We start from the raw sequence: 271,114 nt of genomic DNA on the forward strand, positions 1-271,114 counted from the left end.
ATATTTTCAAATCCATCTGATAAGGATCATTACCTCGTCGCGCTTACAAAAGGTGCTGCAATGGCCTGACACTTCGATGTGACAGGTTAAATGGTCCATTGAACTAAGCGAATACGACATCAATAATGTTTCCAAAACTGCTATTAAAAGACAAATCATGGCCAACTTTGTGGCAAAATTTACAAATTTTCAAGAACTACCCAAGACTCCCGAGTGAGCGTCATGAAAAGTTTATGTTGGTGGGTTATCTTGCCAAGCAAGAGACGACGTTGGCGTCCACATGGTGACAAGCGATGGGATTGAGTTGTACCATGCAATACAGTTGAATTGTAAAGTGACAAACAACGAAACCGAGTATGAGGCAGTACTCGTGGTGTTGGCCATAGTAGAGACCTCAAGCGGAGAAGAGGTTGAGATGAGGGCAAACTCGCAGGTTGTGGTTGGCCAAATCATGTGGGAATATTCGACGATGGGATAGAAGTTGATAAAGTACTTCTACCAAGTTCAAGAAGGGTGCAACTGCCTTCGGTATTTTCAAATCGAGCGAATCTTTCAAGGAGATAATTGAAAAGTCAATCAATTAGCACAAGCAGCATCAGTGAAATAAGAGGAGATCAACCTCCTGGCTATAGATACACCGGCCATAGGGAATGTGGCCTTAGAAATCAGAGAGAGCATGACACGATGGCCAGATGAGATAATCAAGTATCTAGAAACTAGAGATCTTCCCACCTCTTAGAAAGAAGCAAGGAGGTCAAAAGCAGGGCGGCTCAATTCACCATGGTAGATGGGACATTATATAGATGGGGTTTTTCAATCCCATTATTAAAGTGCATCTCTAAGGAGGAAACCAAGTATGTGATGAGAGAGGTGCATGAGGAGAAATGCAGAAATCATTCAAGAGGTCACTCACTACGAAGATCATCAAAGCATGGTACTATTGCCAAACACCCTGAAAGACACAAAAATGTTCATAAAAAGATATGTTCAATGCCAGCTATACGCAATGGTCCCAAATGAACAAATCTAACAAATTGTAATATATATTTATATATACAATTTGTAAACTATGAGTATATATAAATATAAGTATATATGTATAAGTTTAAAATGCATGTAATTTTAAACCCGGACAAAAACTTGGGACATGTTTTTGGAAAAACATTACGTGTATTAATGGGATAAGCCTCGGAATTTGGAGTTAGGACTGAATCCGCAAAGCACTTTCTTAGTTTTTTTGGTTCATTTTGAATTCACCAGTGAGGGCATTAATAAGGATAAAGTTCAATCTATAATAACTGATATTCAAACTACGTAACTTACCGAAGCTATCGTAGTTTGGTGGTTGACATGGTTCTCTATTTTTCCAATAACTGATATTCAAACTACATAACTTTCCGAAGCTTTCTTAGTTTGGTGGTTGACATGGTTCTCTGTTTTTCCTCTTCACGTTGTTCTGCAGCAGTTACGTTTTACACTTAAGTTTAAATTCTTGTAAATCTTATCCTTTGTAACAACTTTAATTATATATATGAATACAAATGCATACGTCTCTGGTAAGCAATTCCAGAGTTATTTCAATTCTTTCATGGTATCACAGCCTCTTATAGCTAACGCTTCCTTTGATCCTATGGCTGCTACTACGGACTCCTTGTCGTCTTCCACTGCATTTCACCTTCCAGCTCAAGTTATTTCCATCAAACTTGACGGAACTAACTTCCTTGCCTGGAGTGCTATATTGCTTCCTCTGTTTCGGAGCTATGGACTCATGGGAATCATTGATGGTTTTGATTTATGTCCACCTCGTTTTTCCAGCGATGAACAAAAGGCCCAAGGTATTCTTAACCCTGCTTATATGTCTTGGCAGTGTAAGGACCAAATGGTACTTGGCTGGATTATTTCTTGTTTGTCTCCTGCGGTGGTCTCCATCATTTATGGACTTGAAACTTCTCGGCTTGCTTGGCAAGTTCTTGGCGCACGGTTTGCTGCGCCCTCGATGTCTCGTATTTCTCTTATCAAGAGAAAGCTGCAAACTTTACAGCAAGGCTCCTTGTCTTGCCAAAATTTTTTGGATGAAGTTAAGTCTCTTGCTGATGAATTATATGTTGTTGGAAAACCAATTGATGATTCTGATTTAATTCTCTCTGTTCTCAATGGTCTCAATTCCTCTTTTCACTCCTTTGTGACAACATATATGCTTCTCGCCAAAGAGAAATCTATGTCGTTTTCTAATTTTCATGCAGAGTTACTCAACCATGATTTAATGCAAAAATTTCATAATCAATCTCTCCACTCTGAGGCCGTTCCCTATGCTCTCTACTTGCATAAACATGGTTCTAAACCAGGTTCTCGGCATAACAGTAACAAATCTCGATTCTCAGGAATATCTAGAGGCTCGAGTAATTCTACCCAGTTTCGACAGCCATTACCTCACCTATCGTCCTCGTCTTCAGCTGCCCATGCTCCGTCTGAGTCACGTTCACGATCCCCATGTCAAATCTGCAAACGCGAGGGACATCAGGCCTTGGATTGCTTTAATCGCATGAACTACTCCTTCCAGGGACGTCATCCTCCTACTGAATTAGCTGCTATGGTTGTGGAGGCTAATACGACTTATTTAAATCAGCATCAATGGTATGCCGACAGTGGTGCTAATATTCATGTTACCTCCGATATTGCTAATCTTGCGACTTCTCAACCTTATGAAGGTGATGACTCCGTGGGCGTAGGTAACGGGACAGGTTTGCTCATATCTCGTACTGGCAATGCTTCCATTAAAACATCTTCTTCTACGCTTGCCTTGAAAAATATTGCTTATTGTCCTAAAGCTTCCACTCATCTTCTCTCTATCAATAAATTTTGTAACGATAATAATGTTCTTTTTGAACTCACTGGTTCTGATTTTTCTATGAAGGATATACTGACGGGGGACACGCTACTGAAGGGACCAAGTGATAATGGATTGTACCCGATCAACCTTTGTCAACTATCATCACCAAAATTGCATGCTCTCACAATGACGGTTGGCGTCAAGGCTTCTACCTCCACTTGGCATTGTCGCTTGGGACATCCTTCCCCAACAATTCTTCGTCGTGTCATTTCTAATTTTTCTCTTCCAGTTAGTGATTCAATAAATAAATCATCCATTTGTGTGTCTTGTCAACTCGGAAAGTCAAAACAGTTGCCATTCTTTGATTCTTCAAGAGAATCAACTACTCCTTTGGAACTAATTCATTCTGATGTTTGGTCCACTTCCACTCCTTCTTTGAGTGGTTGTCGCTATTATATCATTTTCATTGATGACTTCACTCGTTTTTGTTAGATGTTTCCTATTTCAAATAAATCTGATGTTTACTCTACATTTGTTAAATTCAAGCTTTTAGTGGAAAAACAATTTAACTCCACCATTAAACAATTTCAAAGCGATAATGGTGGTGAATATTGTTCTACCATCTTTAAGCAATTTCTGAGTGATAATGGAATTTTTCATCGATTATCATGTCCTCATACGTCTCAACAAAATGGCCTCGCTGAAAGGAAACATCGTCATATTATGGAAATGGGACTTACTCTTCTCGCTCAATCAGGCTTATCTAAGAAATTTTGGGTTGATGCTTTTTTAACTGCTACTTATATAATTAATCGCTTACCTACCAAGGTTCTTGATTATTTATCACTTTATGAACGGCTTTTTCATCTCCCTCCCGACTTCACATATTTTCGAGCATTTGACTGTCAATGTTTTCCATGCCTTCGTCCTTATACAAATGATAAATTATCATATCGTAGCACACCTTGCATTTTCATTGGATATTGTTCTAATCATAAAGGCTTTCGGTGTTTTGACCCTTCCTCTAGACGTGTTTATATATCTCGCAACGTGATTTTTGACGAAGGAAAGTTTACAGCTCATGTACAATCCAACGTCACTAATCCTGCCAGCTGCGTACACCCTTCAGGTAATTCTCCAAGTTTATTTTTTGCCCCTCCCTCCTTTTCTTTTTCTTCTTCCCCTGTATTGCCTAATATTCCAGCGTCTTCTTCCCCAAATATCTCGCCCGATACTGCCTCACTCGATACCCATCTCCACTCTTCTCTCCCATCTCTCAATTCTGACCAAACTGAGACTCAGATTACCTTGCCCCCTTCCACTGCACCTTTTTCTTCTCATCTCCCTAAACCACAAAACAATGCATCTCCTCAAACCCAAATTGATGGCTCACCTATTCCTGTGGCTCCCTCACATCGAGTTACTAGATCCTAAACCGGTCATCTTAAGCCTCGTAGTTTTCCTGATTTTAAGTTATATTCTACTTGTCATCCTTTTCAAGCATTACATGCAGGTGTAGTTATCTCTGAACCTCGTTCCTATGCTCACGCGGCGTCTCAACCCGAATGGCTTGCAGCAATGGAAAGTGAGTTTCAGGCCTTATTAAAGAATGAAACATGGTCACTGTGTTCTTGACCATCTGGTAAAAGCGTGGTCCCTTGCAAATGGGTCTTTAAGCTCAAGCGGCGCCCTGATGGCAGTATTGAATGTCAGAAGGCCAGACTAGTTGTTGTTGGTTGTCTTCAAAAAAGTGGTATTGATTTTCATGATACATTCAGCCCAGTCATCAAACCTTCCACTGTTCGTATGGTTCTTGCACTTGCCATTTTTTTCAATTGGGAAATTCGGCAACTTGATGTCTTTAATGCTTTTCTCCATGGCATTTTAGAAGAAGAGGTCTATATGACTCAATCGAAAGGCTTTGAAGATCCGGTCCATCCTCAGTTTGTTTGTAAGCTTCATAAATCTCTTTATGGGTTGAAACAAGCCTCTCGGGCTTGGTTTAATCGACTTTCCACGGCTCTTTTGGCCCTTGGCTTTCAAAATTCACAAGTTGATCCTTCATTATTTACTTATCATCTTGGAGCAGTCCATGTGTTTTTATTAGTATATGTGGATGATATTCTTGTTACCTCAAATGATCGGGACTTCATTACCTCTCTTATTTCTGAACTACAACTTGAGTTTGCTATGAAGGATTTTGGTCAGTTGACGTATTTCTTGGGTATTGAAGCCACACACAATCCTTCAGGATTACATCTACAGCAAACACGGTACATTATTGATCTTTTGGACCGTGTGAAACTACTTGGTATTCGACCATATCGTGCACCCTGTGTCTCGGGGTCCAAACTGTCCAAATATGATGGAGAAGCTCTTCAGGATCCTTCTGAATATCAGCAAACGGTGGGGGCTTTATAGTATGCTACTCTCACACGTCCCAACATCTCGTACTCAGTGAATCAACTCTGTCAACACATGCAAGCTCCAACCATGGCTCATTGGACAGCAGCCAAACGTGTGCTGCGATACTTGAAGAATACGCTTGATTATGGTCTTTTCTACAAACCTGGTTCATTTGATATTAATGCCTATTGTGACTCTGATTGGGCTGGTGATCCTGATGATAGAAGATCAACATGTGGTTATGGTGTTTACGTTGGACCCAATCTCATTTCTTGGTCGGCAAAGAAACAACCTGTGGTGTCTAAATCGAGTACTGAAGCTAAATACCGGTGTTTAGCTCTCGTTACGGCTGAAGTTTATTGGTTGCGCATGCTTTTGTGTGAGCTAAAGATTTCCCTTGATTTTGCTCCCATTGCTTGGTGTGATAATATCAATACTTTAGCTCTTGCCTCCAATCCAATTTTTCATGCACGATCTAAACATATTGAAGTGGACTACCATTTTTTCCGTGAAAAGGTAGCCAATCGAGATATTATTCTTCAACACGTTCTCAGTTCTCTCCAACCTGCATATATCTTTACCAAGGGACACACAGCTGATCGGTTCTGTTATCTCCGGGAAAAGCTCTCTGTTTCGGATCTCCCTGCTAGTTTACGGGAGAATAATAAGGATAAAGTTAAATCTATAATAACTAATATTCAAACTACGTAACTTACCGAAGCTGTTGTAGTTTGGTGGTTGACATTATTCTCTGTTTTTCCAATAACTGATATTCAAACTACATAACTTTCCAAAGCTTTCGTAGTTTGGTGGTTGACACGGTTCTCTGTTTTTCCTCTTCACGTTGTTCTGCAGCAGTTACGTTTTACACTTAAGTTTAAATTCTTATAAATCTTATCCTTTGTAACAACTTTAATTATATATATGAATACAAATGCATACGTCTCTGGTAAGCAATTCCAGAGTTATTTCAATTCTTTCAGGCATGTCCTCAACATTTACTGCAAAAGGATAAAACGCTAAAAACATGCCACTATGCGTGCAGTCATCCACAAAAATGGTGAATTTCAGCGCATGTGTCTGAGGGCTTCAACACTTTCTTTTTTATATATACATTGGGGGAAGGGGAGGTCGAACCCATTGATCTCCACTTTTGGAAATGTGGGTGTTATACCATCGGGCCACAGGCCGTTGGCTGCCGAGGGCTTCAACTTGGATTATCAGTTGGACTGCAAACAAATCGACTTCATTGATAACCCACCCTGCCTTAATTTTCTCCGCACAAAAGAGACCATGCCCATTAGTCTTTTGAAGTATTTTTTATTTAATTTTTAAGTACGGGAGGGGTAGCACCCTCGTAAAGATTGACAAATCAATATACACAGGAGTGCAGAATCAGACAAGTGATAATGAAATGGTTGATATCGTTGCACACAAAATAAAAAAATAAAAAAAAAAATGTGAAGCCCAGCGCCCCGCAAACTGTACACGTGTGAGGCCGAAAGCAAAGCTCACTTTTAATAGCAATGAAAATTGGAGGCCACTGAGTCATGAAAGGAGATAAAAAAGAAGCCATATATGGAGCAAAGCAATAACTAAGAAGTACAGTTGCAAAAGCTCCAAATTCTCCTCCCCTAACAACAATATTTTACTTCTCACATTAATGCACCCCCAACGCAAATATTGCAAGGTTATATAACAATCTTCTTGACGGGGTTTATTTGACTCTTTACACCAAGGTGGGTTGTTACCTACATTTTGATCCTCCTCCATTTCTATGATGAATCGATTGTTGGAAATGAAGCACCTCAATATATACAGGAGAGCAATCGAGTGCACCTGAAACCCCCACCACATCTGCTGGGGTTAATACGAGATTCCTGGACTTAGATGTGGCAGGCCCTTTATACCTCCCTTGCCTCAAAGATTAAAATGCTGGTGTAAAAATTTCTACTCATTGGATAGTTCTTGTAAGCTTGCACTTGGAGATAAAGATTGTATCCGAATAATTTAAACTGCACAGCTTCAAAAGCTCTGCAGACCGCTGCTTTAAGACAGGATTGCAACCACTCTGAATCACAAGGAGGAGTTTTGCCGCCAACCCCGCATCCACAGCAATTGAGGAGCATTCATCAGGGGCTAGACTGCAGACAAACCATAAGATTGACAGTACATATTGAGTACAGGTCTCTGAAATCCTCATTATTAGCCTCACCATATTTGGAATGGTGTTTGAACACTCCTTCAAGGCTACTCTTCCCTCCTGTAGAGTAGACAATGAGTCCAAGACGAAAAGGGCTAATTCCAAGGAATCAAAATCCAAAGTGGGCAACAATTCAACCAGTTGAGGAACAACCCCTATGCTGACAATCAACCCCCTTACTTCCTTATGCAAGCATATTGTTCTAAGGAGGCTAAGTCCGGGCAAGACTCCATTTGGATGTCTCTTGTCCTTCACCAGCCTCATCAAACCAACCAGGAGGCTATGACTTGAAACAATCTCTGACCTGAAATCCTTTTCTTCCATCAACGTTTCAATCAATCGGGCACAATTGATTTTCGTATTAATGCAACCCTCGTTCAAGATATCCACTATTAATGAAATCTTTGCAGGTTGCATCAAGTTTGTTTTCGACTCTGAATCCAGGCTCAAATTCACAAGAATCCCAATGGCTTCAGAACCAACAACATGGGATGTAAATGGACCCAGCAATGATGAAAGAATAGCAACACCGCCTTCATCAATCACTCTCTTCCTGGCAGTGGCATGAGTTGCCACAACTTGTTGCAGCTCCTTGAGGGCTTGAACTCTAGCTTGACCCTTCACCTTCTTTAGTGTCTCCAAAAGCTCTGACGCCCTTCCTTGTACATCTTCTGATCTCTTCCTCATGAGCAAATACTTCTGGGTAAACCAAGTGTGAATTAGATGGTAAAGGGTCCTATTCGGCGTGACCGAATCATCCCAGAGCTCTTGCATCGTAGTGGGGCAAGTGAAGTGCCCCAGACCGAGCCATTTGAGAATGTTGGACCTCTCATAGGTTTGACCGGTGCAAAGGGTCACAGGGTCTTGCATTGGTTCGAGCGATATTGGGCAAATAAACACCGAGGGAACCTCGGATAAGTTGAGCTCTTCAATCATCTTCTGCAGATCCAATTTCTCTCCTACAGCAGCTCCCACAAACCCAGCGTCAACACCACCCAAAATCCCATCTTTGACAGCAGTGTCCAAATCTAGAACATGCCCATCTCCACCGCCTTCATACCCAACAACTGCATCCCTCTTTGGGGGCTGAAACATAGGCATCTCCGAAGTCCCTTTTTGAAAGAAAACGAAACTAAAAATACAAAACCGCCTCCAAACCCATAAGTCACCGAACCGCAAAGCACCCTTCAAGCAGCATTACATCTTAGTTTGCACATAAGATGTGTGAATAAGGGATAAAAAAGAGAGAATAAGAACCCCCTCAAAAGTTTCCTCTCATTGACCGTCACAGGTAAAAACACTCTTTATGGTAGACACACGGTTCCATTGTGCTTTATCCCATCTCTTTTTCGAAGGTCAAAAGAATCATTAACATCATAACACAGACTCACACAACTCACTCAAGCAAATTTGTTTCACTTCACGTTCAAGCTTCGAAAGGGTTAAATCGAAAATCCAACAGCAAATCTAGCAAATAGTGAAAACTAGAACAAACAACTCAAACAAAGAATCGTAAACCTAACAAATCAGTACAAAAAAATGGGAATAGCAAGTGAGAGGCAGAGCATAAAGAGGAAGCAAAATGAGGAAATCGAAGAGCCTTACAGCTACAGTAAAAGAAAGAGAAAGGGAAATGAGAGGAGAAGTCATCCATCCATCCCCCTGGCAAAAAGCCTTCGCAGCTATACAGCTCTTCTTTTTGGGGAGAGAGTGGAGGGTGTGTTTACTGAGAGGATTTTGCAGGACCTCTTCACGGCAACAACAATAATAATTATAAATTACATATAAAAAATTTTAAAAATGGGAAACTGAAATACAATAAATAAAATAAAATAAAAAATAGTGCAAGTTTTGAATATAATTGAGAGAGTGGACGACGGGGAGCTAAGCTTTGGAGAAGGTCGATAAAGCCATTCGGCCAGCGCGCAGCACACGTGCAGTCATTAGTCTCGTATATCATCTGTCCCCGGAAATGTAATCTACCGCTTCCCTTCAATCAATGTATTAGTCTTTCATTTTGCTTGGATAGTTTTTTTTTTTTTATCATTATTTTCGCGATATCCAATCAAACCTCTGACATTATATGTTTCATTGGTCTGTCACAAAGATAAATAAAAACATGTTTTTGTAAAAAAAATTATATAATGAAAAGAGGTAAACTAAAAAAAGGGCGAAAGTTCAATGAATGGGGGGAACATAGAAGGGAGTGGTCGTCCCGTCCACACGAAGGCAAAAGCAGGTGCAGATTATTTAATTTATTGTTTTGACTAAAATACAGGCAGCGAAACCCCACGGGAGGACGAGAAAGCAGACGGGCTACCCTACCCTAAACCCTACCATCTCGTTTTTACCAAATCGAATATTTCAGACACTTTTTTCTTTATTTTTTATTTTTCCTTTTAATACAATATATTTATTTATTTATCTATTTAGGAAAGGAAAAGCGAACCCATGCCTTTGACCGTCAAAATTTATTTTGCTTTGACTGTATGTCATCTCCCTCTCCCTCTTTCGGATGTGTTGTAACACCCTGTCCTAACTAAAAAAATATTAATCTATTTGTTTTATAAATTGTCCAATTGAAATTTATAGAATAGTTTTAAATAGATCACAGATTCAAAATTTTTATTCTGATAAAGTATAGTACTGGGCCTAACGACTAAGTTAAAACCATTTATTATTTACGGGATGAGTTGAATTAATTTAAAACTTGAGCCAAGACTCATTAATATTTATTAAATACTCAACCCATGAGAATACAGACAAACCAAAGAAATTTTTGGACCGCTCTAACAGGCCCAACTCATTTGTTAAGACCATTCACCACCCAAAATCATTTAAGTGAATCTACCCAATTACCCCAAAGCACATACCGGTTGGTTTTAAACCATGAGACCCAAGGTTTTATTTAGTTACAAACTCCCCACCATATAGTCTCCTTCCACTAGGGTTCAGAACAATTATATATCTACACCTTATACATGTTCATGAACTCTCTCCCTTCCTCCCAAACACAGATCATATGGCTAGGTTTCATATTCCTTCCTCAAATCCCTAGCGTTATCACATTACACACACCACCACCCTCAGTCCGCACGTCTCACGTCTCCATGTCTAAGAAGCAACACCACTTTTTGTTGGAATAAAAAAACCATAGAAACCACCCCCAAGGCTCACGGAAAATAGCAACCCCATAGCCCTTAGTACCTTGTCGTTGTCGCACAATTAAACTCCCTTAGTTGAGCCACGACATCTCTTCACACCACCTCATCCCACAAGAAACCACCTAGCTGGAAGCCACCAAAAAATAGATCCTCTCCTCCCACGGTTTCCATGAACCAATTGACCTCCACGCACACCCAGCAGGCCACCATATCTCCTCCCCAGACAAGCAACGAATGGCAAGCCGTGGTATCACAAAATCGCCCCAAGCCTTGTATTACGCCACTACCTTCTACTAAAGTGCACCACGTTGAAGCAACACCACCTTGACTCCCTTCCATAACCCGTAGCCACCCAAACACATGGCAACAAGGCACAATTGCACTGCTACACTCCACATCTAGGAAGCAACCAGGCAAGCCATCTCAACTTGCACTTAAGCCGAAAGCCATCTTCCACACCAACAGCCTCTCCTCTACCGCAAACCACCCAATCGACAGCTAATCTAGTCAAAACCCAACCCCATGCCTCTACACACAACCATCGCAATCTTTGTTCTACTCGAGGAAAACAGCAACTCCCTTCAACCATCTAGCATAAAAGAAGATAGCACCATCTTACATTGGAACCACTATGTCCACTGCCAGAGCCACCGCTGTGATCACCTCAACAAGCCCTCACTCACGCAAGCTCAATCAGCACCACTGTGAAGGGCTCACCATCCCAAAACATTCAACCCAACCACCAAGAACCATCATGCACCACCCAACACCTGCCCTTAAGCCTCCTTCAGCTTCTACCTCTCAGTATGATCTCTCCCCCACATGTTATCTCTCTCTGTCTCTGACTTGAATCACCGTAAGTGATACATTCTCTCTCTCTCTCTCTCTCTCTCTCTCTCTCTCTCTCTCTCTCTCTCTCTCTCTCTCTCTCTCTCTCTCTCTCTCTCTCTCTCTCTCTCTCTCTCTCTCTCTCTCTCTCTCTCTCTCTCTCTCTCATCTTTAGGTTCTACTACCTAGGACAACCACTGTCACTCACCCACACCAGAAGCTCGTGGACAAACCCACGACCCACGTCGCATGGTAACTCTATTGTAAGCCTCTCTCCTTCACTTCACTTTTAAAACACATTAATTGTTAAGCCCCTTACACAACAAATTACATATATGCCCCTAGTAGGTGACTTAGTGTTTATTAATTATGATGATATTATTGTAATAAAACTAAGAGAAATTAGATGTTTGGCTGTTGGAGATAGTTTACAGTTTAATCACGTGATCATTTAGAGAACTTATATGGAAATCGAAGTATTTTAGGGAATGATGATATTTTGGGGTTTTGAGGATTTTAGACATTAGGGAAACACATATTATTATTTTTATATATCTTGAATTTTAGTTACGAAGTGCATGTTCAATTGGAAATTTAAGCAAATACGTGACTATTTTATAGGAGGTGATTGATATTCCCTTGGCACTGTTGTGAGGAAATTCAAAAAATTTAAAAATCTAGGTAAGCAGGTTCCAATACTAGACTTTGCATAAAAAATAATAATAAATAATAAAAAAAAAAGAAATGGACCAAGGTTGATCTGTGAAAATATGCATATTTGATATGAAAAAAATATGAAAGCAACCTCAGTTATGTGTTTTGCGTTACTCATGAAATATGTATAAAAAAAGAAAATATTTTCTGACATAACTGGTGTGGACATGAGCAAAATTTTGATATTTTATTTTCTGAATTATGCAAAAAGAGGGAATAAGAAATCTGAAAATTTGTGTTTGTTATGTAAAGATGCTCTTAATCTGTTTTGATTATGTGAATATACTCTGAATCTATTTTGGATTATGTGAAGAAGATTTGAATATATTCATTACTCTGTTTTGATATGATGTGGCATCTGAAAGATATTTGGCATGACATTCTGATTCTATATCTGATTCTGTTTTCAATTCTGTTTCAATGATTTTGATTTCAATTTATATTCTGTTCTGACTTTATAACAAGTGTAAAACTGTGGCATCTATTATATGGTTGATATCAATATTTTTGTTTCGCTCTGATTATGGCCTTACCACGTGATATAATAGTGGCTTCTGACGTTATTACGAAAATAATAGTGACCTATGGCCGGGTCATCTGGCCTTGTCACAGGACATAATAATGGCCTTTGACCCGGCCATGTGAGATAATAATGGTCTCAGACCCTACCAAGAGATACAATAGTGGCTCGGTCCCTCCATGAGATGTAATAGTAGTATATGTTCTAAGTGCATTACGTTGGTGACGAACAGTGATAGGTTTTGCTTAGTTAACCATAAACATGCACACAATCCTATGATGGGGATTAAACATTGTCTTTGTTCTGATAGATATGATATGGTGTAATGATAATGTTCAGTTATACTATACCAAAAAACTTTTGAATGCGAACATTTTGAACTGTTGATATTTTGATAACATGCTTTGGATCTGCATTCTGAAACTATAATGTTTTGTTCTGCATTTAGAATTCTATGAAAAGGCTCATGTTTACATATTAATATATATTCTCTGTTTACTAAGTTGTTGATAATTCACACCTTATCTCTATAATATTTTCAGATGTTTTTGGTGCTTCAATTAAGGATTCAGAATAGCAAGTATGGGTAAGACTATTTGAGCATAGTAGATTAAGTACAAAGAGAGTACTTCGATTTTTGAAAAATTTTATTCAGTAGATTTGTTTTTTTCCTGTTGACTTAGCATTTTAGAAAATTGACGTTTATTTTGAAACTTGGTGGCGTCTTAGTTTAATTATATTGAGTTACATGATTTGAAACAATGCGTTTTATGTTCTATAGAGACTATGGAGTATATATATTATGCACTGTTGGAAGATGATTTTAGGTAATAGCAGCTAATTCTCTCGACTCTACCTGTCCAATCTATTTATTTATTTATTGCTTCCTTTCTAATTTAAGCAATTAATAGCAGAATTATCGGACAGTATTAAAAAAAAAAAGCTCAATATAGAGAATAATAATTAATACTACTGTAGTATAAATATTTAACACTTGATATAGAATATTATATCAATTCAAATCGATGTTTGTATAAACAATTTTATTTATTTATTAGAATATATATCAAGGCATATGTAACATCAAATAACATTTTGAAAAATATCTCCCATGTTTTGTTATGAGTCTAAATTTATTTACTTATATGATTTTCTTTCGTTATAGGTTATTTATGGTAAGGTGCATGGGTCTGTTAGCTTGTTTGTTGACATCACATGAGAAAAACATGTTAAACTCCAACAAATTCTATTTCAAATTCATTCAAGTCTTCGGGTGCATTCAAATTGCATGCAGTCCGGACAGAATAAATTCTTGTCTAACTTTTGTACAGCTATTCTTTTATATAATTAGGGTTGGCCCCACCTTTATATATAGTTGCTGCTCTGTTCAATATATATATATATATATGTTCATAAACTAGGTACATAAAAGTTAAAAAGCCTGAAACCAATCTAGTATTAGGGTTGGAACCTAGTGGAAAATATTCTAAAATATACAGGCTTGGGAAGAAATAGAGTTAATATATATATATATATATATATATATATATATATATATACACGCATATACACACATATATATACACTAGGTGGGAGTAACGTGCAAAGCACGTTTATCTAATTTTATGAAATGATTATTTGTAAAAAATAATATATATTTTATAAAAATTATTGATGTCACTTAATAATTTAAGGCATATTGGAGAAAATAAAAAAATTAATTCAAAGTATCATATAATCCAATACATGTTTATAACATCTATAATTTTAGCAAAGATATATACGAAAAATTTAATAAAAGTCTAACACAAACGGTAGTTCAAAATATGTGTCGTTTGATATTTGTATTATAATTTATCAATTTATGTCATCCTATAGACAATCAATAGAGACAACATTGAAATTCTTATTTTACTATTGGTTGAGTCGATCAGGGACAACATAAAGTTAAAACATAATCTTTTTATAAAATTTGTGGTATAATATTTTCTATATATAACATATATATAAATCATAAAATATATTTTGAAATTGTTGGCCGAATTTACTCTTTCTTGATGAGTTCAAGGATCACGGCCTTTGTCACGTGTCTATCATAGCAAGCCCACGTATGGAATATGACTTAGCGGAAGTTACGTCCTACTACCATGGAAAAAAAAAACACTTTGATTAAACACACTTATATTATATATTATATGAGATTTTTAAATTTGGAATACCCAATAATCTGAATTAATGAAACATATAATACACGTATATTATACTTAGGGATTCACATCTTATGCACCTAATACACGTGTATATGTTAAGGAGAAAGAGAAAATATAATAACTAATCTTTAATTACTTATTATTATATAAACTATTAAGTATTATAATTATTGAGATTAATAAATCATATAACAACATTGAATGCTATCTCTCTTAACATTTATGTCTTCATTTTATGTGCCAAACCGTTAAAACAAACGGTGTTAACTTTAACGGAAAAACAAGAAAAACCGTTAAAACAAGATTTTCCGTTTCATACACACTTTTTATATATAGAAGATACATATATGATGAAATGACCAACAAAGTATTTCTCGTGATGATATATGTATAGGGCTGTAAATAAACCAGTCTGTTCAATAGTCCGCTCGATACTCGCTCAGTTAAACTCAAATCGAACTCGACTCGTGAAAAAAAAAAAAAAAAAAAAAAAAAAAAAGCTTGTTCGTGAAAGCATATACCCGCTTGATTTATAAATGACATATACCCTAAAAAACTCGATTCGACTCGAGTCGATTCGTTAGCTCAACTCAATTAAAACTCATTCATATATTGATAAATATATGCATACACACACACACACACACACATATATATATGTATTAGCTAGTAATATAAGCATACCACTTTTATAATTAAATATATAATATGTAATTTAATTACTTATGTATATATAGTAAACATACTTCATAAGTATATTTTATAATTTGTATAATAATTAGTCGATAAAATTTAATAATTTCATATACTAGTATGTGGAAACCATATATGAAATAAATATATGCAATCATATTTAGTGTATGTATTAATAATATATGTAAGTATATAATATATTGTTATTTTGGATAAATATCAACTAGTTAGATATTAATTATTTATAAATTTTTAAAATTTTATAATTCAATATAGGTTCTACTTATTAGTTGTATAAATTCAATATTAGATTTTTTTAGTTTTTTATTTTTTTAATTTATTAATTATTAAATCTCATTCAAAAAATAATAAATAAAGAAATAATTCTAGCTCAAGCGCTCGACTCGAACTCATTTGTGAAACGAGCTTGAGTTGAGAGTTTAACTTATCGAGTTGAGATCGAACAAAGAATAAAAATCTTGAATTCAGATTCAAACTCGAGTTCAAGTATTTTGAGTCGAGTCAAGTCGAGCTCAGCAAGCCAAAGACTGGCTCAGCTCGACTCGACTTGACTCGATTACAGCCCTAAATTATGCATGTAGGGGAGTTGTAATTTATTCTTATTATTATTATTAGGATAATGAAACCCTCGCTCTCAACTTAAGTTAAGTTGATGACCTAATGACATATGACCCAATTTTTTAAATAAAAAATTAAGATTTGAAACCTCTCATCTGCTTTACCAAAATAAATAAATAAAAAATAAAAAAAGGGGAAAAAAAGTTAAGTTGATGGCAATTAATTTGATTATATGGCAACTATTCGGGGTTGAGACAGAATCTTCAAATATAATAGTAATCCATTTTACTATTCTAATAATTAAGATGATCGCAAACCCACTTCATTTTTTTTTGTAGATATATCTGAGTCTCCTCTCTATTTTCTCTCTAGGAAATAGAGGTGGTGTTTGAGTGGTGGTGTCTGAGAGGGCTAGCCACCGTAGGTTGAGTCTATGCGATGGAGAAACTTCAGGAGATGTGGGAAAACTTTCAGTTGAATGAAGAAGAAGGGGAGGCAATAGAGCTTGAGGAGAAAGGTAGTTCGGAAGTGCAGAGAAAGGGTGAACGTAGTTTGATTGGTAAGATATGGTCGGAGAGGGTGATCGGGAAGAATATAGTGGAAAATACTATGGGAAGGGTGTGGAGGCTTAGTAAACCAGACATTTTCACAGAAGTGGGACGTAATGTTTTTGTGATTACCTTCGCTACTCATGCTGATAAGAACCGAGTGGAGAGTGGGCGTCCATGGCTGTTTGATGGCAACATTTTTGTTATGAATGTGTTTGATGGGTATACTCCCTTGGGCTGAATGTCGTTTGATAAGGCAGCAATGTGGGTGCAGTTTCATAATTTACCATTGGCAGGAATGTCTAAGGAGTGTGGGGTTAGGCTCAGAAGCTCGCTTGGGGAGGTGGAGGAGGTGGAGGTGGATGTGGATGATGTGGGATGGGGGTCATTCCTTAGAGTTAGGATCTGTTTGGATTTAACAAAGCCTCTGGCACAAGGTCGTACCATTAAATTGCAAGGATTTCAAACATGGGTCCCGATTACTTATGAAAAATTGCCACGGTTCTGCCTTGATTGTGGAAGGATCATCCATGACGAGATGGAGTGTAAAACTGCTGCTGGAATAACAAGTGATACTAAACAGTTTGGTAGTCGGCTGCGCGCGGATGGAGGAGTACGTAGATTTCCATATAGTCCTCGCCGAGGAAGTACCATGGCTAGTAAGAGTAGATCATCGGAGGACGCCCATCCGGCGGGGACGAAGGAGGGAGAAAAAATTGTTGTTAATATGAATAGTAACGGTGCTGATTTTCAGGAACCGTTTGATCAAGGTGGCGAATATTCAGGACCTCTTGATTGCGGAATAAAGAATTCTAATGAGGTGGCAGGAGGCTTGATGGCTGAAGCTGATTTTGTGGGAAGGGATCAGGATCAGATGACTCGACGTGATTATGGCATTTCAGTTACGCAGTTCTCGGAGGGTGAAAGTAACGGTAATTTGAATGTAATACATGTGGAGTCTTCTGTGGTGGGCCAAGTGACAGTCGAGGCCTCTCAAGCCCATGTTTCTATAGGAAACCAAGCCTAGTTGCATGCTGGAACAAAACAACCTCCGAGAAGATCTCCTCGATCCACCTGGAAAAAACATGCTAGAGACACAGGTATGAGTACTTTGTCACAAAATACTAGTACCTGTAGGAAAAGGCAGGTTGATAATGGTGATAATGCAGTTTATACAAACTTAGTGCATGAAAATAAAAAGAAATTAAAACTGGCAGAGATGGATGTAAGAGGGAAAGGGAAGATAGGAGAAAGCATGGTTAAGCAGGTTGGTGAGGATAAGTTGACATTGGCAGAGGCTGTTATACAGCCCTGCCGACCTCAATGATTCTCCTCAGTTGGAACTCCCGTGGGCTTGGGAACCAACGAGGAGTTCGAGCTCTCTCTAATCTAGTCAGGGAGGAAGGTCCCAAGGTCTTGTTTTTACAAGAGATCAGGTTACAAGTTAAGGTTATGGAGAAATTGAAGTACAAGCTGGGGTATGATAATTGTTTGGCAGTCAGTAGTGAGGGGAGGAGTGGTGGTCTTGCCTTATTGTGGAAGAATGATGTAAGTTTGGACATTAAGCATTACTCTAAAAATCATATTCATGCTAGCATTCAAGATTCTTCAACTGACTATGCTCCTTGGTATTTTACTGGGGTGTATGGCCAGCCTGAAACTAGCAGGAGACATGAGACGTGGCAGTTACTTAGATCCATTCAAATTCCTCGTGATCAAGGCTGGCTTTTGATGGGAGATTTCAATGAAGTGCTAAGTGTTAATGAAAAGGTTGGTGGTAGAGCAAGAACTGATAGACAGATACAGGAGTTTCGAGATTTGCTTGATGATTGTGGTTTATTGGATCTGGGATATATTGGTAATCCATTTACATGGTGCAACAGAAGGGAACCTCAATACAACATTAGTGAAAGACTTGATCGAGGTCTTGCCAATCTTGCATGGAAGAATTTATATCCTGTGGCAAATGTAAGTCATGGAAGTGTGGCATACTCTGATCATGTGCCAATCAAATTACAATTACAAAATGATAGAGTTCAGAGGAGAGGACAAAAGTTATTTCGCTTTGAGGCCATGTGGGTGGAAGATAAAGGCTGCAAACCACTCATTGAGAAGGCTTGGGTTAATATTAATAGGGATAGAACTATGGAGGGAGTCCTCAAACAGATTCAGCAATGTGGTGAACATCTTGCAAAGTGGAATAAGGATTGCTTTGGTAATGTGCAAAAAAAGCTCAGACAGGCAAAGGAAGTTTTAAAAAGACTTGAGGCCTCTGATCCAAAGGGTCATAGAACAAATGATTTAAAGAAAGCTCGAATAGATGTTCAAAATTGGTTGGAAAGGCAGGAGATTATGTGGAGACAAAGGTCAAGGGCTCTATGGCTGACTGAGGGTGATAAAAATACCAGTTTCTTCCATCATAAAGCCTCACAGAGAAAAGCAAAGAATATGATAAAAGGGATTAAGGATGATATGGGTAATTGGAGAGTGAATGAAGATAGGGATGAAGTTATACTAAACTATTTCAAGAAGCTTTTTACATCCTCAACACAAAGAGGTAATATGCAGTTTCTAGAGGCTCTAACAGGTCGAGTTACAGCAGACATGAAACAACAACTGGAAATGGAGTTCGTGGCAGATGAGGTTGAAGTAGCTTTGAAGGAAATGAATCCAACAAAAGCTCCTGGTCCTGATGGTATGGCTCCATTATTTTACCAAAAATATTGGGCTATAGTGGGTGGAGATGTTACTGGAGCTGTTTTAGAGGTGTTGAATACTGGATATTTTCCTTCATTGCTAAACCACACTTATGTGACATTGATTCCAAAAAAGAAAAAGGCTGAGTTGGTCTCTAATTTCAGGCCAATCAGCCTTTGCAATGTTATCTATAAGTTGGTGTCAAAGGTTCTTGCAAACAGAATGAAGACTATTCTGCCTCAGTTAATTTCTGGTTCTAAATGTGCTTTTGTTCCTGGAAGATTAATCTCAAATAATGTGTTAATTGCCTATGAGTTAGTGCACTTTCTTCGAAGGAAAAGGAAAGGAAGGAAAGGTTACATGTCTCTAAAGCTTGATATGAGTAAGGCCTATGATCGAATAGAATGGGATTTCTTGGAATCAGTTATGAAAACTATGGGTTTTGGTGCTAAATGGACTAGTTTACTGATGCTGTGTGTTAAATCAGTTTCATTGTCTATTTTGGTGAATGGAGAACCTAAAGGCCCAATATATCCTTCAAGAGGGTTAAGGCAAGGGGATCCCATCTCCCTTTACCTTTTTATTCTCTGCACTGAAGGTCTTATTTCCCTTCTTCAGCAAGCTGATGTCAAAGATGTAGTGGAAGGGATATGTGTATGCAAAGGTGCTCCAAAGATTAATCAACTTATGTTTGCAGATGACAGTGTGTTATTTTGCAGGGCCACAGCACAAACTAATAGAAATATTCTTCATTTATTGGAGGTTTATGAAAAAGCTTCAGGACAAGTGGTGAACAAAGACAAAACTTCTATGGTTTTTAGCAAGAATGTCTCCTCTACTACTAAAGCTGAGATTATGCAGTTCTGGGGTGTTCAACAGCAGCAAAATTATGATAAGTATTTGGGATTGCCGAGGAAAGCATCAAGCTTTTTCTGGGCTGCAAAATAGGGTGTGGACTAAATTACAATGGTGGAAGGAAAAATTGTTATCTCAAGGGGGTAAAGAAGTACTTATAAAGGCAGTAGCCCTCTCAATTCCAACTTATACCATGAGTTGCTTTAAATTACCTGCCTCTTTGTGTTTAAAGTTGGAAAGTTTGATAGCTAGATTTTGGTGGGGGCAGAGAAAAGAGGAAAATAAAATCAGTTGGGTTAGTTGGAGGAAAATGTGTAAGTCCAAGTTGCATGGAGGGATGGGTTTTAAGGATTTAAGGACCTTTAACTTGGCCCTTCTTGCAAAGCAGAGTTGGCGTATCCTTAAAGAAGAAAGTCTGCTGCTACATCAATTATATAAAGCTAGATATTTTCATTCAACAAGTTTTAAAGAGGCCAAACTAGGAGCAAATCCTTCTTTTGTGTGGAGGGGTATATGAGAAGCTAAGCATCATCTCCTGAAAAGTTGTAAGTGGAGGGTTGGAGATGGTAAGGCCATTAATATATGGTCTGACTTTTGGTTACCAAACCATAAACTGGTGCCTATCTCGGGTTCCACTACTCAGTCCCAATTAAAATGGAAGGTTTCTGAATTAATTGATGACAGAACTCGAAGTTGGGATGTGGAAAAGGTTAGAAGATGTTTACCTCCAAGGGAAGCTGAAGAAGTGTTGCATATGGTGTTAACCTCTATTAGTAGGCCTGATGAGTTGGTATGGGAACATGAGAAGAGTGGTCAGTTTAGTGTCAGAAGTGCTTATAGACTATTCTTGGCTGATGCTGCCAGTAATCAAGAAGGAGAGGTATCATTTCGAGAAGATCAGACAACCATGTGGAGGAAAATATGGAAAATGCAAGTTCCTACTCGAGTGAAAATTTTTGTATGGAGGATTTGTAAAGAAGGTTTACCTTCTTTAAAGAATCTGCTAGTTAAAAAGGTGGTGCCAGATGCTATGTGTCCATGGTGCAGACTGGAAGAAGAAGATACAAATCATGCTTTGCTTAATTGTGTGATCTTTAAAGATGCATTGTTGGATCAGCTCAGGTTCCTGCAGAATGCTTCAGGATTATTGGATTTTGTCCAGATTATGCTTCAATTGGCATTAAGCAAAAAGGAAAAGGAGATGGAACAAATGGCATTATGCACATGGGGGTTATGGCACAGAAGGAATAAACTTAGCAGCAAAGATGTCTCCTCAGCAAGTTATGGATCAAGCTTTTTCACTTCAGCAAGAACAGAAATCAGCCATAGCAGAGCAGAGAAAGGGATTAAAGCCTATGTGCAATTGGACAGCTCCACAGGTAGGGGCCTTGAAGCTTAATACTGATGGTGCTATCTTTCAAGACCAGTGCAGCTCGGGAGTAGGAATGGTTCTAAGAGATGAGAAGGGACAGGTGATCTTCACAGCTAGTAAACCAGAACATGAAGTAACAGATCCAATGGAGATTGAATTTCTGGCTGTGTTAAGAGGCCTTCAAATTTGCTTACCTCTGGGAATTGCTGAGCTCGAGGTGGAACTAGATTCCCTTTTAGTGGTACAAAGTCTTGCTACAAATCAGGAGTCTATATGGGGGAACTTGGTCTTTGAGATCAGAAGGCTTTTGCAAAGATTTCCTAAAGTTTCTATTAAGCATAAGGGTCGGATGGCCAATGCTGTGGCTCATTGTTTAGCTAGACATTCATGGCATATAGATGATCTTGTAATTTGGTGGCATTCTTTTCCTGAGTTTGTTTCTCAAGTTATTAGTCATGATGTTTTGATGTAATTGATGTTTTGATGAATAAAACTATGTTTCTTTGGTGATAAAAAAAAAAACCACTTCATTTTAACTACTTTATCATGTCACTACATTAAAGTTATGCTGTGCATTGGTGGCTTTGGCACCAGCCATGAGCTAGTCCGTCCCCAACACCATATTTTTGAGTTTTGGGATTTAAATGGACTTTCTAACTTAGAACTAAGTGTCCATCGTCACGAGTGCCAAACGAATCTTTATAAAGGAATCAAACTGTGTTTGATTGTTGGACCTAATTCATCTCCTTTCAAACTAATTATTAATAGATTCTGTTATTTTTTTAATTTTTCATAAAAAAGTTAAACAAATCTCAATCTAAAAAAGTTAAACACATTAATAGAACCCACAAACTATTTATATTTATAACTCAACTCAACTCATCTCAATATTCAAGCATAGTTTGAAAGTTTTGCAGCCCAATATTATGTGATGAAATTTGATTTTTTACGTAGTAGCTATAGTTTTCTCACCTAAGGTTGTATAAGACCCCGTTTGGATATTGAATTGAGTTAAGATGAGATAGGTTCTTTATAACTAGTAATGAGTTGATATAATGAAATGAATTTTATGGGGCACACCTAAGATGAGTTTATATGTGTTTGAATGTTAATATGAGTTTAAATGTATTTATGAGAAGTTGAAAAACATTGTGGGTTCCACGTGTAAATAAATATTGAGTTGAAAAAGGTTATGGGACTTACTTGTAAAGAGTTTTTGAGTTAAGATGAGTTTAATAATTTAAAAATGAGGTGTTTATGTTAGATTTAACTTAAAATTAAATTGAACTGAGTTATTAAGAAAAAATCTTCTTCAACCGCAACAACTCATTCAAAACTGATGCAATCATATCTACTGTATAGCCTTTCTCAAGATTACCAACCCACATTACCCCTGTGAACCATGTAACACTCATCGATCTAAAAGACATGAATTTGAACTACTATTGCTTAGGGTTGTACGCCTACCCGACCCGAAATGGGTTTGTTCTGAACGGAAACATTTCGTGAATCTTCCATTACTCGGTTACTTAACCCAAAATGTTTAGGGTTGGGTTCTTTTTTTTTTTTTTTTAATAAATAGAGATCATCCTCCGCACAGACCTTCCAAATCCCGCAACCCCTTCTCCAATCTCTTTCCTTTTTTTTTTTTTTGTGACATCATCGTCAAACCCTTCCAATAGAACTAATTCCTGGCCATCTTTTTAAGTATAATTCTCACATGATTACCCTTTAGTATGACGATGATCAAAGGATGACGATGACTTGGAAGAGAATAACAAATGACATAAATTAATAATAGCATTAGTACTCTGATCTTCATCTCAAAGGTAACATATATATATGCTGATGAGATCAAAAAATTAGGAATTAATGAAGAGAAATAAAAAATCTTTCTGAGCAATGTTAAACAATCATCTCTCGCTGATCAAGTACTGCCCAATGATAAAGAAAACATACAACCAAAAGTAAACTGATGGCATGCACGCAAGTGTATATATATATATATATGGCCTTGATGTTATCTTTCTTTCACCTCTTCTACACTAATAATCTGGGTCAGCCCAACCTTCTTCAGACTTGTAGCCAACTTTACAGGATGAACTCCATTCCCAATCTCTATAGGGCCTTCTTCAATCCAAACCCTTTCTATTGGAAAATTAAAAGCTAGTTTAGCTAGTAAATGAGCAACATTATTAGCCCCCTATGAACAAACATTACTTTCTAGTTTTCCTTAGTATTCAACCAGCCCTTTATCTCATCCACCACATTTCCATACTCTATAGAAGAGTCCTTCTTGCTATTTATTGCTTTGATAATAACTTGTGAATCTCCTTCTAAAATGACCTTCGAGAAGCTAAGTTCTTCACAAAGCAACATAGCTCTTCTAAGAGCCAAAGCTTCCTCTACTATAGGGTCTTGTAGGCAATCCACCACAGTGGACAAAGAGGCCATTACCTCCCCTTCCTCGTCCCTTATAACCACCCCTATGCCCACCTTCTTTATAGCAATACTAACCAAGGCATCCCAATTAGCCTTCACCTATTGAGTTTCAAGTTTTGTCCACTTTCCTTCCCTACTACAATTAGTACCCATCCTCTGCAACCCTCCTCTTTGCTCTTGTGCAGCAACACACTCTCTATACCTTTCCCTAGTAGCTCTCATCACCCCTTTAGGCTTGAGGAACTTGCCTTAAAAAATACACTCATTCCTTCTAAGTCATAGCCTCCTCATTATGCAAGCAACCAATTCCAACTCTTCTTGCTTTAGACTTGTTGCAATTTCCTTCCATAGCTCCAAGAAACGGGTTCCACTACTATTCCATTTCTGCACTGGGCTACCCTTCTCATACCACACATCAGATGCAGCTGGACATGCCCATAGAACATGCACAAGTGATTCAATCTCCAAGTTACAAATGGGACATAGATTGGATCTCACTAGCTATTTTTTCCACAAATTCTCTTGAGTAGGTAGCATATCAAGACAAGGTTTTCATATAAACTGCTTCACACATGGCTGCACATTAAGGTTCCAGATATTCTTCCAGAATTGGCCCTCCTCTTCTACTTTAGATGTCTCTCCCCTCCTCCTTTTACCTCTCAAGTACTCCAGGTGGTAGGTATTTTTAACAGAAAATCTACCATCAGCAGAAAAGCTCCACACCCTCTTATCACTTGGCACGTTTTTGCATTACTGGATCCTTCTTATCAATTCCACCTCTTCAGTTGAAAACATTTCCTTTAGTAGGTCCAGACTCCAACCCCTCCATTCCTCATTGATCAAATTACACACTTTAGAATCTATACTCATTAGCTGAGCAGGAGATAAAACTCTAGGGTAAGTCATACTAGGCAACCACTTATCTCCCCATATGTTAACCCTTCAACTATTCCCCACTCGCCATACCACCCCTTCTCTTACTAAGTTTAGGGCTACTCAGAGACTTCTCCATATATTGGACGGCCCCCTTCCCATTTTGCATGTAATAGCTCACCATCCGTAAAGTATTTCTGTCTCATCACAGTAGCCACTAAGGATGAAGGATTAATCAAGAACCCCCAACACTGCTTAGCTAACATTGCAATATTGAAACATTCTAAATATCGAAAACCTAGCCTTCCACCTCTCTTGCTTTCACTAATTTTCAGCCAGCTCCTCTAGTGAATCTTGTGTTAATTTTGTTTTTGGCCCCACCAAAACTTAGCTATCAGGGAGTTAATATCAACACAAAGCCTTTTGGACAGTCTAAATACACTCAGAGCAAAGGTTGGGATTTCTTGAGCCACTGCCTTAAGGAGGACTTATTTCCCAACTTGGGATAGGAAAGTACTCTTCCAGTTGCTAATCTTGGCCCACACCCTTTCCTTTAGGTCCCTAAAAGTGTTAAATTTTGACCCTCCAACAAGATTTGGTAATCCAAGGTATCTTTCATAGTTACCACAGATTAATACCGTTGCCACATTCTTAATGTTCAACCTAGTAGCCAGACTAGTGTTTGAGCTAAAAAACATAGTTGTTTTCTGAAGATTAAGACACTGTCCAGAAGCTTCCTCATATATTTTTAGCAACCCATGTATACACTGCCATTCTGCTAGCTTGGCTCTCCCAAAAATCAAACAATCATCTACAAAAAGCAGATGATTAACCCTTACTCCCCCTCTTGCCACAGTCACACCCCTCATAGTTCCACAGGCCTTAGCACCATTAAGTAGAGAAGAAAGTCTCTCTGTGCAAAGGATAAATAGGTAAGGGGAGATGGGATCCCCTTGCCTAATACCCCTACTTCGCTTGAACCACTTACCAGCTTCCCTATTAACAAGTACAGAATAAGATACAGAACTCACACACTTCATGATCCATCTAATCCATTTCAATCAAAACCCCATCCTCCTCATAACATCCTCCAAATAAGCCCATTCAATCATGTCGTAGGCTTTGGACATATCCAATTTCAAGGCCATGCTGCCCACCCTACCTTTCAATCTTGTTTTCATTGTATGAAATGTCTCATAAGCCACCATTACATTATCTGTGATGATGCTTCCAGAGATAAAGGCACTCTGGTTAGATGATATAATGTGGGGTAGCACTTTCTTAAGTCTGTTAGCAAGAACTTTAGAAACTAGCTTATATAAGACATTAAATAGACTTATGGGCCTGAACTCATTTGTCATAGCTGGGTTAGCAACCTTAGGAATAAGGGCAATGGAGGTCCTGTTAACATCCATTTCCAGATCAATATCACTGTTAAGGAATTGCAAGATAGCATCAGTTACATCCTGCCCAACAACACTCCAATAGGCCTTATAGAAACAAGCCTTATACCCATCAGAGCCAGGGGATTTAAGAGGGGCCATCTATCTCAAAGCAAGTTCCACCTCCTCCCTTGAAAATAGTTTCTCGAGCTCATTGTTTATCTCAGTACTCACACATGATTTAAGGTCTTTAAGACAAACCTCGATGGCCTGAGTGGATGGACTAGTAGTGCTGAAAGGTTTGCTAAAATATTCATTGAACACCTCTTCAATTCCTTCATGATTCATCACCTTGTTGTCCCTTGAATCAGATAGCTCCCTAATCTGGTTTTTCTTCCTTTTCTGGTTAGCACATGAGTGAAAGTATTTGGTATTTTTGTCACCCAAATAATACCAGTTCTTCTTTGCTCTCTATCTCCATCTCAGTTCTTCTTGTTCAAGGATGAGCCCTAGTTTTGACTGCAACTGATTAATCACCTCCACATTATAGCTTCCTTCCACCTCCTGTTCAACTTGAAGGTGACTAAGATGTTGCCTTAGGACCTGTTGAGCTTCTATTCTTTACTTCCTACTCCAACCTACTAACCCCACCTCACACCTTTCTAGCTTCTCTTGAATCCCTCTCAAATGCCCTTCTTCACAACCACTACTTCTCCATGCCCTCTTAATTATTGTCATCCCTTCCTCATCCAAGGCCCAACTTGCCTCAAATCTGAATAGCCTTTTCTTTTGTCTTCTTCTTGAGGGCCTATTAGCCAGGTTCATCAACAAGGCTTTGTGATCAGATTGAGTTGCATTTAGCACTTCAATTGTTCTATCTTGAAAGAAATCTATCCATCCCCCATTGGCTACCACTCTATCTAATCTTTCATTTGTGAAGGTACCATCCAAGTGCTTGTTGCTCCAAGTGAACTTACAACCAGTCCACCCCATATCAACAAGGTATTTAGACTCCAAAACCTATCTAAAGTCATCCACTTGAAATTCACCCCTCAGATTACCTCCCTATTTCTCTACTTGAGATACCACTTTGTTAAAATCCCCCATCACATACCAAGGCTTCTTTTTAGGATTTAACATTGACAGTAATCTCCAAAATTCTTTTCTCCTACTCACCTCGGGAATAAAAGCCAAAAAAGAGCCAATTGATCTTCCACTCCACACAGTATAGGCTAGCACTAATGTGGTGAAAGGAAAAGTTGACAATTTCCAACTCCACCTCACTACTCCATAGAAGAGCCAAACCTCCACTCCTTCCTCTACAGTCAACCACAAAACAGTTTCTCATCCCTAATTTCCTCTTTATTTTATCAAACTTCTATGACAGCAACTTTGTTTCCATTAGAAAAATCACCATGGGCTTCTTTTTCTTCACTAAGAAACGAAGGCTTTGAACTATCCGAGGGTTCCCAAGCCCTCAGCAGTTCCAACTTAGAATTTTTATAATGTGTGACGAGGTTGGCTAGCAACCTCTGCCAAATCTGAGGTAGTCTCATGCACATCAAGTGCCACACTCTTTATTCCTTTCTTTAATTCACACACTCCTGACACTTCTACTACAAGCTTTTTCCTCTTCCTTTCAACCACTTTACCCTCCATGACTGCCAACCTCCCCTCTCTGGCCCTTCTTTTCCTCTCCTTGTGCTCATAAAGTCATTAATCTCCCTATCATCTATTTCAATTGGCTCAGTTTGAGGTACTATCACATCATCCCCCTTCTCTATCGCCTGAGCAACATCAACCTCCACCAACAGTTTCTCATGAATAATGGGCCTCATAACCCTCACAGTTTTCCCCCCTTTGGGATTTTCAATAAGCACATGACATTCATCTTGTCACTTCCTTTCTCCACCTATTCCTTTGCCCTCCCCAGATTCCTCTACAGGTTGGTTAACCCTACTCTCCACCAATGTTCCCTCTAGGCTAACAACTGGACAGTTTCTCGATATGGCCTCCCACCTCTCCTTCTCACTTCTCCCCTTTTCACTACCCTCCTCCTGATGAGAACCATAGAACCCCTTATTGGAAGTTCCCCATCTCCCTCTGGGGTTGATCTGAGCCCATAACCAGCTTCCATACTGCATCTTGCCACCCCCATCCTCTACCCCATGGCATCCTTCAGCAGTATGTTTAATCCTACCACACCTAAAGCAAAGTTTAGGTAGTTTTTCATAAGTCACAGGTACCCATATTCGGCTACCTAGAAGATTTGCAGTTCTTCCCCTCGCCATTGCTTTCCTTAGATCCAAGACAATACGGACCCTTAGAAAATTACCCCAAGCAATGCCATCACTTTTAATCTCCACCTCCACAACAATACCTAATGACTCCCCAATTTGTTTCCCAATCTCCCTCATCATGCAAGCCAGCAACAAGTTATGCAATCTCACCCAGAACATTTCGTTGTCAAACTCCAGATTCTAAGGTGGGATTAAGCCCTCAAAAGGCTTTAGTACTAGAAGGTGATTGTCAAACAACCATGGTCTGCCCTCAAGTATCTTCTACTTATCACTTAGAATCTCAAAGGAGATTTCAAACAAGTTTGAACTAATTTCATGGAAAACAAAGGATCCCTGCAATCTCTAGATCTTTGCTAACGTGGATCTGATGACTTCTTTACTTACCTTCCTCTCTGAGATCAACCTACCTACCAAGCATGTCTCTCTTAGCAGAAGCCCCTGGCAACTGCTCAGCCTTTATCACAATATTTTCATTCTCCTCCTTAGTGAGCTTAAGGAAATCCCAATGTTCCTCTAGATCCTCAATTTCACCCACTCTCCTCCACACAAGGAATGGAACCCCACCTACTACGCCCTCAGACCATGCCGGAGTACCCCAACCTCCCTTCTCACCCATCGCAGGCCACCACAGACACCTTCAAAAATTAGTTATAACTAACTCGGGCCATGCCTCGCGCACACTCTTTCTCCACCTTTTCTAGATAAAAGAGGAGAATTAGTGGAAACGTATAAATTTTGCGCCCCCTACAGTATACTTCATTACTCTCAATGTCTTCTTCTCAAATTCCTATATTTCTGTTTTATATACTTTTTAACTATTCAACCTAGATTTGAAAATTTTAAAACGTTACACAGTCCCCACCCCAACCTATGCTCTGCATAACTCGATCGATCATCGATGGCTGAGAAAGATACCTTAATCCAACTCTTGAGATCAAGTGCTGAATTAAGGGAACATCATTTTTTTTTGGACTGAATTAATGTCATGATGATAAATTAGGAAATACCTCCTTTTTTTGTTGGGCTGCAAATGGGCCTGAATCTGAGGTTGACCTCAAAATATGATTACCTATCTATCTTATTCTACCATCCTTAAAATCTTTAGCCGCAAACTTTTCTATGTTTATATATTAGTAGGTAAAGAATGTATTGGGTCTTCGGCAGTTAGGGCCCGAAGTGCTTGGGCTCTCAAACTTCAATGTACAAGTTAAGGTGTCCGAGACTTCGATGACAGTTTTTCTTTCATATTTTTACTAGAGAGGAAAGAAAGGTTGGAATACATGTTCATAACATAATTTCTCTTCCATTCCCTACATTCACGGAACCACGTTAAAGTTCATCTTGTTTCTGTACTTCTTTATTTTATCAAGCTACGGATGCATATCACTACCATCAACACTACTACACTATTAAAGAGGGTAAAAAAATAGTAGGCTCAAATATACCAAACCTAACTCATCAAAGAGCCATCATCGGGAGGCAAGTTAGAAGAGACAATAAGGAGACAACAAAAAATAAATGTCAAATGGGAAGAGGAAAATAAGGAAGGAGAAAAAAGCAAATTAGACACGCAAGGGAGAAGTAGCATAAAACTAATTTCTTCACCTACCATTGATAGGGCTGCAATAAAAGTGATGAAATCTGAGCAAAGAAGGACGATGACGAGAACACAAAGGTCATATTCACTCTCTAAACAAGAGCTCTAAGATATTGTCTTCTCATAAAGGAGATCCCTAACCTCAATTGTACAGAGATAAATGATAGATTGTAAAATACTCATATTATAATGGATTTTCCTTCCAAGTGACCTGTGGACATAAACCCTATGCCAAATCACGTAAATTTGTATATCTCCATCTCTATTTATATCTTTTGTATTTATTTTCTATTCACTGCTATGGATGTACGTATAAACACTGTACCGCTACTCTAGACGGCCATCATAGGCTTCAGACGACAACGATCAAAGCTTGGGTCACCTCCATAGTCAGGAATGACACTTTCTTCTGTTTTGACTCCTGTGATTTTTTTGGCATTAGCAACTACCATCCACTGATTGTCATCTAAATAATTTTGTGGCATTAGGTTCGAAAATAGCATCAACAAAATACATTCCAAGTGTTGTTAGAAGTAAATATATATAGATTCATTTCATTAACACGTAATCCATACTTGTTCTAATATGCAAATCGAAATGTGTTTTAAAGCTTGAAAGGCTTTCGACCACGCGGTTGGTTTATGTTCGAAAGCATATACGCATGCATCTTAGAGATTTTAGTCTAAAATAAGCCGAAGATTCAGCATGCCCAAATACATCTCTCATTCTCGTGACTATTAATGACACGAGGCAGGGCTACACAACACGACAAATCGAGCTTTAGGGAAAACAAACAAAAAAGAAAAACACAAAAACAAATAACTCTTTTTTAATATTTTTCTAGTACGAGATTGAGATCATTTCCCCCCACAAATGTTGTGTTGCTGGTACTAGTTGAAGGATCCAAATAATATTTTAATACGTACTAGTTGTAATATCTTAATGAATTGACGGACGTACTTCGTTATTATTATTTTTTTCTAGAGTGAAAATTCCTAACAAACAAATGTAATATTAATAAATAAATAAAAATGACCTGAAATAAAAAAAAAAAAAAAAAAAAAAAAAAAAGTGACTCTACTTATTTTTTATTAAAAAGAAGTCGTTTGAAATTATTTTAAAATAGTCTGATAAAAAGACTATTAAATTTTGATTAAAAGTCACAATAAGATGACATGTGTTGCAACTTGTTTGTTAGTGTTATTATTGCATTATAGTTATCCCTACCAATATATTCACCTTTCTCTCTCTCAAAACAAGATATTTTATTCCTGTTCCCGGGTAAAAAAAAAAACTGAAACATTTTTGTGAAGCCTTTAATATTGTTGTTTTTTTAATTAAAAAAAGTTAATATAATTATAATAACTACTAATTAAATCAGAAGTCAACTATTTCATAAAAATGATTCATTAATATCTAAGGAGCATGCGTTCCGAACATGATTAGATAAACATATTATACAATGGGTAGTTAACTAGTTGCGTACGTGAGCACTTCATCATCTATATATAATATACAGAAATGATAGCGTGCGTTTCATTTGTGCCGTTCCAAACAATCGCTTTTGTATTTTTATTTTTTAAATCTTTTTATTTAATAATTGAAGAAATTATTTTTAATGTATGGATATATCTTTTTTTAATTTTTTAAAAATATTTAAATATATTAAAATAATAAAAACCTCATGCCAGGTCAATTCGCCCATCACTCCATTGCTGGGGCGTGCCGCCTAGCACTACTCTATAATATATATATATATATATTCCTCGATTTCATCTATTTCTTATTCCAATTAATTAATTCTTCCATTTTGTTGTTTCAATAGACTTATATATAGGGTTAGAGTTTTGTTAGGTATTTTTTTTTACCAATTCGCTTATCGAAGACCTTTGTTATTTTAAAAAATATAAAAATAATTTGAAAGAAAAATAAAATCTTTTATCTCATAAAATTTGTTTCCGTCTTTAATTCATATAATTTCATTAAATATATATTTTATATATCAATATTAGTGTACGAATTGATGCACAAAATATACTTACAATAAAATTTTTCCATAAGTTATGTATTAAGTATTGGATTCCACCGTGTATTGTTCTTATCCCCGCTCTTCTATATTATCCTAATCAATGATGATCTCTTCTATATTATATATCATCCATTCATTCAAAATATATGCAAAATATATTATATAATATATCATATCTTCCTCTCTGTCTGATCTGATCTCTCCATCACTTTCGTACAGCCATATTTCACACGCACTACAAATACCCAACCATATGTGTGTATATATATAAGCCATTATAAAAATAAAAAAAAATAAAAAAAAATAAAATAAAATAAAATAAAATAAAAACTATATATCATAACGAAGCCACCCCGCCATCTTATTAATTTTCTTCACAGATCATAACTTCTAATTACCTCCATCGATCCTATTATATAAACACGGCCATTTTCCCCTTGTTAACTCCTACTCATTTTCAGTTTTCTTTCCTCCTCCATCGATCCTAGAAAGAGACAAAAAGTGTTCAAATTACAACCCTGCAACATGGGTAACAACACGGCTGGCAAAGAGTCAAAACTCAGCAAGTACATCAAGACGCCCATTAGAATCCTCGCCAAGATCAGAGACTTCTATATCAAAGGCATGACAGAATGCTCCGGTCGCTTTGACTACGGCACGGGCACAGCCTTGGGCTGCCCCACGACCCATATATCCACTCTGCCTAAGAGCTTCAGCACCAGCTCCGCCAGATCGAGCAACAACAATGAAGATTTCCAGGACCTTGTGAGGGTTGCTTCTACTAGAAGCCTTGGCAATAAGGTTCAGCAGCAGGCCGTCGTTGCCAAGTCTCCAACTACCACTGCACCTGATAATATGCCTCGGAGCCGCAGCGTTGGTTTTGGGAGGATCGATGAAGACAAGCCCTGTGAATTTGAAGAAGTTATAAAGCTCGACGCAAAGGTTTATCCAAGAAGCAGAAGCTATGCTGTCTCTAGTTGAAGTAGGAAACATAATTTTTAAGCCGATATATGGTATGAGGAAAGATGATTGAAGATCAAAGGGTGTGTTAGGCATGTATTACCATAGGCATGTTTTAAGGTCAAGAAGCAGAAGCTACGCTGTCTCTTTGGATCATTTAAATTTTAGTATACCGTTCCTTTTGTTCTTGTTAATCATTCAGTATTTACAGTAACTATATATATATATATATATATATATGGTGTTTGGGGATTTGCTATTTGAAACTGTCGAAGTTGTTTGTTCCAAAATACAGTTTAGGAGATGTGCATATATGTTTGAGATGTTTTCGTGCCTTCAAATGGAGAAAAGGTTTGACCTTGAAGGGATGTTGAATTACAAGCTGGAGGGACAAGTAGCAGATTGAAGCGTCTGATCATGAAGAGATCATATAATATAGGTAGCCACGTTTAAGTAACAAAATTTCCTGGTAAATAACTACCAAATCATTGGGAAGAGAATAATAGCCGGCGGCTGCACATAAATTAGTTAGACTTGGACCCCACTAATTACCATGATCGAGGAAGTACTGTGTACATGATGTTTTGCAAATTATAAACAAGGCCGATCATCAATTTCCAAATCCGGCAGCTTGCAGCTGGAATTGTGTTGTGGCTAAACAATTCGACTAAATTTTGAAAGCTAAAGCACTAGCATTAATTTTTCTATATTTTTGAATATTAATTTTACATAATAAAAAAAAATAAAAAAATAAAAAAAAAAACCTCCTACGTTAGATTATACACATTTGAACTAAATAATAATAAAATATTCTTATTTTTTTATTTTTTTCTTTAAATTATTATTTTTATACATTTTACAATTAACACAATATACTCAAAAATACTAATTTCATATATCTAAATATTACTAATTTTATATATCAAAATGACCACTTTATCAAAAAATATTAATATATACTAAAAAAACATTTTGTATCATTAACTTAATATAAATTTAATATATCAAAATCATCTTAATATAAATTTTACAAAATTAATTTTAATGACTAGAAGAGAGAAAAAATAGTAAAATAATGTTTAAATAGTGAATTGTGGTTCTTTGAATTTAAAAAAAATACTATTCATAATTATGTAAAATTTTAAAAATACATAATTTAATATAAATTAATTTTAAAAAATATTATAATAATATGAAGTAATTTTTTTTAATCATTGAGAAAATAAAAATAAAAATAAAAACAAAAAAAGCCAACGGGAGCCACCAGAAGTGGCCTAAGCATTTTCGTTTCCTCGTTTATTTTTGACTCTTCGTGATCGCATCCGTTGTGATTGAAAGTCACCTTTCTGTATAGTAAGAATAATATAAAGTCTAATTAATGGCTACTGCAGATATTTTTGCTACTCTGGTCACAAATATAAAGCCTTTACCAGCTTGTCTGGGATGCCTCTTTTGAAATGTACGTACCAACTTTTAGCTACCAAGCATGGCTCGATCTAAAATTATTTCATTATAAGTGGCTACTATATATTGGCCAAGGAATTGCATAGAAAAATTGGAAGCTTTAAATGGGGAGATTGTCATGGTTGGTGTACGTTTTATATATATAGTTACTTTATATTCGTCCCTGACCAATTGCTTTGTTTTATATGATAAGATTAATTTGAGATTATCCACACACACACATATATCATATATGATCAGGTTTATCGTTAAGAACCATATCATGATCATGGCATCCCGGAAGTGAGAGTGATACGTCTATATCTCATTGACTGTTGATGTATATATAGTATATGATATGGTTAATGAAATCCCGGAAGTCAGAATGAGACGTCTATATCTCATTGACTATTGATGAACAGATATCTCATTGACTATTGATGTATATATAGTGGCGCCCTCACCACCCCCACTTGCGCCCATCTAGCATGGGGGACAGTTAATTCCTTGGGCATTTGTTCCATGATAGAATGGCCTTGACCAACAAAAATGAGCTCAGTTACTAATTGATTCCTTACTACTTTGACTCAGTCATAGCTCAGAAACAATTGAAACTGAAACTAGGATTAATATAGAGGGCTGAGCCACGTTAACACTACTTTATTCCGTTGGATTAGGCTTAAGAATAAAGTTTTTTTAGGGTGTGACTGATTAACTGCTTTTTATCCTTGATCATTAAGTTAATTGCTTACACCTATAGGAATAAACGAATAAAAAGAAAAGCAGAGGCTTTGAGTCTGCGAATTGACCACCACTACTTGTAGACTTTAAAAGATGCTCGCTCTTGCTTATCTTTGGAATCTCCTACCTATTTCCATTATACCCCACACGCCACTGCTTATACACAGGGCTACCTCCACCACAGCGCAGAAGAAGACATCAGATCTGTTGTGAAATTCAACCCACGTCACAGGACTTGACTGGAGGTAAAGTGTTGGCTTTTTCATTTTGTAATTTGACAATGCAGAGTATCAATTGTGATAATTTAGGGTATAAAATTTAAAATCGTAAAAATATGTATGGCAACAAAATATATCTATCTATTTATTTATAAAGTAGCCCATGTGGTCGTTTATACACGTGCCACGACTCTAACATGCAACAAAAATCAGCAAAAAAATGGACACGGTGAGCACTTGAACACGCACAGCCACATGCAACTCTTGTTGCAAGGGACTTAGTATGCACTTTCATATTCCACACAACAAAAGAAAGTTTCAGAGAAATGGCAGCATCAGATGGTGAGCACAATGTACCAAAGTTCTATGGCAAATATGGTTTCAAGTGTGTGTGTTTCCCCTTTATCCTTCTACTTCTTTTCTCAAAGCCTGCGGTTTCTTTCTCAATTATCAAGTCTCTGCCTGGATTTTCTGGTTCTCTGCCCTTCAAACTTGAAACCGGGTAAGCCTGCCACCCACATCTACTACTACTACTACTAGTGCTTTCATTTTGTCATTTTATGATACTTTTAAAAGATTCATTAAAAGAAAAGAAAAGGAATACAATATTTAGAGGAACATGTACTCGTCCATCTATAATCCACCGTACTAAATGTATGCAAGCAGATACATTGGCGTGGATAAGAAGGACGAAGTGCAATTCTTCTACTACTTTATCGAATCTGAAGGAAATCCTAGACACGATCCCCTTGTGCTCTGGCTCACTGGTGGCCCAGGATGCTCTGCTCTCTCTGGACTTGCGTTTCAGATAGGTTGCTCTTCCTTTGTTTATGCTTTGTTTTCATTTAGAATTTCCTGGGTTTAATGAATTGAAAGTTGAACTTGTCCCCCACTACCTGAAAGAATCGATGTAGTAATTATATCGCATCACCAGTTATTCCTCGACACTGTCATTTCTCATAAAATGCAGCTCCAGTACCAGTTCCTTGACACTGCCATCTCTCTATTCTAAATGAATATAGGTAACAATGGTTTTCCTTTTTACTTCGTTTTGGATTTTTTTTCTAAAGGTCCTTTACAGTTTAGCATGGTCGAGTACAATGGAAGCCTACCTTCTCTAACAGTGAATCCATATTCGTGGACTAAGGTAAATGCAATTTATTGGCTTTGATTGTGCTTTCAGGTTGCTCTTCATCTGTTTTTCTAAAATGTATTGGATAATTGTGAAATGTATCTAGGTTTCTAGCATAATATTTTTAGACTCGCCGGCTGGCACTGGATTCTCATATTCAAGGACCTCGCGAGGGTCGAGGACAGCAGATACGAAATTTGCTTGTCAGGGTTATGATTTTGTAAGAAAGGTACAAGATCATCTTCATACATATTCAAGTTTATGCATTAGTGAAAATTCATCAATTTTCTTTTCTTTTTTTTTTTCTATACGATTATGGCAGGCCCTCCAATGCAGGTGCAGTTAGAATTTAAAGAAATTGACAACTTCTGAAATACATCTGTTTTGAAACAACTTTGTTGTTCATAAATTCTGATTTATGCCTATAATTTTGGCCTTGTTATATAGTGGTTGCTCAGTCATCCCAATTTCATTGCTAATCCCCTATATATCGCCGGTGACTCATATTCCGGCAAGATCGTTCCAATCATTGTTCAAAAAATGTCAGATGGTAATGACAAACATGTCCTTTCCTTTTTGAAAGTTCCCACAGCTTCTCTTTTTCTACCAAAAACCAGTTTAATCATGCTGCTGCAGGTATTGAGGCTGGGGACTCGCCACTTCTCAATCTCAAAGTAAGTGAGAAAATACGATTCCTGGATTACTTTGCTAGATTCTTGCTATAATCCACGACCACATAACGATATAAAAACAATTACAGGGTTATTCGATTGGTAATCCGGGAACAGATCCAAAATTTGATGACAATTCAAGAGTTCCATTTGCTCATCGCATGGCAATCATTCCAGATGAGCTTTACAAGGTTATTTCTTGTAGATTTCCTAACTAGTCCAATCAACACAAAAATTCATTGCCGGCAACATTTTTCGTAATCCTTATCCATCAGTAGCCTTTCAGTTTAAAAAAGTAGAGGCCACTTTTCATTATTCTCAGAAGGCTAAAAGGAGCTGCAAAGGTGAGTACAGAGTAATAGACTCAAGAAACATACAGTGCGCAAATGATCTTCGAGCTATCGCAAAGGTTGGTAGGACACCCCTTGTCATTTCCATTTTGACAAATTAAATTCTCTATATTTCCACTATTTTGTCTGCATAATTGATTTGGTTTACATACCATCTTGCTTATGTAGTGCACTAAAAGGATAAACAGACCTCATATCTTGGAGCCCAAGTGTTATACTGACTTTCGCCCGTTAAATAAGATGGATGAAAATCGAAGATACCTTATGGAAATATATGGAGAATCCTATATGTCACTTCCTAAATATCCCAGATTTGGGTGTAGAGTAAACTCCTCACCTCTCTCTCTCTCTCTCTCTCTCTCTCTCTCTCTCTCTCTCTCTCTCTCTCTCTCTCTCTCACACACACACACACACACAGGAGATAAGTTTTGTTCAGTGGTTGTGAAAATATTGATCGCCGATTGCCGAATATTACAGAACTACAATAAATTTCTCTGCCACATATGGGCAAATGACATCAGGGTGCAGAAAGCACTTCATATCAGAAAGGTAAGGATATATTGATGCAAGGTGTTGCCATAAATTACATATTGATTAGGATATAAGCTTAATGCTGCTTTTGATGGTGAAAATCAGGGAACAGTAAAGGTTTGGATAAGATGTAAAATAGACTTACCTTACAAGAAAGATGTTGAGAGTGCTGTAAGCTTTCATTATTATCTCAACATTAAGGGGTATCGAGCTCTAATATATAGGTTTGATCACATATTTTCTCTGCCCTCTACTCATTCCATTTGCAAGCAACCTAAAACATTGAAAAGAAACAAGTAATTTAGATGTTAATAGAGAATAAGTTGGGTTGCCATACAAATGTATCCTGCAGTGGGGATCATGACTTTGAAATTCCATACTTGGGGACGCAACTGTGGATCAAATCTCTAAATTTGTCCGTTGTTGACGAGTGGCGGCCATGGCTGGTAGATCTTCAAGTTGCCGGGTAGGCGTAGATTTTTTATATTGATGTGCTTTAACAATGCGGAGTTCTATAACCAGTTGTGATTGATGTTTGATTATTTGCAGATTCACAAGGGGATATTCAAACGACCTCACATTTGCAACTGTAAAGGCAAGAACTATGTTATTCTTGAAGAGTACAGAATGCTTAATTTTCTATTTTAGAGCTAGTGGAAGTAAGTAAATGGAATTATAATAAGTAAGGATTATGCAGGGAGGGGGTCACACAGCTCCGGAGTACATGCCTAAGGAATGCTATGCCATGTTCAGAAGGTGGATTTTTCAAGAACCACTGTAATCACTCTGTTTTGATAATATTTTCAGAGAGCAGAATATGCTGTGTAAGTTTCTAATAAATGACGCAATTTTTTTTTTTTTCTTTCTCCGCAAACAAATATTTCATAAATAAATTACGAAATTATAATAATACAAGATTTTATGGGTGAGAGTCCCAACAATCTTCTCAAAACAAACAAACAACAGCAGCACTAAAAAAAAAAAATTAAAATTGGATTATCTTATCAAAAATTGACTCCAACCCAATCCCACACGGGATGCCGCTTTAAAGTGAATATTACATAGTCTAATAATCAGGCTATAAATCTATAATTAAAAGTCGTAGTTGAGAGAAGTGCGTTGCATTTTGCTGATATGGTACGGCTAGAGGAGACTATCACAATCAATTGTCTTGATCACAAGTTAGGAAAAACAGTAACATAGGGTAGCAACCTGAGTCGAGGCCGAGTCGTCGGCGGGACAACACTATCTATGGCGGTGCGTGGGGAAAACACGCCACCTTGGGAAGAAAGCGGACGAGCTGATCCGAAGGATCAAAGGCCGGTGAAGTCAGAAGGACTGCGTATGGCCTCGGAAGCCGCTCCAAGACGCGGCTGCGCGTATTAAACGTGCACGGCAAGAGCCGTGCATGTATCAAATGCGCCGTACAAAATTGCAGTTTTCTATTGCCAGCATGAAGATCGGCGGCTTTAGAGGCTATAAAGGCGGCGCGTGCGTGAAGGAGGATACCGAGAAGTAGCAGATCAGCTAGAAACAGTGCTACGGAGTGGAAACAAAACCATAAACTACAGAAAAACAAAAGGGACAAACGGAAAATCGTATGGACAGAGCCACTGGGGCTGGCTAGGGGAGGACGTGGTCGGAGCCAAAGCTCCGACCATCTCTGCCCAATAGTGGGTGAAAAATTCTACCGACTGTGGAAGGACAACGATACAGAGAGAAACGAAAGGAAACAACGAAGGGCAACCCTATTAAATGACGCACTTGACCTTGTTGTGCCTGTTTAACTTTTTAACTGTGTGTTTTATTTTATTTTTTCTCTTATAATAAAGGATAAAGCTTGTATGCCGCCTGGGGTTGACCGCCCGGGTTGACCGCTGAAAAATAAAAAAATTTTTTTTTTTTTTTATTTAATAATTAAGAAAGTAATTTTAAATGTATTGATATATTTTTCTTTTACTTAATGATTAAGAAAATGATTAAAAAAATATAAAATAAAAAAAAAAAGTACTGTCCAACGGTACATTTGGGACGACATAGTAGCCGCATCCTTATATAGAGAGAATTTAATATATATATAATTTTTTAATATTTAAAAAAATATAAAAAAAATAATAATTCCAATCGTACGGAAGAATTATATAATTATTTAAAAAAATAAAAAATATAATATTTATATAAAAAATATTAATTTTTTAAAAATAAATCTTATTATCTTTTAAATTTATTTTTTAAAATTATTTTTTAAAACGACTGGATAATATTTATGTACTATATTATTTCTCAAATTTAAAAGATAGATGAATTGACGAATGAATCGTTCATTACTCAACTAAACGCATAGGAATAATAATAAAAATAAATGAGAAAATAAATCAAAAGATTTTTACACATTTGCAGCAATTCAACGCATTCGAATAATAATAATAAAAGACCGATGGAATGATATGGTATAACATTAACATATAAAGAGCATACAAATAAAATTCATCAGTCTTCCCCCAATCCTGAAGGAATGAGCCGGGAAGTAAAACGACGCCGCTTCAATGAAGCCGTCGTCAACATGCTCTTCCCGCAACCACTGCCGCCTCCACTACAGGTATCACTACTCTCTCTCTCTCTCTCTCTCTCTCTCTCTCTCTCTCTCTCATTGTTATTTTGCCTTGCTTCGTCCACAATAAGCATTCTAATTAGACGAAACTTGAACAGCCAGACGAGGAGGAAAGAGAACCGGTGAACGTACTCCGGGAAGACTTTGAAGGGGATCTTATTCCAGGTTTCGCCTTTCACGAGGATCTGATTCCAGGTTTCCGTATATGATTTATTTTTATTCAATATTATTCATAATTGGTGATTTCACTGTTGAATAAAACTCAGACGATTTGGAAGAAACCGGATACTCTACAAGTGATGATAATGGTGATGGTGAACCAGTGCGGCCTCAGCAGCTGACGAGGGCTCAGAGGAAGAGGCTTCGCAAGAAGAAGCTTAAGGAGGATGCCTGCCGCCGCGGAAAAATTATTGGGCCGTTGTTACCTTCGACGAGGAATGATGTCGGCGACCGTGGCGGTGGAGACGGCGATGTCGTAGAAAAAGAACCTCCAGCCGTTCGACGTAGTGCCACTGAGAACAAACTCGACGCTACAACTAGTAAGTCAGGTGAGGAAGATCCCGACACGCATGCACACACAACTCACCCACACATGGGACACCCGCCTGAACGGTTAGCACGCAAAAGAGTGGTGAACCGGGTTCCATGTTGGTATTATTTCCTAACAACGACAGTCGATTCCATTCCTCTTTCGCTTCATTAGTAACAAACAGACCCATTAGTCTATTCCAAATTTCCAATGTATGTTTTAAATAAGCATGGTATGGCCAGATCATAATGGATCGTTTGATAGCACTGAGTACAGAAACCTTGTTTTGTTATATGTATTTGTGCAGGAGAGAAGGCTGCTGGTGTTAACCAGAAGAAACTGAAGCAAAGAAGGATGGCCAAAAGACTGGCAAAGGAAGGACTGAAGTCATCATCTAGTGTGGACAATTGCTGATAAAAAATCAAAATCCAAAAGGATTGGATTTCCGAGTTCCACCTGAAATCGCTTTGCTGTGATGAAATTTGCATTGAGTCAAGTCATAGAGCAGGAGGAAAGGAGTTGCGTGAGACACCGCCAAATTAAGAATATTTCTTTAAAACGTAATTCGTGTAACATTCCTCTGAAAAAAAGAAGCTAATGCATGGCTATAATTCGCGGTAACATTTCTATAAAATGCAGAATTTCATTCCATCAATATTGATCAATACAATGTTTTTCCTTCAATACAGTATTGACAATAGAATAAGGACCTTCTTCAATCCAAATTTTCTCATCCTCCAATGTTAGGTCCCCCGGCTTCCCTAACTGATGAGCTATTGTGTTTCCATCCCTATGAATAAATTGAATTTTCCATGAAGATCAGCTATGGATGAACCTCTTGATATCCCACTATCATTTGGCCATAGTTAGTCTAGTTTTCTTCCCTTGTTTTTGTCCCTTATTAAGGCTTGTGCATCACCTTCAAAATAGCATTGGAGAATCCCATATGCCTACAAACTTCTAAAGCTCTCCACAAAGCAATATATTCAGTAATATCTAGATGGTTAACATCTTTCCTCGAAGAACAAAGGGACAGTCGAATATCACCTTGCGAATCTCTAATTGTAACTCCAATTCCCATCTTTCTTTTTTCCTTATCCAAAGCTGCATCCCAGTTCACTGTTACAAAATTTTCCTCAGGCTTCTTCCATCTTCCATACTTATGTTTATATACCTTGTCTGTTGTTCAAATTTATTTAGGTTTTGTGCTTCTTAAGACTCTTCCAATCCATTCTTTGCTGCACCACCTCTTGAGGTCTATCTAATTTATTTTAAAAAATAAATGAATTTCTTCTAATCCATAGTCTCTTCAATCTCTGTTTGACGCAATCTATCAGTCATCCTCTCCCACAGCTTTAGAAAATCGACTTGCCATTTAGACCATTTTTTAATAGGACTATTATTTACCACCCAAACATCATTTGCAGCAGTGCAATCCCATAAAGCATGCATAAAAGTTTCATCTTCTCTTTGACAGCTTCACATGTAGGATTATCTATCACCCTCCTGCTTTTGTGGGTGATAAATTGTTTCCTGCTTTCTATAGAAAGTTCTTAACCATTGCAGGGCCTCTCCATCTCAATCTTGCTTTGAGTAAATCCTTTGAAGCATGCAAGCTTCTCCAAATCAGAGATGGCCGAAGACCCAATTTTGAATGCTTGAATTTCCATTAGTATCTCTCTTTAAAAATCCTTGTTGCTGAAGACTTTGGATATTGTAACAGTCTCCAACATTGTTTAGCCAATATGGACCCATTAAAACGATCCATATCGCTAAATCTCAATCCCCCTTTACTTTTTATCTCCCTGATCCTACCCTATCTTCTCCATTGTATTTCATTTTTCTTTTTCATTTGTCCCCACCAAAATATTTGAACCATAGTTGAGATCTCTCTGCATAATCTTCTTGGAAGTTTAAACAACCTCATCGTATAATGCCCCGTACATCTCATAATACATGTATAAACTCCAAAGTCTCAACGAGACGTAAAACTTATTAGTTCGAATCAAATATAAACATTCCTCTACAATGACATCAATGAACTACTCCAATATATATACTATGAGGAAAATGCTAGTAGAGTCTTTCAAGCTTACTGCATAATTATTTTAATTTTTTTATTTATTGTTTACATAATGGTTAAGAAATTGACTATTTCTGAAATTGTGTTTTTTTTTTCCTTGATGATTAAGGATATTAAAAAAATATTAAAAAATAGAAGAAAAAAGAAAAATTGTAAATGCACTGCAAGGTGGCCCGCTAGAAATATCCATGCTAGGAACACCACAAAGTCTCAATAACATCGTCAATATCCCAAAATAACACTAAAATAATATGATTAGTTTCATGAATAAAATCCTTTTGTAGACTCTTGTAACCTTGAGCACCTATTCCACTATGCTCATATTTCTTATTTTTGATCTTCAACTAAAACATCAAAATCATTTAAAAATATAATGGAGATAATTATGTGAGTTATCAACAATTCAATAAGTAGTTAATATATATTAATATGTAAACATGAGCTAATTATAGAATGCAGAACAAAACAAATTAAAAATACCATAACAACAATTCAGAAATATTAAACTTCAAAGGTCCTTTGAAATAGCATAATTGAGCAGCAGCATAATAGAATGGATTCCATGTTTAATCCCTATGATAGGGTTGTGCAAACACTGGCGATCAACCGAGCAAAAACAGAATTGAGGTCTTCCCTTTATAATTCTTTTGGCCTTGAGTGTGTATACAAAAAAGATCATGCATAAAACCACTTTAACTTCAAAATGGGTGCACCAGAAACAAAGATGTTGGCACCAATACAAACAGAAGTCGCAGTTTTACACTCGTGATAAGGTTATGACAGAAGCAGAAACAAAATGTCATACTAGAAGTTCCTAGATTCAACATTTCATATCACAATAGAGTACTAAACAAATACAATTTATATTCATATAATCAAGTACAAAACTTTTCAAATTTAAAAATTTCCTGTATTTATACAAATGAGAAACAGAGTACCAGAAATTGCTCATGTCTACATCAGTTATGACAAACATATTGTTTTCTTTTCTTATTTGAATACAGTGAGTTATGTAGGAAAAAAAAAAAGTGACAAAGGTTGTTTCCAAAGTTCAATAACAAAATATTCAAGTTTTCATAACATCAACCTTAGTCCATTTTTTAGGCAATGTCTAGTATAGGAGCGTCGCTTACCTAACAATGTCAGCTACTTTCAATCATCAACTAAACATAATTAATACAAACTATGTAATGCCCCCATTTTTTTCTAACTATTGGAGTTGTTTCCATTGACTTCAAAATGATAACACAAACAATAATAAGAAAATAACCAAATGAGAAACAGAGTGTCAAAAATTGCTCATATCTACATCAATCATGACAAATATACTGTTTTCTTTTCTTATTCGAATACAGTGAGTTATGCAAAAAAAAAAAAATGACAAAGGTTGTTTCCAAAGTCCATAACAAAATATTCAAGTTTTCATAAAATCAACCTTAGTTCATTTTTTAGGCAATGTTTAGTATAGGAGCATTGCTTACCTGACAATGCCAACTACTTTCAATCATTAACTAACCATAATTAATACAAACTATGTAATACCCCCATTTTTTTCTAACTATTGGAGGTGTTTCCATTGATTTCAAAATGATAACGCAAACAATAATAAGAAAAGAACTAAATAAAAAGTTTCTCATATATTGGGTTCAAAATATTAAAATAACTCGAACTGTTCATACATAAAAATAACACCAACTAAAATTCCAACTATCTCATTTACGTTACTTTTTCCATCACTCTTAATTTAACCCTTCCATGTGTCATCTAAGCTTATTTTTTGTCTTGCTCCCCTTTAACATTTGTAAAATAAAATTTTACAAGTGGAAGGTAAGTCCACAGCTCAATAAGTATGATTGCTTAAGCCGGGTGTAACATATAAGTCTAAAAAAATAAACTAATAAGCAAAAATAATTAATAACTAACATCATGATGACATCGTAAAATAAAATTCTTATACCATATAAATATTCTTCAAAAAATGTCTCCATTGGGAAACTACCCCTTCAAGGGTAGATACCCTTCCCATAAACCCCTCTTCATTTGAGATCTATATCTTCTTAAATATCTTTCGTTGTAGTTGTCATTCCCATTTTCTTTTTGCATTTAGGGTCTACACCTTCTCATTATCTTTTAATATAGTTATCATCCCATACATTTCTCATTGAGTGGATCTACACCTTCTCAAAGTCCTTCAATGTAGTTATCCTCCCAAACAAAAATTAGTAACAGTACTGTACTATCATATAACTCATATAACATTTCACGTAACTATAATGCAAATAAAGTTTTAATAAATATATCATAACTTCTTACATAAAAGTTTTGGCTCAAGTCACAAATTTCATGATATAATAATATATCTTGAGATGCTCTAATATTTTTATGCAATGCAAAAATTATTTCCTGAACAATACATGCTTTAACAGAAATAAAGAGTTTAGAATCTTCTAATAAATTAAAATTTCAGATTAATTAAACCTACTTATCTTATTACCTGAATTACCACTTGCCAAAAACAGTCATATTATTCAAGACCTAAATGATATATAACAAATACAAACACAAACCTGCTTTAAAATCCAACTCAACGTAACATTGACTCGACACAAAACATGCAATTGCTCATAATAATACTAATTGAACGTCAATCAATTTAAAACAGCATTTGGAACATGAATTATTATTGAATTTTCTTTTCATTTAATCAGAATACTAGCGTTTTAATAGTGTTGTAACATATGAAAAAAGCACTTGTATCAGTGTGCAAATTTTACACTATAAAACCCACCTCATCGATTTATACAAGAAAAATCTATCCCCAGACTTTATGTCAAACAAATTAACACTCAAAGTCCTAAAATTTCCACATGAACAATGGTTGTTTTTCATCAACACTTAAGACAACAGCATAAAACAAATAAAGATAAAAGCAAGTGGAAAGATATAAAAAATATATATATATATATATAATATGCACAAACAATATAAAATAAGTCAAAACCCAGATACAAATGTGATAAACCAATGGAGACTCACTGAAACCGCAAAGAAAAGTTTAAGAAAATATAATACTATGATATTATAAAAACAAATCCTCTCACACCACTGAGAACCAAATATACTGAAAATAAAAAAATGAACTTATAGAAATCAACCAAGTTGTAGGAAAGACTCAAAAGGTAGATTATTCTCAGAGAGAGAGAGAGAGAGATGGTAAGGATTTCAAAATCGTCTTGAAAGAAGATTTTGGATTTTTATAAGGGAAAAACCATTCAGTAGAGAAAGAAACTAATAACCAAAAATTAAGGAAACTATATTACAGATTTGAAGGTCTAATGATTTCATCTTATTGGATATTTATGAAAGGAGATGAAAGAAAATGCTAGCTGTGTAACATGCAAAAGCAAAATGAAAAGTGCGGCTGAACTTGAAATGAAAGTAGGGGAAGAAGAAGATGAATGGCTACTGTGTGTGTGCATAAGAAAAATTTTAAAGCCAAAGCCCTAAGGTGACACTTAGAGTGATTTTTTTCATACAAATATACAAATGGGCTAAAGGGCTGGGTACTACAAACTATATATTAATATAATTAAACTAGTATATCTAAAATAAGACAACATAACTAAACAATTCCATGATGATGATCCCATGGCTCCAATTCTTCTAACTCGATAACTTCTCAACTCCAAACCCAAAAATAACTTCCCGAACCTCGCCCATCTGTGGCATTCAGCTCAACAAGCCCATGACAAGTATCCAACCAGAACTCATCCTCCCTACTTGAAATTCACTGAACACCACCTCCGAAAAGATAAATCATTACCACTCATAGAACCAATATACCATTTTGAACCTAAATAAACAACTACTAAAATCCTCAATGCTTGCTCAACCAAAACATCAACTTAACAATGGACCAACTGTACATCCACAATTGTCACTACACATTCAATCACCTAAAATCCCTTCCAACAGTGCCAATTCAACATGCTCAGATATTTTTAGCCAAACATTAACAATCCAAACAAGGTATTAGGAAGGCAGAGACGGATGATGTAGGGAGGGGTGTTGGAATTGCAAAGAAGGTATTGGGGAGGAGAGAAAATGGGGAGGAGATGGAATTGGGAGGTGTTGCCCAGATGACTAACACAAAAGGTGGGGTGAATTGAGTTGTATTGAAAAAAATAACAATTATAAATCAAATATATAATATAAAATATAAACAAAATATGAAATAATAATAAATATAAAGAGTAAGGGTAAGAGAGAAGCAAACTCAGTATGTTAACGAGGTTCGGCCCCACTACCTACGTCATCGCCTCAAGCTACCCCTTGAGGATTCCCAAATTCACTATTCAATCTCCTTCCGGTGGAGATAGAAATCTATTACACATTTGAACAACACCGCTAAAAAGGATCCGTGTAAAACACCCTCTACATTTGCAATCACCTTACACGTGGTGATTCAACTATTCCCCGTGTAGAATACTTTCTATATGCACAAGGGTTATACACACATTTTTTCTGATACAAAAGCTAATAGTGGGTAGGTTATCAGAAAACACTCCTCAATGAATGAAATAAAAACAATACAGCGCAAACTATATCTCTCAAAATGAACAAGGATTAAAGCTCAATGCTTAAAGAAGAGAGAATAAAAGTTTTGAATGAATGTTGTATGCTCTTGGTGTTGTAAATGTGAAGCTCTCAAATGATCTATTTATAGGCATATGAGACTTCATATTCAAATTTAAAAAGATTCACATGTCAAAGACAACATCATTCACTTTTTCAAAAAAAATCAAACCTAATTTTTTACTTTTGGCATATGATAAAAGGAGCACACTTTCCTTTTCAAAAAATTCAAACCTAATTTTTTACTTTTTGCATATGACAAAAGGAGCACACTTTCCTTTTCAAAAAATTCAAACCTAATCTTTTACTTTTTGCATATGACAAAAGGAGCACACTTTCCTTTTCAAAAAATTCAAACCTAATTTTTTACTTTTTGTATATGACAAAAGGAGCATACTTTAGTTTTCAAATTTTTCAAATAAAATCATCTACCTTTTGTATAAGTCTAAAAAACCATCAATCACTTTTGAAAATATTCAAATAAAACATGCACATGTGAAAGATGACAATCAATCATCTTTAATATCTTCAAAGTTCAATCATTTAATCAAGGCATGCACATGTAAAATATGACAATCAATCATCTTTCAAAATTTTCAAATTTAATTTTCAAAAATATTCATGCACATGTGAAAAATGTATTTTAATACTTTATGATAAAATATTAATTTTGAGCATTAATCCTAATTTCGAATTTTGAAGAGATTTACAACATTACTCTATAACTTTAATGTGAACTTGTTCTCTTCTTGCTCATACTTGTTTCCTTGATATGCTTGACTCTATTGTATAGATAACTTGAGGTTGAGACTTCTTTATTCTTTGAATTCATTTGTTATCATCAAAATTCATGTGTAGATATATAATTATACAAAACTTGAAACATTGGGTTCAACAGGAGGAAAAGTGACAAGGAGAAAAAGAAAACTACTAACCCTAAAAGCAATGTTATTTTCTTCAAGCATTTGGGCTTCATTGTATGCCTAGGCCGGGTTTGGGCCTAGGTGTTATACATTGAGTATGTAGATATGGCTTGCATTGCTGCTTTAATGAGTATATCTTTTCCAGCTTGATACAGGAATTGATTATGCCAACAGTTCAATGTTTTCCAAACCCTCTCCTTTATGCATATGAAAGTGTGGTATTTTGACTTCCTTATTATAGCTGGCAATCCTAAATATCTCTCATAATTGTCTTCCACAACTCGAGTAATCTATTCTTTATCAAATGTCCCAAAGTTTGTATTGAATAAGATGTTTTTTGTTTATTAATCAATTGACTTGAGGCCTTTCCACAAACTTCCAGCATTTGTTGAACTTTGTTTCATTTTGATAATTTTGATCTATAGAAAATGAGACAATCATATGCAAATAGCAGAAAACTAATTTTTGTCCCTCCTCTTGTTACTGCTATCCCTCTAACATCCCCTCTTCTTTCTGCGAGTTTATAAGACAGGTTAGGCCCTCTACATCCATGATGAAAAGATAAGAGGACAATAGATTCTCTTATCTCAACTATCTTGTTGGAATGATCATTTCTCTAGGTTTCATTTTTACCACAAAAGAATAAGATACTGAACTTACACTGTCCATAATCCAATTTATCCATCTCCCACCAAAATTCAGTTTCCTCATCATTGCTTGGAATCAAGAGTCATTATTGAAAAGATTCCAACATTTAGTTTTTTAAAAAGCTTGTTTTACGAGAAGCATTTATATGCACGAGTAGAAATAAGTTCTGAGTGATTTTTCAGTAAGAGAAGATTAGAGAAATTGTGTAGATGATTTTGAGTGTATTTTTCAAATAAAGAGATGTATTTTTTGAGTAGAGTTTTGGACTCAACTATTTGTGTAGAGTTGGTTTGACCTATTCGACGATCAGTTGGGTTGTTATATGTATACTGGAGGAGTCAAGTCAAAAAGAATTCTATTGTACCGGTTAATTTAAGATTTTATACGTCACAAAGGGTTTAAATCTGTTTAAAGAGAGCGAGATTTCCGTACCTCAATTAAAACTGATTTAATTTGAATGTTAATTTTATTGTAATTTTTATTATATTATTGTATATTTTTACCAACAAACTGCACCGGACATTAATATCAGACATGTGGAAATCGATTCAAATAATGAACAACATTAATGTTAGGTACGTAGCTGCATGAATCTCGCAGGACCACTGCATGCCATAATCATCTCCGATGGAGATTCATAGTTTAACTTCCTTCCTTCCACGTGACGGGGTTCCGGTGAAAGACTCTGGTAGCCTTTTTGCGGTAATTAAGAGACCATAAGGGCCCCCCTCAATTGCCGCCCGCTCAATTCTTTCTACGTACAAACAAAAACTTCACGCCTAAATTAGACCAATGACCAATATGATCATTATAGCACGCTATATATGTTTAATTTTCCTCCTTCATGCGTGTTCGCACAATAATCAGATAAGAAATATTAGTAGTCAAAGAGCTGCCTTCAACATTGGCTGCTTTCATACCAATTGCACCACTACGACTCCGACTCTTCCGTGCTTGCTAGAAAGAGCTCATAATTATCCTTCAATCGTGCACTGATTTCCGAGAGTAAATGTTATGTCTATTCCCTTTTAAAAATAAATATATATCTTCATGATTGATAGTACATGATCACACGATTTCTAATAAATATAAAGTTTATTTAATTTCTTATTGGTAATTAACATATATATGATCAGTCCGTCAAAATTAAAGTGACAACATTTGAAGTACTACTTGTAAATCATTTACTCTCTTAGAATATGCGGAAAAATGCATAAATTAAGAAAATACTTTAATGATAGATAATATGAAAGAGCTATATATATAATATTACTATTTTGTAGCAGAAAGCTGTAAATATCTCCATTGGATAATTAATCTACGTTCAACATGTCGGTTTGATTTCAATCAGCCGCCGGAAAATCAAAGGGCAACGGCGAGAGGGAGGAATCCAGTCTATCCCGGTGCACGAAACCAAATTTACGAAGCACCTGATTGTCGGCGAAATTCAAAGCCCTCCGCATCCCATCCCAGCATGACCCGCCAGCATACATCTGATTGTGGTCCCCGCTGCATGGCTGACATCCCGTGAAGTGCGTTACGAACGGCCTTCTCCAGCTCCCTCTCCCGTTCCCCGCTTCTTTCAGATAACACCGCGTCCTATACGCACCGTATTGTTCGCTCTCTATCTCCGCGTGTCTCCTCCTCAATGTACCCTCCTCTCTCTCCATCTCCCTGTACCTCTCCGTTATGTTATCCATCGTCCCGATTATCTCGTGCCAGTATCCCTCGAAATAGTATTCTCCCTCCAAATATATCTTCTCCCCCCATTTCTCTTTCTCTTTGTACAGCAGGTAAATCAGGCCCGTCTGATCGTCCGACTCTGGGAACAGCTTGTCCTTGAACGTCGATCTCAGTATTTGGCCCCACCTCTTGTATTCCGGTGTCTGCGGACCCATGCTCGCCCACACCTCCATGAGGTCCATCGACCACTGACAGTTCCTGATCAGGAACACACCGGCGTTCAGCCCCGTCCAGCTCTTGTCGTCGTAAATCAAGTGTGCCCAGCCGTGCACGACGAGGTTGTGATCCTTGTACCGCTCTAATGGCAGCTTGAACTCCATATCCGTGAACAATGCGTCCGAGTCCACCCACCAGATCCACTCCGCCTCCGGATGGGCCACCATCGCGGCCCGAACCACCGGTAGCTTGGCCCAATACGAGCCCATCTTCGGGTGCAGCAATGCATTGTTGTAGAAGACATCGCACCCGTGGATCCGGCAGTAGTCCACCTTGTTCTTGAAGAACCTCAGCAGCAGATGATCCCCGATAGGGTTCTTGCACGGCGACGGCTGCGATCCACTCAACAAGAGAACGCGATCCCGTGCTCCGGCGGCAAACGACGGGTGCTGCTTCAGCCACTCTTTTCGCTTCTCGTCCCAGTTCTCCAACGGTTTCCCAATCGAATAACTCAGCTCCGGTTCGTCGTAGAAGGTCGTCTCGGCCGAGTCCTCCCCGCAATTCAGCCAGTCTGCGCCACTCGCGGACTTGGATTGAGAGTCGCCTAAGGGCCCAAGGTTTGGAGAAGGATCGGTGGTAGGAGTGAGAAAGGACCAGAGGCTCCAAACCAGCACAAGAGCGAAGAATGCTCCGCCGATAAAGAGTAGACTGTCGCTGAGACAGAAAGAGGATTTGTTGCGTGGGACGGATGGTTTAGCCATGGGAGAGGTTGTGTGAAGGCGTGGGTGGTCAGGCGACACCATCAAAAAGATCGAGTTTTCAAAGGAGGTTTTGAATTTAGGTTTGTGCTGTCACTCTCCGCATCTGACACTCGTCGTGACTGTGGTTTTTTTTTTCTTCTTTTTTGTTTGCGTCTATCTGTTGTCGATTGGCTTGAATTTAGGGGAGAGAGAGGGTTTTTCTTTTATTTTTACTACCGGCAAGCTGAGTGAAGGAACGAGTAATAAGCTTCCAAAAATGGCGTCCCGAGATTGAGGCGATAGAGAGTGACAGCAGAATGTGTGGTGCAAGGTTAAGGTTTAAGGAGTGTGTCGGTTTGGTAGAGCCGGATTTGCTAAAATGCGCGACCGTTTGGACGGGATAAGGCGTGAAGTACGGTAACGGAGATCCCCCAACCCTTTTAACAATTAAAAAAACACGTAAATATGTTTATAAACGTTGACAGGTGGAAACTTACCGACACATTACTTTCTATTCCTCGGGTCACCCTATCTTGTCAGTACTGCAAGTAACGGGCTTCACGTGAACGCTGTGAATTCTGAAGAACAGAGCATTAAAAAAAGAAACAGAAAAGAAGATTATTGTTGAATTATTAATGGAGTGTAGTCTCCGAATAAATTATTTAAAAAAAAAGGGTACAATATCTAACCGGCTACAATTTTTTTGTCTTTAATTATTGGTGTTCACTGGCAGCAGTGGACTTGAAAATGGATCTTGTATCAAATGTATGGATACGGTGGGTCAACTGGGATGTTTGTCACAGTTTCTTTTTTAAAAAAATAAATAAATGCAATCAAAATGACAGACTTACTGTACATTTAGTTCACCTTGATTTTATAATGGAACAAAGAATGATGAAATAGATTTATAATTTACTTTATAATTAGTCAATTAATTTTTTAAGGAAATCGAGTTTTGAATTTTATATAATTATTATTTGTTTAAAAGAAAATTTTAGAAGGGATTATAAAAAAAATTATTTTTGTAATATTACTCGTTCAAAACAAAAAAAAAAAAACCTTTGTACGTCCCCATGGATGGCACAATCCTCGTCACATTTGTATGCAAATAAACATGCGAGTGGGCAAGCAATTTTATAAATAGATGCCCCTATTTTTATGGCATATCGAAAAAGTAAAAGGGAGAGCTTTACCAAAAGAAAGAGGCATTGTCACTGCAACTCACTGACAATTATCGAGTTGAGTGCCTTCTTTATGTGAAAGTCCTTGATGCCATCACCGAACCAGTCTCATTCGAAGCCAGCAACCCATGAGTGATGAGAGACAGCACCACTATTTCCAACAGGACAATGCTAAGGATTCCGCTGGGATCATCCTGCTCAATTTTTTTTTTTTTTGAAATTTTTTTTACAGAAAAATTAAGAAAATTATATTTAATTATATTGTAAATTTTATTTTTAAAAAATATTTAAAAAAATGATATGAGAAAAAAACACACTTTTTAATATTTTTTTCAAATTACTTTTTAACACTTTTAAATATTTTAAAAAAATGAAAGAAATTCACAATATAATTAAATAACTTTTTTTAATTTTTTAAAAAATAATTTAAAAAAAAAAAAGTTGAGCGGGAATAATGAACGAGATCCGAGATCCCTATTATTTCCCTTTCCAACAAGATGCCCAATGTTCTAAACTTGTTTATTTTGTTTTTGCCTAAAGATATGTAAGAAAAGGCGCACATGGTGGGCAGCCAGCTCTTCATATGCATGCAGTTATGTTTGATATATAAAGTGATTTTTAAGCCACTTTATTTGTGCATTATGGTAGTGCATTTAAGTCAGTCGGGGGTTGCTGTTCGAGATAATCACTTGGCTAATACTCTGATCTAGATTTTCTATTATATGATGATTTTTGAAGTTGAAAGAGATAAATAGTATTAGGATAATAATAAATGTTATATAATATATTTTAGGGTTGAAGGGCCCAGCAGAAAGAAGGGAAAGATTACCCAGTGATTTTAGGCTGAAAACAGACAGCGTATCCATTTGAAGGATTACTGGCAAGAGAGGTGGAATTATCAATGGAATTTTTTTCTTTTTATTTTATTTGGGTGGGGCCGTGAGATTTTAAGTTGCTTGGAAAAAGCAAGAAAGCTGAGTTGGGTCAAAAAGTAGGCAAATTAGTGTAAGAGTTTAGAGTTAAGACGAGGCAGCAATGGCACCACCCAGCAACAAAATGATGCCTCACACAAAAGTTCTTTAAAAGTGGAAAAAAATCATCCTCAAATCATGCATTATTTTAAGCATCCGATTTCAAAGATATTAAAATACTTACTCATACAGTCATACTCAGTAACCCAAAAACAACAAAAAAGAAAGGAAAGTGGACAACCCCTCGATACCCATCTAAATTTATGAGCGAATTGTGTCTTTATCTTCTTCTTTTTTTTTACTTAATGATTAGGAAAATATTTTATAAATTGTATTATTCTTTTAAAAATATTTAAAATGATTAAAAATTATGTAAATAAAATAAATAAATAATTTACACTGTTCGGTACCGAATTTTCTGTAAATGTAGCAGCGCTCCTAAATGTATTGAATGCGCATTAAACCAGTTTGCCTAAAAAAGTATACAAACACCTAACTCACATGAAATTCTTTCACCGCCATATTTAATATTTTATAAATACTAGGACGGATGATCAAGCGGTTAAATGGTTCCAACACGTGTCCGCAGCGGGTATAGCCATAGATAGGATAGCGTATAAACTCAAGTTAAAGGCCTCCGCTCTAATTAAGGTAATCTCTATCTCATGGGCTGACAGAATAAACTCAAGTTTATGAATGGACTGAAATTGACAATCTAATTGGGCGAGTCTCAACCAAGGGGCCCCCGATAGAGGTGATTCCAGGATTTGGTAGACTTTAATTAATTATAGGATTTCCATTTAACTCTCTTTCTCTTTCACTCCCTTCCCTCCTTTTGCTCCACCATTTATGGTTTGAGATAACAGACAATATAGGGTGGCTCCTCCTTTTAGTTTGTTATATCATTGATACCGAACCCATTCCATCAGAAAGCTTTCATAGCTCAGTTGGTTAGAGCACCCGTTTAGTAAGCGGGAGGTCTTGAGTTCGACTCTCAATGAAAGCAACTCCTATTAATAGTTTTCTTAACAAGAAGAATACCGAATCTTTGTTGTGCCCATAACGATTACATGAGCCATTGACAAAAACCATATTTTCATATGCCAAATTTATAATAGGTTTACTGATGAACATCCCTCAATGCCATTTTTATTCTGCTAAAAGTCACCAAACAAATCCCACATTTGGGTCGATGCAGACATTTACACGGTAATAATCTGCTTCACCTATCCATGATGCAAACAACAGACACGACCTCACCAACACGCCAATCTTCAAAGTGCTTTCCTATTAACAACCTTGAAGATCGCGCCACCTGAGATAAACCAACCCTGCACGGTAATGAGTGTATGCTCCGGCAACCACTAGTACATGAAATAGTTGGTGGCTGTGCCCTGCAATGTCAAATTTCCCCGGCATCCATCGTTCAGGAATCCTTGTGGCATAAACAAGCGCTCCAAGCCCATAGAAAGCCCCCATCAGCAACTCGTATCCAAATGTGTGGAGAGCTTCGGGTTGGCCCCAGAACCAGATGAGCTTGTGCATGATTGGTGCTATCCCACTGAAGCCCATACCACAGAATAGACATGCACGGACTGTACGGAACTTTGGGGTTTGAAAAACTGGAAGGAGAGAAAACAAAACAGTAGTAATTCCCAAGAGAGTTATAAACCCCAAGTAGAGGTTACAGAAGAAAGGGTTGCACATGAAGGAGTAGTAGACGGGAGGGTAGAAGGAGGTAGATATAAGGGCAGCAATTCCAGCATAATCAAGCCTGAGCATGATGTACGATAGGCGTTCAGAGGTGCAAGAGATGAGGTGGCAGGTGCTGCTCGCTAGCAAGCAAAACATTGCCCCGCCCAAAAATGCAAAAAATGGCCACCGCGTAATTGGTCTCACCATCAAGGGTGCTAGAATGTTTGCCAATTCTTCCTTCACGCTATGCTGCATTAATAAAAAAGAAGGATAGATTTTTTATGAGTAAAAACAAAGGATACATTAGTTAGTTACGTGTAGCTTTCGAAAGCAAGTCCATCAATGATATAAAATAAGATAATGAAAGAAAAAAGCCAATCAATGATAATGAAAACAATTAACAGTATATGATTCAGAATGACTCATATTTAGTGTGATATTAACTCACAAAAAATCCATGGTTTCAGGTATAATCTTCGTCTATGTAATATACCCTAACCAAGAACCTGTTGTCCAACACATTTGTGTGAGAACTAGTGACAGTGATAATTAGTGTATCAGGCCATTTATAAAGAAGGGGAAAAAAGTCTCAATGGTCGAATAAAACAAACACAAAAAAGCTGATTTAATGAAGACTTATAAACAGTTAGTGACAGCATTGTGAAAGAATCAACCACTTAAAGATATGAACTACCAGCATCAAATAGGTTCACAAACCTGCCTTCAAGTTCAAGCTACGGTTTGGTGAATATAGCCCCAGATAAAGAAATCAGGCCAAATGTTTTACAAGACATTTTTTTAGTAGTGTCTTTGGTGGAGAAGCTTCAAACTATAAAGTTCATACATTAATCCTCTTCCACCTTTTTTTTTTTCCCTATCAAAATCATGAGCATCAAGAAACCTTTGAAAGGAAAGTCTCTGAAATACTGCCAAACCACATCCATCCACACAACAATAACTACAAGTTCAAGGAATTCTGCAGTGGCAAAACTGCTGTAAAGCCATGAAGGCCGATTCTACTAAAAAAAACTCTGAGAAAGACATTGTGAGAAAGAAGCTGCCATAAAGCCAGATTTTAGTAAAAGAACTTGATGAAAAACATATGTAATTATCTACATCAATTAAAAAAATCATGCAGGTGACTGCATTTGAGTGCTTAGGGAAAAAGCATTACCAAAACGCATACATCAGTATAGTTGCCACTGGAAAATCGCTCAGGCAAACAATTATATAGGAGCTCCCTAATATGCCAACCCGAGAGTGATGGAAGATAATCCATTGAAGGTAATGTAGTCTTTAACTCCTCCCTAAGCCCGTGCAGATCAGGCATGTTGGGCAAGGAGGGGAGGCATGTCCTGAGTTCTGCATGCACTTTGTGAAGGTCAGCCTTTTTCAGCACATCAGGAAAACGCTGTAGAGTGTGAAGATCCACAACCTTTGGAACCTTCATTGCAGTGTAAATGGTCAGGGAAAGGAAGAGGAAGAACCCGATCAAATGCCTGTACAAAATGCATGAGTTTAATGAAAAGAAACTTGGAGGGGGAGGGGATCCTTGTATCTTTCTGAACCGCAAATCAAGCAACAATCATATATCAACGCACATTAGTGAACATAGGTAAATTAGTAAATGTGTTATAGAAAAAATTCGAAAGCAAAGCATTATACAGCATAAACAAATTTAATACCACAGTCAACCCACTGCATCTGTCCAAATGTTATGCATTTTTGAATTTAACATCATCTTTTTTCTTGGTAAATGTGGTATGTACTCATGCACCAAAGGGGATACTCTAACAAAATAATACAGTCAATCACAATTAGCACTTCTGTTATTTTTTAGATAAATACAACTCACCAACCCACAAGATTGATCCTAAGACCTCCTCTAAGCTCGTTTATGGGGTCAGAAAATGCAACTTAGTCCCATTGATAGCCTTTCAGCTTTTCATATTCTCTCTTCTATCGTCTTATATGTCATTTTGATCAATTCTATAACCATCAACTTCCCTACTAACCAAAAATATCAATAAACCCATATTAGGCAAGAATGTTTTGGGTGCTACAAATAACCTTGTATCTGGTTGACTGTCTTCACTAAATCACATTCAATTATAACTGAAGTAAAACATCTTATCTGTTCTAAGATTGTCATTGATACCTTAAGTCTTACTAACTTTGGGAACAATGTCTGTGCGTAAGCGTATTTATTCCATTTGTTTTCCTTTCAAGGAACAATATTTAATAAAGAAATTGATGGTCCTCTTCCCAACAACTCTCATTTCCAAACAAAAGATTATGCACACAACTAAAATACTTCTTTCCCCACATGTCTGATAGAGCACTGGCATTGGCTTAGCTAAATGCCAATACGTCTTAAAAATTTGAAGGAATATGGGTTAAATGAGCTGCATTGGAGTAGTCAAATAGTGGGAACTTCACATATAAGCTATAGTATTTCCAAAGCTTTCTTTATATTTGGATCTGCACTGTTCATCTTCAAAAGAAATATTTTATTCCAAAATATCATACCCAACTACTCCATAACAATTCCCACATTTTTCATCTTCAAAAGTGATATATTCAAAAGTGATATTTATTCCAAAATATCATACCCACGTTTTCCACAATAATTTAAGTAAAAATTAAATTATTAATTAATAAATAGTTAGTGTAGCTGCAAAATATGAAAAAAATAAAAATATTATTATTAAAAAAATATTTTTTTATTATTATTTTGACTAATCCAATGTAGGCTATGGCTTGAATAATTTTGAATTTATGAAAAATATGTACTTTTAGGTAAATTTTGGAGATTACTTAGATGAAATCAATGCTAAGGCTCTAAATTGCTTCTATTAAAATTAAAATATGATGAATCCATGAAACTCTTTTTAAGATGAGGAAACGGTGAACTTACGTCCAAACATTCAGTGTCTCATTGTGAATGGAAAAGATGCTAAGCAGGGCCTGCTTCAACGGCCACTCGGACCGGTAATGGCCAACAACGAAGTCATTGTCCCTCAAATAACCAGGCAAAGAGTGGTACTCAACCAGCTGGTACTTCACCTTCTTCCACCATCTCTTCCCTTTCCCTTCCTCTGAAGAACGTGTCTGATGATTATCCAATTCTTCAGAAGATAACTTTATATCCGCACCGCTTTGATGAGCATCATCCATCGTTTGATCAACCTAGCAAACAAAACTAACTAAAACAACCAAAGAATGGAACAATGCTCTGTTTGGTCGCCGAGAAAATGGTGGGAAATTAAAGGAGAGAAAGAAAACCCAATATTCTAAAGCTTTTAATTTTCATCAAGTAAAGCTCCAGCTCAGCATGTTACAGCAGACCCGGTTGGCATTAATTACAAGTTTTAGTTCTTTTCAAATAAAAGCAACGGAAAATTAAACCGGTAAAAGGATTTCGTTTTGGTCTATTTTTTAACTAGAGAAACAATAGATTTGCAAAGAAAGAAAATGGGAGAAAAACAAAAGAGGGCACCTTAAATTGGAGAACCAGCAGCTGAAAAAGAAAGAAGCCCCAGAAGACAATTCTTCGAGTGATCCTTTATATAACAAATACAATTAAGAATTCCAGGCGGAGATTCAACTACAGGTGATCACTGAGATCAGAATTGGAAATCAAATGGTGACAAAGTGCGCGGCTTGGTCGATAATTCTTGGCGGTTGGAAATACCGACGATATTTATGAAGAGAAGAGATTCTTCAAACAGATGCGGAGATGCCAAGGCGGGGGATTCTTCGACTGTCGACATATATCTATACACACATGCAGGTGACGTGTTCCTAAAAGAATTCGGAGTTTTTGGACCATTACATTTGTGGACCCCATATACTGTGCTAATTTGGTACTGCCTTGTCCATCAGTTTTGGAGGCTAATTGTGGAGTCAGTTACCGATTACGACCGTTGGATCGTTGGAGTTTATACATGTGCGTTAAGATCGGTAGTTTAAGAAATTAAGAAGATTTGATCGGATCAGTACTCAAAAGCTAGTTTTAAATTTCGAAAGTCTCTTAATGGAAATGTTTCGTTCTTATTTTTGGAGCTTTTGTTTTTTGTTTTGTCGGTGGTGTCCCATAGGCAATGGCATAAATAGGGTGGTTGGATGGGAAGAACATGGACAAGGATTGAGTAGGTTGAGGTTATTTGTTCAAAACTAAATCATCTTGTTGTCAATAAAAACTACATCTTCTAATCTCATTTTATGTGTTTTAAGTGGATAATATGGAGTTTTTTTTAATAGAGAAACTCTTATTTCAACTAGCTTAGAGAATCCCCTGTAACCGGACATGTATTTTAATAAAAAAAAAAATTCATTTTTCGTACTTCTCTTCGTTTCGTTCTCTCCCTCCCCATCCTCTCTCTCTCTCTCTCCATTTAATTTTTAATCGACTGACGTGGTCAGTTGATTTCTCGGCAGTTCTCCACCATCGGTTGTAGATAGTAAAACTGTTTTTAAAAATATCTAGATAGATTTTTTTTTTTTTTTTTTCCTTTGGTTAAAATTAATAAATACTGTAGAACTCAGGTCCTACCGAGAATTGGAAGTAATCTTTATCCTTGTTAATTCTTATTGATGGTTTAAAACTATAGCAGGTGGCAAGTGAAGTACAAAACTCTCACGGGCTCTTCAAAACTAACAAAACTCTCACGGGCTTTTCTACTACTTGCTTTCGGACCATATGTGGCATGGACTGACCGCACAACTAAATTACTCACTCTGGACAAAAGGTATCGAATCCAACTCACTCATTGCTGCAAATTGAACATATATTTTGAAGAATTTCAACTTTTCTCTTTAGCCATCCAACTCTACCATTAAAAAAAAAAATGATGTCCTTTTGGAAAATTTGTATTTTCTGTGATAACAATATGGTTCAAATATTGACTTCAAAACAAAAACGCAAACCATACCCATTTACATGCCATTGCTACTTTTGGGCCGAAATAAAAAAGGTCCACATAAACTTAACAAATTCGCGAATAATTCGATATCCACTCATTATGCAATGGATATGGTTAATATTTGAAATTTCGAACAATCATAGCACCGACAGTTCTGTACTACATATTCCATTCCAAAATATATATATATATATATCTATGTACTACATATGCTGTCTCATGCCATGGGCTATTTGAACCCTACCATTTGATCGCATAGTGTTACTCCTATCATATTTTATATATTTTAAAATTATATTTAATTATTTATTATTTTATTTTATTCTTATTAAACTAATTAAGTTGTTTTACTTATTATCTATATACCACATATTTTTTATAAAAAAAATAAAAAAAAATTAAAATAGATATAATGTATAAGAATAATAAGTAAAAAATTATTCTTATTTATATATTTATAAAAGAAAAATTATTCGCATTCTTTGCCATAATGATTCTATCATTCATGGATTCAAGATCCATACTAAGTGACTCCTTAAAAAATTAGAAAAGATAAACACATGACGTCCATTCTACAACGATTATTAAATAATTAATGCCGTGTGAAAGATTTATGCCACGCCGAGGTGATATTAAATTATCTATAAATAATTAATTTATAAATAATAATAAATAACAGTCGCACGTGATGATATAATTAGTCACACAAAGCCTTATAAAGATAAAATGATAGGGATCCATTTGGGAGCTCCCACTTTTAATTTTTTTATTAACTTCTTTTAACTTAGTAATTACGAAATTAATTTTTAATAATATTTTGATTTTTTTTCTTTTTTAAAAAATATTTAACAATATTTAAAAAATAATGTAAAAAAAATTTAAAAAAATAAAACTCAAAAGTCAAAAATGATGAGCCCCAGCGGGACACCACCCTATGCGAACATTATACGTTAATCTAGACATCCTTGAATTCGGTGGAATCTTTTCCTCTTTTGCACGTATTCTCTCTGAACCAATTCATGTTTTAATGCAATCTGCCTCTCAGTTCAACGTTGGCATAGTTTGGTTTTGATTTAATAATTATAATTTTTGTAAATTTTTATATAAAATATAATTAATTAATTAATTTTTAAATTTTTAAAAAATAATTAATATTAAAAAATAATATTTTAATAATATTTTATTTAATTTTTAATAAAAATATTAAATCTATTTAAACTGTAGAGGCCAAAATCTATTCTTTGGGTATCGTGTATTTCGCTGATTCTTCTGATCAATTGTGACGAAATCCAAAAAGACGTGACACCACACGTGTTTCACGTCCACGGCTAGCAAACCCAATATGCTTTTATGGAGGCAACTGGTGAAGTGAAACTTCCTTTCTCAACATCATTCACGCTTTCTTGCACTCACGTGAATCAACGCAAGGAACTCGAGCCATAGAAAAAAAGACACTGATATATTATCCTTTCTAGTTTAATGCCAATGTCTGTCCTGCCCTACAGCAAGCTCCTAGGATCCTTCCGTGTCTCTTGTCTTTTATTGCACTCCTGTTTTAATGTATTCAACTTCAGCTCCATTGCATGCCTATAAAATTTATTCTGTGAATATAATGTTTAGATTCAGCGCAAATCTCGCCAAACCGAACTGAAGGGAGGGAGGGTGAGGAGGAAGAAGTGCTAGAAATTTGATTTGCAAATCAGGCCCATCTTGGAGATAACTTCCTCTCTTTGCAATTGCATGAGTGAGAATTCTACTTAGAATCCTCAGCTAATTGGGATATGTGTGAAAATAATCATGTGATGTACTGATCTTGTAAGCAATAGGGTCCTGTTGCCTGATGGGTCTTGTCTGTTTGAATGACTACGATCCTCTCCCTTTCATGGGGGTTACATGCCAAAATGTTGTTGCATGACGTTATAGGCATGTCAGGTTTGAGGACTATAATTTCCTTTATTTGTAGCATGAAATATCCATATTTTGTAACACTAAAAATAAATACTAGAACAGAGAAAGAACAGCATAAAAAAACCCTATTATATGGCATCTGATCTGGTGGGCAATTTTTGTCTGTTCCAAAGAAGCATTTTAAGCGCATGTTTCAAGTGCATGATCTGTGTGAAACAGCTAAATTATTCTATAATTTCCATCGATGTGAGTGGATCATATAATAATTAGCCAACCGAGACAAACAAATAATGTCCCTTTTTTTGGGGGGTTGGATGAGTGGGGGCTCTTTCTAAAACAATAGTAATATTTCTTCATGGGAAAAGGTTAAATGATAAGTTATGTTATATATAGTCATTTTTACGTATTTTTTGTGTACTCTACTAATGCAATCAGTCAAAATAGTTATTTTATATTAAAAAAATAATGCAATCAATCACATCATTAGAATGTACAAGAAATATGCAAAAGTAATTACACATAAAATTTTTGATATTTTTATAGACAGGTAAAAAGTAAATGAGGTGTTGGATTGACATTTTTAAGGAAGAAAAATAGAATCTGTCCAACACAAGATAAATAATGTCAATCATCATTATTGTTCGCATATGTTAAAAAACTTGCTTCATAATCATCTTACAACGCAGTAGTAACAAGAGAAAAAACCTTCAAAGAATCGAAGAAATAGTAGGAAGAAGGAAAAGACCCAAAAAAAAAAAAAAAAGAGAACCGTTTTAGTACTTTCAGCAAAAGTTCAAATCGTTGATTATTAGCTTGACTTCAAGTCCTTGTTACCCCAGTTTTTTTAGCATTATAGCTTCTGCCAAGACCTGCTTCAAACTCTGCAACAGGAATAATTGGTGGCACTGGCTGCAACTTCTGCTGTTTAATGTGTCCCAATATACATTTGTTCTGCTTCATAAGTTCGCAACATGTTTTCACGGATTCCTGTACCCAGCAATGCCAATCAATTATTGTTACAATTGTATGCTTCTGTTACCAACTCACACTTCATGATTCGAAAAAAAAAAAAAAATACATTTGTTGGAAACAAAATACAATGTCATCCACTTATCCATCGTTTTCATATATGAGTATCCTAAACTGCCGGCTCTTTCTTTCTTTTATCTTTATCATCAGGACCACTTTTAAGAGGCCAACAACTGCTTTGTGTCTGGTGTTCATACAAAAGAAAAACAGGATAAAACGACAGTAGTGCTTCTCAGGTAGCATAAATTAACATTCTTTGGGGATTCTAATGCCAATAAAGGCCTATTTTCATTTGTTGTACGTCTTTGTCAATTCGTAGAAGTTAGCTGGAAAATAAGTAGCTTGTAAATGCAGTTTGGAAAGACTATACACTTGAGCCATATCGGCAACCAGTATATTGATAAGTGCAAATTGCAGGGCGAGGCTTACTTTGCTTACTCTCTTGTGAAAGTAGCCCAACTCCCGGTGATCCACATTCTGATCTGTTGCGCATAACACAGCAGCCGCTGCTATTGCAGATGGGGGACAATCCAAGAAATCCATCACTGTTGAGATAATCTCTGTGAGCTATGATTGGAGAGAGAGAGAGAGAGAGAGAGAGAGAGAGAGAGAGAGAGAGAGAGAGAGAGAGAGAGAGAGAGAGAGAGAGAGAGAGAGAGAGAGAGAGAGAGAGTTTTCATTTGAGAATTACCCCGACACGTGCTAATAATAAGATCTGAGGCACGCGAGAATGCTTGACTGTAATCATTTAGTGGAGAGCCAAGACATGAAAGCTTAGAAATGAAATAGGGGACGAAATCAAAAGGCGTAGTCATGCGCAATCGCCACTTAAGATTGGCCATGACAAGGAGCTCCATCCGTTGAACTGTTTTCGGCTTGAACAAGAATTTGGGTTCCTTCACCTGCAGATCTAATAAAAGTGGCACGCTTGTTTCCTCCATTTTTGCTGCCAGAGCCAGGCAAGCAACGGACAATAGCTGCAGAGGCCATCCTCTACCACCTTGCTGCTGATAAAGTGTAAAAGGTCGATATATGGCTCAAACAAGGTTCTAGCTATAAATGAGTTTAAAAGATAAATGATATAATTTTATCAAGAGCCAGTACTCTAATTTTGAAGTTTCCTTGGAGTAAGAGAAATTACCGGCAAAGATTGAGAGGAGAGAAAACGATCCAGATAGTTTACAGAAAGATATGCCGTTTCAGGCCTGAACCGGTAGCAAGCATGCACCTGTAAAGATGCAAAAATAATTATAAAGGCCAGAAATCATGCAAAACCGAATATTAGATGCTTTTTGATTCTTGAAGAATAGATTACCTTCAACACCCAATTGACAGCGTCTTTTCTAGCACTGATAAGGCCAGAATCCCCACGAACATGAGGTAGCGATTCAAGTTCCCGCATTTGATCAATCTCAGAATCAAAGAGACTAATGATAAAGCTGTCGTCGTAAGACAGGAAATCCAAAGTTGCATGCTCAACGTCACGGTCACAGATCAAGTCCGCATTTGGGGACATCACTTCATCTGCTACCTCATTGCAGTATAAGTTGGGAGTTGAGTAGGCTGAGGACATGAACATTGTATCTGTGGGCGACAGTGAATTAGTAGAGACTGAGTATATCATCGTTTTCCGATCACTCTCTGTTTCACGGCTCGGTCAGGAATTTATGGAGTTGATTCTAATAGGGTGGCTAAGCCAAGCCCTGTCCGAAGATTTATTAATTATGAAGTGGGAGAGTGAGATGACACGGCAGCTTGGCTGATGAAAGTGAGCCCTACAGGATTTTGCATGAAGCTTCGTTGAAAGATGGCCAAAATTTGAGTAGGGCCAATTCTTGTATTGTATTTTCCCGGAATAAAGACTTTATTAAGCCCTGTTTTATATCATTAATTAATTAAATCCATATCTTAGCAACCCTCTGAGATACCTGACGTCCTTATTTCTTAATGATTCATTGTACCAATCTACGGGAAAACTTGGAAGCACAAAATCACTGTACTTTGAATGAGAGGAGTAATGTCCTTTGAGTTGGTAAGTACTCACGTAGCAAGCAAGCATTAATCGTCATTTAGCGGTCAACAACTCATGTGCATTCCCCTGACATATCTCTCTTGCTGTAAGTGGGGTACATACATAATTAGCATAACAACAAATTAGAAGAGGTTTGCTCACTTGACTGAATCATATGAGGATGCATATCCACCTAATTATGGATACCAAACTAAGCGTACCCTCCAAACAACTATTTGATACCATATCAAATTTTGGAACTTCTAACAGTACTTGAGCTCCTCCTTATTGGCATCAACATGATATTGAATTAGCGTCTGCCTTTTCAGACATGATTAACAGTGATCTTTTAATTTCATGTTTAGATTGTAAGTTGAGATGATATGAGTTAAAATATTGTTAGAATATTATTTTTTTAATATTATTTTTATTTTGAGATTTGAAAAAGTTAAATTTTTTATTATATTTTGTATAAAAATTTAGAAAAGTTATAATGATTAAATGAGATGAGAGATTTTTTTGTATCCAAACCTTCATTTAGAGTCATGACATTGTGAATAAAACTATCTTGGCATACACCCACTTAAACAAATTTGTGAGGTTTTCATCAACAACATTTAATCAAAATTTAACTAATTTTCCTCGTTATATTGCAGCTTGTTACCTTTTTTTTTTTTTTTTTTTTTTTTTTTAGGGGTCAAGAATAGTGGAATCTGATCAACCATATGTTGGGCTGTAAATGAACTTATTTGTTCAATACTCCGCTTGATACTTATCTGATTAAACTCGAATCGAATTCGACTCATAAAAAAAAAAAAAAAAAAACTTACTTGTAAAAGCAGATATCCGCTCATTAGTAAATGATATATATCTGACTAAACTCAATTGTACTCCAGTAAGACTCGTTAAGGCCCTCTCATATATGCTTGACTCAACTCATTAGCTTGACTCGATTAAAATTCATTAATATATTGATAAATATATACATATATATATATAAACACAATATTTTTTATAATTAAATATATAGTATATAACCTAATAACTTATACCTAGTCACTTGTGCCTATATAATATATATTGAATATACTTCATCACTATATTTTATAATTTGTACAATAGTAGTCAATAATATTTAATAATTTTATATACTAATACGTGGAAACTATATATGAAATATTGATATATTCTATAATATTAGATTAGTAATTTACTTAGGCATATAATATATTGGTATTATGGATAAAACATCAGCTAATTGAATATTAATAATTTATAAATTTTTTTACAATTTTTTAATTCAATAAAGGTTCTACTTATTAGTTATAAAATTCTATTAAATTTATATTTATATATTTTATTTATCTAATTTTTTAATTATTAAATTTTATTTAAAAAAATAAAAAATAAACAACTAACTCGAGCTTGGGTCGATGGAGTACAGCCCTAAGGTCCATATGAAGCCCAACTAGCGTGATTGATGGGCACTGTAGTACAAACTGCAGCCTCATTAAATCGGGTCAATGGTCGTCGCATATTGGAGATGGACATGAAGAAGCCCATATAAATTACGTTTTGAGTCAAAAAGAGATTGGTATTACTGTGAGGGAGCCGACATAACCAAAACAGGTATTTGAAATTTTAAATAATTACGATTGGACCCATAAAAAAGAGAGGTGAATTTGGACACGCCTTCTTGCCCACAATAATATCGATACTGACTGGCTAATCATTCTCAGTGGAGAGTGGATGATTGATGGAAATAATGGGTTTTTAAGGTCATGGAAGCACAACTCGTAATCTGGTATAAATTCATTGTGAGGGCCGTGGTGGCTGCCTTGGTGCTCTTTTACCCTCCAATAATATATTCATGGTTTCAAATACAACAGCCCAACTATTTTGTTTGGTAAAAGGACTTGATATTGGTGTATATGAAACAACCTAAATTCGTTACAATCCCACTTTCACCCTCACCCAAAGCCTTTGCTTAGGATTTGGTTGAATTTATACTCAATTTTGCAACAATTTTCTTTCAATGTATGGCATTGGAGAGTCATCAAGAAACTTATATATTTAAATAATATATTCAATTACTTAAATGGGTTGTGGGCTATAAAGATTAAAAAGATACTGAAAATCAAGGAGAGGCGTTGCCGGTGCTATACTTACATATAAAGAATAATGTTAAAGACTCTAATATCCGGTTGTCCTTTTTGCTTAGAGATAAAGATATATTCAATTCAATTCAATAATGAACAATCCCTTGCATAATGATGAGGTAAGCATCCATTACAGACCATAATATAATAGACCCTACTCCCACCGCTAAGTGCACAATACAGAAGAAACCAAAAGTAACCCCAACTCCAAACTTGGAAGGAACTGACAAAAACCAAAAGAAGATTTGATGAGAGAGAGAAGAAAGCCAGCAAGCTTGGGGGGGAAGAATCGATCAGGAATCTTACGTCTTTCAATCGCTCAATCACATCCCCAATTTTTGAGTGAGCATGCATCAAAACCTGCTCCAATTTAAAACTCAACTACTAACTACATGAGCATGAGCATTCAAATCTACAAAAACAAAAAAACATATTCATAAATAACTACAACGTGCCGTTTCTTGTCAGATCAATGGCCGATTACGACACTCGAATTGAATTTAGATCCCACACCCAGGCCAGGCCAGGCCCGGCCCGGCCCCACGCTGACTCCCCCTCCTCACATACGCACACGCACTCTCTGTCTCTCTCTGGTACAACTACAAGTCACCAGTCATACCTATGGACGCAACCCCGGCCAGGTGTTTTTGCAGATCTAACACGTCTCAACCAAAAATTAAAAATTTATGTTCCTCTTCTTCGATTACCTTTTATTTCGATCTCATTCATTTATATAATTATTAAATATGATTTAAAGCACTCCCAAGGCCCGACACTACCTCCATATATAGTTATATACCCCATTTAATTCCCTTTCCTTTTCATATATATATATATATAGATATATTCCAGCCACCTCATCACCTTAATTACCCTTTGTTTTTCTTCTCTCTGATCAACTCAATCATTAGAGACAATTTTAAGGTCCTCTTAATTAGTAATAATACTAGTATCAATACTCCTACTATATATATAATTATCTCTCAACCTATTTATTACACAATACACACCCATAAGAATCACGTCCCTTATCTTCACCCCGAGTACTTGTTTAGCCGTTCTTTGATTTCACCGCTCTCAACGCACCCAAACTTACACCAAACGCTCTCTTACCGACGCACTAACTAATACCCCGGCCAGAGCTTCCTACATATTTCATTCCGCGGAACATTAAAGGCACCGTCTTCGATCTGTTTCAACTTATATCATTGTAGTACGTACGTTCACGGAGCTTTGGCGCTATGGGGAATTGTCAGGCTGCAGAGGCGGCGACTGTGGTTATTCAACACCCCGGCAACAAGATCGAGAGAGTTTACTGGTCGCTTAGCGCTCATGAGGTCATGACTTCCAACCCCGGACACTACGTCGCGCTCCTGGTCACCTCCCCCACCGCCAAGTCCGACAACGGTACGCCTTTGAAGCAGCTCAAGCTTCTCCGACCGGACGACACCTTGCTCATCGGACACGTTTACCGTTTGATTAGCTTTGAAGGTAACTACGTACAAATTATAATATATGCAAAAAACAGTACTGAATCTAACTACCATTTTCAATATATAATATTTGTTCCACGAACACACATATCTCAGATGTGTTGAAGGAGTTTGCTGCGAAGAAGTGCGTGAAACTGGGCAAGTTGCTCGAGAGAGGAGGTTTTGGGGTTGAAACAATGAGGAAGGAGTCGGGTGGTTCGGATCCGAAATCGAAATTCGATAACTCCAGTTCTGCTAAGGTACACATTTCCAGTTACAACCCCTTAGTCCATTTCTTTTTTCCATTAAATTTTTGTTTTTTTCGGCCGTGGTGCTTGGATTATGAAGGACAGGAGAATCTTTACTTTTTAGCCTTTTACGTAGAAAAGGCATTGTTTATAATTATTTAGTCCACAAAAGTTAAATGATATTACAAGGAAAAATAATAGCAAAAAAGGCTTGATATTATTTGTGTGTTGGGAAGGAAATATGGATGATGATTTTCTCGATCATGGCTTCGTTCGGAAGAATCTCGTGGGTTCGTCTGAGATTTCCTTAAATAAAATCCTTATAATAAATACGCAAAACTGGGAAATTAAATTCTGCAGCTAGCGGATCTAGAAATTTATCATTAGTGTCCACCTACATACATAAAAGTTATGATGATGAAATAATTCTGATCACTTGAAGATATGTTAGTCATATATAAAAGATGTAAAAAGAGAAGAATCGAATAATAAAAGATATGTTAGTCATGTTAATTCATAAGTAATTCATGAGTCAATCACATCAATTTCGATGCATGCATGCATGGTTTGTTTAAAACGACGGTGGGAATTAGTACCTGCATGCGTTTATAAATCTGTTAATTAATTTCTCGCTACCTGTTCACTTCAAACCGCCCTTTTATCACTTTTGCCGAAAAGAAATTATCACGCGCAAGCTAGCTGCCATAGCTCTTCCCCACTTGGTCATGATCTTTTTGTTCTTTAGCATCTCTTTCATTGAATTGAATACTTTATTCTGTGGACTGTGCGTGCGTGGGCCATTGAACCGAAAAGTAGCTTGATCATATACAACAATATATGCTAATTCAAAGATAATGTTTATTATGCATATAGGTTATAAGCTGATAGGTAGCAAATTTCTATGCATATATAATTTAAGTAGTGATGCTTTTGGTTGACGACATCTTTTTTTTTTTTTTTTTTTATGGTGGGATGATGAATCCTCGATCGCACTTTTTCTGGAGTTTTTGAATTGGTTTCGAAAACTTTTTGCTAGTTTTTATTTTTATTTTTTAATGAATTGTGAGTCTCATTGGCGTAAAATAGCAAGGGTCATGTTTAATATCCGTGCCTGTCTCTCTCACACAGATGGAGCAGCAGGAGGTTCACCGCCTGGGAAGCAACGGTGGCAGTGACAGCAGTAGCATGAGAGGCGTGGGTAGGCTTTATGGTGGTGGGGGGCAGTGGAGGCCAGCCTTGCACAGCATCGCTGAGGTTGGAACTTGAACGCACTACCCATCCGTACTGGGGGTCCCCTCAGTTTCATTCCCTCTGGGCCTCTCCCACCGAATAAATCCAATTACCAACCCATCGATGATCTCTCTTTTTTCAGTACGGTTTATATATATATATATATATATATATCTAAGTTCCGTATCTTTGGTTCAAGACACTTGTTATCCCTTACCGGTAGGCCTAGCTTGCAGCTAGCTAGGATTTTGTGTAGCCCAGAAAGTGGACTCCTGGTCATGTAGTATTATTAATATATACTCGATCGATCCTATGCATGAAGATTAGCTTAATCCGGCCCTCGATCTGCTTAATTGTAATTAGCCATGGCTTATCTTTTGAATATCTTGCAACGGGCAGTTGAATCTTTTGAGTGAGAGTCGTATGGCAGAGAAATAGTACTTTATCACGTGCATGGTACTGTTATAAATGAGAAAAATGGGAACCTGACGTTTAATTGCATTGACAACAAGATTGTTTTACCGACGTCGTATGCTATGAAAGAGTGTTTTACAAGTTGAGCTTTAAATAATTGCTTCAAAGACTTGCAATGGTATTTACGCCTGGATATACTGAAATAGATGTAAAAGAAGTAAAGAAATTATGTGTGTGTTTTCTGCAACAGATGATCAGAATAGAGAAGAAGCTGGTTACCATCGTTGTATTCAATTCTATTATATTTCTCATGAATGCACAAAGTCGTCTCCTAGCTAGTTTGGTGGATTGGATGGAAGCTAGCTAAGGAGGTCGGTTGTGGTTTTTATGACTCTGGATCAAATTAATGCGACTCATCACTCTCGTCATCACCGTCCAGCCGACGTATATGGATAATATAGGAGCCAATGAAAAACAAAATGCCAAAAAATTAAAAGAGTTATGTTATATATAATAATTTTTACGTATTTTTTTATAAATTATATTGATATAATTGATCAAAACGTAACTAATTATATTAATGAAATGTTAAGAAATATAAAAAAATAACTGTTTTTAATATAAAAAATAATAATTTGATTATAGCAATAACCACTATTCTAACCCCAATAAAAAGGCCCAAAATTAAGCAAGGATGTCCATTCATATCCTGAATGGGCTGGGTTGATGTCTGAAGAAGAACAGCCCACTACTACTCCGGTATCATCTTCTGCTCATCTATTGCATTTACTGTAGTCGCACTGTCGCTTGATAATTATCCCCGACTACTGATCAATCTCCGACAACAATTAACATGAAACGTACGTACGACCTTGTCACAAATATTACTGACGACAAGATCGAGTCATCTTCGAGGTCATGGCACCGAGATGATACACATACTTTCTTACGCGTGGATAAGCGAGCAGGGTCTATATTAACTTCTTGTGGTGGATAAATCATACTTTTATTTTCATGTTTTTATTTTTCCGAATTTTTTTAATCGATTTTATTTATGTCAAATTAATTTCTGATGATGAAAAAAATGGCAGATTATAATTTTTCTTTTTTCTTTTTGTAGTATGAGACCGGGGGTTAATTACAAATTGAGTGATAATTTGAGAGTATTTAATTTGTATATTTTTCCCTTTTATTTTCTACCATCTCATGCTTTGATCTTTGAATGATTTAGTTTAACCTCGAGCGCGCTATAATATACTATATATGATCAATATTGCATTTTCTACCATCCATTTAATTTGAATGGAAGACGCTCGCGCGTGTAAAACTTAGAATTAGATACTATATATGATCATATTGATGTTGTAAAATAAATTGTAAAATATTAATAACATAGTGTGTATATATATATATATATATATGCTTGCTTTTAGATTACGTTTGATTAAAAATAATCCATAAAATACGAATAATATTGAATATTATATATATAAACTACGGTAGTATATATTACAACACGTACATGAGTATCCAACAAAATCAAGTAGAAAGTAAGAACTTGTACTTTGCTTAATGATGACTAAATGGGTTTGGAACAACCACGTATGCGGTACTTTATTCACTCTCACACACACAATTTTATACTCTTTCTCCATGTTCATTGTTCCATAAAGCTGGACAGCATCGTATTCTTCACCACCTTCTGAAGGCACATATATATGCGGTTAGATTACACTATCTTTTTTATATATAATTTGACTGCAAATAGTTAGTAGACATGACATTTAGTTCTCTTGTGAGAATAAAAACTTCTTTTCAGGTTCTCAATCTCAACCTTCGCCGCATTTCTTCGTTGACAAAGAGGCCGATTCTTCGTAAAGAGATCAGATCATGAGTTATGCTCACAACGAGCAACATCCAGCTCCAAATAGTTTTCATGATTCCCCTCATCATCATGAAGGTACGAGTTGTGGCTTCCTAATCGACACTACACTACAAAAATAAAAATAAAATAAAAAATTTGTGATTAATTTATTGTGACTATTCACAATTAATTTTTTCTTGTAGAACTGGAATAATATATATATTTTTGTACGGTTAAAATAGATACTAGCGAGAGGGATATTTATATAATATGACGTTAGTACTTGTAGGCCGCGGATATCAAAAGAATGCTAATTATCCCAATTCTGGCGTTCCACTTCCTGACCAAGGTACCGCGTTTCAGCACTTGCATGTTCAACCATGCATCGTTAGCTAGCTGTTTATAAACTAGGTTGTGCATGCGATGACAAGTCTATGCATGTTGTTTAATAAATCCAATTAATATGGTAATACTTGTAGGGGACAGTCGCCCTCCACCGGAATACCCACAGCAAGGCAATCCTTCCCAAGTTGGTGCTCCTGATGATCCCCTTGATGGAGGTACGTATTTTGGCTTTCGCAATTTCTACTGCTGGGAGGTTAGTTGATAAATATATATTTATAATGATGGGTTTATGATCGGTTCAATCCGGTCGATGGCAATAGTAGTTGGGTATAATTCCAAGGATGCAGTACGTACTCCACCTGGTAGCCCTACCAACAGTCGCCTTCCTGCACAGGGATACCCGCAGCAAGCAGGGAATTCGAAGGATGCAGTACGTACTCCACCCTCCCCAGATCAAGGTAGCTGTCTTGACTTTCGAAATTTTCAGTACGTACGTACTAATATATTGGTAGTAGGAAATTTGGTAGGTTGTGTAGTAGTGATCATGAGAATTTCTTGTTGAAAGATATATAATTATTATTGATTCTTATAACTCTCATTTAGTACTTGGAGGTCGATCCTCGATCGTCTTGATCATCATCATCAAGGTTGGTGTTTTGGCTCTAGTAATATTAATATTTTCTACCATCGATCGATCGGTAGTTTGTTCATGTTGTTGTAGTAAAACTAGCAAGACTACTGATGAGTGATCATGACGAGGTTCTGTTCTTTAATGATAATTACTATATAAAATTGTTGATGAGGTTGCTTGTTTAGTTCAATAATAATGGTCGTATAGGGAACCCAATAGATCATGATCCTCCTAGCTAGCTCCAAGGTGATCCCCTCAACGTACGTAACGTAACGAGGATGATCCCTGCTGTTAAGGATACGTTACCTTAATACGTTTCCTTAATACTCAGCTTGACATATTGTCCTTAATTCTAGGAGATTCATTTGTATAGATTTATTCTTTCCAGTTTTATACACATTGTAATTGACAATATATAGAAGAAATACTCACCACCATAAGGTGTGGTGATTTTGCAAACCTTTACATGGTATCAGCAACCCTTTCGGATTAACCTCCATCGATTCACCTTGCTTCAATGGCCACTGAAAACACCTCACCCACACTTCTCCCTTTCAACACCATGATTCACATGGTGACCATAAAACTATCCTCCTCAAATTATCTCCTATGGAAAAGCCAGCTTCTCCCTCTCCTTGAAAGCCAAGAACTCCTCGGACATGTGGATGGCAGGCTTGCTCCTCCTCCACGTTTTGAACCTGTTGGCTCTCAAACACTAAGCATCAAACACTTGGCATGGAAGAACACTGACCAGCACCTCTTGAGCCTCTTGCTCTCCTTCCTCACGGAGGAAGCCATGGCTGAGGTGCTGAGTCTCTCCACCTCACATGAGGTCTAGTTAGCTCATGAAAATACCTTCAGTCACCAATCAAAGGCTAGAGAAATTCGTCTCAAGGACGATTTGCAATTGATGAAATGTGGGACACATTCGGCCATAGAGTATGCTCGGACGTTCAAGGCTCTTTGCGATCAACTCCATGCCATCGGAAGACCCGTCGATTGCACTAATAAAGTTCATTGGTTCCTCCGAGGACTAGGATCAAAGTTCACCAGTTTCTCCACCGCTCAAATGGCGCAAACACCTCTGCCTCCCTTCACCAATTTGGTCTCTAAGGCTGAAAGTTTTGAGCTTTTCCAAAAGTCTCTTGACTCCTCTGGATCCCCACCTGCTACTGATTTCACAACCTCCAATTGCGGTCCTCAATGCTCCCAACTCCAGGAACTTCAATCAGCATCAACAGAGCCAGAACTCCTCTTCCAACTGCGGCAATGGCTGCTCCAACAATCAGGGACGTCGTCCACCACGTTGCCAAATATGTCAACAGGAAGGGCATTATGCGGATTGATGCAACTAGAGGCATGCACAGGGAGGAGAAGCTGTTAGCAACACAGCTCATCTTGCTGAGGCTTTTAACGCCTCCTGTTCAGTTAATGGGCCCGAGCCCAGTGATTGGTACCTAGACACAGGGGCTTCAGCCCACATGACACCAAACATCTCCCACTTGGATCAAGCAAATAATTATACAGGTAAGGATTGTGTAATTGTCGAGAATGATGCTTCCCTACCAATCACCCACACTGGTACCATCTCTCCTACCCCAACACTTGATTTATGGAATGTATTAGTTGTTCCTCGTTTCACAAAAAATCTCATCTCAATTAGTAAATTAACATATGATTTTCCTCTCTCTGTTACATTTACTAATAACCTTTTCTCTATCCAGAATCGTCAAACGGGAAGGGTGGTGGCAACCAGTAAATGAGATTTCAGCTTATATGTGCTGGAGCATGGAAATTCCGCTTTTATTTCTGTTCTTAAAAATAAGGCTCTTCATGCCTCATATGATTTATGACATGCTCATCTTGAACATGTGAGCCATTATGTTATTTCATTTTAAATAAAAATTGCCATCTCTATCTTACCTCATTATTGCCTTCTCTTTCATTATGTGACACAAGTCAAATTGCAAATAATCATCGCTTGCCTTATTCTCGTAATGAACGTCGCTCATCTCATGTGTTGGATCTTATTCATTGCGATATTTGGGGTCCCTCCCCAATTAAGTCAAATTTGGGATTTATTTATTATGTGCTATTCATTGATGATTATTCCCATTTTACTTGGCTTTATCCTTTAAAATTAAAATCTGAATTTGACGACGTTTTTATTCACTTTCAAAAACTTGTGGATAACCAACATTCCACCTGCATCAAAATTTTTCGAAGTGATGGTGGTGCTAAGTTTACAAATAATCGCTTCAAAAGCGCCTTAGGTATTCACCATATATAAACTCTTTTGCCCATATACACCTACCAGAAATGGCCACATCGAAAGAAAACACTGACATGTGACCGAAACATGCCTAGCACTCCTTTTCCATTCCCACCTTTCTCCTCACTTTTGGATTGACGCCTTCAGCACTGTAGCATACATCATCAACTGCTTTCCCACACCGCTTCTTGGAGGTATGTCTCCCTTTGAGCTTCTCTATGGTTCTTTCCCAAATTGTGAGAATTTTCATCCCTTTGGCTGTCATGTCTATCCTTGTCTGCGTGATTATATGTCTCACAAATTTTTCCCTTGCAACCCCCTTGCATTTTTCTAGAATATAACCCTTTCCATAAAGGTTTTCGCTGTCTTGATCCCACCACCTCCAGTCTTTATATCACCTGCCATGTCCAATTTGATGAAAACCACTTTCCCTCCAGAGATAGCTTCCAGGCCCAGCCCTCTTCATCTCTCAATTTTTTGAATTTCCTTTAACCAAGCCTGCCTCATACTGACCGACCTTCACTGTCTCCTCTACACCAATTCCCGCCTATTACTCCATCTGGATCTACCCCATGTGTTATTTGTACTGACCCAGTGGATGAGTCTTTATAGGTTTCTGACTCTCTTGTAGGTCCCTCTTCCCCGCCTCCGAAGCCTCAACCACCTCATGTTGCTTTTGACGTTGCTCCTCCGTTTGGTTCTCATCCAATGCTAACTCGAGTTAAAGCTGGCATTTTCAAGACTTGTCATCCGGCGAATCTTAGTGTTTTAGGCTCCTCTGGACTTCTCTCTGCTCTTCTTGCCTTCACTGAGCCTAAATGATTCAAGTCTGCTGCTAAGAATCCTGCATGGCTTGCTGCCATGGATGAAGAAGTTCAAGCTCTACAACATAATTACACCTGGGTTTTGGTCCCTCGACTTGCGAACACCAATATTGTTGGTTCCAAATGGGTGTTTTGGATCAAATATTTGCCTGATGGATCCATTGAGCCACTCAAGGCTCGTCTTATGGCCAAAGGTTATACTCAGGTACTTGGTCTTGATTACACTAACACTTTCAGTCCTGTTATTAATGCTACTACTGTTCGTGTTGTGCTCTCTCTTGTTGTCACCAACAGATAGCCTCTCCACCAACTTGATGTGAAGAATGCATTTCTCAACGATACTCTCACTGAAAATGGAATAGCCTCCTGGGTACATTGATCCCTGGTACCTGAATCATGTTTGTTAGTTGAAGAAAGCTCTCTATGGCCTTAAACAAGCTCCTTGTGCCTGGTTTCAGCGCTTCAGTTCCTTTCTTCTCACCCTTGGGTTTTCTTGCAACCGTGTAGGCACCTCTCTCTTTGTCTTTCATCGGCAATCTGACATTATTTATATGTTCTTGTATGTTGATGATATTATCATTACTAGCAACAACTCTTCTCTTCTTGACAGCTTCACTGGCAAGCTCAATTATGAGTTTGCCACCAAGGATTTGGGCTCTCTCAACTACTTTCTTGGTCTGGAAGCTACTTTCACTACTGATGGTCTCTTTATCAGTCAGCTAAAATATGCCCGGGATATTCTGACTCGTGCCTAGTTACTTGATAGCAAGCTTGTTCGCACTCCTATGGTCGCCTCTCAGAATCTAACTAACGATGGTCCTGCTTTCTCAAACCCCACTCACTACAAATCTCTAGTTGGTGCCCTCCAGACTTAACCATCACTCGCCCTAACATTGCTCATGTTGTTAACTCTATCAGTCAGTTTCTGCATGCCCTTACTACAGTTCACTTCCTTAAGATCAAGTGCATCTTAAGTTATGTCAAGGGCACCCTTCACTTTAGCCTTACTTTTCTCCCTTTTACTGTTTCTGGTGCCCTCGTTGCTTACTCTAACGCTAACTGGACCGATTGTCCCGATACTCGCCGTTCCACCTCTGGCTACTCTATTTATCTTGGCAATAATTTAGTTTCTTTGAGTGCTAAGAAGTAACCCACTGTCTCTCATTCCAGCTGTGAATTTGAGTATCACGCCCTTGCAACTACTGCAGCTGAACTCCTTTGGCTCACCCATCTCCTTCATGATCTCAAAGTTCCCATTTCACAGAAGCCTATTCTTTTATGTGACAACAAAAGTACGATCTTCTTAAGCTCCAACCCCATTTCTCACAAACGGGCCAAGCATGTTGAGTTAGATTATCATTTTTTTTTTAGAACTTGTTATTGCTGGCAAACTTCGCACTCAATATGTGCCCTCTCATCTACAGGATGCCAACCTCTTCACCAAAAGTGTTTCACAACCTCTCTTTGAATTCTTTCTTACCAAGCTTCATGTTTGTTCCAATCTGACACTCAGCTTGTGGAGGGGTGTCAATGATACTTTACCTTAATACGTTTCCTTACCACTCGGCTTGACATGTTGTCTATAATTCTAGGAGATTAATTTGCATAAATTTATTCTTTCCATTTTTATACACATTGTAATTGAAAATATATAGAAGAAATACTCACCGCCATAAGGTGTGGTGATTTTGCAAACATTTACACCTGCAGCAAGGAAAAATTCATCACCATGTAGTTGGTGTTCCGAGCTAGCTAGTACTTGATCATCAAATGTTCTTGAAATTTTTGGGTTTTTTTTTTTTTTATAATTTAGTTGTGCAACAATGGATTTTTTTCTTATTTAATTAATGAAACTATTATCGATGGCAATGGTTGTTTAATTAACACAATTGTATTAACCCAATCAGTATTCGCTTCCACTTGGCCGAGAACCCTGTTAAAGGCCGGTCAGTATATATATATACAGGTCATGTTTTGGCTTTCGAGATTTTCTTGTTTAAATGGAAATTCTTCTTATGTCTAGCCTATTGATCTGATATTCTTTAATTTATAATTAGTATTTGGAGGTCCTAATTTTCACGATCAAGATATGAGTTGTATGTACTTGTAAAACTAGGTTACATAACCACGAGTTTTTATTAAATGATAATTATTAATACTGATTGGGTTATTTGTTTAGAATGGTTGTAATACTTGTAGGGCATTGGAAGGGTTCTCCTCTTGTATCTGAGTTACCCTGACATGCAAGGTTACCTTTTACTCATTCGTGTTCATGATCTTGTCAAGTCTGTAGGCAAGTGGAACCAAAGTGTCCTTTGAGAGCCCACAAAATTTTATAAAAGTTAACTTTTGCCCACAAAAAGATCTTTTTATTGTTCTACACCTGCCTACAGGTACATGCTTTTGGCTTTCAAGTTCTTACAAATGATAATTGTTATTAAATTAGGCTATTTAAAAATTTAATTCAAAATGTAGTATAAAACTGGTTTTTATATATACCTTTTAATCCAAAGTTGACATATCATATTTTTCACCATAATTAAAATATACTTGCTCACACACAATTAGAATTAAAACCAAATAATGTAGCTACCAGTCATTACTTGAATCTAGCAAATTCTAGCAAACTTTGGCAGCTAGTGACCTGCCGTGAGATTTCGATGAAGTCTGACAACTTCTTGAAGTGGTAGCCATGCACCACCCTGAGTAACTACCAGAATAGTGACTAAAAAACCTCTTTAAATTAATTAGCATTAGAGTTTTAAAGAGTTTATGGTTCATATGTTAGGGATTTAGAATCTTCTTTTTAAAAAAATAATTTGGTATGATTTAGTTTATTGTAGAATTGATAGAATCATGACACGATGGTAGAATCATAGTCTTCTTGTTGCTCAACAAAACTATGTATTATTGATAGTGATAGCTGTTCAATTCATGAATGGTAATTCTTGTAACGCATTCAAAGGGTGTTTGTCCTCCAGTTGGGAACCTTGTCCAAGGACAAACTTCACCAAAAAACCTGCATCAACAAAAACCTTCTCCAGTTATTCCTTCTTTGGATATAGGTTGGTGTTTAGGTTATCAAAAATTTTACTTCCAGTAGATTGGTAATTGTAAATTGGATTGTTCAATGACAAAAATTTCCTATTTTATTTAAATATAATTATTACGGATGCATATTCTCCTTTAGTTGAAGGTCCTAATTTTCATAATCAAGTATCAGTTTTGGCACTTGTATTTTGAACTAGTGGTAGTTGTTGAAAAGCTAGGTTGTGTGACATTGAGGTTTAGTTTTCTTTACTGATAGTTATTATTGATGGGGTTTTTATGAGTAGTCCTTAATTTATTAGTATTTGGAGGTCTTAATTTCATGATCAAGATATGAGTTTTGGCTACTGGCAGTTGTACTTGTAAAACTAGGTTATGTAATTACAAGTTTTTGTTCTCATATTTAATGATAATTATTAATACTTATTGGGTTATTTGTTTAAAATAATGACAATAAATGGGGCATTGGAAGGATTTTCTTCCACCCAGATACCCTAACACCAAAGGTTACCTTTTACCTATTCGTGTTCATGATCTTGACAAGTTTGAAGGCAGGCAAAAACCAAATTGTCTATTAGGAGCCCAAAAGTTTTTATAAAAATAATTTTTTCATTCCGATGTAATACCCGATACACTAAACCGCTTCATTCCATTTTGTTCCAAACTCCGGCCTGTTTTAGCCATTCTAGGTCCTATTCCGTTCGAGACTATTTTAATAGTTATTTGTACATTTTTTTTTTTAAACTTGGATGGCATTGCTATAAATTTTAAGTCTATATGATATTTAATTAATTCTAAAACATAAAAGATACTTATATAATTTTAATTTTTTTAATTTCAAATATGCCCCATCATTATTTTTATTTATCTTTCTGTTCCATTTTTTCTTTTTCTTTTTGTCTCTCAACTCAAGTTTATAATTTTTTTAATATTATCTTTTGACACTAATATCTCTATTTTTTTTTTCAAAGTAGACTCATTTTCTAAATAAGAAATTCTTCTATATATATATAGATGTATGTATGTATATATGAATTTATTAATCCCAAAATTGTAGACCAAAACACACCAGTATCAAAATACTTTATTCTAGTGCTTAAACGAGAATGATCACCAAAGCAAAATTTAAAACATTACTTTGAACTTCCTAAAAATGGTAATTGTTATTAAATTAGGTTGTATAAAAATTTTAAATCAAAATTTAGTGTAAAAGAGGGTTTTTATACCCTTCAATCAAAGCTGACATATCATATTTTTCATCATAATTAAAATATACTCTCCCACACGCAATCAAAACTAAAAACAACGAATGTTGATGCCAGCCACTTGAATTCAGCAAATTCTAGCAAACTTTGGTAGCTAGTGACTTACCATGAGATTTTGACAAACTCTAACAACTTCTTGAAGTGGCGGCCACCCATCCAAGTAATTGAGGGGATAGTAACTAAAAATCTTTTTAAAACTAATTAATATTAGAGTTTTTAATATCAACATCGGAGTTTTAAAGAGTTTATGGTTTATATTTTAGGGATTTAGAATCTTCCATTTTAAAAAATTTAATTTGGTGTGATTTAGTTTATTGTAGAATTGGTAGAATCATGGCGCGATGAGTTGAATCATAATCATTTTGTTGATGAATGAAACTATGTATTATTGATGGTGATAGTTGTTCAATTCATGAATGGTAATGCTTGTAGTGCATTTGGATTGTGTTTGTCCTCTAGCTAGAACTGCTGTCCAAGGTCAAACTTCACCAAGAAACCTACAACAAGAAAAGCCTTCTACAGATGTTCCTTCTTTGGATACAGGTAGGTATTTAGAATATCAAGATTTTCATTTCCAACAGACTGGTAGTTGTAACTTGGGTAATTTTGTGACTTAGATTTCTTGTTTTATTTAAGGATAATTATTGCAAATGCATATTCTCCTTCAGTTGAAAGTGCTAATTTTATGATCAAGTACTATGAGTTTTGGCCCTTGTGTTTTGTACTAGTGGTAATTTTTTTTTTTTTTTTTTCCCGATAGAAATAGTAGTAGTGGTAATTGTTGAAAAGCTAGGTTGTGGAATGTTGAGGTTTAATTTTCTTTAATGATAGTTATTATTGATGGGGTTTGAATGAGTAATCCTTCATTTATTGTATTCAGAGGTCCTAATTTTCACGATCAAGATATGAGTTCTGGCTATCGGTAGTTCTGCTTGTAAAGCGAAGTTATGCAACTATGAGTTTGTGTTCTTAATTTGATGATAGTTATTAATACTGATTAGTTTATTTGTTTAAAATAGTGATAGTACTTGGATGGCATTGAAAGGATTCTCCTCCAAGGTTTACCTTTTACCCATTCGTGTTCATGATCTTGTCAAGCTTGTAGGCAAGAAGAACCAAATTGTCCTTTGGGACCCCAAGATTTTTTTTATAAAAATCAACTTTTGTCCAAAAAACAAATATACATATATATAGTTTTGCACTTGCTTGCGTGTATGTGATTTTTGCTTTTAAGTGTAGTTTTCAATTTCTTTATATTTCGTCATTTTAGTATGAGTTTTTCATTCCGGTGCAATACCAGGCATACTATATACCTCATTGTTCATTCTTGTTCCAAACTCCAACTCGTTTCTACTATTTTGGTCAAATTCCGACCATTTCAGCCAAAATCAGCATTTCAGGCCCTATTGCATTCCGAATCGTTTTAATATCTATTATATATATTTATATGTATTTTTAATTTGGATGGAATTTTTATAGATTTTAAATCTATATGGCATTTAATTAATTCTAAAATCTAAAAGACACCCATATAATTTTATTTTATTTTTAATATTAGATATATCCCTTCATTCTATTTTTTTAATATCATTATTTTTATTAATATTTCTGCTCTTTTTTTTCTTTATTTTTTTGCCTCTCAACTCAAGTTTGTGATTTTATTATTATTAACTTTTGACACTAATGTCTCTCTTTTTTTTTTTTAATATTTTCAATGCATTTTTAGATCCTCAATTCTTCCATATATATATATATATATATAAATGTTAGTTAATCCTAAAACTGTATACTGAAACATAATGGTATCGAAATATTTCATTCCAATACTTAAACCTGAATGATTTCCAGAACGGAATTTAAAACATTGCTTTCAAGTTCCTATAGATGGTAATTGTTATTAAATTAGGTTGTCTAAAAATTTTAAATCAAAATGTAGTGTAAAATGAGGTTTTTAATCATATTTTTCATCATAATTAAAGTATACTCGCTCAAATACAATCAGAACTAGAACCAACTAATGTAGCTAACGGACACTTGAATCCAACAAATTCTAGCAAACTTTGGCAGCTGGTTACCTGCCGTGAGATTTTGATGAACTCTGGCAACTTCTTGAGGTGGCAACCACCACCCTAAGTAACTGTTGGAATAGTGACTAAAAAACTTATTTAAATTAATTAGCATTAAAGTTTTGAAGAGTTTATGGTTCATATTTTAGGGATTTAGAATCCTCTTTCTTAAATATTAATTTGGTGTGATTTAGTTTATCATAGAATTGGTAGAATCATGACGCTGTGGTAGAATCATAGTCTTTTTATTGCTCAACAAAACTATGTATAATTGATGGTGATAAATGTTCAATTAATGGAGGTCCTATTTGGAGGTCCTACTTTTCATGATCAAGATATGAGTTCTGGCTTCCAGTAGTTCTACTTGTAAAGTAGGTTATGTACCTATGAGTTTTTGTTCTTAATTTAATGATAATTATTAATAGTGATTAGGTTATTTGTTTAAAATAGTGATAATACTCGGATGGCATTAGAAGGATTCTCCTCCACCCAGATACCATAGCATCCAAGGTTTACCTTTTACAAATTGTGTTCGTGATCTTGTTAAGCTTGCAGGCAGGAGGAAGTAGATTGTCCTTTGAGGCCCCAAATTCTTTTTATAAAAATCAACTTTTGTCCCAAAAACAAATCTACATATAGTTTTGCACCTACTTGCAGGTATGTGATTTTTGCTTTCAAGCATAGTCTTCAATTTCTTTCTATTGCGTCATTTTAGTATGAATTGTTCATTCTGGTGCAATATTTGGTATTCTATACCTCCTCATTCCTTTTTGTTCCAAACTCTGACCCGTTTAATCCATTCCGGTCAAAGTCTTATCATTCTAGCTAAAATCGGCATTTCAGGCCCTATTATGTTCCAACTTGTTTTAATAGCTATTTTATAATTTTTTTTTTTTAATTTGGATAGAATTTTTATAAATTTTAAATATATATGGTATTTAATTAATTCTAGAATCTAAAAGATATATACGTATATAATTATAATTTTTTTTAACTTTAAATGTCTCCTCGTTCTATTTTTTTAATATCATTAATTTTATTAATCTTTCTGCTGTCTTTTTTTCTTTGTTTTTTTGCCTCTCAACTCAAGTTTGTGATTTTTTAATATTATATTTTGACACTAATATCTCTATTTTTCTAATATTTTCAACGTATAGTCATTTTATAAATCGTCAAATATTCTTCCATATATATATATGTATGTTAGTTAATCTCAAAACTATACATTGAAATACAATGGTATCAAGATATTTCGTTCCAGTACTCAACCTGAATGATCGCCATAATGAAATTTGAGACATTGATTTCAAGTTCCTACAAATGGTAATTTTATTAAATTAGGTTGTTTAAAAATTTTAAATCAAAATCTAGTGTAAAATGGGGTTTTTAATCATAATTAAAATATGCTCGCTCAAACACAATTAGAACTAAAACCAACTAATGTAGCTACTGGGCACTTGAATCTAGCAAATTCTAGCAAACTTTGGCAGCTGGTGACCTGGCATGAGATTCCAATAAACTCTGGCAACTTCTTGTAGTGGCAGCCACCACCCTAAGTAACTACTGGAATATTGACTTAAAAAATTCTTTAAATTAATTAGCATTAGAGTTTTAAAGAGTTTATGTTTCATATTTTAGGGATTTAGAATTTGCTTTCTAAAAGATTAATTTGGTTTGATTTAATTTATTGTAAAATTGGTAGAATCAGGACTCTATGGTAGAGTCATAGTTTTTTTGTTACTCAATAAAACTATGTATAATTGATGGTGATAGATGTTCAATTCATGAATGGTCATCCCAGTAACGCATTTGAAGGGGGTTTGTCCCCTAGTGCATTCCTTCAAACTCTGGCAACATCTTGAAGTAGCCCACCCTCCCCCCCCCCCCCCCCCAAAAAAAAAGAGTAATTGCCAAGATAGTGACTAGAAAATATCTTAAGGTTTTAAGATTAATATTATAGTTCTAAAGAGTTTATGGTTCATATTTTAGGGATTTAGAATCTTCCATTTTAAGATTTAATTTGGTGTGATTTAGTTTATTGTAGAATTGGTAGAATCATGGGGTGATGGGTAGAATCATAATCTTTTTGTTGTTGAATGAAACTATGTATTAGATGGTGATAGTTGTTCAATTCATGAATGGTAATACTTGTAGTGCATTCGGATTGTGTTTGTTCTCCAACTGGGAATGTTGTCCAATGTCAAACTTTACCAGGAGATCTGCAGAAAGGAAAACCTTCAACAAATTCTCCTTCTTTGGATAAAGGTAGGTGTTTAGGCTATCAAAAATTTCACTTCTAGTAGATTGGTAGTTGTAAATTGGGTTGTGCAATGATGGAAATTTCTTGTTTTATTTAAGGATAATTATTACCGATGCATATTCTCCTTCAGTTGAAGGTCCTAATCTTCATGATCAAGTTTGAGTTTTGGCACTTGTGTTTTGTACTGGTGGTAGTTGTTGTAAAGTTAGGTTGTGTAATGTTGACTTTTAGTTTTCTTTGATGATAGTTATTGTTTATTTAATACGATGATATTGACAGTTATAAAGCATCTGGAAGATCCTCTGGGTCCAATCGGAGGCCCTGTCCCCGGTTACCCTCTTTCATCAGTTGCCCTATCTCCTTCTAAGAAAGAGACTAGCTGCATTAGAAAATGGTCTCTCTCTCTCTCTCTCTCTCTCTCTCTAGAAAAACACATATATTAACTCTATTACTGTGATAGCAGTTTGCATTTAGTCAAAATGGGTTTATTTATCTATATATTTTTTCTTGTATTTGAGTTTCCAACTTGCGTAGCATTAAGGTGTATATACTCTATATATATGTTGTCCTGTAAAATGTGAACAAACATGGGTCACTGATATAGCACTTGTCACTTAGATCAGGATGGACTATTGATAATTAAGATGTGTTGTTATGAATTAAAATTAAATATTTAACTAATTAATATGATAATTTGATAAAATTGACACATGGGTATTTGCTTTTTGCAGTCTAGCGGCATTTTCACCATGTTGTGGTTGAACTTAACAAGAACATCATTCGATCAACGATCTAGCCGTGGTAATTATTTAGTATTCATGATTGCTCAATCAAGGAGCATTATACAAGCATTTCATGTATACATGTTAAAACTAAAGTGATGCAGTGGAAGATGTAAGGATATGAGTTAAGGAATATTAAACCCAAAATGATCTATAATCCTCTCGGTATCGAGCTTCCCTGACATGTGCCTTTCTCCCGGACGAGGTCGTATCTCCACTGGCAAACCCCCATGCGATGGTCTTGATCTCCCTCAGCTAGGGTCCTTGCTGGTGCGATCATTGGGGTGGCCGTGTGAAGGCCTTCACTCAGTTCTCCTTTGCTATGGACTTTCTACCCTCCTCGGCCTTCCCAGGACTGCCACCTCCACACTTGCTTTGGCCAGCGAGCGGAAGGATACCTCAGCGCTTGCCTATCTGCCGGGTCCCATCCTCCTCTTAAGGAGTGGCAATCTTCTGTGTTGTAGGTGGTGGAATAGTAGTAAGTATAGTAGTGGCAAGTTGGCTAGTTGTCTTCTTGGATAGGCTAGCGGTTGTCTTTTTGGATGGCGAGCGCTAATCGGTCTAGCCAAAATCCCAAGCCCTTTGAAGGGGTTTCTTCACTCCTCCCTCTCACGAGTTTGGCCCTTAGCTGAGGCCTTTCCCTTTTTATCCGCCGGCTCGAGTTCTTTCCTCCTCAGCTCTGTGAGAGCGTGGAGCGTGTCTTTGTCATTGATGAAGTTGTCTACCTGATCCATGAACTCCCATAATGTGGCAGTGGTTCTTCTAGCCAGCCCTACCATGAACTAGAACCGCGACCATACTCCTCCTAGAGCACTGCAAGGGAGATCTTTTCATCCTGATCGTCCATTGTCATGCACTCCTTATTGAACTTAGATAGGTATGCCTTCAAGCTCTCATCCTCCCCTTGTTTGATGGTGAGGAGGTACGCCGTAAGGCGCTTTCTTCTCCTACTTGCTATAAACTATGTAAGGAATAGTCGGGTCAGCTCCCCTAAACTATCTATGGAATCGAGTACTAGGGAACCAAATCACACTCTCACTGGTCCCTTCAAAGTCAGCAAGAAGGCTTTGCAGGCCATCTTTCCTAGGAAACGGTGCAGGGTCATGTGTCCCCTGAATGTTTCTAGGTGCTCAAGCGGGTCCCTGGTCCCATCATACATTTACATGAGAAGGACTCATAACTTTGGTGGTAAGGGTACTGTCATCACCTCTTCATTGTATGGCAGGCCCATGCTGGTAAGTAGCTGGTCCACTAATGACGAGGTGTTCATCTTCCTTGCCATCTTCTTATATTTTTCCTTGAGGTTACGCAACTTGTTCTGCATATTCCTCATCTCCTCCTATGAGTCACCTTCTCCTCCAGTGTTTCTGGACCCAACGTGTTCACTATTGTTGGGTTCTACGTCGTGTCCGGCCTCATTAGTGGTTCCCTTAAGCAATTCGTTCTCCTTTCAGAGGACACCCATCTTGGTAGTCATTTTTTCCACTAGTTGCTCCATTGCTGCTAATCTAGCTTTTCATGCTTATTGATGTTGCCTCCTCATGTCACCAAGTTGTCTGAGAATGGGTTCTTGTATGCATATGAAGGACACGTGAAGCTATGAAGATCCCACAAACGATGCCACTGTTAACATTGTGTTTCGCATGCCTTTGGGTTGGGTTCTCAGCAACTCGGGTCTTAAAGTATCCGATGACAAAGTCAGTATCATCTTACTATCTTAGAGTTTAGTGCAAGTATGTAGAGAGTTCAGAGAGTTCAGAGAGTTCTTAGAAGTTGAGGATTCACCTTTTATACCCAATTTCTGGGATCATCTACCCACGCTCGAGGTCAGGAGGATGTGTCCCCTCAGCAGTCTTTTGAGTAAGTTTATTTAATGTGGCGTGGCTCCCTGAGGTGGCACAATAAATGCGACAAGGCTCCCTCTCCCGCTAATCCCTCACGTTCACGCCATCCGATCCTCCCTTCCCTATTCGTCAGAGGATCAAGGGCTCTCTATGATATCTACTTGCCTATTCGCTTAAGGCTACGTGAGACTAGACCCTGCAGGGAGTATCCAGGTGGTGTGTTTCCCTTATTTTTGTTGTGGGGGTTTTCTCATGCTTTTGAATTTGTAGGCAGTCCTCTACTCTAAGGTCCGGGGCCCCTTAATGGGCTGATGGTCCCTCGATCGGCCTGGGCCTCTCCTGTATTTGGGCCTATACTCTGGGCTTCTAACTTGGGAGAAAAATCCCCTTACAAGACTCTCAAATAATTAATACTATTTTAGATCATCAAAAAAATATGATTGAACTCATATCAAGAATTATATCTCTCTCAATTGATATAAAGCAAGAACATTAGATCATTGAACGTAAAAATAATTGGAAAAAATCAATCTCATAAATAATATATTAAATGGAATAAAATAATTAATCTTTGGCTTGTCTTGTAGTTGCATTGTTGGGATCCTATTTTTTGTTTTTTACATCTTCTTGCTTGGTACTTACTATAATGCGATGATTGTTATGGATATCTTACACCCGTTTCCACGTATCTTAAATCCTTTAATTAATGGAATGCTTTCCTAGTGGGAGAAAAACCAATTATTTAAGCTTCGTCGGGCTTTTGGATCTTTTACTTTATTTTGTTTCTCGTAGTGTGTTGGGTATCTGAAAAATTTTACTTATAATACTGTCCCACAATTTATTCTATTATGTAGGTGCATGTGTGGACTTCTCGACCATTCACATGAGAGATGAATTTCTTTAGCTAAATTCAACAGTACTAGGAGAACACAGGATATGATCTTCATGTCAGTCTGAAAAATCCAGAAGACTATACATATATAATAGGAACAGCACAATATTGCAACATTAAGAGATTTAAGTTTTCCCCCTTAAATCGATGCAAATTTCAACCTTCTGCTTGTCCAATATTGTGTAAGGATCCGACTTGATGAAGTTTTTGTTCATGTTATTGAAATAAAGATCGATCTATATGTAATTCTAATTCAATGTTAAATGTAATTTTTATATGCAAGGCTATATATATGAACCAATTCGGAAGACATTGTTGACACTTGCGGGCCTCATTAAGCATACTTGAAATCTCTTTGCACATAGTCGAATCACTAATCTGCTTTGCTCTATCTAAACAGAGAAACATTAATTGCTGATAATTTTTTCGCCAGCACAAAGGAAGCATAATCATGAAATGTGGTCATGTGCTTTGAAAGGTAATAATGGGTGATCATGATATCCATGATCAGCAAAATGCTTGGGGCTACATGTTTCAAGTTATGATTCCAACACATGAAACACACCCTGTGGTCGGTATAATACCAAGACAGATTCTCAAAAGATATATCTTCTATATATAAAAAGTGTGTATGAAATAGAAAATCTTGTTTTAACGGTTTTTCTTGTTTTTCCGTTAAAGTTAACACCGTTTGTTTTAACGGTTTGGCACATAAAATGAAGACATAAATGTTGAGAGAGATATCATTCAATATTGTTATATGATTTATTAATCTCAATAATTATAATATTTAATAGTTTATATAATAATAAGTAATTAAAGATTAGTTATTATATTTTTCTCTTTCTCCTTAACATATACACGTGTATTAGGTGCATAAGACGTGAATCCCTAAGTATAATATACATATATTATACGTTTCATTAACTCAGATTATTGAGTATTCCAAATTTAAAAATCTCATATAATATATAATACAAGTGTGTTTAATCAAGTGTTTTTTTTTCCCCATGGTAGTAGAACGTAGCTTCCGCTAAGTCATATTCCATACGTAGGCTTGCTATGATAGGCACGTGACAAAGGCCGTGATCTTTGAGCTAATCAAAAAAGAGTAAATTCGGCCAACAATTTCAAAATATATTTTATGATTTATATATATGCTATATATAGAAAATATTATACCACAAATTTTATAAAAAGATTATGTTTTAACTTTGTGTTGTCCCTGATCGACTCAACCAACAGCAAAATAAGAATTTCAATGTTGTCTCTATTGATTATCTACAGGATGACATAAATTGATGAATTATAATATAAACATCAAACGACACATATTTTGAACTACCGTTTGTATTAGACTTTTATTAAATTTTTCGCATACATCTTTGTTAAAATTATAGATGTTATAAACATGTATTGGATTATATGATATTTTGAACTAATTTTTTTATTTTCTCCAATATGCCTTAAATTATTAAGTGACATCAATAATTTTTATAAAATATATATTATTTTTTACAAATAATCATTTCATAAAATTAGACAAACGTGCTTTGCACGTTACTCCCACCTAGTATATATATATATATATATATATATTCTTTGATCTTATCTTTTCTTTTTTCCCTCTTCAAAATTTTTGGAAGTTTTTGTCAATACTCCAATCCAAACAAAAGATATATATATATATATATCTCACTGGTCGCTTTTGTTATGGGGATAGGCAGTGTTTTTTTTTTTTTTTTTTTTTTTAATAATTCTAGCAGAAAATAGCCAAGCACAATTAGCTAGAAAAGGGTTTGGCGAAAGGATAAGATTTCTTATCCTGATTGAACAGGAAGTCCAAATAATTCATAAAGATGCATTTCTTATCATAATAATTGAACAAACGATCTAATCATAATTCCGAAAGGGCACTTCTTATCGTGATAATTGAAAAAAGAAAGGTCATGACATCGTAGAAAGACAAATTCTTTGACGTGTTGAAAGCTATCATATAAACAAAGGAATACACTTCAAAATTTGTCCAAACCCCATATATCTACTGCAGATGCCATTTGATTAAGAACCATAACATACATGCCACTTGCTATCTTGTAATCTAATTGGTCGTATTAATGTATAAAATCACCACTTGTTTCTGTGGGTAACGTCTCAGCAGCTAGCGCCTCTTTAGATTAATATATATTGTGGGTTCTGAGTAATACTGAAATCTAAATTGATGATTTCGCACTCCTTAATTAAAAAGTTAAAACCAAAGAAAAGAATATGATCAGTGAAGGCAACTCATACCCACCTCTCAGGCTCTCACTATCGACCTTTTTCCACATCATCAAACCCGCCCCACTTGTTTGATATACAAGAACAGGCCTCCTGGTGGTTCCCAACTTGTACGCTATAACTTATGCTTTTTCTTTGGCCTACTTGCTCGTCCCATCTATTGACGCCACCGTTTTGCCGCGTTTCATGAAAGAAATTGTTCCTCTGATCATCCATATTAATTAATACCTGACTTGTTTTAACAAGCTAGCTAATTTCTTAAGTTCTGGTTCTTAGTTCTTTACGTACAAAAATGGCTGCCACTTCAAGCTCAAGGCCATTGGCTTGCCTGCAAGACCGTGGACATGGAGCAGCCTGGCCTTCACATAGCTTGAGAAGTAGTAGTACTGAAAGGCTTTCTAAACCTTGTGTGCTGGGGATGGGAATTAAAAGAAAACTGACAAGATTGGTGGTGAAAGGGTACGGGTGGCCGGAGGTTGAAGTGAAACGTGGAGATGGTGGTGGTGAAGGATATGAAATCTCAGAGAAGGACAAGAGGTTCGTGGAATGCCTCCGTGAAGCTCAGCCTTACATTCATATGCACAGAGGCAGCACATTTGTTGTGGTCATTTCTGGAGAACTTCTTGACTCTCCTAATTTCTTGGATACCATACTCAAGGTATTCACTCTCTCTGTCTATCTAATTGTAGATCTCTCTCTCTCTCTCTCTCACTCTCACTCACACGCGCGCACATATTGATATAGTTCTCTCTCTGATGGTCTTTAGCATGACCGATGCTTAATGCTTAGGACGGGGCACTGTTGAGCCCCAACCCAGACCATGCAATTCGGAAATTCCTAAGCACCTTCCTGTGCTTAACCCTTCCTCATATATAATCCATCATCTGTATGGAAGACACCCGGAGTCTCACACTAAGTTGAGAACTATTTTTTTTCCTATATATAAAAACTCATGCGGTTGCACGAAATCACAGTTAGTCTTTTGTAATTTTTAATTCAAGCGAGTTTAAGATTGGAACTGTAGCTTGGAGGCGTTGGAGCTGTGGGGTTCAGCAAGCCCGACCAACCTGAACCGACAGATATCACACACGTACACATGCCATCTTTTTTTAAGCTTCAGATTCTTACCATATATATCTCTTATATATAATATATATGTATATATGTATATAGTTAGTTTACCGTACGTCGAAACAAGGGGCCGCACAGATGAACCCCTTCTTAATTTATTGCCTCGGCGGAAGAAGAACTACATATAATAACGCGCGCGTACGTGGAGTTTCATGAATTTACGACATGTCTCATTTTTCGTGATTTAGCACATGTAGTTTTTGGATTTTCAAAGTTAATTTGAGTTTTAATTTTCTTTGCCGCTACGTATTATCATCCAAGTTTTCAACATTGTTATAAGTTGATCATGTATTAAAATTTATGAAATTGGATTATATATCCACTTAATCTTAGCATTGTTATTTGATATATGCACTGAAAAGGAAAATATATATATATATATATATATTTAAAATTTCTTTGATTGGCAAGCATAGTCGTAAGTTACTTTGCAAGCCAAAACTGATGAATAGTTACCTTGCAAGAATTTGCATTTTTTTTTCAAGATTTGTAGATGCCTTATGGCTGGTTTGGACTGAGATTATACATTGCCCGAGGCATTAATTAGACCCTGAGATCTTCCCTATACCCTTTTCTTCTTGGTTTTCTCTTGATTTTCTTTCTATACAAGCTACGGGCTCCTATCATGGCCAAGGGAATTTGGCCCAGATTTAGCGATCCAGAGGATGAGATCCCTAATAAGTAATATCTTACCCTTTCGAGCTATATTTGTTCACTAATATGGTCGGCTGCATTGTTACATCATCGTTTATTCCCAAGCAGGATATTGCTTTTCTTCATCGTCTGGGTATAAGATTCGTGATTGTTCCAGAGACAACTGTGCAGATTAACAAGCTTTTGAAGCAGAGAGGTCAGTGAAGTCCTTGTTACTTTCGAAGATCATGCTTCTTACTGTCATATGACATTTTTGGGCTTAAAATTTCAATTTGAGCGATATCATTCGGTCTTTTTGGTATGTTCATGTTTTTTGTCCCACGCTCATGAAATGCTTAGATAGCAGTTGACTAGTTGTATGTGTACTTCTTGCAGGAAGCGAGCCCGAGTTTGTTGGTGGATACAGGATAACTGACTCTGAAGCTCTAACAGCAGCAGTCGAAGCGGCAGGAGGGATTCGAATGATGCTAGAAGCAAAACTTTCTCCTGGACCCTCCATATGCAACATTCGTCGGCATGGTGATGGTAGTCGTTGGCATGAAGTCGGTATCAGTGTTGAAAGTGGTAACTTTCTTGGAGCTAAGGTAAGACTAATTGCTTTTTCATACAATCTCCAGAGACACCCCCAATTCCGTTGTGAGTATGCTGAAATTACTAGTGTAATATTCTTATTAGTCTAAGGCTTGCTCTTTTCAATTGCAGAGAAAAGGAGTTGTCAATGGCGTCGATTATGGAGCAACAGGTGAAGTTAAGAAGGTTGATGCTTCTCGCATGCGCCAGAGACTTGATGCCGGCTGTATAGTTATATTATGCAATTTGGGCCATTCCAGCTCCGGAGAAGTTCTAAATTGCAAGTATGCTATCTAGCTTTTGGTTGTTAGCCTCGAATATTGCTCGGTCTCTTCTGATTGTTACTTTTTTTTTTTTTACACCCTCGGCCTGATCTGATTGTTGCCGATTATGTACCATTTTCTCCCACCTGATTCGATCATTTTAATCTTTGTTTCATTTGTCGCTTTGACCCGCAATAGTTGGCGTCTTGTCTAGTGAGAAATGTGCCATTTTTAAACTAAATATACTTTGGTTGCATGTAAACTATAGTCTACCTACCTACTCACTAAGTTCGAACCCCCACCCAAATTCAAACGCACTCAAAAATAGATTTATAATTCAACTGAAAAATGTTTAAAAGTGTATTTATTTAGCGATTATCAATGCGTTATGCTGTTGTAAATTTTAGCTCGCATGAAGTTGCAACGGCTTGTGCATTAGCTATTGGGGCAGACAAGCTTATTTGCATCATAGATGGTCAAATTCTGGATGAGAACCGGCGTGTTATTCGCCACTTGACTCTTCAAGAAGCAGACACGTTGGTATGTAAACGTGCTAATAAACAAAATGACAAAGCTTCCAACTATTTGAAAGCTGTTGGTAAAGAGGATCTCAGGCTCAGTTCTCCTGGACATAACGATCATAATGTTGCTGTGCATTATTCGCATAATGTGAAGGTTAATGGGAAAAGACGTAATGTAACCTTTCAGAACGGTGTTGGTTTTGACAACGGGAATGGACTTGGAGTTGGGACCGGTGAACAAAATCTTGTTATCGGACGTCACGAGCGGCGAGGTCAATTAAATGGTTGCCTCTCAGAATTGGCTGCTGCAGCTTTTGTTTGCAGGGTAAATCCTAGATCTGTTTGCTTTATCCTGCTGTACATGGATACTATCTCTAAGTTCTGAATTGTCTTGAAGGTCATGAACTTATTTTATTTTTCTAGAAAAGATATTTGTTAATGTAAGGGGGCCGTTAAGATAAGAATTATTTTAAATTAAGAATATGAGTATATATCAATGCTTTGCCAGGTATTAAAACACATGAAAAGGACGAAAGACCAAATTATTGTGGTAAGACGAGAGAAAAATAAAATAATTAAAAAGTTCACAAATACAAGTTATAAATGACCTTTGAAAAAGTAGAATTTGGGAAAAATCATATCTCTATACATATTTTGAGATTGGATTCCTTGAAATATGATTTTTACTGGAGCAAATATCTAAAGATGGAGGAACTTGCCTAGCCTCCAAGTGCAGTCGATGCTTCTTTTTTTGTTTTTCTTTTCTTTGAAAAACAATTCTCTCATCTCCCTTAATCTTAGACCAATACGTTATTGTTAACCCCTATTTAGTTATGAGTATTTTTGTGGCTGAGGACTGAGGATGGACTACAATCAATCACATAATTTGAATGAATGTATAAGATCCGGTATACAGTGAGTAGAGAACAATCAATTTGGATTGTTCTTCTCTGAGTGTAACTTCTGTGTAATAACTCCTTAAATATGGATATTCATGCTCTTTTTCTATCTGGTAATTAGTACAGCACATGCACAATTCCAGGGTAGCAATGGTCTTGCCTTGCCAATACTTAGCATCCTCTCAAATATCCTTATGCTTTCGTATTGCATTTATAACAAATTAATGTTTATGTGCATTGCATGGCGTTTAGTTTCTCTGAAAAATGGCTCATCAAATTCTCAGGTCCTGGAAAGCTCTTTTCCTGACAACCCTCAATTATCTTGAACTTCAACTGCTTTATATGTTGGTGTCAAGCACCCTGCCACATGATTTTCTTCTTTATTGGCAGGCAGGTGTTAAAAGAGTTCATTTGTTGGATGGCACTGTAGATGCAGTTTTATTCTTGGAATTGTTTACAAGAAATGGCACGGGGACCATGGTGGCTAGGTATGACTATCATCTTCGGAAACTCTTAATCTTGAACTATGACACACCATCCTATGCTGATTAATTAGATGGTGATGATCAGCTACAAAGTGAATTTTCTCAAGATTTTGTGAGTTGGTCGATTGGCATCCTGGTGAACTTTTGATTGGCATTCTTTTAGGTTACCATGTGGCCCATTGTTGTGGTTTGAATTTGCTCTTGTTGTTTTGTCAGCATTTGCACCGTTGCCCTTCCCTGAGTATTCATTAGGCTTATGGCCTTCCTTCACCTGAAGCCAGCCTTGTGGGTTTTATTCCTTGCAAACATAGTGCATCTCTTCTTTTCCCTTTTCCTTTTTCCTTTTTCCTTTATGGCAAGTTGGCATCTGATTAGCAGTTATTTTGGTCTTTCCGATCACGGAACCTGGCAAACCTTTATTTTGTAAGTTGGTCCTTTTCTTTTCTCTCTTTGACCCAAGTGGTCCAATTGTCTTCAATCCAAGACATCATTTTGATAATTAAACCTGAATAAGAGTTACTGAAACAACAGTTTGTCAGTGTGTGTGGAACTTTCCCTTATGATCGGTGCTTACTGGTTGACTTTTCTTTCTTTATTATCAGAGCTTTGCTTGGGATTTATGCCGCATCTTATTTTGTTAACTTGTCAGATTACTTATCCATCCGTGATTTGTTTAGCATGGGGAGCTTTATACAAGTGTTCAGCTTTCACTCTTGAATAGACTTCTTTGGAAATTTTAAAGCACTAAGTATGTTTTAGTGTTATCTGCATGTTTCCTATTTAAATGCCAGTGAGAACTAAAGTTAAGCAATAACGAGACTGTAGTCTATGTGCAACACAATTTACACAACAAATCAGAATATTTCTGCAATATTAATTGTTTTAAAGCTATTTTTACCAGGCAATTATACCCTTTTCAGAAGTTGTACTCCAGATGGCATCGAATCTTCTGCTAAATATATGCAGCTGACTTTTCTAGTTAAAATGATGCAATCCTGATACAACTGTTTCATTATGCTGTTCTTCATTCCATCCACTAACATGTGCTTTGAATTATATCAGTGACCTTTATGAAGGATTCCGGATCGCTAGGGTCGAAGATCTGTCTAGTATAAGACAAATTATGCAACCTTTGGAAGAATGTGGCATACTTATTTGCCGGACTGATCAAGAGGTCGGTGCCCTTGCTTGTTCATATATTTAATCAACAGGTCTTAAGTATATTTTTGCTGGTGGTGTTATCAATGTTAAAACTGGAGAAATCCGGGTTTCACTGGAACTGGAAATATCATTCTCGTGTTTCACTTCTTTTGTGTCAATAGCTTCTTGAAGCATTGGATTTATTCATCGTTGTGGAAAGAGAAAGTCAGATAATTGCTTGCGCTGCTCTTTTTCCTTTCTTCAAAGAGAGGTGTGGAGAGGTTGCTGCCATCTCAGTTTCTCCTGATAGCCGTGGGCAAGGGCAGGGAGGTAAATTACTAGGTATGATTTCAAATATCCCTGTATTGCAGTGCTTTTGAAACTTCTGAGATATACCCATAAAAGTAACAAGATATTAGTGGGTTTTTGTTCTTTATTTTGGTGGTATTTAGTCTCTTGTTCTGATTGAAATTGTGTAAGGAGTAATAAAATAACTTAGCAGGATCGATCATTCTTTTTAAAACTAGTGTAGTTGTGCCCCAAACCAGTGTTGTTGTAGATTGAAATACAGAAGAAGGGAAAATTATTTAACTGCTCGCATCAAGTGCTTCTGCTCAATTATATTTCACGGGTAAACTGGCTTTAGATGCATGTTTTTGTGCTCTTGTTCATGTCTTTAGATGAAACCTGACAGTATGAATTCACAAAATTATATGTTTCTAGTTATATTGAAAAGAAAATTACAACATGATATCATTTGACTCCTGGTTGATGGTAGTATCAGGGGTTGTTTTAAATTTTCCTCCAGTCAACAGCCATTTTATATTTTGCATATCAAACTATAAAAGAAGACACATTGCAATCTCAAACTACCAAAAATTGTTATGATAGTTTGAATGCGAGGTCCAAAATGCATGTTAGTTGGAGGTGGGAAGGTAATTTATGACCATATTACTGCTATGGACACCTTTGTCTGCAAGTTTAACTAGAGCAAATATCTGCAGATTACATTGAGAAAAAGGCATCCTCCCTCGGATTGGAGAGGCTCTTCTTGCTTACAACACAAACTGCAGATTGGTATGCTTGCAACCTCTTGCTGCTTGAAATTGCTACCTGTTGCTTGGAAAAAGGTTCATAGATGAATGCAAAATCGTATCAAATTGCAATGGATCCGATCAAACATGTTGAACTACTGATAGTAACTTGCTGGTGTGGAAAAAAATAATGATACACCTATAATTCTTTCACAACTATTTTAAAATTTATTGTGATACTTCATTAAAAATAATTTTGATTTTACATAACTGCCCTCCATTTGAAATATTGTAAGAGAGTCGTAAGTTTTCCCATTTTTCTTGGAAAATAATGGAGGAGCATTCTTGTTCTTGGAGATGGTATTATAGGATGTTTTACATTTTGTGGGATCTTAACAAAAGCCCTGTCTTTTGTTTGCTGTTGCTCAATTTTTATTTTGTGCAACTGATGTGGGAGTTGGAGGAAAGGGTAACTTTGTTTGCTATTCTCTTTAGAATTGTTTCATAATAGAGAGGACTTTTGGTGTTGACTGTTACAACTTCATTAGTTGGCATATAATTGTACATTTCATTGCAAATGAAAACATAATTGGAAGATCTGATCTCATCAGGGATGTCCGGTGTTTCCATAGTGAAAGAAACATGCATTAATTGGAAGATGAATATTTTTGTTTTACAGGTTTGTGAGGCGTGGTTTCTCTGAATGTTCAATTGAATCAATACCAGAGAAGAAGAGAAAAAAGATCAATCTATCCCGCAAATCCAAGTATTATATGAAGAAACTGCAACCTGATTCATGTAGAGTTATCCTTGATAAGGCAGTCGTTTGAACCGTTTCAATTACTCCACTATGCATTTGAATCGAAGTTCTGATATATCAGATCACTCCGGATCCCTAATTCATCAATCTGACCATTCTACAAACCTTTTCTTTGGACAGATTCTCCGAAATGGTAAAATTATTGCCGAATCTAACAAAAAATAATAGGTAGATGGATGGATATTTTGTAAATATTTTATGAATGCCAACAGATTTTGCAGGCAATTGAAGCTTCGGTCAGATATCAGGATGACAGTTGATATATTAAAAAAAAAAACAGATTTAGTATCTTTTTACGACATAAAATAATAAAACCCTTGGGCTTTTAGATACAAAAACATGTCTAGCACCCTTAAATTGACAAGTAAAATCGAATTTGGAGCGTCTGTGATACGTAATTCGATGCCCAGCCAACTCTTAGCAGCTTTTTGCGGCTATGAAACCATAAAATCATCTTCAGAACCGCAAAGGACTAGTTCTTAATGCTTAATTTAACATGCCACTTTTGCTACACCACAATCACCTACTGAATGAGACTTTGAATCGACACGGTAAACAGCCTGTGATATCTGCAATATGCCAAACATGAGCAGATCTTAATAAAACATCCATGGAAGCCATGAGGCATGAGCTAAAACTCGGCATTTTCATAAGCAGCAGCACAATATTAACATCCATGTCCTTTTTCTGCACGGCACATCCCTCTCAGATAAGAAGAACATTACCCTCATTTGTATTCTCCACGCTGGCCTCAAACTATATGATAACGTCTAGAAGTGAGTTCATAATTGCCACACCCATTTCTTTCATTTTCTTCTATGTCAGGGAATCTCTACAAGGCAGGGCCCTTCGGACCCACCCCTGCAGAGTAAACCCCAGTCCCGTGCACCGCACTATCTGAAGTTTCCCTACATGGAATTGGTTAAATCGCTGACTTTTCACCAGGAGTGTGGCCCCAAATGATTGTTTGCATTCATGAAGTGTTGAATCTTGGACCTTGAAGGGAGTGATATCCCAAAACCAAGGCCTTCACCACTTGGGCCAACTCCTTGGGGTTAATTGCCGTACCCATTTATTACCATTTATTATCAAAAATATAATTTCGATCATGCACCAGTCCAGTTATATAGAGGAAATCTATGGCCACCCTTAGAGATAGCCACATTTAACAAGACCCCAAGGTTGCACAGCATTCCAGCGCACTTGGAAGGGTTCCCCAACTGCATGTCTACCCTCAGCTGGACTCATTACAATGCGAGGCTCATACAGCCCCATACACATCACAGACAAAAGCAAATGTTAATGCATGCATACCTGGGTGTTGCTCCATTTTTAGCAAGAAATATACATCTCATTGTGTCACTTTTGAGAGCTAATGTTGTTGACATCTGCACAGGACTGTGCCCCATTGCTAGCAGTGGCATCATCAGTCTTCACCCTCCGATAAAAGAGGACATATGCAGCAGCTGTCTTTACTTCTTCCTCATTTATGTGGGATATGTGGTTGTCATCAAAGTTGTACCACCTATTCTCGTCTAGAAGCTTCACATAACAGAAAATAGTGTATCTCAGGACGAGGTATTAGAAAAAGTAGAGTCCACTAAAAAGTAAACTGAGTGGAAAGTTGGTACAGAGGCCCCAGGTATGCATCTATGTATATGCTAAAATAAGAAAAACAATGGTTACAAAATTTTTCATATGTACTCGTTATAATAAAAACAGTAGAGATCAACAATGAACAGAAAAGCGACACCCACAACAGTGTCGAATGCCATGTTTAAATTTCAAAAGAAACTGAGAGTTTGCACCAGCTCAGGAGAGCTGAAGTTTGGACAAAAGACAAAATCTTAGAAAAAAGAGTACCTAGCTTTCTCACTCACCTTGATATGCGCAGTGTAGTGCCCACCACCCATGCTACCATAGTGGTTAGTTAAGGCATATAGTTCATAGAGTTGACGTTGGGAATTGTTTTTGTTGGCTACATAATTTGTTAAGTCAAAGTCGTGAATAGGGAAGTTGACAAAGGTTTCTAGCTTCAGCAGGTCCTTATGCTTCATCGACCTACTGTATGAGAATCTCTTTAGATGGATCACTAATACTTCGGGAAGCCTCCATAGATCAAGCTTTTTACTTGCTTGCCGTTGCTCTTTGCATTGGGGACAGTACCTTCATCAGATACACATCACAAATCATGCAAGTGTCTAGTTGTTCAGTGAGTAGACATTCTCTCACATGCATTTTGTATTGATCACAGTTTTAGAATTTTAGATATTCTAACTGATATAAGAATATTAGACTAGAAGCATCAATAGGAAGTGCAAAGTGGTGGAAATTTCAAAATTCTTTATTTGAAGTAGGCTTAGCAAAGTGCAAAAATGTTATGATTCACCAAAAGAAGCATTGAGTGAACGAAAAATATCTCAGAACACAAACTACATGCAGTCCCATTAAGTGACTAAGGAAGGGCATTTGCATGCAATCAATTTGAAAGTGGAAAATGCTCAATTTCTAAGACGTCTCGGTCTCAAAGTAAACTAACAGAAAGTAACATCCTGCACCTACTTCCATGTTGCCACAACCATACGGTCCTAGTGGAAGGCAAGGTAATCAGCCAGAAAAAAGGTAGCTCAACCATTGCCATTTTCAGTCTGTAGAATATAGTTCACACAAGGGAACAACAAATTCATTTTTCTTTTGAACTAAACTGTATTGGTCTATAATGCGGGGAAACTATACAAAAACATCTTTAGTGAATCTACCACTAATAAATCAATCTTTATATTATTTATGCCCCCTTAGGTTACCACCAGTTCAGTCAAAATGCATCATGAACAAATGCACACACAAAACAACAAAGACAACAGTGAGGACAGCAACATAGTAGTCATAGCAGTAGCAGTAGAAGGAAAAGAAGCTAACCACATCTCTTCAGGCACCAGTGGTTCTTCACGCAGGAAAGCTTCCAGGCAGGTGTACAAGGATAGAGGCTCAGTACGGGCTTTCTTGCTAGGTGGCCCATTAAACACTTCTGGCAAGTTCTCTAGATAGTGTGTATCATACTTTTCTAGAAGCTTCTGTGACCAGTCAACATAAACTAGTATTGAAGTTGATGATAAGGACAGTCTAATAGGCTTGTCCTCTCCCACAGACAGATCAATGCAAGCATTACTTTCATCAACCAACTGAAGAGGTAGTCTGAGTAATGCTACTGCTTCAGAATTAGTGCCATCCTTGTTTAGTGAATTTGATGTAGAGGAGTCCATGCATGCTTCACCGGAGCTGATATCACAGCACTGGTCAGAAGCAGCTCTACTGGTGCTAATATTAGAAATACCAGTTTGCCCTAGGCTCTCTGTTCTTGCAATTGGAGAAAGCATTTTGTGAACAAGTAACTGTATATTCCCTCTTGTAATTAAATCATCACATGATATTGATGAGACAAGAGGAGTCCCATAGGGTTTCCATCCTGACGTGGTTTCGGCATCACTAGTTTCCCTACAAGACACAAAATTGTAAAAGAACAAATTCAGAACTGGCACAACACAGGAACGTACCATAAAGAATGAAACTGACAAGGGAAATCTTTAGTTTTCTAAAGTGATACTGCCGTTTTTAATTTTTTTCAAATGATTATCACTGGGTTGACTCTGTCCAAAAGGTAAAAAAAAAAAAAAAAAAAAAAAAAAAGAACGACTCTGCCAACCATATATCATATTTCAGTCTGGGATTTCTCATTTTCTATGATATATATTTTATATAAGTACTTATAAAAAAATATGTATATTTTATATAAGTAGGCCCTTTGACTAAAGGCAAATATTCTTGGTCTGGAAAACAATAATAACAATGAAGAGAAACTTTTTTGATAAATAACAATGAAGAGAAACTTTGCAGTCTCAACTAGCAAAGAACCATCTATGTCCTCAGGAAATCTGTGATAGTTATCAAAGCAGTGGCATTAAGACTAAAAAGTTCATTGCAAAAATTATTGGAAAAAACGACCATGATCAAGACCAAGACCATAAAAAGTTCATTGCAAAAATTATTGGACAAAACGACCAAGACCATATTTCTGGGGTCAAGGCTACTGGAAAGAGAGACAGAAGAATAAGCAGCCCACTTTTGTATCATTCTAACTAATGTAGCATTCATGAAACTATACATACTGCTCTCTGTGGCGGTGTATTAACTGAAGATATTTCGTGTTCTTTTCCAGCTTCGGCATTTTGTAGGCAGCAAGGTGGTCATCATCTTTGATGGTTGACAACATTGTTAAAGGATCTTCTAGAAACTTTTGAATCAAATGGTTTCTTATCTGTGAACCAAAGATTTGAATGATTTAAACAAATTAAACATGCATAAAATAATTCCATTACAAATTTCAGAAAGTTCACAGCTGCAAACCTCCACAAGCAAAAGCTTCTCGCTCTGCTTCAAGGAACATGCACTGCTAAGTGCCAGGATTAAGTCCCTGCAACGTCCCTGCTTAGGGACAGTCACAGTGCAAGCAGATGGCAAGGCACTTCCATCACAAGTAAAAACTGTCACTGTCATGGTGCGGGTAATGGTAAGCTGGAGTGGTAATGAAAGATACATGAAGGGATCAAATGTGATGGAGACTTTATTGCACACTGGACAAACTAATGTCGACTTGAACTGGCCCTGTCAAATGGAGAATACTTAGCATTAGTCCAGAAGCATTAGTAGGCAAGTGAATGAATTTGAAAAAGTAAAGACATATAAAGAGGAAAATAAATGGCAAGTGTTTTGGCAGGACGTGATCAAGAGATTTATCCTAATGTGAGAAAAAATAGGAGCATAACTGTCAAACCTCATCTGAGAGTTTTACATTTATTGAGGTGAGAAACCTAAATAGATCAGAATTTGAACCATAATGTTTAGCTATGGATAAAAAAGTTCTCCATTTTTTTAAGAAGTTCCTTTTTCTACATGTTATTTTCCACACGAAACTTCACATCAACAGCTTAATTTTCATTCATACTCTGTAATTCAACTTAACATGATATAATTGTATAGTGCCAGGATAGGTATAAATTAAAATCATTCAAATAAGCTAAGGTTTCCAGACACATACAAATATATTAGATCTAAATAACTACATGAGAAACATTGTCTTCCAATGAACCAAAATACAAATGAAGATTTTTGTTGACAATGCTTCTACACTCAAGATTATTGCTATTGCGTAAGTGGTTATTCTTTGTACAAAGAATTATTTTCTTGAAACCCATGAATTTGAGAACAAGCCCTTGAGAGCTAGATATTGAATGCCTCTTTCAGTTCCTGTGTCATAATAAAACAATTATTGATAATGCATGCCTTTTTTGGTCAAACCATCAAAGGTTTTGATGCAGAACATGGGATCAAGACTGACAGGCACTCCTAACAAGGTATGTCAACCCAACCTTTTTTAGTATGAGTTATGATCCATCACATTAGAAAAAAAGAACTTACCTTAGAAATTTATCCATTATAACGTCTACCAGAGTACCCTTTCCAACAGCAACAGTTTGACTACCAGTCTTGATAAGCCATTTTAACTCAAAACAAGCAAAACACAAAAGCTCCTCAGTTCCCTACTGACGCCACGGCAAAGAATTAAATGATACACTGTCATTTTGATCTACACATGGAGCACCATTTTGTAATGGCTTCGATTCTTTCTCAAAGTATTCATTATAAGAATCTTCATAAATCTTACAGCCCAAGTGGAAATGCCACTGGCAGAGCTTTGATGTTCTAAAATACTATTCAAAGGAAAATTTTTTTTTTTTTTTTTTGATAATTAATAAGAAATTTTATTACCAAGAATAGGCACAACCCAAGTACACAGGATGTATACAAAGAAAATACCTACTGCACTCTAGAAAGCAGGAAAACTAAAACAGATTCAGTACATTATCATCATTCCTTGCACAGATCTTAGCCCACAAACACAAAGTAGAAAAGAAAAAATTCTGAAAATCTTCAAAAGAATGCTCTATCTTCAAAACATCTTCCATTCCTTTCCAGCCAAAGACACCACATTAAACACAAAGGAATCATTCTCAATCTGGCAGCTACACATTTCCTTCCCTCAAAACCACGCCAACATGCAAGAAGATCCACAACTTGTTTAGGCATCACCCAATATAAACCTACCCGATCAAAAACCTCATTCCACAAAGACTTTGCCACCAAAAACCCAATATAAGGAAAAGTACTACCAGCCCCTCCCCTCAATGCCTTGAAATATCTCTTATCCTCAAAGGCACTGCTCCAAGCAGCAGTCTGAATCATTTATATTCACCATACAATTGAACCTTAGCGAAGTGTTTGAATAGAAGAAACCAAATATTGTCATTTCCATCTCACCCTACCATGAGAAATCTTGAGTTCCAATAAAAATTGTGATATAAACAGTTCGTATGTTCTCTTATTTTGGAAGTAATAAAAAATTTTATTGAAAAAAAAAAAAAAAGGCTAACCCAGTGTAATGGTGACCCCAAGGAAGGCCCAAGCCGTGTTTGAACCCATGCTTCAAAAGAGCTAGTCAATATTATAATTGAAGTTCCTTGAAATCATTATAAAGAGTTTGAACTTCTTTCTCACGAGCAATGTGGAACACCATTCACTGCCTCCCTTAAATCCCTCTAATGTTGTCATCAAATCATTCTAACATATAAGTGGCTCAACTCAAATCCCACACTTCTTTTTATGTTTGACGTTGATACCATTGTAATAATTCAAGGAAGGCCAAAGCCACATCTAGGTGCATACTCCAAAATGAATAGTCAACGTTACAATTGAAATGAAGTACTAGTAATATTACAAAGGGCATGAACTTCTACCTCCCAAGCAATTTGACATCTCATTCACCACCTTCCTATACACAATCCGGGTTATTAGACCCTCAAAGCTTGATCAGTATTCCATGTAAGCCATCCACAAAAGTGAAAAGACATATAGGGATGATTAATTCCAAAACGTGGGGCCCTTGCACACCATAAAAAGGCATAAAACCATCAACCACACTAGATATTTGGATACAAGATATCATCAAGACTATACTCACTTGGCACACATCAACAATTATAGAATCGTTCCGAGCAATATGATTCGCCCAGTACTCATCAGCAACTTCTTCATCAGGTCGTCCATCAGCATCCTTGGACTTTATATAGGGTTTGTGTTTGACACGATTCAAATCTTCGTGAAGACCATCTAGCAGGAATGCTAAAAGTTCCTGACAAAATAATAAACCATTTTAAAGATGCAAATTGCATGGATACTGTTAAATGAATAAAAGCTACATGACAAGCACAAAACCTGAGAGTCATGCTGATTGTATCCACTAAATTGAGGTGCAAAGCGAGCGAGCTTTGCTTTAAAGGATCGGGGGGCAACTGGCATTCTCCCAGGTGCCCATAGCTTCCGAAGCAACTCACCAAATGCTAAAGCTAGTTCACCCTACAAAATGACCATTTCAATAACTATAATAACAACATAATAGTACTACTCATATATTTGAATATTGATAATGTATATACCAGAAACAAGTGCGCCAAAAACTAGCATCAACGTTTGGCAATCAATAAAGAATAGTATAAGAAACATCGGTAAGAAATATAACACCCTGGATTTAGTATGAGAGAGTGGTGAATGGGATCCTACAATGTGTAAGGAAGAGAAGTTCTTGTGGTTGCTAATGAATATAAGGGACTCCAATTGTAATCTTGACTAGTCTTTTTTTAGTATAAGCATAGATATGGTTTATATTTTCCTTGGGTTGTTACAAATGATATTAAAGCCATGTTCCCAATCAGAAGAGTGGGATTTGAGTGGTGCCACTTACAATGGGATGGCTTAACAAAGATGTGAAGGATGTAAGGGGGGAGGAAGAATGTAACATCTCGAATTAATTATTAGAGAGTAGTGAACGAGATCCCACATTGTCGAGATGAGAACTTCATTCATTTTAAAATAATTATGATGGGCTCCACTTGGAATAGATTATTCCCTTGGAATATAAACCAAGATATGAATTGGGCTTTCCTTAGGTGCTTAGAAAGTGGTCATACCCTGAAGTTCACATCAGAGTGGTGAATAAGGTTCTACATCACTTGAGAGGGAGTCGCTTTTGGAATTTATAATGATTCCAAGAGGCTTTAATTTACAAATTATAATACCATTTGTACGACAAGGAAGTTCAACCTCACATGTTGGCTTGTACTCTAAAAGGCCTAGTGAAAGTGCTGCACAGAGAAGAAAAAGAAGACCACAAAAAGATGGGCTGAAGTGTCATAAATTGGCACAAAAGTCAAAAAGGATAAACCCAAAGGTAGATTGGCACACAAGCAAAAAAGGACAAAGCCTAGGGTAAAGTAGCGAGGAACAGGTATTTTTACAGTTGAACCCAGTTGTAGGATAGCTATATCAAATAGTTGAACCCGAAAATGCACTAGTTGCTTTCCATCAGCACCTATAAACCATTACGCAGAATGAACCTCAAATTTGGAAGTAAGCCATCCTCATTGTGCTTGATTAAGAATGAAGTAAAACCAAGCAACCTGACAGTTATTCAGTGTTTATGAGCTGTGTAATAAGCCTTAAAAGGTATTTGGCCAAAAATTAAAAAACAGAAAATGCATAAATCAGATTTAAAAGGGTGGACATAAGGTTTATCGATTAGAAAATGTGGTCATAAGGTAGAAGGTCTCACTAGAACAATACCACCATACAACAGCCTCGATGATCTAGTTTTATTCAATGATGAAAATGAACAACATGGACGGAGGACCATCTCGAGAATAATGATGTATAGAGGGTCTAACAACAAAAATTTCACTCAATTGAGAAATAAAACTGGATCTCGAATGCAGATCAGGATTTTGCAATGAGCAACAAAGGTAACTTGGAGACCATAATGTATTCAACAATTCTGTGGAGTGGTTTAGGCGAGGAGCTCAAATTTCACCTAGTGGGGTGGAATATTGAGAGATGGAGGCTTGGGGATCCATAATGTGAGGGCCTTTAATGAGGCATTATTAGGAAAATGGTTGTGGTGTTATAATAAGGAGAGGGGAGCTTTATAAAGAAGGGTGATTGACATGAAGTATGGAAGTGCACGGGAGGGTTGGTGTTCTAGGGAAGGTATGGGGGCATATGGGGTGGGGTTATGGAAATACATAAGGAAAGGTTGGTGTTCCTTTCCTAATACTCGACTGTGTGTGGGGATGGCAGTAGGGTCAGCTTTTGGAATGATGTGTGGGTGGGAGATACAGTCCTGAAGGATGCTTATCCTAATATTTTCAGAATTGCTCGAGATAAAGAAGCTATGGTGGCAGATTTGCAGGTAATAATCAATGACACACAGGAGTGGAACATAAGTCTTACTCAGGATGCACATGATTGGAAAGTTACTGGGATGGTGGAGTTAATCAGCTTGCTGTACAACACTGTTATTGATGCCATAAATGAAGATAAGATGGTATGGAAAGGATATTCTTCTGTGTGCTCCTTTTATGATACAATTACCATGCATCAAAGACACAATAATTTTCCTTGGAAGAACATTTGGAGGAGTGAAGCACATACTAAAGTTGCATTCTTTGTATGAACAGCAGCATTAGGGAAGATTCTCACTATGGACAACCTAAGAAGACGAGGCCTTATCATAACAGAATGGTGCTGTATGTGCAGAAAGAATGGTGAATCAGTGGACCATCTACTTTTACATTGAGAGTTTGCTCGGAAATCTAGAATTATTTCTTCAGCAGAATGCCTATAGCCTGGGTCATGCCGGAAAGAGTGGTAGAACTACTAGCAAGTTGGAGAGGAATCGCGGTGACATCACAGATTGCGGCCGCATGGAAGATGGCTCCTCTTTGTATTCTTTGGTGTATTTGGAGTGAAAGAAACGATAGACTCTTTGAAGATCAAGAATGCTCCCTGGAAGAGTTTAGGAGGTTTTTTTAGAAGACTTCATTTATGTGGGCCATCGCTTTAGAGTTGAATGGTCTCAGCTTCCATGATTTCCTTATATCAGTTACTAGATCCTAAATAGGGGTATTCACATGTATACTTATAGTGTACCTGGACTATGCTTATCAATAAAATTTCTTATTACTTGTCAAAAAAAAAAAAAACAATTCTTGAAAAATAACAGGCACTACAAACTTATCCAAGAAATTCAAAAAAAGTGATTTTAGACATCAAATTCATATAAAATCTCAAAGGACATTAAAATCATACTTTGACAAAAATATTGAAGGTTTCACATATTATAAATATATTTGATGCTTACCACCATGCCCAAAGGGTTCTGCCAGTTAATCTCTTGATGATAATCTTCCCGAAAATATCTAGCAAACTCTGGTGTGTGAACAAGGCACTGGATTGAACTGTTCATAAAACAAGTGTTCCCAAGGTTCAACAACCCAGTCAAACCACCAGTAGCACCCCTTGTACTAACGCTGCTGGTTCCATAAGCGTTTTCAACCTCTCTGACCAGAGAAGTCTGGTTCTGATTCTGTGGCAGCTCTATAATGTTGCTTCTAGATGCACCCTTACTTGCTGACCAGCCTCCTGCAATTGATAAACTTGACTTAGAAGGCTCTATAAGAAAAGAAGTAGCTTCCCTCTGCGAAGATCCATTGTCCTGAACAGAAGTCATGGAACCAGCCAGTGCAGTACCATTCACATGGTTAAGGACCTCCACCAGAATCTGTTTTAATCAATTAAAGAACAAAACAAAAATTGAATGTCAAAAACCCGAAAATGTACCAGGTAAAATCAAGATGAGGGAGGCCATCATCAAATATATAGAACCAGAAAGAAATGAGCTGAAAGATTTATACGAGGGGGAAGAGCTTTTCATCCTTTAATGTAAGTGACATTTTCATCCTTTCATACCCTATTACTTTGGGCATCTTCTATTGTATTGAATGGAACAAGTCTTAATGACTGTTACGCTACTATCCGTAGCACTTAGTTTTTAACTAGGCTCTCTTTTGTATACTCCCTGTGTACTCGGGCTTTGCCTATTTACGTGAATCAATAAATTCTTTTACCTATCAAAACAAAAAATATTTGCATGTTTACATTTTTTTTTAATATAGGTATGCGATCATTTTATTCATAAAGGCAAGGCAAATATGCATGTTTACATGTATCACATTGCTGTCATTATTTTCTGTGCTGGTGCCAGTAGCATGTGTGAGTGAGTAAATGAACCTAGTTAAACAAAGTGTTGAAATGTTAAAAGCAATGATGGAAGCCGTTATCCTTTCAACATGATGTGGCTTGAATATCAAATATGCTGAGCACCAGAACACGTGGCAACTGAGCTTATACCAGTTATACTCCTGTTACATTCACATGACCATCAACAGCAATTATTGAATTTTTCATTCCCTTCTTTGATAAGAATGTAAGCATTTTTCTTTTTTAAAAGTAGAAGATTTAATTCATAATGGAAAAGTAGGCATAACGCAGGAAGTATATAACATAAGAATGTCAGCATCTTAGAGTCTTATCAGTGAATAAATGCATAATGAATACTGTGACTTAGTTTCTCTCATTTTTCTTTGCCTTCTTTTTCTGTATCCTCGGCACAGGGGATTCAACATAAACACTTTTTAGAAGCTGGCACAAATATATGCTGTACAAGCCATAAAAAAGAAAGTAATAAAATAAAATTCCAAAGACAGTAAAAGATGACCAAGCCCTATAGGCATCTAAAAAGAATGTTCTTTTAGTTTAACGGGGGATGCATATCCACTAAATAGCCAATTGTTTAACAATCATCTCTCCTATCACCCAAGCCCTACAGGTATCCAAACAGAATGTCCTGTTAGTTTTTTGATCAGTAGAATGTTCTTTTAGTTTAAAGGATGCATATCCACTAGATGGCCACTTGTTTAACAACCATCTTTCCTATCATCTCAACATCCATCTTTACCCCTATCCAAAACGATTATATTTATATCATTCCAAAAAGATCGTAAAACTACTTTTTAAGTAGTCTTCCACAGTAATGCCTCTAACAGACCATGCTGCGATCATATCACCTACGATTTCCCCCAACAAGAGAAAACATTATTTATGACATCTCAACCACCAAGATTATGATCACTGGCGTTCAGAGTCACATTGACTGCACGGCTAATGTTAATGTAAAAAATAATATGTAGGAATTTTCTTATGACAAAAATTAGTCCAATTGAGTTGTAATATGTTGGGTAGAGTAAAAATTGCAAATTCACAAGACCTGATGAGGTCAACCTAGTCAAGAGTAAATCAGCCATAACTTTTGGCTCTTATATTGGATTTAGGTGATCTTGGTGGCATTGGAAAGCTAACTCAATTATCTGCAAATTCATGTTTCACAAAGATCTTCAAATTCCAACGTTTATTGGGTAGAAAAAGCTCGACAATGACTCAACAGAAAAAACTGGACAGAAAATTCACTTGATAATGACTCAACAGAAAAAAACTGGACAGAAAATTTGCTCGACAATTGGCTCGAGCAAAAATCCCTAGAAACACTTTTTCTTACACAAATCCTAAGTATATATAGAATAATATGCACAACTTTTAGGGCATGGAGAGAAGCCAGTGCTGTCGTATTCATTGTATTCTTGAAAGAAAACCCTAAGGAGATCCATTGAGTGTTCAAGATCGATTATCTCTTGATAAACAGACCTCCATCATATTGTACTCGTGTTCATGTTGAGTCCATTGGTATGGACGTGTTCGTTAGCCAGAAGAATTTCCAAAGCTGCCTGGGTGCAGAGATGGAGTTAGTGCTCGTGGTGAAACTATAGAAAGGTCGGCACTCCGTAGCTGCCATGGTGCAGAGATCGAGTGGGATACTCATGGTATTGCAAGCCAAATTTAGTTACTTCAAGAATCTTGTAAGTTTCAAGATTGGTTTTAACAAACTAAATTTCTATAGTGGATTTTAGGGGGTTACTTAAACCCAGAGTGATTTTGCATGCTAAACATAAATATATTTCCCCCTCATCTCTTCTCATAACAGAACCTCTATGACCAAATGAAATTATGGGCTAGATATCCACTGTTGAACTCCACGAGAAAAACTGCTCGTGAATTTTGAATTCTCTAAATAACAGTCGAGTACCCACGTCTAAAAGACCTTTTTTATGGATCAGTCTATCTACATCTAAAAGATGGTTCACACAACATAGACCATGACTTATGAAATTAAATAATATATTTAAATTTTCTATTAGAGCGGTTTTCACATTCACATCATACTTGTATTTTAGGTATTCAATGGCGAGTAAATCAAATGCAAACCCTGATTTCAAAAGGTAAAGTGACTTCTTTATAGAAATTAGTAGGCATAAATGTTGTGCCCTCTGGCTGTCCAAAAATCACACAAGACAATATTTAAGTGGTTCAGCAAATTGCCTACGTCCACTAGAGCCTCTTTTATAGAATTTGTACGAGATTTATAAAAAATCTACAAATTCTCATCTCTCCCTCACGTCCCTCTTAGTCTCTGATTTTTTTCTTCTCCCCCACCGCCACTTTTACACATTTAAGCTCTCCTATTTATAGGAGAGCAGACCTCTACGTTGCAGCAATCTGCTGCAGAAATTATGGAGTGGGTGCCTAGTAAAACAAAGCATGGTGGGTGGCCTAATAAAACAAAGCACCGAACGGTGCATGTGCAGCAGCCATACTTGCATTTACACTTGGGTTGACTCAACAATCACCCCCTCCACCCAAGTGTGCAACACCAGGCTGCTTGCAAACTGATTCATTCTTCAAATGAATGCACCTCTTTCTTTGACATGAGATATTTCTACTATCAAATGCATCTGCAGGTACATCTTCAAATGGATGTCCAGATGCCTCTCCAAATGCATCTTCAAATGCATTAGCATTGTCTACATCCACGGAGCTTGCAAGGGATTTTCTTCAGAGGAGATTTACAAGTAATTTATTGTACAATCTCAACTCTCTAGGATTCTTCTTTTGCTCGAGTCCATGAGTCCGCACTCATGTGCACCTTGAGCAAACTGAGCTTCACTCGAGCCACAACCGAACGAACAATCTACCTGGTGCCTTTACAGCTTTCAAACTAGGCTCCATAATCCTACAATCACACCAATCTCCAACTTGGAGACTGGTTCTCAACATGCTAGCCTCTATCTCTAGTATGATCCCTTATCATCTTTGCAATTTTACAGCTCATGTCTTCAAATTAGAAGACTAACTAAAGTGATGCATAACTTTAGTTCATCACGTACAGTGCCCTTTATCAACACATCTATATATAGGGCAACACATCTCCCACTGCACTGGGAATCAATGGTCTCACGGACCTTGACACATATCAGAGAACTTGTTGCTGAGGTCTCCATCTCTGACCTAGGCGACTGACTCCTCATCCTACTACTAACATATCCTATCTTCAGTCGATGTGCCCATCTTGTGTGCAGTCTCTGCTAACTTCGACTTGCATAATCTCCACTCTTGCAAGATTTTCTTCATACCGTAGTTCACTACCTTCATTCAGCAGGATATAGTTTAAGGTAATGACCACCATGGAGGTCTGATCGTCTTGGCAGTTATGCAATCATCAACTTTAGGTGTAGATATCCCTGGAACATCTGACGTTTTGCTCCTATCTCTCACACCTTTGCTTCATGTCGTGTTCTAGGGAGATTTCTTCAGGTTTAGATGAGGAAAAATAAAACTGAGTTCCTTTTACTTCCTCATCTAATTCACACGACCGCCAAGACCAATGAATCATTCGTGACCTTCCATGTCCTTTTGAGAAAACACTACTAAATGACTGCTGTCTACAAACTGTCTTTAACAGCATTGTGCACTGCAAGAAATACAACATCATATTTTTCTTCAGTCACCATATTCACAGCATCATTTTCAATTTTCTCCTAATTTTAGCAATCTCTTGTGGCATGTCTTGCCACAATTCCTAGCGAGTCACCTGTTATACAGATCTTGACTTACCTCTGTCCTTACTATCAACATTCAAGACCAACAACTCGAGATCTTGCCAGAATCTCTTCTGCACACCTCATCATCTAGGATAAGATCTCTTACATCAAGAAACTTCAACTTCGACTTCTTTGCAGAATTACTCATAGCCATTCTCATGACCTCCCAACCTTTTGACCACAACGCCAAATACTATTGGACAACAATAGTACATTCTGCATTTTCGGAAGTTGAACTATTTCTTCATCTGCACTTTGTTATTTGCAACTGGCTTTTCAAAGAAAGCCACAATGAGATCCATTGCAGTTCTCCTCTTAATAACATTATGCTCCATGAGTTGTATGACTGCCAAAACCTGCTGATATAACAAATTAATTAGCATCGTCCAATGATTTGAAGTTTGCTCCTCAAACTTCACGATTCCAACTGGCTTAAATCAAGCCCAAACGAACTGAGTCCGGCAACATTGGACTCCAACTAGCTGACATCAAGCCCAAAACCAATGAGTCTAGCACGACTCCAACTGGTTACGATCAAGCCAAAAAACAATTGAGTCTGCCACGACTCCAACTTGCTACGATCAAACCCAAAACAAATGAGTCCATCACAACTCCAACTGGCTGTGATCAAGCCCAAAACAAATGAGTCTGTCACGACTCCAACTGGCTGTGATCAAGCACAAAACAAATAAGTCCGTCACGACTCCGACTGGCTGCGATCAAGCCCAAAACAAATGAGTCTGTCACGACTCCGACTGGCTGCGATCAAGCCCAAAACAAATGAGTCTGTCACGACTCCGACTGGCTGCAATCAAGCCCAAAACAGATGATTCCGTCACGACTCCAACTAGCTACAATCAAGCCCACAACTGATCTGCAACTATGAACGGTTCAGATCGAAAGTACCGATGGCGAATCTCAACATTTCCACCGTACGGATGAGTCCAGAATGATCAAAATAGTTTGTCAGCGCTATTTGATCATCGCGATGGAACTCCAACTGGCGTAGATCTAGCCCAAAATGATCTACAACACGTGGACGGTTCAGATTGAATGTACCGATGGCCGTACGGATGAGTTCGGAATGATCCAAATAGTTTGTCAACACTATTTGATCATCGTAATTGAACTCCAACTGGCGAAGATCTAGCCCAAAATAATCTGCAACTCGTGGATGGTTCAGATCGAATGTACCGATGGCGAATCTCAATATTGCCCCCGTACGGATGAGTTCAGAATGATCCAAATAGTTTGTCAACACTATTTGATCATCGTAATTGAACTCCAACTGGTGTAGATCTAGCCCAAAATGATCTGCAACTCGTGGATGGTTCAGATCGAATGTACCGATGGCGAATCTCAATATTCCCCCTGTACGGATGAGTCCAGAATGATCCAAATAGTTTGTTACCACTATTTGATCATCGTAATTGAACTCCAACTGGCGTAGATCTACTTCAAAATGATCTGCAACTCGTGGATGGTTCAGATCGAATGTACCGATGGCAAATATCAATATTCCCACCGTATGGATGAGTCCGGAATGATCCAAATAGTTTTTAATCACTATTTGATCGTTGAAATTGGACTCCGAATGGCTTAGATCTAGCCCAACATGATCTGCAACTCATGGATGGTTCAGATCGAAAGTACCGATGGCGAATCTCAACATTCCCACCGTACGGATGAGTCCGGAATGATCCAAATAGTTGGAAAGAACTATTTGATCGTTGAAATCGGACTCCAAATGGCTTAGATTAAACCCAAAACGGATCTGAAAATAGACGGTCCTGATCGTTTGGCGCGTGGGATGCACGCGCTGAGTAGGGTGTATGGTCGGAGCGTGGGGGCGTGTGAGGCGCATGTAGAACACACGTTGAGGCTCTGTACAGCGCGTGGGCGCGTCTGTCACGCGTCTTCCATGTCTGGCGCGCGTGGGGACGCATGGGAGCGTGTGGCTCAGTCGTCTTCCTCCTCCGATGCGCGTGGAGGCATATGAGTTGCAGCAGATGCACGCGCAGATCTTTTAGTGGCGCGTGTGGGTTCCTCTTACCTCCATTTTCGATTCCGTTTGCGGCAACGGATTCGTCTCGACACGAGGAACACCATGGAGTTGTCAAAAATTGATTTTGACCAACTCTAATTTTCGGACAGCTCAAACCAGAGCTCTAATACCAATTGTTGTGCCCTCCGGCTGTCCAAAAATCACACAAGACGATATTTAAGTGGTTCAACAAATTGCCTACGTCCACTGGATCCTCTTTTATAGAATTTGTACGAGATTTATAAAAAATCTACAAATTCTCATCTCTCCCTCATGTCCCTCTTACTCTCTGATTTTTTTCTTCTCCCCCACCACCACTTTTACACATTTAAGCTCTCCTATTTATCGGAGAGCAGACCACTACGTTGCAGCAATCTGCTGCAAAAATTATGAGGTGGGTGCCTAGTAAAACAAAGCATGGTGGGTGGCCTAATAAAACAAAGCACCAAAAGGTGCATGTGCATCAGCTATACTTGCATTTACACTTGGGTTGACTCAACAATAAAAGGATAGCAAGTGATTTAACATTAACATACATCTTGATCCATCTGTATATTGGCATCATCGAGTGTTTTATCCATATCATTCATCAAAGCATGTTTCCGACGGCCATAGTAATCCCAAATGCACACCTGTAACAGAAAAACACTCTTAAAAGACGAAAGGTAAAAGTAAACTGAAGAAGAGTGTTTAGCAAGAAACAGAATAAAATTCAAAGATGAACGAAGGACATCCTAAGTCCTTACTTGATCCAAGTTAAGATAAAAAATTTCACATGCTTTCCTATGGAGCTCTCCAATGGTTTCCTGCCCAACATATTAGAATATTAAGATTAGAAAATTCGTTATAGATATATATTGTAAGTGGAGGGATGAAACAGGGAATAAAGAAAGATATAAACATCAAAGTCCCATGTTATACCTTCTTGCTTATTCTAATAGTAGAACGATCACCTTTTGGCATCATATGTAACTGTAGGCGCAGAGGATATACCTCAACAGCCAACTCTGTCTGAGAAAGACCTGAGCTGATTACTTTCCGAGCCAGTATTGGACCACCACCATACCTAATACATACAAGATTATCATTAATTCCTCAATACCTAATTTCAATGACAATATAGAAAGTAGGCAAAGTGGTTTAAATAGATACACACTTTTGGTCCCAATAATTTGTTTGTATCTCAAACTTGATGCCTAGAGTTTGAATTCTTCAATGAAATTGTTTGATCATATAAATCATTATAACGCTGTCCAACTTATCACATAAACTAAACTAGTGTTACAAACCTTCTTAGGTGGCAGTTTTTTGACGTTACACAAAAGCTAGCCAATGTAGCACAACCAAAGGAACATGACAAAAGTTCAACAACTAGAGCTGTACAAAAACTCCAAAACTTCCACTATAACTTCTTTAGCAGTTCACGAGGTTTGAGACAACAAGACCCTATCTCCCTTATTGTTCATTGTTGTTATAGAAGCATTGAGTAGAATGTTTATTGTTGTTGCGGATAGAGGATTCCTATCAGGATTTTTGGTGAGCTTTAGAAGTTCTATCAAGTTGCTTGCATCACATCATTTTTTCGTCAATGATACATTGATCTTCTGTTAGACTGGTTTGGATCATTTCCATCACTTATGTTGTCTTTTCTTATGTTTAAAGTTGTTTTGGGTTTAAAATTAATTGGTCCAAATCAGAATTAGTCATGAATCTAGCAAGGTTGCATGTTTGTTCTTCTCTAAAGAAATATGTTTTACATACAAGATGTGAGCCACTTCCAAATGAACGTTTCTGTCTAGAGAAGTTCGTCAGACCTTTCAAGCGTCAGCTTTGACAGCCAACTTCGCCAGACATTTCTCTCTCCAAACAAGAACTTCTTCATCACACTGGAGCTCTTGTTTTGAAGCTCTCATCGAACCGAAGCTCTTTTCGTTGAAGCACTCTCAAGCTCATCGCTCTGCGTACAGATCTGTTTCTCTCTCTTTCCTCGAAGTTCTAAGCCTGTACAAATCTCTCTTTGCATTAGCTTCTAAACAAGAGATAGAGGAGAAGCTCTCGGCCTCGATAGAGACTCTAGAGAGACAGAGAAAACATCGTGAAATCCGTATTCATCTTCGCCAACCATAGTTATGCCCCAACAAAGCTTCCTATATTGCTGAGCCTGCATACATTTGTAATGTACTTTCTCATTTGAAGGCTTTGATTGATACTCAACTCGTTTGCTACTCCAGTGGAATGAGTGCATAGATGGCTATTTCCGATGATGACTGCCGGAAATAACTCTCTTTCACTTAGTGTTTACGTCATTATGGGTCAGTTTGTGCAATTTTGGGTGGAATCCAAGACCTTCAAATTTTCACTAGAGGCATGGAGCTCCTCAATAAAAATTGTGGAGAAGAGCAAAAAGGAGTATCTAGTTATGGGTTGTAGCGGTATAAGGTGGCTGGTGGATATGGTGGAAGCTGTATTTCAGGCGGAAAGACAATTGGAATTCATCTAACACGTGCACGAAGGAAATAGAGCCTTAATGGCTCAACGATGCTCCAACATACACGACAGATTCTTAACTGTAACTAAATATGGTGAAGGAGGTCGGCAAGTCTAGTCATTCAAAAAGGGTATGAAGGCCTGAGTTAGGAGACATATTAAGTAAAAAAATGTGGTTTTGCATCTCTTTCAATGTATAGTGCATACCATTGGGAAGACCAAAACCATCCCTTATTTCGTAAGAAACGGTTCTCAAGCTTTTAGAGGAGTCGGATCCTTTCTAACTTGGTATGTGTCCATGCACAATCTGTAGAGGTTGTAGACCCCTTTCACTACTAAGTCCCTTCTTGCCCCTATTATCAAATTGAGTCACCAAAGCATGATCCGTATTTAGAGCTTCTACATATGATCGCCTCACCACCATGGTTGCATTTGGGTCTTTTTGCTTCAGCTCCATATTGTTGTTCTCATGATTGTGAGAAAATAGAGCAGCAAATCTACATAACTCGATAACAACTTTCTCCCAACCCAAGCCTTCATACCCCTCCGGAATGACTAGAACCCCCGGCCAACCTCCTTCACCAAATTTGGTTATAGTTAAGAATCTACCGTGTACGTTGAAGCATCATTGAGCCACGAAGGCTCTATTTCCTTGGAACATGTGTTTGATGAATTCCAATTGTCTTCCTGCCTAAAACGCAACTTCCACCATATCCATTAGCCACCCTATACCGCTACAACCCATAACTAGAGACCTCCAAACCCTTCTTCTCTTCTCAACAATTTTTATTGAGGACCTCCATGCCTCTAGTGAAAATTTGAAGGTCTTGGATTCCACCCAAAATCGCACAAACTAACCAATAATGTAAACACCAAGTGAAAAAAAAAAGAACTATTTCGAGCAAGCTTCACTGGAAATAACCATCTATGCACCCATTCCACAGGAGCAGCAAATCAGTGGAGTATCAATCAAAACCTCAAAATGAAAAAGTACATTGCAAATCAGTGCAAGCTCAGAGCTTTGTCAAAGCAAATCTGTGTATCACGACTTTCTCTGCCCGAGTGTGAGAGAGCTACGACGAAGAGGGATTCAATGTGTCTATGCTCACAGCATCAACACAAAATTGTGGTTGTAGGAGATGAATTCAAATATCAATTCAAATATTGCAACCCTCCCTCCCTCCCTCCCTCCCTCACCTCTATTTCTTGTTTAGAAGCTAATGCAAAGAGAGATCTAAGCAAGCCCAAAACTTCAAGGAAAAAGCGAGAGAAACAAATCTATACTCACAACGATGAGCGTGAGAGCTTCAACGAAGTGAGCTTCAGTTCGATGAGAGCTTCAAAACAAGAGCTTCAGTGCGACGAAGAAGTTCCTGTTTGGAGTAAGAAACATCCGACGATGTTGTCTATCAAAGCTGACGCTTGAAAGGTCTAGTGAACTATGGCGGAACGCCGAAGGTTAGGATTTCGGCATTCCTCTACAAGCTGTTTCTCCTGTGGTCCTTTACGTTACTACGTATGGTACACTGTTCACTATTCTACTATGTTGAGAGGTAAAGGAAAGGATAAGTGTGGCGAGTCACGTCAAATGATGAAAGTTTGAGGACAAAACATTTTATAATGAACTGTGCTCAGCAGGTAATCCTTTTCCTTGGAAAGGTATTTGGCAGAAACAAAGCTCCATCAAGGACAGCATTCTTTATGTAAATAGCTACATTGGGAAAGATCCTAACTATAGATAATTTGAGGAAGAGAATCTTGGTAATGGACAAGTGTTGCATGTGCAAGAAGGGTGGGGAAACCATTATATTTGTCGCTGCACTGCGAGCAGCTAGGAAAGTATGGGCCTCGGTATATCATCTTTTCGGTGTTCATTGTGTGATGCACTAAAGGGTTGTAGAACTTTTGGTTTGCTAGAGGAGTCAAGATGTTAATCAATGTGGCATGGAAGTTCATCGAGTAGCCTCATTATACTTAAAGTGGTGTGTGTGGAGCAAGCGCAATGCTCAAAATTTTGAACATTGAGAAAAGACGGTGAAGAACAAAACATATATTTATTATTTCTAAGGATGAAGATCATGTTAATCCTTGGCAATAGCATGATGTATATAGATGATCACATACTGCAAACATCTTTATGTCATAATTAAGTCCACCACATAAGTCATTAAGGCCGCAAGAGAGGCTCATGCTTCATTTGGAGCTCTTCTTATGTAACACAAGACTATGCTATAGATCATTCCACAAGACCATTCCGATTAGCAATTCTCATCGCAGCTGAGATTAGATCGTTTAAAGTTTTTATTTCACAATAACTAGCAACATAAGCAATAAAGAAACAATCAGATTTTCTAAAATGTGGTTGATACATATCTCAATGATGTATTACATAAATGTACAAGTATTGCAGCTGAAGAAACTATTTTCTCATTTGTTTTTCTAATAGACTAGAAATGCATGCTGCAAAATGTTTCCAGCTTTCATTTAGAAACCATGACAACAAGTACGCAAAACCCATGGTCTAGTGATGATTTTCGAACACATATTAATACCGATCTGCACAAGAAAACTAGTATAAAATCGTGTAAATGCCAATCTTCATTTCAACGAGTTTGCATAATGCTAAGAATTCCAAAGAATACATGAAACCAAAGAAAATTAAAGGACATTTTCACAAAACTCACCACGAATATAATTGATTCCAAACTTCTTGTGGAAGCAATACATAGTCACGGCCTTCTAGTAGAGTATCGTGAATCTCAATATCCATGCTAGCGTCGTCAGATGCTGCATCATATATCAAATCAGAATTATCAATACCAGCAGGCCTCTTTGGGGAGCTTGAACCAACCAAATCACCATGCTCTGACAAGGAAGATCCATCATTTGCATTATTTTGCTGGTCATGGTTCACATATTCAATCCAATGTTGCCACCATCTGTTGAAACCAATTAGCAAATTACAAAACAATTTCTGTCTTTAATTTTCCCAAAAAATATAATGGACAAAGAAAACTGGGAGCAGCACGCATGATACATCAAACTAGAAACAGTAATCAATTGTAACAGGATATTATATCACACTATCCCTTGTTTACAACTAGTTGAAGAACGAAAGCCCAAACCTTTTTTTCTTCTATTAGAAGAGCATATGTTACAGCAGTTACCATAGGAGAGACCTTTCATTTCAATACAAGCATTTTGCATCATTAAGGTAAATTAGGGGCCACCCCAATAGACCTCAAAGAAAGTGATTAAAGAGATTGGGTTTAATGGATTCACTAAAAGAGACACCTACACACCACCATAAATCACCTGAATGAAGGAAGGAATTTAGTATTTTAACATCAGTACAGTGTAACTCAGATATAATCCAATGTAAGCCATAATGCCACATCCAGGTCTCTTGGAATCGTTGAAATGACTGAGCAGTAAACAGACACCATTACGTCCTTTAATAGTAAAAGACTCTCAACTCACCAGTCCATACCAGCATTGATCATCTTTGTTTTAGACACCATGGTCGATCATCTACCATAACACAGTCTCTAGAAAAAAACAGTACAGCAAGCCAAGCTCAAAGGACTTATGAAGTCCCCGACCCAGCATTTAACTGACTACTTGCACATCACTTTGGGTCCTCAAACGCCTCACTTACCCAATGCATAGACTACCAGCTCACCTTCAACACAGTCAGCCTCCAGTCTATAGTATTATCAACTGAAACCCTCACAACTGGTTCACACTGAGAATGATTACACAAACACACTCGACATTATACTCAGATTGAGCGCGCACGCACACATATATAGATATAGGAACATTGAGAATACATTGCAAATGCGCTTAATCCACAAACCTCTACGTTATACTCAGATCGAGCATTACTCAACAAAACAGCCTCCTATTACACTCTAGGATCTCTAAAACACATGTAAGGATAGAGATACATAAATGATATTTTAAAATCCCCATAAAGTCCATCCTTGCAGGATGTTGGGGGGGAGGGGGAGCCATCCACAAAAAGAATTATGTCACAGAATAACAATTTCAGAAAGGAAAGCGTAGAAAGGAACCTCTGAGTGATTACATAAAAGGTGTCACCCTCTTTGCTATTAGCTTCGGCAGTCAAAGCAATGTCCCGGATCATAATCCTCTCTTCCTCTGGTGTCAGCTCTGTACTGCTTGCACTGCTGCACATCGACACCTCTGTCATTGTCCCCTCCATGTTCTCAGTTTTTATCCGATCTGAGATTATCACCGAAAATCTGAGATTGTGAAGTGTATTCTCATTTTATTATTCTTTTTCTCAGTGCCAAACTTAGTGGTGAGGACAATTTTGAAAGCACATAATGCCCCAAACCCAAAATGGGTGGAGGGTTTTTTTTCCCATAAAATAAAAATATTCTGAAGTGAAGATTTCAAAACTTGTTCAAAAATTAAATTTCCAAATATTGGGTATCCAACACGATTTACTAAGAAAAAATTCAATTAAATCAACCACAAAAGACCTCCAAGATTCAAGCAACCTCCAATTAACTCCAGCAGAATATCACTATTACCAATTCTCAATATCATGACCAGCATGCAACCTAGACTAGTGTAGAGGAAATTATTCATAATCTATGCATTCCCTTCCTTTCAAACTATGCACTGTTGCTGATGCACAAAATTTCGAAATTCTTTTTTTTTATCAGTAAAACAAGGATTTTATTGAACCTATAAAGCCCAAGTACACGAGCCCAAGTACACGGGACATATACAAGAGCAAAACCTAAGCATGTGAGTCCAACGATATGAGAAAATCAAGTCTATTCAGGCCATAGAAATCGATTATAATTGATCAATGGAATAAAGTCTTAAAAAAATAACTCTTAGCTCGTCCACTTTTCGAAATTCTGATTCATCCCCTTTTCAGTCATACCCGTGCAGCCAATACCTTCCCGCAAAGATTAATCTCATCCCATATGGTTCCAGCAGAAGATCAAGTCCTAACCATTTAACAACTTCAAGTTGACTAGCCGTGAAAAACATTGAATTTCCTAAAGTCTCGCCTCTGATTAAAAATAGCGGCACCCGACCAAAGAAATTAGAACTAGGTAGCACGGTGTATGGAGTAGCCTACATTCCGAAATTTAACCCAACAAAATAAGCGCTCGAGACTCATTTCCTTCGATTCCCATTCCAGAACCACGAGTATCTAAAAGAAACCAGTTAATCCAAAGAAAATTACCTTTGTTTCCGAGAGTACTGAACCGAGAGGAGCTACAAGTGACCAAAACTTCTTGGGTTGGACTGTGGAACGCGGTGCTGGGTGAGAAGCTCGGTCGGCTAGGGCTCGGTAAAGAATGATAGATAGGGAGGGAAAGATTGAGTTTGGTGTGAGGGATTGGGCCGTAAAGCGGGTATGACTCAAGCGGGAAAAGGCCCCAAAAGGTGGCCCTAAGGCGCGGCGACGATGAGTGGATTCGGCGGTGGGTAGGAGGAACCGGGGAAGGTGACAGGAAAACGAAGAAAAAATAACGGGAAGAAGGTAATCAGGGAAGGTGTCCACTGCCCATTGTCCGACTCCGACACCCTTTTTCCCTTTCTTTCCTCACTTCTAATTGGGTCGTGGGTTGGGCTGTGATTGAAAATTGTGAATTTTTTTTTTTTTTTTGGAAATTTCCACTTCCAATTTAAATATATTTTAGACACCAAAACATCATCATCTCTATAGGAATTTATTTTAATAAGCTGTCTTGATTTTCCTGAAAAATAAATATACAAACAAAATATGCTTTATAAAAGAAATGACAATGTTAGAGTAATTATTAAATGTGCCTACCAAACGTGTATTTTAGTATAAATGAGTTTTTTTTCTTTTTCTTTAAGTATTTTTTAAATATTTTTAATCATTAAGAAAAAAATAAATACATATATAAATCTACTAATAGTCACTTATTTAATTATTAAAAAAATAAAAATATATGAATGGCTATATTTAATAGACATATTTATTAACCATACTATCATTTTTTATTAAAAAAATCTAAAAAGTAAAGCATTTCACAAAAAAATAGTTTCATTCTTTTTACTTATATTTTCAATGATAACACTACTTTTACAAACTCTAACAAAACATATATCAAAAACTTTCTCACGTTGTACCTAATTTTTAAGATCTCACCGTTTTACAAAATCTCAAGAAACTCATCCATACCAAACTTTCTAGGTAATTTTAAAAGGGTAACGATACCCTTTTTTTTTTATATAAGTATAGTAATCATACTCTTACCACTCGAGACTACCCATTTATTATCGTGAATTTTTTTTTCGTTTCTTTTCCTATGCAGCATGCCCAGCCTTCCACCTGTTATTGTTGGCTCTGCTCATATGTCAAAGTTTTGACTGAGAAGACAGTTAGAGCCTTATGAAATTTAAAGCTCTTTCGTTTTCATTTTAAATTTCAAAACTCAAATCTCATATCCTTTCCTTTTGTTTTCTTTTCATTTTTGTTCTCGAATCTCAGACCTAACATTTCATCTCTAATGAAAATTTTATCGTAAAATTACTTTAAATGTAGAGAAATATGTATCTAAACTAAAGATCACCACAAGTATTTGAAAGATGCACACACATCGCCGCACCATGAAGGCAAAAAATTTACATGGATTTCCGTTAACTTTTCTTTTTTTGTAAGTACTTAGATGGAAATCCATAGCTTGGAGGACCTTGGAGACCCAGCCTATAGTCTATATCGCTCCTGCACATGACATGGTCCAGATGAAGTTTTTGGAAATGGCATTTTATATATCTTTTCTGATCAGTAGCCATTCAATATTAGAAGGAAAATCATTTGTTGATTTAGCAATCCATACTCCAGAAGTTTTATAAGGAAAACATTCAAGTGATTTCTCTTGGGCCGATGCCATTCAACTGTGGCTAGCCACCGAAAATGAAACCGACGCAAAGATTTTATTCTGAGAAAGAGAGTTCGTGTGCAAGAGACTACCCAACTCATTTTGCCGCTGTTTAAGGTGGCTCACCGTTGGGATGGGAGTTCACACTTCGCCAAGGCCGAGATGGGCTTCTTTTGTGCGTGAGGAAAAAATACCACTTGAATAAAGCGGGCGATTTGAATAAAGAAGCTTCATATTTTAAAGGAACAAAAAATTTCTAACAAAGCAGGCAGTCAAATATCTAATACATGAGCAAAACCAAAAATGGATAGTTTCGGGTGATAAGGGTATCATTATCCATTTTAAAAATTACAATCATACTCATATTTAAAAATATTAATGCATAGGATATGTTCAAACAAGTATAGATTAAAGTAAGTGAATAATGAAAGCAATGAGAACTTACATATGAGACTTGACATTGCCGGTACGGTTGATACTATTTTTTCTTGAATCATCAAACAATACCTTTCATTCATTCATCATAAACTGTGCAAAAACAGCACCTGATTACAATCACTCAAAAACCATCTCAAAGCTCTACATTAGAACAAGGTTTGTCTCTAATAATATGAGTAACAATCTCAGCAGGTTCTTATTCGATCCAACACCATTCCCCTTCAATTCTCAAGGCTCTCTTGGCAAGTTCATGAGCCACACTATTGCCTTCTCTATGTATGAACATCACAGACCAGTCAATTCGATTCAGTAGCCTGTCATGCATGTCTTTAAACATCTGATCCATCCAAGCATTTGTTCCCAAGTCCTCTGTTATCCCTTTAATGATTCTTTCAGCATCTCCCTCAAACACTACATTCCTTATATCCAGCTCCACTGCTAGATCCATAGCTTTCCAAAGGCCAGCAGCTTCAGCCATATCAGAGGTACCATTAAACAATCTTGAAGCACTAAAGGAAAACAGAATCTCCCCTAGATGGTTTCTTGCTACTATGCCCAACCCCATCCTGTTTCCAAAATTGTCTATGGCCGCATCAAAGTTAAGTTTAGAGGTTCCCATATCAAATGGCTTCTACTTAGTCTCCTTCCTTCGTTTTGTGTTGGAGTCCTTTAGCTGTTTCATCTCAGCTCGAGATGCCTGAAAGCACTTAAGCCTGGATAATGCATTGGTGGCAACTCTGGTTGGACTCTCAAACTTGCCTTCAAAGACCAAATTATTCCTTCTGGACCATAAGCCTCTCAAGATCATAACTGTCTTTGCTACCTTGTTTTTCTGCAAAGTTTCTTGCATATCAGTCCAGATTTTGAAGAATTCACTTTCCTCACAGATCCACTTTTGTAGGCCACTGTCCTTTTCTGCCCACACATCAGAAGCAGCTGGACACGACCATAGCACATGATCAACAGTTTCATCATTTAGACCACAAATAGGGCAAGAAGCATCTTCAATAACTCTCCTCTGGCTTAAGTTCTGTCTTGTTGGCAAGATACTGTTTACAGCCTTCCACAGAAAATGTTTATCAGAATTAGGAACATCAAGACTCCATATTCCTTCCCATACTTTTTTTTCTGATCTTGTCTATTTGAATACTCACCAAACCCTTCTCTTTCCATGTCATTACACAAATGATATGCACTTTTCACAAAAAACCTTCCATCCTTAGTGTAACCCCATAGTATTTTGTCTTCCTCTCCATACCAACTCAATGGTATGCTACAAATTTGAGCAGCTTCATTTCTACTAAAAATCTCCCCAATCAATCTCTCATTCCAGCAATGGATATCTTCAAAAATAAGAGAACTCACCTTGGAATCAACCTCTAACCGATTGACTGGGGATCTAACTTTAAAACCTGCTACATTGGGAAGCCAATTATCAATCCAAATGGCAATACTCTTACCATTTCCCACTCTCCACACACTTCTTGCTTTGACCAGGGCTTGTGCAGCCAATAAACTCCTCCACATATAGGAAGGTTTATATCCAAGCTTAGCCTCAACAAATTGGCCCTTTCTATAATACTTCTCCTTAAAAATCCTTGCTGCCAATGAATCAACATTTGTTTGCAACATCCACCCTTGCTTGGCAAGCATAGCCTTGTTAAAATTATCAATATTTCTAAACCCCATCCCACCCTCCTTCTTATTATTACCCATTTTATCCCACCATTTCCAATGGATACCTCTGCCCTCTTTATTACCATTCCACCAGAATCTTGCAAATATAGAATTAAGCTCTCTACTCAACGTCTTTGGGAATCTAAACACATTCATAGTATAAGTTGGAATAGATTGTAAAACAGCCTTAATAAGTATCTCACGCCCAGCACTTAACAAAAAAGAGTTTTTCCAGCTGCTGACCTTCCTCCACACCCTATCTTTAATGCCTTTGAAAGTTTCATATTTAGGTCTACCAATCATAGTAGGAAGACCCATATATTTACCATAAGCCCCTAGAGAATCAGCACAAGCTTCTTGCAAAATATCCCTCTTAACTGAATCTTTTATATTAGAACTAAAGAGCAAAGCTGTCTTCTATCTGTTTAACATTTGGCCTGAGGAGACCTCATACAACTTCAGAACCTCATGAATAGCCAGCCATTCCTCTCTACTTGCTTTACTGAAAATCACATAATCATCAGCAAAAAGAAGATGATTAATACGAGTCCTTCCTCTTGCAGCTGCTACCCTTTGATTCTTCCATTAAAAGCAGCTTGACTCAGCATAGAACTAAGCTCTTATGCACATAAGATAAAAAGATAAGGAGACAAGGGATCTCCTTGTCTTAATCCTCTCGTTGGAGTGAACCTCTCTCCCACCTTTCCATTAATAATAACAGAATATGAGACTGAATCCACACAAGCCAACACCAACTGGATCCATTTTCACAAAAACCCAGCCTCTCCATGATAGATTTCAAAAAGGACCACTCTATTCGATTATAGGCTTTAGACATGTCGAGCTTTAGTGCCATGCTTCCCTCTCTTCCCCTTTGTCTTGCTTTCATGGTATGTAGGATCTCATAGGCCACCATCACATTGTCAATTATAGATCTGCCCGGTACAAAAGCACTTTGAAGACTAGAAATTATATGAGGTAAAACATGCTTAAGCCTGTTCACTAAGACTTTTGCTATAAGCTTGTACAGAACATTACATAAAGAAATAGGCCTAAAATCATTAACAGAAATTGGGGCTTCTACTTTTGGAATCAAAACCACATTTGTCTGGTTCAAATCACTAGGCATACCTCCCCCATTTAGCACTTCTAATACAGTCTTACTCACTTTAGGAGCCACAACATCCCAATGGTGTTGGTAAAAATCTGATCCAAATCCATCAGAACCAGGAGATTTAAAAGGCCCCATCTGTTGAAGAGCATTAGAGACCTCATCTTGCTAAAAAGGAGCCACTAGATTTGCATTCATCTCCCTTGACACTTTGCTACTTATGCATTGAAGACAAGCCTCAATGTCTTCTACCCTTGGGTTCAAGGATGAATAGATCTTCTGAAAGTGTTCTTTAAAAGCATGAGCAATATCAACCTCATTACTTCTTAGAACTCCTTCAGAGTCTCTAATTTGTTGTATGAAGTTTTGTTTCCTCCTTTGCATAACACATGCATGGAAAAACCTTGTATTTCTATCCCCCTCTTGATACCAATGCTTTTTTGTCCTCTGTCTCCATTTGAGATCCTCTTTTTGTAGTAAGACCCCCAATTCCTCCTGGAGTTTCACAATCTCAACTTCATTATGCTGGTTTTCATCATCCTGCAACTATTTCAGGATTGCTGACTTCTCTTTTATGACCTTATCAAAATCTGAGTTAGAAGATCTTCTCCATCTTGAAAGAGACACTCTACTCATTCTAAGATTATGTTGAACATGTCTGATAGAGTCATCATTGGGCCTCTAGTGCAACCATACTTCCCTGATAATATTCCAGCAGCCTTCATCTTTACCCCATGCCACTTCATATTTGAATAACTAGTGGCCCCCGCTTAAGAATGAAGACCGCTGCCCATATGAGAAACATAATGGTCTATGATCCGAGCTTCTAGCAACCATATTTTCAACCTTTAGAGCTTTAAAGTGGTCAAGCCATCCTTTGTTTGCTAACCCTCTATCCAGTCTTTCAACTGTAAAAGTTTCATCTCTATGCTTGTTACACCAAGTAAACCTTGAACCAGTCCATCCCATATCAAATAGTTCCCCCATCTCTAAGGCCTGCCTGAATTTATTCATTTGAGCCCCACTTCTCTCATTCCCTCCTCTTTTTTCATCTTGTGTTAAGATTTCATTGAAATCTCCACAAGTAAACCAAGGTATGTGATTAGCAAGTCTCAAAGACACCAGCAAATCCCATGACCCTTGCCTCTTGCTAGCTTCAGGATGTCCATAAAAACTAGTAAATTGCCAATCAATAGTCTCATGGCCAGCTTTAATCATAGCATTAATATGGAATCTAGAATAGGATTGAATAGACACCCCTGTTTCTAGCCTCCATAGTAAAACCAAACCTCCACTTCTGCCAATAGGATTGACAGCAAAACACCCCTCAAACTTCAGTTTCCTCTTAAGGAACTCCCATCTACGAGAATCTAACTTGGTTTCCATCAAGAAAACCAAATCTGGTCACTTTTCCTTCACTAGGCAGTGAAGGTCATGAACTGTACAGGGGTTACCAACCCCCGACAGTTCCAACTCAAGGTTTTCATTGCTCTTGGCGGCGCTGCTCTGTAGCCACCGCCAAGTTTGATATTGGACTGCACACAACCCCTTCTCCATTAAGTTTTACTTTTTTGCTCTCTACTTCCCCATTACCAACCTCATCTTCATCCACTAGTCCCCTCTTTCTTGAAACATTTTGGAGACTGGTAATGGTAACTGTACCTTGTTCCCTAGCACGTTTTTTCCACTCCCTTCTAGTCCTCGGAGGCCTTATAACTGTATCAGGTAAGTGAACCTTAGCAGTAACTTCAGTTTGGTTGTCTCCCGCTGCCAACTTCACCAGATTATTACTTCCTTCTCCTACCATACCTGCTGTTTAGGCTACAACAAAATGGTGAGAACCCGGGCCCCCAACCAAACCAGGATCCAAATCCAAGCTCAGGCCCAAATTTACCTCCTTATCTTGCAAAGGAAAGATCTGTTTGACACAACCCGAAGATCTCTCCTCAGTATTTATCTCCTGATCACTACCCTTATCTTCAACCACTTTTATCACCTACTAAACCCATCCCCTTATCATTTGTAACTGCCATCGGATCAAAATCTTGTTGATTAGTACATGCAACAAATTATACACAGTCCTCGTTATCCAAGTTCAAATTTGAACTTAAGTTAGATCCTGGGTTTTTGCCAATCTAGTGTCCCAAGCCTGACTATGATTCCCCACCTTCCATCGGACCCTTCTTCCACCTTTCACCATCACTTCTGCTATACTTCCCGTTAAGAGAACTCTTTTTAACATAATGAGGTGCTGCCCGAAGCCACGGCCCAAATTGTTGCATCTTCCCAGCATGCTGAGACAAATTCTCATTAGTTGTGCAACCATTATCTTCATGAACAAGGAAATCACACAAAAAACAAACTTTTGGCAAATTTTCATACTTAATGGGAATCCATAGATTATCACCATGGGCATTAATCATTCTTCCTCGGTCCAGTGCTTGAGAGAGTTTCAGTTCAACTTTTATTCTTAGAAATTCTCCCCAACTAATGCCATCATCCGGGAGGTCCACCTCTATGACTCTTCCAAGTATCTGCCCAATCTTCTCCCCATGCACACAATTCATGTAAGCAAACGGCTAATTGTGTAACTGCACCCAGAAATCTTCACTATCAAACTTGATCGTGCTTGGTTGATTAAAACCATCAAACAACTTTAGAACAAATAAGTAATTATCAAAGAGCCATGGCTTCCCCGATAACACTTTTTGCTTATCAGCAATTGTAGTAAACATCACTATAAAAGTGTTTGATCCACACTTATGGAAAACAGCCCGTTTGCTTATCCACCACATCTTGGCCATTGTTGAGGCCAACACTTCCTTGCTCACCATACGGTCTGAGAACACCTTCCCCACCAGGCTTCTAGCACCCTTTTCCTTTGTCACAATCACCCCCTCTTCATCCAAATTCAGTAGACTAGACTCACTCTCTGACAATCTCAACTTGCTCCATCGGTCTTGGATATCCTCCATGATACTCTCACGTAACCCAGCAACCCAGGCAATAGTCACCAGCCTACCTTGGAACTTCACCTCGTGCTCTCACAGAGAAAACGAGAGAAGACTATTTGGTGGAGCTTGTTGAAGCATTTGGTGCGGTTGATACTATTATATTGAGTAATTATACTCTTAAAATAGTTCCCTTTACCAACACCACATACTGTGACATGGCAAATCTAATCTGGTCACCACGTTACGATTTTACACTCATCAAAGGATCTCGTTGGCATGCAGTCTCACAGATGAGGACTTTTCCCTCATATCCCTTCCTCCCTGTCTCCCTCACTTCCCTCATATCCACTTATTTGCCTTATGTCTATCGCCCTCACTCTCATCTCTCACCCTTGAGGCCGCACTTCCTCTCCTCCTTCTACTCACTTCCATAGCCCTCTTACCCACACTTCTTTCTCATTTATCTCCCGTAGCCCTTTCTCTCTAACCCAAATCTACTGATAGAGTACTATTTCAAAGTTCGTCTCCATCAAAACACGTTGTGTATTCTCCGCGAAGTTTAGGATCTCCATGGTTTGATGCATCCTATAAATACCCAAAACAACCTCCTCCTGTCTTCACCAAACACCGAAGACAGATTGATTTTTCTCATCGTTGACGAATCATACATCCTTGACTCTCTCTCTTCAATCACACTCATTTCTCTATTTTTAGTTGGTCTTTATCTCTTTGTCACTACACCATCGACTTAGTTTTCCAGTTATCTGCAAATAATTTGAGTTTTGTATTGTAGATTTCATTTTCCTATGTGCATTTCTAGTCAAGACAGGGTAAAGAAACAATGAGAGAGGAAAAATGGAAGATAGATGTTGAAAGTTTAATAATTGTTTAAGTCCACATTTTCTTCCAATTACCCAATAGTGGATTCGCTCGTACTACTCAATCCCCATATATTACAAACCGCTAGAGAGAAGGTATTCTGGGATGATTTGGGATATTTTGGGGAGACTCAAGAGGGTAAAATACACATTTTGATAATAAAAATAAAAATAAATTCACCTCACCAGTGTGTGGTGTTGGAGAGATGAGAGGCGAATCTAATTATTCATTTTATTTACTTTCTTTTTTTTAGTCAGGGAGGTAAGTTACAACTCTTTTGAGATATTGTTTAGTTATACAGTTTAAATAAGATGATATATTTTGTTAAAAATTGAATAAAATACTATTAAAATATAATTTTTTAATAATAATTTTGTTTTGAGATTTTAAAAAGTTGAATTATTTATTATATTTTGTGTAAAAATTTAAAAAAATTCTAATAATTATATGAGTTGAGATAATTTGATTGTAACCAAACCAACCTTATCTCTACAACTCGCTTAAAAATCACTATAGCGCTAAGATCTAGTTCATAAACCCTGATCTCTAAATAGAAGAACAATATGAACTCCACCTCTTTATATATGAGGAATGCTACACATCATCCCACATTATACACTTTATATATTAAAATATTATTTTTATTTTTTATTTCATTTTATTTTTATTAAAATAATTGAATTATTCTATTTATCATCTACACACTACATATTTATTATAAAAAAAATAAAAAAAATTAAAATAAATATAGTATATAAAATATGAGGATGACAAGAAGAATTTTTCTTTATATATATAAAATCACTATGCCAAGTCTTAAAATTATTATTATTTTATTAAATTTATTGGCTTATAAAAGGAAAATTAGTTTCAGAGCAGCCCGGTGATATGCTGCACGAAGGCGGCAAGCCAATTGGATTGGTTGTGGGGTGGGGTCGGGTCATGACGCGAGGGGGCGTTGACCAAAAACAGAGGTGGGCCTGTCCTCGTTGTTGGTTAGCCTTGTCCCTGAAGACAGCTGATCTGTTTAAACAACGTCGAAGTCCTCAAACCCAATTGTGGCGGTTGCGAGTCTCTTTTTGAGTCTTCGGTCCTAAGTTCCTAACGCCACCATCGTCACCCACTCCCCTACCTACCCTCAGCTCTTGCTTTTGACTATCGATTCTGAATCTCTCTCCCCTCCCCATGGCAGCTTCGATATCTGGCTTACACTACGGTCCTATCCAAAATTTCCGAGGGGATTTTCCCATCCGAAAAAACAGGCTTTTCTGTCCTGGCCACTCTTTCCAATTCAGGACGGCAAGAACCAAACTTCCGTGGCCGCTGTCAATAGTTGTGAAGGGAAATGAAGGAAGAATTTTGCCAGCGTGTACCTACCCGGGGAGTGAGGTTGGGAAAGTTGAGGAGAGCAATATTTCAGTGGAGGACCGGCAGAGGGTACGGTGGTTTCGCGAGGCGTGTTCGTACCTCTGCGCCCAAAAGGGCTGTACGTTCGTTGTGCTAATTTCTGGTCCAATTCTCACCAGTCCTTTCTTGGATTCTATTCTCAAGGCATGTCCTCTGTTTTCTCAAAAGAACTTTTTTTTTTTTTCGAAATATTTTAGTACGTGTTTGGTTAGTGAGAAAAATGCATCAAAACAAGACGTAAAGTAATTGGGTTTTAGGGTCTTTTGAGGATTCCAGTACAAAATGAATACTGCATTTGAGTTTTATGGGACGCATCAGTCTCTATGTAATTAGGTTGTAAAACTAAACAGAGACGGGTGTTTGCTAGAGAGAGTATCTCTAGTTTCGAGTTATGTTCCCTAGCATGGTGGGTGGTATAAATATATCTTAACTATGTTCACACTTTTATAGCATAAATATATCCGTATGCAGGATATTGCCTGTCTTCATCATCTGGGGATAAAATTTGTGATTGTTCCGGAGACCACTGTGAAGATTAACATGCTTTTGAAGCAGAGAGGTCAGTGAAGACCTTGTTGCTTTTGAACCTTCATGCCTCTTGGTGTATATGTTCAATTTGAGCCTCAAAAGTCACAGTATTCCAATAGAATGATTCTATTCTGTCGCTAAGAAAAAAGAACGATATCATTCTTTCTTTCAGTTTAAAGATCTTCTGTTAATGCTTATTTATCATAATAAAATATATATTACCTGCTTCTGATGTTATGTTCCCAGTTACACAAAATGTTAGATGGTGTCTCACCTGGTGTATCTTGCAGGAAGCAGTCCTAGGTTTGTTGGTGAACACAGGATCACCGACTCTGAAGCTTTGACAGCAGCAATTGAGGCTGCAGGGGGGGTTCGTATGATGCTAGAGGCAAAACTTTCTCCTGGCCCCTCTATATACAATGTTCGTCGCCATGGCGATGGCAGTCATTGGCATGAAGTTGGTGTCAGTGTTGACAGTGGTAACTTTCTTGGGGCTAAAGTAAGAAAGTTTACTTTTTATTTAACCTCTTCAGAGAATCATCTACAATTACCACTTTTGTTAAGGAACATGTGGCTACCTGAGCTTCCTTATTTGGGTTGTGGGTTTCCTGTCATTATTACTCTATATCCGTTTGTCTGAGGCTTGCTATATTCATTTGCAGAGAAAAGGAGTTGTCAAGGGTGTTGATTATGGGGCAACAGGCGAAGTTAAGAAAGTCGATGTGTCTCGTATGCGTGAAAGGCTTGATGCTGGTTGTATTGTTCTATTAAGCAACCTGGGCCATTCCAGCGCTGGAGAAGTTTTAAATTGCAAGTATGATGTATAGCATTTGGTAGTTTTCTTTGGCTATCACAATTATTAGCTGAATACGTATTATTTTCTTTTACTTTAATTGGCACTAAGTGTCCGAGAACAAAGTTCCAACTAATCCCGAGGGTGCATGGGCCCTCGGCAAGGAGTTTCCCGCAAGTGCACCTTGGGTAATTCAAGGGGAAGTTCCCCCAATCCAATGACCCCTAAAAATTGTTTGCACTCAAGAGAAACTTAGACCTGGAGGGAGCATACCACTAAGACCAAGGCCTTTACCATTTGATAAGTAACTAAATTATTTTTTTACACTTTTATTAAAGAACCTAAGGGTGCAACCCAAGTACACAGAGTGTACAAGAGAACACTCAACCAAAGAGAAGAAGGAAAACAAAAAGTCATATATTCGAGATAATTAGTAAAACCAAAACTGTTCTGTGATGAAATCCTAACCAGAACTGTTCTAACTGATTCTAGCATTTGAATCTTTGTTTCATTTGATACTTAAATGTGTAATAGTAGGGGCCTGGTCTCGGTAAACATGAATCTTTGTTTCTTTTGGTTGTTAGAATCTAGCCATATAAAATATATTCTGTATGAGGCTCTTTAACAGAATCATTTAAAATTGAGTCAATTGCAAACCCCTTCCACACACACACACACACAAAGCAGTTAAAGTTTGCCTGAAAAAGGCTTAAAGCCTGTTGAGTGATTACCAATGCATGCTTTAAAAATTGCAGCACATATGAAGTTGCAACAGCTTGCGCATTAGCCATTGGAGCAGACAAGCTTATTTGCATCATAGATGGTCAAATTCTTGATGACAACGAGCGTCTTATTCGCTTCTTGACCATTCAAGAAGCTGAAATGCTGATTGATAAACGGGCTAAACAAAATAAGATAGCTTCCAACTGTTTGAAAGATGTTCGCAAAGAGGATCTCAAGTCCAGTCATAATAATACTAATGGGGCTGTCCATTGTCACCAGAATGCAAAGGTTTCTGGTAAAAGGCGTAACGTAACCTTTCAGAATGGTGTTGGATTTGACAATGGGAATGGACTTTGGACTGGCGAACAGAGTTTTTCCATCGGAGGTCATGATCGGCGAGGCCGATTAAATGGTTACCTTTCTGAATTGGCAGCTGCAGCTTTTGTTTGCAGGGTAAGTCCACGATAGATCCATTTTCTTTGCATCAACATCACTAGTGGCTTATCCATATGAAATATATATATATATATATCTGCTGTGATGGATGTTTCCTCAGGAGTGATATCCTTATATACCATCTTTATTTTTTTTTTAAACTGGGATTTGTTAGAACATCTCACATCAGATAGTTGTGTTTAACGTTAAATTGATTCAACTTCTTTGTTGACTTAACCCCTATGGGTTGGCTCAAGTGGTAAAGGCCTTAGGCTTGGGGGTATGCTCCCCCCTGGTCTAAGGTTCAAATCCCCTTGGATGCAAAAAATCTCTAGGGGCCATCGGATTGGGGGATTTTTTTCTTGAATTACCTGAAGTGCACTTGCGGGAAATTCCTTGCCGAGGGCCAATGCACCCTCAGGATTAGTCAGGACGCTGTTCCTGGACACCCAGTGCCAATAAAAAAATAAAAAATAAAATAAAAAACTTCTTCGTTGACTTGCGGTTGAGTTTCCATGGCGAAAGATATGGAGACATAAGGCGCCACCCAAAGCAGCTTTCTTTGTATGGACTGCAGCATTGGGTAAGATTCTCACAACTGATAACTTGAGGAAGCGCAGGGTGATCATCGCAAATTGGTGCTGCATGTGTAGGAAGGGAGGTGAATCGGTGAACCATCTCTTAATACACTGTGAGGTAGCGAGAAGGTTATGGAATGAGGTATTTGGCAGATTGGACTTAGTTTGGGTGATGCCGGAGACGGTTGTCGGGGTTCTGGCCAGTTGGAATAATCTGAGAGGAAATCAACAGATAAAAGCAGTGTGGAAGATGATCCCTATATGCATCATGTGGTGTTTATGGCGAGAGTGCAATGATAGGACTTTCGAGGACAAAGAGAGATCGATGGAGGATTTGATAGTCTTTTTCTTTAGAACTCTTTGTACATGGACCATAGCGGTTGATTTCAATGGTTTGGGGTTACATGAATTCCTTATATCCATTGATCAAACATAGAACTGGTCACTAAACTTTGTATCAGGCTTTTGCCTCCTTTTTGATAATATAATTACTTTACTTATAAAAAAAAAAAAAGTTTCCATACACCGCTGGTATGTACATGGATACTATCTATTAATTCTGAAATGTCTCGATGGTCAAGTTTTATTTATACAGTTCCAAAAAATATTTGTTTCTGTCACGACCATTTTGGCAAGGGAGGAGGGGAGCAGGATCGAAGCATTTTGATAACTAATGTGAGTCTATTGATGGTTTACCAGGAATTAAATAGATGCAAGATTGAAAGACCAAATTATTATGGTAAATTCAGGAAAAAAATTAAATTTTTTATTAGTAAAATAATTACAAAATCAAAAGTATAACCCGGAAATGGTCAGTCAAAAGCAGAATATGGAACCCTTTCTCAATTATGATCAGGTGGTATATCACTTACCAAGAAGAAAAGGAGTAGGTAATTTTTCTGTGCTTTCCTGTTGCATCTATTTCTGTATAACGGCTATTATAATTATTGGTATTTGTTTCGGACTGGAATTTTGCATTTATAACATGTTAACCTTCATGTGCATTGCATGAAATCTAGTTTTTGTGAAAAATGGTTCATCAAAGTCCCTACTCCTAGAAGGCCTCTTCACGTGATATTTGTCTCAATACTTTGAATTTTCAACTGCTTTACATGTTGGCTTCAGGCACCTGCTAACATGATTTCTGCTTTATTGTCAGGCAGGTGTTAAAAGAGTACATTTATTAGATGGCACTATAGATGGGGTTTTATCATTGGAATTGTTTACAAGAGATGGAATGGGAACCATGGTGGCTAGGTATGGTATCATCTCCTGAAAAACTTAAAATTTTCTACTCCCCATTTTGATAATGAAAGTGTTTTATCTTATCTCATCTCATCATTACAACTTTCCAAAATTTCCACACAAAATATAATAAACAATTCAACTTTTTCAAATCCCAAAACAATAATAAGATTTTATCAATATTTTATTCAACTTTCATTTTTCATCTAAAACCATTTTATCTCATCTCACTGTCCAAACTGCACCTTAATGTCCCATGTGGATTTATTATGTGGCAATGATCTACAAGAAATGCTGTGCTCCTTAATGATAGGCATTATAGCTGTATATACATATATATTACCAGCTTCTTCAATCATTCCAATGTTTTGTGAATAGGTTACTTTGCATCCAAGTGGACTTTTGAATGGCATTCTCAAAAGTCACCATGTGGCACCTTTTTGTCATTTTGACTTTTGTTGTGTTGTTTTATGAGAATCACTAGTTTCCACATCCTTTTTGAGTAACGTTTAGGCTTATGACCTTCCTTCACCTGAGGCCCTTGTGGATTTCATTCCTTGCAAACCTACTGCATCCCTTCTTTTCCATATTTTTTGGTGCCCAGTTGGCCCCTAAATATGTCCAATCAGGAAACCTGTCTAACCTATTTTTGCTAAGTAGGTCATTTATTTCTCTCTTTTACTCAACATGGCCTTCTTTCTCTAATCTAAGACATCATTTCAATGATTCGCTCATAATAACTCGTTACCGTGAGCGAAAGAATCTTAAAATTAGAACTAGTGGGTAGAGTTCAAAGAAAGTTATTTGAAGTGATAAGTTGTCATAAGAAAAATTCTACTCATCATCCCCACACATCACACCTTTTTATTTTTTTTTTCTCTTACCAAATGTGTGGTGTATGGATGATGAGTAAAATAATTCAATTAGTTTAAGAAGAATAAAACCCAAAAAATTAAAGAACAAATAAAAATAAATGTGGTGTGTGGGGTTGATGAGTAGCAAAACTCGTTGTCATAATGCTTGTGGGACTGTCCTTGGATCAGTATTTATTTGGTTGAGTTGACTTTGTGGTCTGTGCTTACCTCGTAACTTACATGTTGGTCACTTTCAGTGACTTGTTGATAAATTATCCTTGTATGATTTGTTTAGTACTTGAGACTTTTTAATGACTTTTATGCTTCTTTTTCTTGCTCATAGGCTGTAATTAGGTATTTCTCTCTTGTATACTACCTGTATACTTGGGCTTTGCCTAATTACATTCAAGCATTAACCATTTTTAGTATCACCTGCATGATTCTTATTTCCAATGAGAAAAACAAATTTAGGAAATGAGAAGATTGTGATTTATATGCAACACAAGTTGCACTACTACCTGGAAATGATAACTTCTTCAGAAATTATACTCCAGATGGTTTGGAATCTGCCTTTAAGTATATGCAACTCTCTTTTCTAGTTAGAATGATGCAATCATATTACCTATAAAAAAAATGGATGCAATCATATTGCTGATTTATACTTCATTATGCTGTTCTTCATCCCATTCACTAACTTGTGCATTTAATCCTATAGTGACCTCTATGAAGGAACCCGGATGGCTAGGGTAGAAGATTTCTCTAGCATAAGACAAATCATGCAACCTTTGGAAGAATCTGGCATACTTGTTCTCCGGACTGATCAAGAGGTTTGTGCCCTTGCTCTTCCATAGTTAAAGGGAGGTTTGGATGGTGACTTAAGATGAGATGAAATTTGAAAGTTGAATAAAATATTGTTAGAATATTTTTTTTTTTTTGGGATTTAAAAAAGTTAAATTGTTTATTGTATTTTGTATAGAAATTTGGAAAAGTTGTAATGATTAGATGAGATTAGATCAGGGGGCTTTTTGTATCCAAACCTCCTCTTAATCAACAGGTCTGAGTAGCATTTGCTGATGTGGTTATTAATATCAACACTGAAAAACTGCCCCTGTTTGGTGTTAGTTTCATTTGAACTGGAAACATTATTCACTTGTTTTTGTGCTAGCAGCTTCTTGAAGCATTGGATTCCTTCATTGTTGTGGAAAGAGATGGTCAGATAATTGCTTGTGCTGCTCTTTTTCCTTTCTTTGAGGAGAAGTGTGGAGAGGTTGCTGCTATTGCCGTTTCTCCCGATTGCCGTGGACAAGGACAAGGATACAAATTACTTGGTATGATTTTAATTTCCTTATTACTGCAGTTTGGCAACATCCGAGATGCGTACCCATAGATTACTATTAGTGTTTTTCTGATCAATATTTAGCGCCTTGTTCTGACAGAAACTGAGTGAGGAATAATAAATAACATAACAGAATCATTCATTATGAGAACTCTTTGGAAGGGTGATTATATTATGAACATGGTTATAATGTGCTCCAAACCAATGTAGTAGTAGATTCACATATACAAGAAAAAAACAAAATCCGTAATGGTTGACATCAAGTGCTTCTGTTCAATTATGAGTTCAGAAAATCATATTGGTGTTTTTTCCTAATTTTTTTAATTAAATAATTACCTGTTTGTTGCTTGTGGCCTTTGGTCTGCAATTTTATAACTGGAGCAAATGACTGCAGATTACATAGAGAAGAAGGCATCCTCCCTTGGATTGGAGATGCTTTTCCTGCTTACAACACGAACAGCAGATTGGTATGTTTGCACCCTCCTACTGCATGAATTTGCAACCTCCTGCTGCTTTAAATAAATTTCATAGATGTATGCTTACTGTATCAGATTGCAATGGATTCAATAATATATATAAATATAAAATGCTGAAAGTAGATTGCTGGTTGAAAAATACAGTGGAGTATTTTGCCTTACAGAGACCTTTCTCTCCTGCATATATATAGTGGGGTGCACGGGGACCGGAGTTTACTCTGCAGGGGTGGGTCTGAAGGGCCTTGCCTTGGAGAGGTTCCTTGACGTAAAAAAAAAAATATATATATATATATAGTTTTATGAAGAGGTTGTGTCCCAAATTTTATTTATTAGCCCTTGTGGTGGTAGAATACCATTACAACTCTTTTGATCAATAAAAATTTGTTTACCAAAAAAAGAAAAAGAAAAAAGAATACCATTACTTAGAGATTTCAGCGGTCACAAGAAATATGTTTGTGTTTGGTATTCAGTTTATTGTCATTACTGTTATTTTATGGTTTGGTGAACTGGGTAAAATGCTCACTTTTGGAAAACTTATATCCACTTTTTGTTTTACAGGTTTGTGAGGCGTGGTTTTTCAGAATGTTCAATTGAGTCAATACCAGAAAAGAGGAGAAAAATGATCAATCTGTCCCGCAAATCCAAGTACTATACGAAGGAACTGCTACCTGATTCAAGTGGAATTACTGTTGATAGAGCAGTCCTTTGAGGTTGCAGTGCTGCAGCTTGAAAAATTAGTTTTAGTAAATCAGAAGTATGTCACGGATGTCTTTCACATAATGCTGCATCAGATTTTTGATGCTGGCTATATTGGATTAATCTGCCATCCTGTGGAGGCATACTCGAAATTTTGTTCCGGGTTATTTTGAATAATAAGTATTGCAATTAACCACCTATTTGTGCTCATAACAGAATGGCGAGTTGCTGATGATATAATGAAAAGAAGATGGTGACCTCTGAATCCACCGTCTGATGTAAGGTCTATGAGAGGAAATGAACTGATAAGATTCTTACTTGAAACTTAAAAGAATAATGAATCAGATGGTGATTCTAACTTAACACTTGGATCGTAGTATACTTCCGTGCTCTCCAACTGCATCAACAGTTGCTCAATTATCGATACAATCAATAACTCTCCCTTTTAATGGTTCTACTTATCTTTCAGTATTTAACGACTTGATGTATGCTTATACATTCTAAAAGCAACAACCCTTTACAATCTCCTACTCGAAAGCGACGGTTAGCTCTAATATCAAATGATGCGGCACGCTTTGATCATGACACAATGCTAGGCCGGTGGCTTATCGAGTGCACATACGGTATCAGTGCATCAGGGTGCATGACTAATATATGCACCTCATAAAAATATTAAAAACTGCCAGGATAGGTTGATCATCAAGGGGACATTGATGTAGGAGGATCCGAGACAGATAATGCTGAACTGTTAGATTACACTTTGATGGCGCTGAGATACCATGAGTTGGCAGATCAGCGCAAAGGCAAGGTAAGAATTGATTGTGATAAATTCCTCGTTGGGGCCGTTTTGAGTGCGTTTCAGTCTTTTGGCCATAACTTTTACTACGGGTGTCAGAATTGCACATAACCCCAATTCGGAAAGCTTTTTTCGGCGCACACGCTGTCCACATTGAGCATAGCTCCCTGTGCCTTTTTTTCGACCTCAAATTCTACTGTTTTTCCCTCCGAATTACTAGTTTTAGTTATTTTTTTCTATTTATGGTAATATTTCACTTGTTAGTTAGGAAGTCACTTTAAATTCGATTTGGGTTAGATTTTTACATATTGCTTATTTTATTTCGAATTTCAATTTGGAGTGATTTTCGAGATTTTGCTATTTTTGGCAAAATTCGGATAAACACGATTTTTGGCTATAACAGACCGGCTTGTGGACTGATTTTCATTATTGCTTGATTTGATAATATTCAGTTAAACCCTAGAGACATTTCTCTCTGATTTTGGGCGATTTTTCTCCTGTGAATCATCTGTTGGAACTAACCTGCAGGATAATTGCTATTCTGTTCGGCGTCAGACATGGATACAAGGATAGATTTCATATTGCGAGGTTCTTACCCAACGGTCATATTAGGATACATTTATATTGTAAACCAACATGCTCATGATTCTGTATTTGAAGCATTTTGGCTCGTCCTGGTGTTAATTTCCTCATTTTCACCGTAATATTTCACAGCCAGCCCAAAAAATTAAGGACATGAAAGACTTCCGGATCAAGAGTTAATACATTGGCGACCGAGTGCGGCATTGCCTCTTTGAATAAAGCGATGAGGGGTGATGTATGGCAATGCCATTGTGCCACTGACATTAGGGCCAGTAGCCAAGTCGCTGAAGGCAGTTAACAGCGATGACCAGAAGTACCTCAATCTATTAAAATCAACTTTCCGGCAACTATTTGTTCCGTAACTTGAAATACATCAAGTCCGTAACCTTTGAGCAGATTCATCTAGATTAGCACCAGCTCCTCTAATGCTGTGAGACGGTCACAAAAAGGCAGGGGATGAGCAACTTTCCTGAGTAAAGAAAAGAAAAAAGGGGGGCTACACAGATAATTCTTCAATCAGTCTATTGCACTGCAAATGCAACTTAAATGTGCCATAGTTTTACAGAGTACATCTTTAACTCCCAGTTATTAAAATCAAGGAATTCATTTGGGGGCAAAGTGACTTTTGTAAGAAAAATGTGATACAAGGAAAAATTCAAGGCTGCTCGTCTCTTATATAATAGAACCAACAGGAGAGATAAGTGAGAAATAAAATCAATCTTCCTCTGGTTTGGGAAGGCCCTTCCACCTGAAATTGTCTGCATATGCTTTCACCTGCAATCGGAGCAGAAGCTTCTACATTGTTACGACTGATATGGACATTTTAACATGCTGATGAATCAGCAACTAAGACAGCTACGATCATGTCATGCTTCCCTAGATATGGGTTAATGCAACAATGTACGGCTGGCCAAACACTGACTCACAACCATCTAAATCCTCAACTTATATTGCCACATTTTAATATTTATTCTAGAGCCCTTTAGGCCTAGAAGTTGAACCTGGCCACAAGATTAAAGTTATTTTGAATTATTGCATACGATACCCATCTTAAATTTTTCTGGGCGTATTAACAAGATCTAAAATCAACATTCTGCATGAATAGTTAACTCTCAAACTCGTTAAGCGTTTTCATCCGCACTCCATATCTATTCTCATCATAGTGACTTTTTTACTTTTTGGAAGGAGATATCCTCCTTGTTCTCTTCTCCTTTTGCCAATTAATCATCATTTTCCAATTCAGAAAGTCGAAAAAACAACTCCATATGCAAGGGAAAAAAGGAACAGAGAGACTTCAAGACAACATTTGAGATCTTCCACAGGAGCCAGGACTTTAATTCTTCAATTATCATGACAAAACCATAATGGTAAAGTAGGACATAAAAGAACTACAATGTCTTCTATGTGCCAACACCAATTATTGGATGACCACCATTCCAGCATTATATTACAAGGATGACATAAAAAGAGAGAAAAAGAAAAGAAAAGAAAAGAAAAGAAAAGATGTTGGAGAGAGGAATTCAAACCCTAATGCAACAAAGACACACACAGGTCAGTCAATGCTCGATAAAAGCAACAACACCCCAAGAATTGCGATTAAAAAGGACACCAGTACAAGCTCAAAAGGCTAAGCAACCAGATAAGGAATACGATTGAGCTTAAAGAAAGTCATTCCTCTTCTGTTTACCCAAACAGAAATGGACAACAATACTGATAACACCACTAAAGCCATCAGTAAACCATCTCTACAGTTTAACATGTCAGGAAAACATAATGTACCAAAAGCATGTACTGGAAGAAAGGATTGTAATAAGAATTCATATCATTAAGGAACTCCAAGTCAAGAATTAATGGCTGGCAAGGGCGGCTAAATTTTGAATAGATATGCCATTAACAGCTCCTACTGCTCCTAAACAGCACAGCTTCAAGTTTTGTAACCAGCGATGGAGAAGCTAGAAACTAACCATTGCAATTTTTCAAATCTTCAAGATTATTCGGCTCTTTGCTATTCTAAAGCCTAGCACAGAGTGTTAATAATAATGACAATTTTATTTATTTATTTAATATCCATGGGTGTCCGAGCCAGTTTGCGCTCACCTCGACTAATCTCACAGGGCCCTGAAGTTAACGACCAGGTAAACCTCCAGTGATCCCGAGGGAACTCAAACTGGTGACTATTGGGGAGCAAACCCAAGACCTGATCAACTGAGCTACCCCTAAAGGTTTTTTTTTTTTGATAGGTAAAAGAAATTTTATTGATCCATGTAAAAAGGCAAAGCCCAAGTATACAGGGAGAAGCTACCCCTTAAGGTTTTAATAATGACAAATCCAACAACATCAACTGTGACTCTACGAGTCCCCTAGTCAAACCCTAACCCTTAAGAAAAAGATTTTGCCATACATGGGATCATGAAAAATAACAAAAAATGTCAAAAGAAAAGGTGAAAGAATCTCACACCTTCAATAACGGCGTGTGGCGTTTCTTAACCTGCAGATGAGTTCAAGAATTAGTGTAAATAGAATTAACGAGAACAAAGAGTCAAGGTCAGAGAAAATTTAAACCAATAACACAAAAGCCTATTATAACGTAGAAAATTTAAAATAATGAATCAGAAGATGCCCACGACCACAAATTTAAAATTTTGAAGAAGGAAGGTAATAGAGTATAGTGTCTCAATACATGCATAGAAAAAACCAATATGAAAAAAACATCATACAAGATATGAAGATGTGAGATGTATAGCTATCATTAGCTCTACAATTCACCAAGGGGCAACAAATGGCTAAATTTCAATTTGTATTTATGTCAATCTACCGAGTAAGTTTACTGGAACCAGACGCAGCTAAACAAGACAAGACAAGAACAGACAATGTGAAAGCATGTGTAATTGCACAAAAAAAGTTATGAGAATGGACCTAGAAATAATTAGATTTGAAAGGATTGCATATCAAAGATCCAAAAGAGGGGAAAAAAAAAAAAAAAAAAACCCACTTGCAATGTCAAGTTTTCAAAAACATTGAACAACACATACCACATAGTCCCAACCGTGCCTTTCTGCAAATGACTTTGCAGCTTCTTCACTGTCAAAACCCAGTGCAGAATCACCAACGTTGGCATACGGGTCCCCTGTGGATGTCCAGCCCATCAATGGATTTTCCCACCTACAAACTTATTAATTAGTGAGGAGAAACAATAAAATATGTAATCGGGTGTATATGATATATTTTACAAGTAATTCATTGCACAAGGGGCAGGTGCATCAATTATCACCAAATAAATAAAGAACTAATGCATTTTTGTTAAAGAATTTGATTGCACTCTCGTAAGAAAAAATATTGGAGGAGCTGAGCTTGTAATATGTGTTGGCCATTGCCCTGGGGAGTCCATTAGTTGCTCAAGTGCATAAATCATGAACATTGCTGTCTGGCCTGAATTCTAGATAGATATTCTAAAGTGAAAAAAAAAAGAAAAAAAAAATGACAGTCATTACTTAAATATTCACAAATTCAAGAAATCACAAATATTTAAGAAATATTCACAAAATAGAGTTATCTTGTTTTCCTAGGATTCACAAAAGATAGAGATAATTGCTATTAATAAACCACTGTAATCAAATTGTGACTTATACTTTTTCTAAATCCAAAAATTGTTCGGTATGATAAAGAAATTTTCTGGAAAATCTAGATTTCACCATTATGCATATCTTTGACACCATATGGTCAGCATATAGAAGAATCATTTCCATGGGACCAATCAGACTTCTCTGCAGAAAGCCAAGAGCATAAGATTGCATTCAATAAATGGTATTTATCCACGTAGCGATAGTGAATAACGGTAGAAAATATTCTTACCACATAAAACCATCAAAGCAAAAGAGAATTCAAAGTTCACAGCTAGAAAGGCTTCCGCCAAGAGGAATTACACAGATAAAAGAACATACTTTTGCGTTGACATAAAATTGATCTTCCACCTTCCAACTTTCCCTGATCCTTGTTGGGTTGCAGTTCTAGCAGGCGAGAAAATGACAACCTATAATACATATGTCAAAAACTGAAATGAGAAGAAATGCTCTGGACAGAAAATCTTAAAACACATTTATTGAATAAAGGAAAAAAAAAAAAAAAAAAAAAGCTTAATAACTCAAGCGACTATGCCAATCCAGTGACAAAAAGAACCAGATCAAGCCTAAACTTATGCCTTGAGTTTCCTTTGACCAACAGCTTGTCACGTCCTTAGTAACTCGTGGAATCTATTTACATAACCATGAAAAAATAGATATTTTCCCAACTACATACATATAACGACTTCTCTTAAGTAGTGCTAGAGCATACAAGAAATAAGCCAAGTTTAATCAGGCATGTTTTGAACATTATAAGGTGCTGTTTGGATAATGAGTTGAGATGAAAGTTGAATAAAATCTTGTTAGAATATTATTTTTTAATATTATTATTATTTATGGATTTGAAAAAGTTAAATTGTTTATTATATTTTACGCCAGAATTTGATAAAATTGTAATAATTAGATAAAACGAGATGAGACACTTTCACTATTCAAATGGGCCTATAAAATCTCGTTCTTACCACCTAGAATTTGGTACAACCAATCCACTGTTAGCAAAATCTTGGCCAGTCAATAACAACAAATTTTTTACTTCTTTCTGTGCAAAAAGGTGTGCCTATCAGTATTGAGCTACCTTTCTATATATGTGTACGAATGCTCCTGCCCACTTATATATAAATGTTTCCAGCTTGATCAATTCTCCTCACAAAAAAAAAAAAAAAAAAGCGAATAAAACTCCAAGATCAAAACTTTTGATATTAAAGAGCTATCGGAAACGGGCTAACTTGGGAAAATGAAATTCCCTAATCCCTAGAAGTCCAAGTTCATGAAACCTCGCAATTATCAACAAGTATACGATCCATTTGAAAATGGGTAGGAAGAAAAAGAAACTAAGACAATGTGACCCAATTGAAAGTAGATCAAAAAAATAAAACACAAAAAGATTAATTTTACGGAAAAGGTCAGTTCAGGCTGTACCCTACGACGAAGGTGCTCTTCGGGGATTCCGGAGACCATGCCGATCTCGCCGGGCTTGACCTCGACCAATGCATCAGCTGAGAAGGGTCTGGACCATGGGACTAGTGTGGTTCGGAAAGCACGAGCGTGGCCTGAGATGCGTTGCACGGAGCTTGCCATCGAATATCCAAATGACTCTATGGGAACCCAACACAGTTTTGCTTCATATCAAATCATATGTGTATTTTCCCAAAGGGAGCTTCATATGCCATTTTTGGTAAATTTACAGGCTCAGCCCCTTCTAATTCTTGATATATGAAAACTGGCCCTTACCTTCATTTATTAATGGAAAATACTAAGTTGCCCTAGTATATATATGATATTAACATTAAAAAAATTACTATTGCTGACTTTATGTATGTGTGTTTTTTTTAATATTTATAAAAAATAAAAATGCACTAGTAGCAACTTGGGAGGATAACTTGCGGCGGTCATCGTTAGATCATTGTGTAGGATTTCCATTCGAGTTTGCTTGACCACTAAGAATTTTTAGATAAAAATTTTGAGTTTTAAGATAAAATATTAAAATATTATATTTTAATATTATTATTGTTTTGAGATTTGAAAAAATTAAGAAAAAGTTAAATTATTTATTATATTTTGTATTGGAATTTGAGAAAGTTGTAATGATGAGATGAGAATTTTGAGTTTGAGATGAAAATTTTAAGTGGCCAAACACAACCTAGTTACAAGAATAGCAATAGGTTTACTACTTTATTATTATCTATTTATTACTTATAAGGTATTAGGAATTTTTTAATTTTTTAAATATTTTTTTAACATTCTTAACTATTAAGAAAAAATTAAAAAAATATATAATTTTACTAATAGTCACTTCTTTACCCATTAAATAAAAATAAAAAATTAAAAAAAATCAAATACAAAATGAGCAATAAATATATATAAGTAGAAATGTCAAAATCCCCTCTTTGGCTCTTTTTTTTTTTTTTTTTTTTTTTTTTTTTTATCTGTTGGTTTCGTTTCTCTTGGTTTTTTCTTTCCCAAATATATATATGTACTTTCTTTTTCACTAGAAATTCTAGATAAAATGTAGAATTTTAAGGGTGTATTAAGAGTTGGTGAGAAATCTCTTAGTTTGATTTGTAATGAATAACAAAATCTGGAATTTGTGAGTTGGGGTTCCATACAGTGGGTAAAATGTTGAAGTGTGATAGTAAAACCACAGGAGAAGAGGGTTTCTTTACATCATGCTTTCAAGTGTTAGGCTGTAATGACAAATCAGAACCTTGGATAAAGATGGTTTCAGTACACAAGGGGTATAATTTAGTACATCACAGTTTATTTTTTGAATAGTGATAAATACAGTCATGAGTTGTGTAAATAATGCGTACTTCTTTTAATTTGAACATGATTATAACAATATTTCAATTCAAATATGATTAAAACAATGTTTTAACACAGTATTAAAATTCGTGATATTATCAATTACATATCATATTATCTCACGCAAATATATGCAACTACTACCCCTCAAGATAGGTTAGTATATAGTCTCTAAAAGGTCAATGGATAAAAATAATTGACTTAAGTGTCTAACTGTCTATAGAGACTTCTTGAATCCATATCCTGTCATCCAGCTAACCTCAAGAAAGTGTGTATTACATTATGTCAACAACTCGAGTAGAGTAATATTTGAAACGATGAATTTAATAAGAAAGATATATAATTGGTGTAATGCACAACATGTGAATGTTTTGGTTCTTACAATAATATATACACAATCTTATAAAAATATGCAGACATGAATTAGAATAATCTTAATTCAATCAATTTAATTATAAAGTATATTGTTTACATTATTTTCTCTTTTGATTTCCATTATTGTTTATCAAAGCCTCTCATAAATAACTACCATTGACTTCTTGATTGGTTTTGTTTTATATCATTATTAAAACAAAAACAAAAAGATAAAAATAAAAAATAAAAAGAAAGTTCACAGGTAAGGGCGGTCTTGTATATCATTCTTTACAAGCAAGATACAGTTTAATTTTAAAAAAATCTAGACCCCTTTCGTAATTTGAGAAAATATAAGGGTCGCAGGTTTCGAAAGAGCAACACGATTACCGTAAGTAGTTGTATTTCTCGGACAACATAAAAAGGAAGAAAACAAAGGCTATAGCTCTGTTGTATATGTCTTTTGGTCTCAATCCTATACTTCGTCCGTAACGAATAGCAAAAATTCGAACAAAATTTGGCATATAATCCAAAAATGATTAGCACGTGAACCCATCTCCGGCAAGGTTGATTCCTTTGATCCGCTGCACCTCTGCCTCCACATCTTCTCCGTTTCTTTCTTCTCAGCTAAACCTCAGAGGTAAAACTAAATTACATGGTGTATGTTTGCCTCTGTTTTTAGGACCTGTTCCTGAGGTTGATCAAATCATGCTGATAATATTTTCATCAACTGCACGAATCTCTCTGCTTTCTTATGGTGCTTGCATTTTTATGCGGCGGGATCTATCTCGCATTGTTTTGTAGGTATGCACTTGCAGGGTTCATAACAATCAGGGCTGATTTGCACTAAATTTGATACTTGTGGTTGACATTAATTTCTGGAGGCTATAATTCCTCAACTGACAAGTAGATGCATCAGTTTTTGTTTTGAAGTAGATGCTATCTGTGAAGTTTGCTCGAATATGTAAAGTTTATTTGAGTTTTGGTGCAGATGCTTCATTAAAGTTGTTGCAAATTGGTTTTACTCATTACTAGCAATAAAATAAAATATGGGGCTTTCATGGAATTTGGGTCATTCAGATGAAATTAGCTTCGGTCATATGGTGTATTAGGAGTAGGAATGGGATAAAGGTGTTTACTTTGTTGGGTTTTATTTTATCCTTCATGATATGTATAGTATAATACAAGTTATTTGCCCTTTTTGCTGGTAATTTGGTTTTTGACGGCTTACATGTACAACTCGGAATGTTTGGTCAAGATTTCGTTGCTGGGTCTCTATGCATCTACCGTTTATGTGCAACTAATTTCAAGTCGCAGTCTGATTATCTGTATTCTGTGCATGGGTCCTGATAGGCGGCGGGACCAACTGTATAAATTTTGTTCTCGAAGGGTTTTGGGGTTTATTGATGGGTGCTCCTAAGCAAAAGTGGACAGCAGAAGAAGAAGCAGCGCTTAAAGCCGGAGTCCTTAAACATGGGGCAGGCAAATGGCGCACGATACTAACAGACCCGGAGTTCAGTGGCATCTTACATCTACGCTCAAATGTGGATCTGAAGGTAATTGTTTTAAATCTTTGAAAGCAACTCTTCAACCATTATGGAAGAAAGTATGATCACTCTTTCAGCTTTGAAGAAGGTCTAACATTTGATCCAATGGATGGTGCTTCTGTTTGTTGCATCTTATAAACTATGAGGGCTATTTTAGTTTTAAGCTGAAATTATATGTTATGGTGTGTCAGTATTGGATATTATATATTCTGGACAGGATAAATGGAGAAATATAAATGTGACGGCAATATGGGGGTCCAGGCAGAAGGCCAAACTTGCACTTAAAAGGGATCTACCAACCCCAAAACTTGATGACAGCCCTATGGCACTGAGCACTGTGCCTCAGAGTGATGCAGAAATTGTTGATGCTAAGCCTCTTGCAGTTTCTAGAGCAACATTGCAGAATGCTGATTCAAAGGAACCATTTGCAAGGTTACACCTTTTTTTTTTTTGAGAAAAAGGTTACACCTCTAGTAATTATATGACATTTTACTTATTTATCTATGTAAAATGTGTATACCGTGATGGTGACGTGCACCTACTTAAGTAGTTTTTATTCTTAACTTAGCTGATCTAGAGTTCCCATAGCACTTTTATCTTCTCATGTCAGTTTATTTAGTAACTCTAGTTTACAAACCATGTACTAATATTGCTAGACTTTTATACATGGTCTAAGAGCAAATATAGTACCACTCTTGGAAAAGTTGCTCTAGGTGAAGACGTGACTCTTGGCTGCTAAATAATCTCCATAAGATATTTGCTCGCTCCAATGTGGCAGACTGCTGTTAAACCCATATTGCATATTTATAGCAGCTACAAAGGAAAGAACCAAACAAAAGAACAAAGAAAAAATAAAAAAAAAGGGCCTCCAAAGATAAGGTGGCTCTTCAGGTGTCACAGTCCATAAGAATCTTGTAATGATAACCATGTTATCCTGTTTTTCTTGACATCACTGATTTCTTCTGTTGGAACTTGGAACCTCCTTTGCTTGATTATAGGTTGGATAAGCTTATAGTAGAGGCTATTACCAATTTGAAGGAACCGAGGGGTTCTGACAGGGCTGCAATTGCTTTGTACATAGAGGTATTTCCACTATTGTGTCTTTCCTTTCAGTTGTGACTTCTTGAAACTATCATGCTTGCAGAAATAAAAACTTGAAGCTGTCAAACTTCATAACATTTAGTGCTTTTTTAATGAGCGTTTAGGATTATTCAAGTTTTTTTCTTGAGCATATCTCTTTTCAACCTTCGCTTCTTTCTAATAAATTGGTCTTGCTGCTGATAAAAGTGAGATTTAAATGACTTCCTCGTAAGCACGATTCTTTTAACAGAACAAAAACATTATCACAAAATGATTGCTGCTGCTATTTGTGCATAAATTTTATAATTCATCAAATTACATCAATCAATGATAAATTAATGCTTATTTCTTTTAGATCTGAGGCTGCAGTCTTTCTATTCAATTTGTTGTCAATTACAACTAGCTGGTATCCAGCAGACTTGATAATATTTCTATTTTTATCAGGCTGCTTACAAATTGTCTGCCACTGTTCAAAATCCTATCAGATTTCATTTAATTATTTTCTCAATTTGGTCAAAAAGTGTCAGAGAATCTCATCTAACTTAAGATCAACAGTTGCATGTTCAGTTTGGGAATTGGAAATGCATGCGTTTGAAAATATTATTAACATTTTTTGCAGGAACGATACTGGGCACCACCAAACCTCAAAAAACTATTGTCGACAAAGTTGAAGCATATGACAGAAAAGGGAAGATTGAATAAGGTACTCAATCTGTCAAGTATGGGTGTTACATTGTACGATAGCAGGGAAACATGTTGGCATTTGTACATGGAAATTAATGAGCCAATGAAGCTAGTTGAGAAAGATTCATTCCTGCAATCCTCAAATTATTTTAAGTTTGATACTTATAAAAAAGAAGTTTGATACTTATCCTGTTTGAGGGTCATACAAAGATTTATCTTGTATGGCAGAAATATCTAGGCTTTTACTTTGTAATAACCATGGATATTCATGAATGGTTGTACATGTACTGCAGAAAGCAGTTAAATGAAATTTTAGATGATGTACAAATGCAGAAAGGATTTTTTCTCACTGCTCAATGACATGAAAGTTAGCATTTGTGATATGCATATGTAGGTATGTTTCTGATCGGAGTCAACTACTATTTTAGACCGAAGTTTATAAAGGATGTAGTCATGTAGACATAATTTTAAAGGAGAAGAAATAGCATGATCATGATTCAGAATTGGATACTGTTTATGGTGGTTGCATTGACAGATAAAACATAAGTACAAGATGGCACCAATTTTGACATCTTCTGAGAAAAGAAGAAGCTCTTCATTGTTACTCCTGGAGGAAAGGCAGAAGGATACTTTGAGGGCACAGAAGAGAGAGATCAATGTTCTCACAAAAGCCCAAGTCGATGCAGAGCTAATGAAGATGAAGGGTATGACTGCACAAGAGGCTGCTGCAGCTGCTGCACAAGCAGTTGCAGAAGCAGAAGCTGCTATCCGTGAGGCTGAAAAGGCAGCTAGGGAGGCAGAGGCTGCAGAAGCTGAAGCTGAAGCAGCACAAATTTTTGCCAAAGCAGCAATGAAGGCACTGAAATGTGGAACACTTCGTGCTTGGTAAAGTGTTCTCTCTGCAATTTTCTGTGTTTGCCCTTTAACTTGGCTGTCCGTAGTGTGTAGTCTTGGGATACTATGGTTGGGATGCTGCATTGGATACCTAATGCCTCTGTTTCCCCACTCTATCTTGTTCACTTCCTGAATTTTTTTTCAGAGAATGTTACAATCCAACCCCCCCGCTTTCCAAAAACAGTAACTAATATCTTATTCTGAGTGCTAAAATTCACACAAACCCTGTATATAACCCCGAAATCCATGATTTGTGACCTGGTGGATGTTTTCATGCTATCATAGAGAGGTTCTTGTTGACCAATAAGAAAACTTTGTTTTGATCGCCTGTATCTAAGCTGCAATATTTCTACACATTATAGTTTAGTGCCCTTGATGGCCGTTAATCCTTGTCGTATGTTTGCAAATTTTGCAGATGATGGAATTTCACGTAGCAAGAGTACTGAACGTGCATTGGGTCCATCGTTGTACTGGTGCAGCTCCATCTTCAGCCAATATGTCTATAACTGTAAATATGGCTAGGCTTGTAAATGTGGGAAATGGGAGATTGATATGTGAGTTGTGTTTGCTATTTTTGGGATCATTTTGTTAAAAGTTTCATAGATTTTTCCAAATTTTGGAGCTGAAGTGTGAGAAGTAAAAGACCACCAAAAGAAATACATATAGGGACTTCAGTTGGCGAGTTAAATATGTATTCCAGATGTCCTTGCGACTGTCATTTTAACCAATGAAAGAGTCAATGAAGAAAAGAATCATTTTCAAGGGATGTGCGTTTGAATGCTTGGTAGTTATGGCTTACCAAATAGAAGCCCCGTGTTTACCAACTACTGTGTTTGTGCATACATTCGCATTTGCGCTTCCTTTTCACCCACTCCCTTACTATCGCGTGGGTTTAGTCTTAAGATGACGAGAGCAGTCTACATAAGCAACAAAAAATTCTCACTCGGTCCGTAGTTCTCTTGCCTTTTATGCGTAACAGCTGTTTCATGGAAAAACAGAGGAAAATGTTCCAATACACATATGTTTCCATTTCTCCACACGTCAGCGCGAAGGTGTTATTAATGGAAAATCACCCTAAATCATGCCCTTCTTAGACCGGCATGCACTGCTTCCCTGTTTCTTCCGCCGTGGGAGAGTGAGGGAGGAGAGAACTTCCATTTTCTTTTGACGAATAATAAATCTCATTCAAAAGGTAGAAACTAAAGCAAAATGCTTTATAATACAATATACTAGCAGCAATCAATGCTACAAACTAGAAACAAATTTGAGATAAATCAATAACAGAATTGTAGCCGAAATATTATAAAGAATCGATGATTGATTGAGACGAAGGTGGTATTCAGTTGCAGTCCATGCCAATTTACAGAGAGTTCACCTTGTAGCTCTTACCCTTTTAGAGAATTTCCTGTCCAGTTGAGCTTAGTAAAAGAGCATTCAAAGAAGATGTGGTTACTGCTCTTGCCACTGCCAAAGGCACATTTAAAGTCGCACATTAAATAATGTTTTGGAATCATGGTCCAGTATGCCTGAGGCTGTTTTCTTCTGATCGTTTCCCATCTTTCTAAACTTGTAAATTTACAAGTAATGGAAGGCAATCAAACAGCTGAATCTTCACTATTGAATCTAAGTTGATGCAGTTTCATCCAGGTCGTCAGGTGTAGCTGGAGGCGAAACCTATATAGCATTGTGGAGCACACTTGAGGCTTAAGCTTGAATTGAGCTTGCTGAATCATATAAAGCTCTATTTCCATATTGCTGAATTGAGCCTGCAGGGGTGCGATTGTCGTGCCAAACATAAACTGAATCTGCTTTTACCACCAAAGCATCAGTAAAGGTTGAGTGAGTGATGCCCCTTATTATGAAGAATCTTCCTCCAACCCCATGCAGAATCTATATTTTTTGGGGTCGACGATAAAGCATAAAAAACTCCATAGCCTTCCTAATCTTTTTCAGACAGTGCAATATATTTACCACAAGAGCTTTAGCACATATTGTGTACAATGGAGAATCGTGCTTTTGGGGAAGTGAAAACATTTCTATATCTCCTTTTCTATGGTTTTGCCTTCATATTGCCCGTTATTTATGACAAAAGAATGCCACAAAAAAAGGAAAAATATTTTGAGTAATTGTACATGTTTAACTATCAAGGCAGGCAACAAGAAAGTAACCTTAGTTCTATTTCTTCCCAAAAAATGTTGATGTAGCACCAAAATCCTATCTCAGCAAGCTTTGAACAAGCTAGCAGAAAACCTTACAAACACAAAAGCAGCAAACGATTTCACGTCTCAAAGAACTAAATGCCTCAACACCATAATCTCCTAACCAAACAACATTTGTAAACTGTTCATAGCCTTTATATTCCTTTCTATTTTCCTAGTTAATTAAGACTCAAAAATCTATAGGTGCAAATAGTAAAGCAAATGGTCTCCTCAATCATAAGCCAATAAGCCCCCATCTTTTAACCGTAAACACCGACGTGAATTTTCTTAATCAACACCAATAGCAAACGACCTTCTCATCTTACTTTAAACCCATCCTACCCTCAAAGAAATAAGAGGATAAAGCCTCAAAAAACTGCCTTGAATGGAGTTTTATCCGGTGGAAGAATAAACAAACCATGGTGAAAGCAATTTGAAAATGATCGTGAATGAAAATACGGGCCAATAGGTAACCAATACATCAACATGGATTTTGGGGGGTTTTGGTTTGTACAAGGCAAGACATGTAACATACCAAACCAGATCGTGTTTGTGATATGCTTAGGCAAACGAAGAATAGAGATTTTTCACTTTCAATATAGCACAACAAGAACACAAATTTGGAGAGAATCATTCTCAGTAAAACTGGGATCATATAAAAGCACCCGATAACAGAAACTGACTTCCCACAAACAAAATTCTCATTTCCCATTAATGTAAGACGCGATTATTCTACATCAAAAAACTAAATCCGAAAAGTTAAAAATAATAATAATTGTCATTCCAATACCACAGTAGCACCCAAGTCCTTGAACTTGGCAACAATGGAATCGGCCTCCTCTTTGGTGAGTCCCTTCTTCAACACCACGGGCGCTTTCTCCACCAAGTCCTTGGCCTCCTTCAGACCCAAATCCGTGAACGTCCTCACCTCCTTTATTATCTTAATCTTGGACGCCGCGTCGAACTTCTCGAGCTTGATATCGAACGCCGTCTTCTCGGTAGATTTGGCCTCATCGGCAGACCCTGTACCGGATCCGGCGGATGCGGATGATGGGCCGAGCCCGGAAAGTGCGGGACCGTACTTATTGAGGCCCATCCGGAGCCTCGAGAGGATCGCATAGTCGTAGCGCTCGAGCTTGTTGAGGTCCAAAAGCTCGTCAGCGATTCGCTCGAGCTTCTGCTCCCGAGTCTCGGTAGCCATGCAGAGAACGCGGGAGAGCGGTCTCGGGGTGAGGGTGAAGAGCCTGGTTAGAGATTTGGATGGGATTCTTGAGATTATGGGGGACATTATTGAGGGTTTGGGCAGGGCTTTGGCCGCCCGGGGGTTTACACTTGCAGGGAGGTTCTGGGCGAGCTCTCTCACATGAACGAAATTAGGGAGGTGAGGGTAATTATGGAATTCAACTTATGAGTCAGCAAAAATAAGTAGATAACTTCTCCCAACGACGTCGTACGGGGGGAACGAGCTGCCAACGTGCGCATATAGATTGTCCTACGTAAAAGTCATTGGTTTGTATTTGAAATTATTAAAACTTCTTAATACCCTTCTAGTGAGAGAAAGTCCCCATTCTCTCTAGGAAACAAGTCCGGCGAAAACAGTCAGAGAGAAGTGGGGATCCTCTCCCCTTTCTTCTCAGTCTTGTTTTTAGTTTTCTCTTCCTCTGTTTTCGTTTTCATGTTTTATATTGATAATAAAATTTGAGTTTGTTGTACTTCCACGGCCTCCACCAGGCTTGGTTCCCAAAATTCTCAACCATTTTTCATGCAGTTGGGTGGGGAGATTTTACACGATGAAGGTAGACAAACTCGGCTTTGTATGGCCTTGGATTTAGGTGACTGAAAATCAAAGACCTAATTCGGTGTTCCTAACTGTTTGGCTGAGGTGTTAGCTTCCATACGTATAAAATGAGTAAGTACGTTTTTGAGAGATGTATGGGGGGTAGCCTGGAAAAATGGTCTGCTGAGAGAGGCTTTGGAGGTTTTACGGTGTGAATGGGGGGCAGGGCAGCTTGCTCTCGGAGGCGATGGATTGCATGTTGGGTTGGGGTGGTTTCCGTGGGGTTAAGGCCTCTGTTTTATCCATAGAAAACAGAGGATGTTTAGGATACATGCCAACTTACATGAGGGGGGGATAAGGGGTCCTTTTGGGGTGGAGCCTTGCCGTAACTCATGATGGAAAACTTCATGGATGGTGGTCGGAGAAGGGGGTCAGCGACAGTGTTTTGCCTTTTCGATTGTTTCTCTGTTTTCCTGCTTTCTCATTTTACAGTCTAGTTTATCTTGTTTCCATTTTGTGGGTTAGCTCTAGTTCTTGTTCGGTTCTTCCGTTTGGTTAAATGTAATAAGAATTATGGTGGCTGAGGCCTTCCATCTAGTAGGTTTCTGGGTGCTTTGGGTTTGTTTTTTAGTCTGTAAGAAGGGATTTCGATCGGTGGCAGTGTGCTCCAATGGCTGTCTTGAGGAGATTCCAGTCATGCTTGCTGCATGCTTGAAAATCATTTGCACCGTGGAGTCGTCTGTTCACTCAGTCATGCTTGCTGCATGCTTGATGATTGCAGGTTATGGCAGGACGTAGGGTGGGCTAGGGAAGTTACGAAAAGCAGGGATAGTGGGCGACAAGAGTGGAGAGCTGCGTGGGCATGAAAGTGCAGTGAGTGGAAGGACGTACGGTGTGGAGCACTGGGTTTTTTTATTTTTCAGTTGAGTTTATTTTATTTTGTTTTGTCTGTTATGATTAAATGAGAATATTTTGAAATAGACAATTCACTTTCCTCTTTTGGAGGAATAGGGTAGTGAGTCTATATCCTTCTTTGGAGGATGAGGGTGAAAATCACCCCCCTCCTTTGAAGGGAGGGAGTGAAATGAGTTGTTTTCTCACAGCCAAGTCGAGATGGACACTTCTATTTTTACAAAGTCTCGCATCTCAGAAAGGCTGTGTCATTGGAGAGTTCTATGAAGTTTTATAGACAGTGTCCGGCACAATGAAAGTTGTGTGCGGAAGAGCGTATAACTGATGAGTAGTTAGCTTGTAATCAGGGCTTGTTCTTGGACTTATTGGTCACAGCGGTAACTTACTTCATTCATGAATTAAATTGAAGTCTATTTAAAAAAAAAAAAGTCAAAATTTTAGAATATATATTCCGAGAAGATGCATAAACAAATCTTTCTATGTACAAGTAGTTTTGAGTTAGATTTTCCTTATTTCCCTTGGTATATTTTTAGAGCTGGCCAGCCACTTCCACTTCCAGGACACGCCTTCTATATACACACACACACACACACATATATATATATATATATATATGGCTGTGTGTGTGAAAGAGGAATCATTGCCCAGTTAAGCTGATGGTTGGAGATAAGGACTAACTAAGGAGCATATTCGTTTCACCAGTGCATTGTTTGGAGAAGAGAGAGCGAGAGATCCAAACTACCCAGGATTACTCGAACAGTCACCAAGAAATATACAGTAGCTTATAGCCTTACGGTAAAAGATCTCAACAAACAAACAAACAAACAATTATCAATCCCATCACCAAAGAAAAATTCTAGCACACAAATCCAAAATAAAACAGGGAAAAAAAAAAAAAAAAAAAAAACCTCTGCTCAGCTCTTTGACTTTGAGTGCTTTACAAGCCAATCAATAACTGAATCAATGTTTGACGAGTTCTTGCAAGAGATCATGAAGCAGCAAACTTCTCTGTCAGTAATCAACTTGAGATCCCTGCAAAGTACAATGCAATTTCAGTATCAAAATAACGAGCTCTTCCTTATTATTCTTTAATAAAAGAAGTCTATGGTACTTTTAACGTCTCAACATTAATCGAAATTGGCTTATTTTGGAATATCGCTTGATTAAGTTCCCATCAAAAGTATATATCATATCTTACATTTGATCGGTCAAAGCCTGTTTAGACAGGGCTCCAGGCTTGTCAATCTTGTTTCCTAGCACTAGCAGTGGAATACCACTCAGCGAGGTTTTGCTCAGCAAATCATGAAGCTCGCTTCTTGATATACTCACGTTATCGGGATCAGCAGCATCAACAACATAACTGCAGAAAGGATCAGGTTATAGCAACTTGTTAAGCCATCATAAAAGTAAGCATCAACACGACTGATCTATTAATCATCCAATCAACAAAGATTTAAAAGTTAATAGACAAGGGATTTAGCAAGAAACAAAATTCATGATTGAGAAACATTTGCCAAGGGAAGTCACGGATAAAACTTATATCATAAAGAACATGAGGCGTTGTGGCCAACAAGTATAGGTGCAAGTATAGAAAGATGAATAGATCCAAAGTTTATTGATGTAGAAATTCTTCTAAACTTGCCCGTAACTTCCATGTAATTGCACCATTTGATCTCATGTTCAAAGACATTAATGGGATACTGGAATCGGCTGAGACATTGCTTATCCCAGGAGTCTCAATCCTATTACTAGAGTTCAAACTAGTGAAGGAACAAGTTCCTAAAGAAACAATTTTGTGATACCAAATAATTCGTGGAAAGTTCTGCTTCCTAAAAAGTAAGAGCTCAACTCCGAGGCATTTAGGTCATGATTGGCTTTGCATCATGGTAACTGAATATAGGACGAGGATCAATCTCTCATCTGTTCAAGCATAGCTTTCTGCTAAATTGGACAGAGTAAATTGCTAATTGACAAGGACATACATATATTTATAGGTAATCAAGAAGTTTTATTCATAGAAATAGGCACAGTCAAAGTACACAGGAAGTATACATATATAATGAACTTCAGATAAAGAATATACAGACGATCAAATCCTTACAACCAGTAACAATAACACCACATAGCATTTCGAAACCCAGCCAAAAAGTGAAAACCAAGTGTTTATAATTTGACATATACATTCAGATGTACAAGCACTGAAATATATGTACACATGCACTAAACTGTGGGAATATTCACATGTTCACTAATAATAAGGAAGATATCGTTTTCATATTTAAATAGTTCATTCTAATATCTATTCCACCATAACATTTGCAATCATACTTAAAAGAAAATAACTTTTAGAATCTCCAGTTGGAGAGGCTTAGCATGGGTGTTGCTTAGAAGGTTAATTGAAACCAATAGTTAATTTTAGCACTTTTCACTAGTTGTATGATATGTGATAGACAACTGTGTAAGAAACCATGCATGAATATCAAATGCAAAGATAAATGTAGAAACATAGTACAAGGAAGCTCCCTGAACAGGGTATGCATCAAAATCCTTTTTTTTTTTGGCAACAATATATTATTTTACCAAACAAATCGAGTTAATTAAGATGGAATATATTGGTTCATACACAATAGCAGAAACTGCACGACAGTATCGCTCCCACATACTGCGGAATCTAGGTTGACCTCCAAGATCCCACAACTTTATGGTGACATTTCCTTTTGTCACCTTCCTCATATTAAATCCTACCTGAAAATCAAATGATAGGATTGATAAATACATTTTATACCGGGCAATAAACTGAGTGGAAAAATAGACTGAAAGGGCACAAAAACCAAGATTTTGGCAAAAGTATATACTTGTAAAACTAAAATCAGGCACAACTCTTTCTAAAATATTACTCACCGTAGGGATCATGTCTTCACTATATCCACCAGTCTAGAAAGTAGAAACAAACAAACCAGTTTTCAGTGCACCAAGCCACAGGGACAAAAGGAAAATATAACAGTAGAAGCTCAACATGGTGATCTACTTACCGCAACAACATTTACAAGTGAAGTCTTTCCAGCATTCTGAAGGCCTATCAAAGACAGCTCCATTTCTTGCTTAAAAAAGAGGCTGCAATCACATGCACAAAAGAGTAAGTCGATTAATTCAAAACAAATAGTCCATCAATGCGACTCCAAAAAAAAAAAAAAAAATTTTGAGGATTCCAAATATTTGTTTCAAAAGTCGCGACGAGATTCAAGGGGCAACCAAATACTCTGAAAGACAGATGATTTCTGCTTAGCTTAATGGCTAATGCACAAGATTTATAGGCTTCAAAGGGATACCTATGGGGTGGCTAGGGAGGAGTTTAGGTATCATATACTTAAATGCAGCAAAGTGTGCACACGCCTCTAAATTGGTGGTTTCTTGGGGTTTTATAAACAGGGTTTGTCAGATATACGTAAAAGAAAAAACAGCAGTGAGGATTAGGCTCTGGCAGCTGGGATAAAATATGGCATTGTAAAGGGTGAGAAACTTAGTCGTCATGGATGAGTATCCATCCCTACAACAAGGATGAGGTTCACAAGCCATATCCTTAAAATAATGAGAAATGTTAGTAAGGTGAAGCTTCTGCATGATGTTCTGATATTTTTAACATAGAAGAGAAATATGGATGCAATGTTGCAAAACATGCAGGATGAACTGAAGACATAATGAGTTGCTTTTTTACATTTGTTACACTTCCAAAAGACTAATAAAGCAAAGACTTGCATGATTAATTCGGTCACGAGAGTTGAGCTGGGGAGGATCAGTTAGGTCCATGCCAGTCCCCAAAGACAAAAATTTTCCATGGAAGGAAACATGGGGCACTAGTGCTTCTACTAAGGTGGCCTTTATTGAACCAAGCTAATCAGCGGATTTTCAGTTGTTCACAGTTGATAATCTTATGAATTATATATGATTGATCCATGTGGTTAATACTTGTAAAGCCCAACATGGGTAAACCTATGTTTTCTATTCTAACACTCCCTACGACACCGAATATCCATCCTGTCATCTGGAAAATCTATTTTTCTTAACAGCTAAAGCCTAAGCTTGACATTTGAAGTTAATTCAACAACCCCAGGTTCAGCATATTTCACTTCAATGATGCTGTGACTCAATCAGCAGCACATAAAAAAAAAAAAAAATCAAGAAAGTTTACATCGAACTATAATGGATATGGATAAATAAAAAAATGAATCTCCATTCTGATTATTGTAGACAAAAAAAAATTAACAAAGAAAGCCCAAAAGCCACTTACAAGCTTTTACTTTTTTCTTTCTTTGAGCAGAAGGTAAAATATTGCACTCAAGATTACGTTCCACAATACAAGTCTCTGATCGAGAATTTTAGTATGCATACCGCATTTTTTTTAAATTTTTTGAAAGGTGATTCTCGAAGAAAAAGAAAATCAATATTTCGAGAGACAGAGAGAGGGGGGAGCAAACCTGCGGAGCCAATTGAGAAAGGCATCCCAAAAACCCATTGATTATCGATCAGAGAAAGTGAGATAAGAGTCTCTGTTGCTGCAGAAAGACAGGCAGAAATAGCGAGAGATCTCCCACTCCAACTCCCCTGACCTTAGAAAACAAGCAGCAGTAGGATTTATCACGTACCTGTAGGATTTACTTGGAGCCATTTTGCGGTGACTGGAATCAGAAAACGACATCGTCTCGAATTCACGATACAATAGTTGGCAGATGGAAAAGCGAACGGCCGAGATTTATTTAGATGATAGAGCCGAAGGAGTTGATTGTGGTATAGTAAAAATATCTGGTAAAATCGAAACGTTTTGCAAGCTGATTGGTCCATGGCCCGACTAAAAAATTCTCAAATTGAAACGTTTTGCAAGCTGATTACTACAGTCTACATTTTTCTTTTGATCTGATCTTCAAATATCTATGTTTTCGTCGGTTTTCTTTGCATCTTCTATTTTTCTAAAACTCAATTATATAGGAGGTAAATGACGAATTTTAAATGTTAGTATAAATAACAAAAATACGATATGCAAATAAACAAAAAATTGATTATTCTAAATGAAAAATCTATTGCTACTGACAACTTTTTCTCTCAATTTTCGAAAGCTTTCCATCAGCGCCTTATTCAACAGTCTCCTCTGTTCACCAAGGGAGGATCCACCTCCCTTTCTCGCCGGTCATGACCTCTGTTTATGTTTATTTATTTATTTTTTTTCCTCTTTTTATTTACTAGTTAGCACATAAACTTGTTAATCTGTTGCTTTATGACAATCTAGGATTGACACGCACCTTGCTATCAGCCACTCCCAGTGCCGATCTACAAGATGACAAAAGAAACCTGTCCAAATGTGACGTCTCACGAGATTCACGTGCCGTTGATCTTGGTAAGGCTTCCAACCGCCACGCACGACACAATCGAGATCAGCAGTATCAAATCTTTGAAATCCGACTTACATTTCCTCCCTAAGGGTGGAGCGCGACTGGCATGCACCGCTACCGCCAGTGACGACCCTTGTCAACTATTCGACACAATTTCTGATTACTTTCTTAAATTCCCGCTTTCTTTAACCAAGAATCGAAAGAAAGTAGACGTGAAAATTTCTTCTCACCAGTCTAGATCAACATGTTGCATCACACAACCCTTTATTGCAGCTTCTAGCCGTAGATCTATAGTTTGTTTCATAGACTATATAAAAATCACCACTAAGCGGTCTCCCCTTGTGAGAAATTGGTGAGAACCAAACTTTTATTTCGATATCTATCTTTTTTTTTTTTTTTTTTTTTTTTTTTTTTTTTTTTTATGTTGTAATATGTTGGTTTTGGAAAAATTATAGGGGACTCCTACCCCATTAGAACTTATATATTGTAATTGCTAGTTTATCTATGAATATTTTATCTTGTTGAGAAAACAAAAAAAACAAAAAATTGATTATTATAATATTCCTTACTCCATTAATAGTACTTACCATTCACGCCTCATATATATATATATATATATATATATATATATATTTAACGTTGTATAATTTCTTAATTTTCACAATTAGCTAGTTTCATCATCACGAAATAAGACCATGTATTTAATGAAATATATATAAGTTGATTTGGTCATTCTATTTTTATCAATGTAATCATTAATTTTACAAAATTATAAAAACCCCATATTTCGAACACCAGACATATTGAATTATGAGCCAGAGTATAATTAAATTGCATGCACCGTAAAATATTGCACTAGCTTGCACGTACAAATTGAAATTAGGAAAGATAAAGCCATTTGATTTTGGTCATGATGACCAACGCGTCGCAGCTACGATGTAAGTACTATTGCAAAAACAAAGCTGTCAAGTCATTAATTCATCGAATTGGGAAACCAGAAACTTCGCCCAATGATTCGTTTATTCGTTACCTCATTCTCTAATTCATTTGTCCTTTCTTCGACGTAACACAAATCTTAGAAAACCATGGCCACAAGCTATTCTTACCTTACTCACCAAGTCAGACCAAGAACCCGAACCTCCCTCTCTACCCTCTTTATTTCTCTGTCCCCCACAAAGTTAATTAAAAGATTTTTGGGCAACATCGTATGCTTTTTTCACTTTGACATGAAAATCTGCAAACGCTAGAGTTTCTGCATAATATGCATCCCATGTCCAACTCCAATGGGGTTCTTTGTCCTAATTTGGTTTTCTTCTTGGTTTCCACGTCAGTGTTTTCACCAATATGGATAGTGTTCGGTTCTCCTGCTGATCAGGAAACCAAGTACTTCAAGAGGACCGATCCTCTAACCCACTTCAATTACTACAGTGGGGGTTACGATGTTCGAAACAGACATTACTGGGTTGTAAGTTCATATATTAACATCTTCGTTACGTTGTTACGTTATATATTTTTATATATACCTGCATGCACATGTATATTTCTTTTCGTGGATAGGACCCACTGGTGTAATTTCAGGTATGGTCCCATTTCTCCCAGATATATAGATACCGTATCATGTCCATGAGTTTCTAGGGATTAGGAGCCAATGCGACCTGCAGGACTATGTCATCTGTGAAATATAGATATATATATTTTTTTTGTGAGAAAAACCAATGATTTGTGGGCAAATGAAAACGGGATTGATTTTTGCGTTTTGTTTTTCTCATTTTTTTCAGTCTGCGGCATTTACAGGAGTCCATGCGTATGCAATTGCGGGAGTTTGGTTGCTATGTGGGCTGGGATTTGGTATCTTCTTGACAGTGAAGAATCCAAGCGCTAGCTCATGGCCTTTTATAAAGCAATATTTAGATCGTGATCATAATCATATCCTGATGTTCCTGCTGGTCCTGCTTTTCACCTTTCTCGCCATGTAAGTGCCTAATTAAAAGCGATCCATATTTGCACGCTGCATGCATATCTCTTTGCTCTTTTCTTGTTGGTCCTATATTTGTTTGGTCTGATTGGGCGAGACGTTGCATCTTCCTGGATTTCAAGAGTTGCATCCAGTTTTGTCCTGGCAGCGAATCAGAGCACCTTATGGAGAACGGAGAAAATGAAAGGAACTATTCTGAAAACGGGAGGAGATGCCCGTCAAACCATCCAGAAAGTAATGAATGCAATGACAGAAATGCAGTCCCTTTTACTTCCCTACGATCCAATCACATCTCGGACGTTGAAGAACACCACCCATCTACTTGGAAGAGAATCACATGTCATCCACAATTTCGTTGATAAGAGTGGGCATTCAATCGATCAGGCAATCCATACTTCGTAAGCATCTATTCTTTACATCTTCTCATGCTTGATGATCAATAAATTAATGTAACTTTTTCTGATCATTCCATGTAGGTACATAGCTCATCTTGTGATTGTAACTATCAACTTGGTGATGCTGGTTGCTGCACTGGGTAAGTTTTCTTTACCATGAAGCATAAGATTAGGCACTATGCATGGAACCCCTTTTTCCTTTTGTGCTTTGCGTACGTTCTTTAATATCTGGTTGATTCTAACGAGGATGTAACGAAAGCTAAATTGGTTAGACTAATGGATTGCTGCTTTGGCTCAGTTCTGCTCTTGTTGCATTGGCACCACGGGATTATTTTGTGAGTAAATTTATTGATCGATCTAAATTAATTTAATTTGGTTAAAGGTCATTCTTTCCCTGATCACGTACATATGTTCTGCTTTCATTTCAGCATAATTCTTTGCTGCTGGATCTTAGCAACGATATGCTGGTTTTTGACTGGCATTGATTTCTTCCTTAACACGTGAGTAAAACTTATATTGTTATGGAGATCACTAAGTTCCAATACATTGTCTTCAACATGCACTAGTCTCTCATTCACGATGTTCATTGAAATGCATGTTGCAAGGCAGCTTTGCAGAAGATACATGTTCAGCTTTTGCAGATTTTGAAGAAAACCCACATAATAATAGTCTCAGCTCGATACTGCCATGCATGAATCCTTCATCCTCGAAAAGGATAATGGTTGGCATTGGCTACACCATCCATACCCATATAGCTCAGGTACAAACCTGCTTATTTTTGCAGATGCGTACACAGAGTGAAATTGTTTTGTATAACATAATATTTGTATATTTGTTGCAGTTGAATTCAAAAATAACAGACTATTATAAGTCTCTAGGATTAGATGAACAAAGGGAGGGTTTCGTCGGAGTTAGAAAGATTTGTGAACCCTTCTCGGGAGCACCTAGCTACAGCTACATGCCTGAAAGCTGCCCAAAAGATGCAATTCCAGTTACAGACTTACCAAATGTAAGCTATATACGTACCCAAAACAAGCTCATGATGCATGGATTGCATGCATGTGTTTAATTTTTTTGATTTATTATGGCGTTTTGCCTTCTGTACTGTGTAAGCATTAGACTGATTGAAGTTTTCCATATAAGTTGGATTAATATGATCAAAACTTAAACTTTTGGCTGCAAAATCACGGTACGTGTAGGTTCTTGCTAGATTCACATGTTACCAACACAAGTACTCCAGCGGAGAATGTGAAAGCGATGGAAGATTTCTTCCCGAGGCTTCTTACAACATGGTCTCGGCTTATAGTCGTTCTGTCCAATACGTGATAGATGTACATTCAGATTTGCAGAGCTTGACAGAATGCAGCTTTGTGAAGAACAGACTTTCTGAGGTTGTTTCACATCAATGCCGGCCGTTTAAGGTTTCGGTCAGATTTTTATGGTCATCAATGCTTGCGCTTTCCATTGTCATGGTGCTTTTAGTGTTAATTTGGGTGGCAAAAGCTTATCAAGACAGAGGAAGAAGCTTCTCTATATGTTCAATCACCCCAACTAATATTCCTAGATAGAATTAATTAATTAAGAAGAGGATTTGCAACAAAATGCAAGACGGGGGGGGGAATTAAATTAGCATTGATTACAACACAATGTACAGAAATAGGATTAGAGCAAAATTTGAGGGTCTGGTAATACAACTTTCCTCTATTTTTTATTTTTATTTTTTGTTGCCTTTTCACTTTTAAATTTTTAGAAATAATTTGTAATGCACTCCATGGTCGTCGCAAGACGCAGATTTTTTTTTTTCTAAGAAGCAAGTTCATATATAAACAAAGGGTTATATGATATAAGTTAATTTCTATGGGGTGTGAGTTCTCAACAATCATCTTAAAATAAACAAATGCATCAACAATTATAAAAAAAGGGATTTAGAGCAAAAAATTGGCTCAAACCCATTTTCCACTGAAGAGAAGCTATTTAAAACGGTTTTAAAATAGTATGATAAAAAAACTATAAATAAATTAATAAAAGGAAGAAAAGTGATCAATTTACACAATTTTTTTTAGTAAGGATTATTGGGGTGATTATATATATATATATATATATATATAATAAGATGAAGCACATCTTTAGCAAAGACAAATGCTTAATTACCCCAAAAATTGTAATTAATTACAGAAATCAAGAAATTACTCGATATATATAATAATATGGTTTTCAACTAATTATTCCAATCAGTCCTTAATTCCTTCATCCTTCTGTTAATTAACCTTTAAAAACGATGATGGAAATAATTAAGGACCGCTTTGATTAAACTCAAAATTAAATAGAACAAAAAAAGTTCAATTAAAAAGCGTATGAAACATGATTAATTTAACTTTAAGAAAAACTACATGAATCAATTATTTTGTACGTGCTTCAACGATTTTTTATTTTTATTTTTGACGAGGGAAAATGTTAATTGAACCGATAAAAGTGACGAATTGAATTTTTTATTTTTTATTTAATGGTACTTAAAGAAGTGAATATTAATGAATTAATATTTTTTGTTATTTTTAAAAATATTTAAAATTGTGTAAAAATGTATTAAAAGAAAAGAAAAGAAAAGTATATTTTACTGTCATCGATCCACTTCATCGATTATCATGTATCGCTTCATATAACACGACACTTTTCACAAAGGGTTTGTTTTCTTTATTAATTTTTATCAATCATATAATAATTTGTATGATTGATATAATAACAAGACGTACGTGCAATTAGATATATATTCTAAAGAACTAACTAATTAAAAGGCTGTCTCAATAAATAAACAAATATTATACCTATACCTAATTGCTTAATTATTCCAAACTTGGAGAAGCATAAAAGCTGCAATCCTCTACCGACCAAAACAAGGGTATTGAGTCTATTGACCCACCAGAATCATTGGATGCTTAGGGACAAAATGACCCCAAAATTCTAAAATATTGTGCCAAAATGCCACTTTAACATCTTCTTAAAATTGGCTTTCTCGATGAAAATTATATGGCCGCAAAAAACCTTGAACGTAAAAAGGGCCGTTTGTTGTAGTGATGACGTACGTGCGCGCGTGTGGTATACTCATATTGAGATGTATGGTGTCGTGTCAATTAAAATTGATTTTTGCATAAATAATTTTAGTTTCATGTCATATTGTGATGAGATATAAGTATCACGTCATCGTTAACTAAAATTAAAAATTTTATCTCATCTTATCTCAACTCATCATTATATATTTTTTAAATATTTATATAAAATATAATAAACAATCTAATTTTTTTAAATCTTAATACAAAATTAATATTTAAAAATTATATTATAATAATATTTTATTCATTACTATTTAAAATATCTCATCTTATCTCATTTCATCTGTGTAACCAAACGGGGCCTAGGGGTTTAAAAACAAAAATCCTAAAAGCACATTAAAAACTCTAATGTCATTACTCTCTCTCTCTCTCAAACTCTCTCTCATAAATCTTCCAAATTGTTGCAGCAATACCTCCTACTCTTCTCTGATCCTCTCATTTCTCTATTTCTCTTTTCTTTTCCTTTCTCCCTCTCAATCCCTTATGTTTCCAATATCCCTCGTTCTCTTCTCCATCTCTTTTTCTCATTTATCTTCTTTTTTAATTTATTTTATTTCTTTCGAGATTAAAAAGATGGATATACAATCTTCCGGTACCCTTTGTGAAGCACAAACAGTACAATATACTTTTTAGCTAGGCTAATCATTGGAAAGATAGTGACGGATCACCCCTTCCGGTAGCTTTTCTTGCCATTAGATCGTTTAGATTTGATTTTGATAGTTGATTTCAAAGCCTATCAAAATAGATCTAGACTGTATTATGCCCTTTTTGCATTTATCTTTCTGCTCATTTCATTGTTATTTCCTTTTATTTAGTTAAATAATAAAAAAAGAGATAATCTCTTGGATATTTTGTCCATATAGATTAAGTCCTATCCTCTTTTCGATGGTGGGGTATGAGTCTCTGTTTTATACAGAATGTTATCTTTTATACGGTTTGTCTATAGAGAGCTATAAGAGTAGTTAAGATCATAACAGTCACAAAAGAATTTTGTGTACTGGTGGAGCTTCAAACATGCGTAGCAGTTGGCTTGTGATATGGGGATTTCCTTTTATGTATCCGGTCATATTGTAACTTTTCTTTGATAAATGAATGAAGTCAGTTTCCATATGTTGAATCCAAAATTTCAAGTTTTATATAATTATATATCTACATGTGGATTTTGATGATAACAAATAAATTTAAAAAATAAAGGAGTCTCAAGTTCAAGTTGTCTATTATTTATACAATGGAGTCAAGTACATCAAGAAATCAAGCATAAGTAAGAAGGAAACAAGTTTACATTAAAGTCATAGAGTAATATTGTAAATCTCTTAAAAATTCGAAATTAGGATTAAAGCTCAAAATTAATATTTTATTATAAATCATTAAAATACATTTTCCACATGTGCATGAATATTTTGAAATTAAATTTGAAAATTTTGAAAGATAATTGATTGTCATCTTTCACATGTGTATGACATGATTAAAGTTTTGAACTTGAAATTATTAAAGATAATTGATTGTCATCTTTCATATGTATATGCTTTATTTGAATATTTTCAAAAGTGATTGATACACTTTTTTACTTATGCAAAAAGTATATGATTTTATTTGAAAATTTTGAAAATATTAAAGATGATTGATTGTCATCTTTCACATGTGCATGCTTTATTTGAATATTTTCAAAAGTGATTGATGCTTTTTTTGACTTATGCAAAAGGTATATGATTTTGTTTGAAAATTTTGAAAAGTAAAGTGTGCTCTTTTGTCATATGCAAAAAGTAAAAATATTAGATTTGAAATTTTTGAAAAGTGAATGATGTTGTCTTTGACATGTGAATCTTTTTAAATTTGAATATGAAATCTCATATGTCTATAAATAGATAATTTGAGAATTTTACATTTACAATACCGAGAGCAAATAACATTCATTCAAAACTTTCATTATCTCTTTTCTAAGCATTGAGCCTTAACATTTTTTCATTTTGAGATATATAATTTGCATTGTATTGTTCTTATTTCACTCATTAGGGAGTGTCTTCTGATAACCTACCCACTATCAACTCTTATATCAGTAAAAATGTGTGTATAATCTTTGTGCATGTGGGAAATATTTTGCATAAGAATAGTTGAATCACCACGTGTAAGGTGATTGCAAGTGTAGAGAGTGTTCTACACGAATCCTTTGTAGCGGTGTTGTTCAAAGGTGTAATAGGTTTCTATCTCCACTTGAAGTAGGTTGAATAGTGAATTTGAGGATCCTCAAGGGGTAGCTTGAGGGAGGACGTAGGCAGTGGGGCCGAACCTCATTAACATACTGAATTTGTTTCTCTCTTACCCTTACTCTTTATATTTATTGTTATTTCGTATTTTGTTTATATTTTATATTGTGTGTTTGATTTATAATTGTTAATTTTTAAATACAACTCAATTCACCCCCCTCTTGTGTTAGTCATGTGGGCAACACCATATAAAAAAAAAAAGAAGAAAGAAAAAAAAAGAGTATCACCTCATCCATACTTTGAGAGTATTTGATAAATTTTCTAAATTACAATATTGTTTTTATGTGTTATGGCTATTCTGTAACTATTTCATATTTAATAAAAGTGGTCGCTAAAAACATATAAGCCATATGCATATATATACTACAAGAAAAATAAATTTTTAAGATCAAAATTTTGCAACTAAAAGGACCATTTTTGACAAAAACAAGTAACATTTTCATTTAGAGAGAGCATGAGCAACAGAAGCAGGAAACAATCCCAAACTTAATTGTTTTGTTTATTTCCATCCTACTTCAGTTTTTTTTTTTTTTTTTTTTTTTTTAAATAATATGGATTAAAATCATACAACGTTTTTTTATTCATGACTTGATTCAGTTTGGTAGTAACTAAAACATTAGTATATTTAGTGTATTTCTATCTCTAATATTGTAGAAAGTAGTTTAGTAAATGTTCTAAGTTAGTATTTTTTGGATTATTTTACATTATTTTCTACTCGATTTTCTTGGTCTGTTGTTTATGCTTTTTGACAGGTTTATTCACAACTATCAAGTTAGTTTTATCATCAATTTGCCAAATGGGAGATTATAAATACAAGATTTTAGCTAGGATTAAGTGACTAAAATGACAGAGTCTATACTATCATTAATTTTGTATTTTAGATGAATGTAAATTATTTTAACTTTATCTATAACAATATTAAGTTTATCTAAAATGTATTAGGAATTGTTTTAGATAAGTCAAGTATGTGAAAATTGAGTCCTAAAGAGTCTATGTTAATCCAAAGAAGAGTTTGAATTGGTATCTATTACTGCAGAGAAGATTTAGCATCCCATAAGGAGAGTTCTTCACGACAGAGTGTGTTGCCCAGATGACTAACACAAAAGGGGAGTGAATTGAGTTGTATTTTAAAAAATAACAATTATAAATCAAATATACAATATAAAATATAAACAAAATACGAAACATCAATAAATATAAAGAGTAAGGGTAAGAGAAATAAACTCAGTATGTTAACGAGGTTCGGCCCCACTGTCTATGTCTTTGCCTCAAGCTACCCCTTGAAGATTCTCAAATTTACTATTCAACCTCTTTCATGTGAAGATAGAAACCTATTACACTTTTGAATAACACCGGTATAAAGGATCCGTGTAGAACACCCTCTACACTTGCAATCACCTTACACGGGGTGATTGAACTATTCCTTGTGTAGAACACTTTCTACACGCACAAGGGTTATACACACCTTTTTACTGATACAAGAGCTGATAATGGGTAGGTTATTATAAAACACTCCTCAATGAGTGAAATAAGAATAATACAACACAAATTATATGTATCTCAAAATGAATAAGGATTAAGACTCAATACTTAGAGAAGAGATAATGCAAGGTTTGAATAAATGTTATATGCTCTGGATGTTGTCAATGTGAAACTCTCAAATGATCTATTTATAGGCATATGAGACTTCATATTCAAATTTAAAAAGATTCACATGTTAAAAACAATATCATTTATTTTTTCAAAAAATTCAAATAAAAGGTTCTTCTTCTTCAATTGTCAAAGACAACATCATTTATTTTTTAAAAACTTCAAATCTAATATTTTACTTTTGGCATATGACTAAAGGAGCAAACTTTACTTTTCAAATATTTCAAATCTAATCTTTTTACTTTTTGCATATGACAAAAATAGCACACTTTACTTTTCAAATTTTTCAAACTTAATCTTTTTATTTTTTACATATGACAAAAGGAGCACACTTTATTTTTCAAAATTTTCAAACAAAATCATCTTTTTTTTTTTTTTAAAGAAGAGGACGGTACCCCAATTTTATTGATAGCCATCACTTATGGTGGAAGAAAATCGTGGTTACAACCCGACACTTGGGTGTTACAAATAAGAAAACAAATACATCCCAGGTATCCAAAACCAAAAACACCAACCAAATAAAGAACCTTAACTTATGTTCAAAACTTACAAGGACTAGGACAAAACACCAAAACAAGAGGAAAAAAAAAAAAACCTGCACTTGCAAAAAGAAAAAACCAACCACACATACAAATAATAATAGTAATTCAAGACTATAGAGAAAAAAACCAACTTACCAGGATCAAACCTATGAGATGCGCAAATAAGGAAGACCAAGCCTATCCATCCGAATAAAATCTCTTAGTTGAGTAGGAATAACATCATCATCAGCCCAGTCCATGATTAAGCCCCTACCACCTCGCTTAACAAGAAAATCTGCCACAGCATTTCCTTCACGAAAAATATGGCAAACATGATACTCCATGCAAATAAGGTACACATTTAATTCATCCCAAAAATCCTCTAAGTACCAGATATTACAAGACCCTTTAGTGATCCAATTAAACAGAAGCTGAGAATTTGTCTCAATCTCAATGTGAAAAAACCCAAGATGAAAGCACCTGCGAACCCCTTCCAACACACTGCGTAACTCCGCATAATTATTAGAACCATGACCCAACGACACAGAATACGCCATACAAAGCTTACCACCATTATCACGAATAACACTCCCAGCACCAGCCGCTCTCGGATTACCTAAACTACTACCGTCAGTATTAAGCTTCACTCAACCAAATTGAGGCCTAGACCATCTCACCACACGTACTTGCTTAGGCTTAGGAGCTAAGACTGGAATATCAAGTCTATTCAAAATAGCAACATCCTAATTAGAAAGTTTAGAAACTTTCATGACCAAATGCATAATTCTACGAAGCCAAAATTTAATAACTTGCCAAACTGACTCAACAGTCAAAAAAAGTATCAATCACTTTTGAAAATACTCAAATAAAACATGCACATGTGAAAGATGATAATCAATCATCTTTAATATTTTCAAAGTTCAAACCTTTAGTCATGTAATGTACATGTGAAAGATGACAATCAATCATCTTTCAAAATTTTCAAATTTAATTTTCAAAATATTCATGCACATGTGAAAAATGTATTTTAATATTTTATGATAAAATATTAATTTTGAGCTTTAATCCTAATTTCAAATTTTTAAGAGATTTACAATATTACTCTATGACTTTAATGTGAACTTGTTCCCTTGTTGCTCATGCTTGTTTCCTTAATGTGCTTGACTACTTTGTGTAGACAACTTGAGCTTGAGACTCCTTTAATCTTTGAATTCATTTGTTATCATCAAAATCCATGTGTAGGTATATAATTACACAAAACTTGAAACATTGGGTTCAACAGAATGACTCCATTAGCAAAGTCCTATTACAACTCAAACTTCTTCAAGATTGTATATTTAAAGATATTCGATTGGATTGATAACACTACAAGTTATTTTTGTATTGAATTATTGAGAGTTTATTCTGAGTGCGTATATGTGAGACTAGTTGTTTAATCTTTCTTTGAGTGTGATTGTGCTCCACGTTAGAGATTGATTCGTTGTGATTCAGTTGTTGGAGTTATAGGAGAAAAACTAATATTTAAAGATCGTCAAAGTTTCTGGTTTCTACTAAGGTAGAGGCAAACGAGTCGTTTTTCAAATTAAGTAAGATGGTTAATTGGCAAAAGTTTTGTAAATAAGAACTTACTTATAACTTGATTTTTAAATAATAAAATTGACTTTTTAATATTTGACAATCTCGTATATAAGGTTTTATCTTTAAAGATTTCTTTAAAAGAGTTCCATTCATTATCAATTTTGATGTTATGTAAATTATTTATTTTATATTTTTACTTTATTAAATAATTACATGATTGAAGTTTACCCAATTTGTTAAGGTGAATTGATAGGTATTTCTATATATATGTAGATACAGAGATATTTAGATAATTTCAAAATGGGTGGAGAGATCCGATTGCACGAGCCAGCACCCACAAGTCCGTGCACTTGTAGAGGTGGAAGAACAAAATATTCATATCCCCCCACCCAGGGGCTAGAGATCTCCACGTGCGGCAAAAACAAGACCTAAGCCGAGAACCACAATAATTGATCAATTTCTCGATGAAAATTTACAGCTTAGAAATATATTTTTCCTGATTGGAAAGCTACTGTAGATCCAATGAAGGATGTGGGGAATGATGGCTATTACTATTATCCAGGGAGAATCTGATTGGACACCGATGGCCGGAAATCCTATTCAAGCCCATGGAGGAGGTGTTCTATATAATCAAAGATCAAGAACATACCATTGGTACGGAGAATATAAAGACGGGCCCACCTACATTTCAGATCAAGAACATACTATTGGCAAGTAATTCAATTTTCAGTTCATAGTCTTATGTTCAAATGGAGTTTGATTTTATAATTTCAGGCCTTGAGGTGCAAGGGATGCGATCGTCGTAGTACTTGATATATTGTATGCCTATCGCAGGTTTTGATTATGTAGCGCTGCTACTTATCAATGTTTCTTTCGTATGCGTGTCTTGCTGAAGACTGGAGACCTGCAGTCATCAATTAGCTAGACTGCAGGATACATTTAAATTGACGTTTTAATCAAACAATTGAAAGGGATTTAGGTGAGCATGCAGCCTGATTATTAATGAACGAGAATTTTCAGTTGCTTAAATGGAAGACTCAGGGTTTGATTCTATATATTCGTATGAGATGTAGTACAAAATTGCTGATCAGAAACAAGGATTAATACAGGTAATATTCGAGAGAATCCGTAGTTGCCCATATTATGGAATCGGGTCATTAAAAAGGATAAACGGCTAAGGGTTTTTGGAATGCGTAGGTGCCTGAGTCTCTTCTTGAAAGCACCCAAAAAGCTTCTTGAGAACCGCCCTGAGAACACGGCCCCGTTTTGGGATCCACCGAGGGGCCACAGCTGTAGCAGCAGTATTGGAACTGGAAGCAGCAAATGCGTCCATGTCGGACTTGTTGGCTTCTGAGATGAGAGCAGTGGGTGACAGTTGGATTAGCGCTTTGCGGCTGAATGAATGCAATGCAATAGAATGGTACCGACCAGACAGCCGACGAGGAAAGTATATATATGTAATATGCGCGTGTCGACCGCGGACGAGGGATCAGAAACGTGTGGGTTCTTTGTTTATAAGGGAGACTCGTTCCAAAACCCAAACCCATGAAGATTTTCTACTGGATCTCTGCATCTCGTTGATCCCCAAAGACTAATAAATAAATAGAAGAAGTCTAAGGATTCAACGAGCATCTACTTTTTTTTTTTTTATTCCATCTCTCTCTCTCTCTCTCTCTCTCTGAGTATTAATACGTCTCTCCGGGTGGGTTTGAAGGAGTCAGCTTCAGTTCGGATACACGTTTTGCAAGAAAGGGTAAAATTTAAGCGAATTCTATATGACTTGGTTCATATAAATTCTGTGGGATACCTTTCAAAAAAGGTGGTAAACACAAGAAAGGTAGGTATACTTGGACCTTGTATAAAAATATACTCTTTTGGTAGTGGGTTTTACTTATTCCTAATATACCCTACTTTTTTTTTTCGAAGAAATTGTGCACACTGTAAAACTATATCTAACATTATTCAAATAAGAATTTTATAAAGTTTATGAAATATTTTGAGAAATCTTGAACCATTTTGGTCACTCTTAATCACTAGTACCATGTATTAATTTTGTGATTTTATAAGATCACCATAAGAGCATGCACGAAATCATGTGGTGATTGTGTAGTATATAGTTCAATATTTAGACATAAGTGATCATAAACAATTTTGAAAGGTTCCCAATTTTGTACCCATTGCTAATTGCTAAATCCACTACGTAGGCTGGTGGACTATTTTTATATTGTAACTAAAGTCCACTATTTTTATATTCTAACTAAAGTCAAGTCACATACATCGAACATATGAATTTTATAAGGTTACATGTCCCAACAAGCTAATCATTATAGAGCCACTACTCGTTGAAATGGTCGTGGCCATGGGTCTTGAATGGGTGGCCGTGAAACTTGGGTCAACATAATAGCCACATGGTGAGGAGCTGGGCTAGATAATTCAGGCCTTTTAAATCTCATTCAATCTTAAGTTGTGTTTGTTTGTTGAACCAAACTCAATTCAATTTAACTCATTTTAACCTAAATTTATCTTAATGAAACTCATAAAATATTATTATTCATAATTCAACTCATCTCAAGATACAAACGTAGCTTAATCTACACTTGTATATAGACCCACATTTAGTGTTTTATAAACATAAAAGTAATTAATATTTATAGAAAGAGTGGAGAAAAATGTCTTATAGAAATGTCATTAGTAATTGTTGTGAAACGTGTGGTAATTGCTGATGAATTGTATTGAATGATCAAAAAAGAAAAATAGAAATCGACACAAAGATTTAGTGTGGTTCAACGATGTGCCTACACCCACAAGGAGTGAGTGGCGTGAAATTCACTAACAGTCAATTAAGGTTACATAATGTGTATTTATACTAATCCTAGACGTATAGATGTATTTCAAAAAATTACAAAACTACCCCCCGTACCATATCTACTAACCCTATACTACGCTCCGCCATCTGTCTACTTGCAATATATGAGCCATATACTTCAACACTAATAAATTGAAAATCCTTTCAAGTTTTATTCTATGATGGGATCACTTAAAATTTTTTGTGCCACCACCGAGTCTGACACAGACAAACATGGAGTATAATTTTGTTGTCTCTATCTTCAAACTAAGTTGTTCCTAGAGGCCACGAACCTAGGCATGGGAATCTATGAAACATTCACCCTCATGAACAAAGAGGGTCAATTATGGGTGACTTCACACATGGAATATTGGTACTTACATGATGACTAGGGAAATGCCAAAGCTGGACGACAGTCTCTAGTATGGTTGTGAATGTTTGTTTTCTCATTCTTTCCAGGATCTGTGTGAAAATGAAAGAACCACCATACATTTTCTTGTGCAAACTTTTGGCCTTTCCATAATTCTGGCCTTGCTTGAATGCATTTATTTGTTAATTTTTTTCAAAGCACTTCGTTAAATTGTAGTTATAGCTCTGAATTGAGATAATTACTTCTATGATTAGAAATCCTAGGGCCGTGTTTTGCATTAGCTTCAAGTAGGGGGCACATATTAATGCTAATGCATGAAGAGATTCAATGATAGGATGGATATCTGCACAACTAAGGCTTCGTGGTAAAAAATAAAAATGTTGCAAGAGAAGAAATATTCTTCATTGCATGGTAGAGCAAACTATCATGTTATGGTGATTGTTTATTAGGGAAAAAACAGGGATGACAGTTTGACAGTGATGATTAGGGATGAAATCATCTATAGAAGGATGCCGGCTTTTCTATAAAAAATGAGGGGTCTAAAACTCTGTACCATTTGGGTAGCAATTGCAACATTGTAGAATAATCTTGATGTTTCTTGGACCAGCACTGGTTGTAGGTTATTTTACTTCTGAGTTTTCCTAATCATGTAAAACTCTGTATGTGCATTGCTGATGCTACTAAATTTTCATTGATTCGTGCTATGCTGTAATCTTCCCCATCTTCAATATTTACATCAGATATGTAGTTTAAATGCTTCAGCACAACTGCATCACGTATTTTAATTGTGAATCCTTTCTAATTGGTTCAAGTTGACATCATAGGAGTTAGTTGCTATCCTTCTAAGGACTTGTGGACATGGAAAAATGAAGGCATTGTTCTGGCAGCAGAAGAAACAAATGAAATCCATGATCTCTACAAATCCAGTATTATTGAGAGGCCAAAAGTAATTTACAATGAGAAAATGGGAAAGTTTGTAATGTGGATGCATATTGACGATGCCAATTACACCAAAGCTTCCATTGGTGTTGCCATTAGTGATTACCCCAGTGGTCCTTTTGATTATCTCAATAGCCAAAGGCCCATGGATTTGAAAGCAGGGACATGATGAGAGTCTTCAAAGATGATGATAGTTTACAGTCTCTGATATATTCCTCTGATGACAATAGCGAGCTTCATATTGGGCCGCTTACCGAAGATTATATGGATGTATCCGGTGGTATGAGAAGAATTCTTGTGGGACAACACCGAGAAGCCTCATTATTTATTCAAGCACCAGGGGCCTATAACATGATCACATCAAGCTGCACTGGCTGGGCTCCAAACGAGGCGCTGGCCCATGCAGTTGAGTCAATCTTGGGACCATGGTAATCAATGAGAAACCCATGCATTGGAGGTAGCAAAATGTTTAAGCTTGCCACTTTTTTAGCTCAAAGCACATTTGTAATTCCTCTACCGGAATTTCTAGGTTGGTTTGTTTTCATGGAAGATCGGTGTAATCCAGCTGACTTGAGGGACTCAAGATATGCATGTGTGGTTGCCTCTGATGGTTGGTAGATCAGGCGTTGATCACCCAGTTGACTAAAATTTTGGATTCCCATTGTGGTCAAGAGTGTCAATATACTGGCATATAAACTGGAGACTCCCGTAGGGGTGGAGTATTGTTATGAAAAACGATGACAATAAATTAAAAAAGAAAATGGAACGAGTAAACAATCACATAGGACACAAGATTTACGTGGTTCAACAAATTGCCTACATTCACAGAAGCTGCAGAGGATTTTATTATTGAGGAATATTATACTACAATGATGGATCAATCAATGTATATCCACAGTGTTTCTACAGTACGACCATATGATATAATAATCATATATATAGTCAAACGGCGAAAAAAACCCTAAAAATGCATGTTCGCTCGAGCAGCATGTCGAGTGCGCGTCAAGCGAACTTCCTTCCTGCATCCGCTCGAGCTCACTGTCAAGCTGGCATCAAGCGTTCAACTCTGTCTGACTTCTCTCGAGCAGCCAATGCCTCCACACAAGCGGTGTGTACCAGACTCTACAGTACTCAGCAATTCTCCCACTTGGAGGCTGGTACACTCGCTATATCGCCGTCTTCCTCAAACATGATATCTTCCACCTCTGCAACTCACTGCCCTTGTCTTCATGCTAAAAGACCAACTGAAGTTGCGCACAACTTTAGTTTCTCAAGTGTAACACCCTTTGTCAATATATCAGCAGAGTTCTTGCTTCCACAAATTTTCTTAAGTAACAACTGTCTATCATCTAATAATGATCGTATGAAGTGATACCTAATTTGAATGTGCTTGGTCCTGGAATGAAATGCTGGATTTTTCGTAAGGAATATGGCACTCTGACTATCACTATAGAGAGTGCCTTTTTGATTCTGTTTACCTAATTCCTCCAAGAAGCCCTGTAACCATATCATCTCCTTTGCAGCCTCTGACACTGCAATATACTTAACTTCTGTAGTAGATAAAGAAACGGTTTTCTGTAGATTAGAACCCCATGACACTGCAGTACCACCAAGTGTATAAACAAAACCCGTGGTACTCTTTCTACTATCAATATCTCCAGCTAGATCAGCATCAACATAGCCCTGTACCTCCAAACTCTCTCTAGAGAAACACAAACAGGTTTCTGAGAAGCCCTTTAGGTACCTTAAAATCAATTTCACTGCTTCCTAATGTTGCTTTCCTGGGTTACTCATGCATCTACTCATAACTCTCACTGCATGGGCAATATCCAGTCTTGTGCAAACCATGACATACATAAGTGAACCAATAGCTGAGGCATAAGGAACCTTACTCATGTAATCTTATTCCTCCTCTGATTCAGGTGACTGATTCTTACTGAGCCTGAAGTGACTGCCCAAGGGTGTGCCAACTGGTTTGGTCTTGTCCATATTAAACCTGCTGAGTACCTTTTTCACATACTCAGCCCGTGAGAGTCTCAACGTACCTCTGACTCTATTTCTGACAATTCTATGTCAAGGATTTGTTTTGCAGCTTCCAAATCCTTCATTGCAAAGTACTCTAACATCTGCTTCTTCAGATTATTAATCTCATCAATACTAGCTCTTGCAATAAGCATGTCATCTACATACAACAACAGAATAATGTAAGAATTGTCAAACTGTCTGACATAACAACAGTGATCTGCCTGACATCTAATGTACCCCACACTGTGCATGAAGTTATCAAATTTCTTGTATCACTGTCTATGAGCTTGCTTCAGGCCATACAAGCTTTTTTTCAATCTGCAAACTGAACCTTCCTTTTCCTGTATCACAAACCCTTCAGGCTGGTGCATGTAGATGTCTTCTTCAAGGTTTCCATGAAGAAAACTTATATTCACATTTAACTGCTCAAGAAATAAATTTTCAGTAGCAACCATAGCCAATACCATCATGATGGTTGTGATCTTCACCACAGGAGAAAAGATCTAAGAGTAATCAATACTCTGCTTCTACTGAAAGCCTTTTACAACAAGTTTGGCTTGTACCTCTTACTGCCATCATGCTCAGTTTTCATCCGGTACACCCACTTGTTGTGTAATGCCTTCTTCTCTAATAGAAGTTCTGTCAACTCCCATGTCTGATTTCCTAACAGGGAATCCATCTTATCTTTCATGACCAGCTCCCACTTGCTAGAATTTTCATCTTGTAAGGTTTCTTCGTAACTTTGTGGTTCTCCACCATTTGTCAACAGAATATAATTCAAAATAAGTGAGAAACGCTGTAAAGTGGACGGTTTTGAAACTGCCTGCGAAATAATAGGAATGGGTGCACTGGACCCACTCTCCCCGTCACTCACATCTCTACACTGCACTGTGACCTCTGATAGGTCATCCAATCTTACAAATTCGGACTCCTGAGGAGCTACTACAGAAGCTATACTAGACTTATTTTTGTACATAATTTTCTCATTAAAAATCACATTTCTGCTTCTTATGATCTTTCGACCCTGATTATCCCAGAAACAATAGCCAAATGCCTCGTCTTCATAGCCAATGAAATAACATTTTTTTGACTTAACCTCAAGTTTACTACGAGCATCAGAATCAATAAGCACATAAGAAAGACAACTAAAAATTTTAAGGTGAGAAAATTTGACATCTTTTCTACAATCTAGTGAAACTGATGGCCTTCTGTTTATCAAGTAAACGACAGTGCTGATTGCATCTGCCTAGAAAGTGGGTAGTAGTCCAGCATGCAACCTCATGCTTCTAGCATGCTCATTAATGGTTCTGTTCATATGCTCAGCAACTCCATTTTGCTGTGGTGTCCCAGGAATGGTCTTCTCCATTCTGATACCCAGAGCTGTACAATACTCCTTGAACCCACTATCAACATACTCACTACCATTGTCAGACCTCAAACATTTCAATTTCAAGCTTGTCTCTGTTTCAACCATGGCTTTCCAAATTTTGAACAAATTAAATACATTAGATTTATACTTCAAAAAATAAACCTATACCTTCTTACTATGGTAATCAATGAATGTGAAATAATAGCGAGAACCTCCAAGAGATGCCACTGGGGAATGACCCCACACATCTTTGTGCACAAGATCCAGTCTTCCTGTCTTAGGCGTCCTGCCACTTTTCAAGAAGCTGACATTCTTTTGTTTCCCCATAACACAACTCTCACACATACTGAGATCAACTGACTTCAGTTTTGGTAGTTTGCATCTAGACAGAAGTTCTTTCATACCCTTCTGACTCATATAGCCAAGCCTGCAATGCCATAAATCTGCTGTGTTCTCTACAACGGTAGTAATAATAGTGTCAGTCAAACCAGTAGTCATATATAGTGTACCAATTTTCTTACCCCGAGCCAATACCAATGCCCATTTTGTAACCTTCCAGGTGCTATCTGAGAACACCACTGAATGACTACACTCATCGAGTTGCCCAACCGAAATGAGTTTCTTCTTCAACTCAAGAATGTGTCTGACCTTTTGCAAGGTCCATTTGTTCTTGCCAGGGAGTGCAATATCAATATCTCTCATCCCCGCTACGTTCAAAGCCTCTCCATCAGCCAAATACACTTCCCAAAATTACCTGCAACATAGTTCCGCATTAATTCAGTGAGAAGATGTATGGAAGGAAGCCCCTGAATCCAGTATCCAATCATCAACTGGACTATGAATTGCAAGCAATAGTGCATCCTGTACTTTTTCAATTACCACATTAACACTATCATTCTCGGTTTTCTTAGGATTTTTACAGTTCTTCTTTATGTGGTCAGTTTTTCCATAATTTTAGCAAGTTGCCTGCTGACCAGGCCTCGACTTGCTCTTGCCCTTATACTTTGATTTTGATCTTCTTCTGTTTAAGTTCTTGTCTTGTGATCTCCCTCGAGAATTAACATTTAGAGCTAAACTCAAATCTGAGGTCTCGCCTAAATCTTTCATGCGCACCTCTTCAGCCAAAATCAAATAAAAAATATCATTATATTTCAATTTAGATTTACCAGCAGAATTACTGGCAGCCATTCTTATGGCTTCCCAACTATTTGGCAGTGAAGCCAATAGTATCAGTGCATGTATCTCATGATCAAATTCAATTTCAACAGACGACAAGTGATTTGTGATAGTATTAAAATCATTCAGATGTTGTGCAACAGACGTACCATCTGTCATCTTCAAATTGAATAACTTTTTTATCAAATATACTTTGTTATTCACTGACGGCTTTTCATACATACCTAACAAAGCTGCCATGAGATCCGCAATCGTCTTCTCCTTGATGACGTTGTGTGCAACGGATCTCGACAGGGTTAATCGAATAACCCCCAGAACCTGTCGATCCAACATGTTCCAATTAGCATCATCCATCTTTTCAGATTGCTTTCCCAATAATGGAAGATGAAGTTTCTTCCCATAGATGTAGTCCTCTATTTACATCCTCTAGTATCCAAAATCTATGTCATCAAACTTCTGGATCCCTGATGCCTTCAATTTATCTCTAGCCATCGCTTTTTCTCAGACCCAAACCTTAACTCTTGATACTAATTATTGTGAAAAATGATGATAATAAATTGAAAAAGAAAATGAAACGAGTAAACAATTACACACGACACAAGATTTACGTGGTTCGACAAATTGCCTACGTCTACGGGAGCTGCAGAGTATTTTATTATTGAGGAATATTACACTACAATGATGGATCAATCACTGTACATCCACAATGTTTTTACAGTACGGCCATATGATATAATAATCATATATATAGTCAAATGGCGAAAAAAATCTTAAAAATGCATGTTCACTTGAGTGGTGTGTCGAGTGAACTTCCTTCCCGCATCTGCTTGAGCTCACTGTCGAGCTGACATCGAGCGTTTAACTCTGCCTGACTTCGCTCGAGTAGTCAATACATCCGCTCGAGCGAAACTTCATTCTGCCTCCGCTCGAGTTCACTGTCGAGCTAATATCGAGCATTCGAATCTGTCTGACTTTATTCGAGCGGTGTGGGCCAGACTCCACAATATTCTGTTGAGTATTGCATGAGTTTAAGTGATGTACGTTTCTTACATGGTATGCGTATCCATATTTGATGGCTCTATGGTCAGTTTTGATTGTTATTCCTGGGATTTGCTTATTACAAGCTAAGCAATGAGGACTCAGATACGAAATGTTCAGTAATTTTAAACACTCCCTCTGTGAAAATTCGTTACGTACACATCCGGCCCTCTGTCCAGGTACTGTACAGCGCCCAGTAGTTACCTAATTTCCTAAATCATATTGGGCCCCGTCAAAGCTGCATGAATGGATTATGCATGTATTTAATTGGGAAGTCTCTTAACTCTCTTTTTCGTGGTGAGCAGAAATTTGCAGTCATTAATTAATTATCCCATATTATTAATAGCCAAAATAAAATCATTGCTGATGATCATCATCATCAGGAAAGGCAATTTGCTTTATATATATGCCAACCGTGACCATGGAGTACCATTTATATATATATATATATATATATATATATATTATATATGTATAAGATTATAATAAAAATCATGTCTGATCACCAAATTTGGTCCCCTCCCACCGGCCTGCATGCATGCAAAACGTAACTCGAATAATGGACCACGAATATCGTGACCCAGATGGAGTAGTGGTACCTAATTCTAGCTAACTAATACTGATTAAAAAAAATATCCTTGTAATTAAAACATAATTACTAAGTCTAGTTAGTGATTTCTGACGTGGCATGATAATAATATATAATTACTATATCTCTACTCACTGAGATATTAATTAGCTAGGTCACGTAATTATACGATCGATCGAATACTCTAGCTACGTGATATTTGGATCAGAAGTCGTAGATAGATCTCCCAATTCATGTGTACATCTAAGCAAAGTATTACTAAATTGAGCTTGTTTAGATTCAAAAAATATTTATCTCATCTCATCTGATCATCTATTCTCATTTTTATAACTTTTAGAAAATTTTTATATAAAATATAATAAATAATTCAACTTTTTAAGATCTCAATTCAACATTTTCAAATCTCAAAATAATAATAATAATAAAATTAATATTTTAATAATATTTTATTCAAATTTCAATTTTAATTTTAAATCATCTCTTCTCATCTCTGAATTTAAACAAACCGGCCAGTTGTTTGCATAATTACATTTCAACGAACGGCTCGAACGTGAATATATACTGAATTAGCTAGGCACTAGGGGTGTCAAATCATGTTAACGGGTCGTGTTCGTGTCGTGTCAAAGCATGTATATTATACTATATAACTCAACCCTAACCCGACCCGTTAAACTTATCGTGTCAAAATCTCAAACCCTAACATGACTCTTTAACATAACAGGTCATGTCGTGTCAACCCATTATGACCCATTAGTGAATATTACGAAATATGTTAACACGATATAATACGACCCGTTTCAAACTGTTTATGTAAATATGTTAAATAAGCCCGAAATTAACCAGTTTGATCTAATTAAATTTAGCATAATTTTATATAAATTTAAAAATCACAATATTTATAAAAATTATAAAACTAAATACAAGTTCAAAATTACAATCCAAATAATAAAAATATCGATATTGAAATTCTAACAATTTCACTTTTAGGAATAAGGGTATAATTGTAATTTTAACTTTTTTAACGTGTCATAATGGGTTAACCTGTTATCAACCCGTTAAGCAATCATGTCTTAACGGGTCAATCCGTTTTGACCCGAACCCGTTAAGACTAAACTTTAACCCGCTATTATAATGTTGTATTCGTGTTGGGTTAACGGGTCGTGTAACATATTGTCATCCATACTAGGCACAGCCTAATTAATTAAGCATGTATTAAATCTTGATTCATGTTCTAGATCTTTCCATATTCTCAAAAAAATTTAAACTACAGATACACGTACGTAGAGTACTATTGATCTACGTACATATTATATATATATATAATATTACATTATACGTATATATAATAGCTAGGCATAACATTCATTAATCTATATACGGCTTCGTTACTTTTCTCATATCCTCACGTAGACCTGTTCGTCTCAATAAATCATTCCCACAAGCATCCGAAGGAGTAAAAGAAAAATATTTATTTTATATTAAAATAAGTATATTATTATCGTAAATAAATCGTCATAAATATATATCTTCTATATATAAAAAGTGTGTATGAAACGGAAAATCTTGTTTTAACGGTTTTTCTTATTTTTCCGTTAAAGTTAACACCGTTTGTTTTAACGGTTTGGCACATAAAATGAAGACATAAATATTGAGAGAGATAACATTCAATGTTGTTATATGATTTATTAATCTCAATAATTATAATACTTAATAGTTTATATAATAATAAGTAATTAAAGATTAGTTATTATATTTTTCTCTTTCTCCTTAACATATACACGTGTATTAGGTGCATAAGACGTGAATCTCTAAGTATAATATACGTGTATTATACGTTTCATTAACTCAGATTATTGAGTATTCCAAATTTAAAAATCTCATATAATATATAATATAAGTGTGTTTAATCAAAATGTTTTTTTTCCCCATGATAGTAGGACGTAGGTTCTGCTAAGTCATATTCCATACGTGGGCTTGCTATGATAGGCACGTGACAAAGGCCTTGATCCTTGAGCTAATCAAGAAAGAGTAAATTCGGCCAACAATTTCAAAATATATTTTATGATTTATATATATGCTATATATAGAAAATATTATACCACAAATTTTATAAAAAGATTATGTTTTAACTTTATGTTGTCCCTGATCGACTCAACCAACAGTAAAATAAGAATTTCAATGTTGTCTCTATTGATTGTCTACAGGATGACATAAATTGATGAATTATAATACAAACATCAAACGACACATATTTTGAACTACTGTTTGTGTTAGACTTATATTAAATTTTTCATATACATCTTTGCTAAAATGATAGATGTTATAAACATGTATTGGATTATATGATACTTTGAACTAATTTTTTTATTTTCTCTAATATGCCTTAAATTATTAAGTGACATCAATAATTTTTATAAAATATATATTATTTTTTACAAATAATCATTTCATAAAATTAGACAAACGTGCTTTGCACGTTACTCTCACCTAGTATATATATATATTTTTAGCGTTGGCACTGTTTGCCCCGGAAACTATATATATTATTAAGACTGTTAATTTCAACGTGTGCGCGTACGTTTCCGCTAGCCAGAACGACCACCTGCATGGTCCCAGGACATGAAACTTTTAAAAGGGAAACAAACATGAGCTAGCTGGGTCCTGTCTGTGATCAATTTGATAAAAAGGAAAATCAAAGCTGAAGGCAAATGAAGTTAGAAAGGTCCAATAGACAGCTGCCTTTTACCTTAACCCACGTGAAAACATCCCTAAAATAAAAATAAATGATCCTTACAATCGTAGTTGTATAAGTGACATATAGTCATTTTGAAAAAAATAATTAATATGAGATTTACATAAAAAAAAATTAAAATTTTAATTATAGACTCTATTCTTTTTTAAAATAATTACACGATATTTATAATTTTATATTTTATATAATATTACTCTAAAATAAATTATAAGCTTCTATATATAATATATAATTAAGATGAAAAGATAAGAGGTGTGATGGGGTGGAAACTGGAAAGAGGTAATCAATGTTAACGTGGAGGGGGGCAAGTCTCATCAAAACGATTTTTACATGTTCAATCAAACCCTGAAAAGAAGTTCCCACTCCCTCTCTCTCTCTCTCTTCTCATTGTGTCTTCTTTATAAACCTTTTTCTTTTTCTCCGTCCTGCTTCCGTGGGCCAAAAACGTACGTACCAATTCTTTTATATATGTTAAGTAGACCACCATGAAAGAGCTTCTCGATCGATCTGGTGCTGGTGCATGGTGGGGCCATGGATAGGGTCTTAAAGCTGAACTTTCTTCCATTGAAAGATGATGGGGCTTTAAAAAAAATAATGGAGAAGCTAGACAGACCATATCAACAGCACTGCATGCACGCTGCTGTGTGCTGGCCACTAAAACCCTCGATCTTATGCCACTATATTTTGACCAAACAGCTTTTTTTTTAAGAGATTCTCCAAACACAGCCCAAGTCCATGGCCGTCCTAAGATTCCATGTCCCAAATTAGATAACGACCTTTTACTTGTCTAATTATTAGTTTAAGGAGTTGAATTAAGATAATATGATCATCAACCTAATACACCAAATACCAACCCCCATTGCAGTTTGTATTTTTTGAGTTTATTATGGTATGCATGTAAGGACCATCTCATCAATTAAGATTTTTTTTTCTTTTTTTGGTTTAAAAAAGATAGATGCTTTTAAGTGATTAAATATGGTTTTCTTAATTCAGTACATCGATTGTAGGCAAACAACGTACGGAGACAAGTGGAGGCCATCTTTAGTTAAAATTGATTGTTATATTATATGAAATTATATCAATTTAATTTTTTGATATATTTTTGTGACTATATATATATACTTATGATCAGTTCAATCAATCTAAGCGTGGACTTTTAAGATAAAACGATTTTTCTTCCCACAAAAAGAAAAAGAAGCAAAGAAAACCCACAAAATTCCGGAGATATCATAATCAAAGCCAGAATCAAAGTACCTACAGAACATCACAATCTAGCTAGTACTAGTGCTGGTTAAAACATGATGATGATCATGAATACCAATTAATATGAAAATAAATTTACTTCATTTAATTAATTATATTCAAATCAAGAAAATCCCTTCTCTTTTTTCCTTAATTTCTAATTCCAACCCCACACCCACATTAATAATTAAACTCCACCCCATGCAAGCCCAAAAAAACCGAAAAAAAACAAAAACAAAATAAATAAAACTTACACGTGTGGATCAATCCCAAGCGTGCGAAACTCCCGCGCCCCGCCATTGTTAAGGCCTCCATGAACTGGCCCACACCACAGGTTGATCCTTCCACGACAAGAATATTCCGGCGACATCCGAGCACTGTGTCATCGACCAACCCTCCTTGTACCTCCTCAACAAGGCGCGTACATCATCACACACCTCGTCACTGTACGAAACCGGGCCGAACCCACACGCATGCAAGCGCCGAGACCAGCACACCGCTGACTCGCGCCGCTCTACCGATTCGGAAGGCGGGCACGCCACCAGGTCAAGGACGGCGCGCCCAGCCTCGCGCTCGAGCATCAAGCGCTCGTTGCTGGTCCGCGGAAAGCTCTCGTCCAAAGCCTCAAAGTAAACCCTAAACCATCTCAAACATTCTTCAAAGCCTTTCACAAACTCGAGCCCATCAACCCCAACGTCAAGATCAGCTTCTTCTTCAACCACGGTGACTATCCTCGGCTGCAATCTTCGGAAAGCCGATATCAGATAATCTCTGCGGTCACCGACGGGCGCGATTGAATGTAAGGTGCCGACACAGTTGATAGCTAGGGCTTCGTCGTCTTTGAGGTCTAACTTCTCTATGTTTAAGTCTGAAAGATCACCACCATGATGGATGACATTGAATTTGAAAGGCACACCCATAAGCCTAGCGAACTTTTCCATTCTGCTACCGATCTCTTTCATTACCTTCTGCACTGCGGCCACACCTCCAGTACTACCACTGGATTTGGTGGCGACCACCGTGGTGAGCCGGAGATGTGGGGTTTCATCACTGCGGGTTGCTAGGGCTTCAAGCAAAGTAGGCCACTGCGTACAGTATGTGTTGCTGAAATCAACTATATGTAACTTTGGCTCACCTTCAAAGGCTTCCATGATTGCACCATTACACGCAACGTGTCCGAACGTAGTCCAGGGGCTCACCTCTTGAAATTTCAAGACCATTTTTCTGGTTGACTCGAAGGAGCAAGTTTTCTCTGATGCAGAAGCTAGAGTGCGGTAACATCGGTCACCGGAGTCCGTCATGCGGCTAAACAAGGCTTGGAGAAAATGGGCAGCGAGCTTTTGATCGGTATCACCATAAGGTGAGCTGAGCTCGTTGAGCATCCACATGAGTTGCTGGACACGGTTACTGTTCTTCTCCGAGATGGCTCGTGCGGTTTCGAGGAGTATTTCGTGTGCCCACTTTCCAGAGAATTCGAAGTTGAAATCACGGGCGGGTGAGAAGGAAAATTCGGTGGGGGTGCTTATGTTTGTGGTGGTGGTAGTGGGGTTGGAAGTAGGGGGAGTGGTGGTGGAGGAATTTTGTTGGGGTTGATAGGGATAGTAGTGCCTAGAAGAAGACGAGGAGAAGTCTTCTTCATCCATGAAAAAGTTGAAGCATTCTTCGTCTTCTTGCTGGTAGTGATGGTTTTGTCTGGAGGATCGAGAGCTGCTTGATGTTCTACTAGAGTTATAAGATTGATCAGATTGAAGATTGACTAGCCTAAACAAGGTATCCATTTAACCAACCCACAGAAGAGACCCACATCAATAAACTGTAAGTCTGTTTCGTCTTTTGGGTGGAAGCTGGAGATGGGAGAGTTTGAGTTTTTAACAGCTAGCTAGATGGGGGAATTGAGAGAGAGAGAGATTATAGGAGGGTTCTTGAAGTTGGAATTTAGCCAGGTTTAACTTCAAAACATAATTACGGGGTAATCTAAGTGGGTTGGATTTTGCTTTAGATCTTTTGGTGTAATCGATGGGGAATGAGAGGGTGGGGTTGGTTTCTTTTCTGGCTTAGGTTATTCTTTATGGGTAATATTTTTAAAAAAAATTCTAGGAGAGGGGGATCGAGTGCAATAGTGGCGCTTTTAATCTGTTAAAAACTTGGAAAGTGGCATGGACTGGCTGGATGTTATAGAATTAGAATTGTCTGACAAAAGATAGAAAAAAAGTATAAAAAAGTTAACAAGGTCGAGATCACCAAATGGGTTAGTGGATTAGCTTTTCATTCTTTGGCAGAGAGAGACAGAGAGAGAGTTGTTTTTGATGAGTGGAAGTAGGCGTGCCAACTGGGTTTTGGGAGAGAGAGAGAGAGATAGACATTAGACATGAGTCGTAAAGCTGCCGGCATGCATCATCATCATCAAACCCACCATCACCTCAACCACAACCCACTCACATTCCTTTGCCCCCTAATCCGTCTCCAAACTCTGCCAAAATTCCCTCATACTTTTCCCTTTTTTTATACTACTAATATACCCATACATGAAAATGTCATATAATAATTCTGTATTCAAATACCAAAATGTGCTTTCCGCAAAATCTAGGGCATGCCTTTCACCTTTTTCCCCACTCCAATATGATTGTTTATAAACACACTGTAATCTCTTTCCCAACACCCTGACCGATTGTTTAGGCCGTTCCTCTACATAGCTAGCCCAACCCATGCATAGCTCTCCGGCCGGTCACTTCCTGTCACAGCCCTGGCCAAAATCTGATGTATCTTCTGCCATGCAAGTTAGTTCACTGGTATGATTTTGCTTCAAGCTCGGCTTGAATTTCCATTGTCCCATGATCATCATCAGCTAGAAGCTCAGTCTTTATTCCTTAAAAAGCTAGCAAATCTAAATCTTACCAGCTTAGGATTATGAGCAGCTAGCTTGTTCAAATATTTAAAGAAAATCAATCATTTCATGAACTGGTTTAGTTGGTGGGATGGTTTTGGCCGGGTTTGTCCCAGTACTGATCAAAGCTGCAGGCGTATTAGAATTAAGTTATTAACATATATAGTGAGCATATATACGTACGTACGACGCTAGCTAGCTCTGTATTATTATTGAATTTGTATTGGGGCTGGCTAGATCAATCCTTATTATTATTACTTTTTCTTATCAATTAGTTGGCCGATATTCAACAAGTCTGTTTGATATAATTTTATTTTTTGGATTTCTTGATATATATATATATATATATAAATATATAGTCGGCCTTGGTTTTTCTTGTATGAATCATTAGGAAATTCCATGCTGCATGTTTGTGTGCTCTTTATACCCTTTTGAGAAGTTGGTTCCATGTAGTGTTTCTCGGAAGCAATCATTGCAAATGTAGACAGAACCTGCTAGCACGGAGTATTAATGCTAGTACGTCTTCCAATCCAAGAGCTAGCACCCAATTACAGTCATGCGCATTTCTCTGTGACGGGCAGTGTGTTGATCAATCAACTCCCAAGAATATATTATGATTATCATCAGAAGAATTATTGCCCGGAGGAATCCTCACTGCCAAAATTATGTGAAGTTTGGACGTTATTAGTATAACATGATGAATATATATAATATATATGTATATATATAGTCTGATCTAGCCAGCCCCAATACAAATTCAGTTTGTAATGTGTTGTGAAATGTACAGCAATTAATTATGATGAATGGAATTGAAAAGCAATGAAAGACAAAAAGCAAAATAACATAAAAATTTAACATGGTTTGGCAGTATCTACATTCACAAAAGCGAGCAAAAGCTGAAATTTTTCACTATAAAAAAGTAGAATTACATCATGTGTATTTTACTAACCCTAGTCATTCCGCTCGGTACACTCAGTATCGGCATGAGCCTGTTTTCTCTGGATACATGTTACATTTGATATAAGCCACATAATAAAACAAATGTAACATATATTCCTCCATTAATTAATTATTAGACTGGTTCGTGGGGGTGGTGGGTCGATTATTAATCGTTAATTTATAGGTATTTTATTCCTATTTTCTTATTTTGGTAAGTAAGGAAGAATATATAAAAAGAATAAGGTGTTTTAATTCAAAGAAATAAGAACTGATCATGAAGTACGTACGTTCCAATTTAATTAGACGAATTAGGTATTTATAATTGCCAATATAAATTTTTTTTTCGATAGCTAGACTACTAATTCCAATCTAACACTAATTAAATAAAAAGGGTATAAGCTAATTAATTCTTTAATCTGCCGACAAAAATTATGAACATAACAAATTCTATGCATATATCATATACACTAGCTAATTAATTATTAATTTATTTGGCTCAACATATAATATATATTATAATATTACTAATACATTATATATAAATAAACAGACGTACGTACCTATCACGTTTATTAGGAATGAGATGGCGATGGAGACTTGCAAATTAAATTATATATAATTAACTTAGTTATTCTTATATATATATATATAATCAAGAACTAGCTACACCAATTAAAATCAGTTTAATTTGTTCAATATATAATACTACTCATTAATAATAATAAACTATTAATTCCTTGCTTTGTGAATGAAACAGGAATATTGAGAGTACTCGATCGAGAATTGATTGCGGGTTTCAGTCAACCAGACACATATATATGAGAAATATTATTTCTACCGAAAAGTGTGTCCTGATTCCCTCTTTTTTTTCTTTTTTTTTTTTTAAGTGATTAAGGAAATTTTTTTAAATAATGTTGTGATTTTTTTCTAAATGTTTATGGTGATTAAAAAAATGTATAAAAAAAATGAAATGCATGGTTCGGGATGTATTTCCTGGAGATGCTTTGGTAACTCTAGAAAGACTCTATATATATATATATATATTATATATATATAAAGATGGAGAAGAGAATATATGTAACATCTATCCTTATTTAGAGATAAATGAGGCTAAAAAGAATGAAGATACAATAAATTAATGATACTAGCTAATTGATACTAATTGATTTATACAAAGAAATTAATATATGATAAAAAATAAGTCATATTACTATACATAAATTAGAATATTATGAATATATTCTATCTTGAGTATGGTAATATTCTAACATGATCTAGTATTTGTTAATATCTACTTCATTGTTAGCCAGGCAGAAATTAAGAATATACAAATATACACATACATATATAGAAATGAATGATATTTACAATCATAGAGTGCGTAAGTACTATGTATTTTTTTTTTTTAAAGTAAGTAAATATAAAATTCACATAAAAAAATAATTTTTTAATAATAGATTTCACTCTTTTTTAAAAGTAACGTGCACCACTTACAACTCATAACTATATATAATATCAGAAAAATGCAGTGCTTGACCTGAACAAACTTATAGTTTAGTAGAACTGGTTCAATTCACACGTTTGCCGATTAATTAGACCATACCATTCATATTTGAAAACACATGCAGTCTTCACCTTTCATTGTGGTTAAAATTTTGATATCGTTTTTGTTACTTTTTATCTGTCAATTATTAGGAGGCCCTACATGCGTGCCCTGTGGAAAGATTTGTGTTGGTCTGTTATTTAACGAAGGAGACCGTGAGTCGGTCTCGGTCTTTGTTTTCTTTTCAATACAATAATATTTACTCTTTTTTTATCTTATATCATATGATAATTATCTTAATCGTGATTACTGATGTGATAAATTTTAAATAATAGTATTTGTTAACTATACATTTAAATATCAAACTATGTCATATTAATAGGTATGACTGAAAGTAATAAAATTTAAGACGAGAAAGAACTTTTCTCTTTTTATTTTCATGGTTATGAAAGCTAACTATTTAGAAATTGTCACCTATACTAAGGGAGGGAAAGTACTCGATCGGAGTAATGTCTTGTTCCAAAAGAAAAACTCAAGGGAAAGTAGTCTGCTAAGACTGCTTGCATGCATGCATGCCTGGGTAACTTCAAAGGATGAATAATAAATTAGACTTCACCCACCCACCCCCAAAGGGTTCGTAATTCACATTTTATATCCCTCCTGTATGAGATCACCTGGTTAAGAGGTGTTTATCTAATTTTTTTTGGGTAAAAGAAAAGAAAAAACAGAGAGCTACAGAATTGGATTGGATTGAATAAAATTCAATTATGCATAATGATTGAACAAAAATAGATATTGGTACCATTAACTCGACTGCAAAAGCGTGCGACTCCAGCAATGCAAAAGCATGCATGTCTCCACCCACTTTAATTCACTTTTGAGCAGGGTATGGGGTCCCCTTACTCAGCCTCTCTCCCTGTGGGTGACGCGGGGTGTGACTTAATCTGCACCGTTTTACCTTCACTTTCTTCTTCTTCTTCTTTTTTTTCTTTTTTTTTTTATATATATTTTATATTTTTTTAAGATATCTGACCTGTCGATCAGACTACCACTGCATCAATTGCATGCCATGTGTCTGTGATTCGCCCTGCTTATGTTAACCATTTTTCACTGCAGACTAATAATATTGCTTTGACATAAAACATTTTGATTATTTAAGAAAGACTCCACAATCTGCAGTTTCTACAAATGAAAACTAAAAGGCAGTTTCTGATCAAAAACATCTCCCTGTTACTTACAGCCTAACTGTCTTCTTTCGTTTTTGGAATCTCGAATGTAACTGTCATGACTCATAAATATGGCCTAAACAACAGCTCCATGTTTTCTGTTTTTTTCTTCTTCTTTTTTTTTTTTTTTCCCTCAAAATAGGAAAAAACCCATGGTGGCATATTGGGAATTCTTACCAACCAGAAAAATCTTTGAATTGTCCTGCAGAGACTCCCAATTTCCTTTTCTTTGCTACAGGTATCGCTGTTGAACTAGTGTCAACAGCAGCAGATTCAGCCTGACCGTTTCTTGCCTTCAGGTACTTCCCAACACCACCACCAACAGTTCCAGAACCTGTTGTTCCCGTGCCTGGATTGCTAAACCAGGACCCAATTTTATCCTGAACAAAAAGAAAATATCCAATTGATTATTAGAAGAGAGAGAGAGAGAGAGAGAGAGAGAGAGAGAGAGAGAGAGAGAGAGAGAAGAAGAAGAAGAAAAGAGGCTGGGAGCCTGACGTTCAAGGAACCAGAAACTAACATTTTCTTCATCCTCAGCATTCTTGTTGTCTTTTGCCTTCTCTTCCTCTTCCTCCTCAGGTTCATTATAAGGATTGACGAATACTGTTACACTAGTGATCTTAATCTCCTCCTGCACGAGTGATAAGGAGAACACAAAAAATGAGGCGTTTGCAGTAGTAGAAGTAGCTAAATCTCATGATCTTCCTAGGTATATGTTTCAGCAAGCATTATGGATCAGCGCAACTGGACTCAACCAAAACAAGTTTTGCTGCTAATTTGTAAAATAGAAAGCGCTAAATATTTTTGTTTTTATGACGATGTAGAATCTCACCAAGGCAGGTTCCCTCTGACCCACCCTGGGGAGTGAACCCGGGATACACAACCCCATCTCACATAACTGTGTATCAGGTAATACAAGAGAATTAAACCCGAGAAGTCTGAGTCTACAGCTCAACCCAAGCCCTCCCCTTGACCACTAGGATGCACCCCAACAGAGTATATTTTTCTACAAATACAACTCATGGTGAGCTGAAGTTTTGAACCCTCACTTTTGAGATCTTACACATTTGTAGAACTTGCAAAAGAGCCAGATTACAACCTCATTGTTTTCTGCACACAGCTTCCAAACTCAATAAGAACAGACAATTTTAAGTACCAGCACAGAACCCAACACAAGGCATGATAGCCAGTATACCAAATTATTTTACATGCAACTACACTCAAGCCACACCATACTAAGCATAAAAATTACTTCAAAAAATGAAATACATCATTAGTGTACAGAAGAGAATAACACACCAGAGGTCGGTCATCGTCATCAACAGGAACCTTTTCCATCGCCGCCAGTGTAGTCAAGCCACCAACGACCCCACCAAAAATCGTGTGTTTGAAGTTTAAATGATTTGCAGACTTGTAAAGGATGAAAAACTGGGAACCGTTTGTGTGGGGACCACTATTTGCCATACTAACAACACCCCTACCAGTGTGAAGCAACTTGGAGTTCAATTCATCTTTGAAAGGCTTTCCCCATATAGATTCACCTCCTCTCCCAGTACCAGTAGGATCACCACCTTGAATCATAAAATTCCTACAATAAATTGGCAAATGTACCCATCCAAATCAGGGATACAAAAAAAAAAAAAAAAAAAATTTGATTAATATTAGACAAGTTATGACTATACCTGATGTTTCTGTGGAAAGCTACTCCATTATAATAGCCACGTTCACAGAGAGTGATAAAATTCTCACATGCTCTGGGAGTAATATCACAGTGCAGCTCAATGTTCAAATCACCATGTGTTGTATGCAGCTGTATATATCCTTTCTTCTTTGGATTTTTCTCAACTTTGATATATTCAAATTCATTTTCAGTGACAGGGTCAAAAGAGGTAGAAGTGAAGGATCTTGAAGCAGCACCAGTAGTAAAACGGCTCTTTACCTGCCAAACAAAATCTCATGTCAAAATTGACTAAAGTACATGGCAAATAAAATGGCTGAGCCAATAAGAATAGAACTTCAACAAACTGGATAACACCCAATGGAGTTGATAGGACAATCAATATACAGAAAAATATTATCAACGAAAAAGACAGCATTCTTCCAGAATATATAATTTCAAATTGATCTTGGAATGGTGCTCCTAAATTTCACTGTTATTTATTAATAAGGTTTTAATTATTTTTTATAGGTATGATTAATGAGGCTTTAATGAAAGAAAACTAACCATCTTTGCATTCACAGGTACCCTCTCACCAGCCATGTGCATAGAAATCTTGGCAGCAGTTTTGTCACTTGATGCAGCTTTTGCAGCAGCGGCACTTCTTCCATGTACTGAAGCAGAAGCAGCATCTACAATACTGTAAGCCTGAGCTTGAACCCCTCCATTCGAATTTGATTTAGAATCTTCTTTAATGCGTGATCTTGCAGCTAAAATTGTAGTAAGTGCGGCAGCCCTTTCCATTTGTGCCTTGTTGCCACCTCCCCCAAGCAGTGCAGTTTGCTTTCCCTTTTCAGTTCCAAGCTCCTCCAGCATCTGCTTAATATCCCCAGTGACATTGATATTATAACTTGGATCTGAGCTCATTTTCTTTAAATCTGGGAAAAAGAAATGAAAAGGTCAAAAACCAAAAAGGATAAAAAAAAAAAATCCACAGCTGACCCTAGAAGGAGGCTAAACTTACCTTCATCATCAAGTTTCAAACTATTTTTGATATGATCAAAATCCAGCAGAACCTTGGTGTCTAGTGCGTTAGGATTCTGTAAAGCATGCGAATAAAGTTAAGGACTCCACCAACAAGCTTTCAGCAATGAACACAATGTGACTCAAAACAATTACTATCTGAACTGTTTTTCGGTAAGTATTACTACCTGAATTGTTATAAGGTCTTCTTTAGTAAATGGTTCATCAGTGAGGAGCTCCTTCCAGTTCTTGGTCTTGATGTTCAACTCTTTAATTGCCTATGTAAACAAAACAAAAATGAAGGGTAAACAACGTCTAACATGCAACATAGGGATTAGGGATGACATAGGAGGGAAGTATACTAGTACAGTCTATCAGCAGAAAACAAACCTCATAAGAAAACACATTTCCAGTAGTCTTCACAGCAATTATGTGCGTAAATTCAGTAAACACTTTGTTTAACACAGGGCATTGATACTCACCTGCAAAATATGTGAAAAGGTTTTCGATTAATATTACGATTAGATAGGAAGACAAACTGAAGAAGATGTGTACCAAAAAAATGGTGAAGCGGTTCATAACATTTTGATTCATATCTATGAATATTGTATAGATAGATGGTTTCATTAGCAATCTATCTATAAACTGGATTAGTGTTGACAAGAAGGGTCTGGTATATCTGTTCCAGAAAGTAGTTTCACATGACAAAATACTTTATATTGATGACTTTATGGTTGTAACTAAATATTAGATACACTTCCAACTGTCTGCTTTAGTCTTTTTTTTCTTACTCTTTTTGTCTCGTTTAGTGCACTCATATTTTTTTATGAGGCCTCTAGCTAACTTTTCAAACAGCCAAAGCAATTCCTGAGGAGTCCTAGTGTCCTACAAACATTTTTTTAGTGGCACCACGTGCCCAGGACAATCTCAACTAATCCCAGGAATGCACGGCCCCTCGGCAAGGAGTTTCCCACAAATGCACTGCAAGTAAATTCAAATGGAAATTCTCCTAGTTCGATGGCCCCAAGAGTGTAAATGCTGTGTTTCAAACCCAAGACATCCAGTCTATACGGCTCACCCCAGGACCACTACACTAGCCTTTGCGATTTCCACTAACATTTTTCAACTGCTTCCTATTCTCCAAGTTTTTTTCTGTAAGGAAAAATAAAAATCTTGATTTTCAGGTTAGCTGATATCAAGCTAATGAATGATCATGACTGCTTGTAAAAGCCAGTTAAACAAGAAATGTTCACCAACTTGCTTAGAAATTTTCTAGACTGAAAAAAATGTATTCACAAAAGACAGAAAAAATTATCCACGATGAGTGTAGGTAGTGTATGCGATTCCACATTGCTAATTGTACCATGACTAGTTCTAATGGAGTATTGGCCCAGATGTGGCCTGGGCCTCCATTGGGGCATTACAAATGGTATTAGAGTTTATCCCAACTAAAAGTGTAGGACTTGATTCGTGCCACCTATGATGGACTGGCCCAACGAAGACGTTGAGAATTTAAAGAGTGGAGATTGTGATATCCCATGGTGAGTGTAGGTGCCATATGAGATCCCACATTACATGGGATGGAGAAGTCCTGACTCTGTATAATGATTCCAATGGAGCACTAATTGTAACATACTAGTCCTTTTGGAGTGTAGGTCTAGATGTAGCTTGGGCCTTCCTTTGGGCATTTCAAAGTTACGCCCTACTCTTCTAAGTCAAGGTCAAGGTAACTTACTGAGCTATGATGATATAGAGCTCAATAGTACACAGAACAAATGTTCAAAAACAAGGATCGAGCATCTTGTTTCTTTTGCCATAAATTGCTTATTTATACATATACAGCTCAGACCGACATGCCAGAAATCTACTGTCCACGTATATCTTCTTTTTTGCCCTTTTTTCTAATCATTCACAAATATTATTCACCTACTCATACAGTATTACTCTATCTAATGAGGTTTTGCATAAGCTGTTAAAACAAGCAAAATAAAATTCACAATGGCGCCACAGGCCTGTAACTTTGGTCAACATATAAAACAGATTGACTCACATTTCAAACCCCCTTCATTGGTTATATAAATAGCTTTCACACATGCAGAGCAAAAGTTTCAAGTACAAATGCGTAAAATTAACTACCGATTAACAGACTCAAATCCCAGTTTTGAGGCACATCATGACATTTCAATTCTGTATAAACGACAAATCAACTCAATTTTATGAAAGATGCAATAAACGTTTCAAATTGAAGCTCATAAAAAATAGCAAAGAAAGGGGTGTCTTTGAAAAGAAAAAGAATATATACGAACCATCGGAGTTCTTGTGGAAGGTTAGAGGTATAAGATCCTCTTGCTTAAGAGAAGCTCCTGTTACAGGATTCTTCCCATACTTTTGGATATACGGAATTATATTCCTGCGCCCAAAATTTCTTAAAATCAAGCCCAATACCACTTGAAATTTCAAAAGAAGCACCAAGCAAGGAATACACGTACATAATGTCGAAGACGCTGCCATCCGCGGTGCACACCGGGTCCTCGAAGGGCGTAAATGTAAGCCTGCCACACCCAAATTGAAAGCATATTGCAAAACTAGAGATAGAAATAGAATCAGACAGAGAGGCAGACAGAGAGGGAACGTGTAAGTGCGTACGCGCAGCAATAGAAGGGGAGGCGTTTGAAGGGGGTTCGACTCTCTTTGGATTTTGCGCCACCCCATTCGTTGGCCCACTCCGTTTTGGTTATGAACATACGGTCTTTGCTGTGCTGCTTCTTCCCCATCTTTCTCACCCCGCAAATCAACCCGGTTAAGCTGAAGCTAAGGTTCTCTCTCTGGTTTCCAAAAATCAAACCGGTGAAGCTGAAGCTAAGGTTCTCTTGCACTGCTGGCAGTTACTAAACGCTTTCGGAGGTTCCCTTCTCTTTGCGTATTCGTGTGTGCGCGCGCGCGTGAGAGAGAGAGAAGAGAGAGAGAGAGAGAGAGGCATTTCTTCTTCTTCTGAATTCTGGTTTTCTATGGCCGCCTACGCCGATACGATGTCGGCCCATTTAAGGCCCAAAATTTATATGGGCCTGGAATTGTTTGGATCCAAATACTAGAGCCTCATTTTAACCCAGATAGAACTATAGGAGCAACCGAGATGGGTCTATTTCATTATTATAGGGCCCCGAATAGCCCACACAGCTTTTTCATCCAAGCTTCCGACTCCGCCACAATGTTATGCGTAGAGGAAGCGAGGAGAATGGGAGGTCGAAGCAGTGAGTGCAGCAACAGCAGCAGCGGCGAGGAAGACGGGGATTCCGAGTGGAAAGCGGCAATCAATTCCATCGCTGCATCCTCTTCGTCGGGTTTTCTATCTTCCTTCATGAATGGCTCTTCCGCAACCTCCAACAGTACCCAAAGTGACGGCGACGACGACGATGCTGGAAACCGCAAACAAAACCCACAACAGCTCAAGTATTACCAACTCAAGGTCAGTGGTTTCAGAAATAAATTTTAATTCTTTTAATCCTTTTATTTTAGTGAGTTTATGTAGCAGACGAAATTTTCCCGGTGAGGATTTGGCACCCCCTTACCCCCAAAAATAACCCACTATTGTACAAGCTGTAAAGATTTTTCTTTTTACTTGGAAGTTGTTGTTTCTGTGCATATGTTAGATTAATAACTAGTTGATTTTTGAGTGCTGAGTCCTAGAAGCCAAGGTGCTAATACGAGGAGTAATGAGCTAGTTTTATACTACGGATACATGATAATTCCACTTTATCTATATCATATCATTAAAAATTGATTAGTAGAGTACCGCATTATTTTGTGCTTCAGGACTAACTAATGATTCGACATGTACAAGCTTGTTACTTACAAATTACTACCGAAAAGATACAGTGGCTTATTCATTTGGGCGCTTAGAGAGCTTCCCCTCTGACCTTAGCCTGAGCGATTGGAAGTTCAAATTATCCGAGGTGGATTGGATTATGCTGTCTTTCTAATAACGTTCGTCTCCGATTTTCCCATAAATCAGGGAACTTGCTTTTTCGATGATGGTGTGTTGTAGCTAGTTCTTGGAAGTGCAGATATACCCTGGGGATTATTTTTGAAAAGGTATTACGTACAAGTTGAATGGCCTGAAGAATTAAATATGTTCTTGTTTCCGGTAATATGGACAAACTGAGGGAGATGATTGAATAAAAATGGACAGATTCGATAAGCAAATTCTTCAGAAATTAGGTTTGGACATAGCCAGATACAAACGTGCTCATGTTTGCCCGGTGAGTACTTGATCATTTTTTTGGAAATGTTGGAGACTCGGGATTAACTTGAAAGTTTCTCAATTATAAGGGTGTAATTGTGAACACTACACGAAGGTAGAATCAATATGGGTTTAGCATGTATTTGCCTCTTAGGGCCCTGTCCCATCTTTGTTAATAATAATAATTTTAATCTGTCTGGAATCTGGATTGGGTTCGGTCTTACTAGTGTGGACATTAACTACTGAACTTCTTTACAGGCCCAAAAGCTTTTAGATGATATGCTAGGACAGAAACTAGAGATGGTGAGAGACCCCATTGATGCTCCTCATAAAGATCCCGAGATTGATGAAGGTGGCATTCATTTATTCAAACATGCTCCCCGTGGAATAGTGTTTGATTATATAGGTAAGTCAATCTCATCATATTCTTTGGTTGCTTTTGGTGAAACTATGCAAATGGTAAATTATAGAAGAAAGGAAGCAAGAACAGTGCACAAAGGGCAAAAAAAAAAAAAACAAAGAACAGTGCACAAAGAATTTAAATGTGTTTTGGCATTGTGCATACCAAAGTTTTGAAATTCGTTCCGGAGACCATTCCGGTTGAGGCACTGGAACGGAATATTTCGGTACCGGTACGTTTCGGTGTACCGTTTCGGGATTAATTATATATTATATAAAAATATTTATATGTATATATAAACTAACAATTAATAAAATAAATACATATATATGTAAGTGTGTGATATGTATATGTGTATATATATAGAAGAATTAAAGATTTATAAAATGAATATATATTGAAAAAAATCACAAACTTGAGTTAAGACACAAAAATAAAAGAAAAAAAATTAAAGAATAGACAGATTATTAAAAGTAACAATACTTCTAGTGCACGGAAAGGGATATCTGAATTCTAAAAGTACAATTTTATTCATTATTTTTCAACTTATTTACAAGAGAGCTATTTTTTTTTTTTTTCCCGGACCGGAATTACTATTCCGGCCGGAATTGACCGGAACGGCCGGAATTTGACCCGGAACGGAATAGATACCTATCCCATTCCGGTCACTGTTCCGGCACGAAAAATTCCGGCCGAAACGGAACGGTTTTTAAAACATTGGTGCATACATTCACAGGATGCAAAAAATCTTCACCATAGTGAAAACAAAAGTTACATATAGAACACATTAAAAAAAATCTAGATATAATTTAGAAAACCCAAGCCCGGTAAAATCCTATATATATCCTTACCATACTACCTGAAACCCCCCCCCCCCCCCCCCAAAAAAAAAAAAAAAAAAACCCCACAAAATAAAAAAGATGCCCCAATCTATAGTTCGATCATGATAGATATTTAGAGCTCGTTTGGACATTGGGAATATTTCTGAATTCTATGAATATTAGTGAAATGGTTTGAATTAAAATGTTTTATCGGTTTTTGGGAAAGGAGAGAGAAAAAGTTGAATAAAAATATTATGAAGTTAAAAAATTATTTGAATATAATTTTTGTTTTGAAGTTTGAAAAATTGTATTGATTTTTGTGCTTTTGTTTTGAAGTTTGTAAAAGTTGTAATGACTAGGTAATGATTAGATGAAAAAGTTGAAAACTTGAAATTGAAAAGTATTTTGTGTTTGATTGATGTTTGGGAATGAAACTGTGAGAAGTTTTGAGAATTTATCATCTCATGTTATTCCCCAAACGTACCTTAATTTAAACCCAATGGGCCATATGTGGCATCTTTTTCAGCTTTTTTGAGAAGAGTTTTGCTACGTACAAGTAAAGTCATGTACTAATCTGCGTACTAATATTGATTCATTCATATTTAAAATTTAAATTAGCATTGTTTTCAATAAAATTTACTTTTTGACCAATCACATTAGATTGGTACACATATTAGTGTGCAGTTATGCTTGCAACTAGATTTTTCCTTTTGGAGAATGTGGGTCACATCTCTAACACTTTTACATGTTATTTAAAGAACATATGTGCATGATCAGTTGCGAATGTTTGATGATGGGTCTTAAAGACTCCATCCCCATCCATTTCAATTCACATCTCATTCAGCACCCTTCAGCATATTGCCTTCTTAGTTTTTCTTGAAAGGGTTGCAACTGTGAGTCAGTCATGATTTGCTTTTTGATATCTTCCATTTCAAATTGGTATATTTGTAACATTAAAGTGCTAGCTATCTCGCAAACTAGATACTGCATAGTACATTAGATGAAGATTTTTCAATAGATTCGGTCATTCTCTGGTGATGACCATGTATGCGTTTCTGCATGGCCCATGTGAAATTCTAAACATAAAGACTGAAGATTATTTGTGTGCTCCCAGACGAATTTCAACAGCCAAGAAAGAAACCGAGAATCCTTCCTGGGAAAGAGATTGATGAGAAATCAAAGAAGGTTAGTTCAATTACGTTATAGATTCTTTGTTGATAATTATTGGTTCATAATCTAATTTTCAGTATTATTTTGAACCAAACTTGACAGTTTAGAAGACAAATCCAATCTGCTGCTGTCAATGCAGAAGATATAATGGCTACCGCAAGGGATGCATGCCAAAAAGCATTGGCTAGACTGGAAGCTAAAGATGCAGCTGCAAAAGCAGCAGCTAAAAGGGAGGAGGAAAGAATTGCGGAACTGAAGAGGATTAGGGGTGAGAGATGGCTACCTTCCATTGCTAGAGAGATGCGGGTAAATCTTCAAGGTTGAAATATGTTTACTACAGAATGTTTTGTCACTTTTGTGCTTGTGTTGCTTTCTTTGTGAGCACTAATCCAGTAGTTTCAACTTTTTGATTCAGAAATATCCATGATCGTAATCTCTCACTTTCTTTGCCATTGCTGGAACACTCAATCAAGGAGAAACTTCACACGACTAGTATGGATTCATATTCAAAGGCAATTTGACTTCTGCTCTTAGCTGTGTTGCGTCGGTTCTTTTTGTATTTCAATCGATAGAAAAATCCAAATTTCATAAACAATCTATCGAAGCCGACCTTGGACCATCCTATCACTGTTGACTGTCGCGTATAATAACCACCGCCTATCTGTTCATGTTGTGTGCCACTTCTCAAATAGCTTTGCCATTCATCGTCTGACATAAAAGGCCAAACTTTTCGAGTTCCAAAAACTTCATAATTGTGCTTGGTAATCGAAATGAGTTTCAATCTTCTTGAACATATACTGGGATAGCTAAAACTGAGATCATTAACAAAGAGTGCGAAAGATTGAAAGAAATCTACAAATTACAATAATGTGGAATTTGGGAAACACGTTTTCATTGAAATCTTCCAATTATATAATGAGTTTACACCTTGCGAATTGTCCTTGGAGTTGTTCTTAGCGTCAAACCTAGTTAAAAGCATGCCTCTATTTTATGTTGCTCATAATTGTGTGAGATTTGTTAAGCTTCTGATCTTTGATCATCCCGTCACTGTCGATTGCCGCGTGTAAAAAACCAACATTATCACTAATCAATGTCTTTTGAGGTTTATTCATCTCGACTTCTTTATTTTGACCCACAAAGTACATTCAAAGGTATAATGCTACAGAAATTAGCTTCAGAAAGTGGATAAAAAATAAATCTTTATAATACAACCATTATCAAATCGGATCCAACTAAAATTTATATACCCGTTAGTGATAACAACCGTTGTTATTATTCTAATATTCCTTCATGCATGCTGTCTGCATCTAAGGCAAGATTTCTGTGAAGGTGCCCATTATGAGAGAGAGAGAGATTTATGAGTGTACTTGACATACAAAGCGATTCTCAGATATGTTTCGCCGACAACTTTTAAAAGCACATGTTCGGTTCCGAACAGGAAGATAAGCACGATACTGAATATCATTGGCCCATTAGGGCAATTTTCCTAGCCGTTCCACCAAACCTAACTCTTCTTCCCTTCCAAGTAATGCTGGATATGTCAAGTAATTGAAAAAAAAAAAAAAAAGTAAAATACTGAATAACTTAGGGAACAAACAAAAAGTAAAATGTGGAATAGATAGCAGCTTTGATCCAAGGAAAGATAAAGAGTGGGAAGCAACGTGGAAGCAACCGGCTCTTTAGCTTCGAGTGGGAAAACCCTACTCTCACTTTCCTGAACTTTCTTTTAAGAAGCCAGTTAGGGGAGTCCCCACTTCCCTCCCACACACATTTCCCCTTCTCCTTGACCTGCAATTCCTTCTTTGTTTTTCTTCCCTTCTTTTTCTAAGCTGGCCGGCAATGAATCACTGGTGAAAGGGATAGATTTTGATTAATGGCATAGCGTCAGATTCAATATTAAGTTTGTTTTGCAAAAACCTTGGGTGTTTGCTGAGTGCTCCTTTTGGGAAGATGGCACATGTGGTGGCAATGGTGGTCGAGGGAGTGGGAGTCTTTGTAAGGACTCTCTGGGGTCTGCAGGAGAGGCGTTTCTCTGCCACTTTTGAGGCTGTGAGATCTGCTGCGGTGTCCATGACAATGGCTCTCATCTTCTGCTTTTTGTCTATTGATAGACATCAACGAGGAAGAATGGGCCTTGCCTTTATTTGATTTTCAGTCTTTATTAATCTATATCTGCCTCAATTCTGTGTTGCTCATCAATTTTTCTTGTACCATTTTCTGGGCTATATGAAGTTCATGATACTGAATGCGAATATGGTTTGCATGGCCTTCATTTGGTTTTTAATTCTAGCTCTTCCAAATAATTAATCTTTGATTTCTGAAAGCTATATCATCCAACACTCCTCAGACAACCTCCCCCTGCATCTTTTCTTTTCAGTTTTTTTCCCCCCTCTCCTTTGAGCAAGCGCCAACAATATATAATTAAATATTTCTGCAAGGTGGGCTGACTTGTTATTGCATAATAATAATGTCCTCGTCACCAAATGATACATACATCATACACACCAGAGCACAATTGAGTAGCGACATTAATTAATCGAGCGATTAATTTATCTAAAATTGGAGGAACCTTATTGAAGAACAGATCAACAAACACAGAAAACAAGTTGTTTCCTGATCACGGTGGGCAAAGAGCAACGTCGCTTTATTTGCAGCAAACTACATTGCAAGTGAAAGGAAGCATATCAGCAAGCAGGAAGTGAATGGCGTTTCCCAGATATCAGGCCTGCAGGTAGCCTCTCTCCTCTAAGTAAGATATCACTGTTTCAGCCATTTCACATGGGGAGATACAGTCCTCTCCCTTCTGCTGTATCACTATCTGCAGGAATAACATACATCCAGAGAGAAATTCCATTTTATTGAACGAACAGGGCATGAGTTGACATGCCATGAAACTTAAGACCCCGTTTGAATGTTGAGCTAAGTTGAATTCTTTATGAATAATAGTGAATTGAGATGGTTAGGTGAATTTTATAAGGCCCAACTAGAGTTCGATTAAAAACAATTCCATCTATCCCACAACCATAAGATTGCTCAACATTATGTCAAGTGCAAAAGTATACGTATATTTTTGCAAATTCAAGACCTCAAACATGCAAGATCTTCCTTTATGAGCATACGCACCTCGCAATTTACTGGAGGTTCATACGGATCATCAATTCCTGTAAAACCTGCAGAACGACAAATAAATAGCGAAGGTTAGAATTATGCCAAGAAAATCTGTTTTCATTTTTTCTTTTTGGTACACTGAAATGTTCTCGCGGACTAGAACTAATGACAGCAACACTATGAGATTGCATAGCAGAGAAGAAAAAGGGTTAACCCTTGAACTTCTGAGAGGGCGAAATAACTTAATTAACTTGATGCCATGTCCCGTCAGTAAACTGAGGAATACAAGGAAACAACCAATAATCTCTGATACCATTCTTATATGCAAACTCCAACGAGATACCTTTGATCTTTCCAGATCGTGCAAGCTTGTACAGTCCCTTTGGGTCCCTTGCTTCACACACTTCCAGTGGCACATCCAGAAACGCCTACAAAGTGCCATCACTCATCATTAATAGTTCATCACTGTCGACCAAGACCCTCTGCTTGGTTTAAAATTCCAGTGAAAACACTCCAAGCCTATGCCCTCATATCCAAATGCCCCCAGTGACTTGGTGACAATCACGTACCTCAATGAAATCTCCTTCTGGCAATAATGCACGGCACGCATCTCTGTCCTTCCTGAAGGGAGATATCAAACTAGCAATGCAAATGATGCCTGCATCTGCAAATAGCTTTGCTACCTCGCCTAAAATTATGAAAATTTCGGAGTTTGAAATTAATCGTTAAAAAAGATGCTACATGAACTAAAGAACAAACTTAAATCAACTGAATGTGACGAACACCCACCAATCCTTCGTATGTTTTCTGCACGATCTTCTGCTTTAAAACTAAGATCATTGTTTAGACCATGCCGGACATTATCACCATCAAGAATGTAGGCCAGCTTTCCTCTCGAATGCAAGCCTCGATTCAAAGCACAAGCCAAAGTGCTTTTTCCTTAAATGAGAGATAGAGAATGGCCGGATTAGACAGTCGAGTAGGTAGTTGTTAGCAATGCTGGAACGTCTCTTATAAGATCCATAAAGTATTCTGAGTTCTATACATTACAAGACATTTTTACTTCTAAATTTCATTGATTACCAGCACATTGCATCATAGTTACCCATATGATTGACCTCAAACATGGTAACTGAGTCAGCAAAAGTCTACAAAGTAAGTCATCACAGTTTCCAGGTACACCAAAAAGATTGTTTATATATTTTCCAAATTTTGTTTTCACCTTTATAATCCACGAGAGGTGTTAATGGAACCATGTCTTAATTCAGGTGAAAGGGCTAAGCTTTTGGAATTGTAATACCCTTTGTTTGGCAAGGCTCTACTTTTTGTTGCTGGGGAATTAACACAAACCATTGAGAAACTTGCAATATCCATTCTTAAAAAAGAAAAAAGTTCACAACTACGTAAATGACACAAGTTCTGAATACACACATAGAACAACGTCTCCAAAAGTATGTCCCCAAAACTTGCCAGCACAAACATTATTCAACGATTCATAAAGGTACAAACCTGAGCCACTAAGACCGGTTATCCATATGACACACCCTTTTTGCAGAAGTAACTCTTGCCTATCAAATTTCTCCACTGCACATTTGTGCCATACGATGTTCGTCGACTTCCCTATGGTTGTCATCTTGTGGGAATTTTTTCCTATTCATAAGAGGTACTTCAAATCAGAACCCAGAACTTGATCCGACGGAAAAAATGTATGATTAACCATGACTTAAGAATCATGTTCTGATCAGAAGCTAGATTGTGCAAACGCAAAGACGACAAGAAGCTGAAGAACAAAATTAAAGTCTAAGCTCAAGGCCTCATGGGAATCTCGCAAATCAAAAACAAATAAAGCCCCATAAATATTACAATATACTCGCAGAATATAGACGTTGACTGAACTTCCCACTGCCTACAACTCATTTGAGATGGACGCCAGTTTTTATAAAATACAAATAATTAAATCTCCGAATATAATAAAATCTACATCAAATTAAATTTTCGTAAGGTGAAGAGTTGAAGATTCTTAACTATTTAAACTGGTTCAAATTTTATGAGATATGGCTGCGTTCGCTTGGAAGGTGGGGGAAATCCCTTTTTTTAACTTTTTTTTGTTTGAATTTGAGTTGTCCAATAAATCAATATAAACAATAACAAATACTGCATAGCTTATTGTATGTGTATATTTTTTTACTTAAAGGTCCCTCAAATTCTTACATGGAATCCTTGATAGTGGAAAGTCTACAGCTCGTTCTGATCATCAAAATCTTATTCGATCCTTCAGACAACTGTGTAGTCTTCCATTAGTATGGTTTTACAAGTTATCGTCCTCTTCAACTATAAGCCTTCTGGCTAGGAGGATAACGGTTCAGTTCGGTTTGATTTAAGAGATATTTTAAAACCAAATTAATATATACTAGTTTTGAGATTTAAAAAATCAATACTACACCGGTTACACTCCTAAACTCAAATTTTATTGCTTTCGATCTAATTTTTTAGATATATTATGTAGTATATATAATATAGTATATTATATCATATAATAATATAGTGTGTAATATATTATAATATATAATGATATAGTATTAGTATAACTATTAATACAATAGACTATAGTGATAATATATAATTATTTATATAGAATTTTAAAACTTAATATTATATTAATTAATAATTTTATATAATATATAAAAATTATATATAATATAAAAAATTAATATATATATATATATATAAGAATCAATCCGATTTGGATTTTGTTCGGTATTAGAAAAAAAAATTAGAATTAGATTAATTTTTACTTATTTTAAAAAAAATAAAATCAATACCAAACCAAACTAGACCTACCAATTTAGTCTGCCTAGTCCAACAGTTTTTTTTCACTCACATTCCAAAACGACAGTAAACACTTCTTCCAGTATTTTATATAATTATATTTTAAAATGAGAGAAATATCTCATAAAGATAACATTTATTTTTAAATTTACCTTCATTTTAAAAATATGTGTTGCTAAATATGTTGAGTCATTCCTCATCTATTTTTATTTTTAAAAATAAAAAATAAAAATAATATTATAAATAGTCATAAAATTGACATAAAATTATTTTAATAAAAATAAAATTTATTATTAAAAAATTATTTTTTTATGAAAGCCATATATTTGTTCATTTCTTTTAAATGATTCTACTTGTACTATTAACAGTACAATATTTACACTGTCAGCAAATATCATTTCTAAGAGGATGGTGCTACAGTCACTTTAGGTAAAAACAATTTTTTATTTTTTATTTTTAAATTTATTTTTAATACTTTTAAACATTTTTAAAAAATATAAAAAAAATTATAATAATATTAAAAAAAATTCTTAATCATTAAAAAAAATTAGACAAGACCCCAGCGGGAGAACGTATAAAGAACTTGAAAAGACACAGAGAGTACCCGAAATGATGGCACAATCATTAATCAATGACGTAGCAATGCTAGAGTAACCAGCGGTTGCTTGAACCGGCTTAAGGATGCTGGATCTAACATCGACGCCATGGAGCGCTGCTAATCTCTTATGGGCCTTATGATTCAATCCCATCGCATTAGTCTCCCAGAGCCTCGCAGACCCCAACTTCAAGGCCATTCTAGGACAGATCAAGCAAGCACGAGGAGTTCCGACTGGTAGCAGGTTGGAAAACTTCGTTTCAGAGAAATCAGCGAGATGGAGTCGATGGAAGAGCAGAGGTTCCCCGGAATAGAGACGATTGGAAGGTGGCGTACTTGTATGTTTTAAAAATGTGTCTGTGTGCGCGCGTGTGTGGGGGGTGGGAGAGTGGAAAGCCTTGCTGTTATTTCGTGGGCGGTGAGGGAGACTTCCATTGAAGTTGTGTTTCCTTTAAATAATGGAAATTGGCAGGGAAGGATTGTGAAAGAAAATAGTAATGCTATCTATAAGTTTTGTAAAATGATGAATAAAATATTATACTAATATCAAGAAAATACGGTTTGATTTGGAAACTGAGAATTTTGAATTTTAAAATAAAATATTTAAATATTATATTTTAATATTATTATTATTTTAAATTTTAAAAAAGTTGAATTATTTATTATATTTTATATAAGAATTTAGAAAAATTATAATGATGAGATGAGAATTTTGAATTAGAGATGAGAATTTTTAATGGCCAAATTGAACCTAATAGTATTCAAAAGGAGACTTCTTCTATCTAATAAGGAAATAGTACTTGTCATTGTTGAGATGGGTTAATTATATGTTTATCAGAATACAAATTTTATGTATAGTCATTTTTACGTATTTTTTTGTATACTTTACTGATATGATTGATTGTATATTAAAAAAATTGATACAATCAATCATATCAATAGGATATGTAAAAAGTATATAAAAATGACTATGTATAATATTATTCTAATTTAAAGGATGATAACTGACATATAAGGAAAGAGATCACCCATCCGCCTTAGCAGTTAACTTGTCTAGCTAGCTTTAGAGTAGTTTCTCATGTTGAAGTCTTAGAGCACTCACAATGAATTTTGTAAAACCCATTGTTATATAAAATTTAAAGAAAAATGGTCTAAAACGTGCATCCAACGGATGCTTCATTTTTTTTCTATTTTATATTTGTGTACAGTGTTGCCGCTAGATGTAAAAGTAACTGTACACAAATGTAAAAATATTTTAATTGTTTTCTATATTTTCTTGTACTTTTTCTCTCATAAAATATTAAAAGGTATAATATTAAAATGATATGAAGAAAAAATAGATAAGTTAATATATAATGTATTGTAAAAATTAATATATAAAATAGAAAAAGTAAGATTTGGTGATGTATTTTAAATGATAGGATGAAAAATCTATTGGGAGTGCTCTTAGCTCTTGTCCGAGCCCATTTTTCAGAAAAGAGTTTTGCTAGTTCTCATTTTTAATAAACTATACACTATATGTTACATTTTTATTTTTATTTTTTAAAAAATTGATTAAATATTTTTATTTATTATCTATATACTAAATATTTAATAAAAAAATACGGTTTACAAAAATAATAAATATAATTTTTCTTTCAGAAAACGTGGACAATTAGTAGGTACCATAAAACGTACAACAGCGATGATTTGGGTGCCCTATGCCGTGCATGGTTTCAATTCAATTCGCAATATTACTAAAGTTAAACATATTCATATATATATATATATATATATATAGACATATGATTTGCAGAGATACGATTGTCTCAGGTTGGATCTAATTTCCAACCCTATATTTGTCATATGCGAGGGTGGGTATAGCTAGGTAGCAGGGCCCGCTCATTCTGTTACAGGGCTTAAAGCGAAAATTTTGAGTAAGATTTTTTTTTTTAAATAAAATAAAATAATTTTAAATTTAATTTTTACATTTCCTTTTTATTTAAAAATAATTTCTATCCTTTTACAAAATAAATCACTAATTAGAATTTTATCACTTTTTTAACTAATAATTGACTTAATCTTTATTAGAAAATTATCGATTTAGAAAATATTTGATCTAATTTAATTTTACAAGACGTGCTTTAGACTATTAGACTTAGTTTAGATTTAAATATAAGATGATTTGGTTTTAGATAAAAGATAAAAATTGAGTAAAATATTGTTAAAATATTATTTTTTAATATTATTATTATTTTAAAACTTAAAAAATTTGGATTGAGATTTGAAATAAAATACTTTTCAAATCTAGACGGGGTCTTAGAAATAATTATAATTATTATTTTCAATAAAGTTCTGTAAACAATCTATTGAAAAAATTTTGGCCCTTGTCTCTTCAAAAGATAATACAAAAGTTTTTATGAATACTTGAAAATTAAATTTTTCTATTTATAATTTTCATATTATATATTAAATTAACAATGGCAAATGAGAAGTATACTTTTATAATGAGTATGTGAGATAATTATTACGTGGAGATATTTTTAAAATTAATAATGACATAATATCTATTTGATATTTTTGATATTTTTTCATTAAACTAATTTATTTTTCAAATTAAATCTTTTTTTCTTTTTAATTAATTTTATCTAAAAGTTTTTTGGACCTTCTTCCGCTAAGAGCCTTAAGCAATTGCTTAAGTTGTTTAATGGAAGACTCGCACTACTAGGTAGGCAAATTTAATATATATGTATATCATTCCTCATAATGCACTTATATATATCGAGGTGGCCGGAAATTAAAACGTGAATTATTTTTTGCATGTGATGTACCAAACATTGATATTTGTGGGCCCTCGGATACATGTAGCCACTCAAATTCATAGCTACCACATTACTATAATTAATACAAAAAGCATATGCAGCATGCACGAGAGTCCCACAACACAATTATATATATTATATGTATGCATTGTTTATTTAGTACAGAGAATACTTGGTAGGCAGATATATAAATATATATATACAACTGACCAATCATATCAGCAAGCCCACACAACTACTTCGTCATTAATTAATTGTTATATATTTCGCACCTAATTAACTTTTTGTTATTCAATTGATGAATGTCGACGTGATTGCAAAATGTTGTTTAAATTACTCACGATACGCAATTAAGGGGAGTTCACTCCGGTCTCAGGGGTGTAATGGACCGGACTAGACCGAACCTTATAAAGACCAGTGCAGTCCGGTCCCATTCGGTCTGGTCGATCCAATCGGTCTGACCGGCTTCTAAATAGACAAATGGTTCAATATTTTTCTAACAGTTATTTCGGCCCAACAGTTAGAATCCACTAACAACTTATCTAGTTTGAAATAAAAAATACAAAAAAAAAAAACTTAGAAAGATAAATAAAAATAACCATAAAAAAATTATCTATATACAATAAATTTGAATAAAATATTTTACTGTAAAAAAAATAAAAAATTTCTATATACATCCAAACAATTTAAACAAAGGGATCAATCATCAATCAATCATAGCATATACCATTTAATATTTATCATATAGCAAACTACCAACTTAATTGCAATTTGCAACTTGCATTATCTTAAAAAAGAAATAAGTCTTTTTTTTTTTTAAAAAAAAAAGAGGAAAATACAGCTAAAGTCTACTTTCATGTATCTTACATACATCAAATGATTCAAATCTACCTTCTAAAAGAAAGAAAAATAAAAATCTATTCCCAAGCATATTTAAAAACTGAAAATTAAAATGTCTTAAAAAAAAGAACCATGGAAGACTAGAAATCATATTTAATAATTTACAGCAAAAGCACTGATACACAGTGCACTAAACAGACTAACAATAGTATAAATTACGTAAAAAAAAAATGACCAACAATAACATAAAGCATTAACATAATTACATCAATACAAAATACAAATTATACAATTAGGCAAAGTGAGAATCAATCCCTGACTATCAGCTACTGGATAAGTGCCACAAATCCCTCACAATCAATTTCTCCATCAAGGTTGAGATCACATATTTGTAAATAAAAAAAGTAAAAAAATTATAGCCATAACAAATTAATCAACAATCTTTACATAACCCATTATATAGCATTGAACAATGCAGAAAATACAAAATAAAGAAAAGGACCAAGTTTGAACCAACATCAAATAGAACCAAACTCATGTAAGAAACATCAAATAGAATTCCAAAACACATGCTGCGGCTTGAGCATACTCATACCACAAGTCTAATTTAAACATCAAACTGAGTCAAATTTAAAACAATATATATATATATATAATGATTTCCTAGAAAAATATGTAACTAGGCCCAACCCGATTTATAATACAAGTTCAATTTAAAAATTAAGCTCATCTTGACATATTATAATAGTTTTATGAAATATATAAAACCTAGCTTATTATAAAAATTTAAGTCAATATAAGATAGGTCTAAATTAATATTTATTCACACTAAACTTAACTCAAAATATAAGTTCGATAAAATCAAACCCAGGCCAAGCCAAAAATAAGCCCAGTCCAACAACAAGGCCCACGTGAACTCTAATAAGCTTTACACTAAGGGTACAATTACAAACATAATCTTCCTAAAAACAATTCCTGCTCCCAAAAATACAACATGGCAAGGATTAAATGACACTTTTGTAATATTATTAAGTGTGTAGGCACATTCAACATTAGTTTAGCCAGAATAGTATTCTTTAACATTAATAATCTAGCTACTACTTTGGAAAATAGAAAGCTCAAATTTTACAAACAGATGATGGAGACATGAGGCTGCATAGATCATCATCAGATTTTACAAATAGAAATTGTAATGAAGAAAGAAATAAAACTGGAAAAAAAAAAAAAAAACAGATTTGACTTGAGTACAAAACAATCATTCTATTTTCTTACGGTCTCATCTTTTTGGTCTTACATCAACATTGGGTTAAGAGCTGGTAGCCATTGAATTTGATCCTTCTGCAGAATTAGCAAATTCTCCAACAATTTCTCCTTCAATCCAAAAAAATTGAAAACAAAACAAATTAAATAAAGTTAAAATAATATAGAAGATAAAACAAAATATACCACAAAATAAATCAAAAGTAACATGATTACATACCCATATCTATATGCTTCTCAAATTCCTCCACTTCATCCATTAAAGTCCTAAGGCTTATTGGTGTAGAGAAAGAACGGAGCCAATTTTGTGCACATATGAGAGCCTCAACTATCATTGGATTTAAACTACTTCGAAAAGGGTCAAGTACACGACCCGCAATGCTGAATGTAGATTCAGATGCCACAGTAGATACCGGTATCGCAAGTACATCGTATGCAACCTTCGAAAGTACACGATATCTAACTGAATTCACCTTCCACCAATTGAGTAGGTCAAAACCTTCACCTTGATCCTCACATTTTTCTGCTAGATATCTATCAACCTCTAACTTAATTTCCAAAAAATCTTCTGATTGTAACTTTTGCTTAAATTGGGCCATCAATGCAACTTGTCTATTCGTAGACTGAGTTGTGGGAGGACTTGCATTTTCACGTGGGTAACCCGTGCGTTGAGGAGAACTCCCTTCTTCATCTTGGATGTATGTCTCATACATGCGGATAAATGTTTTTTTTACCTTCCAACTCAAATCAATGATTTTTGATTGATCATATGCATACATTTTTCTCAACCCAAAGTCAAGATATCGCATCTTGTAACGAGGATCAAGAACAATCCCAACGTAGAGCAACATATTCTGATTATCCATATTCTCCCAATACTTTTCAAACTTTCTCTTCATATTTGTGGCCATTAATCCCACCACGGGTCCTCCTTCTTCACACTCTATAATAATGGCATTTTTAATATTAATCAACTCCGTAAAAAAAGTATTGCAAGTTACATACTCACCCCCTGAAAAGTGTAAACTTGCATCATGAAATAATGCAAGAAACTTCTCAAACAACTTTACCTTATCCCAATTGGATGCATTGGGAGGCCCTAACTTATTTGACTTTCTCCTAGTCAACACATCACCTTCATCATCGTCATCATCATCATCTCCAATACTACTTAAAAAGACATATCTTCTTCCTCCAACCGATCAAAAGCCCTTCTAAATTTTCCAGCCCTCTCCAACATAAGATAGGTGGAGTTCTACCTACTCGGCACATCTAGGCAAAAATGACTTTTGCATTGAATCTCTTCCAACCCCACACATTTTTTAAATATACCCCACCTTTAGAGAGAGGATTTAACATACTTCACAACTCCTCTCACCTTCACAATAGACTCCTCATATTCTTTCAATCTCTTACGTACAATTAAATTCAAAATGTGGGCACAATATCGAATATGCAAGAATTCATGTTCCAAGACCGTATCCCTCCTATACTTAATTTTCTTTTTCAAATAAGAAAAGACCCCATTATTAGAACTTACATTATCAAGAGTGATTGCAAGTATTTTCGGTCGCCCCCAATCATGCAAACACAACTCTATACCCTTACCAAGGGTATCACTCTTGTGATTTTCAACCAAAGAAAATGAAAGAATCCTCTTATGTAACTTCCAGTCATCATCAATAAAATGTACCATGAGACACATATAATTAAGGTTTTGCACGGATGTCCATGTATCCGTGGTGAGGGAAATTCGTTGCCCTCGAAGAGCACTCCTCAATTTATTTTTTTCCCTCATAAACAAATTAAAACAATCCTTCACAATCGTCCAATGAGATGGAATCTCAACCCACTTAGGGCAAACCACAAGTATAAACTTTCTAAAACCCTCCCCTTCAACAAACCTAAATGGTAACTCATCAACAATAATCATCTCAGTTAAGGCTTGTCGGCAAGTCTCAACACTAAATGCAATTGGCACAAGTCTCACACCACCACTACCTCCCCCCACCTTCCAACCTAGAGTTGTCTGGGACTTATCCATATTCTTAAAAGGGTCTTTCTTACATTGCTTCTCAATGTGATGCTTCATAGACTTTGTACCATTGATGTTTGTATCACATACATATGAAACACCATAATAATTACATGCAGCTCTAGGTTTAGTGGGATCACCTTTTGGTATTCTTGTAAAGTGATACCAAACCATTGACCTAATTCTACCACTTTGTGACCCACCAATATTAGATTTATCACTTACAATGGATGGGGGTGGAGGCGGAGACACATTTGGGTTTTGTATTGACTCTTGGACATCATTTGTAGAAGTTGAAGAATCCATCTAGAAAAATAAACAACCAAAAATTAGTGTAATGAGTTTCTATAGAACAATAAATATTAAAATTTAAAACCAATTCAATCTCACTTAAAGACTATTTAACAATACTTTCAAAAAAATATAAGAAAGCAAATTCAACAATAAAGTGCTACATTCAATATGACTTAGTGACTTTAGAAAAAAAAAAAAAATTAAAATACCATAGCCCAATAACTTGAGTAGACTACAAAATATCATTTAAGTTCTAATATCATAGCCCATATCATTTACCCCTAACTTAAAACATTTGTTCTAACATTATTAAACAAATATATATGAGGTAGGGGTTAATTTTTTAGGTAGAACTGAAGAAAAGAAAGCAAATGGCCAGAAACAGAAACTATTGCATAATATTATACTTTCATCCTACTTTTATTTTTGATCTCATCAATCCTTTTTTATTTTTCAAGAAACAGAAAATCTATTTAAGGTTGATGGCCTGAATAGAATGAAAAAATAAATAAAGATATAATATATTTATATACATATATATAACATAACTCATGGCATAAAACTCTATTTTATAGGTAATGTTATAGTACTATATATATTACAACTTACAATGAATTTAATTAACTCGTTGATGATGATCAACTTACAATGGTTTTAATTAATTTTACAATGTGTTTTTAATTGATCTAGAAAAACACATGGGGCATTGGATCCCGTACATGGAAACAAGTAAACAACTGCCATCTTCATGTACGAAAGAAATTAACTTAGTAACAACTGTTTAATGGAAGGTTGGGCCGGTTGGCGTTGCTAGGACTTATAATCATCAAGTCATATAGACTTGAATCTTATAAAAATAGACTTGAATCTTATAAAAAAATTCAAGATGTATATGGTAGGGAATCAGGGATGTCTCTATCCCTACCATATACAACTTAAATTTATTTCCCAGTCTCAACCAAGAGTCCAGCTCAAAAACAGATTTTACAATGTGTCCTTAACGAAAAAAATATATTGGACCTTAAAGTATTTATTTACAAAAAGTAAGAAATAAGGTTAAATACAATCTTATGATATATAAGTTTTATTAAAAAATATTATTTATTATTTTTCAGATCAATTCTAAGGCTATATTTATTATTTATCCAAAAAAAAAAAGTTTTTATCTTCTCAAATTTGGCCATCCAATTTTTTAAAAATAATAGCATAAACTTCCTCTATCTCTTCTTCTTTTGGAATCTCTCGAACAATAGAGTATAAAAATTCAACCCTAATATCCAACGAACAACATATATATTTTTATAAAAAAACCTTCTAAATTTTGTTCGATCAGCTAGAAAGTCATGAAAATTGAAAGTCACAAACATTGGAGATCCGTAGCACACAGACACCCCTAATATCTACCACTATCTAGCACACAAACCATCCTAAAATCTACAACTATCCAGCACACAAACAAGTCTAATATCCATAACTATCGACCAAATTAACAAAAATAATAACTAATAAGTAAGAATCTAAGATATAAAAATTATATAATAGATAGAGAGAGAGATCGGCGATTCGACACCTCGTATTGCAGGCGAAGGGGCTTAAGAAGTGAGTACGGGGCAATGGTTTGCACAGCAACGGAGGGGCAACGGCACGCCGCACGGCAATGGGTTACAGTTTGGAGGGGTCCGAGGGGATGCACACGGCATGGCTAGGGATTTTTGAATTTTTTTGAGTTTTGAGAGAGAGAGAGAGAGAGAGAGAGAGAGAGAGAGAGAGAGAGAGAGAGAGAGAGAGAGAGAGAGAGAGAGAGAGAGAGAGAGACCGAAGTGAAGGGGGAGGGGGGGGAGAAGGCAAAATCTAATACTGAAACAGCACCGTTTGGGGTTAAAAAGATGTTATTTTCAGTATTAGATTTTGAAAAAAAAAATATATGTTGCGTGAAACGGTGCCTGAGTTTTTAAAACTGGACCTAAACGGCACCGTTTAGATCTAATTTTATTGAAAACAGCGTCGTTTTCAGTCCCTCCCTAATTTCAGAATTGAATAATACTCTAATTGAGAAAGTGAGATGTGTTTTCACTTTTCACTTCTAAATTCTAATTCTAAACAATAAAAATAATTAATAAGTTAGTAAAAATATATTTAAGTAAACTATTTAATGTGTATTATTTAATTAACTCACTAAAAAATACACTAGTTAATTGTTACTTTATTATTTATTACTAACTTAGTTACTTAGAGACTTAGAGTATATTTAGTGACAATTTTTTTATTTATTTTTATATCCAAGAGAATATATTTAATACTTATATAATTATCTTGTGATATTAATTTAATATATATATAAGTATATAACTAATAGTATACTATTATATATATATATTATTAGTACTAGTAATTTACTATATACTAATACTATTACTCTAATTTTTTTTTTTTGAAAGGAATACTATTACTTTATTAGTATTATAGTATATAGTGAATTAGTAATATTTATTAACTTATTTGCTATAGTCTAATAACTAGATGTAATAACTACAAACTAATAATATGTAATAACACTAGTTAGTAGTTACACTAGTACTAATAGATAATAACTTAAAGATATTAATTTAATATATATATAACTAATAGTATACTATTAAATTTATATATATTATATATAATATATATTAGTAATACACTAATACTAATACTATTAGTCAATTTAGTCTATTAGTATATAGTAAATTAGTAATGTTTATTAACTTATCTAGTATAGTCTAATAACCATATGTAAATATCATGTAATAACTAGTAGTGATTTAGTCTTAGTCTTAGTAAGTTAGTATAAATATTAGTATTAGTATAAAATTATAAATATTAATAATTAGTATGATAAATATTAGCCTATTAGGTTAGATAAAAATTATAAATAATTATATACAATTATAAATATTATATAAATAATAAAATAATATATTAATCATTCGGTCCGAGGCAAAAAACCCCTGGACCTGGACCGGACTGAAACCAATTGTTCCAGGGGATTTCGGACTGAGACCGACCGGACCGGACTCCCGATCCGGTTCGGTCCGGACCGAAATGGCTGGTCCAGTCGATTTTGCAGGTCCGGACCGGCCAATACTCACCCCTATGCGTAATGCATGTAGCCGACAATCTTTCTCTGCTTCATCTCTTTCTTTCCCTTCCTTCATATAATATATCTGTCATGCACAGTTCTGTATTGGATTGATTCTTCCTCCTGCCTATGGCAGCATATATGCATAAGAATAATGTCTCTTCATTTTATCCATTTATTTTGACAGTTCATATATTTAATTTTTTTAGTTATTAATTAAAGAAATAATTATTTATGTATTGATTTTTTTCTATTTTTTAAAAATATTTAAAAATATGAATAAAAAAATTCAAAAGATAAATTTTATTTAAGAAATACGCTCAACTGTAAGTTTGTAACTGTTGGACAGCACCTTAATAGCACTATAATTCAACCCGGTCCCGTGCCCTGCTAGGTTTCGAGAAATTTGTTTTTCGCTTTTGGGCCAGTTCTTGTTGTTGGACCTTGGGGCCATCGTAAAAGGTATATATATTTTGTTTTTTCTTTCGACCGGCCTCATTAGTCATGATAAGTATTAAGACTCTGGCCGGTCATTGTTCGTTTTGTAGTTGATGCCTGAAGAGGTTTGGTTGTCCCATATTCAATGTCTAATCTGGAGCTCCCATGCATGCATCCTCTGATTGTCCCCAACCCAACCTGCTTAATGGTTCTTTATTTAATCGTAGAAAACCCACATCTAATTAAATGCTGAGATTTTAAAACCTTTCAGAAGTTTGGATTAAATTAAAAAAAAAAAAAAGTGATGATCATGAGTTAATATTCGCACAGAGAAGCCAAAATGATGTGGCCTAATTGGCATTAACCTAGCTTTTAAAATAGAGGTCTAGAATTTGAAACCCCATCCGAAATGTGTATATATATATATATATATGTTCGCACGGAGAAACCAAATTAAATCACCATAGAATTTCCCAATTCCATTTATGTACACAAAGCAGAGACAACAAGTGCAATAAGATCCTACAAACAGGTATCAAATTAATTAAACATCCAACCTAGAAAATAACTAAAGGAGAGAAAGCACGTACGTACGTAATTAAAAACAATTCTCTCGATCTACTTGTAAGGATGGATAATATATCCTTGCCTATTAGCCATGATCTCCTGACCCCTTTCGATCCATTGATCTGCTCATGCTTGATTTTCTACTCTCAATCCCATTCGTTGATGGTGATTTCGATATCCAGAACGCACTCTTTAATCCATTTATCAGCCTCCTCCGAATATTCTTTGGTGTCGACCCAACATTATTACAAGAGCCCTTATCCCAGGATGAAGACCCTCCTACTGCTTTTTCTCCTGATCTCACATGGCACCGTAAGCTGGCCGAAGAAGCAGATCCTCTATCACCTCTTTCTATCTTATTCTCCGAACCATAGTGGAAACTCGAAGACCGACCTGACCCCATTAAAATGCTTCTCTGCAATATTTCAGGCTCATTCAAGAGCTTCTTCATGACGTTTAGCTCTTTCTCCAGGCTCTGTATGCGAGAGCTCGTGGCATCCATTGCGGCCTTAAGATGGGCTGCCTGGCGAAGCGCCGCCTCACGCTGAAGAATCGCTCCGAGGGTTATGGGGCCGTCGTCTTTGCTGCTGCTCCTGGTCCGTTGCCTGCAAGGTTGGATGTGGTCCGCGGCAGTGCTGGAGATCAAAATGGAGCGCCGGGTGTTGAGCTGCTCCATCAACATGGCTCGGACTATGAATCTAAGTGGCATTATAGGGTTTTGCACTGCCTCTAAGAGGAGTTGGGGTGAGAGCTTGTTACAATCAATGGAGTTGCATATTTGGGCTTGCAGGTCATCCGAAATCTTGCCACTGTATCCCTGGTGTATGTAAAATGAATAAGGAGAAATATTTTTCTTTTCTTATATACAAAAAGGTTACCAAAATACAGAAAATATTGTTAAAAAAAGAGAGAACTTCTATTGATTAAGAGGTCAATCGTTTAGACTAAGAAACATTATCAACTTATTTAATCTCATCATTATAATTTTTTTAAATTTTCACGTAAAATATAATAAATAATTCAAAATTTTTAAATTTTAAAACAATAATAATATTCTAATAATATTTTATTTAACTTTTAATTTTTATCTAAAATTATTTTATCACGCCACACTATCCAAATAATATTGAACTCTACATTGAAGTAATTTGGAGATGCAGATAATAGTTGGCTTTATGGTATTTTTGGAGCAATTAAGATGGCAGTGATGTGAGTGATATATACATCCAGTTTGTTCCCATTAAAAAAACAAATTATGAAAAAAATATAACAAGTATCAATTTGACTCAAACGAAATACATCATGATCAATTCTCTTATTATTAATCACTAGAGAGGTTGATTTAGTAGTAAAATTGAAAAGTATTTATGTTTGAGTATTATTTAGATGTTGAGATATAATGAGATGAGATGAAATGGGTTGAGATCATCTCAACATCCAAACAAGACCTTAGAGTCTTCATGAAGAATATCAAAAATATCAGATCATCAAAAATATCATGTCCAAACTCTAAGATTATCAAAAAATTTAATATTATCCATGTGAAACTCCTAGATTTAGATCAATATTATGGCACATACTTTCTGGAATAATTTAAAAAAAAAAAGGATCAAAACTTTTATCATGCTAGCAAAGCAAGCCCATTACTCCTTTTTGATGTTATATATGTCAACAAGTGCTACTTCAAAGACAAAGAAATTTTATAAAAATAAATCTGTAAGATATTATATATACTAGATTTTATACAATATATTAAATCTATTTTATAATAAAAATAATTTTTATAATTTAATATATTACATCACAATATGTTAGGTTATATATTTATTTTTATGATATCTTTTTATAATTAAAATATTTATGGGATTAGGCTATGCATGTCTTGCCTATATGATGGAGCCTGAATGGGATCTCCCACCTTTAGCATTTGCTGCATTTCATTTCTTATTTTAAACAAATAAAATCTTACTAAATCCAATTAAACTTAAAAGCTATTATTCCAAAAAGGGTAAGGATTGGAAAAGAGAAAAGAGTGAAGTAGATGAGCCTCATTGCCTGACCTTGAAGTAAAGATCAACCGTCCTGTAAAGCACGTCATGGCTCGTTAACCGACGGTGCATGGACTTCGCCACTATTAGAAAATCCTCGGGTGACATCGATATGACGTCGTCGAAACAAGGCACATTGACGCCGTCGCCGCCACCACCCTCCACTACTGAACTACTCAAGGCTTCAACACACCTGCTCCCCAGATACGCCGTCCTTTCCGCCTCCGGAAGCAGAGGCAGGCACGACCGAAAAACTATGGACGCGTACTCTCGGTTAACGTTGATAATCCGACGGAAGTATGCCTCCGTTATCTGCATGAGGTTCTCCTCCTCGCCATCACCATTGGTATCCGCCATTTCCAGTAGCTCGGCTGCTGTTCTGAGAGCAGCGATGTTGAACGGTGTTAGGACGATGTGGCTCCCGTAACAGAAGTCTGCTACAAGAGAGAAGGTTTCGGGCGTTATGTTGAGCGGTACTGGAGAGAGTGTGAAGTCCGAGATTTCCGTTATTTCTCGATTAAAGTAGGTGCTTCTTGTTGTCAGGGCATCCTATGAAGAAGATGAGACAGATAATAAGTGACCCCTGGCTTTTCCATTAATTACTCACCTGCTAATGTCTGCAAATTAATTAGCACCCTATTGATGATGAAATTTTATTTTATTTTCGTCCCATCCGGGGAAAAAAATTACAAACAGCACTCTTATTTATAAAAATTTGATTGTGAATCATGTGAATGTAATTACCCAGGTACTGTCACCCAAGAAAACGTACATCTTAATTTATAGGCCAGCAACTCGACAGGAATCAATGGTGGATAAAAAAAAATACAAGGAAATGGACCGTGAATCGACAACGACTAACCTTGTGCAGATGGAAGCACCTTCCATGAACACGAACCAAGATGTCTGTCTTCTGTCCCCTTGCCAAGGACCTAATTAAAAATAGTTGCTTAAGATATTACACAGTGTTTTCTGCAACTCGTGTGAAACTGGTATATGATAATAGACGAAGAAAAAAAATCAGTAAAAATAGAAAAAAGAAGGGGAAATATATAAAAAGGAATTACGTAGGTACCATGCCTGTACTCTGGTATGGAGATCAGGAGTAGGAGGAGAGGACAGATCAGTAGGAGAAAGAGAAGGGGAGGAGGAGGAGAATCCATATTCTTTTTCTTCATCTATCGTTTTCACAATACCTAGCTGTTTCCAAGGCCTCATTGCTTTAATCTTAGATAGCTTTTCCAGGCCCAGCAGCTCCTAATTCATCAGAGAGATGAGACTATAGCAGAAGAGTTTACTCTATTCAAAAACTAATTTGAATAATGCTTCTGCTACGCTGGCCTAGCTATGAGGAGCATTAGGGTTTGGGGGAAGGTGGGAAATTCCGTGCTGGGTTATGGATGGGTGAGGTGTATTAATGGCACGCATGTGATGACTCATAAATGCTAGCCTCAACTCATCCTTTCATAACCTTTCGTTTTTTTCTATTTTTCTATTTTTACTTTTTTAACTCTGACGTACTTCATGACCACTGACCAGTTCGATCTAGACAGAGATCAATACACAGTCTTGCTGTTATTGTTACATTTGGTGGATAAATTGGGAAAATATATTTTTGAATTGTATCATTGTCGCTTAATTATTTTGTAAAAATAAATAAAATATGAAATTTATATTAAAAAATTAATTTTTTAATAATAAATTCTACCACTTCTTAAAATAATTACCCGTCATTTATGTATTTTATGATTATATGTAAAATTACTCAGAGAAATTATATTTAAAGTTTTAAAATATGCAACTTTGGCCAATTTTGTTTTAGAAAAAAGTTGATAAATTTGTGATTTGTGTTAAGAAAAAAAAGTAAGTACATGAAATCTACACATCTTAAAATTGTATCAACATTACCCTCATGAGCATGAGATTAAAAAGCTCCTCAAAGACCCCAATCTGGGTGAGAAAGGTATCGAAAGGAGACCCCTATAGGTGGGTTGCTCCTGACTGATTTCTAGTCCTTTCGAACAAGGTACCGCGGTGAAGATGACAAATTTATTAGCGGACGTCTTTTATCTCGGGGATTAATAGAAAACTAGACCCTTATCTAGAGGAGTGAAAGTTCTTGGATACATCGTCATAAAAAAATTTAATCAACATTACTTATATATTTTAGATTTCTGTACAGGTAAATCTTTAATTCTGATTTTCATTGGAGGCAAAAAGTTGAGCTAATGCATATTAAATTGAAAAAATATAGTTACAAACATAATTGTGCACTAATTTGTGCACTAATATAATGTGATTGGTCAAAAAATAGATTTTATTAAAAACAGTATCATTTTTAATTTTAACTATGAATAAATCAGTATTAATATACAGATTAGTACACGATTGTATTTGTATGTAGCAAAATTCTATTAAATTAGTCTTGAATGTGCAAAATTGACATGTTTTGTCAATGCGGGCTTATACGACAGTAAGCCTGTCCCGAATAATTTGGGCTGTTTAAAGGACCCAATTCAGTAAGTTTAAAGGATCTGGCCCGAATTATATGTCGCGGTCCGAACAATGCTGACTCACAGCCACTCAATCGGAGGCCGGAACAAAACCCTACCTTTATACGGCACCGTTTGCAACTGATACCATTTCCTTTATAAATTCGAAGAAACCCTAGGCAGCCACTCTTACTCTCCCATTCTACCCAGCCGTTTCCTCTGAGACAGAGAGAGAGAGCGCCAAGATGAAGTACAACCCAAGAGTCTCGAGCTCTCGCCGCAAAAGCCGGAAGGCACACTTCACGGCGCCGTCGAGCGTGAGGCGCGTGCTGATGAGCGCGCCACTCTCGAACGACCTGAGGAGCAAGTACAACGTGCGGTCGATGCCGGTGCGCAAGGACGATGAAGTCCAGGTGGTGCGCGGGACGTACAAGGGTCGCGAGGGCAAGGTGGTCCAGGTGTATCGACGGAAGTGGGTCATACACATCGAGCGGATCACCCGCGAGAAGGTGAACGGGTCAACTGTCAACGTCGGCATCAATCCATCCAAGGTGGTAATCACCAAGCTCCGCCTCGACAAGGACCGTAAGTCCCTTCTCGACCGCAAGGCCAAGGGTCGCTCTGCTGCGGACAAGGACAAGGGCTCCAAGTTCACTGCCGAGGATATCATGCAGACCGTCGATTAATTCAATATATCAAGGAAACATTTTTCTGGGACTTTCAAGCTTCTGTTATTACCTTTAGTATGTTCTTGAATGTTATATTTGTTGGATCTAAATATTTGGGTCTCTCGGAGGTCTGGATGTTTTGGTGTTTAAGTGATGAATGCGAAATTTATGAGTTTCTGCTAATAATTGTTTTTGGGTTTGGTTCATGTTTATAGGGTTTTGGTGATTCCCTGGCTGTTTGAAGTTAATTCTCGTAGCTGCATGGCATTTAACTATGATATTTTGGTTAACAATGTGTGCGATTTCGATATATCTACTTCTATAAATGTTGTGATCTTTGAAGGAGATAGCTTTTAACTCGAATTCTTGAGGCTCATTTGCACCTTACTGGTTTAGAGATTTGGTTTAGATATTCTAGATAACGTATGTACTTAGTTGTATGCTTTTGTAGGTCTTGTTTAACTTGTAGTTTTTGTTTTTATTTTTCTGAGATGTGAATGTCAGTATGGATCATTTGGGTTTTTACCAAATGAATTTTGTTGTGATAATCATGATGCTGCTTTTGTGACTGTTGATGCATGAGATTGGTAAATATTAGATGATAATTAGATATCCCTTACACTCCCTGTGTCCTTCAACGAGGACTGCACATCTTTTTCATCAATAAATATTGTAAAAAGCAAATGTTAATTATAAAGGGACTTTACATGGTTAGGTGTGACCCAATTTAATTGTCCTGTGTTAAAGCATTATTGTTTATATTTTTGGATGGTTCTTCCCCGTTCGCTTGTAATCATATGTTGTTGATTATGCTTATTAAGGTGTAGTTGATTTGAGCAATTTTGTTTCATGTAGATCTTCTTTATTCGGGCTTGAGGCATTAATGGATAATTGTGTTGCTTCAAGTTGTTCTTTTGAACCCTAGATCATGTTTCTTAGTTGATTTTGGTGTTACTGCCCATAAAGAAATTATGTGCTATTGATATAACCTGAATTAGTTCAGAGTTCCGCTGTTTACAACTCTGGTGTTGGCTCAAGTGGTAAAGGTCTTGGGCTTGGGGGTATGCTCCTCCAAGTCTAAAGTTCAGATTTCCTTGGATGCAAACAATCTCTATGGGTCATTGGACTTGAGGATTTTCTCATTGAATTACCGGTGGTGCACTTGTGTTCTTTGACGAGGGCCTGTGCAGTCTTGGGATTTGGTTGGGACATTGTTCCTAAACACCCGGTGCCAATCAATCAATTTTTTTTTGATTGATAAGTAACTCTGGTGTAATAAATACATCGGATAAACATTTCATCTGCAAAGGTACAAAGGGACATGGCTTCTTATGTTATGGCAGATCTATTTTACAGTAAAATGAATATTACAATCAGTCATACAACATCAATCAGTAAGTTTGTTTTTGTGACATTTCTCTATGGATCAAGCATTTCTCATACCCTCTCTATATTGACTGTAAGATCTAATATATTTATCGAAAGTACCACAATTTTATTTACATAAACTTGTATTGCACGCTTTCATATCATCGGCATTTCTAATCTTAGTAGGAAACCTGGGCATTAATAGCATGGTAATGCATGTATTCCTGACAATTAGAAGGAAAATGATAGGGCCACAGCTGGTGGCTCCCGCTGGGGGCCACCGCTGGCCCTATTTTATTTTATTTTTTTAATTTTTTTTTTAATGATTAAGTAATTTTTTTATAATATTATTATAATTTTTTTATATTTTTTTAAAATGTTTAAAAGTATTAAAAAATAATTTAAAAAAAAAATCAAAAAAGCAAAAAAATCTTTTTACCTAATGGTGACTCCCAGCGGGAGCCACCAACGGTGCCTGTAACACCGTCCCTTGGTGAGGAACTTTTTCTTTCTTTGACATGGCGAGCTGCCTTGATGGAACCAATAATAGTCTTGTACGTTGCAGCCCTGTATTTACATTTCACTCAGGTCTATAATTTGTACGTTTGGCATGGTGCCCTCCTGAATTTTATTTACACACCCAGGTGCCGTGAAGTGTGTGAATATTAATAGCGAGTGTTCGAACCCTCCATCAAATGTCAGAAGGGGTAAATTTCTGCTAGATTATAAAGTGAAATCGAGCATTATATAGATATTTTGATGTCCTTAATAGTATAAACGCGGCACAAACTTGAGGTAAACGTCGAGATGTAGATCAAGAGATTGGGAGACGGGCCACTGAGGTTTGTCTTCGAACCAGCGCAGTGATCAAACATGTCTTTCCCTCATAAATTGTTACATCCAGTTGGGACACCGATGTTTACTTCAAATCCCCCCCATATTCCCAGTACACAAAATGTGTAGCTGCATTCACCGACCTCTGTGCAGGATAGTTTCTCTAGCCTGTACGGTCGTCGCACTTTTGAGTTCCCACTCCTTGTTCCGTATTTGGAGAATTTGACGTAACGAGGTTGTAGCATTTGCGAGGATCTGAGTATTAGTCAATTTAGATACGTGGTTATGTTTGAGATCCCACTCCCACAACTAAAGGCTTGTCGTTATGCTTTGGACGCATTTGGATCTTCGTTGTCATACTTTAAGTGCCTGAAATGGAACCGATTTGCAATCCCAAAGGACATGTTCCAAAGGTATGCCTGTTACATCTAAACAGGCTTCGTATTCTTAAAACATATAAAGAAGACCTAAGATGATGCGTTGACAGTTCTACTACAATCACAAAAGCGTAATGTTGTCGCTATCTTAAATTTTCTTCTCTGAGAGAAAAATGCAAAGAGGTTAGAGAAACGAAAGTGGAGAAGTTGGTGCTGATGGGAGAAATAGTAGCTAAAGACAATTTCTCTGCACTAAACAAGAGAAAAAGGATACTTTTGAAAGGGTAGGAATACTTTTGGAGTCCGTTTTATTTAGTAGTAGAGATGATCATGATACGAAGGCCTAGACTACTTTGCACCCTGCGAAAACATAATTTGAAGGTGACATTTTCAAGAACATACAAATTAGATGAAACTCCTCATATAAGGATTAGGGACAATAAAATGTATGGATGTCAAAATGCCCACGACCGGCGGAAAAATAGAAGACCATGGTAGACCTCAAATATCAAAACAATTGATCCACAGTCATACAGAATCTCAGACAGATATATCTGTGGAACTAATTATTATGCGCTCCCTTCTAAGCGCCACCCCAAAAAAAATCATAGAAAATTATGTAGTCCAAATAGTATAATCTAACGGCAAAGACCTTCAGGGCTTGAGGGCAATAGCCAACCCGAACCGGGGATTTTTGTCCAAAGCCTTGGTATCAACTTCTCCAGAGATTGTTAGAACCGACTTTGGTATGACCTCATGTTGCAAGAGGGCCCCAAGCCTCCCATGGTTGTTGAGCTTTGCTTTCACCACTGTCAGATGATCAACTGCATATGACCCTCCAACTGTGAAAGTGTTCTCATTGGTAGAGAACCTTCTTGTGATCTCACCAACAGCAGCACTGTTCTTAAATTGATCCAGGTGATGCACATATGATGCTCTAATAGTGTCTCCCTTGTCACCCCTGAGAGAAAGGGATACAAAGTTTACAATCAAACAAAAAACTCTCCAAACTTCACTATAATTATTATTTCGCTAATTTGAATCGGTGGCCAATGTTGATGAGTAACTCACAATATTATTGCAGCAGATGAATCTGGTTTTGCCACACTAATGCCAGCAGTGTACTTCGCAAAATTACCAGAAGTAGTATCATAACCTGCCTCTGCACCAAAAGCAATGCTTGGGGTACCGATGGTAGCAGATACATCAATGCCAGGAGACTGGTTCAAACCAATAGCCGTTGTGAAGGTTGCATGGTCATGGAAGTATTGCACCTCCAACTGCCAAAGTAGATAGAGTACAAAATTCAACAAACCTAAATGTTAAGGCCACATACATAGTCATCAAAGAATTTCCCAGCATCAGAGGAGCAGATTCATACCTTTCCAGAGTTATAATCGGGCACTTTAAATGAAGCAATAGTCTTTGTTGATGGGAGAACCTCAGTGAAAGTAATAGTTGTCGAGATCTGCCAAGACAGACGGAGAGATACAACATGCTTTAGTGAACAAAAAAATTCACCATATCAGCATTTCAGACAAAGGCAACAACCCACATTTGAATCTGTATCAACTTTAACATCAATGACCGTATTCTTGTACTTGAACTGTGTGGCCACATCCCCAGTTGAAAGTCCTCCTTTCTTCACTGCTGTTGATGTGAGGGCCTGAAAAAAGAGGGAATTACTCTATAAAACAAAAAATTATCATTTACTATGTTTACTCCCCATAAGAGCATCAGCTTCCGGAGACTTTTTAGCCAAAACTTAAAGAAAATCAGTTAAAACCTTGTTGCATCCGGCTGAGTGTTTTGAGGAACAGGTTTAACTTTGCTACAGTAGCCCTAACTTTGAGAAGCTAATGTGGCAATTTGATTACTTTATTATTTTTTTTTTCTTTGCTCTTTTTAAACGTTTTTTTTTTCCTACTAATGTGATAATATAAGTTGCGTTGAACGTGTTTTGTCTTAATCTATTTTAAAACTTATTTTTTTTGCTGTTATTTATGTTTTTATCATTATTGCTAGATTTTTATCATCCTTTGAAAATGAGTTTATCATTAATAGAAAATGAAAGATTTTGAAAAAAAATTACTGTTTGTGAGAGATAAACAATTTAGAATTTTGAAAAAACAATAGTTAGAGATGAATAGTTGAAAACGCAATGAAGACAAATAACCCTTATTTAAAAAAAAAAAAAGTTGAAGAGAAATGAGCTAAAAAGAATAAAGAAAGATTATCTTAATATAGTAGAGAAAGAATAGGTAGTGGGATATAGAAGGTATTGCAAAAGTGAAAAGTTAAAATAGAGGAAATTTGCTTTTGACTAAAATCAAATAATATAGGGACATCATTGTGAGTGCTCTAACAAGCCACCACCAAAGATGGAATAATGATACAAACCCAAACTGATATAGGGGATCCAGGTCTAGATTCTACATTGATTGAGTTGAACTATCATAGGAAGGTGAATTTGCGCATATATGGCAAGAAAAGCTTAAGGGCTGGTTTGGTTACACAAAACTAAACTATCTCATCTTATCTCATATAATCATTACAGCTTTCACAAATTTCCACAGAAAATATAATAAACAATTCAATTTTTTCAAATCTCAAAATATATTAATATTAAAAAATTACATTATAATAATATTTTATTTAACTTTCAACAAAATATCTCATCTGAACTATATAACCAAACGATTTTGGCATTATAACAATATCTCTGATCTTTTTTTTGATAAGTAAATTTTAACATAGCAGGATAAACAATATCTCTAATCTTAGATTTTGGCAATTTGAGTTGTTTTTTCCTCAAATCATCTATTTACATTAATTGTTGCCTTCTTAGGAAATATTTCATTTCAAGTCTTGGAAGTAACTCTAAGGGATTGGCCCAAGTGGTAAAGACCTTGATCTTGGGGTATCACTCTCTTCAAGGTCTAAGGTTCAACACCTCATTAGTGCAAACAATCTTTTGGGGTCACACCCACTAATGAAAAGTTAGCGATTTAATCAGTTATATGTAGAGAAACTTCTAATGGTGAGGTGCACGGGACCAGGGTTTACTCTACAAGAATGGGATTGAAGGGCCCTTTTGGCAATATTCTTGTTAGTTGTTTACTTGTATATTTAGTTTTCATGCAATAATTAGATTTTCCCTCTTTGAGAAAATTCTCATAATTTTAAATTTTGAAAATATTTAAGCCCAGCTTGTAGGTATCATGAAATAATTTTGAATTTTACAATTAATCAATATTTTTTAAAGTTTTCTCTCTATTTTGCATCTTTTCTCAATCTCAATCCCTAGTTTTTGTTGATTAAGAGACAGTTTGAGTAATGAAGTATTGTCGGCATACTCCACTACTATTCATTATTTTATTATTATTTTATCTACTTTTTACTATTTTATACTACTATTTACTACTATTCAATATTTTCTCATTACTTTTTCACTACCTTTTTTTACTATTCATAGAATATATGAGATAACCTCAGTATCCAAAAGCAACATAAATAGCCTTCAGAATAATCTTAATTATGTCTTACTTCAGTTGGCATCAAAGCTTTAACTTTTTCCTAGGGTAATTTATTCATTTTTCATGGCTAATGATAGAGATCGTGGTCAATGTGGGCAGATTCCGAATAAGAAAGCCCCTCACCATAATCATATTTTACAGGATGTGATAATTGCAGATTTTAAAGGCAAATTGCAAATTAACCCAGTGTCTAGAGGTTCAAAACCTAAGGATCAGATAGATGGTCATGCTTCTAACTCCAGTTTTGAGACCCCATATCACAATCGTGCTCTATATCGTGAGCACAGTGTTTGGGAGGAACGACATGAAGACCTAGGCTTCAGAGTTGATTTACTGAAGTACTCTATAGGTTGAAGGTTTTGTTGATTTGTTGCATGAGGTTGAGTGGATTTATTACTCCGAGTAATAAGACTTTGAGGAGGAATATTCTTTCATAAATTGGATCTCTACACAAGTCTATAGTACCTCTTCCAACGAAGATAACCTAGCTGAGGTGGTAACTATTTTTATTGGAAACAAAGAAATTTTTGAAAAATAAGATGGTGATGAAAGTTTGAAGTCTGAAGATGAAACAACTTTTGGAACAATTAACTGTGTTAAGCAAAAATCTAATTACAAACACAACTGCGCACTAATATGTGCATCAATCTAATGTGATTGGTCAAAAAGTAGATTTTATAGAAAACAGTGCTAATTTTAATTTTGAATATGAAGGAATCAGTATTGACACGAAGATTAGTACGTGACTTTGATTATACGTAGCAAAACTCCTATGTTAATGTTCTTTTAGTTGAGCATTTTTTTTTCAAATTCTCCTATGCAAAATATTATTGCTGGATTTGAGATATGGGAATAAAATTTAATTTTGGAGTATGAGATGCTCAGTGTTACTTTGGTTCGAGCCAATCAAATCAATTTCAATTTTTTCATGATCATTGGACCAATACTACAAAAGAAACAAAAGATGGGTTTAATTGAAAATCCAAAAGATCGACGTAAGAAAGTTTAGAATTTGAGCACAAATTCTCTCCAACCCGTGAGAATGATGTAAAGCCAAACTGATCTAGGGAATCGAGATCTAGAGTCTACGTTGATTGCACTGAACTATCATAAGGTGAATCTACGCATATATGGTATAGAAAAGCTTAATGATATGGCAATATGAGTTGTTTTTCCTTAAATCATCTATTTACGTTCATGTTTTCCATCTTAGGAAATACTCCATTTCAAGTTTTTGAAGTGAATCTATCGATTTTAGCAATTTTGATAAGTAAAATTTTTTTAAACCAAATTTTTGGCAGGATTCTTGTTTACTAGCGTATTTAGTTTTCATGCAATAATTGGATTTTTTTCTTTTTGGGAAAATTCTCATAATTTCAAATTTTACCATTAATCCATATGTTTCAGAGTTTTCTCTCTGTTTTGCATCTTTTCTCAATCTTAGTCCCTAATTTCTGTTGATTAACTAGCATTCAGAATAATACTAATTCTGTCTAGTGTCAAATAACTAAGGCATGCCCCACCAAATGGCATTCCAAAGCAAGTATGACCAAACACTTATAAAAATAAATTGAAGATGGATAGTACTACTTGGACACCCAGGGTTTACTTTTTGTTTTCCTTTTTTCTTTCAAACACTTTTTAAACATATTTAAACTTTTTTTAAAATACACAAATTCATTAATCCTCACTTCCTTAATCATTAAGTAAAAAAATTAAAAAATTAAATTAAATACATGAGCAGTCAAAATGAGGGAGCAAAACCATAGGGCAAGTTAGCATTTTCTATTGAAGATACCAGAAGTTCATTCTAGCCCAAAGATTGGCAAATAATTTCTAGGTTCATCTGACAGAATTCTCTACTTAGATGGAAGCAATAGATAAATAAGCATAATTTTTAGATAAGTAACTGAGATAAACTAGCATAATTTCACATAGCATAGGACTGTTAGCAGCTACATCTGAAAGAAAAGAGCTTTCAATAAGACAGAGACAGCTACTGTATTGAGATCTATGCATATGGCATAAATGAACTTCCCTCCAAACCCCCCTCACCCAAAAAAAAGAAAAAAGAAAAAAAAAAAACTAAGAATTTATTCAGGAAAGCAGCTTCTGTTCAACACAAACACACCGGTTTGAAAATAGAATAACTCCAATTGAGAATGGAAATGACTTGCTGATACATAATGAGAAATGATATTTGCAGCCATAAAGTATGTAATCTCTTTGATGAGTTAATATGAGACCTACATGAAAGAAAACTAAATTTTTAATAATGTTTTCAAAACGATTACGCGACATTTGTATACCCCACGATTGTATCTAACATTACTCTAATAGAAATAAAAGACACTCACAACACAACTTAACCATAGCCTAATCCTATGAGCTAATTATATATTAAAAAAAAAAAAAAAACACATGTAGTCTGAATCCAGGCTTGATGAAATTTCATGAAGGAGCCAGGAGAAGCCACATTATGAATTTTGCAAAATTAAAAAAGCTGTCAAAAATCAGTTCAAATGAAATCAAGATTCAGCTAATAGCAAGGTCATCCAAAAATCTCTAATTACCGATCCAATCCGTATTTGCCTTAATAGTTACACGCATGCGACTGAAATTTGGGAAGGGGAAAAAAGGGAAAAAGCTAGATTCCGTACCACTCCAGCATCGCTGTAGGTGGAGACAGAGAATTTCTGATCGGAGGAGTAGTCCTTGGTCAGAAGATCTACAGAGTAAGCAACAGCAAAAGGTTATAACTGCAAGAATCAAGAGAAGAAAGGGAGACGTATACGGAAGGCGAGTGAGATTAGATGATCGGTGAGTGGGTGAGATTTACCTTTGGCTTTCTTGCCGATATCCGAGAAGAGCCCCGGTCCTTTGCCCATCTTCGCGCAGACTCAAAGAGCGAGAGGTGAGGAAAATGTGAAGGAAGGAGTATTCGAATCGTGATGGCCACCACAAACGTGGGCTAAATAAATAATTAAATAATAAAATACATATTTATATATATATATAATACTTCCATCTTCCTATATAAAATCGACACTTCAATCACATTGAATCGTGTTTAGATTGAAACGTTGTGGACTTACTAAATTATGTTTGGATTGAAAATCTAGAGATTTTCCTTAATATCTGAAGAATTGATGGGATCCAATAAAATATGTTTGAAACTAATATTTACGTAAGATTTTTTTTCAATTTTATGAATGTTATTTTTATTTTTGTTGGCTACAAATCGGGTAAGCATTTTAATAGTTGAGATAACTTTAAATATTTGAATCGAGCATTAGAAGATTTTCAAAAATTTTTAACTTCCAAACTTTCAATTTGTCTATATGGAAAATGTTAAATATACTTAAAAAAAAACTTACAAAAAATTTACTTTTTCACATGTTAGTTATTAATATGTTGAAAATTATGAAAATTCCTAATAAAATTGTAAATAAAATGAATCTTATAAGTCAAATTGTAAGTAAAAGTATAAGATGGGTGCTAATTTGTCTTCTATATAAAGAAGTCTTTTGGAAGTCAAGAAGTTGGTGGAAGAGGATTCAATATGGAGGATTGAGACAAGGAATCAAGTGAGGATATGGCAGGATCAATGGATTCCATAGCCTTACTCTTTTAAAATTTAAACTATGCCTTATGCCTGCAGTTTGGATTTAAACACAAGGGTAAGTGCTCTCATTGATCTAGATACAAGAACTGGAATGTTCTTTTGATTAAGGATTGGTTTTCAAGTAGGGAAGTGGACTTGATTAAAAAAAAATGCCTCATAAGTTATTTAAACTACCCATATAAGCTTGTATGGAGATGCAACCAGAATGATATGTTTTTAGTAAGAAGTGTCTATTATCTACAAAAGGATATCAATGACATATGGAAAGGGCAAGGCTCAAGTCCTAATTTAGATAAAACAGGTTTGGTCTCTTTTATAGAAGCTAAATGTTCCTATTGTTGTTAAGATCTTCATTTGGAGAGCTTGCCTAAAGTCATTACCAACAAACTCAAATCTTTTTAAGGAGAGAGTTACGGATTCATCACTATGTTCACTTTGCCAATTAGAGGAATAATCAAGCATACATGTGGTATGGGAATGTCCAGCTGTTAAGGATGTTTGATGTATGGGATCGAAAAAATTGCATAAATCTAGTTTTCCAACAATTTGTTTTATGCAGTGGTTTGCATCTACCATTGAATTTTTTGAACAAGAATAAGTGGATGAGATTGTTGTTACAGCCCAAAAGATATAGCAGAGAAGGAACAACTTTCTATTCAAAGACATCTTAACTCACCCAACAGAAGTCATGATCATAGCAGTTAAGGCAGAAACTAAGTTCAAAGAAACAAATAAGAAGGAGAGCAAATTAGAGATAGACCCGAGTGCAACTACTGTCAATTGGACTCCACCTCCTCAGGGGTTTTACAAAGTAAACTGGGATACAACTTTGTGTCGGGAAAACAGTAAGATTGGCAGTGGGATTATTGTGAGAGATTATAGAGGTCATGTCATTGCTACGCAGAAGACGAATGAGAGTTTTGCCCAAAACTCTCATACGGCTGAATCATTTGGGACTTATCAAGCAATACAGTTTGCTTTAGACTTTGGTATTAGGAAGATTATTCTTGAGAGTGATGCCTTAAATCTTATTAATTACATTAATTAGAGTGGGGATTCTTGTTATTACTCGAGGGCCATTATTTGGGATATAAAAAATGTTCGTGCTCAATTAGATCTTTGGAAAGTGATTCATATAAGAAGGGGGTCAAACATTGTTGCAGATGCACTAGCTAAAAGTGCATTAAGTATTTTTGAAGATGTTGTTGAGTTCAAGAGTTGTCCATCTTGTATTGTTTCCTTCATTTGAGGTGTTTTTGATCAATGAAGAGATTATTCTTCTTAAAAAAAAGGGTAAGTACATGTAGCATTACTATGTTAAACTATTTGGTTGATTCATATTAAAATACTTTTTAATATCAATAAAGCTAAAGAGTACATTTTAGGAAAAGTATCAAATTTGATGTTTTTCATCAAATACACTATTTTGGATTTTGCAAAATGTAATTACTTTTTTTTTTTAAAACTTTCACAAGGTGAAAATACCTATATAACTTCCAAATAATTACAACTTTATTCTTGTCTTATCTAATTGAGTGAAAGTCTCATTTTATCGTATTTCCTATTTTGGTTTGAGTTTCAAATTTTGAATTTTAACTTTTTTATCATTTCCAATAGTTGACACAAACATATATGATTATGTGAATGAAATTGTAAGTATAGATAGCATTTTCTATCTTTACAAAATCAAATGACCTTGTGTCATTTCTACTTCAAAAAATATATATATATTTTTAATTTGTTTCCAAATAAATGTAACGTGATTGAAAGTTTTTATTTTTGTTGCCCAGATGACTAACACAAGAGGGGGGTGAATTGAGTTGTATTAAAAAAATAACAATTATAAATCAAATATATAATATAAAATATAAACAAAATATGAAATAACAATAAATATAAAGAGTAAGGATAAGAGAGAAGCAAACTCAGTATGTTAACGAGGTTCGGCCTCACTGCCTACGTCCTCGCCTCAAGCTACCCCTTGAGGATTCCTAAATTCACTATTCAACCTCCTTCAGGTGGAGATAGAAACCTATTACACATTTGAACAACACCGCTACAAAGGATCCGTGTAGAACACATTCTACACTTGCAATCATCTTACACGTGGTGATTCAACTATTCCCCGTGTAGAATACTTTCTACACGCACAAGGGTTATACACACCCTTTTTTTGATACAAAAGCTGATAGTGGGTAGGTTATCAGAAAACACTCCTTAATGAGTGAAATAAGAACAATACAGCGCAAACTATATCTCTCAAAATGAATAAGGATTAAGACTCAATGCTTAGAGAAGAGAGAATGAAAGCTTTGAATGAATGTTGTATGCTCTTGGTGTTGTAAATGTGAAGCTCTCAAATGATCTATTTATAGACATATGAGACTTCATATTCAAATTTAAAAAGATTCACATGTCAAAGACAACATCATTCACTTTTTTAAAAAATTCAAATAAAAGGTTCTTCTTTTTCAATTGTCAAAGACAACATCATTCACTTTTTTAAAAAAATCAAACCTAATCTTTTATTTTTCGCATATGACAAAATGAGCACACTTTCCTTTTCAAAAAATTCAAACCTAATTTTTTACTTTTTGTATATGACAAAATGAGCACACTTTACTTTTCAAATTTTTCAAATAAAATCATCTACATTTTGTATAAGTCTAAAAAAGTATCAATCACTTTTGAAAATATTCAAATAAAACATGCACATGTGAAAGATGACAATCAATCATCTTTAATATTTTCAAAGTTCAACCCTTTAATCAAGGCATGCACATGCAAAAGATGACAATCAATCATCTTTCAAAATTTTCAAATTTAATTTTCAAAAATATTCATGCACATGTGGAAAATGTATTTTAATGTTTTATGATAAAATATTAATTTTGAGCATTAATCCTAATTTCGAATTTTGAAGAGATTTACAACATTACTCTATAATTTTAATGTGAACTTGTTCCCTTCTTACTCATGCTTGTTTCCTTGATGTGCTTGACTCCATTATGTAGACAACTTGAGCTTGAGACTTCTTCATTCTTTGAATTCATTTGTTATCATCAAAATCCATGTGTGAATACATAATTACACAAAACTTGAAATCTTGGGTTCAACAATCTCCCATTTTTTGATGATGACAAATACTTGATAGAACCTGAAAACTGTATTAATACTTAAGCTCCTCCTGAGAATGTGCGTTAGTTTTTCAAGCAAAAGTATAAATATAATTCCAGGCATATATAACAAGTTTAGAAATTTAAACAATGTTAATGTTCTAGTCTAATACTTCTCCCCCTTTTGGCATCATTAAAAAGGATCCGCAACAAATAAATGGACTGAAGAAAATGATGCGTTTAATAGTCACTGTAGATAGTTGAAAAAGAATAAATAAATAAATTTCATCCATCCGTGACCCGACAAATGCGGCTGGAGATTTGAAAAAATTGCCTGATGTTATTGACAAACGAGATTGAAGGCTCCGAGTTTCTAAAAATGTCATTTTCACCGATCAGGAAAAAAATACATTGCTCTTTGACTTGGATGATAGCTTGTCTTATTCTTTATGCTATCTCTATAAAATCAGTCCTGAAGTTCATCCAATCCGTATCAAGTTTTCTTCTCATCTCTATAACTCATCTGCATTCCTTCAACATTCTCGTTTTAAGCCTTCTATTCTTTTCTCAATGGCTCATTCTTCTAACATTTCTTTAAATCCATTCATGAGGCATTCTGCATCTCAACCTCCTATTCTTTCTGTAGCTACCATTGGTGCCATGTTGCAGTAAGAAAATAATAATCTGACTAATAAGTCAGATTCTGATGCTATTTATGACTTGGTGAGTCTTGGGACTCGCTACTCTTCCTCTATTGTGGCTTTTTCTCAGCGGCTACAAGTCAAAAATCACGAAGTTGAAAAGTTCAAAGAACAAATTGTTGTACTTCAACGAATTGTTCAAGAGTCTCACACAAGGGAAGGAATCATTCGGCAGAAGAATAAACAGTTGAAATCTTTATTAGATTCTTCATTCCGCTTGCCGGTTCCCATGAATAAGAATGACATGATATTGTATGAAGAGAATGAGCGTCTCAAACATGAGGCTAAGAATCTCAAGTTTATGTAAAAGTATTTAAAAAATCTATCTCTATTTTTATTGACTCTGGTCTATCTTTTAACAGATATTCATAGCATGCATCATACTTATTTCTCTTCTGATCATACATAATCTATTTTCTGGTAAAGGTTTTGTGAAAATATCTGCTAACTGATCGTGTGTGTTTGTGAACTCTAATATTATATCACATTTTTGCACATGATCTCGAAGAAAATGATACCTTATTTCAATATGTTTAGTTCTAGAATGTTGTATTGGGTTCTTTGAAAGATTTATAGCACTTGTATTATCACATTTGATTGGAATGTGATTATACATGAGTTTAAAATCTTCAAGTTGTTGCTTCATGTAGAGAACTTGAGCACAACAACTACCTGCAGCAACATATTCTGCCTCAGCAGTAGATAGTGCAACAAAATTTTGTTTTTTACTAAACCAGGAAATTAGTGCATGACCTAAGAAATGACATGCTCCACTAGTGCTTTTTCGATCTATTTTACAGCCAGCATAATCTGCATCTGTGTAACTGATTAGATCGAAAGATGTGTGCTTAGGGTACCATAACCCTAGGTTAATTGTACCACTAAGATATCTAAAAATGCGCTTAACTGCAATTAAATGTGATTCTTTTGGAGATGATTGAAAGCGTGCACATAAGCACACACTAAACATAATATCTGGTCTACTGGCTGTTAAATATAATAAGCTACCAATCATACCTCGATATATCTTCGAGTCAACTGGCTTACCGGATTCAACTTTATCAAGTTTAGTTGATGGGCTCATTGGTGTTCCAATTTCCTTAGCATTTTCCATCCCAAACTTCTTCAGTAATTCCTTAATATATTTTGATTGATTGATGAATGTCCCACTTTTTGCTTGCTTAATTTGTAATCCGAGAAAGAATGTAAGTTCTCCCATCATGCTCATCTCAAATTCTTCCTGCATAGTCTTAACAAAAACTTGACACATATTTTCATTAGTAGCACTGAATATTATATTATCAACATAAATCTGAATTAAAAGAATATCATCATTTTCATATTTAATGAAAAGAGTTGTATCGATTTTTCCTCTTGAAAAACCTTTTTCAATCAAAAAACCACTAAGTCTTTCGTACCAAGCTCTAGGAGCTTGTTTAAGTCCATATAGTGCTTTTGTGAGTTTGAAAACATGATTTGGGGAAATATGATTTTCAAAACCTGGAGGTTGCTCAACATATACCTCTTCATTTATAAAACCATTTAAGAAAGCACTTTTAACATCCATTTGAAAAAGTTTGAAATATTTATAACAAGTATATGCAAGTAGCATTCGAATAGCTTCTAATCTTGCGACAGGTGCATATGTCTCATCATAATCGATTCCTTCTTCTTGATTAAAACCTTGGGTTACAAGTCGAGCCTTATTTCTAGTAATGACTCCAGACTCATCTTTCTTGTTTCTAAAAACCCATTTTGTTCCAATAATAGTATGATTTTTAGGTCTAGGAACAAGTGTCCAAACATCATTTCTTTTAAATTGATTCAACTCTTCTTGCATAGCTAGAATCCAAGATTCATCAAGAAGTGCGTCATCAATATTTTTGGGTTCAATTTGAGATAGAAAAGCAGTATGATTGCAAATATTTCTAAGAGATGATCGAGTACTTATACCTTGTGAAGGTTCTCCCAAAATTTGTTCCACTGGATGATCTTTCACAAATTTCCACTGTTTGGTTGCATCTTGTATTAAATTTTGATGATCTTTCCTGATGGCTCCATGTTGAACTTCCTCTATTGTTTTCTCTTTGTTGAGATTGAGACTTTCTGTGTTATTTATACCTTCTGTTTCTTCATCAATAGATTTCTTAGAGAGTGGAGAATTAGATTCATCAAATACTACGTGCATAGATTCTTGTACAGTCAAAATCTTTTTATTGAATACTCTATAAGCTTTACTATTAGTAGAATACCCGAGAAAGATACCTTCATCAGATTTTGCATCAAACTTGCCTAAATTATCCCTGTCATTCAAAATAAAACATTTGCATCCAAATACATGAAAGTAACCAATGTTGGGCTTTTTCTCATTCCAAAGCTCATAGGGGGTTTTATCTAACTTAGACCTTAGCATAACTCTATTTACAACATAACATGCAGTACTTACCGCTTCGGCCCAAAAATAACTAGGCAAGTTGTTCTCATTGAGTATTGTTCTTGCCATCTCTTGAAGAGATCTATTTTTCCTCTCTACTACCCCATTTTGTTGAGGAGTTCGAGGAGCAGAAAAATTATGCACAAAACCGTTTTCATCACAAAATGTTTCAATATTTTTATTAATAAACTCTTTACCCCTATCACTTCAGATACTTGAAATAGTATAACCCTTTTTATTTTGAATTCTCTTGCATAACTTGGTAAAGGCATTATGTGCCTCATCTTTATGAGTAAGAAAGATGACCCAAGTATATCTAGATAAATCATCAATAATAACAAATGTATAATATTTTCCTCCTAGACTTGCAACTCTATTTGGTCCAAAAAGATCCATGTGTATCAGTTGCAATGGTCTAGTAGTGGAAATACGTTTCTTAGTTTTAAAAGAAGTTTTTGTTTGTTTACCAAATTGACATGCATCACAAATTTTGTCTTTAAGAAAATATGTTTTTGGTAAACCTCTCACAAGATCATTTTTTGAAAGTTTAGAAATAAGTTCCATGTTGGCATGACCTAATCTTCTATGCCATAACCAACTAGTTTCATTTTGAGCTGAAAAGCAAATAACATCTTGTGAGGTAATTTCTTCAAAATCAATTGTATAAACATTATTGTTTCTAAAAGCAATAAAACAAATATTACAATCATGATCATTCAAAATAATGCATTTATCCATTTTGAAAGTAACTGTAAATCCTTTATCACATAATTGACTTATGCTCAAAATATTATGTTTTAAACTTTCAACAAGTAAAACATCTTTAATTATGAGAGAAGATTCATTACCAATTTTACCTATTCCCACGATCTTCCCTTTCGAGTTGTCTCCAAATGTCACGTGTCCTTCTTCTTTAGATCTAAGATCAAAGAACTTAGTCTTGTCTCCCGTCATGTGTCTTGAACATCCATTATCTAAAAATCATTTGTTTTTGCTTGTGGAAGACTTCATGCATACCTATAAAAACAATTAAAATGATTTTTCTTGGTACCCAAGTTCTTTGGGTCCTTTATTTATTAGTATTAGAATAAACAAGATTTTTAGGTACCCATATGGCCCTAATAGTCATTGTATGATTTCTTCTAATAGGACAAGTATGATAATGATGACCATTTCTATTACAAAAATTGCAAATAACATGTGACATATATGAAAAACTTGAATGATTATAATAATATCCTTTTTTGACAAAATTATTTTTATGAAAAGAATTTTGAATATTAGTCTTTGATGTAGAATGATTATCAAAAAATTTTTTATAAGGTTTGTATTTTTGTTTTGGCATATATCCCAAACATGCCTTGTCAAAAACACATCTTTGACTACTAAGAAGTTTTTCAAAATTTCTTTTTTCATTCGTAAAGTTTTCAACAATATTTTCTAAATCGGTTTTCTTCTTATTCAATTCAAGATTTTCATCTTTCAAAATGATACTTTCTTTTCTTAAAATTTCAATTTCGTTTGTTAAAGAAGAATTTTTCTTTTTCAAAGCAGTATACTTGATACCCAATTTTTCAAATTCCTCATAAATCTCTTCTAAAATATTTTGCAATTCTTCATATGAAGGATTTTCAATATTATCAAGATTTGTTACCTCAATGTCATCTTTAACCATAAGACAAAGATTTGCTGATTCTTCATTACTTGTTTCACTATCTGAGCTACTTAAATCATCATCCCATGTAGGTTTCATTGCTTTCTTGCCCTTGTTTCGATCTTTCTTTAGCAGAGGATAATCTGGCTTGATATGACCAGGTTTATTGCATTTATAACAAATTAAAGTGTCATTTTTACCTGAATCTTTCTTGGAAACTTTTTAAAGGATTTCCTCGGAGGAGTTCTATTTTTCTTCAAGAACCTCTGAATTCTTCTTGTTATCATCGCAACTTCTTCATCTTTATTATCATTTTTTCCATCTTCATCACTTTCACTTTCATGAGGAACAACTTTAAGTGCTAAGATATTCCTTGGCTTTCCTTCTTCCTCTTCTCTTTTCAATGTGTACTCATGGGTGATAAGTGACTCGATTAGTTCATTGACTTCGAGCTTCTTGAGGTCTCTAGCTTCAAGAATCGTTGTAACTTTTGATTCCCAACGTTTTGGTAAAGAGTTGAGAAGTTTTCTTACTATCTCCACTTTGGAATAAACTTTGCCAAGAGCTGTCAAGCTATTTATGATGTTAGTAAAACGAGTGTGCATACTAGAAATAGATTCATCATCATTCATCTTAAACATTTCATATTCATAAGTAATAATATAAATTTTTGATTCCTTGACTTGCGAAGTTCCTTCATAAGTAACTTCCAAGTTATCCCAAATTTCTTTTGCCGTAGCGCAATTCATTATTCTATTAAATTCATTTCCATTAAGAGCATTATATAATAAATTCATAGCAGTTAAATTTAAAGTATAAAGTCTATCGTCTTCACGATCAAACTCTTCTTCTTCCTTTTTGACCTTTACTCCATCAACCACTTTTGTTGGAATATAAGGTCCATTTACAATACATTTCCAGATTTCTCTACTTTGAGCTTGAAGAAATATTCTTATTCTAACTTTCCAGAATGAGTAATTATCTCCACAAAAGAGTGGAAGCCGACTGCTAGATTGACCTTCACCGAATGAAGCTGCAATGTTAGCCATAAGATCTTAACTCAAAAGATAGTTAATCTTATAATAGAGCTCTTAGCTCTGATACCAATTATTGCCCAGATGACTAACACAAGAGGGGGGTGAATTGAGTTGTATTAAAAAAATAACAATTATAAATCAAATATATAATATAAAATATAAACAAAATATGAAATAACAATAAATATAAAGAGTAAGGGTAAGAGAGAAGCAAACTCAGTATGTTAACGAGGTTCGGCCCCACTGCCTACGTCCTCGCCTCAAGCTACCCCTTGAGGATTCCCAAATTCACTATTCAACCTCCTTCAGGTGGAGATAGAAACCTATTACACATTTGAACAACACCGCTACAAAGGATCCGTGTAGAACACCCTCTACACTTGCAATCACCTTACACGTGGTGATTCAACTATTCCCCGTGTAGAATACTTTATACACGCACAAGCGTTATACACACCCTTTTTCTGATACAAAAGCTGATAGTGGGTAGGTTATCAGAAAACACTCCTTAATGAGTGAAATAAGAACAATACAGCACAAACTATATCTCTCAAAATGAATAAGGATTAAGGCTCAATGCTTAGAGAAGAGAGAATGAAAGCTTTGAATGAATGTTGTATGCTCTTGGTGTTGTAAATGTAAAGCTCTCAAATGATCTATTTATAGGCATATGAGACTTCATATTCAAATTTAAAAAGATTCACATGTCAAAGACAATATAATTCATTTTTTTAAAAAATTCAAATAAAAAGTTCTTCTTTTTCAATTGTCAAAGACAACATCATTCACTTTTTTAAAAAAATCAAACCTAATCTTTTACTTTTCGCATATGACAAAATGAGCACACTTTCCTTTTCAAAAAATTCAAACCTAATCTTTTACTTTTTGTATATGACAAAATGAGCACACTTTACTTTTCAAATTTTTCAAACAAAATCATCTACCTTTTGTATAAGTCTAAAAAAGCATCAATCACTTTTGAAAATATTCAAATAAAACATGCACATGTGAAAGATGACAATGAATCATTTTTAATATTTTCAAAGTTCAACCCTTTAATCAAGGCATGCACATGCAAAAGATGACAATCAATCATCTTTCAAAATTTTCAAATTTAATTTTCAAAAATATTCATGCACATGTGGAAAATGTATTTTAATGTTTTATGATAAAATATTAATTTTGAGCATTAATCCTAATTTCGAATTTTGAAGAGATTTACAACATTACTCTATAATTTTAATGTGAACTTGTTCCCTTCTTACTCATGCTTGTTTTCTTGATGTGCTTGACTCCATTGTGTAGACAACTTGAGCTTGAGACTTCTTCATTCTTTGAATTCATTTGTTATCATCAAAATCCATATGTGAATACATAATTACACAAAACTTGAAATCTTGGGTTCAACAATTTTTATTTTTATTTTTATAGAAGGATTAAACTTTATTGATAACTCTATAAGAGAGAATGAATATAGTGAGGAATCTCCTTACATTTTTTTTAATCGAACATATTATAGATATATAAAATAGTTGCAGAATACAAGAGATAACAGGGTAGAAGGCCCCGACATTCATCACAAACCAGTTAATACAACATAGGAAAAAAAAAGATATGGGACTAAATACTTGACTCTCACTCATTTCCTACAAAGGGAAGCCGTCTGACGTGGTTTTGATATAGTCCAATAAACGAATTATAATACTACGACTGGAAGCTGCAATGAATGAATCTATGCTGCATGTTGCTGGTCTGGATTGACTGAAAGAGACTTTCAATACCTCTTTCCCGTGATTCATGGTTAGGACGAGTGATAACATATGAAGATAACAAGAGGGATAAGCATCGAATTGCCGATAAGAAACTGCTAGAAACTATGGTGGCGCATGAGAACCATACGCCACACTAAGAGAGTGGAGGTTGGTCGGATCTAAGAATCTCCTTCAAATTTTTGAGAACATCAGTGATGCTAAGAGCATTTTGGCCTAAAGCATGGGCAACCTTATTATTGGCTCTCACAACATGGCTAACCGACCATCGATCAAAAAAATCTAAAATTGCTCTAGTATTCCCTATAAACATTCCAATACCAGTTCCCATATCTTCATCTCTTTGAATCCTATGTACAACTTGTAGTGAATCACCTTTTGCTACAATTTTCATGAGCCCCAAATCCTTACAAAATATGATAGCTTGAAGGGTTGCAAATGACTCTCCTAAAAGTGGATCAGGAAAAAGATCTCGATTCATCCTTATAGTGGCTATTATTGTACCTTCCCAATCCCTTAGTATAGCATCAACACCAACCTTACAAACTTTAGACATATAGTTTTCAAATAGTAAATAATTTTTTAATAATAAAGTTCATTAATTAAGCTCTACAACCATAAGCCTTAGGGTCTGTTTGGGATTGCAGTTAAGAATTTTAAAAAGTTCTTAAATAGTTTTAAAAGCTCTTTAATGAAAAAATTAGGTTATTTGGGTTTTACATATTAAAGTACTTTTAATCTCAAATAAGTTAAAAAATACATTTGAGAAAAAAATATTATTTTGATGCTTTTCCTCAAACGTACTATTTTGGATAATGCGGAACGTAATTCAAATTTAAAAAAGACTGATAATGGATAAAAATATCTATACAACTTTAAGATAATTACAACTTTTAAATTTTCAAAGATATGAGAATAATATTTAAAAATTTAAATAATCTTCGTCTCTACCTCAGAAAGCACTTTTTTAATTTGTTTCCAAACAAATGTAACATCTTTGAAAGTGTTTTAAACATATAGTTGCCAAAAAGTATAACCTATAAGTCTGAAAGTTATGAGTTATATTTTTCACCGCAATCATAAATATATTTACCGCAATTTCAAACTCATATTAAGTACATATTTGGGATTGCAGTGGCAAATATAAGCTACAACTTTTAAGGCTTATAATTTAAGTAATAAGTTATACTATTAAATTTTTTTTTTACTGTTTAGTAACCATATGTTTAAAACACTTTTAAACATGTTATATTTATTTAGAAACAAATTTAAAAAGTACTTTATGATGTAGAAAAGATGATCATTTGATTTTTTAAATATTATGACCATATCCTTAAAAGTTTAAAAGTTGTAATTAGCTTAGAGCTATATGAGTATTTTCGTCAATTGACAGACTTTTTAGAATTCAAATTACGTTCCACATTATCTGCAAAAGTAAGGTTGCTTAAAAACACAAAAATGATGATTTTTCTCAAATATATTTTTTAACTTATTTGAAATTAAAAAGTATTTTAATATATAACACTCAAACAACATAATTTTTTCATTAAAGAGCTTTTAGAATTATTTGAATACTTTTTAAGATATCTAATACCATCCCAATAGACCCTTAGTCTTCATCAGATGTCATTTAAAAAGAAAGTGAGATAAGAATCATTGAGGCAAGTTCAAGTGTCGTACCTCTTCTTAAGATTTTTTAATACAATACATGATCATTTAGCTTGTTAGGATACCATCAAACCATTCATTATAAAAAGGTACTTCATAATCAATTTAGATTATGACAAAATATTTGTAGACTTTAAACTTAAAATTCAAAAAATGACAATTTTTATCAAATAATTTGCCATCAATACTTCAACATAGTGGGGGAAAAAAAAACAATAAATCAAAAGGTAATTCTCAACCAAAGATATTGTTGAGGGACAAAGAGCCTTTTTCTCTCTCCTAAGAAAGTAATCTCTCATTTTTGTAAACATATCGCCGCTTCCAAAACTTCAATCTGTTTGCCGGGAGGAGGGGGGTTGGAGCTTTGGCTCCACCCACCTCCTTCCCTGGGTCTCTGCCTAGGCCTTTTTTTTTTTTTTTGCGTGTTTTTCATGATCTTTTGCTCGTTAGCATCGAAAGTAGTTGATCTGCTACTTTCCAGCGAGCAAGGTCCAACAAGTGCCCCACAATTAGCCTCCAAGGCACCGATCTTCAAGATGACAGAATAAATATGTCCATACGAGCAGCGTGTAAGCCTCACACGCAACTTATGTCGTGTGTGAGTTTCACTTGCCATCGTGCCTAGGAAAGCTTCCTTCCGCCACGTGCAGCACCATCGGGATCAGCGGTGTCGAATCTTCCTGTTCAAATCTTCCACTTCTCTCCAAGTGTGGTGTGTGTCCTGCACGTGCCGCCACAGCCAGTAGTGGCCCCTCACCAGCGATTCGTCTAAGTTCCTAAGTGCTTTCATATGTTTCCACTTTCCCTAACCAATGATCGAGTAAAAATGGATGTGAAAGTTCATTCAAACCAGTCCAAACCAAAACGTTACAATACACAACCCTTTTCTGCGGCTTCTAGTCACCAAACGGCCTCCCCTTGTGGAAAACGAGTGGGAGCCATTCTTTTGGCTCCATAACCTGCCTTTTCTTTTTCTTTTTTGTGTTGTAATATGTTGGTTTTGGAAAGACTGTATGGGACTCTCACCCCAAACTTGTATCTTGTAACTGCTAGTTTATCTATAAATATCTTATTTTATTGAGAAAAAAAAAAAAGATATTGTTGAGTGATGGAACACTGTTAAATACTCTTCAAAAGAAAACTACTTCAAACTATCAATCACCACCTAAATTTTAATTTATACAAGTAAGTTGCTACAATCAGTTTTAAGACTTCTAAAACCCAACCTAACTTTGGTGTAACATCCCAACTAAATCACATCATATATACATAACTCCAAAACTTCAACCTCTTTTATAGCATCACCTTAAGAACAAACTCATCTATCCATACTTTAACTAATATTTCGATAAACTAAGTGATAGAGTCGGCTTCATTTGTTTTTATAAATGAAATGAGATGAAATAAAAGTTGAATAAAATATTATTAGAATATTATTTTTTAATATTATTTTTGTTTTAAAATTTAAAACAGTTGAATTTTTTATTTTATTTTATGTAAAAAATTTAAAAAATTATAATAATTAAATTAGATGAGATGAGATGATTTATAAAAACAAATAAATTAACAAAGGTGGATCCAAATGACAAGATTATTTAAAAAAAGAAAAAGAAATTATTTGTAAAATTTTAAAATATATAAATTCCGTTGAATTTAAAAACAAATAAATTTAAAACTCATGTAATTAAATTTACAATTAATAATCCCTATACTTTTGGTATGCAAGACTTTGAAGGATGGAAAATGCCAGTTGGCCCGTTAAAAATGACCAATTGACTTTTTTATTTTTAAATTTTATTTAATAATTAAGGAAGTGAATATTAATGAATATATAATTTTTTATGTTTTAAAAATATTTAAAATTGTGTAAAAAAATTTAAAAAAAAATAAACAAAATATAAAAAAATACATTTACACTATTGGTTCACTTTATCGGTTACAACAACGTTGGAGGCAATCAACTGATGCAAGTGTGGGACAAATAGTGCTGACGTGGAAAAAATAAAAATTGCACCATTTTAACTTTTTGATGTTTGACCCAATTTCCCCATCTCACCCTCCTTCTCTATGTTTCTTCTCACTAAAATCTCCCTTGTGTCCTTCCTAGGGGTGAGAGTCGGCCGGTCCGACTAGCAAAACCGACCTAACTGGTCATTTTTTGATCGGATCGAATCGGATCCAATTCGGTTCGGTCCGGTCCAGCCCTCATTTGGGAGTTCGGTCCGGTCTGGTCTGGGGGTTTCCCAACCTAGACCGGGACGAATGAAATATAAATAAAAAATATATAATTTATATAAATAATTTTATAAATTAATTATATAATCTAATATGGTATTAAAAAAATAACACTAATAGTCTAATATTATAATATACTATAGTTATACTTCTACTAATATAGACTATATAGTTATATTAAATACTATAAGTAATACTAATACTAATATAGTTATAGCTAAATCACTATAAGTATAACTATATATATTTAGTATGAATGTATTATTATATTCCTTAATGTATAACTATAATATATAATACTACTATATATTAATATATTAACATATTATAAGAATTATAGTATAAATTATAATATACTAAATCACTATAACAGTATAACTAATACTAATATATAGCTATACTATTAGTCTACTATTAATACTATTATATAGTTATACTTTTCCCTATAATTAGTATTAATATATAGCTATATAGTATACTTATACAGTTATACTAATACTATTAGTCTATTATATAGTCTAAGACTCTTAAGTCTAATATAGGTTATATGGCTATAACTAATATTAATATTATTAATACTAATAATGTAGAAAATAGTTATATTAACTGATTGATTTAACATAACTAATATTAATAATATAATATAGCTATACTAAATTATTAATAATCTAATACAAATACTATTATATATATAGTTATACTAATTGTAAATTCATAGTAACTAAATCATTATAAGTATATAACTATATATATATATTTATTATCAATGTATTATTATATTGTTTAATGTATAACTATTAACTATAATATATAGTACTAGTATATATTAATATATTATAAGAGTTATGGTATAAATTATAATATATCATGTATATATAATTTATAAATTATAATATATCATATATGTATAATTTATAAACTTATAATGTATTAGTATAGTTAACTTAATATGTAATATGTTAGTATTAAATCACTATAACTACATAGAGTATTAGTAATATAGTACTTAATATAACTACATAAAGTATTAGTAATAAGAGTATTACTATTATTTAATATAGTATTACATAGAGTACTAATCAATGTGTAGTGTTTGAAGAGATATAGTAATACTAGTATATTATATATAATATTACTATTATTACATATAGTTATTAGTTATAGTATTAATAGTAGTGTATTATTAGTTATGGTAAATAAGTTAATAACTATTACTAATTTACTATATACTAATAGACTAATAGTATTAACATATTACTAATATATATATATATATATATTAATATATATAATAGTATACTATATATATTAAATATTTCACAATATAATTATATAAGTATTAAACAAAATGTCATAAAAAAAAAAAAATCAACCGTGGACCGACTGGACCGGACCGTCCCGACCCTTAGGGACTTCCCACCTTGGACCAAATATGTAACAGCCCGCTAGAAATTCAATTGTGAAATTTCTATTAACTTTAAGAACCTCGTGAAAATTCCATAAGTTTTCACGAATCCATTAATCGTATAGGTTTTTGTCTAACTACATAGTTAGTGTTATTATTTACTATGGTATTAGAAGTGTGTTTTTGATTATTGGAGATAGTTAGAAGTGTCAAAATGTATTATGATTTGTGCCATTAGACTCGGAGGGTTATGTAAAGTCTTATGGCGCAATAACTTTTTTTCATATTTTCGGACAAAACGTCTATTCAAAACTGTAGATATTATTGGATAAAAAGAAATATCTTGAGGTAATTTTCGTGAATATTATTGGGTAAAAATATTTTGAGTTGATTTTTATAGATATTATTAGATAAAAATATCTTAAGTTGATTTTTTGTAGATATTATTGGATAGAATATTATGAGATAATCTTTTATAGATATTTTGGGTAGGAGAAAACCACACTCAACTCTCAACTCCAGCCTTATCTCATCCATAAATATGTCCAGCCAGCACCCATGAACTTATCTTCAATTACACCTTCCAATCAAAGATTATCAAACACTCTCTCTCGGACAGCTTTTAGGAGTTTTTTTGCACGCCCATTTCGAAGCTGTTGTAAGTATTTTATCATAAAGTCTCCTTCATATAAGTTGTTTCTTTTTTAGTCTAGTTTACATGGATATCTTATTTTCCCCATTTGAAGATCATTTGGTTAGTCAAATATTGTATAAACTATAGAAAGGTCATTCTGGGAGATAAACTGGAGAATATGTTATAGTTTGGAGTTTTTGACCAAGCTAATGGATAGATATTGGTCCGAAATTTTTATGGAGTATTGTTAACATGTATATGTGACTATTGGTTGAGGATTTTTGCATGATTAAAGGTTTTGATGAAATATTTTCTTAGATTTAGAAACTTAGAAACTGGAAGAAGAAAAATAGTTTCTGTTTTGAGAAAGTTTAACTCTTTGGTGGTCTAAACCTATTCTAATGACTTTAATAATTTTATTGGAGGATCCTAAGTATCTTATATACATGTTATATTATTATTTTGAAGATATTTGATGTTAGTTTCAAAGATATGAAATTTTATGCAAAGAGATATTCAAATAAGCCAAAGTGTGGATATTCTTGGCTAAATTTATGTTTTGGTTAATTTCTAACCATGTGATCTTGAATTAGAAGCTTATAGATGTTTTAGGACATCTTTTTAAACCATGTGATGGTTTGGTTTGAAGATCATATATTTATAAGTCATAGATCAAGAGATTTATCAAAACTAGTTGAGGAAAAAGTTTCTGTTTTTGGACTAAGTGTAAAACCAAAAACTCCAAATGTTATTTTGTGATTTTGGTAACTTTGGTTTGATGATTTAAAGCATGGTTGATGTTAGGATGATATTATGAATATGTTAGAAGTAAGATTTGATTTTTGAAACTCTTGGAGATGTTTTGATTTAAGGTCAAAACTTGTGATTCAAGTGCTTGGATCTTTTTACAAAAAAGTTTGGTGTTGATTATTAGTTTTTTCTAAATGGATGTTTTAAGTATGGTTTTGAACTTAGGATTGGAAGATGTTTGTTGTAAAATTTTGGTTTAAGCATGAGTTTTGAAGTTGGAAGGAAATGCAACAAAAATCAAGGGAAATGGCCTATGGATGTTTCAGTCATAGTGTGTTCTTCATAGTTGTGTTTTGTTTTAAATTTTTCTGAGTTGACATTTAAGTTTAGGACAAAATTTACATGAGGAATGTAAATTTTAGAAACTTTTGGAGTTAGTATGCAAAATCCTTAAGTTATGGGTAAAACGGTCATTTTCCCACATGTAGAGAGTAAAATGAAAATTTTACTCTTTAAGTTAGTATTTTCCATATTTCAAATATTTAGTGATTTAGTTCTAACTTTTAGAATCACTAATTACAGTTCCTCGTGGTCGCACTTAAAGTTTTATAAGAAACGCGGAGATCGAAGTAAGTTAACTTTTAACTTACTAGCAGTCTACTGTGTATGTGTGCTAAGTAAAGGAACTACAGTGTATATATGTGTGTTATCATATATGTCATGTTATGCCAAGTTATCACGTAATTGTCTATTATACAGAATTTATTCTGTCATTAATTTTTATCTGTTACATAATATATTCTGTCATGTATTACTGTACCTTACAAGTACGTCATGCTAAGTATGCCATATATTACATGTATGTCAAGTCATGTAATATTCACTGTTGCAAGTATGTCATGTTAAATATGTTGTCTATTATATGTTATGCCATGTTACGAAATGTTTTTATCTCAAGTTGGTCATGTATTTCAAGTTATATTCAAGTCACGTTATGTTACGTCAGGGCTTCAGTCCTTTCGTATTCCAGTCACGTTTCATCTTGATTACTTATGTATGGGGTCACAGCAATTATGGCGCATACACTACGTGAGACACAGCAATTGTGACACGTAGAATACATGGGGCCACAACAACTGTGGAGTATGTATTTAAGCAGTTAAAGAATAAGTTTTCGTAGAATATATGGGGCCACAACAACTGTAGAGTATGTATTTACACGTAGAATACATGAGGCCACAACAACTGTGGAGTATGTATTTTTCATGTTAAGTCAAGTTTGTGTAGAATACATGGGACCACAACAACTGTGGAGTATGTATTTTTCATGTTAAGTCAAGTTTCAGATCAAGTTCATGTCAAGTCAAGTTCAGTTCATGTTTCAATTTAAGTTATGTCAATTATGCTATGTTGTACGCCAAGTTATACTTTAATTACTTATGAATTTGATTATGCATTTATGCTTTTACTGTCATGCATGCATCATTAGCTTGTGTGGAAGTTTTTTGTTAACTTACTGAGATTTGTAATCAAATCTCACTTTGGTAGTCCCAACTACCATTCCCCCCGAATGGTAGATCTTGTTACAGGACCTGAAGGAGAATCAGGAGCTGATCAACTAGACACAGTTGACTAAGCGACGGTGCGACGTCAATGTTAATATAGTAGTTAACGTAAATTACTACTTGTACAATGGAGTTGCATCTTTAGTATTTTTTGGATCATAACCATTTTGGACTAGTGTTGTGATCTACTCAATAGGTCTTTATGTATGAAGTATGTTTTAAGCATTTGGGATATTTTCAATTTGGTGCATAGTATTGCTAAAGAAAAAAATTATCCGCTGCGAATATTATATAATGTTAGATGCATGTTAGGAACATTGTATCTTATATGTCATGAACGGGGGCAGGTAACCTTGTGTTGCATGTCTCGACGCTTCAAATGTCCGTCCGATCCCAAACGGAATTTGGGGGCGTCACAAAATAGGTCCAATCTAATCCACAAAACCTTCCCGGACCAGACTGAACTCACCCCTTGTGACGCCCCCAAATTCCGTTTGGGATCGGACGGACATTTGAAGCGTCGAGACATGCAACACAAGGTTACCTGCCCCCGTTCATGACATATAAGATGCAATATTCCTAACATGCATCTAACAATATGCAATATTCGCAGCGGATAAATTTTTTCTTTAGCAATACTATGCACCAAATTGAAAATATCCCAAATGCTTAAAACATACTTCATACATAAAAATCCATTGAACAACTAAGATCACAACACTAGTCCAAAATGGTTATGATCCAAAAAGTAGTAGAGATGCAACTCAATCGTACAAGTAGTAATTTACGTTAATTACTATATCAACATTTATGTCGCACCGTCACTTAGTCAACTGTGTCTAGTTGATCAGCTCCTGATTCTCCTTCAGGTCCTGTAACAAGATCTACCATTCGGGGGGAATGGTAGTTGGGACTACCAAAGTGAGATTTGATTACAAATCTCAGCAAGTTAACAAAAAACTTCCATACAGACTAATGATACATGTATGACAGTAAAAGCATAAATGCATAATCAAATTCATAAGTAATTAAAGCATAACTTAGCGTACAACATAGCATAATTGACATAGCTTAAATTGAATCATGAACTGAACTTAACTTGACATGAACTTGATCTGAAACTTGACTTAGCATGAACTTGCTCTGAAACTTGAATTAACATGAAAAATACATACTCCACAGTTGTTGTGGCCCCATGTATTCTACACAAACTTGACTTAACATTAAAAATACATACTCCACAGTTGTTGTGGCCCCATGTATTCGACATAAACTTGACTTAACATGAAAAATACATACTCCACAGTTGTTGTGGCCCCATGTATTCTACGTGTAAATACATACTCCACAGTTGTTGTGGCCCATGTATTCTACACAAACTTGACTTAACATTAAAAAATACATACTCCACAGTTGTTGTGGCCCCATGTATTCGACATAAACTTGACTTAACATGAAAAATACATACTCCACAGTTGTTGTGGCCCCATGTATTCTACGTGTAAATACATACTCCACAGTTGTTGTGGCCCCATGTATTCTACACAAACTTGACTTAACATAAAAAATACACACTCCACAGTTGTTGTGGCCCCATGTATTCTACGTGTAAATACATACTCCACAGTTGTTGTGGCCCCATGTATTCTACGCATCACAATTGTAGTAAAATACATACTCCACAGTTGTTGTGGCCCTATGTATTCTACACAAACATAATGTACTCAAGATGAAACGTGACTGGAATACGAAAGGACTGAAGTCCTGTTGTAACATAACGTGACTTGAACATAACTTAGAATACATAACCAACTTGAGATAGAAACATTTCGTAACATGGCATAACATATAATAGACAACATATTTAACATGACATACTTGCAACAGTGAATATTACATGACTTGACTTACATGTAATGGATGACATACTTAGCATGACGTACTTGTAATGTACAGTAATATATAACAGAATATATTATGTAACAGATAAAAATTGATGACAGAATAAATTCTGTATAATAGACAATTACATGATAACTTGACATGGCATGACACATATGATAACATACATACATACACTGTAGTTCTTTTACTTAGCACACATACACAGTAGACTGCTAGTAAGTTAAAAGCTAACTTACCTCGATCTCCGCGTTTCTTATAAAACCTCAAGCGCGATCACAAGGAACTGTAATTAGTGATTCTAAAAATTAGTACTAAATCACTAATAATTTGAAATATGGAAAAATACTAACTTAAAGAGTAAAATTTCCATTTTACTTCCTACATGTAGGAAAATGACCGTTTTACCCATAACTTAAGGATTTTGCATACTAACTCCAAAAGTCACCAAAATTTACATGCCTCATGTAAATTTTATCCTCAACTCAAATATCAATTTAGAAAAATTTAAAACTAATCACAACTATTAAAACTCCATAGGGCCGAAATTCTCATATGCTATTTCTATTGATTTTTGTTTCTAACTTGTTTTGATCAACCTTTTGATCTATGACTTATAAATATGTGATCTTCAAACCAAACCATCACATGGTTTAAAAAGATGTCCTAAAACATATATAAGCTTCTAATTCAAGATCACATGGTTAAAAAATTAAGCAAAACATAAATTTAGCCAAGAACATCCACACTTTGGCTTATCTGAATATCTCTTTGTATAAAATTTCATATCTTTGAAACTAACATCAAATATCTTCAAAATAATAATATAACATGTACATAAGATGCTTAGGATCCTCCAATAAAATTATCAAAGTCATTAGAATAGGTTTAGACCACCAAAGAGTTAAACTTTCTCAAAATAGAAACTGTTTTTCTTCTTCCAGTTTCTAAGTTTCTAAATCTAAGCAAATATTTCATCAAAACCTTCAATCATGCAAAAATCCTCAACCAATAGTCATATATACATGTTAACAATACTCCATAAAAATTTCGGACCAATATCTATCCATTAGCTTGGTCAAAAACTCCAAACTATAACATATTCTCCAGTTTATCTCCCAGAATGACCTTTCTATAGTTTACACAATATTTGACTGACCAAATGATCTTCAAATGGGACAAATAAGATATCCATGTAAACTAGACTCAAAAAGGAACAACTTATATGAAGGAGACTTTATGATAAAACACTTACAACAGCTTCGAAATGGGTATGCAAAAGAACTCCTAAAAGCTGTCCGAGAGAGAATGTTTGATATTCTTTTAAAGAAACGTGTAAATGAAGATAAGTTCGTGGGTGATGGCTGGAGATGCTTATGGAAGAGATAAGGGAGATGATAAGGCTGGAGTTGAGAGTTGAGTGTGGTTTTCTCCTACCCAAAATATCTATAAAATATTATCTCAAAATATTCTATCCAATAATATCTATAAAAATCAGCTCAATATATTTTCCAAATGTGGAGTAGACTTGGAAGAGTAAGGTGGCTAAAATCTTTCTATGTGTATTTTAAATCTCTATTCTTAAGATATTTTCCAAATATGTATTTTGCTTAGGTGTCATGATCTCACACCTTGATTTCCTTCACAATTCCATCTAATGGTTTCTCTTTGTGCCAAGTATCTAATACTATTCATTATGTGTGGTTAAGATCTTGCCAAGTGTCCAAATAAAATATCGTTATCCTAATTTGGACATTTCACACTATGATTTTGAAAACACTGCGCTCAGTACATTTACCGAGGTTACTATTCACTCCAAAAATAAACGTAATAAACTTAGTACTGAAAAATTCTAAATATTTAATTAAGCCTAGTGGTGTAGACTATAATGTATTCTGACACTTTTAACTATCTCAAATAATTAAAATCGCATTTCTAGCACCATAGTGAGTGATAACACTAACTATGTTGACAGACTAAAATTTATGCGATTAGTCGATTCGTGTAAACTTACAGAGTTTTCACGAGGTTCCTAAAGTCAATAGAAATTCCTTAATTGAATTTCTAACGGGCTGTTACACCCCTAGTCCTCCCTCTCTCCCTCGAAGCCTCCGTCTCCCCCCCCCCCAGTTTCAGGATGAAAATTTGAGACGACCTACACGGAGCCTCCTTCAAAACCTCATTCCCTCAATTTCATCTCCCTCCGAAGCCTCCCTCATAGCCTTCCTCCCTTCATCGTCTTCCCTTCGTCTCCCACCGAAGAACTCTGGTAATCAATTGCCCCTGGGAAGGCAAGCATTTCTTCAAATTTCGATTTTACCATATTTTCTAGGCTACAATATATATTCTACCCTCATTTTTAGTTTCCATTAAATTGTCTGTTTTGCTTGATTATAAAATGCAAGAAATTAAATGCTTTTTCAGTTTAGTTATCTTACTTTCAATGCTTTATTTGATGATGCATATCAAGCAGATCTTCATGTGGGTCTTCAAGCAGATCTTCGTGTGGATCGTCAAGTGGGATTAAAGGGACAAGTAAGGATCTGATCTAGATATCTTGCCCATTGTATGGGTTTCTAAGGCCTAACCAGTTGATATCACATTTATGGGTTTATTATTTGTTTGTACCCAAGCTGGGTTGCTAGAACTTCTATGCCAATATCTTAGTTTAATGATTTATCATTTTAATATTTCACCAAATTAAACAAGAATACTTTAGATCTTCTTGGCCAAGCTGGGATGTTTGATAAAGTAGAGGCCATAAGAATATGGAAATGGGACCATCTGAGGTTCTTTTCTTGAAGATTGTTCTGTTCATGGCGTGTTGAACTGGCTGAATATGTTGCAGAGAAGATGATAATAGGAGAAAACTGTAAGGCATGTTAGGTGGTCGACGGAAAGCTATAGAGAGTAACAAAATTCCATTTCATCCTCTTGTGTGAGATTCTCCCAATTATATTTGTACAGTAATGGTAGACCATTTATACACAATTTCTCTTAATAGAATTTCAATCATAGAATGAATCACATGGCTCACATCACTTAGTTTGTTATTATAGAATCTTCTAGAGCCTTTGACAGGTGGCATCCTTTTATTTGAGCTTCTTCAAGGTTTGTTATTGGACTATCTTCACAATTGCTCTGAATTGGATCATGAGGCAAAGTAGTCTTAATACAAAGCATCTCTTCGACTTGGATACTGAAAACCTAGTGGTTTATGTGTAGTGCTTTTATCAAAATATATAGAAGAAAGTTCCTGGATGTACTTCAAATTGAGGTGGATGTTGTTGTTTATTATTATTGGTAATCAATTATCAAAAAAGGAAAAATAAAAAACAATTACTCTCATTTGTTAATATTTCGAATGTATAAATTTGAAATTAAATTCTTATTATGCAATGTATAATAAGAAATAGAATTATCACAATTTTTTTGTTGGAAGAACAGAAAGGCATGAATACATGATATAAAGTTTTAGTTCTGTGTTTCATAATCTGCTTGATGTTTATTAATACAATTCAGTTCTTGCTGACTAGCATCTTGTGCTTAAAAGCAGAAACTTGGCAAGCCGACATTGAGTACAAGTGTAGAAGATTAAACCTTCACTTGATTTTGAAGACATTTATAGCAGGAGCTCACATAAAAATTTGTTTGCAACTGATCTGCAATATATTATCTAAACTATCCAAGTTATACTTTTGCAGTGTAACTCCTGCAACTAGGGATGTACAAGAAACTGACGAACCGACCTCCACCGACGACAACCGACTGTCGGACGCCGGAACCAGCGAAGAACTGATCGGCCAGCGGTAGAAATAAATAGAAACCGATCACGGTCGATTCGGTCCCGATTCGCCCATACAGAAAACCAGTAAACCGACCGACTGTATATATATTTTTAATATATATCTTATATAAAAACGATGTCGTTTCATATAAAAAGGCGTCGTTTTGTTTAAGTGAGTAACAAAAAAAAATAAGTAGGACGACACCATTTAGTCTCAACCAAACGGCGTCGTTTGGTTGGAAACGGGTTAGAGTTATTACCCTTCCCGTTCCCAGTTCCCCCCTTTCCTCTCCCTATTCTCTTCTGCCGCCCCCCCCCCCCAATTCTCTCTCTCTCTCTCTCTCTCTCTCTCTCTCTCTCTCTCTCTCTCTCTCTCTCTCTCTCTCTCTCTCTCTCTCTCTCTCTCCGTGACAGTCTCCGTTGAACGGAGCTGCAGAGCTGAACTGGTGAATCGCCACAGCAGTCTATGACTCCCTCGCAAGCCGGCCTCTGTGAGCATTCTTCATTTCTTCTTACTTCTTAGTGTATAGTGTATACTATATATTATATAATTTGTTATATATATATTATATAATCTTTTTTTTGTTATATATATTATATATAATCTGTTTTATATATATATAATTATAAATTTTAATCTGTTATATATATTATATATAAATCGTATATAAGATTGAATCTGTTATAATGTATATATATATATCGTATAATGCATATATATATATAATCTGTTATAATGCATATAATGTGTATATATATTGAATCTGTTGTGTATAATGTGTATATAATGTGAATTTGTTATAATCTGTTTTATATATATATACTTTGTTATATATTAACTTATATAATCTATTGTGTAATGTGTATATATATATAATTATTAATTTGTTAATATATAATCTGTTAGGGCTTGTTAATTATTTATATAAATTGAGAGAAGATGAGTGAATAACTTAGATTAGAGTGTTAGACTTGTGATGTTTGCCATATTACAAACTAGCTGCTGGAATATTTTGTGTTATGTTTGCCAATTTTCAAATTTGTGATGTTGTATAACATTTATATTTTGTTTTATAATCTAGATGGATTATTCTTCGTCTCCTATTGATGTTGATATAAATGAAACTCAACTAACCATTAATTTGAAAGAAGATGTGAAAGAGACCAATGTTTCAAAACCCCCTAGTGCCCCTACTAGTAGTACTTGTCCATTACCTAAGAAACAGAAATGGACAGACAAGTCGATTATATGGGATCATTTTACGAAGGTGGATGGTTGTCCTGTAGATGATCTAAAAGCTAAATGTAATTATTGTGGCAAGATGTATGTTTGCCACTCAAAAAGGAACGGAACTTCAACGATGCAAAATCATTTGTCTTCACGTCATAAAAATTCTCATAAACGTGGACTTTTGGATAGGTATCAAAAAACATTGGCAGGTGAGGCATCACCTGAGGAGGGGCTTGGAGAGAGTGATGGTAGTATATTAAGAACTCTTGTAACCCACAAATTTAGTGAAGAGATTGCAAGGTTGGCTATTGCAGATATGGTAATTGTTGATGAAATGTCATTTAGGGTTGTTGAAGGACAGGGATTTAGAAAATTTGCTTGGTCTCTTGAACGCCGACTTAAAGTTCCATGTCGTGTCACAGTTACAAAAGATTGTATAAAGTTGTATGAAGTAGAAAAGGGAAAACTTAAAAAAGTGTTTAGAGATGGTGGCATGAGGATTTCCTTGACGACAGATACATGGACATCAGTACAGAATTTGAATTATATGTGTCTGACTGCACATTTCATTGATAAGAATTGGAAATTGCAGAAAAAAATAATTAATTTTTGTTTAATCCCTAATCATCGAGGGGATACTATTGGAAGATATGTTGAGTCGTGCTTGCTTAATTGGGGTATTGATAGAATATTTACTGTAACTGTTGATAATATAAGTTCGAATGATACTGCAATTTCCTATTTGAAACAGTTTTTGACAAGAAATTTGTTGGGGGGTAAGTATATGCACATGAGATGTTGTGCTCATATATTGAATCTTATTATGAGTGAGGGTTTGAAGGAGTGCAATGATGCAATTACAATGGTTAGAAATACAGTGAGATATGTGCGTTCATCCCCCGCAAGATTAGAAAAGTTTAAGAGATGTGCAGAAAAAGAAAAAATTGATTGTAAGAAAATGTTTTGTCTTGAGGTGCAAACACGATGGAACTCAACCTATTTGATGTTGGAGGCAGCTGAGAAGTTTGAGAAGGCTTTCAGGCGGATGGAGAGTGAGAATTATAATCTCCTCTCTTACTTTGATGATGGGCACATGGGACCTCTTAAAGCTACAGAATGGGAAATAGTGCGGGTGTTTATCAAGTTTTTAGAGATGTTTTATGAAGCCACTACTAGATTTTCTAGATCTTTATATGTGACAGCTAACACCAGTTTTTTAGAGATTTGTAATCTCCTAATTGAATTGATTATGCTGAGTGAGAGTACTAATACTTGTTTGAGGAATATGGCCATAAACATGAGAACCAAATATAATAAGTATTGGGAGTCATTAGATAGGATGAACTTGTTCATGTTAATTGTTGTTGTGCTTGATCCACGAAGCAAGTTAAGACTTCTTACTTTCCATTTGAAGAAAATCCATGATGAGTTTCGTGCTGAGGAGTTGGTTTCGAATGTGAGACAGGTATTAGCAAATTTGTATGCAGAGTATAATGCTACATTTGGTTCCACCACGAGTACTCCAGTTTCTCAGCCCCCTCCAACATCTAGATCCATGAATGTTGGTGATGGCAAACGTGAGACCAAATGGTTCAAAGAGTGGTATAGGGCATCTTCCGCCATGGGATCTAATATCACCAAAATTGAAGTGGATCGATATTTATCAGATGATTGTGAGGCACTCAGCGAATTGTTTGACTTGTTGACTTGGTGGAAAATAAATGAGGCTAACTATCATATACTTGCGAGAATTGCACGAGACTTATTAGCCATGCCTATTTCCATAGTTGCATCCGAGTCAGCATTTAGCACGGGAGGTCATGTGCTTGATCCTTTTCGGAGTTCGTTGGCTCCGAGAACTATTGAGACACTTATTTGCACTCAAAATTGGTTAAGGCATCCGGCAACACACATTGATATTCGAGACACTATGGATAATGTGAAGAGCTTTGTAGTAGAATCGGATAATGTTTTCAAATTTTCATTGTAATTTAATTTTGCATATTTTTCATAATATGAATTCACTAACATTTGATATTTTATTCTTATTTATTTTTATAGAGTTGACCGCACAATCGAACGTGACAAGTATTGACGATTGAAGATTGAAGGCTTGAAACAATAATGAGTGAACTTGAAGATCGATATTCTTAATTTTTTGCATTGTTACTATGTTTAAGTCTTTAAGACAATTTGTTTTCATTTATTTATGTTATTTTTTTACTTGTATTTTTGCTATGCTTAAGACAACTTGGCTTGTTTTTCAAATTTGTAATATGTAATACTAAATATTTAGTGAAGTTGTTTTTATTTATTTTTAATTATGTAGTAAGTAATATAGTAATTAGTTAGTTAATATGATGAATGCTTTGGTTATTTATTATTTTTATTTATTTATAATATGAATTATGATGAATGATGAATTTACAAGATCTTAGATGATGAATTGAATTATTAGTTAAGAACAAAAAATTAAAAAGATGTTGGATGATGAATTCAAAAAATATATATATAACAAAAAAAAAAAAAAAACCCAAACATATTGTATAAAAGGTCCAAAACAGGGCCCAAAACCCACGGCCCAAATAAGCAAACCGACTAGCAAAGGAACCGGCCGGTTTTCTCCCCCCAATATGGTCGGTTTCAGCTGGTTGATGCAGACTTTTTTGAAGGACCGGTCGGTTTCAGTTTAGGCCTAAAACCAAAACCGGCCGGTCAGTTTTCAGCCCTACTTGCAACACTCATTTCCAAGATTATATAGCAGCTAACATGTAATGAATGTAATTCATGTATTGGACATCAAACTATTGAGGTAGGGTTTGCATTTTTAATAGTTTTCTATATTTGCAAGTTGAAATATATATATATATATATATATTTACTTCTGTTTGTTTGAGGAAATGCAAGCGCCTGTGTGTGTTTTTGGGTTTAGTTCAAGCTACAACTTTTATGATTATGGTGGTGATCTTCTTGGATGCTACAGGGTTTTAGGTCATTTTTATTGCTTAAAACCTATATTCCAACTAAAGGATACAAGTACCACTTGGAGTTCTCATTCAAGAAAAAAACAATGGAGACAAAACCTAAGGACTCTTAACATTTTATCCTAGTGCCAAACGGCACAAACTATAATAAGAGAGACTAATTAACAGTACATGGAAATAACTCCATCTCCCACTTCTATTATGGCTACTCTCCATTGCAGCTTCAACATGTCCTAAGCAGCACAGCCTCCACAAATAATACTCATGCAGTTAAAATAAGAATATTTAATTAGAAGTTATATCTAATAGACGATTTTCATGCACATACTTATTATGGCACCATGCCATATATTGAGTCCATGGTTGGACACCCACTCCCCCCCCTCCCCCCGGCGGGCCGCGGGGGAAAAACAAAAACAAAAAATTCATCTACATCTGTAAAGTTTCAAAAAAATATATATATATATATATATATTGCAGAAATTAAAATTCAACCATATCATTACAGCAGGTGTGATCCATCCAACCCATAAAAATAATAATGATAATTAGCATGTACAAGCTAGATAATTAGTAATTACTTAAAATAATATAATATACTGCGGTTGGGGGATTTCAGTTAAATGTTATTGAAAGAGATGAGTTTTCTTCCCCTTTTTCCATACTGACAAACTATATCCCAAAAAATTGTCAATAGAATGCACTTGATGACTGCACAAATATAAAAGGCAAGTTTCTCTGTTTTGATCGTGCTAAAGGGCCATCACAGATATTGACATGGATCAATATTTATTTACTCTTATTGCCTTAAAACTACTAAAAACTCATTTTGGGTTCATAAAAAGCTTCTTCGAAGTCGTAATTCTTGCCTCAATGAAAATGCCTTCTTATTATTTATGCATGATTTATTGCAAGTTTTGAGATAGAGAAAGGATGGGATGTGAACATTGACAACTTGTATACACTCTGACCCAGATTTGTTCAAGGATCCCATGCAATTCAATCCTTCTAGATTTGATGTAATTAGCTCTATACCCTTTTCCTAATCATTCCTTAACTTCTTTCTAGTATAAACATTAGATTAATGAATTTTAGGTGTAAGATTTTAATTAAGCAGCCAACCCTTATTTATCAATGTAGGAAACGCAAAAACAATATAGTTTTGTACCTTTTGGATAAAAAACCATACGCAAAAATCCTTATTTATTAAAAGTTGCAATTAAAATGCCTTGAGAACAAAACACCTCCCATGTCTAATCATAAAGCTAAAGGGATAACCCTCAAGAAATTTATAAATCACAGCAATTTCTAGCAAAATAGACAGCATAACATCACTGTGGATGAAAAAATCAACACAGACAATGAGAACTTTGCTCTTTAGTCTGGCAATAAATGAGGTTTTACTCATTGGGTGGTTTGCATTAGTTTGAATCATCCTCTGCTCCAAGTTGTTACTCACTGGGTTGTTAGCATTAGTTTTAAAACATAACCGGCTTTAGCTTCCATGTTATGCTATGCAGTTTTGCTAGAAATATATCGTATGTCTTGTTTTACAACATTTACAATCCATTAAACGTAACCTCAGCATAACCAACAAGGAAGCATTTGTGGACTTTGGCTTTCATCTCAACAAATTGTATTTTACCTAAAAGTCCAAGAAGGGGGGAATAATCCCCACAAGCTTCCTCCATCCTACAATAGTACTCTGTATCACGCGTGTAGTAGCACTAATGGCTAAACCAAGTTAAATTTGCACACTCTTAGATTCAAAACTAGAGCAGTTGTAGCTTGTTTCAGGTGATTTCTATTTCTTCTGAATGTAAACTATTGTTACCTATACCATGGAAAAATAAATAGATCTTACGAATGCCTAATGAAGCTGCCGATAGAGAAGACCCACACGAAAAATCCCCTCCCTTCCTCTCTCTCAATTGAGTTCCGTCCCCCTCGGAAACTAGGCCCACAATCCATTGAAGTCGTGAAATGATGAGAGAGAGGAGGTCAGATGAGAAGAAAAGAAAAAATTGAAAGAATTTGAAGAGAGAAAAAGGCGGTCTGATGAGATGAGAGAGAGTTTGAGAAGAGAGGGGGTCCGATGAGATTGAGAGAGAGAGAGAGAGAGCTTGACGAGATTGACGAGAGTTGAGTAGAGAGTGAAATGATGAGAGAGAGGGAGTCTGATGAGGGAAAAAAAGAAATACGGAAGTTTCAGACCTTGAAGATAGAACGAACGTTAGCTATTAATCTGGTGTTCGATATATACCAACCTCATGATCAATAGAAACCCAAACCTAGAAATATTATTAGCAACACAAATCTAGAAAATGAAATAGAAAATCTGTACCTATTGAATCTTAACAATCACAATTCCTCAACGAAAAAGAAACCTTCAAATATCTCTCCCACAAATCTTGAACATGAAGGGAAAAAGATGAAGCATGTGTCTGCTACATGCTGAAATCAGATGGGAGAGAAAGAGATAGAAGATGAAGTGAAGGAGAGTACGGAAATTACATTTGAGGGGGAGAGAGACATACAAAGACAGGAGGGACTTTACTTTTCTTTCCAGTATATTTCTCGCTCACCCCATATCACTTAGCTTCTCAATTCTATGCCAAACGCATCGTTTTACCTGTCAGTCATTTAATTGGTGCATATTGGTCTACAAGGCGCTTGCAGATAGAGTTTTTCAAAAAAAAAAAAAGAATTTGGAGAGAGAGAGAGAGTCCAATGAGTTGAGAGAGAGTTTGAGGAGAGAGAAAACTTGATGAGAGAGGAGGACCTAAGTTGAGGAGAGAGAGAGAGACTTTGATGAGAGAGAGGGTCTGATGTGAGTGAAATAATTGATTGTCTTATATAAGGGAAATTTTATATATTTTACTTATCTTTTATATAAATATATTATATTATATATAATAAATTATTAAAAAAATTATGTGAGGTATAACATTACTAGGAAGTAACGATAATAAACGAGTCGACTTAAACGTTTAAAAAGA

At 35.8% G+C, this 271,114-nt stretch overlaps 25 protein-coding genes, 2 long non-coding RNA genes, 1 other non-coding gene and 1 pseudogene across 51 annotated transcripts; 15 read left to right on the forward strand and 14 right to left on the reverse strand.

The window, feature by feature from the left end:
• Nucleotides 1–6,729: 6,729 nt before the first annotated feature.
• On the reverse strand, nt 6,730–9,368 carry LOC122304231 (U-box domain-containing protein 30-like). Its single transcript, XM_043116374.1, has one exon. The coding sequence runs from the start codon at nt 8,538–8,540 to the stop codon at nt 7,191–7,193; it is 1,350 nt and encodes a 449-aa protein (XP_042972308.1). The 5' UTR covers nt 8,541–9,368; the 3' UTR covers nt 6,730–7,190.
• A 23,207-nt stretch (nt 9,369–32,575) lies between these two features.
• On the forward strand, nt 32,576–33,396 carry LOC122301413. The gene has a single exon (XM_043112763.1). The coding sequence runs from the start codon at nt 32,768–32,770 to the stop codon at nt 33,221–33,223; it is 456 nt and encodes a 151-aa protein (XP_042968697.1). The 5' UTR covers nt 32,576–32,767; the 3' UTR covers nt 33,224–33,396.
• Nucleotides 33,397–35,854: 2,458 nt separating this feature from the next.
• On the forward strand, nt 35,855–39,149 carry LOC122304236 (serine carboxypeptidase-like 7). 3 transcript variants are annotated; one of them, XM_043116388.1, is made up of 14 exons: nt 35,855–36,106; nt 36,271–36,416; nt 36,675–36,751; nt 36,843–36,965; nt 37,184–37,286; nt 37,373–37,410; nt 37,497–37,598; nt 37,694–37,816; nt 37,926–38,081; nt 38,235–38,306; nt 38,394–38,512; nt 38,641–38,754; nt 38,838–38,883; nt 38,986–39,149. In XM_043116388.1, the coding sequence occupies exons 1-14, from the start codon at nt 35,931–35,933 to the stop codon at nt 39,067–39,069; spliced, it is 1,479 nt and encodes a 492-aa protein (XP_042972322.1). In that variant the 5' UTR covers nt 35,855–35,930; the 3' UTR covers nt 39,070–39,149. The 3 variants fall into 3 exon arrangements, with proteins under 3 accessions (XP_042972322.1, XP_042972337.1, XP_042972328.1); XM_043116403.1 differs by having other exon boundaries at nt 35,856–36,106; nt 37,733–37,816; XM_043116394.1 differs by having other exon boundaries at nt 35,857–36,106; nt 37,730–37,816.
• On the reverse strand, nt 38,297–40,065 carry LOC122304253. The gene is made up of 3 exons (XR_006240975.1): nt 39,501–40,065; nt 38,669–38,875; nt 38,297–38,562 (listed from the first exon to the last, which is right to left on the reverse strand). It is a non-coding gene; the product is annotated as an uncharacterized LOC122304253 (long non-coding RNA).
• Nucleotides 40,066–40,726: 661 nt separating this feature from the next.
• Nucleotides 40,727–42,083, forward strand: LOC122304260. 2 transcript variants are annotated; one of them, XM_043116432.1, is made up of 4 exons: nt 40,727–40,887; nt 40,998–41,064; nt 41,166–41,438; nt 41,736–42,083. In XM_043116432.1, exons 1-4 carry the CDS (start codon nt 40,804–40,806, stop codon nt 41,840–41,842), a joined length of 531 nt encoding a protein of 176 aa, XP_042972366.1. In that variant the 5' UTR covers nt 40,727–40,803; the 3' UTR covers nt 41,843–42,083. The 2 variants fall into 2 exon arrangements, with proteins under 2 accessions (XP_042972366.1, XP_042972356.1); XM_043116422.1 differs by having other exon boundaries at nt 40,728–40,887; nt 41,166–41,447.
• Nucleotides 42,084–50,884: 8,801 nt separating this feature from the next.
• On the reverse strand, nt 50,885–52,748 carry LOC122304272 (putative glycosyltransferase 7). The gene has a single exon (XM_043116442.1). The coding sequence runs from the start codon at nt 52,417–52,419 to the stop codon at nt 51,061–51,063; it is 1,359 nt and encodes a 452-aa protein (XP_042972376.1). The 5' UTR covers nt 52,420–52,748; the 3' UTR covers nt 50,885–51,060.
• Nucleotides 52,749–55,440: 2,692 nt separating this feature from the next.
• On the forward strand, nt 55,441–55,514 carry TRNAT-AGU. Its single transcript has one exon. It is a non-coding gene; the product is annotated as a tRNA-Thr (tRNA).
• Nucleotides 55,515–55,586: 72 nt separating this feature from the next.
• On the reverse strand, nt 55,587–59,971 carry LOC122304278 (heptahelical transmembrane protein 4-like). Of its 3 annotated transcripts, none has more exons than XM_043116468.1 (4): nt 59,703–59,971; nt 59,121–59,392; nt 57,390–57,702; nt 55,587–56,452 (listed from the first exon to the last, which is right to left on the reverse strand). In XM_043116468.1, the coding sequence occupies exons 2-4, from the start codon at nt 59,378–59,380 to the stop codon at nt 55,799–55,801; spliced, it is 1,227 nt and encodes a 408-aa protein (XP_042972402.1). In that variant the 5' UTR covers nt 59,381–59,392; nt 59,703–59,971; the 3' UTR covers nt 55,587–55,798. The 3 variants fall into 3 exon arrangements, with proteins under 3 accessions (XP_042972402.1, XP_042972385.1, XP_042972393.1); XM_043116451.1 differs by having other exon boundaries at nt 57,378–57,702; nt 59,703–59,970; XM_043116459.1 differs by having other exon boundaries at nt 57,378–57,702; nt 59,121–59,409; nt 59,703–59,970.
• A 3,680-nt stretch (nt 59,972–63,651) lies between these two features.
• On the reverse strand, nt 63,652–65,829 carry LOC122301419 (cyclin-D4-1-like). 2 transcript variants are annotated; one of them, XM_043112774.1, is made up of 5 exons: nt 65,381–65,829; nt 65,207–65,293; nt 64,757–65,072; nt 64,495–64,610; nt 63,652–64,023 (listed from the first exon to the last, which is right to left on the reverse strand). In XM_043112774.1, the coding sequence occupies exons 1-5, from the start codon at nt 65,687–65,689 to the stop codon at nt 63,856–63,858; spliced, it is 996 nt and encodes a 331-aa protein (XP_042968708.1). In that variant the 5' UTR covers nt 65,690–65,829; the 3' UTR covers nt 63,652–63,855. The 2 variants fall into 2 exon arrangements, with proteins under 2 accessions (XP_042968708.1, XP_042968716.1); XM_043112782.1 differs by having other exon boundaries at nt 64,757–65,069; nt 65,381–65,828.
• Nucleotides 65,830–69,190: 3,361 nt separating this feature from the next.
• On the forward strand, nt 69,191–71,517 carry LOC122304295. The gene is made up of 3 exons (XM_043116479.1): nt 69,191–69,726; nt 69,825–69,967; nt 71,084–71,517. Exons 1-3 carry the CDS (start codon nt 69,477–69,479, stop codon nt 71,219–71,221), a joined length of 531 nt encoding a protein of 176 aa, XP_042972413.1. The 5' UTR covers nt 69,191–69,476; the 3' UTR covers nt 71,222–71,517.
• A 1,860-nt stretch (nt 71,518–73,377) lies between these two features.
• LOC122304304 (acidic proline-rich protein PRP25-like) lies at nt 73,378–89,944 on the forward strand. Of its 8 annotated transcripts, none has more exons than XM_043116491.1 (9): nt 73,378–73,559; nt 73,744–73,812; nt 73,943–74,023; nt 74,129–74,266; nt 80,517–80,600; nt 82,308–82,391; nt 86,454–86,568; nt 86,906–86,975; nt 89,655–89,944. In XM_043116491.1, the coding sequence occupies exons 1-8, from the start codon at nt 73,490–73,492 to the stop codon at nt 86,934–86,936; spliced, it is 672 nt and encodes a 223-aa protein (XP_042972425.1). In that variant the 5' UTR covers nt 73,378–73,489; the 3' UTR covers nt 86,937–86,975; nt 89,655–89,944. The 8 variants fall into 8 exon arrangements, with proteins under 8 accessions (XP_042972425.1, XP_042972432.1, XP_042972468.1 ...); XM_043116498.1 differs by having other exon boundaries at nt 74,132–74,266; XM_043116534.1 differs by having other exon boundaries at nt 73,950–74,023; nt 74,203–74,266.
• Nucleotides 89,945–92,004: 2,060 nt separating this feature from the next.
• Nucleotides 92,005–99,608, forward strand: LOC122304366 (probable amino-acid acetyltransferase NAGS1, chloroplastic). Of its 3 annotated transcripts, none has more exons than XM_043116606.1 (11): nt 92,005–92,630; nt 93,866–93,953; nt 94,133–94,341; nt 94,460–94,611; nt 94,998–95,130; nt 95,266–95,436; nt 96,401–96,498; nt 97,558–97,669; nt 97,818–97,977; nt 98,640–98,712; nt 99,349–99,608. In XM_043116606.1, the coding sequence occupies exons 1-11, from the start codon at nt 92,265–92,267 to the stop codon at nt 99,497–99,499; spliced, it is 1,713 nt and encodes a 570-aa protein (XP_042972540.1). In that variant the 5' UTR covers nt 92,005–92,264; the 3' UTR covers nt 99,500–99,608. The 3 variants fall into 3 exon arrangements, with proteins under 3 accessions (XP_042972540.1, XP_042972550.1, XP_042972531.1); XM_043116616.1 differs by having other exon boundaries at nt 95,299–95,436; XM_043116597.1 differs by having other exon boundaries at nt 92,009–92,630; nt 94,998–95,436.
• Nucleotides 99,609–99,670: 62 nt separating this feature from the next.
• On the reverse strand, nt 99,671–124,629 carry LOC122304341 (ubiquitin carboxyl-terminal hydrolase 5). 4 transcript variants are annotated; one of them, XM_043116580.1, is made up of 16 exons: nt 124,250–124,628; nt 123,093–123,264; nt 121,701–121,955; nt 117,451–117,595; nt 117,276–117,335; nt 117,066–117,161; nt 110,185–110,215; nt 109,796–110,076; nt 106,819–106,959; nt 106,565–106,735; nt 103,894–104,151; nt 103,656–103,804; nt 102,409–102,984; nt 101,370–101,655; nt 100,804–101,031; nt 99,671–100,058 (listed from the first exon to the last, which is right to left on the reverse strand). In XM_043116580.1, exons 2-15 carry the CDS (start codon nt 123,242–123,244, stop codon nt 100,849–100,851), a joined length of 2,784 nt encoding a protein of 927 aa, XP_042972514.1. In that variant the 5' UTR covers nt 123,245–123,264; nt 124,250–124,628; the 3' UTR covers nt 99,671–100,058; nt 100,804–100,848. The 4 variants fall into 4 exon arrangements, with proteins under 4 accessions (XP_042972514.1, XP_042972497.1, XP_042972506.1 ...); XM_043116563.1 differs by having other exon boundaries at nt 109,796–110,215; nt 124,250–124,629; XM_043116572.1 differs by having other exon boundaries at nt 109,796–110,215; nt 123,093–123,284; nt 124,250–124,629.
• Nucleotides 124,630–133,953: 9,324 nt separating this feature from the next.
• On the forward strand, nt 133,954–142,246 carry LOC122304380 (probable amino-acid acetyltransferase NAGS1, chloroplastic). Its single transcript, XM_043116628.1, has 10 exons — nt 133,954–134,528; nt 134,856–134,943; nt 135,203–135,411; nt 135,575–135,726; nt 136,461–136,881; nt 138,601–138,698; nt 140,256–140,367; nt 140,709–140,868; nt 141,271–141,343; nt 141,911–142,246. Exons 1-10 carry the CDS (start codon nt 134,163–134,165, stop codon nt 142,059–142,061), a joined length of 1,830 nt encoding a protein of 609 aa, XP_042972562.1. The 5' UTR covers nt 133,954–134,162; the 3' UTR covers nt 142,062–142,246.
• Nucleotides 142,247–143,934: 1,688 nt separating this feature from the next.
• On the reverse strand, nt 143,935–148,690 carry LOC122304387 (NADH dehydrogenase [ubiquinone] iron-sulfur protein 4, mitochondrial). The gene is made up of 5 exons (XM_043116642.1): nt 148,466–148,690; nt 147,368–147,456; nt 146,459–146,588; nt 145,885–145,914; nt 143,935–144,200 (listed from the first exon to the last, which is right to left on the reverse strand). Exons 1-5 carry the CDS (start codon nt 148,622–148,624, stop codon nt 144,141–144,143), a joined length of 468 nt encoding a protein of 155 aa, XP_042972576.1. The 5' UTR covers nt 148,625–148,690; the 3' UTR covers nt 143,935–144,140.
• Nucleotides 148,691–150,605: 1,915 nt separating this feature from the next.
• LOC122304403 (telomere repeat-binding factor 2-like) lies at nt 150,606–155,166 on the forward strand. 4 transcript variants are annotated; one of them, XM_043116665.1, is made up of 7 exons: nt 150,606–150,839; nt 151,553–151,755; nt 151,964–152,178; nt 152,745–152,829; nt 153,446–153,529; nt 154,046–154,395; nt 154,820–155,166. In XM_043116665.1, coding segments are annotated over exons 2-7 (885 nt in total). In that variant the 5' UTR covers nt 150,606–150,839; nt 151,553–151,605; the 3' UTR covers nt 154,821–155,166. The 4 variants fall into 4 exon arrangements, with proteins under 4 accessions (XP_042972599.1, XP_042972608.1, XP_042972627.1 ...); XM_043116674.1 differs by lacking the exon at nt 150,606–150,839 and adding an exon at nt 150,859–151,003; XM_043116693.1 differs by lacking the exon at nt 150,606–150,839 and having other exon boundaries at nt 151,534–151,755; nt 151,938–152,178.
• Nucleotides 155,167–157,235: 2,069 nt separating this feature from the next.
• LOC122304430 (50S ribosomal protein L7/L12) lies at nt 157,236–158,015 on the reverse strand. The gene has a single exon (XM_043116712.1). It carries the CDS (start codon nt 157,888–157,890, stop codon nt 157,381–157,383), a length of 510 nt encoding a protein of 169 aa, XP_042972646.1. The 5' UTR covers nt 157,891–158,015; the 3' UTR covers nt 157,236–157,380.
• A 2,006-nt stretch (nt 158,016–160,021) lies between these two features.
• LOC122304423 (ADP-ribosylation factor-like protein 8b) lies at nt 160,022–163,927 on the reverse strand. Its single transcript, XM_043116704.1, has 6 exons — nt 163,767–163,927; nt 162,324–162,405; nt 162,193–162,225; nt 161,915–162,036; nt 160,490–160,651; nt 160,022–160,323 (listed from the first exon to the last, which is right to left on the reverse strand). Exons 1-6 carry the CDS (start codon nt 163,802–163,804, stop codon nt 160,206–160,208), a joined length of 555 nt encoding a protein of 184 aa, XP_042972638.1. The 5' UTR covers nt 163,805–163,927; the 3' UTR covers nt 160,022–160,205.
• A 1,895-nt stretch (nt 163,928–165,822) lies between these two features.
• LOC122304395 lies at nt 165,823–168,872 on the forward strand. The gene is made up of 9 exons (XM_043116654.1): nt 165,823–166,140; nt 166,454–166,647; nt 166,773–167,048; nt 167,127–167,185; nt 167,344–167,380; nt 167,474–167,545; nt 167,655–167,805; nt 167,887–168,054; nt 168,245–168,872. Exons 1-9 carry the CDS (start codon nt 165,937–165,939, stop codon nt 168,611–168,613), a joined length of 1,530 nt encoding a protein of 509 aa, XP_042972588.1. The 5' UTR covers nt 165,823–165,936; the 3' UTR covers nt 168,614–168,872.
• Nucleotides 168,873–177,496: 8,624 nt separating this feature from the next.
• LOC122293103 lies at nt 177,497–181,031 on the forward strand (annotated as a pseudogene).
• Nucleotides 181,032–190,471: 9,440 nt separating this feature from the next.
• Nucleotides 190,472–192,589, reverse strand: LOC122304438 (protein SHORT-ROOT-like). The gene has a single exon (XM_043116718.1). It carries the CDS (start codon nt 192,286–192,288, stop codon nt 190,813–190,815), a length of 1,476 nt encoding a protein of 491 aa, XP_042972652.1. The 5' UTR covers nt 192,289–192,589; the 3' UTR covers nt 190,472–190,812.
• Nucleotides 192,590–192,840: 251 nt separating this feature from the next.
• Nucleotides 192,841–194,117, forward strand: LOC122304446. The gene is made up of 2 exons (XR_006240990.1): nt 192,841–193,299; nt 193,848–194,117. It is a non-coding gene; the product is annotated as an uncharacterized LOC122304446 (long non-coding RNA).
• Nucleotides 194,118–197,002: 2,885 nt separating this feature from the next.
• On the reverse strand, nt 197,003–202,775 carry LOC122304451 (peptidyl-prolyl cis-trans isomerase CYP65). Its single transcript, XM_043116729.1, has 11 exons — nt 202,429–202,775; nt 202,272–202,334; nt 202,089–202,192; nt 200,173–200,264; nt 199,971–200,060; nt 199,784–199,859; nt 199,327–199,697; nt 198,785–199,041; nt 198,402–198,690; nt 197,623–197,733; nt 197,003–197,482 (listed from the first exon to the last, which is right to left on the reverse strand). The coding sequence occupies exons 1-11, from the start codon at nt 202,554–202,556 to the stop codon at nt 197,276–197,278; spliced, it is 1,788 nt and encodes a 595-aa protein (XP_042972663.1). The 5' UTR covers nt 202,557–202,775; the 3' UTR covers nt 197,003–197,275.
• A 125-nt stretch (nt 202,776–202,900) lies between these two features.
• Nucleotides 202,901–208,697, forward strand: LOC122304458. 2 transcript variants are annotated; one of them, XM_043116734.1, is made up of 5 exons: nt 202,901–203,248; nt 204,281–204,428; nt 206,358–206,428; nt 206,516–206,732; nt 206,829–208,697. In XM_043116734.1, exons 1-5 carry the CDS (start codon nt 202,916–202,918, stop codon nt 206,945–206,947), a joined length of 888 nt encoding a protein of 295 aa, XP_042972668.1. In that variant the 5' UTR covers nt 202,901–202,915; the 3' UTR covers nt 206,948–208,697. The 2 variants fall into 2 exon arrangements, with proteins under 2 accessions (XP_042972668.1, XP_042972674.1); XM_043116740.1 differs by having other exon boundaries at nt 206,516–206,719.
• A 144-nt stretch (nt 208,698–208,841) lies between these two features.
• Nucleotides 208,842–213,431, reverse strand: LOC122304472 (adenylyl-sulfate kinase 3-like). The gene is made up of 7 exons (XM_043116746.1): nt 212,955–213,431; nt 211,031–211,171; nt 210,311–210,460; nt 210,091–210,209; nt 209,865–209,949; nt 209,537–209,583; nt 208,842–209,231 (listed from the first exon to the last, which is right to left on the reverse strand). Exons 1-7 carry the CDS (start codon nt 213,142–213,144, stop codon nt 209,133–209,135), a joined length of 831 nt encoding a protein of 276 aa, XP_042972680.1. The 5' UTR covers nt 213,145–213,431; the 3' UTR covers nt 208,842–209,132.
• Nucleotides 213,432–224,173: 10,742 nt separating this feature from the next.
• LOC122304476 (BTB/POZ domain-containing protein At3g49900) lies at nt 224,174–227,746 on the reverse strand. 2 transcript variants are annotated; one of them, XM_043116755.1, is made up of 4 exons: nt 227,424–227,746; nt 227,206–227,275; nt 226,356–226,892; nt 224,174–225,112 (listed from the first exon to the last, which is right to left on the reverse strand). In XM_043116755.1, exons 1-4 carry the CDS (start codon nt 227,519–227,521, stop codon nt 224,381–224,383), a joined length of 1,437 nt encoding a protein of 478 aa, XP_042972689.1. In that variant the 5' UTR covers nt 227,522–227,746; the 3' UTR covers nt 224,174–224,380. The 2 variants fall into 2 exon arrangements, with proteins under 2 accessions (XP_042972689.1, XP_042972685.1); XM_043116751.1 differs by having other exon boundaries at nt 227,419–227,745.
• A 1,267-nt stretch (nt 227,747–229,013) lies between these two features.
• On the forward strand, nt 229,014–229,686 carry LOC122304490 (60S ribosomal protein L26-1). The gene has a single exon (XM_043116767.1). It carries the CDS (start codon nt 229,081–229,083, stop codon nt 229,519–229,521), a length of 441 nt encoding a protein of 146 aa, XP_042972701.1. The 5' UTR covers nt 229,014–229,080; the 3' UTR covers nt 229,522–229,686.
• Nucleotides 229,687–232,487: 2,801 nt separating this feature from the next.
• LOC122304484 (mitochondrial outer membrane protein porin 2-like) lies at nt 232,488–238,616 on the reverse strand. Its single transcript, XM_043116761.1, has 6 exons — nt 238,458–238,616; nt 238,279–238,346; nt 233,638–233,748; nt 233,464–233,550; nt 233,154–233,362; nt 232,488–233,043 (listed from the first exon to the last, which is right to left on the reverse strand). Exons 1-6 carry the CDS (start codon nt 238,504–238,506, stop codon nt 232,737–232,739), a joined length of 831 nt encoding a protein of 276 aa, XP_042972695.1. The 5' UTR covers nt 238,507–238,616; the 3' UTR covers nt 232,488–232,736.
• A 1,315-nt stretch (nt 238,617–239,931) lies between these two features.
• On the forward strand, nt 239,932–240,291 carry LOC122293119. Its single transcript, XM_043101653.1, has one exon. It carries the CDS (start codon nt 239,932–239,934, stop codon nt 240,289–240,291), a length of 360 nt encoding a protein of 119 aa, XP_042957587.1.
• Nucleotides 240,292–271,114: the final 30,823 nt, after the last annotated feature.

Source organism: Carya illinoinensis, chromosome 1 (assembly GCF_018687715.1).
Source record: "Carya illinoinensis cultivar Pawnee chromosome 1, C.illinoinensisPawnee_v1, whole genome shotgun sequence".
In the NCBI taxonomy this organism is placed as follows: domain Eukaryota; kingdom Viridiplantae; phylum Streptophyta; class Magnoliopsida; order Fagales; family Juglandaceae; genus Carya; species Carya illinoinensis.

Excerpts from the sequence above, each read along its gene's own strand:
- LOC122304231 (XM_043116374.1), bottom strand. The coding sequence starts at position 8,540 with ATGCCTATGTTTCAGCCCCCAAAGAGGGATGCAGTTGTTGGGTATGAA.
- LOC122301413 (XM_043112763.1), top strand. The coding sequence starts at position 32,768 with ATGGGTAACAACACGGCTGGCAAAGAGTCAAAACTCAGCAAGTACATC.
- LOC122304236 (XM_043116388.1), top strand. The coding sequence starts at position 35,931 with ATGGCAGCATCAGATGGTGAGCACAATGTACCAAAGTTCTATGGCAAA. Across the intron at positions 38,307-38,393 it reads AAGCACTTCATATCAGAAAG|GGAACAGTAAAGGTTTGGAT; the intron begins GTAAGGATATAT and ends GGTGAAAATCAG. Across the intron at positions 38,513-38,640 it reads TATCGAGCTCTAATATATAG|TGGGGATCATGACTTTGAAA; the intron begins GTTTGATCACAT and ends TGTATCCTGCAG.
- LOC122304260 (XM_043116422.1), top strand. The coding sequence starts at position 40,804 with ATGAGCCGGGAAGTAAAACGACGCCGCTTCAATGAAGCCGTCGTCAAC. Across the intron at positions 40,888-40,997 it reads CACTGCCGCCTCCACTACAG|CCAGACGAGGAGGAAAGAGA; the intron begins GTATCACTACTC and ends AAACTTGAACAG. Across the intron at positions 41,065-41,165 it reads TGAAGGGGATCTTATTCCAG|ACGATTTGGAAGAAACCGGA; the intron begins GTTTCGCCTTTC and ends AATAAAACTCAG.
- LOC122304272 (XM_043116442.1), bottom strand. The coding sequence starts at position 52,419 with ATGGTGTCGCCTGACCACCCACGCCTTCACACAACCTCTCCCATGGCT.
- LOC122304278 (XM_043116451.1), bottom strand. The coding sequence starts at position 59,380 with ATGGATGATGCTCATCAAAGCGGTGCGGATATAAAGTTATCTTCTGAA. Across the intron at positions 57,703-59,120 it reads GAGACACTGAATGTTTGGAC|GCATTTGATCGGGTTCTTCC; the intron begins GTAAGTTCACCG and ends CATTTTGTACAG. Across the intron at positions 56,453-57,377 it reads ATACTGATGTATGCGTTTTG|CATAGCGTGAAGGAAGAATT; the intron begins GTAATGCTTTTT and ends TTATTAATGCAG.
- LOC122301419 (XM_043112774.1), bottom strand. The coding sequence starts at position 65,689 with ATGATATACTCAGTCTCTACTAATTCACTGTCGCCCACAGATACAATG. Across the intron at positions 65,294-65,380 it reads CTGTCAATTGGGTGTTGAAG|GTGCATGCTTGCTACCGGTT; the intron begins GTAATCTATTCT and ends GCATCTTTACAG. Across the intron at positions 65,073-65,206 it reads TCTCCTCTCAATCTTTGCCG|CAGCAAGGTGGTAGAGGATG; the intron begins GTAATTTCTCTT and ends ACACTTTATCAG.
- LOC122304295 (XM_043116479.1), top strand. The coding sequence starts at position 69,477 with ATGGGGAATTGTCAGGCTGCAGAGGCGGCGACTGTGGTTATTCAACAC. Across the intron at positions 69,727-69,824 it reads CCGTTTGATTAGCTTTGAAG|ATGTGTTGAAGGAGTTTGCT; the intron begins GTAACTACGTAC and ends CACATATCTCAG. Across the intron at positions 69,968-71,083 it reads ATAACTCCAGTTCTGCTAAG|ATGGAGCAGCAGGAGGTTCA; the intron begins GTACACATTTCC and ends TCTCTCACACAG.
- LOC122304304 (XM_043116491.1), top strand. The coding sequence starts at position 73,490 with ATGAGTTATGCTCACAACGAGCAACATCCAGCTCCAAATAGTTTTCAT. Across the intron at positions 74,267-80,516 it reads TCCACCCTCCCCAGATCAAG|TTGGGAACCTTGTCCAAGGA; the intron begins GTAGCTGTCTTG and ends TTTGTCCTCCAG. Across the intron at positions 82,392-86,453 it reads TGTTCCTTCTTTGGATACAG|TTATAAAGCATCTGGAAGAT; the intron begins GTAGGTATTTAG and ends TGATATTGACAG.
- LOC122304366 (XM_043116597.1), top strand. The coding sequence starts at position 92,265 with ATGGCTGCCACTTCAAGCTCAAGGCCATTGGCTTGCCTGCAAGACCGT. Across the intron at positions 92,631-93,865 it reads TCTTGGATACCATACTCAAG|GATATTGCTTTTCTTCATCG; the intron begins GTATTCACTCTC and ends ATTCCCAAGCAG. Across the intron at positions 94,612-94,997 it reads GGAGAAGTTCTAAATTGCAA|CTCGCATGAAGTTGCAACGG; the intron begins GTATGCTATCTA and ends TGTAAATTTTAG.
- LOC122304341 (XM_043116563.1), bottom strand. The coding sequence starts at position 123,244 with ATGGAGGGGACAATGACAGAGGTGTCGATGTGCAGCAGTGCAAGCAGT. Across the intron at positions 117,162-117,275 it reads TTTATCTTAACTTGGATCAA|GTGTGCATTTGGGATTACTA; the intron begins GTAAGGACTTAG and ends TTTCTGTTACAG. Across the intron at positions 102,985-103,655 it reads ATACACCGCCACAGAGAGCA|GGAAACTAGTGATGCCGAAA; the intron begins GTATGTATAGTT and ends TGTGTCTTGTAG.
- LOC122304380 (XM_043116628.1), top strand. The coding sequence starts at position 134,163 with ATGGCAGCTTCGATATCTGGCTTACACTACGGTCCTATCCAAAATTTC. Across the intron at positions 134,944-135,202 it reads CATGCTTTTGAAGCAGAGAG|GAAGCAGTCCTAGGTTTGTT; the intron begins GTCAGTGAAGAC and ends TGTATCTTGCAG. Across the intron at positions 141,344-141,910 it reads ACAACACGAACAGCAGATTG|GTTTGTGAGGCGTGGTTTTT; the intron begins GTATGTTTGCAC and ends TTTGTTTTACAG.
- LOC122304387 (XM_043116642.1), bottom strand. The coding sequence starts at position 148,624 with ATGGCAAGCTCCGTGCAACGCATCTCAGGCCACGCTCGTGCTTTCCGA. Across the intron at positions 145,915-146,458 it reads GGCACGGTTGGGACTATGTG|GTTAAGAAACGCCACACGCC; the intron begins GTATGTGTTGTT and ends ACTCATCTGCAG. Across the intron at positions 144,201-145,884 it reads GCCACACGCCGTTATTGAAG|GTGAAAGCATATGCAGACAA; the intron begins GTGTGAGATTCT and ends CTCCGATTGCAG.
- LOC122304403 (XM_043116665.1), top strand. The coding sequence starts at position 151,606 with ATGGGTGCTCCTAAGCAAAAGTGGACAGCAGAAGAAGAAGCAGCGCTT. Across the intron at positions 152,830-153,445 it reads CAATTGCTTTGTACATAGAG|GAACGATACTGGGCACCACC; the intron begins GTATTTCCACTA and ends CATTTTTTGCAG. Across the intron at positions 153,530-154,045 it reads AAAAGGGAAGATTGAATAAG|ATAAAACATAAGTACAAGAT; the intron begins GTACTCAATCTG and ends TTGCATTGACAG.
- LOC122304430 (XM_043116712.1), bottom strand. The coding sequence starts at position 157,890 with ATGTCCCCCATAATCTCAAGAATCCCATCCAAATCTCTAACCAGGCTC.
- LOC122304423 (XM_043116704.1), bottom strand. The coding sequence starts at position 163,804 with ATGGGTTTTTGGGATGCCTTTCTCAATTGGCTCCGCAG. Across the intron at positions 162,226-162,323 it reads CACTTGTAAATGTTGTTGCG|ACTGGTGGATATAGTGAAGA; the intron begins GTAAGTAGATCA and ends TCTACTTTCTAG. Across the intron at positions 160,652-161,914 it reads CGTGCAGTTTCTGCTATTGT|TTATGTTGTTGATGCTGCTG; the intron begins GTATGAACCAAT and ends TCCTTTCTGCAG.
- LOC122304395 (XM_043116654.1), top strand. The coding sequence starts at position 165,937 with ATGCATCCCATGTCCAACTCCAATGGGGTTCTTTGTCCTAATTTGGTT. Across the intron at positions 167,546-167,654 it reads ATTGATTTCTTCCTTAACAC|CTTTGCAGAAGATACATGTT; the intron begins GTGAGTAAAACT and ends GTTGCAAGGCAG. Across the intron at positions 167,806-167,886 it reads TCCATACCCATATAGCTCAG|TTGAATTCAAAAATAACAGA; the intron begins GTACAAACCTGC and ends TATTTGTTGCAG.
- LOC122304438 (XM_043116718.1), bottom strand. The coding sequence starts at position 192,288 with ATGGATACCTTGTTTAGGCTAGTCAATCTTCAATCTGATCAATCTTAT.
- LOC122304451 (XM_043116729.1), bottom strand. The coding sequence starts at position 202,556 with ATGGGGAAGAAGCAGCACAGCAAAGACCGTATGTTCATAACCAAAACG. Across the intron at positions 200,265-202,088 it reads CTTCCACAAGAACTCCGATG|GTGAGTATCAATGCCCTGTG; the intron begins GTTCGTATATAT and ends CATATTTTGCAG. Across the intron at positions 197,734-198,401 it reads ATGACGATGACCGACCTCTG|GAGGAGATTAAGATCACTAG; the intron begins GTGTGTTATTCT and ends TCACTCGTGCAG.
- LOC122304458 (XM_043116734.1), top strand. The coding sequence starts at position 202,916 with ATGGGTCTATTTCATTATTATAGGGCCCCGAATAGCCCACACAGCTTT. Across the intron at positions 204,429-206,357 it reads AATAGTGTTTGATTATATAG|ACGAATTTCAACAGCCAAGA; the intron begins GTAAGTCAATCT and ends GTGTGCTCCCAG. Across the intron at positions 206,733-206,828 it reads GATGCGGGTAAATCTTCAAG|AAATATCCATGATCGTAATC; the intron begins GTTGAAATATGT and ends TTTTTGATTCAG.
- LOC122304472 (XM_043116746.1), bottom strand. The coding sequence starts at position 213,144 with ATGGCCTTGAAGTTGGGGTCTGCGAGGCTCTGGGAGACTAATGCGATG. Across the intron at positions 210,210-210,310 it reads AGAAAACATACGAAGGATTG|GCGAGGTAGCAAAGCTATTT; the intron begins GTGGGTGTTCGT and ends TCATAATTTTAG. Across the intron at positions 209,584-209,864 it reads ACGATCTGGAAAGATCAAAG|GTTTTACAGGAATTGATGAT; the intron begins GTATCTCGTTGG and ends GTCGTTCTGCAG.
- LOC122304476 (XM_043116751.1), bottom strand. The coding sequence starts at position 227,561 with ATGAGGCCTTGGAAACAGCTAGGTATTGTGAAAACGATAGATGAAGAA. Across the intron at positions 227,276-227,418 it reads CATACCAGAGTACAGGCATG|GTCCTTGGCAAGGGGACAGA; the intron begins GTACCTACGTAA and ends ATTTTTAATTAG. Across the intron at positions 226,893-227,205 it reads GGTGCTTCCATCTGCACAAG|GATGCCCTGACAACAAGAAG; the intron begins GTTAGTCGTTGT and ends TCTTCTTCATAG.
- LOC122304490 (XM_043116767.1), top strand. The coding sequence starts at position 229,081 with ATGAAGTACAACCCAAGAGTCTCGAGCTCTCGCCGCAAAAGCCGGAAG.
- LOC122304484 (XM_043116761.1), bottom strand. The coding sequence starts at position 238,506 with ATGGGCAAAGGACCGGGGCTCTTCTCGGATATCGGCAAGAAAGCCAAA. Across the intron at positions 233,551-233,637 it reads AAGTTGATACAGATTCAAAT|ATCTCGACAACTATTACTTT; the intron begins GTGGGTTGTTGC and ends CTGTCTTGGCAG. Across the intron at positions 233,363-233,463 it reads CCGATTATAACTCTGGAAAG|TTGGAGGTGCAATACTTCCA; the intron begins GTATGAATCTGC and ends CTACTTTGGCAG.
- LOC122293119 (XM_043101653.1), top strand. The coding sequence starts at position 239,932 with ATGATCATAGCAGTTAAGGCAGAAACTAAGTTCAAAGAAACAAATAAG.